Source organism: Cricetulus griseus, chromosome 4, assembly GCF_003668045.3.
Source record: "Cricetulus griseus strain 17A/GY chromosome 4, alternate assembly CriGri-PICRH-1.0, whole genome shotgun sequence".
NCBI lineage: Eukaryota > Metazoa > Chordata > Mammalia > Rodentia > Cricetidae > Cricetulus > Cricetulus griseus.
In genome coordinates this window covers 71,233,262-71,492,038 of record NC_048597.1, presented here as the reverse complement: position 1 = coordinate 71,492,038, position 258,777 = coordinate 71,233,262, and the positions used below count along the sequence as shown (strand labels likewise).

The window sequence follows — 258,777 nt, the reverse complement described above, 5'->3', positions numbered from 1 at the left end:
TACAGGTCTTTCACTTTTTTGGTTATTGTTACTCCAAGGTATTTTATGTTGTTTGTGGTAATTGTAAAGGGTGATGTTTCTCTGATTTCTTTCTCTACCAGTGTGTCATCGGTATATAGTAGAGCTACAGATTTTTTTGAGTTACTCTTGTATCCTGCCACTTTGCTGAAGGTGTTTATCAGCTGTAGGAGTTCCCTGGTAGAGTTTTTGGGGTCACTTATGTAGACTATCATATCATCTGCAACTAGTGAGAGTTTGACTTCTTCCTTTCTGATTTGTGTCCCCTTGATCTCCTTTTGTTGTCTTATTGCTCTAGCTAGAACTTCAAGGACAATATTGAAGAGGTATGGAGAGAGTGGACAGCCTTGTCTTGTCCCTTATTTTAGAGGAATTGCATTGAGTTTCTCTCCATTTAGTTTGATGTTGGCTGTCGGCTTGCTGTATATTGCTTTTGTTATGTTGAGGTATATTCCTGTTATCCCTGATCTCTCCAAGACCTTTATCATGAAGGGGTGTTGGATTTTGTCAAAGGCTTTTTCGGCATCTAGTGAGATGATCATGTGTTTTTTTTCCTCAGTCTGTTTATATGGTGAATTACATTGATGGATTTTCGTATGTTGAACCATCCTTGCATCCCTGGAATGAAGCCTACTTGATCATGGTGGATGATTTCTCTGATGTGTTCTTGGATTTGATTTGCCAGTATTTTATTGAAAATTTTTGCATCAATGTTCATGAGGGATATTGGTCTGTAGTTCTCTTTCTTAGTTGTGTCTTTGTATGGCTTGGGTATCAAGGTTATTGTAGCCTCATAAAAGGAGTTTGGCAATGACCCTTCTGCTTCTATTGTGTGGAATACTTTGAGGAGAATTAGTATTAGCTGTACTTGAATTTCTGGTAGAATTCTGCACTGAAGTCTTCTGGCTCTGGGTTTTTTTTGGTTGGGACCCCGAAGCAGGAATCAACAGGCATCTATGTAAAGTTACAAAGTTACACAAGGTTATACAAAGTTATACAAGGTTACCACAAGATGATAGGTATTGAGCAAAGAAGCTATAACTGTCATTTGTTTTAGGTGGGGGCTGATTAGCATGTCCTGTGGTCTAGGACCAAGGACCTAGGACCAAGAGGCCATCTAGTTCCTAGTTTTTTTAGAGACACTGACTGGGCTAGGGGACGGTGTTTTACATAGTTGGTGATGTGCTGACATTTCCTTTTCTTTTTTTGGAACTGCTGTGGCCTCCTGTCTTGTAGCCTAGGGTCAGAGGGTTTTTTTGTTTTGTTTTGTTTGCTTAGTTAGGGTATTTTTTTAATTTCTTTAGGGTCTTTTTAATTTCTTTATTACAATCTGTTGGTGCCCTGAACATATTAATATCACTCTAAGACGCTAAGTCTTTCAGCTTGTGATCTCTTGCCTCCCTATTACATTAGAGGGCTGAAATTATTGCCTTTGTTTGCTATTATGCCTGGCTCCATGCTTCTAGTTCTTTTAGACATATGGTAATTTTGTACTTAATTTTAGAGAAACTATCAGTGTTCCATAACATTTATAGTACTTTATATTCCTATTAGCAGTGTATAATGATGGAAATTTCTCCACTCCTCCCCAATACATGTTAGTTTTTTTTGCTTGTTTTGAGACAGGATCTCAAACCCAGACTGGCCTCAAACTCCCTACACAGATGAGGATGACCTTGAACTTCAGAACCCCCTGCCTTGACCTCCTAAGTACCAGGCTTACAGCCTTGGGCCAACACACTAGGTTGATGCAGTGTGCTGGAGATTATACCGAGGGCCCACATGGGCTCTACCAACTGACAAAAGTCCCCATCTCTTCTGTATGGCTCATAGGCTAGCCATTTTAGCTAAGGGATGAACTCCATGCTCCTCTGAGCATGTGTGTCTGGCCTGACCCTGGCCCAACTTGTTCTTAAATGGTGGGAATCATTCAAACAGCAAACCCTTTGTAGAATCAGCACCTCCCCTTTTTGTTGGTTTCAAACACAGGGTTTACTGTATCCCAGGCTGGCCTCCAGCTTATTAAGTAGCCAAGGATGACCTTGAACTCCAGACCCTCCTGCCTCCACCTCCCAAGTGCTGAGGTCACAGATGTAACTATTTTCTGTTTTGTACATGAGGCATTTTAATGGACATAAGATGATTCTCACATTGTGTGTGTGTGTGTGTGTGTGTGTGTATGAATGTGTGTGTATGTGGTATGTGTGTCTGTGTGTATGTTAGTTTGTGTGTATGTGTGTATTTACGTGTGAGTGTGTGTGTATGTGTATGTGAGTGTGAATATATGTGTATATGGTGTGTATGTTTGTGAGTGTATGTGAGTGCTAGTGTCTGTATGTGTGTCTCTGTATATGTGTGTATGTGTGTGTGTTAGTGTCTCTCTGTGTGTTTGTATGTATGTATGTGTGTATATATATACACACACACGTATGTGGTGTGTATGTGTGTGAGTGTATGTGAGTGCTAGTATGTGTATGTGTGTCTGTGTGTGTATATGTATGTCTGCTTCTGTATATGTGTGTGTGTGTGTGTGAGAGAGAGTGTGTGAGTGTGTGTGAGTGTGTGTGTGTGTGTGTGTGTGTGTGTGTGTGTGTGTGTGTGTATGTGTGTGTGTGTGTGTGTTTCTGGAACCCAGGCCATTGATAGGCATGCACTTACCATTGATCTAGAGCCCCCTAGAGCCTCACATGATTCTGTGACATATACATACATGATGGCACCAGAATATTACATAGAGTGTTACAAAAAGAATATTCAGCTGCTGGTGGTGGCACACAGCTTTAATCCCAGCACTCAGGAGGCAGAGGCTGGTGGATCTCTGTGAATCTGAGGCCAGCCTATTCTACAGATCAAGTTCCAGAACAGCCAGGGCTACACAGAGAAACCCTGTCTGGGGGTGGTGGTGGGGAGATATTCACAGGATCTCTAGACAGGCCAATAAGGAATTATCACTGGTGTCCACATATATACAAGCTCCAGACCTTTCCAGTTGTAATCCCTCTGTGGGGTTGTTTGAGATTATTGCCCAGGGCGACCTTGAATTTGATCAATATTACAGCCCTGCATTACTAGGATTTTCAGGTGTGAGACTCTATGCCTGGCCTTCCTTGGACTTTTGCAGTACTAATTTATTCTACATGTTTATTAAATTCAAATTTGTAAACAGAAGCTTTTTGTTTTGCTAGTTAGAGTTTTTTCTTTTGTATAAATGGCTCTCTCATTTCTGGATGTTAGCTTTGAATCTTCAGATATATGTATCTCATTTGGAACATCCATAGAATCCAGGAATTTAGTAAGGGGCTATGGTGGTTTGAATAGGTATAGCCCCATAGATTCATGTGTTTGAATGCCTGGCCCATAAGGAGTGGCACTATTGGGAGGTGTGGCCTTGTTGGAGGAAGTGTCTCACTGTGGAGGTGGGCTTGGAGGTCTCACATACTCAAACTATGACCAGTGTGGCATATTCTCCTGATGCTGCCTGTAGACCAAGATGTAGACCTCTCAGCTCCTCCTCCAGCACCGTGTCTGCCTGCATGCCATCATACTTCCCTCTAACTGAGACCGCCGAAAAGCCCAGTTCTGCATTCCTGGTGGTTGTGGTGGCTCCTTTCCTGAAGTTGCCAGTTGCCCAAAACCCCACCTAACATCGTACCATACTTGGGCAAAAAGCCAGCTTGGGCAGGACATGCCATCACCCCAAGTCTAGTGCCCTGCCTTAGATCAGCCATGTGACTTTCTCCTGCTCCTTCCCCCACCCTGATCTGAGGACTGGAGGACTCACCTGGGAGTTGCTTTGCTCAAAATATACTCTGACTTTTACATTTTAATTCGGCTTGATCTGGCTTATTTTGTCAGCAGAGAAACCTATTATTGGGCTACAAAAAACCTATTAAGTGTCTCTTCACAGCAATGAAACCCTAACTAACACAGAAGTTGGTAGCAAGAGTGGGGTATGGCTGTGATAGGCCTAACCATACTTTTGTTTGGAGAAATTTGGACTTTGGGAGTTTGAGTTAGGAAAGCAGTGGAATGTTTTAAGCCTGGTCAAAGTGAGGTTAGTCCTCCAGGTTCCTCCTCTACCAAAAAATGTCTCAGAGCTTCTGGGTCTGGCAACTAAAGTCTGATGCTTCTCTGTGGTAGCAGAAGATTAAATGGTGTCCTCTATGACAGCCAAAGACAGACCACTGCCCCTATCAAGACCATGGACGCATAGGGCACCCATGTAGGTAGTGGGTAAGTCTCTTTTATCTTAATTGAAACAGGCCATTTGGATTATACTCTGTGCTTTAATTTATCCTTCTCATCATGCAGGCCCACCTGGTCCAGCCCTGGAGACTTAGCAGAGTGTGTCACCCCTACGCACATTTCTTGCCAGTCCTCAGGCAGTACTCTGACCTGCTCAGGGTCCTGATAACGTCTTCAGCTTCACTACAGCTATGCCCCTTTTAAAAGGGCAGAACCCTGCCTGCTCTTCTTCCCTTCCATCTCTCTCCCTCTCTCTCTCCCACTTCCCATAAGGCTACTCTGCACCCCCCCCAATAAACTCTTCACATGAGCTCCGTCTGCATGGTTGTCTGTCTCTCACACGTGGTTTGGACCCAACCTGCCAAAATTCCCCTTGCCCAGAATCATAACAAACTGTAGCTTGTTAGTTTAACAGCAGCAAGCATACCAGCTACAGCTGCTTTCTCCCTGTATGCAAAAATCAGGTCTCAGGCCTCCCTTCCTGGAGTTATGAGGTCTCTGCTGAGGAACAGCTAACCTTGCTGCCAGACTCTGAAGGGACGAACTCACAGATGCTTTTAACCCTAAGTCATTTTGGGTCCCCAAGCTTTTACTATTACTCAAAGACATGAGTCTACTGGATTTCTCTACAAAGTGCCTATTTAACATATCAAAGCAGACCTGGCCACCAGGTTCATCCCTCATACCCTGCCCCTTATCCTGAATTCTCCACCCCAGTGGCTGGGCTGCCCTTCCATGTATATCCCAGCCATTTTGGCTACTCCAGTACTTTTTTATCCTTTTTCTCTTTACCCTCCTGGTCTCCTGGCCTTCCTTTCCCTCCCTCTTCACATGGCCCAGCTCAGTCTGGTCATGTCCACTCTGGACTTTCCCAGATGTCCCTGCCTCTGGCTATGCTCTCCCTTTTATCTACAATAAACCTTCTCCACCACACCTAGGAACAGTCATGTCCTCTCTTTTTTTTGTTTGTTTTTTGTTTTTGTTTTTTGGGACAGGGCTTCTCTATGTAGCTTTGTAGACCAGGCTGGCCTTAAACTCAAAGAGATCCACCGTCTCTGCCTCCTAGTGCTGGGATTAAAGGCGTGCGCCACCACTGCCGGGCTATGTAATAAGACTTTCTGCTGAAACTGCCTGAGCCCTGCTGCCACATGGGCGCTTTCTACTAGCCACCCGAGTTCTGCCCACTGCGTTAGGGCCCCAAATAACACATAGAGATTTATATTAGTTTACAATGCTGATGGTTGACTAAGATTTCTTATATGCTAGCTCAGTCTTAATTATCATAAATCTATATATTTTATAAGACTTATCTTATCAAGGATGCTTTCCGCTGGCTGGCGTCCTCTTCCCGGGATCACATGGTGGCTCCCTAGAGATGAGAGCAGGAGGAAAAGGAGGAGCAAGAGGGCGATTTCCTGCTTATATTCTGAGTAGGCCTGCTATATCACTTCCTGACTGGATCACAAGACTTATCTTACTACATTTCCCAGAATCCTCCTTGACTCCTAATCCCACCTAGCTTGCTTCTTCATTGGCCAACAGTACTTTATTTATCAACCAATAAGATAAACATACACAGAAGGACATTTCCCCATCACAGCTATGTCATTTTTTATTTATTTTTGTTATATTCCAAGTGTTCACCCCTGAATCAGATATTTAGGAGTGGTTGTAGAAGAGGGAGTAGAAAGACTGTAAGAGGCAGAGGTGGTGGATAACTCCATGCAAACTGTTTTCCAGACAAACTAGAGCAGATGTGTATATGAACTCATAGCAATTTTGTCAGCATGCACAGGTCTGCACAGGCCCCAGCCACACACCATCCTATCGGAGAGTTGGTTGACAGTGTCTGAGAAGCTACTAGTATCTGACAGCTCTCAGAAGAGGGAGAGCTGGGTTTTTGTCTTCTTGTTGCTTGTAGCCTTGACGGTCCTGGAACTTGCTCTGTAGACCAGGCTATCCTCAAACTCAGAGATCCGGCTGCCTCTGCCTCCCAAGTGCTGGGGTTAAAGAGGTGTGCCACCATCGCCAGGCTCTTGTTTTTAATGATGAGGTAGGTTGGTGCCCCGGTAGAGTGACCACACACCACAGCAGGATCCAAACCCAAGACTAGCTGAACAATACAAACCGGACTTGGTGGGTAAAGAAGAGAAAAGAGTAATTTCAAAGATGGGTGGAAAGTGATGGGAGGTTTGGCAAGGATGGAGCAGGGGTGTGGGGTTTGCTAAAGTACATTCAAAATAAATTGTATGAAATTCTCAATAAAATATTTTTATTAAGTATTAATTAAATGTATATAAATGGAATTATTTTGTATGGACTTTGTAGGCTTCTGGTTTTGCCCAACATGTAGGGAAGCTTCTTCAGGTTTGTGTAGCTCTCGGTGTTGTTTCCTTCCTTCCTTCCTTCCTTCCTTCCTTCCTTCCTTCCTTCCTTCCTTCCTTCCTTCCTTCCTTCCTCTTTTCTTTTTTGTTTTGGTTTTTCGAGACAGGATTTCTCTGTGTCACTCGCTCTGTAGACCAGGCTGGCCTCGAACTCAGAGATCCGCCTGCTTCTGCCTCCTTTAACCCCAGCATTTGGGATTAAAGGTGTGTGCCACAGCCTGGCTTAACAGATTTCACATCAGGATATTTTCCTTCAGGTTTCTGCAAATGGGTATCTACTAGAAGGATGAAACCGCTGCTCCGCTCCGGTTGCTGCGCGCCAGAGGCTCCACCACGCCTCTCGTACCGGGGAGGAGCGGGCAACTCGGCCTTCGCCCCCGCTGCCGTAACTCACCTTAGCCGCCCTGCTCTCCCGGCGCGGGCCATCCGTACCGGAACTGAGGTCGGGTGGGCTCAGTTGCGTTCCACCACATTCACCGGCAGACACTCTCCAAGGAGAACTAACCAGTCGCTCAAATCTCGGACAGACCCACTGCAACTACCACAATCAGCCTGCGGCTGCGCGACCCACTAAAAGCCCACCGCAAACTACACTTCCCAGGAGGCTTTGCACAGGTCAGAAATGGGAATCCGTTTCCCAGGGGCCGGGCCGGGACTTTTCTGGCACAGGCTTCTGGGTAATGTAGTTCTGGGGCCGGCATTGTTAGCGGCCGTTCCCTCTGTGTCCAGGCTCCTGGAAGGAATCTGGCTTTGTGCATTCTCAAGGAAGTAATTGTGGCACAGATATGGAATTGAGAGAGTGGGAGGAGATCTATGTCCAGGAAGGTGGAATGATCTGGCCCGCCATCCGACTGGAGAGGTGACACTGACAATGTCCACTCTCAGGTGTTCTGAAAGAAGGTCTTGATGGCAGCCTAAGCTTGGTCTAGACTCTGATACTCCCACCTTATCCCACTGGATGCAGGGCGTGCTTAGCTTTCATGTCTATGCAGCCAGCGTCAGCACTGTTACCTGGGAGGCTACCAGTGCCCAGACTTCTCCTGCTGTGATGCTAGCCTTCTGTACTCCCCCCCATAATTCCAATGTACTCATTTCACACCCTGATGTAATAATATCTGCCATGATTATGTAGGCCTCTGAAACAAGATATTATGAAAATGTTGTGTGTGGATCATTAAGCTAAGTCATAAAGGCTGCATTTCTTGCCTTGCTCCCTAGGCTCTAGGAGAGCCAACACCATGTCTTAAGGACATTAGATCTCAATGACAAGAAACTGGTCTCTTGCCTACACCCTTCACAGATTTGCTTCTTATAAGTGGAACTGATCTTGGAGGTACATCTCATGAGAGGCCCTGCGTTAGGACACCACAGATAGATACAGTAGAAGATAACTAAAGCCTGTTGTTTTGACCCACTTATTTGAGGAGCGGCAGTCTCTTGTACAACACTATATAACAAAAAAGATAGAATTAATTTAACTAAGTGAAGACAAATTCCAACATTTAGGATAAGGTTGCAGTTTTTTTTTAATCTAAGTTGTTTTATTTACCAATAAAGACTTGAGAGTCAGATATTGGGGTGATTAGAGAACCGAGAAGCAACTAGCTGATGTTCCTTTTTGGCCAGAGACACAGCAAGACAGTGTTTCTCCTACCATCCCAAGCCAAAAAGGACTTGAAAAAGTCCAAGTCTCTCACTGTTCCTTCCTGTGGTGCTCTCATCTGTCTTCTGAGGTCCTCCGCACTGTCTATGGCTAATTCTTGTCAACTAGTGGCTGGCTCCATTCCCTGATCTAAGGTTAATTTTGTTAACACAGTCTTGGAGTTTCACAGTGTGATCAAATATCTCACAACGGGTTACTATGAAAACAAATGCAAAAGAGCTAGACAAAAATCCAGCAATGGGCAGAAGCCAGGAGAAGAGAAGATGGTATTAAAGGAAGTTCAGATGCTGTGAGACCTTTACACCAGGCCTTTCAAGTTCTTTCTGCTTACCTCCCTTTGCACCTGAGTAATAGTTACATGGCCCTGGATTTGAAGATGTGTAGAATAGGTGTGCAAATCAAATATAGTTGATAATAAATCAACGCAACTTTATTTTGGTTGAGAATGATAGCATAAACCTTTACTCCTAGCACTCACAAGGCAGAGAGGCAGGAGGATCTCCATGAATTCAAGACCTATGTAATGAGAACATGTCTCAATTTAAAAACAAAAGTAACTTCATCTTACAACTTCTGGTACACATTCAATTTTACCATTTGTTGCTTTTTGTTTCTTTGTTTTGAGACAGTGTCTATGTATTCCCTGGCTGTCCTGGAATTTATGTAGGCCAGGCTGGCCTTGTATACTGAGATCATACTGCCTCTACTTCCCGAGTGCTGAGATTAAATCTGTGTGCCACCATACCAGAATTTTACCATTTATTAAAAAGAGAAGCAAGTTAAATACTAATGAGATGGATATGCTTGTGTTGGGGAGATGTCTCAGCAAGCAGAGGTGTGTGCAAATCCTGAAGACCTGAATTCAACCTCCAGATCCCACAAGGTGGCAGGAGAGAACCAAATCCTGAAGAGTTGTACTCTGACTCCACAGAGCACACTCCTATGCCCCTACACACACACACACACACACACACACACACCTATACACATACCCCTACACACATTCACACACACACACACACACACACACACACACACACACACACTATACACATACCCCTACACACATTCACACACTCACACACACACACACACACACACACACCTATACACATATCCCTACACACATTCACACACACACACACACACACACACACACACACACACACACCCCTACATGCACACTTGCACATACACCTGCACACATACCTACTCATACACATACATCTATTCACATTCATGCACACTCACAGATACACCTGTACACACACCTACTCTCATGCACACACACACACACACACACACACACACACGTTTATTTACACACCCTACATGCACACTTGCACCTACACCTACACCCATACACACATACACAACTACACACACACTGATATACACTACACACGGAGTAAATAGATAATACATTTTAAATTATTTTTCTTTTATGTACATGAGTCTTTTGCCTGCATGTATGTCTGTGCACCACGAGTGTGCCTAGTGATCAAAAAGGCCAGAAGATGACAATACATCCCCTAGAACTGGAGTTACAAACAGTTGTGAGATGCTGGGACTTGAACTTGGTTCTTCTGGAATAGTAGTCAGGCTTTGAACCACATAGTCACCTCTCCAGCTCCATAAAGCATAATTAAAAAGAATTCTGGCTGGATAGCTGGTTCTCTGTGGAGTGTAGAGCATCTTCAGTAGGTGAGCCATACTTGATCTGTCAGTGGTCAATGTGGAGAACACCCTTGTGCATAACAGTGTACTGCATAGTAGCAGGAGTGTGTTCAGGGTCATGTCAGAAATTGCTGGAAATTCTGTCTAATCCCTAGACAAAATTTATTTAACAGTTTTTTTTAAAGTAAAGTCCAGGCCAACAACTCAAATGTATCTTTAACATTTATCTATTATGTGTGTGAGCATTCGCATGCTCGTGTGTGTGTGTGTGTGTGTGTGTGTGTGTGTGTGTGTGTGTGTGTGTGTGTGTGTACACATGTACTTTGGTTACCATTTATTGCAGTGAGGAGATATCATGACCAAGGCAACTTGAAAAGGCAATTTGAGGGCTCATGTTTCTAGAGAGTAGCAGAGTTGATGAACATTATGGCAGGGATACAAGGCAACAGGCAGGCATGGAGCTTGAGCAGTAGCTGAGAGCATGAAGCGGGGGAGGGGAAACAGTCATATCAGCATTCTGAACAGGATGATCAGAGACAGAAAACTGAAGAGTCAAAAGGTCACGAGGGCTGATTGCTAACCGAAGCTCAGCTCTTCCATACCGCTCAACGGGGAAGCAGAGGACAAGTCAGTAAAGCAGGCAAGACAGCAGAATTGCAGGGAGCTTGGAATATCTCAAGTTCAATCTTAGCAACGTTCGTTCTGGGATGGCAAACAAAGCATTTCACATCTTAGTGTCTGGAACATTTGACCACAAATATATAGAAGAGGGGATCTCAGTTGTGGCTTTATTGCTGTGAATTGTTGTGGGATAATCTTTTTGTACACTGTGAAGATGTGTCTCGGCTAGAGCACCTTCTGCTTGGTTTAATAAAGAGCAGAGTGGCCAATAGCTAGGCAAGAGAGGCTAGGTGGGACTTCTGGGGAGAGAGAGATTGGAACTCCGGGGAAGGAATCAGGCACAGGGATTCACCACTGAGATGCATAGGAAGGTCACACACACACTATGGAGGAGAGGTAATGAGCCACGTGGCAGAATGTAGATTTAAAATTTGTTAATTTAAGTTATAAGAGCTACTTGGGAATGAGCCTAAGCTAAGGCCAAGTTTTCATAATTAATGGGAAATCTCTGGGTCATTATTTGGGAGCTTGAGGCCCAAAGAAATCCCAATTACAGTGAATAGATGCCATGACTATGTCAGCTCTTTTAAAGGGTTTGCTTACAGTTTCAGAGGGTTAGTCCATTATTATCATGGCAGGAAGCATGGTGGTGTCAGGCATACATGGTTTTGGAGAAGGAGCTAAGAGTTCTGCATCTGGATCCACAGGTAGCAGGAAGAGAAAGTGAGCCATTGGCCTGGCTTGAGCTTCTGAAAGTCCACCTCTGGTGACACACTTCCTCCAACAAGGCCATACCTTTCCAACAAAGCCACACCTCCTAACAGTGCCTAATAGTGGCCCTTTGGGGGCTATTTTTGTTCAAACCACCATATTCCATTCCTTGGTCCTCACAATGTGAAACTGTACTTAGTCCAACTTTAAAAGTCCTGACAGTATATAACTGTCTCAAATTCAAAAGTCCTGATAGTATATAACTGTCTCAGATTTGTTTCAAGGTCCAAATTCCTAAGTCTCTTCTGAGACCCGTGCAATCTCTTAACTGTAATCCCCTGAAAATTACAATAAAAAGCAGATCACATACTTCCAACATACAATGGCACAGGATATACATTCACCATTCCAAAATGTAGGGAAGGGAGCACAGTGAGGAAATATGGGGCCAAAGCAAGACCAAACCAGCTGGGCAGACTCCAAACTGCATCTCCATGACTGGTGTCAAAGCGCTCTTCAGATCTCCAACTCCTTTCAGTTCTGTTGACTGAACACACTTCTTTCTCTTGGGCTGGTTCCACGCCCTGTTAGCAACTTTTCCCTGGCAGGTGTCCATGGCTCTAGCATCTCTAACATCTTAGGGTCTTCAAGGCAAATCAAAGCTTCAGCTTCACACAATGGCCTCTCTAGGCGTCCATTCAGGGACCCCCGACACACGCCTGGACTCCAGGGCTTTTCTTAGGTATGGAGGGAAATTCCATAACCCTTTTCTTTTGTCTTTGACTCTAAAGCCAGAAGCATGTAGCTGAAGCTGCCAAGTTCTGCTGCTTGCTGGGCCTGGAACATGTAGGTGGATTTTCTCTGTCTCGGCAGCCTCTCCCAAATAACCACTCAGAGACTTATTATTAATTATAAATGCTTGGCCAATAGCTCAGGCTGGTTACTAGCTAACTCTTACATTTTAAATTAACCTGTATTTCTTATCTACCCTCTGTCATGTGATGGCACTGTCTTTCAACATGGCAAATTCATCTTGTTTCTCATCTGTATCTGCATGTGACTCCTCAGACTCTGCCCTCCTCCTCCTCCTTCTTTCTCTTCCTCCTCCACCCCCTCCTCCTCTTCCTCCTTCTTCCCAGCATTGTCTTAGTTTGGTTCTTCCAGCTAACCTTATCCTGCCTAGCTATAGCCCAGTCAACTTCAATTTTAAACCAATCACAGTAACATATATTTACACAGTGTAAAGGAATATTCCACAGGAACAAGGTTCCCTTGTCCAATTACCTCTTCACTGGTGTTCTGTTTTGATAATTTCCTTCATTGCCAAGCCTGGCTGTTCTGGAATTTGCTCGGTTGACCATCCTGGCTCAAACTGAGAGATTGGCCAGCCTCTACCTTCTGAGTGCTCTGATGAAAGGCATGCACCACCACACACTCTCTAAGCTTTTCTTTAATTCCTTTTCACAAGTTCAAAACTTAGCTGTGTGGGATCTTGCCCTGAAGTCACTACTCTCTTTATTCTATTTCTTAATCTGTTTATTTCCTTGACTTAGTTCCATTCCACTTCCTGGTGTTCCTTTTCTTCTTAAATTTTACATTTTGTAATTTTCAAATGCTCAGCATGCTCCTCTTCATTATAAATCTTTATTAGTTACCACTAATAACCACACAAAAGGGTCTATACTACACTGTTTTGAAATTTCCTCTGCCAATGGAATTTATCCAAAACTCTTACACCTTAGCCTCAGGCAGGCTCTTTGGGCAAGGGCAAAAAGCAGCCATATTCTTCACCAAAATATTACAAGAATGATTTCTGGGCAACATACTAGCATTCTTCTCCTCTGTAATCTCTTGAGCCAGCCCCCCACTCACAGTTCAAATCATTGAACTGTCTCCCATGCCCCTGCTAGAACAACATCCCACTGCTTTCCTAACCCAAAGTGTCAAAATCCAAATTCCTCAAGACAAAAGCATGGTCAGACCTATCACAGCAATACCAAAGTCCCTGGTACCAACTTCTGTCTTGGCTAGGTTTTCTATTGCTGTGAAGAGGCACCATGACCATGGCAACTTGTATAGGAAAAACATGTAATTGGGGTGGCTCATTTACATTTTCAGAGGTTCAGTCCATTGTCATCATGACTGGGAGCATGATAGCATTCAGGCAGACATGGTGCTGGCTACATCTTGATATTCAGGCAACAGGGAGTGGACTGTGATACTGGGAGTAGCTTGAGTATAGGAGATCCCAAAGCCCATGCCCAGAGTGACACACTTCCTCCTACTCCAACAGAGCCACACCTCCTAATAGTGCCACTCCCTTTTGGGGGTCATTTTTTTTTCAAATTGTCCCAATATCAATCCATAATGCTTCAATTTAGCCTTAGGCAGACTTTTCAGACAAGGGCAGAAAGTAGCCAGATTCTTAGCCAAAATATCACAAAAATAGTCTCTAGGCCACCTACTAAAATTCTTTTACTCTGAAACCTCTTGAATCAGTCCCTCACAGTTCCAATCACCCTCAGCACCACTGTCTTCCATGTACCTACTTAGGATGGCCCATTAAGCCCCACTTAAGGAATTCAACTGCTTTTCCAATCCAAAGTCTCCAAAGTTCACATTCCTCTAAACAAAAGCATCCCCTACTCCTGGCACCGATTTTTTGTCTTAGGGTTTTATTGCTGGGAAGAGACACTGTGATCATGGTAACTTGTACAAAGGAAAACATTTAATTTAGGGTGACTTACAGTTCAGAGGTTTAATCCATTATCTGTTGTGGGATATTTGTATGATGTGTGAAGATGTATTGCTGTGATTGGTGTTATAAAAAGCTGAACACGAGGTATAGGTAGGATTTCTGGGGAGAGAAAGGAAGAGGAGGAGGAATCTAGGCTCATGAGAGAGATGCCAGGAGCCATGGGGAGGAAACAGGAGATTCAAGATGGAAGACAGGTAACATCACATGATAGGGGTAGATTTACATAAATGAGTTAATTTAAGTTATAAGAGCTAGATAGAAACAAGCATAAGCTATAGGCCAAGCTTTCATTATTAATAAGAAGTCTCTGTGTCATTATTTGGGAGCTGGCTGGCAGCCCAAAGAAAAGCCCGACTACAATTATCATCATAACAGGAAACATGGTGGTAAGCACAAAGACGTGGTTCCAGAGAGGGAGTTGAGATCTGGATCCACATCTGGATCCACAGGCAGCAGGGAGAGACAGAGAGCCATAAGCCTGGCTTGAGCTTCTGAAACCTCAAAGCCCAACCGCCAGTGACACACTTCCTGTAACAAGAAGGCCACTCTTCCTCATAGTGCCACTCCTTATGGACCTATGGGAGCCATTTTCATTCAAACCACCACAGGGGAAAATGCCACGTGCCAGTTTCCAGATTACACCCCCAAGGTCCTAGTACCAGCCTATAGCCAGCCCTACCTGGCATGATCCTGGCTCTGTAAGAAGCAAATTCGGACATGCCACCATCAGGGACTCCTGGCAGTCTCCAACCTTTCTAGCCTGGACAGAGAGAAAGGGTGGTTTCCTTTATCAGAAAGGAAAAAATTATTAAGCAAACACACAGTGCACTAACCATAAAAGAAACGACTGGTGAAATCACCTAATTTAGGTTTAAAGCTCCTGCTCACAGACAACATCACAAGCCATTTGCTTCGGGAGAAGGGTCTGCACACACATCCAAAGATTGGAGGAGGTGCACTCCCTGTTGGAGGATGCTGACTTGAAGAGCCTCCTAGGCACTACAAATGCTCACAACTTAGTCAAGACATCTGTCTCATAGGTGTGTGTGTGTGTGTGTGTGTGTGTGTGTGTGTGTGTGTACCTGTGTGACATAACATGGGGGTGGAGGTCAGAGGACAGTTTGTTTTCTTCCACCATGTGGATTTTGGGGCTCCAGCTCAGCTGGTCAGGCTTAGCATCAGATATTTTTACCCTTCAAGCCTTTCCCTAGTGTGTAAATGAATCGAACACTATATTTTTATATTTCAATGTATTCCTCTGTGAAATGATTGTATATGGCCCCAAAAGACATGTTTAAATGGTCATATAAATTAGAAATAAACATAAGTCAGAATATTTCAAATGTTCATTCCTAGAAGTATAAATAATTCAGTTGAAATATTATACTGCAGTGAAAAATAAATGGACTAAAGCTGAAAGGACCAGAGGTGGCACAGGACACACCAAGACCAAGTTCTCAGCACAAGGAGATTTATTTGCCCCAGGGGGACAAAGGCAGGGGAGAGGAGACAAGGGAGAGGAGAGAAAATGGGCAAGGGAGAGGGGGAAGGGATATTTACCTCTGAGGGACAAAGGACTGTCTCTGGATAGAGGAGACAGATGAGACACATAGGCAAATTGCGGTTTATAAAGGGGGAGGGAAAACCCGTGTTAGCATGAGGTGATTAATTTTGATTGGGCATGTCAATTAGGTAAGCCAAAGGGGGCTTTTGATTGCTGGACTTTGGTAGTCAGCCTCAGGAGAAGGAAGTGGGTTAGCTTTAGGAACATAATCTGTTTTAGCAAGGAGGAGAAGGGTATAAGGCAAATGTGTCGGTGCCATGTTTGCCATGCTCAAGCCTGCTAGAACCCTTCAAAAGCTACACAAACAAATGCATGAACTTTGTAAGTAAGAACTGAAGTGTATCTCAGCACCAGGGTACTTGCTTGGAGCAAGGAAGACAACACTGCACAAAAACAAAACACAAAAAGGAATGTTGGGCCGGGTGGTGGTGGTGTACGTCTTTAATCCCAGCACTCGGGAGGCAGAGGCAGAGGCAGGTGGATCTCTGTGAGTTTGAGACCAGCCTGGTCTACAAGAGCTAGTTCCAGGACAGACTCCAAAGACACAGAGAAACCCTGTCTCAAAAAACCAAAAAAAAAAAAAAAAAAAAAAAAAAAAAAAGGGATGTTAGGTGTGCACACCAAGTCCCAGAAGACCACATATAGCACAATACCTCTGTAAAACCCAGAGACAGGCAAACCAAGGCACCTGCTACTAAGAGATATATACATAGGTGCCTCTGGGAGATGGAGTAAGAGCTGGGATCATCTGGTCGAATCATTTATGGATGTGCCTTATGTAATGAGTTTGAGCTTAGCAATAGCAGGTAGTGTTTTGTGTGCTATTGCAGTTTACAGTAAACTCAAAATAAAAAAATAATTAACCAACTTCAAGCTTTCTCATTTGGAGACAGAAGCCAGGAAGGGCAGAGGAGTATTGGCTGAAAATGTCCGACAGGAACTGGTTCAGGTCCCAGGAGAAGTCTGTTGGGTGGTGATGTGGTGAGCACTCAGATGATGCCATGCTGCTGAGGTCTCCTTGATGACCCCTTCCTGCTAGAGGACAGCACTAATTGCCCAAGGGCCACACTTTCCCTTGTCCCCTCCCAAGATGTACAGGTGGGCAAACCTCAGCCTTTGCACTGACGACGACAAGAGCACAAGGGCCCTGGGCTCTGGCTGGCCAGGAGACATGAAGATGGAACCAGCACCAGCAGCTGGGCCTTGCTGTGAGCAGAGGCCCAAACATTTACTTAATGCCTACTGAATGCCAAGCCCTAGGCTCGCACTTTATCCATAAAGAACATGAATTTATTGTATGGTCCGGTGTATGTTCATGTGTACATGTCTGTGCGTGTGTATATGTATGTGTTCCTATGTGTGTGCAAGTTCCTGTGTATGAATGTAAACATGCTCCTGTGTGTGAGCGAGCTTGTGTGCATGCTTCTGAGCGTGTGCATATTACTGTCTGAGTATGTGTGTACTCATGTCCCTGTGCTGTGGAATGACCCTTCTGTGCACTGTGTGAATAGATGTTACTATGACTGGTTTAATAAACAAGCTGACTGGCCAGTAGCTGAACAGGATACAGTTAGGCAGGAAAGCCAAACTGAGAATGATGGGGTGAGGAAGGGCAGAGTCTGGAGTCGACAGCCAGACCCAGAGGGAGCAGGAGATGAACGTGCCATGCTAATAAAGATACCACCACATGGCAGAGGATAAATGAGCAATATGGGTTAACTTAAAATATAAGAGCTAGTTAGTAATAAACCTGAGCTATTGGCCAAGCATTTACTATTTTTTTCAAGCATTTACTATTAATATAGTCCTCGGTGTGGTAATTTGGAGGCAGTTCCCAGGATGGGGAAACTTCCACACTCCTATGAGTTTTTGTGTGTGTGTGTGTCCCTCTGTGTGTGTATACATGCTCCTGTATTCGAGTTTGTGTGTGTGTTCCTATGAGTGAATGTATGTGTACATGTTCCTATGTGTGTTTTTGTGTGTGTGCATTCCTGTGTGTGAGTATGTGTTTGGAGTACAATCTAGGAGAAGTTCCTTGCCTCCCACTTTGAGGTTTCATGGATCAGGCTTCCTGGCCTGTGAGTTTCTAGGGATTCTCTCATCTCTGTCCCCAATCTTTGGAGGTCTGAATTGTGCTGAGGTTACAGGTGCATTCTACCATGTCTGGCTTTATGTGGGTTCTGGGGATTTGAACTCATGTCCTCACAGTTATGTAGCAAGTGCTTTAACAAATAAGCTATCTTCCCAGCTGACACCATGGCCCGCGCATACAAAACCATTAATAGGTAATGAGCTCATTAGGGGGTCAGACAAAGTCATTACTAAGTAATGAATTTTCCCCTGCAGAGCCACCTGCCTCAGTACAGTTCCCAGAAAACCTCTGTGTCCAGGACCCAGGGCTGTTCAGGGCAAGCTATGCCCAAGTTCAGCCCTAAGGAAGGAAGCCCTGGACCATGCAGTGATGCTCAGGTGGGACCCCAGCCTCTTCCACTCAGGTTGGAAACTGATTCCCCAAGTCCAGAGATCTCATACCTGGCTTCTGTGTGAGCACAAACATGGTCTCCCCCCTCACCCCTGCGGCCCTCCTCTCTTTCTGGCAGCACAGCCTGAGTGCTTAGGATGTGCCTGCTATACGATGGGTACTTTTCTCGGATCCTGAGTGTGAGGCAGACATCAGTCAAAGGGGAACAAGACTGGAGGGATTACAGAGAAGTGGGTACAGGCAGAAGAAGAGGGACAGTTTGGAGAAGGAAGGACAAGGGGCCGGGAAGGCCACTGTGGCAGTGCCGTGTAAACTGTCCTGAGACTGAGAAGGGGAAACAGTTTATACGACACAATATTCCAGGCACAGACAGGCGCTTGCTGGAAAGTGGGCAGGAGAAGGTGGCCCACTTCCGTGACACAGCCAGGGCCTCGGGCAGGCTAGCCTGGCTTATGGCTTCTCCCTGGATCCCTTCACCAGGAACAATGGGAAAGTCCCACCCATGGTCTGGAAGATGACCATGACAGAGAACTCCACAGCAGGCAGGGGACGGGGAACTTTGAAAGATTTTCAGACAACTGAACACATCGTTCCTAGGTGGCTAGCCACACTGGCTTGCAACAGCAGCCCTATGGGCCGGCCCCCTTTCATATCCATGGTGATAGTAAAAATGGTTCAGCCACACATGATAATTCTGTAGGTCTTTATTGAAGACTGTCTGGGTAGAGTCAGGCTCTATGGTGGTGGTGTATGTTCTGGGATGGGAGGAAGAGATGGCATTCATCTCTGAACACAAATGACAAGTGGGAATTTGTGGTGGAGTCACAGGGAGGGGCCGTGATGAGACATTACAGAGAGGAAACAAGGGGGAGTCTTGTTGAAGATGGGCCAGGCCACAGATCAACTGGTGCATGTGGAGGCTGAGGTGGGGATCTGGCCCTGGGGTAACTGACTCATGAGAATCCCTTTTCTGTTTCAGTTTGCAGACACAGGCTCTTACTCTTACTCTCTAGCCCAGGCTGTCTGAGAACTCACTTTATATCACAGACTGGTCTTGAACCCATAGCAATCCTCCAGCTTTCCAAATGCTTGGATTACAGACATGAGTCACGTCTAGGCTCAGATGCGTCTGGGGAGGCTCAGGAGACAAGTAAAGTTTGGTTGGCAAGGATTGTTCCCACTTGAAGCAGATGGGGCAAAGGCCTTTTCCACCCTGGCTGTTCACTGGGGAGGGGACATCGGTAGGAGATAAGGCTGTTGGGCCACACATGCTGGGGTGGGGGTGGAGATCCATTCCCATTTCTGTCCCAGACAGGTCACAGTGGTTAAGGTCCAAGGCTTAGACTGGTCAGAGCCACCTCGGGCCAGATAGTCCAGTGGCTGAGAGGCTGCTGACGCCATGGCCTGGGCAAACAAAGTCATTAAGAGGTAATGAGCTCATTAGGGGGTCAGACAAAGTCATTACTGAGTAATGAATTCTCCCCTGCAGAGCCACCTGCCTCAGTACAGTTCCCAGAAAACCTCTGTGTCCAGGACCCAGGGCTGTTCAGGGCAAGCTATGCCCAAGTGCAGCCCCATGGAAGGAAGCCCTGGACCATGCAGTGACGCTCAGGCGGGACCCCAGTCTCTTCCACTCAGGTTGGAAACTGATTCCCCAAGTCCAGAGATCTCATACCTGGCTTCTGTGTGAGCACAAACATGCTCTTCCCCTCACTCCTGCAGCATAGGCTTTTCCAGAGCTCTGATGGGTAGGGAAACTAAGGCAAGGCAACAGGGACGATATCTGCCCTGGCAGGAGCACCGACATCCTAAGAGGTGTCTCCGGCAGCCCCTCTTGGCCATCAGACTGTTTGAACAATTAAGCAAGGAATTAGAATTTTTTCAGAAATTTTATGCTGGAGGGAGGGAAAACCTGGTGCTAGAAACAGAAACAGATTTCACAAAGTGCTGACAGCTCATCAGATGGACTTGCAGGACGGAAGAGCAGAACAGCCATGGATCAGTAATGCGTAGGAACACACCAACTAGCACACTAACAAGGATGCCTTAGCTGTATGTACTTCCTGCTCTCCGTTAAACCTAAGCCTACCAGAGATGGCTTGGGTTGGGGTTGGGGGTGGGGCCATTGTTTGTTCCCCTTCTCAATGTCAACACACTTGATATATCTCATTTCTCTGCTTTTCAATATTACTTGACACTTTGTTGAGAACGAGCTAGCTTGTTAGGACTGCCAAGGGCCAGCTTGTACACTAGAAACTCTGGTACCAGGGCCACTGGAGGTGGGTGCATGAGCTTGGGCCCTGGACAGGCTGCACACCTACCAGCTGTGTCCTGATCCTGCTCTCTCCAGCTCCTGCCACTCCCTCTGGTACCCTGCTTCTTTCAGGAGGCAGTGCCAGGGCTCCAGGGCTGCACAGGTAGCTACTTCCAGCCCACTTCCACAAAGCTGGCCAGGCAGCTTCAAGGACTCCATGCTTATAGCTGCTTCACCAAGAACTAAGCTAGCTTGAGCTTGGCCAGACACCCCAAGAAGACAGAGCTCTATGTCACAAGGCCTGGCTTGGGGGTACTTGTGCCCTGACACTCCTCCTGAGGACTGTGGAGCTACCTCCCCATCCTTCAGTAGTCCCCACAACTCCCTTCCCTCCAAAGCAACCAGAGCCCCTACAACATGGCTGAGTGCTCTCCTGGCTCCAAGTGCCCTCTGGCTCTGGGAAATAAATTCTATCTTGGTGACTGCCAGGGTTTAATAGCAACTGAGTGTAACAGCAGCAACAGTGACGACATTTAAGTCACACAAAGAGATTGCCCCCATTTAGATCCCTGCCTGGAGCTCCAGGTGTTCCAACCCCACCCACCTTGTTCAAGAATTAATGAGTACTATGGTCACTGACTGCCCTTCCAGGAGGTCTCACCTGGATGCACAGAGCAGGAGCCAGATGGGGACAATCCTGCAGCCAGGCTCCCCATGTCACAGTGCCTGGCCTAGCCTGGCCTGAGTCAACCCCTCTATGTGGGGAGCTAAGGGCTGACTGGCTCGGAGAAGCCCCAAGAGGGTGACCGGCTAGCCCGTCCTCTTTCCCTGTTATGTGCCCTCCAGTCCTGCCCCTGTTTTCGCCATCTTTTTCTTTTGAAGGGGACACCTCTCTGAGCAACCATGTGGGTCACAGTTGTCTGTTCACCCACCCTAGCTTCTGCCTCCAGATCTCACCATCTGCTGTGGTCCTGCCACCACCCATCACACCTAGGCCAGGTTCCACACAGCCTTCTCCCACCCCCACGTGGTACTGGGGCGAGATCCCAGGACCTTGTCCTTGTGAAACAAGTGCATCAGCCCCCAACCCTCCCACCTCAAACTCTGCTTGAGCTCCGAGGCTCAGGCTCCGGGGCTCAGGCTTGGAGGCTCGCTCGGGGCTATGTGCTCACACTTGCCTTTCAGCTCTTATCGCTGCAACCCCGCTCTGGACTCCACTCTTTGAGGCTCCCTACACACCATGGCTTCTGGATCCTCTGCCACAAGCATCAGACCCCACATCTGCAGTCAACAAGGGACAGCCTGGAACTCTCTGCAGAGGCTCAGTGTGTAGCTCAGCTAATTCATAACATATGAGTCAAATACAGAAACATCAAATTGTCTGCCTCTCTGCAACATTCCCACCAATGGTCTGCAAGCACAGAGCCCCTATCACGCTCTGTCACCCTCCCAGCTGCTAGGCTTCCTGGGTGCAGATTTGGTTCAGAGAGGGTAGAGCCACTCTGGTCACACAGCCAGGAGAGTGGAGACAGGGATTTGGGGCTCTTTAATCAGCAGCATTTTAAATAGGGTGTTGAATAATGAGCTCTAGAATTTATCTGGGCTAAATACAGGGAACTCTAAGGCAAGCACAGGGGAAGTCTAAGAGGCTGAGTGCCCCATTCTCATCTCCTGGCTTTACCTGATGAGCTATAGTGAATGAACAATAGGGGAAACAGGTAGCCCTCTACCTGGCTGCCCATAGACAGTAGACAGCACCCCCAGACCCCCTGCACACATGCACATATGCAGGCCTCTCCGCACCTAGGCATTCGGGGTCCCCCTTCCAGCACTGCTCCATCCATGCAGAACCCTCCCTCCTCACAATTTGCTTGGGAGATCCCAGGGCACAGAGCACCCAGAGTGCTAACAAGGCCCCAAGGGTATGATGAGAATGACAGGTGGGGAGATACTGCCCTCTAGAGGGATATGTTACCCGCTGTGCCACACAGAGGTGGGGATGAACCTGGGCAGTAGTGAGAGGCTCCACAGAAAGCAAAAGGGTAATAAAGACAGTCTGAAGATGACAGGTTAGCAAGGCCAGGGACTTGCCAGGGTAGGTAGGAGGGGTGAGCTGGGCTCCTATGTGCAACCTGGGCTCCTATGTGCAACCCTGAGCATCCACATTTTTATTCTCTCACCAAACATTCAGCATGCTTAGGACCTAGCCCAGTGCCAGACTCAACCCAGAAGAACCAGCTGTGGGCTGACACCTCACTGTGGAGAGAATCACAAAAAAATCACTGTATGCCAGATGCAGTGGTGTGTGCCTACAGTCCCAACTGCTCTGGAGGCTGAGGCAGGAGAGACCTGAGGATAAGAGTTCAAGACCAATCCAGGCAACATAGCAAGTCCTTGTCTAAACAAAAATGGGCTGGAGAGTTGGCTCAGTGGTTAAAGGCACTTGTTGTGAAAGATGGGGTTGGAGTCCCGACTCCCAGCATCCACATGGAGACTCACCACCTCCTCAGGGGCCAAACGTACGGGTGGTACACATATGCACATGCAAAACATCCATATACATGAAATAATAAAATTAGTTTAAAAAAAAAAACTAAACAAACCCCAAATCAGCTGGGGGTATATCTCAGCTGAGTGGCTCCTCAGCAGAAATGAAGTCCTGGGTTTGTCCCTAGCACTGACAGCATAAACTGGGCATAGTGACACACACCTGTAATCCTAGCATTCAAGCAGCATGAGGATCAGGAATCCAAAGTTATTCTTAGCTACATAGGGAATATGAGACCAGCTTTAGCTGCAGGAGAAAAAAGAGAGATGTCCGTTTAAAAAAGAAAATGTCCACCAGGCGGTGATGGTGGAAGCCTTTAATCCCAGCACTTGGGAAGCAGGTGGATCTCTGTGAGTTGGAGACCAGCCTGGTCTACAAAGTCAGTTCCAAGACAGGTAGGGTTACACAGAGAAACCCTGTTTCGGAACCCCTCCCCATATTGTGAAAGTTGCTTGCTTGTGGTGGAGGCTCCTGTTACTAGTTGCAAGAGGGCCCAAGGAAGTGAGATAAGCAGAAACTGTCCGCAGAGGGAAGGGGCAAAGAGTCTACCTGTGGGCTGCCTAGGCTGTTTGCTTAGGTTAAACTGGATATGGGCAGGGCACCGTATGAGATGGGCTCAGACTCAGAAGTCTGAGTCCCCCAGAAGGTTGGGGACAGGAGCAAGAGTTTGGGGTTGGAGGTGCCAGTGACAAGGATGGGGTCTTGTAGCTGAGTGAGGGCTGCGGAGACACAGGAGATAGAGATTAGTTAGAGTGGCTTGGGTAGGGAATGAATCTCAGGGAGTAGTTGGCTAGCTTACAACTCTCTCTCTCTCTCTCTCTCTCTCTCTCTCTCTCTCTCTCACACACACACACACACACACACACACACACACACACAAACACACACCCCACACACTCTGGATCATGAGTTGAATCAGGAGGAGGCCGATTCTTGTCCTTGGCCAGGACAACATGAGAGGATGTGAGTTGGGTTTTGAGTTTGGCCTTAAGGTGTCTTGGGCTTTAGCAGTCTATATGCCATGTGCTATTGCAGTTGCCTAGAGGCCAACCTAAGTCCCATTTGGGGGCCCCAGTCAATAACATGGTCCTTAGGGCCAAGTTTCAAATACCCCTGCCTACTGTCACAGCCCTCCCCCAACTCCGCGGCCTCCCTGGAGCCCCAGCCACTCAGGACCTGGCCCTGCCGGGGTTCCCCCAGGCCTGGTCGTTCCCACAGACGTCCCAGGAGCGCGTTCCCGCGGGTCCAGCGGTCGCTAGGCTGCAGGCTGGGGCCCAAGCCCTCTCGGCCGAGCTGGCAAAGAGTGGTGCAGGTGGCAGCGCATGGCGGCAGAGCCCGGGCGCTCGTGGACTCAGGCGCGCAATGCCTACGGCGCTAGAGAGGCGCTGAGACGAGGCGTGGGCCGCCGGCTGGATCCCGGCTCGCAACCCAATGGGCCGGTCCCCGGAGATGTCCGCGCCCCGGGCCGCCTGGCTCGCCTGCGTGGCCAGCTGCGGGCCGAGGCGGCCGGGCGAGCCGAGGCGCCGCGGCTGCTGCGGATAGTGGAACGCGCGGGAGAGCGAGCCGGGGCGGAGGGGACCAGCGAGAGGAGCGAGGCGCGCAGCGGGGGCTCCGTTTGCTCGGTGTGCGGGGAGCCGCGCGGAGGCGCCACCTACCCCGCGGGCGTCCTGGAGGTGAGCGAGCGGCGGCTGCAGGAGGGGCTGGCGACCGTGCGTGCCGAGATGGGTGCGGGGCTCGAGGCGCTGCGCGCGGAGCTGCGGGCGGAGCTGGACGCCCTGCGCGCCCTGCTTCCGCCGCCGCCGCCGCCGCCGCCACCCGCCCGCCGCGAGCCCCGCGGTCCCGCCCTGCTGCGGGCGCTCGGCACCGTGAATAAGTTGGTTTCGGCCTCGAGGGCCGCGGAGAATGGTCCCGACGCCCCAGCCAACGGCCTGGCGAACCGAGCCACGGCCCGGAAGAACCACAAGAAAACCCCAGTGCCTTCAGCGGCTGCGCAGGGCGGAGGAGATTGAAGGGCTCCGGTGTCCCCAGAAGAGGGCAAGGTGGCTGATGTGCAATCCTGTTAACAGACTCCCCAGATGCCAATGATGCTCCATTATTTAAAGTGTGGGCGGCAGGGGCTGCGTAGATGGCTTTGCGCTATGGGTAATCGCCACCCGGGACTGTGGCTGCCGCTGTAGAGCCCCTTTTGGCTTTGAGGCTGGACCAAATTGCGACTGACTGCCAGGGAGGGGCTGGCCAAACCAAGGGATCTGCAGCCTGGAGGCAAATGGTTGCACTTTCTTTTTCTTTAAAGCCCTAGGGGGTAGGCAGGACCTCCATGCACCAGAATAGTGTCAATTATGTACTGTGTAACAGACTTTAGGGACATAGGTAGCGGAGACAGTGCCCCTTCACTGTAACCTCTACATGGCATGAGCTGAGCATCAGTTTGCTCCACCACCACTCCATTGATAATGGGACCCACCCTCCCGGGGCCCACTTTCCTACCATAGTGTCATGTTGTCAGTATCCCTTGGACTCGGCCTCGAACAGTGAGAAGGACACAGCCCTTCACTTAACCCTCCCAACAGTTGCTCAACACCAGCTTCTCTATAGAAAATATTCCACAGCGTAATGATTCCCTAGAGTGTCACCAGCGCTTGCTGTCTGTCACCAAAACCAGTCAACTCAGTGCCTTCTGCTGGAACCTGCTTTTTCTTAAGGACTGGCTTGGGGTTGCAACCAGGGTCATCATTTTCATGTGGCACGGTAACCCCCTTTGATGCTCACCCAGCTTGTTCTTAAAATAAACTGTAATTTCTGGTATAGGTGGCATTTCTGAGATGTACTGATTTTCAAACCCCTTTCCTTTGACCTGGAGATTCATAACAACATGTTGTTACGGGTGGGTGCTAGAGTTGGGTATCTGAATGGGTCTCGGTTTTGGAAGAAGTTTGTATGATTGAGGTGGGCAAGAGGGCAGTCACTCAGGAGCCTGTTGGTGGTGTGGACAGGAAGGTTGCCGCGAGGTTGGAGCAGAATTCTCTCCCCATCGTCCCCTTGACCACACACCTCTTCCCAGCCACACTAGGCCAAGGTCACTCTGCATCTTTTATTGTGAAAGCAGGAGTCACCCCTGAATCCTAGGGGCCCTGCCAGAGTCTCAGGCCGACTCCCAAGCCCCAAAGAGCCACGTGCAAACAGGGTAGGGTAGAGACTGATGACCGGATGGATGCTCCAGGAGAGGCTGATATCCTGCGCCCTCCAAGAGGTTGCTGGGGACGGAAATTATCTATGATCGGTCTGGGGTGCAAACTCGGTGACCCAGTCTGGGGAATGGTCTGGAACTGGGCTACCTGAGGATGGGCAAAGACAGGTCAAGATGCAACGGGGCAGGTGGAGAAAGCAGGAGTGTCAACTGAGGCTGTGGGAAGGAGCTTGGCATTGGGTAGGGGTAGTAGCTCCCACCTGCGCGCGCCCAATGGGTATGGTGTTTTCAAAGACTGTCCAGAGAACAGCTGGCTCACAGCCCGGTGTGGTCAGAGACCCAGAGTATCGGTAGTATCTCAAGAGCCCCACAGAACTTGGCAGCAGCGAGGCCAGTGGGAAGGTGGACGTCAGGTTCACAGAGACCCCTGGACGGTGGGAGAGAAGCTGGAACTCGACTCCCCTGCTCTTGCTCCTCGCCCACATACCTTCCAGCCCAGACGGGACCCCGCAGATTCTTACCAGGCAAAGTTAAATTTTTTAGGCCAGACACAATGGCAGAGAAATTGGTATTGTCCCTGTCCTCCTCCTGGAGAGAATTCCAGTGAGAGGAGCTTTGAGGTTCTGTGTGCGTGTGTCCAAAAGTGAGACAGGATAGCTGGGACACCAGTGGGAAGGGCCCAGTTGGAGTGTCTGGGAGATCTGGGGATGGAGTGAGGAAGGTCACCTCCCACGATGCCCACTAACACTCCATTCCATTGGCCCCGCCTCCCGAAAACTCCCTAAGCCCCTTGATCTCCACAGACTCCAAACATCTGTTCCCTCCACACAGGCATGGAGCCACACAGCCCCTTCCTCACCACCAACAGCACGGCTAGCACAGCGAAACCATCCGGATGGCTTTGTGCCTCCCTCATGCTCTGGTACTTTGTGTTCACGTGGAGCATGTGCATCTAGGGAATACAGACCATAGGTGGCGTCCCGCTGCCCTCTGCTCCCTATGCCCATCTTCCTTCTGGTCCACCCTGAACCCACCTCCATAGAGCCACGCTTCTCATCCAGGCTGTGCTCTGAGCCTTTGTGCCCTGGGCTGCCCCAGTGGAAATGCAGCTGCAGCAGCCGGTACCCTGGTGATGGCAGCCCAGCCCCTCGGATCACTGGGCAGCTCTGCCGACAGGAATTTACTCGAAGTAGCACTGAAGGTGGGGGAACATATGAGAGTCTACCCCTCCCCAGCAGACCCCCCACTGTGGGAGTCAAACTGGCCCCAGCAGTGTGGTTATGAGGACCTTGATTTCTTTCCAGCATCTTGGAATCTAGGTGTGAGCTGACTGTCCTCTGGCCATGTCTACTTTTATTTATAGGGGAGTTCCTGCCATCTCCCTACAATATGTGTAGGGCCTCCTTTGGATTCCTAAGTGTGTTACATTCTCATAGCTTCTTAGTCCACTTGTGTGTGGGGTGGGGGGTGAGCTCTTTGGAGAAGAGTTCCTTTTCAGCCCCTCTGTGTGTTCTGATTCCTGTGTATGGGGGAAGATTCCTACAAGCCGTGTGGACTTATTGCCTGTATATTGGTCTTGATCTTATGATGCTGACCTGTATGGCCATCATTTTCCAGGGTCCAAGGGTCCAGAGGTGCTGAATCATAGCCTTGAAAGATGAAGGGCTCAAGAGTGTAGTCTCGTTGGACCAATCGAAGGTCAATGTTGACAGGGGACTGGGCTGGGCCCCCACAAGCAGGTGCTAGCTCCTTCCAGTGTGTAGGGCCTGAGGAGACAAGGACTGGAGTCTGCAGCTGAGTCAAGGAGGCTGTCTGAGGGTGGATCCCATGACTCAAGCATTCCCCGCCAAGGACCATCTTTCCCTCCATTTTTAGACCCATCTGACTTAGCTACCAAGTCTGTAAGCAGACTGCCCCATACAGGGTAGATGCATCTAGGACCTGGCTACATACTCATGCTGGGGACCACCCCTGGCCACACCCATAGGCTCACAGGCCCTAACCATGGATTATAACAGATACACATGAGCACAGCATGCCTGCTGCCCAGTCCTTTGGGTCACAGGAGCTGGCAGAGACTAGACAGATCCACATAGCCTGTTACAACTGTCCTCACCGCACGTTGGATCTTGGGAGTCATAGCACCAGGCACCTGCAGACAGGAGGCAGGGATCAAGCTGAGAACTACCACGTGGCCCTTCAAAGTTCCTGGCCTCAGTTCAGGAATGGGGCCAGGCTAGCCAGGAGAGATTGTTCCCCTGTCCATACATCTCCTCCCAAACTTGCCCTACCATTAGAGGATAAATGGTGTTAGGTAGATCTAAGATCACACAGGCAAAGCCTTGCTGCTCACCCTTGGAGTCCACCTTTGCCACAGGTTGCATGGCGAGGAATCGGAGCAGGAAGCCCAGGGCCCACATGATGCAGCTGTGGCTGTGACTCTGGAGAACTGCAGACTGGACAAGGAAAGTGTGACCAGGATACTTGGAGGGCTGATCATTCATTGGCCGGTGAACTAGAGGTGTGGATAAGTATCCTGTGGACACACTGAGGCGGGGCCCTAGAGGGCCAGAGTGGGTGGAGCCCAGATAGGGCCACTAGGAACAGAGGTGGGCTGGAGCTGGTCCAGGGCTGCTGCAGCCAGTGTAATGGTTAGCATTAATTCTTAAGGGTGTCTGATATTATTCTCACAGCTGAGGAAATGGGGGACAGGGACCTGGGTGACATGTCAAAGCCATCACCTAAGAAATCAGTTCAAGGGGTGAGTCACTTTGGAGCCTAGTGCCCAAGACTTAAGAGGCTAGGGATAGGAGGCACTGATGCTTCCTGCCTTGCTACAAACTTGAGATTCCAATCCCTGTCCCAAGTCCAGGTTCACAGCTGCCTTCCTACTGATGCACCTGTCTGAGGATTACCCTACTAAAAGGTGCAGCCCTTCCGTGGTGGAGACATTGCAGTGGCTCAAGCCCCCTTGCCCACATCCCAGGCACTCCGGAGTGAAGGGTCTCTGACTCTCTGGTTTCCCAATGTGTCAAATGATCACTTGACAGTTCTGCATTTGGGCACCATGTGTCTGTGGTGTGAGTAGGTTTGGCCTAACCATGACTACTAGGGAGTAGGCTGGAGGCCTGTCCCTCTGGGTATACCAGTATTCAGCATCTCTTTGCCATAGCCCAAGGGAGCTCAGTGGAGGAGTACTTGCTTAGCATGTGTTCCTGGATTTATCCTCAGCATTGTAGAAACAAATACAACTGCTGGAGGACCAGATTCATCCCTGGAGGAAGGAGGAAAAGGCAGAGTGGATAATGATGCTGACACCCCTGCTTCAGATGTGCTGAGGGACTGAAGCTCCCAATCCCTATCAAGGACTCGGTTGTTCCTTCCTAACCCTGACCTCTTGTCAGCCTTTGCAACAGCCTGTTCTGTCACTGCCCTGTCACTGAGGCCTGCAGGCTCAATCACAGCTGCAGTTCTTGTTCCTGGGCTCTGACCAACGAGGGTTCCTGCATGCATGTGGCACACACACATATATTCAAGCACACACACACACACACACACACACACACACAAACAAAAAACCCAAAACTATAAAAATTGAAATACCATGCCAGGCATGGTGGCCCACACCTTTAATCCCAGCACTCATGAGAGGCAGGAGGATCTCTGTGAGTTTGAGGCCTGCATGATCTAAAACAGTGAGTTCTAAGACAGCCAAGGTTATATAGAGTCTCAAAAAACAAAACAAAACAAAAAAACACAAAAAAACAAAAACAAAATTTTTTAAAGGAAGGTGAGCTTAAGGATTCCTCCTAGAAATTACTACCAAGAACTCTGGTGTAGCCAGGGTTGGTGGCACGTCTTTAATCCCAGCACTTGGGAGGCCAAGGCAGGTGGATCTCTGAGTTCGAGGCCAGCCTGATCTGCAGAGTTCCAGGTCAGCCTCTAAAGCTACCTGGAACTGCCCCCCCCAAAAAAAACAAAAAAAAAAAACAAAAAAACACACATATTAAAAAAAAACAACAAACAAACAAAACAACCCCCCCCCCAAAAAAAACCTCTGGTGTCCCACAGAAACAACAGTAGTGAACACAGCATGTGGAGCCCTTACCCAAGTGCCACTGGGTGGGTGTAGTCCCCTTGCTCCTTTTCAGGAGGGAGCGCAGCCCAAGTCAACAGGTCCCTCTAGTCTTTACCACATTGGGACTTGTGGAAAGACAAAATCACCCAACAACCTTAATAGATGAGAATTTCCCCAGAGGATCCAAGCTTTTCCAGCCTCTGCAGAGAGGCATGGTCCAGCCCAGCCTGGGTGTAGGTAGCCACCCTCTGAGAACCTAGAGCTGCTGTGATGGAAGGGGCAGCTTACTCAACCTGAACAGCTAGGGACTAAGTCCCAGGACCTTCCCTTTTCGGCCTAGCCCATACTAGTTACCAGTAACCAGAGGGTACACCAGTCTGCCTGTGACTCTAGCAACATCTCAGAGAGAGCACAGGGTGGCCCTGTCATGAATCCTGCACAGAGGCTCCAAACCTAGCTGTCTGGTCCTCAACCAAGGGTTGTCAGAAGCCAGCTAGATGCCTGTAAGGGCTGAAACCTTAGAGCTCTGGCTATAGGGCCAGGCTGCAGCAAGGACTGACCATGCCTTTTCTATAACACAAGTTTATTTGGCATTGGATGAAATGGTTCTCACAGCATCTTAAGAAAGGATTAATGCCAACCCGATCAAAAATACACCCAAACTAAAACCTTTAGTGAAAGGAGTATGTAAAAACAGGCATTGAGACAATGAATGTACAGTATCAAATTCCACTTCAAGGCAGGTCAGAGGGCACCCAGCCTCTCAGAAGAGTGGCAAGGCAGTCCTGGGAAAGGGGCCTCCCAGGAGTTTGGCCTGTCCCTTGGGGCCTTGTGGGATGGGCAAGGAGACAAACCTTAGCAAATCCTGGACCTGGAATTATTCACCAGTAAGATCTGGGGAGGGTGGCAGACCCCAGTGCTTGGAACTGCAGTAACAATAGTCTAAACAGCTCAAAACACAGGCCATGTGCACCCTGAATGCTTGCTGGGCAGACCCTGGCAGTCCTGTCAGGCCCACTTCACCTCAGCAGCACCATGGCCCACTTTAGGTCACCCTCTTCACCTCTGCCTCCTAGACTCAAGCCCCAACCCCAACAGTCATTTGGTCCCCAGAGAATTTCAGTCTGTACATATGGCCTTCAGAGGCACTGCTGTGTGGTCCTTATGATTCTTCTGGGTGGCCTGGCACCAAGACAGTTGCCCACTGCTGCTCTGGAGCGTGGCTGCCCAGTGCCCAGCACTCAATACTTGCTGGAAGTATGCTGAACTTCCCGTTCTTCTCAGCCATGGGCGGAGGAGGCAAGAGCTCTTTGGCAGAGGATGTCCGCAGCAGCTAGCCTGTGGGTTCAGCCTTGAGACAGACTATCCAGGGACAAATCTCATACCTCCAGTTAGCCCTGGGGATCCAGTCTGAAGATGCTCCATTATGAGAAGGGGAGACAGGTTTCCAAGCAGTGTAAGAATGTGCCTAGAACTGTGCAGGTCTGATCAAGCACCAAAGAGCTGGAGGGTCTTAAGTCGCTTCTCCCACTCATGTTCTTAGCTGGACAGGAGTCACAGTCCCACTGACCACAGACTAGGAAGCAGCTCAGACCAAGTGGTCTAAGAGCAGCCCAAGGGCAAATGGCTCATGTGGGGCAGTGGGGCCTGTCTTCAACTCCCATGAACCATCATCACCTGCAAACATTTGGCCATGTGAGGAAACACATAGATACAGAAAGATCCAGACATCCAACATAGAAAAGATACAGATGTGCTAAAAATTGCACAGAACTTGCTTAGTCTCCAACCCTTAGAAACACTAAAGGCCTGTGCTGGGAGACAAGACCACCACATGGAGTTAGCAACAGGGGCCTCTTGGCAAAAAGCCCAGGTACCCAGTGCTGTGGAGGGGCTGGGAGGCATGTATGTGGCCAGCAGATGCTGGGCTCCAGCAGTGGTCATGGGGTGAGGTGGACTCAGATAACACAACACAGGATGTCTACTTGAGTCAATTCTCTTCCCAAACAAACAACCCTTTATGGCACAGACAAGGTGGGGGAGGGGGGCTGGCTAAACCCAACGGTCATTCGCCAGCAAGCAGAGCACAGGGATCCAGAGAAAAGCCAGCATGCCCAACCCTGCACAGGGGTCTAGAGTCTACTCCTGGGGAGCCATGCAGAGCTACGCCATGGAGAGTGCTGGCCTCAAAGCAAAGCTAGAAATGGGGTGGCAAGTCAATTTTCTCCCAGGGACTGGCACCTCAATATTTGCATTTGGGCCTCAACAGGATGCCCCCAGAGAGCCAGTGCAGCAGCTGCAAATGTGTCCCCTGGAAGCGGTTCACAGATGCTCTGATGCCCCTAGGGAGTCACTAGTGTTGCACATAGTGGCAGCCCTGCTCTGTCTATATTGGTGCAGCCACTGATTAATGACTGGCTTCTGTGGGTGAGACAGTGCAGTAAGCAAGCCCATCCAAAGATGTTTGGTGTGAGTGCAGCCCACTGTCTCTGTCCTCTTGGAAATGTGTGGTTTGAAAACCCGTGTCATTCTGTCATTTAAAAATGAGACTGACCCAAAGCTTTTCATGTCTGAGAAGCCCTCAGATAAAGATGACACAGGCACTTGTTCCTCTCTTGGGGTGCCTAGCTTCAGTTTCTATGTACACACCCCCTGCTGGTGGGATGTGGCAGTGGAGTAGGTCCAGGCTATGACAGGACCCTTCAAGCCTCCCACTGAGATAGGTGTCTTCTGAACAGGAAGTAGATACTCCAGCCCACTGGGGCCATGAGCTGAGCCACCTAAACCACAGTACTGAGGGAGCTGCAGGGGTGGCGCCCTCCACCTGGTGGTGCCTCTGTAGCTGGGGTATTCCCATTCTGGGCAGGGTCAGGAGGCACCAGCAGGGCACTGCTGCTGTCTGTGGAGTCTTCCAGATCTGCCAAGGAGGTCTCTGCAGGGGGCAATGGATGTTCCAAGTGCCTGGGCAATGCACCCTCCATACCACCATCCCTTGTGGTTGGCAGGCTGGCCTCCTCAGGTTCAAAGGCATCATCATCTGCAGGAGACCAGGGGGATGTCAGAAGCAAGTCTGGTCAGATTGAGGATTCCCTTCCTAATTGCTGAGTGGTAAACAGGACCTATGGGAGCTCCTAGTCTAATGCTCTGGCACACACAAGTTCATCTTGCCACTACTGCTTGCGGTAGGTGAGATGTAGTAACCAACTGCTCAGAACAAAGGGAGACCAGAGGGAAGCCACTCTGACTCCCCAGGGACACACAATAAGGAGCTTCTGGACTGGACACCCTGGGCTACAGCAGAACTATGGCAACTACAGCAAAGGGGTTGGGTAGGAGCAGGCAGCCTGGAGAACCATTGGTGTTAGCACAAAGTCATTCCCTAAATCTACACCCTGCTTAGCACTTTGGGCTGTTTCTGAATGCTGGTGACCACAGGCTTTGGCTATGAGCTGTCTCCATCCCTACTCCCTGCCCTGCAGCCTGGAGGCTGGAGAGTGGAGATCTGCATTTAATGCAGTCTTGGTGGAAAGCTTGTCTAGTCTCAGCCCTTTTGCAGTGCTAAAGAACCAACTAAAGGCCTCTAGCATTCTAGGCAAATGTTCTACCAACTGAGCTATGACCCTAGCTCTCTGACTGCAGCCTCTCTGATAACAGTCTGACAATCGGCTCTGAAGGCAGGAATCCAATTCTCATAGCCCTAGACAGCAGTGTTAAAAGTCCCACTCTGCTGCAGAGTGCAGTCTGATGAGCCAGACATTTTCACACAGGGAACAGGACAGGACTCCTAATGGGTCAGGTAAGGGGCAGGGAGGGAAGCAGCACCCTGGACACTCCTCCTGAGCTATGCAGTCTAGAAGAACTACTCAGGGTCAGGTGGGAAACAAGCAACTTTTCAACACAATACTTGGAACTGTTACAGTAGTATCTTTATGGTTCAGAACAAGCTCCAGAGCTGGGCCAGGACCAGATCTGTTCTCATGATACCCACTGCTCAGCCCCATTGCTTCACAGAGATGGGCTGAGAGGCCGAAGGCTATCCCGCCACTAACAGGTGCTCACAGGAGGAAGAGAAGGATGCTGCCCATGGATCCCCAGAACTCAACACCCTGAAGATGGCCAGGACAAAGTGCCTTCTGCAGGAGCAATCTTGAGAATGGCCCCAAAGTAAAGACTAAGAAGGCGGCCAGAAGGGAAGGAGGGTCCTCAGATCCCAGGAAACCCTATGGTCCTGGTCCTGCATTCCTGATTGCTTGGCAACTCCATATTCCCTCTCCCTAGGGTGGCCAGGCACCTGCAGGGTCGTAGAACATACTGTCCGGGTTGATAGAAGCCTCATAGGGTGGTGGTGGATCATCTGGCTGGTCCATGTCTGGGTACTTGTACGCCGTATAAGGAGGCGGAGGGTCGTGGAAATGGAAAGTCCCACCTTCCCCGTCATCAGAAAGATGTAGTGGGGTGAGGCCTGTGCCAAATCCATCTGGGCCATAGTCAAAACCAGGGATCCTTCGGCCAAGGTTGAAATGGTGCACTGAACCATCGAAACAGAGAAACAGGAGGGAAGCTGTGTGATTTGGAAGCAGGCTGCTGGCTCCTGAGCCTTCTTCCCAAGGCTGACCCTGCCACCCGTGTCACACTCCTGTAGCCATCTACACACTTGCCAACCACATCCAACAAGTCACATGAGACTCTGATTTGGCCAAAACATCCCATCCCTGGATTTCTCCAACTAATCCACCTATATGCAACCTATTCCTACCCTGTCATTTAACAACAGGAGCAAACCCTTGGCATTGCTGTAGCCTCCAGCTCCAATTCTGTTCACCATAGAAACTTATGTGAGCATAAAGACAGATTAGGAGGACACAGCTGCCACCGCTGAAAACTCAGGGTCTTAGTTAGCCAGTTTCAACCCTGCCCTGGGAAACACTGAGGCCCCTTCACAGAACAGGTAAAATCCCCTGTAGCTGTTGGCAATTTGCTCTTAGGCCTCCTGTTGTTAGGGAGATGGGGCACTCTGGCTAAGACATTATCTTAGCTGCCTGCTGTGGCTACAGGGATCTGAGCCTCCCTGGCAGGGGCCCATACTCAAAGCTCACCACAAGAAAGTGCCTGAATGTTTAGAGACGCTGCTCCTGATACAGAGCAGAGAGGGAGCAGGCCTACCTTGAACTTTGGCCCATGAGTTCCTCCTCAGGTGTCCCACATCTCTGGCTCCCTAAGGTGTGTTCACCCCAAGTCAAGCAGGTATGTAGCTGCAGAGGGACACCTTTCTCTCATACCTCACCAGATTCTACCTTGGAGGGATACAACTCAGGACAGGGAAGACTTGGAAGACCTAGGAAGGCTGAGGGTCACTATTGTGGCCCTGGGTGGGCACTCACAGTTTGCTCCAATCAGGGACTCGATGCGCTCCCGGCGCCTCTGGCGCAGCCGGTGGACCATGAAAAGCAGCAGCGAGAGGATGAGGAAGGAGGAGATGCAGCTGACGACCAGGCGCATCCCACTAGCCATGGAGTCAAACAGGCTGCTACCATCTATGAGGAGGGGTGAGGAGGAAGGAAAGCAGCTGCTCTGAGAAAAGGAACTTGCAGGGCTAGGGGTGGGTAGCACAAATGCAGGCATGGCTTAGGCCTTGGGCTGGTTGAGGCTTCTCCCCTCCACCTCAATAGCTGTTGACACCATCCCTGACAAGTTTTTAGAACAGAGGATAAAAGAAAACTGCTCAAAATTGAGAGTATACTGTAACAACACTGAAAAAGCAAGAAAGGGAACACAGCTCAGAAGTTTCCAAAGGCGCTGCACAAGTGAGCACCACCTCTTTGCTCTGGGACACAGTGGCTGCCTGGCCTCACCCTGGTTCTTCCTCAATGGCCACTGTGTGAAATGCTGTTACAACAGCCACTGAGCAAGGGAGCAGAGACTTCCGCTCTAGGACTGGTGGGCACTGGAGAGCTGGGCTGTGATATAATTTAGGGGCCAGGCGCCTTCCCAAGGTTGTGCGTGTCTACAGTGACAGAATGACAATACAATAATACTAAGCCTGAGCTCACTGGAGGACCACATGGAAGAGAAAGCCACTACACTGAACCTTCCAACAACTGTCTGGGCTGAGGTTCACAAAGGAGAACTACTGTGAACACTGTTACTCAAAAATAGTTTTCACTGCAGCTATGAGTCTTCAAGCCACAGCAGAAAAATCAGTCTCACTGTACACCATGCAAAGCAGCCTTCACTGCACGCCTCTGAAGTAGACTTTCTTTAAGAAGCCCCAGCTACCCTGTGCACACTCATGCAGGTGCAGGAGGGGCTAGAGCAGCACCAGCTCCCTTTTTCTGGATAAATTTTGGGAAAAGAGGATGCTAAACTGTCTTCCCACTGCACTGGAGACCAAGAAACCAGATGGCAGGTAAAGGTCCTGGGGGCACACGAGATCCACTCCATGCCAGTACGTGCACTATCAAGTTTAACTCTCCTCAGGTCCATGTGTGTTACTTTCCAATATGACTGATCCTGAACATTTTTTTCTAGGACTTTCACAGTATGGATCTATCTATCTATCTATCTATCTATCTATCTATCTATCTATCTATCTATCTATCTATCTTCTTTGGTGAAGTATAAATGATTTTTATTACAGCTGCGTTTTCTTATTACTGACCTTTTAGGGGGCTTGGTTGTTTTTTTAAAGACAAAATCTCATATATCCCAAACTGGCCTCAAATTTTTTCTGTAGCCAAGGATAGCCCTAACCTTCTGAACTTCCTGCCGACAGGCCTGCACCGTCATTCTCTACTTTGTAGTGCTGGGTGGAGCTCAAACCCAAGGACTCATGCATGCTAGGCAAACACAGTATGAACTGCTATGTTCCCAGCCTCCAGAGTTCTTTACATATTCTGAATATAAGAATTCTGGCCCGGAGTTGGTGGTGCACACCTTTAATCTCAGCACTCGGGAGGCAGAGGCAGGTGGATCTCTGTGAGTTCGAGGCCAGCCTGGTCTACAGAGTGAGTTCCAGGACAACCTCCAAAGCAATACAGAGAGACCCTGCCTTGAAAAACCAAAAAAAAAAAAAACCAAAAAAAAAAAAAAAAAACCCAAAAAACAAACACAACAACAAAAAGGAATTCTGTAAGGCTGGGTGGTGGTAGAGCACGGCTTTAATTCCAGCACTTGGGAGGCAGAGGCAGGAGGATCTCTGTGAGTTTGAGGACAGCCTGGTCTAAAAAGCAAGTTCCAATACAGCTAAGACAGTTACACAGAGAAACCCTGTCTTGGGGAAAAACAAAAAAACACCTCTGCTTAGGATCACAACAGGTGGGTTTCTGATTGGATTTATATACCAGTATCTACAGTTAGTTTGGGAAGAATTAACCTACTAGTGATACCCAGCTTTCACCCTCCCGAGTGCTGGGATCGAAGACATGCCCACCACCACCTGGCTGGTATTTTCCTTTTTATTAAAGTCTTCGATTTTGTTCTTACCTCAGGGTTTTATGCTGGCAGTACATACAGTATGCAGAGTTTACAGTTAGACACTTCCTATTTTGGGGGCCTATTTTAGGTGGTACTTTCTTTACATCTTCAGTATTTAACTGTTACAGACACTATACATAAACACAACGGATGGATATTCTATCTGAAGACCTTGCTAAACACATTAGTAGTTCTAGTAACTTTCCTGCAGATCCTCCAGTATTTTCTTTGTAATTATATCATTTGGGAAAGTGATGTTCTCATGTCTTCATCCTTGCTTCAAATACCTATTTTTCCCTTTCCCTGGCAATGACCCTGGCCTTAAATAAATGCTGAACAAAGAGCAGTCACCTTTATATTGCTTAAGGGAAAACTGAAGGCTGAGACTCTGTTCCTGTTGTCTCTACTTATACAGCAGGATTGGTCCTTGGTGTAAGTGAGTAATCCCTAGCAAAGGCCTCTTTGGGAAAGACAAGGTCTTGTGGGAACAGGCACAACAGAGCAGGTCCCAGTCAAGATGCTCTAGCTGTGAGGAAAGTGGCCTGCAGAAGCTCTGGGCCTGCCTGACAAACTAAGGGTTCTGCTCTACTAGGAAGTCCCCAATGGCAGGGGCAGGCTTGATAGGCTAACTATACCAGAGATGGGCCACCCTCTATAATCTGGTCATTTCTACAGAGCCAGACAGAGTTGCAGGGTAGCACTGGAAGATTCCTAAAAAGTGGAACCACGAACCCCAATGATACAGCTTGTGAAAGTTCCAAGTTTGACTCCTATAAATAACAACTAAGCTTGAAATTACAGCAATGTGGCTAGGGGCACAGGAAACTTTGCAAATAACCAGTTGCTATCTGTATTTTCATGACCCTGGGAGGATGCATTCTATTCTGTGGGAAGGAAGAGGTCCAAGTATCAACCTCCTGATGCCAAGGTCTCTGCATTCTGTTGGGCTTCCCAGAAGCACAGCCTCTGCACTTACTTCAAGTCGACTGCATGTCTGACGGTACATGTGCAGAATGCCTGCTTCTGTCCAGTCTTAGACACAGCCTCGAAAGGGCAGCTCCACTCTCCTACCTGGCAGCCCCTTAGGGAAGGATGATGATGGCACTCTGCTCAGGGGACAGTACTCAACAGTTGTGGCCTCATGCTCCAGCTCTAGCCTCCCTTCCACAGAGCACCTGGAGAATGAGGACACAATCTTCACCCCCAAGCTGCTATTCTGCAGGGCCTACCCATATCACTGTCATACTGTGGCACCCAAGAAAATAAGAAATTCATGCTTTTAATTCATACTCCTCTTGAGGCTGAGATGTCAGTGGCTCTGATGTACAGCAAAGAAAGAGGCCACGCAAGGTGTCTATGGGTGCTAATGTGCCTGAGCAGGACTCAAAACTGCTGAGTTTTCCCACCAGGAGTGCAAAGGACCCCAGGCCTTACACATGATAGATAAGTGCTCTATCACTGAGAATATCTAAGCCCCATGAACATTCTTTTGTTGCAAGTGGAAGGAATACAGTTATCCTGAAACTTAACTACACAATGTGTACCTTAGAGCACCACCTAGGGGTGAAGAGTTTTGTTTCTTTTTGATCTGTCGAGACAGGATTTCACAGTCATGGGGGCTTTTACAGATGCCTAGCGAGCCAAGTCAGCTATGTAAAGTGTGTGTAGCCACCGCTGCTGTGTCATGTACAACAAGCTCTTGCGAGTCCTCATCACTACTTGGCCAAGGGGTGGCTGCCTCACCTGTGTCCAGACACATGAACTTGCAGCATTCCTTAGGGTCCTTGCGGTACTGCTGACATCCCTGGGGCCGCTCACACAGGGCAGCAACACACATCTCAGGCTCTCCTCGATGGCAGGTACAGCTCAAGCATGGGTCATCTCCCTTGGGAGTGAAGTAGAACCCTTCATCCACCACATTGTCTTTAATATCAACACATGTCTGACCTGCAAGGGGCACATATGCACAGATGTATGTGTTACCAGCAGCACTGAGCCTTGGTTCCTCACTGCTACCTGCACCTTTGAAAGACAGGGTCAGATCTTTTCCGCAAGTCCTTCCTTGTACGGCATGCTATGAATCTGAAGCAGTCACCACACTCCATCTAGACAAAGCACAACTGGTTAAAACAAATGAAGCCCACCAACTCAGAACAGGAATGGCAGATCAGGGCAAAGGTGCCTGTAGAAGTATTTGCTTTTAAGGTGCCTACTTCATTTATGAGATTTTCTAAATGCTAAAATGCAGATGTTATGGATATCAACTCTTTGAAAAATGGAATGTGTTTATAATGAGTCTCTAGGTACTGCCTGGCAAGAAGATCCCCTGAAACTGAGACATATGTAGTAAACTGCACAGAAGTGACCTAGGGGACTTGAGCAGGGGAAAGAGCTATAACCAGCCCCTTAAGCTAGTAAGCAGATATGACAGACGCACGGAGAAGGGATGTGTATGAGGTTAGGGAACTGGAAAAGGAAGCTTGTTCCACTTTCCAGATGGCATGGGGGTATCTAGAAAGAAATTCTGGAAAGCTTACAGCTCTCCTCAGTTAGGACTGAGATCACCCACATGGCCACCGTTGTTTAGGGGAAGAAACAGAACATTCTGTGCTACAACAATGAGAAAAGAACAAGGAAAAAAAGAAACAGAACCCTTAGAAAACTACAGGATACCATTAATTATCCCAAAACCGTTAAGCATCAACACAGGCCATTGGCTCGGCCGCCTAAGCAGTAATCTTGTTTGTCAATTTGAATGTATCAACTATTTGAAGCTGGAAGACCCACCCTAAATCTGGCAGCCTGAATAAAAGGACATAGAAGAAAACACTTTGCCTGCTTGTCCTTACTCTCCTTCAGGGTTCCAACACAGTCTGACACCAGGTGTTCTCTAGGAACCCTACAAGACCCCAGTTACAGACTGGGACTGCCTTGTGGACTGAACAACTAGGTGATTCTCGGCCTTCCCAGGGTTAGACAGCCACTGCTGAACTATTTAGACAGTCTCCTTAAGCCAGTTCTAATAAATTCTCTTTCATATATGTGTTAATTCCATGAGTTCTGCTCCCTTACAGAACTCTGGCTAACACAGCTAACTATACTTTCTATCTGTACTCTCAACTCAGGCTCCAAAAAGAAAAAAACAAAACAAAACATAAGGCCAATATGCTCCTCACACAACTAGCCAAGTACTCTGCCCCTTGTCAGGCAATGAATCGTGTTCTCGGAAGCTTCAAGCACCCTAAAGATGCCAGGCTGGAGCCAGCCGTAGGGGAGAATAGCGTTCCGAGGGCTGATGCAGAATCAGAACAGCAGCAGGCCACAAGCTGTCACAGCTGACTATCACTGGGAAGTTCTGTCAGGTGGTCTCTGAGGCAGCTCAAAGGCAGACCAAATATGGAGGATGGAGCAGAAAGAACAGGAAGGCTGTGGTGTGCTAAGTTAGCCTAGTCCCGTCTTCCTGTGGGATGAAGGATCTCCTGTACCACAAACCAAGCTGCAAGCCCCCATGTCTACTGCCGTACACTAAATGAAAAAAATACCAGATATGACACAGATGAAAGAACCACCCCACAGAGACCACAAATGTCAATGGCCCATACAGTAAAGGTTCTAATGGCAAAGGCAGGCCACACGCAAGATCAGATGGTGTCTTACTACTCATAAAAAAAAAAGCACTCAGTGGGGGGTTTGCTTATGGTTTCAGAGGTTTAGTCCATTATCATCATGGCAGAGAGCATGGTGGCAGGCATGGCGCTGGAGCAGTAGCTGAGAGCTACATGAGAGACAGAGAGACAGAGAGAGACAGAGACACAGAGACACAGAGGGTCTGGCTTGGGCTTTTGAAACCTTAAAGTCCACCCCTAGAGAAACGCCTCCTAATTCTTGTAATCCATTTAAGTAGCGCCACTCCCTGGTGACTAAGCATTCAAATATGAGTCTATGGGGGCCATTCTTATTCAAACCGTCACAGATGGAAAGGTTAGTCAAGAAATGGAAAGACCAAGCAGAAATCCTAGAAATGCAAGGCACAGACAAAAGGAGTAAAGAAGCAGCCCCGGAACAGGCTCTTAAGTATGTGTGACATAAGAAGGGTAAGGCTGATTCAGACTCAAGGACAGAAATGAGACCAAGGGACATGGAAGTCAGGTGCAGCGTGTGATTCTGGACTGGATTCCAGACTGGAGAAAAATCAACCTTAAGGCCATCATTGAAACCACTAACAAAACTGCAATAGACTGTTAATGATGGTACGGTATTACTGTCAAATGAAATAATCATGAAGTTGAAAACTGTACTATGTTTATACAAGAGTATGTTCTTAGTAAATACACTGGATTGCTATGAGTCCACAGCATCTCTAATTTTGAACAGATGTTGAATTGGTGAGACAAATACAGGTACGCACCATAAAGGGAACGAGGAAGTACATTACACTGCCCTTGTAATTTTTCCCTAAGTTTGAAATTATATCTAATGCTACCAAAGGTTACTCTTGCTTTCCCCTCAGAGTACAGATGGTCCTTTAAAGTCTTGTCTAGCAAACACTCAAAAACAAGGTTACCTCCAACGCCTACAGATTTAAAGAATGGTATGGGTCTGCTTCCCAATATACTTTATAAAATGAATATAAATGCTGACACAAAGTCGAGCCAGTCTGCTTGCCTGGGCAATGAAGTGGTAGCTGCCGACCCACCCTGCTGCTCTCTTGCTATTATTGCTTTAGCTTCCCAGCTCCCCTACCCAAAGGGTGGCCTCTCTGTAGATGGTCAGAGAGCTCTCAAGTTTTGGCCTCAGCCAGCACAGCAGATGGTGGCAGCAGGCACAGGATATACAACAGTAGGGAAAGCTGGCATCAGCCACAGTTCACTGTCTCTTCTGTGCTGCTGCTGAGGGGGCAGCAAACGTAGGTGATCAAAATTCAAAGGAGGGTAATGAAGCAATTTAAAAACCCACATATGTACTAAAGTGGCCACCCTGTCATGTTACAGCTAAAGACTTCGGTCTGATGGCAAGGGTTATGTGATCCTTAACCACTAGGGGAAGAGCCTGAAGTCTCTTCTGTTTTTGTTAAATCTCCTCTGGCGACTCCAGGGAAAAGTATATACTGTTTCACTAACAACCGAGTCCCTTACTCCAAGCTTATGCAGGATGTTCTCATTTTAGCTACATTCTACAACTCTAGACAAGCAGAATGGGCATTGATGGGAACGGTACTGGAGTGGAGAATGAGCCATCCATATCACTGCAGAGGTGGAAGGTGTGTAACGGGCAGCTGTGCTAAACACATTCCATTCACATGGGAAGATTACATATTTCATTCAACAACTATTGAGAGATGGAGACAAATTCATGCCAACTGCTACGGCAGTCAGAAAGTATTCCAGCTATCACCCAAACCTGGTGAGAGAACTACTGTGATGCAGATTGTTTGGATTGAATTAGACAGTACGATGCAGTCAACCTCATTTAGAAAAAAAAAGAGGGCCAGGCTGTGGTGGCGCACACCTTTAATCCCAGCACTCAGGAGGCAGAGGCAGAGGCAGGCGGATCTCTGTGAATTCGAGGCTGGTCCCAGACAGGCTCCAAAACTACCAAGAAACCCTGTCTCAAACAAACAAACAAACAAACAAACAAAGAGGAAGAGAATCTTGGGAATGGCATCTGTCTTCCAAGCCTGATGATATGTGTTCAATCCCTAGCAGAAGAAGAAAACCAGCTCACTCCTGAGGGTTGTCCTCTGATCTCCACATGTGTGCACAAACATGCATGACACACGGACACGTTTAAAAACCAATAAAAAGAATCTTTCCATTGACACTCATTGAAAGAGATTCTTGGGACCTAAAACTTAAAAAAAAAAAAGTATCTTTAATTATGTGTACGTGTGTGTAGGTATGTTCATGTATGTGTGGGTGCCCATGGAATTCAGAAGAGAGCATTAGGTTCCCTGGAGCTGGAGTTAAATGGCTACTGTGAATTGTACAAGGTTCTTAACCATTGAGCCATGTCTCCAGCCCTGCGAAATCTTTTTTCACTTTGCACAAAGTATCTCGTAAGTCACAGATGAACTGCCCGCTGGGGTCAGATGTCCTCTCTGTGAGAGTATTGCCTTGAGTAATGTTCAGGGACTTTAATGGTACCCAACCAGGCATGTGAATGGAACCAAAGATCCAAGACAGAGGTTGAAGGTCTGAGTAGCAACATCCTGGCTCCCAAATGACTGATGTGCAAGCTGTCACACACAGGTAGCATGTGTAATCTGCTCAGAGGGCTGATGCAGGCTTCCACACTTGGGTTCTACCAATTACGTCACACCATGAAGGGTTTGTAACGAATCTGGACCTACCATGTTTACCACGACCTAGTGTTTGGAGCAATGTTATAAAATTGACTGTATACTTAGGAAGGTTAGGGAATCAGAAGAGAGACAATCTTTCTGATGAGCTGTTATGTCTGGGAAGGTGCTGTTGAGATTTTTATTTTTCCTCTGAGACAGGGTTTCTCTGTGTCTTTGGAGGCTGTCCTTGAACCAGCTCTTGTAGACCAGGCCGATCTCAAACTCACAGAAATCCTCCTGCCTCTGCTGCCTAAGTGCTGGGATTAAAGGTGTGCATGACCACTGTCTGGCTGCTGTTCAGATTTTAAACCCACTGTGAATTAGTAAAAGTAAACATGACCACACAGGAATATTTAGTGAGAAGAGAGACAAAATGGTTATGTATAACTTCAGACTGAACATTTGAATCTTATGTTCATCATGTAAAAAGTGTGTTTCACTGCTTTCTGTGCCTTCATATTTTAGTAGGTTAATGGGATTTATCCTACTAAAGATTTGATGGAATTTATCAATGTGCAGGTAGCCTGATAATGCCTGAGTTGGACACTGCTGAGCAGGCATTTCAGGGCTGGTCTAAACTCCACACTTTTTATCTTTTGATGAAAAAAAAAAAAAAAGCAAAGACAAACTGTAGTAAAGGGATAAAAAATGGCCAAGGAAAAGAACTCAGTAGACATACCTGGCTATCAAGCACTCTCTATTTTAGTTATCTCCAGTGGTGCCCATTCTTCCCCAGCTGCCCATCCCCCTCCCTAGCCCACCAAATGTTTTCTTTGCAAGTGCTTTAGGAGCTAAGAAGCTAGTCTCCTGGATGCCTCTTGATTACTTGCAACGTTTCTTGCTTAAAAAGGAAAAGACTGTTGGTTGGACTAGCACTACAATGCCATTTCTTATTAAAAACAAACAACTTGGCTGCCAAAATCAGTATAATCAAAATCTAACACCTTTCTAATGAGGGCAAAATGCTTATTAATTCATTTATTTGTTTATTTATTTTTGAGGCAGGGTCTTACTATGTAGCCCTGGTTGGCCTAGAATTCAAGAGACCTACCTGCCTCTGCCTTCCCAGTATTGGGATTAATGGCGTGTGCCACCAGGACCAGCAGAATTTGACTTTTTTATAAGCGCTACACAAATTATTGTTAACTTTTAATATGTTGAGTAATTTTCGTTTTGATAACTGGGTCTTTTTTGATTTTTACTTGTATTTGGAAAACCTATAAAATCTCAAATTACATTTATTTACTTGTATGTGTATGAATGTATGTATGTGCGTATGTGTGCCATGGTGCATGTGTGCTCATCAAAAGACAATGTGAGGTAGGTTCTCTCCTCACATCAGCTGGACCCTGGGCATGGAACGAGTGTCAGGCAAGCACCTTCACCTGCTGAGCTGTCTCACAGGCCTTAGGGATATTTCTTAGCATCAACCACTTATATACTGTGGAAAGCTAATTTTCTTTGCATTTTATGATAACTAAATTATGAAGAAATGTTGCAACAATAAACTTAAAACCGAATTACACTTAAAAAACAGAAATATGAGCCAAGGAGAGTACAGAAAAGGAATGTGCCAGGCCAGGCTCACCTCTTAAGAATTAAAAAAAAAAAAAAAAAGTGAGACTAAGTATCAACAAATGAAATTTAACAATGTGAGATACACAAACCCCACAAGGATGGGTAAGCAGCAAATATGACGGTGAGTGCCCAAGGCCCCAGCTACTCAGGAGGCTGAAGACAGTCACTGGAGCCCAAGTGTTCAAGATGAGCATGGGCAACACAGTGAAAACCTGGATCAAAAAAGAAGGTCTAACAAAAAATGAACAAAGTGATACTATTAAAGAAGAAAAACCTACATTAATTTTGAAAACCAGAAAAAAACTCTCTAGTAAAACTCAAAAGGCCAATTGATGTTAAGACAGAAGAAAACAAAATCTAGGACTACTATTGTCTTAACTCTGTTTTCTCTCAAAAATCCTATTCCCTCATACTCATTTTCATCCTTATTGTTACCTTTCCCTGTATGCATACCTATTAAAGCTAAACTTTCTGTGCTGATATTAGCGTTTAAGTCTTCCACAGTGAACAATAAAATTTCCTAACAGCAATCTTTGAACTCTCTGGAAAGATGGGTCCCTACTTCATCGATTCCACTTGATGTCTTTAAACTAGTAAACACCACTCTAAGACTGATTTGGGACTATACTACTCTAGACAACTCCAGACTAGCTAGCAGAAATGGTGTACCTTCTTATTATACCCTGGCCAGAGCTTTAGATAAGAAAATCAGTCAAGCATCTCCCACCACACAGAGACTAGCTACAAATGCTACAGCTAGTCCTCTCAAGACCTTCAGTTGCTTCATTTTTTTTTCCCTACAGGATCCCATGGAGTCATCGTCACCCCATTTCAGCAGGAAGCAATCCTAAGAAAACAATGCACCCTTTCCCTACTGTTGGCATTAAGGGTTTTTTTTTTTTTTTTCTCTCTCGTCACTAAAAAAGGGATAATTGTCACCTGTTTAGGGTTGGTTTTAGTTGTATAGGGTTGGGTATGGAAGGTGATGCTCAGACTCCAGTATCTCTTTTAGATAAGTTTAAGGGTATGGATGGGAAAGTATGGTTAGGATGGGATATAGGTAGATCAACATATCTTCTTGTGAACTAATTTTAACAACTGTTAGCTACAGATAACTTAAATTGGGGCTGGAAAGATGGCTCAGAGGTTAACAGCATTGCCTGCTCTTCCAGAGGTTCTGAGTTCGATTCCCAGCAACCACATGGTGGCTCACAGCCATCTATAAGGAGATCTGGTACACTCTACCTCTAGTCAAGACATTTCAATTCTATCTCTGTTATTGAGAATTTTGTGTGTGTGTGTGTGTGTGTGTATTTACATTTTTGAAGTCATTGTCCTTGCTAAATTATTTTGGGAAGCTTCAGCCATTCAGCAACTATATTTCTGAGAATTACAGGTTATAGTTACCTATGAGGTTAGTCAGACATAGATATTTAATCTTCAAACACTTGAAAGACCTGCAGAATATGGCATTTAAATGTTTTAATATTAGTACTCTGTTGACATGAGACACAATTGCTCCTGACAGCACCGAGCTATTCCCTAAAGTATGTTAGGCACCAATGACACTCCTGGAGTCCTTTCTCTCCTTGGCTACTGGCCTCTTGGGCAAAGAACTGCCCCCACCTCGACCGCTGACTTTGGACATGCTGTCCTACTGTGCTTGCAGGAGACATACTTTGAGACCACTGGACCCTGCCAAGTCAGGGTGAGACAGTCTTTCAAGCTCCCTGCTTCTGTGTCGGTCAGTTACTCTAGATCTTAGCCAAAGCTGTGAGACTCTGGGAGACTGTCCAGGTAGTCTGCTGTTTCTGTCTTCACTGCACCTTTGCAAGTTGCTCACCTGCACTTTCTGCCTACCCTAGCATTGTTATCCTCCTTCTCAGGTCTTTGATGAGGTTGAAGATTAGATGTCACAATTATTGTCCTCTCTTCCTAGACAGAAATATTAGGTACAAGGCTTAAACTTTCCAGTTTTGAACAACTTTGTAGTAATCTCTGTTATGCCTTTACCCTAGGACTGGATATGTAGTTCTTGCCAATTGCTCTTGTTGCTTCACTGGTAGTAGGTCTTAAATTGTGAATGTTTTCACCTTTCTTTCTTTTAGAGTATACTTGATATTTGCTATCTTTGTATATAGTTTTGTATCAAGCCTAAATCTTCTTCTTTATTGCAGTGATATTCATCTCCGCACCTGTAGCACCAATCAAAAGGGCATGGTCACAGTGTGGACGTGACTGGTTAAAAAGGAACAGGATTGGGGCTCGGAAGCCCCTTTGGGTCACAGAGAACATCAAGGTGGCAGGGTCTGCATCCTTGGAGCTGGAGCACCTCGACTGTCACTTGTTTTCTGTGTAAGTTCTTTTTCCTCAAATAAACCCCACTTCACTTATACTGAGTCTAGTGAATCCTGATTTCCATGCCTATAGGCATGAATGAATATTCCTGAAACAGTAGGAACAGAAATGCAATTCCTTTATTCCCAAAGATACATTTTAAAATTCTGTAGAAAGCATTAAGCTTGGTGCTGACACACTAATCAACGCTGTACTGGAGATCTCAGCAAGAAGAGCTCAAGAAATCTGGGTGCACGGTTTCAAAGTTTCAAAGTTGTCTATGAGATATCTAAGAGGATCTCATGGAAATAAAAGAACTAATAAGAGAAACAACAACAACAAAAAAAAAACTCTAAAATTTGTGTAGAAGAGAAAAAGGCCCAAAAGAACAAGTCAGAGAGAGAGAAAAAAACGCATGCCAGATGTTGAGGTCTAGCCTAACCTGTTCCCTAGAAGCATGATGCTGACACAAACTGACAGCAGGGGTCAGAACAGGCCTGGACACCTGTAAGGCTGACACAGCAGGGGAGGAGAGGTGCCAATATATCAGAGCAAAGGAGAAAGGCCTAGTTCACAAGGTCAGAGCTGACCGCACACCTCACTTCAACCATTACTTCAGCGACTGTCAGCAGATCAAGACCAATCTTCCTCCTTACCCCTTCCTAACTTGAGAATGGGATATGGGGTGGGGGTGGGATGCCCCACCTTGGCTTGGTGTGTCTATCCTCGGAGGAATGTAAAATGTGGGTGGATGCATTGGCAGAGGGCTGGGGAGACTCCTGATCCCATACACTAGGGAAGAGAATTCACACAGACCAGACAGAGCCAAGGGGATATCCAACTGCAAGGTTACTAAGGCCCTGGGGGCTACAGAGCTGCTGCAGGATTGGTAAATCCTGAGATCACTGTTCTCTCCCAATCTCTGAGGAACACTGAAGCCAATAAAGCAGAAACTGTGGTCAGGGGTCAAGAACAGCTATGGCTGCCCAGGCCACAGAGCTAGAGCCAGCTGAGTGGAGGCACTTGAGAGCACCACGGGGTCAGAGCGCACTGGAGGGTGACTGCCAGCACTCACTTCTTTTACACAGAAATGAAGACTTCTCAGAGCAGCTCTCGGCATGCCAGCTATGGAGGTCATGGTGCCTTAGCGTAGGAAAGTGGAAACACTGGAGCTGGGCGCAGAACACATTGTCACTCTCAGACATGGCGGAGGCAAAGATGGGATCTGGAGGCAGAAATACTTCTGAGGAGCCTGTGGAGAATAAAGGTAAGGATAGGCATGCCCAACCTTTAGCAGATTGTTACACACAGTCCTCAAGGGGCTGCTGGTGTCAACTGGACAACAACCATAGGGCTGGAGGACTATCAAGAGCTAAAGGCTGCTGCAGCTCCAGAGAAGGTTATAGAAACACACAGGGCCTGACTGGTAGGCAGTATGTTGGCGCAGAGTACCCTCTCTGCAACCCATTTCCATGTGCCTTATCCCCTGTGGCCTTGCAGATCAAGTAACCACTGGGTGGAGGCAGGCAGGCAGGGCGACTCCAGCAATTTCTTGAGTCAGGGTGGTTCCATTTCACACTTAATAAATGAGAATACTTACCTTTGAATGCTACTTCCCAGCGACCTTCTAAGGAATGGTTCCGCCCAGTGATGACATACTGATAACCAACCCACAGCCTGCAGGACAGAGAGAAACCTCAGTAATAGGGCCAAAGAGCCACTGACGACTACCTATGTATATATGGATGTATTTAGTGGAAGTGAGGACATTTATCTATCTTTTTTTTTTTTTGGTCCCAAGAGCAAGGCAAGCACTCCACTCCTGCACCGTTATTTATTTGGGATAGACTTGCCTTGAGCTTTGACCCTACTTGCTCAACCTCCTAGGTAAGTAGCTGGGATTATAGGCATGTGCCACTACACCCAGAGTATCATTCATGTACGCTGGGAAGTCTCTGCCACCGAGTTATACCTTCAGTCCTGTGTATGTATTTACATGGTTATACTGACCTCTAAAAAAGTAAAATTCTAAAATGGATCTGTTGAGGATTATTCCTTTATACTGTGAAGATGTGTCACTGTGATTGGCTTGGTACAAAGCTAAATGGCCAATAGCTAAGCAGGACGTCTAGACAGAGAGAGCTCTGGGAAGCAGAAAGGAAGAGTTGCTAGCAGGATGCAGAGTGAACAGACATGCAAGAGAAGTAAAAGCCTTAGCTCTTAGTTTCAGTTTCAGTCCTAGAGATGCAAGGCCCAGGGAAGAGGAGTTATTTACCTGACACTGCAGCTGCAGACAAGAAACAGCACAGTGTTCTGGTTTGTCATACATGACATAACTGTAGCTTATCTTGAAATGGCCTTCTGGCCACTTGCCTTAGGTCATCATGCTCCCCTGGTAGAATGGAGCTATATCATTGTTAGGAGGCACTAAGTGACTGGCAGTGAACACTGGCCATATTTTGTGCTTCCTTCTAGAGGAGAGGAGACATCTGGCTGCCATTTCCAACTCCCACCCCTACAGCACAGATATTGGGCACATGGTATTGCTTCTAGAGGTGGCATACTGAGAACTTTGACACATTCCTGTCCCTAAACAAAAGCCCCACAAATACCAAGCCTTCAAGTTGGCTGCTATTTTTCTGCTTCCTCTAGATGAGCAGGGCCTGGAGTTCAGGAGGCAGGTTCTAGGCAGACTGCCTGAGATAGGCCTGGAACATGCCCCTGAGCTCATCAACAGTCACATGTACAAGCACTTGGAAGCCCAAAGTGTCTGAGAAAGACTGAGCAGGGCCACAGACAGCAGCCAGCAGGGCTAGTATCAGAAGGCTCATCTATCAGAAGGCACTCCCACCCACCTGTGTACCCTTCTTGTGCCCAGAGCCCTACTGAGCAACCCCTTGGGATTTAGGCTGGCACAACCTGGCCACAGTCACCAAGTGTAGCTGTATCCACAGACAGAAGCAGTGAAAGAGGCTGGTCCATGATCTCACAAAGCAGCAATGGGGCCCTGTACTCCTTGTTCTTTCAGTAGCCCTCCAATTTCATCCTGATGCCAAACTAAGCCCCTGGATCTCTACCTGCTTCTACTGATGGGGACTGCCTTCCCCAACGGGGGGTTGCCAGTGAGTGCTCAGCAGTGAACAGACTCTGAACCCTGGGACTCACTTGCGCTGGTCTTTCCAGCCAAAGCTCCGCTCTGGCTGGTCCCATTCCTGGGCCAGGACGAAGCGCAGCTCCTGGTCAGTGGAGAAAGTAGCTAGTGAGCCGTTCACACGCTGGCAGGTCTGCGCAGCATCCCAGTAGTTCTCTCCATTGAGGTAGACCCGGTAGCAGCTGGCTGTGCCTTCATAGTGGTGCCACCCGGTTGGGCATTTCCCTAGGAAGCATGAAGAACGGAAGGGGAGTTGTCCCCCAAATTAGGATCCTGGCTTCAAAAGTGAAACTACAAGTGCTGCATCAACAGCAGACAGACCTCAGAATCACCTGGGAGACGGAGAGCTTGAGATGATTAACAGGTCCAAAGTAGACTTCCCCAAAATAGCAGTGCTGGGGACAATGTCCTACACAGAAACCTAGAGGGGGATCTCTATCTACCAGGAACCACTCTCAATCCTCCCCCAAAGACCAACTGCCTCTGGCAAGAGCACCTATCCAATCTACACAGCCTGTGTCAGCTCAAGGATCTCCATCCTGACAGTCAGAAAATCTGCTTGTCTTTCCTTCATTTTCTCTCTGCCTCACCCAGAGAGAGAGAGGGACAGAGAGATACAGACAGAGAGAGATACAGACAGAGAGAGAGAGAGAGAGAAGAGAGAGAGAGAGAGAGAGAGAGAGAGAGAGAGAGAGAGAGAGAGAAAGTGAGTACATGCCTTGGCAGGTAGATGCCCAATAAACCTTTCTACCCAGAGTGGTCTAGGTTGGTAGTTCCACCATGGCTTCACTTCTTCACTTACATTGATAAGCTCCCAGCCCCGAGATGGATCACATTGGCCCAAATGATTAGGTTCTTCTAAAAAGCACAATCCTACCTAGGGTACACATGTATTTAGGGCCCTCTAAATTTTACATGCTTCTTCAATCTCCTTAGTAGTCAAAATCAACAACAGCTGCTGAGATAATTTCTCTAAAACAGTTCATTCTCTGCTTATATCTGGTTAACAAAGCAGAAAATTAGTCTCAGCAAAGCCCTAGGAGTAAACAAAACTCCAGGACTGACTGTTTCTGGCCTCTGCTGCCAGCAAGCCCACTGTCTCCTCTTTTCTGTTCACACAGGTATTTTCAGTAAGGGGACAACCAGCATTCCCCTAAAACAGTTCCATAATTTTAATTTCAGAGGGTCCAAACCTGCCTCTCATAGATGAGAAAAGGAGGCACAGCTTTGCCACAGCTAGTGAGGCTGAGGCAGTCAGAGCCCCATCCCCAGGACACCTCCAGCATCTTCTCATTCTCAGATGGTTCGTGCGCCCCTCAGGCACGGAAGTGTAAAGTAAAGGCACTTTATACCTTAGTGATCTGCTCCACAGATCTAGAGCATTCATTCAAATGTTAGCACTGTGATGCTGTTCTTGCTTGTCAACTTGAGGCTGGGTGCACCTGTGAGGGCTTTCTTTCTTAATTAAATCATTTGAGATGGGAAGATCCACCTTTAAGCCACTCTCTGCCTGCCTGTCCTAGCTCTTGTTGACAAGTCCATTCCTTCACTGGCATCACAGCCTACTTCTTCAGGATTTGGGTATATACAGCCGAGACATCCATCCTCACGGACTGAACAACTACTGGATTCTTGGACCTTCCATTGGTAGACAGCCATGCTGGACCACAGCCTGTAAGCCATTCTAATAAACCCTCTTTCTTGTTGGTGGTGGTGGCACACACCTTTAATCCCAGCACTTGGGAGGCAGAGGCATGTGGATCCCTGTGAGTTCGAGGCCAGCCTGGTCTATAGAGCAAGTATCAAGACAGCCTCCAAAGCTACAGGGAAACCATGTTTCAAAAAACCAAACCAAACCAAAAACAAAAATCCTTTCTCTCTCTCTCTCTCTCTCTCTCTCTCTCTCTCTCTCTCTCTCTCTCTCTCTCTCGACTCATTCTATCAGTCTACTCCTATTTGGAGACAGTCTCACTATGTAACACAATCATAATGATTTTTGCAACTTACTACTTCTACTTTTTTTTTGCGGGGTCTTGGGAGTGGGGTGGGGTGGTTCTGAGGCAGGGTTTCTCTGTGGCTTTGGAGGTTGTCCTGGAACTCACTCTGTAGACCAGGCTGGCCTCGAACTCACAGAGATCTGCCTGCCTCTGCCTCCCGAGTGCTGGGATTAAAGGTGTGCGCCACCAGGATAGGCTCCAAAGCTACACAGAGAAACCCTGTCTCAAAAACCCCAAAAAATTAAATAAATAAATAAATAAATAAATAAACAAATAAATAAATGTACCTACATGCCATGAAACTGGTAAAACTTATTAGGTTTATGCTCATGTTTTTATTTTCATCTATGTGTGGGTTGCTTCCTTGTGTCTGTGTACCATGTGCATGCAGTGTACCTTGTACAGGCCAGAAGAGGGCACCAGACCCCCTGGATTGTGAGCCACCCCATGAGTGCTGTTAATTAATAATTAAACCCACGGCCCTGGAATGAGCAGCCAGCGCTCTTAACTGCTGAGCCATCTCACCAGCCCGGCCCTCATGTTTAGATTTAAAGTATGTGTGACTGACTTATAAATGGAGCACATATTGACAAAACTGTGTTCAAGAACAGCAGTATCCGCTCATTGCCCAGGCCTCAGGTAAGCACAGCTGACTGCACAGGGATATGGGGCCTCCTGGAAGACAATATGGCTCAGTATACACAGGACATATACTCCCTGAGGGTAAGAAGACAGCATTTATTTTAAGTTTCTTACACGAATTCAGATGCCTGGTTACACGTTTCCCATCATCACTCAGACCAAGAACTATGACTCCATGCAAGATGGGAATGGAACTGTGAGGCGTGCTGGGAGCCTGGAAAGTCATTGGCTTTCCAGGGTTCCTCACTGCACTGAATGTGTTGGGCTCAGGCAGTCACTGGTGATGTCAGCACAGGCTGCAGGCAGAGGCTGAGTGTGCAAAGTGCCTGAGTCACCTCCCATGTTGAGGCTGTGGGCTAAGAGTTAACACAGAAAACAGACCCCTGTGCCCCTCAGAAGCACATTAACACCAGTCCTTCTGCCCCAAGTCTGGCTGTTCTTATACATAAGAGGGTATCATCAGCATGGCTATGCAGGGTGGGGCATTTTAAACTATGCTTTACTTTTCTTCAGCCTTGTTATGCTCCTTCAGAAGTATTGCCATGGGTTATTCATTGACTAAGCACTAAAAGAGGGAGACTGCTTCCATGTTGTAACTATGCACTCTCACATACAGCCTCATTCACATTCCCTCGACATCTTCCAGGGCTGCTTTAGTAAACCTATCTCCCCAGCAGCAGCCTGGAGAGAGTCAGGGCTAAGTGAGGCCGCAAACTTAAGGTGGGCTGACAAACATGTTAGTGGGCACAGCCTTAGGGCAGGTCTGCAACTTACTGCTGAAGCGGACAGGCTGAGCCATGTTCACTGTGTGGAAGTGTGTGGGGTCACCTCTTCTGGTCCGCCCCTGCCACAGGTCCAAGGTCTCCTTCCCATGGTAAGGATGGGCTTCTCCAGTCACTTCTGAAAGCAGAAGAAGTATGCTGTGAACCCATTAGCAGCAGCCAGGATACAACCTTGCTGTTTGCCAGCACCAAGTCCAATGGCAGCTCAGTGCTGGAAAGGCCTGGTGGGGATGTGGCATCAGGATTTTCTTTGGATATCTAAAAACTTCAATTGTTCACATCAACTAGGACAAGCTATTTCTTGACAAGTATTCCTTTTATTTTATTGCTATTATGAAATAGGGTCTATTTCTTTTGCAAACACTCCTAGTCAGCCATTCCCTGCTTTACAATGGTTGGCAGTGCCAGCTCTATGGGAATGCCTGATGAGGGAGCTTTTCCTAAGGCCTGGGATGCCCTCTAGCCTCAGTCCTGGAAACATTCTATTAGTGTGCAGGAGAAACCTACCATATACAGTCTTCTACCACACTGTCACTGGCCTGTGTCACCTGGCTGTCCACTTACCTGCAGGTCCCCTGCGGCTGTGAAGCTACTAGGCTAGTGGCTCGGGATACAAAACACCCGGTATAGGTCCTGGTGTGCAACAGGTCTCCATGTGTGGATGAGTGTGGATTGGAGGCTGAAGCTAGGAGGCCCATTCTACTTTTATACAGAATGACCTAACAATTTGCAGATCATTCCTCCCACACAGATCTCTGGGAGTCATTCAACCCCATGAGAGACACTTTTCTCCCACCTCACAAAGCAAGAATGGAATAAAAGAAGTGAGGTGAGTGACCCTAGGTCACTGAGCAGGAGACAACCAGAGCCAACATGTCTCCTGGGCCCACTACCTCCTACTCTTCCGCATCGGGACATGGTGAAGCCAGACAGTAGTATACTTGCTATGCATGCCACTTGAAGATGTGACAAGGGATGGCTTCCTACACACTGTTCCTTGACTCCACAGTTAGCCCACTTGACTGAAGTTTCTCTAGATACCCAATTCTATAATACCCTGGGCGTAAGCTTATTTTTACCTAATTCCATTCTCTCCTTTCATTATGAAACAATATTTAATGTGAAATATTTAAAGTGTTCAAACGTATCTATCAACCATTACTACAAGAAGGCTCTCTCTGTAAGTCTTTTGTTTTTCCTACACAAATCCTTAAAAATTTGGAATCAGGTGAAATGTAGCCTTATCCAGTGTGCATGGGACACTGAACTTCTACCTTCACATAGAAGAAAAAGAGGGAACGAGGAGGGAGGAAGATGGAGCCAGCAGAGCAGAGAAAGGGGCAGGGTGTCTAGTTAGTTTTTTATTGGTCTGGTATGTTGTTTTTAACTAAGTCTCTATCATTCTATCTTATCAATAAAGACTTGGGAGCCAGATGTTGGGGTGAAAACCTGCTAGAGGCAGAGAAAGCACCCAGCTGCTTCCTCCTCTATCACTGTCCCAGAAAAAGAACTTTCCTGTTTGGAGGGGTCTCAAATACCGCTCCAACAAGATGTCCCTCCCTTCTACTTCCTGTGCATCTCTCCTAATTTCCTCTTACTCTGTGGTTATTTCCTGTCAACTGATTGCTTGCTCCACCTCTTGACACAGGTGGTTTTATTTAATCCTGTCTACAGTATTCAAGCAGAAAGCTCTTGATTAAAAGGTGTGTTAGGACTGAGCCACACCACAGCTAGAAGCAGGTTTTTCCAGTAAATAATGCAATCCAGGTTCATAGTGGGATCAAATATCCTGCAACAGTGATAAGACACCAAGACAGCTTACAGAATCGTCATAGCGGGGAGCGTGGCAGTAGGCAGGAGCAGTAAGTGAGAGTTCATATTTTGAGGTGCAAACTGGAAACAAAGAGAAAAAGTTAACTGGAAATGGGGTAGCACACCTCCTCCGAGGCCACACCTCCTAATTCTTCACAAATAGTCCCACCAACTGGGGACCAAGTATTCAAATGCCTGAGACTTATGGGGGACATCTCATTCAAACTACAACAGAGGGGAAGATAGAGAGGAGAAGGAAGGAGAGCAGAGGAGGAAAGAGGGAAAGGAGAAAGAGGGGGATCACCCTGTCCTGCCTTTGCTGGCAGTTGAGTCCCAAGTTAACAGACTGACTGTCATAGGACTCTGGTCACTTGAGCACCTGTGTTAACTGCAGCATTTCCTCTGTAGATGTCTCTTTATTGTACAGGTTTTAAGTCATGAACCTAGGAGCAACAGGGAGACAAATTTGAACTTGGACCTTGTAGGAGTGTGTCTGTACAGCCATTCTCCATTGGGCTTTATATTATACATATGAGTACAAACCAGAAAACAAGTTTTGGTTGATGTTTTAAAATGCTGGTAGACCCGAGAGAGATGACAGCCTCTGGTGTGCACTCCAGCAAGTCTCAGAGAGATAGTCTGGGTCTGGCTGGGCCAGAGCAGAATCAATTTAAAGAACTTGGTAGTACCACTTGATAGCAGCAGTACCACTAAGAATTCTTTATGTTCTGGCTTTGGGGCTTTAGTAAGCAATTATTACTTAACTTGCCAATAACTTGTTCTACTACAATTCCAGGTATGTATTCACCTTGGTGTGTTCCATCAGCGTGGACAGCTCGTTTGCACCCTAATGCTCTCCTGCGCATGTTTGTGTAGGAAAGTCAGGGTGATGGCTTTAAGGGGCTCTTTGTATTGACTTGGGCCTTCTCTATTGCTGCTTTTGATACACTTTCTTTGCTCTGTCGAGTTAGTGTTTAACTGGATAGAATGTGGGGAGTTTTGTTCTGATTCTAACCTTTGTACTTGGATGGATTTCACTTTCCCTAGAGTCAGTATTCGGGCATCTGTACTGGCCTGTCCTTGGGGTTCTGACAGGATACACCCTCAGCTGCAGCCACTAAGAGCATCACCTGTGCATTCACTATGTTCCCTTGTAACATAGTGCTCACATCCCATTCTCTCTCTTTCTCTGTTCCACTCTCTCTCCCTCTTTTCCTCCTTCCTCTCTCCTGCTGTTCCTGTCTCCAGAGGCTGGTCTCCCCCTTCCCTTTTCCTAATAAAAAAAAAACCTCTGCTTGAACTCTATCTCACAGCATCTTTTTTGTGTGTGTGCACGCTGTTTTTCTTAAATTACAACACCTAGACTTGGGATAAAAATAATTTCTATGCTTTTGGTATAGCATTCTTTTCCTTCTATGTCTACAATTTGTACACATGGCTTTCTCATGGTATTCCCCGCACATTCTATTTGTATGTGTTTCAGATCTTACTAATATTCTTGAACGATGCACCAATTCTACCTTGTCTATTAGCCTTGGCGTCTGTGGCCCATTCTACCAAGGAGGCTTTACAATGTGCTTGTTATCTGACTTACCAGACTTTTCAGTATTTCAGTTTCTCTCTTTCCTCCCCCCTCTTGTTTTTTTTTTTTTTTTTTAAAGACAGGGTTTCTCTGTGTAGCCCTGGCTGTCCTGGAGCTCACTCTGTAGATCAGGCTGACCTCTATCTCAGGGATTTGTCTGCCTGCCTCTGCCTTCCAAGCACTGCTGCCACCACCAGCAGTTTCTTTTTCAATTTTGTTCTTAATTCTATTTTCATTCTGCATTGACTTCTTTATCTCATTCATCTGTGTTCTCCTTAAAATTTACTTCTCTTTTGTTTCTTTTAATTACTTGCTTGACCCTTCCCCCTCTTTTGTTTCTTGAAAAGTTTTTATCATACTTTTGAATTTTTAGAAATTCATCTAAGTCACCTAAAGACCGTATTCAGGGTTTGTACATTTTAGATTAGACATGTCACGGAAGTCATGTTACTTGTGTTTTTCTTTTAAAGTTGTAGTGTGTGTGTAGGTCAGAGGACAACCTTTAGGATTCAGTTCTTTCCTTTTGCCAGGGACTGAACTCAGGTTGTCAGATTTGTGGCACATACTTTTACTTGCTGAGCCATCTTGTGAGCCTTAATCTTGTGTTTGGGGGTTGGAATCTGTATTGTGAGTTAGATTACTGGACAAATTTTTATTTTATTTTATTTTGGTCACCTTTGTTCAGGAAAGAATAGGTAGTAAGTAGAAGTTGAAACATTTTTGTTAGTCTGGTGTTTGGGGTGTGAGGCTTCACCAGCATTCCTCCCCATTTTAGAATACTATCTGGAACAAGTCAACTATGAAATAGCTACCCCCTGGAAAAAAAAATCCACATACAAAACCCCCAAATCAAACAACAAAAACCAGTCAAACAAATATCAACAAATGATATTTAATAATAAAAAACCCAAAGCAAGAACTCCCTCCCAAATAATTACCCATTAAATGCTAGTCACTTTTGGGACACTGTTATATTGTGTGTAACACTATTTCACTATGGTGATCAGTACTAGAATATAAAAGTAGGAGGGGACAAACAGAAGGGGAAATTATAGGGTAAAAAGGGGACAGGGACGAGGGAATTTCAGCAAAGGGTAGACTCAGATGAGGGAGGTGAAATTACACTCTCAGATGACAGCCCCATCTCAGGAAGCAAAGACACAGAGACACTATAAATCTAGCCAGACTATGTTCTTTCCCGTAAAGGTCAAGAGAAAGGAGAAAGGAGGAAGAGATGGGGGGGGGGGAGAGGGAGAAAGAGCGAGAGCTCTGAGAGAGAATGCTGGACACACCCCTGAGCAGTTCTTGCCAGTGTCCTGTGTGCTGCTTAGAATCTATGTAAGCTTCTATATACTTTGGTTCCCATCAGGTTTTCAGCTGTGTAGATCTGATTTTAAAATTTTCTTCCTCATGGTCTCACAGGATTCTATCTGACAGGTTTTATCCTGTAGTCCATGACACCTAGCTTGTCACAGCACAGCTCTTCTACTCTGCAGGGCAGTATGCAGGATTCTCCAGCTAACCACCTGGGTGTGGCTTTCTCCAGTGTTTGTACAGTGCCTGTCTATGACTCCTCTGGTAGCTGACTTCAGCTTATCCCAGATTATTCCCAAAGATAATAGGACTGTGCCCGAGTATCACCTACTATCATGCTGGAGGGAAAAAGTTTTCACTGTTTTGAGATAGTCTCATTCGGTAATATGTGTGGTCTTGCTCCCTAAACACTGAGATACAGGTGTGAGTGGCTATTCTTCGATTTGTTTGGTTAACTCCCTAGGAGGCAGAAGTCCATGCTAGGAAAGCATGGCCATTAAGCAACAGTCTCAACCCCTCCCTACCTTCTTGTTTGTTTTAAGTCTCTGTCCAAATTTTCCTTTAGTTCCTGTATTTCTTTTACAACGACAAGAAAACAGGAAGGGGACTGCCTGGGAAGAGAGGGCTGAGACAGCTGTGGGTAAGAAGGATGAAACTGCCAAAGAATAAAAAAACATTAAAAAAAAAAAAAAAAAAAAAGGTCTTTGAGCCGGGTGGTGGTGCACCTTTACTCCCAGCACTTGAGAGGCAGAGACAGGTGGGTCTCTATGAGTTTGAGGCCAGTCTGGGCTACAGAGCAGAGAGCAGGTTCCAGGACAGTCTGGGCTGTTACACAGAGAAACCCTGCCTCAGAAAACAAACAAAAAGTCTCTTTTCTACAGGGACAGACCCTTTTTCTGTAAAAGCAGCCCTCTTTCTTAGCTTTTGAAGACCTGCCCTGTGCTGGGGAAGATAACTACTTAGCAGGGCTAATGTGAGATGAAGTTTTTAAGGTCTTCTCAGATTTCTCTGGGCATGCATCTTGCCAGAGCCTATATGTAAGCTTTTCCTGAGTTCCAAATGCACTGCCTTTAAATGTATTCTTCCTTTTCAAAGAGTCTGGAGAACAGTGGTTCTCAACCTTCCCAAAGCGTCGACCCTTTAATACAGTTTCTCATGCTGTGGTGACCCTGAACCGTGAAACTATTTTCATTGCTACTTCCTAACTGTAATTTTGCTACTGAATCTTAATGTAAATATTTATAGAGATAGAGGTTTGTCAAATGGGTCACGACCCACAGTTCAAAACCCTAGTCTTGCTCAGTTTCTTGCACCATATATATCTACAGTCTTTAAGATCACTGCATTCCATTGGTATTCAGGAGGCAGAAACAGGTGAGCTCTGTTAGTTTTGGGCTACTCTGGCCCACACAGCCCATTCCCTGGCTACACAGAGACCTTGTTTCAACACTCTTATACCCACACCCTAGCGCAAAACTTCCTACTTTTTTGAATATAGCTTTTTTATTTTTAGAGATATGTCAGGGTGGTCTGAAATATGTAGCCAAGGCTGGCCTTGAATTTCAATCCTCTTGCTTCTGTCTTCAGAGTGTTGGGACTTCAGGCAAGTACAAACAATCACATCTAGTTCATACAATACTGGGATCAAATAAGGTCTCTACCAACTCAGCTGCACCCCTAGTCCTTTAGCATTTTGTTTTGTTTGTTTGTTTTTGAGACAAGGACTTGCTGTGTAGTCCATGATAGCTTCAAATTGGCAACCCTGCCTCAGCTTTCCAAGAGCTGAGAGTGTGGGCATACACCACCACAGTAGCTGAACATGACTTTTTCTTTATTAGGTGTTTGGTAGTTAGTTATAGACTTGTAAGTCTCTCCCAGAGCTGCTACAGGGTCTCTTTGTCCAGCCTCCAGTTGCTTTGGAATGTTTCTGCGGCAGAGTGAAGACTTGAAATTTCCTAGACTGTCATTTTGTTAAGTCAGAATATATTGTTTAAAGTTCTCTTTTACTCTTGAATTAATAAGACAACAGCAAGTGGTAATCTCCACCGAGGGATGCTGTGTACTGTGGTCCTTTCTAAGTACCTATATATTCATGTATCATGTTATCTAACCTTGCCAACAATCCTAGTAGCAAGCAGTATTTTATTCCCCATTTTACAGATGAATCGTGTCCAAGAGACTAGGGACAGTAAGCAGTGTAGACAAGGTGGTGACCTCAACCCTGAATTTAACTACTGTTTCACACCTGTAGTTAGCTAAGTAATCCCGTTCTGACTCTCTGGCTTAGAAAGCCGTGTCAAGTCTGTGGAACATTCAGAGAGCTGGGAAATACCAACTATTTTTCATGGTTAAGGGGAAGATTGATAAGCCATAAACTGAGAGCATCTGGATGAGAGCTCACTGGGAGCCTTCTCTCATGGCTATTCCTATTCTATTTGTGTGACACACCTGTGTATCCCCAGAAAAGACTTCTAACACAGGGCTGGTGGAAAGCATCCAGACAGTCACCTGAGATAATCTTCTCAATTCTATTTTCAACCTCCCTGACTTCCCTGTGGTGTCCAGTGGCTCCAATGCTAATGCTCTTCAACAAGTAAGCGGAGCAGATGGACCTCGGCATGCAGTCATGTCACAGGAGCAGCCCCAGATGCTCTTCATCCTTGGTCTGCACTGTGGCTGTTACACGGTGCTTGTTTTATACTTCCTTCACATCTTCATTCCAAATAGTTCTTTCAAGTGCCTAAGCCACAAGCACTCACTGCTACCACTGGACAGCACAGGACTAGAAAATAAGCCTATCATCTCTTGGTGGGAGGAGTCAACTGTGCACAGTGGATAAGCAAGTGTGTAGTACTGAGAATCTCAGCAGTCCCATTTTATTTCTCCTGCCAGAACCTGTCAACTCTCAACTTTCAGGCATTTTTACTTACTCTCTTTTCAGCAGAGCCATGCTGCAGCCAGTCTGTTAGGCTAAGTCAGTTCTCACTCTGCTCCTACATGCCTATAGTTCCAGCATGTGGAGCTAAGACAGGAGGATATTGTAAGCTTACGAGTTTGAAACCAGTCTGGGCAACATAACAACAACAAAGGAGATTTTAACCTCCTTATCAAAGTTGATATTCACTCAGACTCTCTTTAATTTTTTTCTTTACCTTAAACCTTCATTTTCTGTGTTTAAGAGTTAAGGATCCAATTTCATTTTCTTCCAACTGTGCCAGCCCTGTGTTATACAATTCTGCCTCTGCCATGTATCATGTATCTTAGATCTGTCTGTGTCCTGTAGATTTTTTCTTGCAGGCCATTTGGTGTCTCCCTAAACCCAACACTGAAGTAAATGTTGCTTCCTGTAGCCACTGTTCTTTATACCTTCTTCAGAGTGATCTAAGAAAAATCTTCCTCACATCTCAGAATTGATGTCACATGCTGACAAAACCTTCTGGAGGAACAGTATTGTTACTTCAGAGAATCAAACTCCCACAGCTATGGAGAGCAGGTGTCAAATAGACTCTTCTACCTTCTGTTTCACCTCTGCAACCAACCCTGACTCCAGCCTGCAGGAGACTAAGGTTAATATTGAAGGTGCTCTGTAGCCCTTTAGACAGCTGGCAGCCATAGCAAAAACTGTGTCCCAGTCAAAGCTGATGTTCTCACATGAGCCAAAGGATACACTGAAGGCTGCTGGCAGGGCATTCCGAGTACTATGGCTCCAGCCTTCCAGCTCCCAAAACACAAGAAAAGCCCATCAAGGACACACTGAACCAAGCATGCCACCTGTTTCTGCTCAAGTTGTGGGAAGTATCTATCCATAACACTAGCACTTGGGAAACAGAATGGACTGGATACAATCTTGAATTCTAGGCCAGCTTGGGCTAGATGGTGAGAATTTGACTCTAACAGATAAAATTGAAAACCCCACCCCCCTGTTACTGAAAGGATATTGTTATTTTGTTTCAGTAACTTTCTATCTTTTTTTAAAATTATATATATATGTGTATATATATATATATATATATATATTATATATTATATACACATATATATATATTGGTTTTTTGAGGCAGGGTTTCTCTGTGGCTTTGGAGGTTGTCCTGGAACTAGCTCTTGTAGATTAGGTTGGTCTGGAACTCCCAGAGATCCGCCTGCCTCTGTCTGCCGAGTGCTGGGATTAGGGGCATGTACCACCACCACCTGGTGTAACTTTCTATCTTTACGCTCTTTTTAGTCATGCTTTGGAGGGTGGGGGCAATGAAACAATCTAGTGTGGACAATTCTAGAAAACCTTAAGTCCACATACACAAGTGGCCTCCAATGTATATAGAGCACATGGATTGCCTAGTTACACTCCCTCCCTGTGGGAGTCCACGGCAGAAACAGGTCAACCTACACACTTACCTGGACAGTCAGCTTCATCACTCTTATCCTCACACGTTGCCCAGCCGTCACACTGCCAGGGGAGGGGTATACACTGGATGGCACCACTGTGACATGCAAACTGCCCAGGGTTGCACCGAAGCTCTGCGGAACAAAAGGACAATAGGTTGTTGAGGAAGTGTCACAGAAGCAGAAACCCAGAAGGACAGATCTCTGTTCACACCATGGTACCCTTGGGAAAAGTCATTCAGAAGCTGAGTGGCTGGCTGCCCATAGCCTGCTTCCTCAGGAAATCTGAACACATGTTCCCAAAGGAGAGGATGGAGAGTGGTTACAATCCTGCATCAGAACACAGCACCCCCTCCCCCCTCCTCCCCCACCCCCCACCAGGAACATTAAATGCTAAGCCAACACAAGGTGAAGGACAGAACCATCTCCAGCCAGGGAACTCTGAAATACTTTTTTAAGACAATGGGGCGTGAGCAGGGTTTCCTAGGAAGATGATGCTTTGGTAAGTTGTGTGACGTAACAACAACTACATTCCAGGAAAATAAGGGCTTACAAGAAGGCATGTCAAGATGACTGTGTGAACAGATGGGAGTCACTCAAGAAACTGGAAACCCAGACTGCAGGGCTAACAGATTTCTGATCTTTACCTGGCATGCTGCAGGCAGCTAGAGGTAAGGTAGTAGTGAGATGATGTGTTTGAATAAGGTAAAGCTGGCAGTGGTTTCTGACAAAATAAAAATGTTAAAACCAATGCAGCAAAACAAGCCACCAACCTGTATCTACAGCCAAGTGCCAAATTCTTTCCTTCTTGTTGATTTTTCCTTTATTTCTGCCCCCTCACCCCCACGTGACCCCCTTTTTTGGGGGGGGCAGTAAAAAGTTTATTTGAATATATTTTTTTAAACAATCGTTTTATTTTACATACCAATCCCAGTTCCCTCCCGTTTCCCCCATCTCACCCCCATCCACTCCACAGAGGGTGAGACCATAAGTCTGTCACATCATATTGAGGCAGTATCAAGGCCCTCTGCGCTGTATCTAGGCTGAGCAAGGTATCCCACAATAGGGAATGGGCTCCAAAATGTCAGTTCATGCACTAGGGATAAATCCTGGCCCCACTGCTAGTGGCCCCAATAAACTGCCCAAGTCACCCACATTAGAGGGCCTAGTACAGTCCTATGCTGGTTCCCCAGCTGTCAGTCCAGAGTCAGTGAGCTCCCACTAGCTTCAGTCAGCTGTTTCTGTGGGTTTCCCCATCATGGTCTTGACCCCTTTGCTTATTATCACTTCTCCCTCTCTGCAACTGGATTTCAGGAGCTTGGCCCGGTGCTTACTGTGGATCTCTGCTTCTGCTTCAATCAGCTACTGGATGAAGGTTCTATGATGACAATTAAGGTAATCAATCTGATTATAGGGGAAGGCTAGTTTAGGCACCCTCTCCACTATTGCTTAAATTCTTAGCTGGGGTCATCCTTGTGGATTCCTGGGAATTTCCCTAGTGCCAGGTTTCTCGATAACCCCATAATGGCTCCCTCTATCAAGATATCTCTTTCCTTGCTCTCCCTCTCTGTCCTTCCTCCAACTCGACCATCCTGTTGCATGTCCTCCTTCCCCTCCCCACATGCTCCCGATGTACTCAGGAGATTTTGTTTATTTCCTCTTCCCCAGAGGGTCCATGTATGTCTCTTGCAGTCTTCCTTGTTACCTAGCTTCTCTGGGGCTGTAGACTGTGGGCTGGTTGTCCTTTGCTTTATGTCTAATATCCACTTATGAGTGAATACATACCATGTTAGTCTTTCTGGGTCTGGGTTACCTCATTCAGGATGTTTTTTCTTTTCTAGTTCCATTTGCCTGCAAATTTCAAGATGCCATTGTTTTTGATCCATAAGTAGTACTGCACTGTGTAAATGTATCACATTTTCTTTACTCATTCTTCAGTTGAGGGGCATCTAGGTTGTTTCCAGGTTCTGGCTGTTACAAATAATGCTGCTATGAACATAATTGAGCAAATGTCCTTGTGGTGTGAATGTGCATCCTTTAGGCATATGCCCAAGAGTAGTGTTGCTGGGTCTCAAGGTAGATTGATTTCCAATTTTCTGAGAAACTGCCACACTGCATACTGATTTCCTTTCTTTAAAAAATTGTATTTTTATAGCCAGGCAGTGGTGGCACACGCCTTTAATCCAGCACTCGGGAGGCAGAGGCAGAGGCAGGCAGATCTCTGTGAGTTTGAGGCCAGCCTGGTCTACAAGAGCTAGTTCCAGGATAGTCTCTAAAGCCACAGAAAAACCCTATCTCAAAACACACACACACACACACACACACACACACACACACACACACACACACACACACACACACACACACACACACACACACACACACACACACACACACACACACACACAAATTTCATGTCCATTAGTGTTTTTGCCTGCACATGTTTCTGTATGAGGGTGTGAGATCCCTTGAAACTGGAGTTACAGACTGTTGTGAGATGTCATGTGGGTGCTGGGGATTGAACCTAGGTTCTCTGGAAGAACAGCCAGTCCTCTTAACTGCTGAACCATCTCCCTGGCCTGACATACTGACTTCCAAAGTGGCTGTACAAGTTTGCACTCCCACCAGCAGTGGGGGAGTGTTCCCCTTGCTCCACATCCTCTCCAGCATAAGCTGTCATCAGTGTTTTTTATTTTAGCCATTCTGACAGGTATAAAATGGTATCTCAGAGTTGCTTTGATTTGCATTTCCCTGATGGCTAAGGATATTGAGCAATTCCTTGAATGTCTTTTGGCCATTTGAGATTCCTCTGTTGATAATTCACTATTTAGATCTGTACCCCATTTTTAAATTGGATTATTTGATCTTTTGATGTCTAGTTTCTTAAGTTCTTTGTATGTTTTGTCAGATGTGGGGTTGGTACAGATCTTTTCCTATTTTGTAGGCTGTTGTTTTGTCTTGTTGACCATGTCCTTTCAGCAACTTCTCAGTTTCAGGAGGTCCCATTTATTAATTGTTGCTCTCAGTGTCTATGCTACTGGTGTTATATTTAGGAAGTGCTTTCTGTGCCCATGCATTCAAGGGTACTTCCCACTTTCTCTTTTATGATGTTCAGTGTGGCTGGATTTGTGTTGAGGTCTTTGATCCATTTAGACTCGAGTTTTGTGCATGGGGACAGATATGGATCTACTTGCATTCTTCTACATGTGGACAACCAGTTATGTCAGCACCATTTGTTGAATATGCTTTCTTTTTTACATTGTAAACTTTTAGCTTGTCAAAATTCAGGTACACACAGGTGTGTGGATTAATATCAGAGTCTTCAATTTGAATCCATTGGTCCACCTGTCTGTTTTTAAGCCAATACCAAGCTGTTTTCAGTATACTACTATAGCTCTATAGTAGAATTTGAAGTCAGGTATGGTGATGCCTCCAAATGTTCCTTTATGGTATAAGGATTGTTTTGGCTATCTTGAGTTTTGTGTTTTTCCATACGAAGTTGAGTTTTGTTCTTTCAAGGTCTGTGAAGAATTGTGCTTGGATTTTTGATGGGTAACGCACTGAATCTGTAGATTGCTTTTGGTTAAGATTGTCATTTTTACTATGTTGATCCTACCTATCCAAGCGTATGGGAGATCTTTCCATTTCCTGCCATCTTCTTCAATTCTTTCTTCAAAGACTTAAAGTTCTTGTCATTCAGGTCTTTCACTTGTTTAACCCCATGATAGTTTATGTTGTTTATGGCTATTGTGAAGGGTGATGTTTCTCTGATTTCTTTCTCAGCCATTTACCATCTGTATATAGAAGGGCTCCTGTTTTTTTTTTTTTTTTTTGGGGGGGTTAATCTTGTATCCTGCTACATTACTGAAGGTGTTTATCAGCTGTAGGAGTTCCCTGATAGAATTTTTGGGGCCACTTATATATACAGCCATATCATCAGCAAATAGCAAAAGTTTAACTTCTTTTCCAATTTATATCTCTTTGATCTCCTTTTGTTCTCTTATCCCTTTAGGTAAGACTTCAAGTACTATATTGAATAGATATGGAGAGAGTGGACAGCCTTGTCTTGTTCCCGATTTCAGGGGGATCATTTTGAGGTTCTCTCCATTTAGATTGATATTGGCTGTTGGTTTGCTGTATATTGCCTTTATTATGTTTAAGAATGTTCCTTATATCCCTGATCACTCCAAGAACTTTATCATGAAGGAATGCTGGATTTTGTCAAAGGCTTTTTCAGCATCTAATGAGATGATCATGTGGGTTCTTTTCTTTCAATTTGTTTATATGGTAGATTACATTAATAGATTTTTATATGTTGAACCATCTCTGCATCTCTGGGATGAAGTCTACTTGATCATGGTGGATGATTTTTCTGATGTGTGCTTGGATTTGGTTTGCCAGTATTTTATTATTTTTGCATCAATGTTCATGAGGGAGACTGGTCTATAATTCTCTTTCTTAGTTGTGTCTTTGTGTGGGTTGGGTATCAGGGTAACAGTAGCCTGGTAAAAAGAGTTGGACAATGTTTCTTTTGTTTCTATTTTGTGGAACAATTTGAGGAGTATTGCCATTAGCTCTTCTTTGAAATTCTGGTAGAATTCTACACTAAAATCATCTGGTCCTGGGCTTTGTTTTAGTTCGAAGACTTTTGTTGACTCTATTTCCTTGGGGGCTATAGTCTATTTAAATTGTTTATCTGGTCTTGATTTAATTTTGGTATGTGATAGTATCCAGGAAATTGTCCATTTCCTTTAAATTTTCCAATTTTGTGGAGTACAGGTTTTTGAAGTTTTTAAACTTTAGAAACAGATTCTCATTCTGTAGCCTGGTCTGGCCTTTGGACTCACACCAGCAAACTGGCATCTGTCTTTGACCTGGGCTCAGAGCTCAGGTCTTGTACAGGGAGGGCAAGCACTCTACTCTTTAAAGACAGCTAGCTAGACCTGGTCCACTGCATAGCTTAAATCCTAGCACTTCGGAGGCAGAAACAGAGGCAGGCGGATATGAGTTCGAGGCCAGCCTGATCTACAGAGTGAGTTCCAGGACAGCTGGGGTTACACAGAGAAATTCTGTGTAAAAACAAAAAAACAAAACAAAACAAAACAAAAAAACAAAGACAGCTAGCTAGAGAGCTAGCTTTATCTCTAGTGTCAGGGACCAAAAATTATTGATTATAAAGTTTCTCAAGGTCCAAACCTCTGCTCCATATTCCAGGAGCCAGAATCTCCATTGTCTTGTAGATGCTGACTAAATTGCCGCTGGATGACTTGGCTTCAGTGGAGAATGTCTCTTAGTTTGCATTACAACAGACCTAGGCCCTGAATGTGCACCTGTGCTGAGGGCTTTGTTTTCGTGCCTAGGGACTGTTTGGGTATGCTGCTAAGGTTAAAAAAATTACTTGATGTCAGCTTTAGAGATGATAGTAAATGCCTTCTATTGTCACCCCTACTGTTGGAAAGCTATTTAGGAGGATGCTAGAATAAATTTCCAGCATGAACTGAGAGCCCTCCTGAAATGACAAGATGCCTGTGTCTGGTCTTTATGGCCATTGGGTAGCTAGGAGTTCCCAGGTCCACGCACCCCCACTCAGGGATGGACCCAAAGCTGTTCAGATGGCTCCCATTACAGCCCCCAAGGACATTAGTCCAGAATAGATAGCCTCTGTATCGTGGGACTGATACAAGCTGGGCTCCAACACTCTAGCACCAAAAAGCACACACAGTACTACTGAACTACAGTGCTCTCTCTTTCCCTCTCCCTGCTCCCCATCCGTGTGTGTGTGTGTGTGTGTGTGTGTGTGTGTGTGTGTGCGAGAGAGAGAGAGAGAGAGAGAGAGAGAGAGAGAGAGACAGAGAGAGAGAGAGAGAGAGAGAGAGACAGAGAGAGAGACAGAGACAGAGAGAATGTGCAAGCACACAAGGCAACCTTGTATGTGTGTTCCTACTTCAGGCACTGTCTGCTTTGTTTTTTGAGACAGGGGTTTCTCATTGGCCTGAGATAACTGATTAGGGCTAGGCTAGCTAGCAGCAAACCCCAGGCTGCCTGTTTCTGCCTCCCCAGCAGTTAAGAACAGTGAGCACTCTTGCAGAGGACCTGGGTTTGACTTCCAACACCCACATAGCACTTAGAATTATCTGTAACCCAGTTACAGCGGATCCAATGCCCTCTTCTGGCCCCCATGGGCACCAGGCACATACAGGCAAAACATTCATATACATAAAATAACAAAAATATTTTTAAAATTCTAAACTATGTACAAATGCTTCCTAGTTTATAATATGTGACTGCTGACAAGGTGGTTCACATTCGGGAGGAATCACAATTGATTTGGAATCTGAGCTGCTCTTCCAGAGGACTTTGGCTTGATACCCAGCAACCACAAGGTGGCTCACAACTGTATGAAACTGTCCAGGGCAATTTTGACACTCTCTACAAGGCCTAACAGGAACTTTTTCTTAAGGAATGAAAAGGCTGGGTTTGGGGATGGGTGCTGGAAAGACCTAAGTGATTAAGATTGCTTGCTGCTCTTACAGAGGACCTGACAGTGGTTTCCAGAACCTACATCAGAGAGTTCACAACTGCCTACAACTTTAACTCCAGGGCCAATGATTCACACCAACACATAAATAATAATTATAAAACTTTTAAAAGCCAGATGAATCTCAATTACACCAAGTGAAAGCAGCCAGTATGTACTCAACAGAGTTCCTGAATTTCTTAAAAATGCACACTCAATCTGTAACAACAGAAAACAGGTCAGAAATGAGAGTGCGATAGGAAAGACTACAAAGAGCACAGAAGAACATTTGTGGTGATAACTGGTGTGCTTGCTATCTTGGCTGTGGCAGTCTCGTAGAAATGGCAAGCTCCAGTTATAGGCTCAGCAAGATATCCTCACCCCAGCTCTGGCCTCCTTCCACATGCACCCATATGGACAAGTGTACCCACACACAATAGACATACCACACACACAAAACGCTTTCTTCCTTTCGCTCTTTCTTTCCTTTTTTTTTCCCCCTGTGGGGCCTCCTAGGCAGTATCCTGTGCCAAGACAAAGCTGAATTATCTCCTTTCCAGTCACTAGCAGTCAGAAACTCACCCAAGTAGACCACGAACTTAAGCACTTTCTGTGAGACTCATGTGGCCACAGAGCATCTGCTGATGCTCGGGTTATATGACTTAGTGATGGATGAACACCTTTCCCATGACCTACAGCAGAGTGCCCTGCTGTTGAGTAAGGAACATTCTTGTTCTAGACCAGGAGACCTAGAGAGAGGAAGCACAAGTCTATTCACAGATGTGCTGTGGATACCAACCTAAGAGTTCTCAACATGGTTAATATTTAGAAAAAGGAGAGGAGATTCCTGGACTGCCACACTACTGTGCCTCAGCGACTGGGGCCCAAGAGCCAGTGGAATCCAAAAGCCCTTTCCACCTCTGTAAAGAACACGGTCTCTTCCAGCACTGTTGGGAAGCCCTTAAGTAAAGCTGGTGAGGAGCCCAAGACCAACAGCACCCAATATTCCACGTGTCCTGCAATACAAATGCAGACATGTTGCTCTGAAGAAACAATGCACTAAGAAAACTGAGGAGGAGGCCGAAGAATATGATAAATTTTTGGCCAAGAAAACGGAGAAAGCCAAAGAGAAACACAGACTGCCAAGAGACAAGCTATCTTCCTTGAGAGCTTCTATTTCTTTTATTGAAGAATTACTTTATTTCTAGTTCTGTGAATGTAAGTTTATCGGTATGTGGGTATGTAAATATGATCTAAATAACCCAGAAGTCCAGAGGCATCAGATCTCCTGGAACTGGCATTATAGGTAATTGCGAAATCCTGATATGGGTACTGGGAATTTAACTCAGGTCCTCTGCAAGAACATATTCCTTAACTCTTGAGTTCTTTCTCCAGCTGGTGAGAATCTACTTCTGAGTCCAGTGAAAGATAAGTCTTGTGGAGTAACAAGTCAGGTGTAATGGAGTATGTCTTTAAATCCCAGCACTTGGGAGGCAGAAGCAAGCAAATTTTCATCAGTTCAGCTTGATCTACATAATGAGTTCCAGTATATCTACAGGTACAGAAAACAATACAAAAAAAAGCAACAAATAAATTATCAGACCCTAGGGGGATGAACAACTTGTCAACTCTTACATTTTAAATATGTGTAGATTATTATTAGGTAACTGTACAATAATATAAGGCTACTCTAAAAACTGCTATGAACTATGGTGATATATTATTTATGATTTAATAAAACCACTGAAGATCAAAATGCAAAGCTAGCCACAGCCAAAGAGCCAGGCAGTGGTGATACACACCTTTAATCCCAGCAGCCATACTAGGTAGCCATAGGATCTCTGTTAGTTCAAGGCCACATGAGCTACAGGAAATTGATCTAGTCTAAAAGAGCAACAGCTCACACAAAGGTGATCTCAGTACTTGTGGTCCCCTGCCTTTAATCTCAGCTCTAAAGAGGCATATAAGATAGGAGTGGAGCATTCAGTATTCAGTTTCAGAGATTTATTCTCTAGCCTCGCTGAGGACAGGGCAGCCCTTTCAGCCTGAGGTAGAGGTAAGAGCTAGTAGCTAGTTGCTTTGCTTTTCTGATCTTCAGCTTGAACCCCATATAAGTCCCTGGGTTTATATTATTCGAGTTACAATAAAACAGATTTCAGTTTACATAATCAGGAAACGTGTTCCAAGGAGAAAGATACTACCCATGAGGCTAAAAGTCCAGCCACTGACCTTGTGAGTGAGGTTAGTCATGATTAATCACTTCCTCTATGACTGCTTCCTCACCTGGACAAGCCAGGCTTGGCTCACAGTTACTGCAGCTCCAGAGGAGGAGTCAGGCTTTAAGTACAGTCCCAGGGCTGACTCACTACCGAGAAGACTTCTTATCTAAAGAGGATCTAACAGTGTGGATGGTCTCTTCCAGCCTGAACTCTGCATCCCTAAGCATTAAGTACTGAGAATACATCATTCTTCCCAAACTATTCTAGGTCTTCCAGTTTGGCTAAAAACTAATTTCTAAACTATAATGAAAAAGAAAGACAACAAACAAACAAAAAACCAAACAAACAAACAAAAAAACTATCAAAGAACATTTTTAACAGTATCCACTCTATAGGAAAAAGCCACAATGCTGTTCAAAGTACACTCATACCTTTTTCTCTTTTTTTTTTTTAAATCACGGTGAGCAAGGTGGTGGTGGCGCATGCCTTTAACTCTAGCACTTGGGAGGCAGAGGCAGGTGGATCTGTGGGTTCCAGGACATCCAAGACTACAGAGAAGCCCTACCTCAAAACAAAACAAGTCACCATGCCTGGAGAAGTTTCAATGTGCTGTCTCAAATTCTGTTGGGAATGGTCATCCAGTGAGGTTTTATTTCCTAACACCCCTATTACCTTCCTTCAAAAGCAAACATTTTGGGGTCAGCATACCTGCTCTGGCAAACAGCCCCTCATTTCCCCACACCCAGCTTTATTCACTGCTCAGTACTTAGCCCTGGGGGGGGGGTTGCTGTAAACATTTATGTGCAAACTCCTTCTAGCAAAGTGTCCTGTAGCAAACAGCCTCTCTAGTTGAGAACTGCCTAAGTAGACTGTTCAAGCCACCTGTCCCAGGATGGGAGACTCAGAGAGTGTAAGACACTGAGAGTTGATGCCGAAGAAAGACCTCTTCACTAAGGAATGGTGCTGCTCAAAGACTCTCCTATGAGATTCAGTGTCAAAAAGGAAGGTGCTTGGTCTTCCTGAACTCCCTGGAGAGCAGGGGTTATGATGGAAGCCCTGAGTGGGCTTCTGAACTCAAAATGCCAGCAGGTGAGTCTGCATCACCAATAGTGTGCTGGATGGTGATTCTGTCGGGCTTAGCTATATGTTAGTGACACATCAACATTTCCTTTCCCTTTTTTTCTGTAGACCCTTTCGGTCTGGTCCTTCCAAGAGGCAACTAGTATGAATTTCTGCCATATAGCAAGTTGCGGAAAGAGCCACCCTGCTTTGCATTTGAGCTTGCCAACACCCTGATGCCCAGGCCTTTTGACCGCCTCCTTGCTGGGCATGAGGCAGCTCAATTCTTTCTAGCCAAGGACAATATCGTCACTCTATTGCTGTCATGACACAAGTGTGTGGCCACAGTATCAAAACAAGAAGTCTCAGTATATCAGCAGTTATTAAACATCATCCTACACCCCCTAACACATTTTAACCCAAGGCTTCTTTATGTGCTAAAATTATTGAGGATTTCGAAAAGTTTTGCACTCTCTGCTTCTTGTGCCCCAAGGTGAATGTCCTTCTTTATATACCTGCAAGATATTTTGCCTTGCCTCTAATCCAAAGTGGCAGAGCCATCAATTCTTCCTGGAGCGAAAACTTGAGCCTTTCCCCTTTCTTTGGTGTGAAAGACACCATGACCAAGGCAATATACAGAAGAAAGCACTCTCAGGGCTTAGAGTTTTAGAAGGCTAGAGTCCTTGACCACCATGCTGGGTAGCATGGCAGGCAGCAGGAAGACAGGTATGGTGCTGGAGCAGCAGCTGAGGGCTTGCATCTGAGAGCTTCCAGCACCATGAAGCAGAGAGAAAGAGAGTTAACTGGGAATGGTGTGAGCTTTTGAAACCTCAAAGGCTACCTCTAGTGACACACCTCCTCCAAGGCCACCTACCCTAATCCTTCCCAAAGAGTTCCATCAACCAGAGTTAGAGACCAAGCATTCAAATATATGAGTTTACTATGAGGATCATTCTCAATCAAACCACCACACCCCCTTCACCTAAAATGAAACATTTCTTCCTTTGATTTCTTGGGTATATTGTCACCATGACACAAAGTTAATTACTATATTAGTCCCTAGGAAATGACAGTCTTTTCAACACTGGTGCTTAAGAATGACTATATAGTCAACTGAAAAGGAAGCCGGCCCTCATTTAATACAAATATAAAAAGACTTCCACTGTAAGAGCTAAATCTGTAGCTCTTAACACCTAAAAAACAGGAGATACTTCCATGTCAGCCTTGGAAGCCATTTCCTGGATGCAAAACCAACAGCAAAATCAGCAAAAGAAAAAACACAATGGTGACTTCATGAAAAAAATGTCTGTGGATCTCAGGATTCTTTCAAAGACTCAAAAAATTATCCACTGAATGGAACAAGATATATTAAATTCAGTATTTGATAAGGTATTAATATTCAGAATATATAAAGAATTTCTACAGCAATGTAAAAATACAACTGCCCAATTCAAAACTAAAAAAAAAAAATTAGATATTTCTCCAAAGAAATATGAATTCTTGCCGGGCATTGGTGGTGCACACCTTTAATTCCAGCACTAGGGAGGCAGAGGCAGGCCGATCTCTGTGAGTTCAAGGCCAGCCTTGTCTCCAGAGCAAGTGCCAAGATAGGCTCCAAAGATGCACAGAGAAACCCTGTCTCGAAAAACAAAAACAAAACAAAACAAAACAATATGAATGATCAATAAACACTTGAAAAAATGCTCAGCCACATTAGTCATCATAGAAGCACAAGTCAAACCATTCGAGATAGCACCTCATATCCATGAGAACAACTATTTCTTAAGGTGAAGACGTTCCTGCCAGGGTGTAGAGAATGGGGCTTTAGAGTACTATTGCAGCAGAATGAGATGACTCAGCAGCACCATGCAAACACAGAATCAGCATATCAACAGCAATTTCACTCACAGACACACACTCAGGAGAACTGAGAGCACAGACTCTAACAGGTGCTGTGCACCAATGTCCACATCAGCACTTATAACAGCTGAAGATAGAAGCAACTCATGTTCATCAATGGAAGGGCGGATAAAAAATGTGGTATATTCATACAGGAGAATATTACCTGGTAATAATAACTTGTATGTGCTAAAATGTGGATGAACCTGAAAATATACTAAGTCAAAGAAACAATCACAAAAGCCCATATAACAACATAATTCTTTTGATATAAAATGTCCAGAATAGAGAAATCCATAGAGACAGAGAGTTGGTTAGTGACTGCTAGGGGCTAAGGGAGAAGTTATTATTTAACTGATAGAGTTTCTATTTGGCATGATAAAAAGTTCCAGGAAGGCACAGTAGTTACAGTTATATAATAATCTGAATGTACTTTATGCCATTAAGTCACATGCTTATAACAGTTAAGAGGCTGGAGAAATAAATGGCTTAGTGTGTAAAGTGCTTGCCCTAAAAGCATGGAGGACCTGAGTTCAAACCCCTAGATTGGAACTAGTATCGTGCGTGCTTCTGTAATCCCAGTGCAGGCCAGCCACCTCATGTGAGCACATACAACAAAGAGACCCTGTCTCACACAGGGTAGAGGGCTAGGACAGATACCTAGGCTCTCCTCTGACCTCCACATGCATGTCCATACTCACACACTGCACACATACACAGACACATGCAAAACAAAACAAAAAATAATTAAGGACTGGGAATGTAGCTCAGAGCAGAATATTTCTCAAAACATACATGGCCCCTGAGTTTAATCCTCAATACACCAAAAGTGAAATGATTTAAATGGTATTTTTCCTCCCAAGACAGGGTTTCTCTGTGGCTTTGGAGGTTGTCCTGGAACTAGCTCTTGTAGAACAGGCTAGTCTCGAACTTATAGGGATCCACCTGCCTCTGCCTCCAGAGTAAAATGGTAAATTTTCTGTGATGCATATCTTACCACATTTTTTTTAACCCTTTGAGAAGATACATCCAGCATCCATCTCATTAATTTCAAGACTAAGGACATCGTATTATATAGGCTTTGGAAACACTAATATGTCAATGTGGTAAGATGAGAGGCAGACAAAACCATGGCAGTATTATGAAGAGTGTAATTTTCCTTATGGATCCTGACAGGGTCCCAGATGCTGTAGTGGCCCCTGGGTATTCAGAGAACTACTTCGAATACTCTGGGCAGTGGATGGGAATTGAGAATCTGTGTCTGTAGGAATTTCTAAGTCTTAACAATTAAGATTCTTTCTCTAGAATCAAATTCTAGGTCAGCAAGCCTCAGCGTCACTTTAAATTATGTAAACTAAGCTGCCTCAAATGACTGGAGGAAATTTAGTATGTTTTCTGAACTGTTTGGAATTTCTCTTCAACATTTGTCCACAAAGGGCAAAAGACAGCACACTAACAGAAGTATGTGTCACACGTCACAAAGGAAATACATTTCCTCAAAGAAACGCTGAGAAGGTCACCTCCTCCCACTGTTCACCTTGGGGTCTCAGACTAGGAGGACATCTGGAGAAGAGGCCATGCACAACTTGCCTGTCACCAGGAAGTCTGAGTGCTCTCAGCAAGGCTGTAATTCCTCCATCACTCTGCTTTAGACAGAGCTAGCAGCTTGTCCTAGCAGACTTTCCAAAGGCTCAATCTGTATCAGAAGCTTCTAGAAAAGAGGTCTTTTTTCAGGACCACACCCCAAACTAGCAGCATAAAGGATCTGAAAGGATGGCTGGCTGGGCTTCTTGCTCACTTGGCCACACTATTCTAGGAGGTAAGCTATGTACATGCGGTTGCACCCAGCACTGTGAAACCTAGGCCAGCAGTTTTTCCTATGGACACTATCAAGAGACACGAACCACTGTCAACAATATAGATAACCAAAACATAAAACAGATCCTATCCTAAGGCAAGAGTGAAGGGCCAGAACAAGGATTCAGACAGGGCCAACACCTGAGGCACCAGACACTGCCTGGGGCAATCCTCAGTCTGCAGTGCAGCCCTGACGAGAACCAATCAGTAGAAAAAGGTACACTGAAGGAGTACTCATACGTGTTCAGTGCAGAGGGACTGAGCCTAAGTGTTTTCATAGGATACGGTCTAGCTTCAAGGACTGCAGCTGACAAGGGGAAATGTATCCGAGTGTTTGCCCAACACATGCAGCAGCCAGGGGAGGCAGAGCTAGGAAGTGAGGTCAACCATGAGCAGACCTTTCTGAGGGTGCACAGGACTCCCACCACCTTCCACGGTGCTATACCATTTGTGCTGCCTTCCCCCAAGAAACCTACCATCTATCTTCTTGGGCCTGGTTTGGCAGTCCTGCAACTCTTTCCCTGTAGCACATAGGTCCTTTCTACTCACTACCATGTGCAGCCTCCTGGGCCCGCCCCTGCAGCTTCCTGGAATGGTGTTATGTGGAGATTAGTACAGAAAAGGGCACCAGAAACCCCTAAGAAGGCCTCTGCTCCAGACTACTGACAATGACCATTACTTGTTAGGTCACATTCCTTCTTCTGAGACACATGGAGGTGACCATTCCTGGCCGTCCTGAGCCCCAAGAAGAACCCACTCAAGCCGTGCTCGTGACTGAAGCTTCACATGTTCTGTTGCTAGGAATGACTCTGAAGAAGCAAATGCTCTGAGAAGGTTCCCTAAGCAAAGGGGAGCTGGAGCCCAGAGTTTTGCAGAGCATGGTGCACTGCTTTGTCTCCACACTAAAGCCCTGTTTAGGGCTGCCAGCACTTAACTCAAGCTGAGTAACTTCAGAGAGCATTTGGTCAGGTGTCTGAGTGACTTGAGTGACTGTTCTATAGCTGTGAAGAAACACCATGACCAAGGCAGCTTACAGCAGAGTACGGGAGACTACAGCCTGAGTTCCTCCTGACCATCAAGGTGTAGAGGGCTGGGCAGGCAGCCATGGTTCTGGAGCAGTAACTGAGAATTGCAGGTTGAGACAACACAGAAGACAGTGGGACAGCATCTGAAACCTCAAAGCCCACTCCCAGGTAAGTGACACACCTTCTTCAACAAGGTCACACCTACTAATCCTTCCCAAACAGTTCTACCAACAGGAAACCAAGCATGAAAATATATGAGCCTATGGAGGCATTCTCATTTAAACTACCACAGCTACACAGTTGAGTTTGAGGCTACATGAGACTATCTCAAGAAAACATAACTTTAGGACTGGCAAAGTGGCTCAGTGGATAAAAGTACTTAGTTCTATCTAAGCTGAGGACCTGAGTTCAATTCCTAAGACCAACCTAATGGGAGATGAGAACTGACTCTCACTCCAAACAGTTGTGAGCATAAGTGAGGGCATGAACATGAAAACCCGAGCGCGCGCGCGCGCGCGCGCGCGCGCACACACACACACACACACACACACACACACACACACACACACACACACGTAAATGTACTAAAAATAAAATGAAAAAGAAAACTAAACTTTGCTGTTATGGAATATTTTGGGTGGAATAGGTATTTGCTGTTGTGGACAAAGATGTGTTACATTTGTTTATGCTGCATTTGTTTAATTATGTAAGGATGTGTTACTTCACCTTGCCCGCCTAAGGCACCTGATTAGTCTAATAAAAAAAAACAAAACTGAACAGCCAATAGCTAGGCAGGAAGGGGATGGGTAGGGCTGTTGGGTAGAGAGAATAAATAGGATAAGCAGTCTAGGCTCAAAAAGAATGAGAGGGAAAAAGGGAAGATGAGAAAGAGGAGAAAAGCCCTGAGGCAAAAGGTAGATAAAAAGAAACAGGTTAAGTTAAAAGAGCTAGGCTGAGCATTCGTAACTAACAATAAGTCTGTAGCATAATTTTGGGAGCTGGTTGGTGACCCAGAAGAAAATGTCTGACACACTTTGCATCCATGTATCTAGTAAACAACCATCTGAAGTACTTCTTAAGTACTATCCCTATTTAGAGAAAAAAAGATGAGGTTTCCATATCCCTCTTCAGGACCAGTTTCCAAATAGAATAGCAGAGAAGTTGCCTGACCCTCAAAAGCACATGCAAACTACAGGAAGATTTCAAAGTCCTGTAAGTAAGTTTCTTTTGAGATGGAGGTCTGGCTTTGTAGCCCAGGCTAACCAACCTCCAACAAAATTCTCCCTCCTCCCCGGTATTAGAGGGTGGAAGTAAGGGTCTTCTTATATATGTTAGACAAGCACGCTACCTACTGCTGAGCTCCACTCCAGCCCTAGCTAAGGGCAATACTAAACAAGGCAATTCCTGAAGCAAAGTACAGTTCTGAGGCATGCAAAAAAGATGATTTAAAGTCAAGAAGCAATAGGCAGCTTTACACACCCCCTCCTCGGTAGATCTGAACACTATCATGCATTGCAATCACCACAGAGCTCTGGTATCTTTGGGGAGGGTTCAAAGGTAACAAAGCCTAAAAGCAGCATTTCATATACTCCTCTGGAATCTTAAATCAAGCACAACAGAAACTCCATCTGAAGAGGCATGTTATCATTTACAGTTATCCAGGCTGTGCACCCCCAGTGCTTATCAGAGTGTGTGATGCTCTGACATGGTGTGGAGGCATAAGAACTATGATAGTCCCTGGAAGACACGTGAAAGCAGCTGCATAGAGGGGCTCAGTGTGAGACTGGAGGCAGATCATACAAGAAACTCTAGAGGACACAAGACCCTCTCTCAAAAACAAGGTAGAAGAGGCACACACCCAGCCCAAGTCCAACTACATAGTGAGTTCCAGGACTCCTAGACTCCATAGTAAGACCCTGTGTCAAAAATAAAATAAGGGAGACGGAGAACTGACTTCCAAAGACTGATCTACACACACGTTTATTTTTTAAAACACCCCCAACATTGTGTGTGTGTGTGCATGTGTGCGTGTGTACACATGGACCCATGCAAAGGTCAGATATCAATGTCGGTGTTTTGCTCAATTATTCTCATCCTTTTTTTTTTCTTTCTCTTTTTTTAATCTTCCTTCTTTCTGACCTGAAGGTCACCAATTCAGCAAGATGAGCTGGAAAGAGAGCTCCAGGGATTCCCGTATCTCTACTTTCACAGGCCCACACTGTTGCTCATGATGCTTTAATGGGGTTGCTAGGGATCAAACTAGTTTGAGGACTTGCTTAGCAAGCATCTTATCAACTTAGCCATCTCCTCAGGCCCTAAAAATACTTTGTTTTCAGAGACACTCTCACTCACTATATAGTCTTGACTGGTCTGGAACTCATGAGCCTGCCTGACTCTTCTGGGTGTTGAATAAAATACCCTTTTCTGACCCTTTTTCCTTTCTCTTCTCTTTTTCTTTTTTGGTTTGTTTGTTTTTCAAGGCAGAGTTTCTCTGTATAGCCTTGGCTGTCTCAGAACTCACTCTGGAGACCAGGCTGACCTGGAACTCACAGAGATACGCCTGCCTCTGCCTTCCAAATATTGAGATTAAAGGTGAGCACCACCACCGCCCAGATGACCCTTTACTTTCATGAAAATGTCTTAAGAGGTAATATAATCACAGGGGCCTCACAAAAGGTGACAGGAAGGTTCAAATTGTAAGTAAGCCTCCCGAGCTTCTAGAAATACACACAATGCATGTGTTCCTCTGATGATAAAGACAATGTGTCGAGATCACAAGCAGAAGCCAATGACTGACCTGAGGGGGCCACCAGGCCAAAAGAGCTGTAATGCATCAGCGCCCACCTTTTGGGAACCATGAGCACTGAACGGTCTCAACCCAACGACAGGCACCTGTTTTTATGCAGGAGGACTTTGCACTTGGTTCCTCAACTACCCAGTACTGTCACCCAATTTTGGAATTGTAAAGCAGAAGGCAAAGCGTGTCACCAACACATTGTTCCTGAATGTCCTGTCTCTGCTTCAGATTAAAATCTAAGTGACACCCTCTTCTAGTCTCCAAGGATACCAGTGTACAGACACACACAAATAAAAGTACATCTTAAAACAACAATAACAACATAGCAATTGAAAAAGAAAGGGTGTGGCGGCTCAATAATCCCAGCACTTGTGAGGTAGGGCAAAAGAATTAGCATGGGTTTGAGGCCTGCCTAAGCTATGCAGTAAATTCTAGGCCTCCCTGGGCTGCAATACTCTGTCTTAAATAAAGCATCCAGTTGGTAGGGTGCTTACCATGCAAGGACTTGAGTTCAAGGTCCAGAAATTACTTTTAAAAACCAGTTGTGAGCCAGTAGTGGTAGTTCCAGCACTGGGGAGGCAGAGGCAGGTGAATCTCTGTGAGTTCAAGGTCAGCCTGGTCTAGAGAACAAGTTCCAGGACAGCCAGGGTTGTTACACAGCGAAACCCTGTCTCAAAAATCAAAAAACAGTTCTGGCAGTGTAAGCTCCCAATCCCACTGCAGGGGAGGCAGAGGTGGATCCCCAGTGATCCTGGCTGGCCTAATGGGTCAACTCCCAGGCCAGTGAAAAAACAAAAAACAAAACAAACAACAAACAAAAAACAGTTTGGGGCTGGGAAAATGGCTCAGCTAAGAAATAGCTTTTGGTGTAAACTTGAAGAACTGAGTTTGGTTCCCACACCTATTTAAAAACTGGTGTGGCAGCATGTCTAATCCTAGCACCAGGGAGGTGAAGACAGGAAGATCGTGGGACTTGCTAGCCAGCCAATCAAGCCAAATCCACGAGCTCCAAATACAGTGAGAGACCTTGCTTCAAAAAGTAAGATGGAGAATGAACTGAGGGCACTCAATGTTGCTCTCTAGTCTTCACACGCACACACATATATACATAGGAACAAGCGCCGCGCACCCCCCCCCCCCACACACACACCTGAGAGAATGATAACCTGTTCACCCCACACACCAAAAAGGATAGCCATGAACTCCTAAAGCAGGTTTTCCGGGTAACAAGAGCAATTAGGAACTGCCTGGGTGTGCTCTCAAGCCAGCTAACTCACCTAGGCCTGTGATCAGCCTTGTCCTGCCCAACAGGAAGCAGCCCTATAGCTGAAGGAGACAGACAACAAGCTGAGTGATGGGATGGCTGAATGTCAGCACACATTAGTCAGCCTATGCAGAGACCAGGCTGAAGGGAGCAAGGGTAGAAGCATGGAAGTAGGAGGACCAGCTCACGGTAACTGGAGCAATGGCTTCACCAGGCAGAAGAGGGGAAGAAAGCTAAGACGGAGCATGCAGTGCAGCGTCTACAACATGAGCTGCCCATGTCTACAGCTGCCAGCTGTCTACAACATGAGGAAAAGCCCATGTAGAGTCAAGTCTGTTCCCAAGTCCAGATGCCAAGCCTAACTCCCTCATGGGGAGACCCCACCTCCACCCTAGGCTGGGGGGCTGGAAAGCTTTAGGAAAGATCCACATTGGCAAGAAGTCCTCACCCCTTGCCTCTCAGCACAGCTAATGCCCAAGGAGCAAGTTCCACCAAATGTGAGGCCCAGCTAACTGGCTGTGTCCCCTCCCTCATTCACCTATAGAATGGCTACAAGGACTTCATCTTCCTTGCCACTCCTGTCAGGGCGGCTATATGGAAAACTGGCTGAAGGTACTCCTGTCCTTTATGTTAAAATATAAATAGTCATTTGTGCATTTGTTCAATAACTAACTGATTACTGATTTCCTTTTTTTTTTAAATAAATAGGCTTCTTTTAAAAAAATAATTTGTTTTTATTTTATGTTCATTGCTGTATTGCCTGCTTGTATGTCTCTGTGAGGGTGTCAGAAGCCCTACAACTGGAGTATATAGATAGGTGTGAGCTGCTATGCGGGTGCTGGAAATTGAATCCAGGTCCTCTGGAAGAGCAACTTAACAGTTGAGTCATTTCTCCAGGTCCTCAAATGATTTCTAAGCATCTATTCTGTGCCTGACTAGGTGCAGGGAACACATGGAATGTGTCAATAAGTAAAACCTGTCATTGTTAACAACCCTAGCCTATGCAAAGTGTAATGGCTCAATGTTTTATCGTATTTACGGATCCTAGCTCTGAATCTTTAGATGTAGGTGTATAACCTGGAGTAACCACAGAAAGAAAAAAAGGACAGGTGGGGAGGTGGCTCTAGGAAGGGGAAAAGTAACACCCAGGTACCATGAAGGTAAAATGGGAGGGGAGGGTGCTTTATCTGGGGAAAGGGGAGGGGGATTAAATAGGGAGGAGGGAATAAAGAACACCAAGGAGGAGCTGGAGAGATGGCTCAGAGGTTAAGAGCACTGCTTGCTCTTCCAAAGGTCCTGAGTTCAATTCCCAGTAACCACATGATGGCTCACAACCATCTATAATGAGATCTGGTGCCCTCTTCTGGCATCTAAGCATACATATAAGCAGAATACTGTGTACATGATAAATAATTTTTAAAAAAACAAACAAAAAACAAAACAAAACAAAACGAAAAAGAACACCAAGGATAAGTGGCAAACTCCTTTAATCCCAGCACTGGGAGGCAAAGGCAAGTGATAGATCTCTGTAAGTTTGAGGCCAGGTTGGTCTACATAGGGAGTCCAGGATAGCCAAGGCTATAGAGAGACCTTGTCTCAAATGTGTGTGTGTGTGTCTGTGTGTGTGTGTGTAGTTTTGTGTTTACTTAAAAATAATGTATGTGGCTGGGTGTTGGTGGCGCATGTCTTTAATCCCAGCACTTGGGAGGCAGAGGCAGGTGGATCTCTGTGAGATCCAGGCCAGCCTGGTCTACACAGCAAGTGCCAGGATAGGCTCCAAAGCTATACAGAGAAACCCTATCTTGAAAAACTAAAAAAAAGTATGTGCGTGTATATTTTATAAACCAAATGAGTTTATACTACTTGGAGTGATCATGCTTCTCCCAAGAGCCATAGACTATCTAACAAAAGCCCTAGTACCAGGCATGGGAAGCCTCCCTTAGAACTGTTGGTCAGGAGAGTTCAAGAGACTCTCAAAACAATGCAGGCTACTGCTGTTGCCTCCCAATTGCTGAAGACTCCATCTATTTTAGACACATGCAGTAGAGAAACTGAGCTAGAACTGACCCAGAAACCTCCTCCCTGAGAACTCTGATTCTATCCAAAGGTGCTATGCACACTGCCAAGGGAGAAAAGCAATCAGCAGTCCTCCCCAACTGTGAAGCTGTGGAACACAGTAGTGGCCAACATGGCAAGATAGTCCCAAGGGTGCAATAGTGGCACTTGTATCTTGGAGGTAACCGAAGGCTGTTTGCTGGACTGGAGGAATTTATGCCTACTTCTATAAACTTAGCTTACTACCCAAGGCTGGCAAGTTTATGAAATAGTTATCAACCTTCCTAATGCAGTTACTCATGTTGTGGTGACCCCAACCATAACATTATTTAGTTGTTCCTTCATAACTGTAATTTTGCTGTTATGAATCATAATGTAAATGTCTGATATGCAGGTCTCTGACGTGACCCTATGGAATTGCAAGCCACAGGTTGAGAACCACTGCTAAGGAAGAACCACCCCACTACTGCCAGTTTCCTAAACCAGTGCAATTCCCAGCAGCATTCTAGGTACCCAAACACGACAGGCAAACAGAGCTTAATGAGAAGTTTTATTAGAAAGGGGACAGGAGGGGGAAGGAGAGGGGAGGGGGACAGAGGAGAAGAGGGAGACAGGAAAAATCCTGTCTGCCCTAAAGGAACCAGGGGAATAGTGGGAAAGAGAGCATAAGTTGGCGGGGAATCTTTCTTTTAAGGGGTCTTTTGCACCTGTGTGCAGACTACATAGTCATGGTACATTCTGAGTACATTCTGCTAGGCAACAGGACCAGCACCCATGAAATCCTAACAATACGGCTGCCCAAACAAGATCTACAGAAAGACAACACCAACTGACATTCAATGTGGATGAGGGAAGTCTCACAAGTCCCCACACCTAGAGGAAGAGCTACAGGCAAATAATGACTGCTTGAGAAAGGAAATCATTCTTCTTTTCTAAGGGATGAACCAACTCCGAAAGGTTATTCAATCCCAAGCAGTCAGCCCTCAACACATACACATATAGAGGAGGCAACAGTAAATGGATATGTGTATATGTAATATATGTAGTAATAATAAAGAAAAGGGGTCATGAATTTGAAGTGGGGACACAGGAGTTGGAGGGGAGAGAGTGGGGTAGAAATGATATATAGTATTCATGCAAGAAATTCTCAAAAGTAGCTAAAATATCCAAATATTCTAGAAAAATAGCTAAAGTAAATGTAAAAACACAGAATACAATTCGAAAACAAAAAGTGTAATAGTTAAAAAAAATCCTGCAGAGGCTGCTGTGTGTGTGGCATGGCCCCTAAAGGGAGGCCCTGCTGACTTGCATGCACATACCTTCAGACCCACAGACTTAAGGGTTCCCTAGACTCATTCAAATCTACCTGTGCATAGTACCTACAGATGGTCCGTATAAAGCATTTGCTTTATATCAGACACTTCTTGGAATATTTCCTTACCCATTTTAATCCTTACATCTCCATGAAGCCATATCACGATATTGATATTCAAAGTGAGGAAGCTGAGGCACAAAATGACAAACGGACACATGGGGGGGGGGGAGAACCTTGACCCCAGGCATGTATATGGCTTTAGGGTACATGGCTTTGAATCACCACAATCACCTGCCATTGACCTGGATGAGAAAAACGCCTATGAATAACTTGTCATAGCTTTGTCAACTTGGCACACTGGGACATTTCCTCCATTAAACTGGCCTGTGAGCATGTCTGTAGAACATTTTATTGATTACTAATTGATGCAAGAAGACTCCACTGTGAGCAGTGCCATCCCTAAGGCAGGTGGGTCTAGGCTATATATGAAAGCTAAGGAAGCAAGTCAATTCCTGCTTCTAGGTTCCTGCCCTGAGCGCCCTTCTTGATGGACTAAAAGGAAGCAAACTCTTTCTTCCCTAAGTTGCTATGGCTGTGGTATTTATCACAGCAACAGAAAGCAACCATAACAACTTCTAACATTCTTCTGACAGACAGCTCACGTAACATAAGTTAGGCCTCATTCTTCTACCGCCAAGTACAAAGACATCTATGTCCATAGCACTACACCATAACCACAGGCCTCCAAGCTATTTACCTCCAGCCTGGGCTTGTCCTACCAAGGCCTGCCATGACAAAATGTGACAAGTTTCCGCAAAACTTTCCAAGATAGTTGATAAATCAAGCCAGAAACAAGACCACAGATGTCACAGAATAACCCCACTTTAAACCTAGGCATCACTCTGCTCTATTGTCTGTGACCCTGAACTAGGCTTTGCAGTTACCAATCTGCTTTGCAGGCTGGGAGGGAACCAAAGGTCATGATGTCCTCAGCACATATAAGCATAGGTGGTGAACAAATGATAGACTGTATACCAAAGAAGACATATGCTTAGCCATGGGCTCTTTACTGGGTCCTAAATATTGTCATTGACATTTCAGAACTAAACACCTACCAAAGGACCAGAGGAGGCAAAAGAACTCTCCAACAGTCAAAGGCTCATCCCACTAGGGAAAAAAATCAACTACTGGGTCACTGTCATCCCTAGGAGGACCTGCCATCACTGCCAAGATGACAGCATGCACAGCTGGATCTACAGCTAAGAGAAAACGCATGCAGACAGAGGACCTGCCATCACTGCTAGGACATTACTTGGTATCCAGACCACCTCTCACCACTAAGAGGGAAGTGTCTATGAACTAGGCCGGAGAAGGCAACGGAAAAGGCAAAGCCTATCTTCAGCATGTTTTTGTGCCTATCCAGAAGCACTAACTGGGATAACAAACAGAGCAGGCACTCACTCACATGCTGAGCTTACTTACCTCCACCATGGCTAAGCTTTCAGCACAGGCTTCCCATACACTGGAGGCCTATGTACTTGGCACAGCACAAGGCAGATACTGGTGAGCAAAGCAGGGTTGGGATAAATGAAAGCCACCTGCTGTTCTCTGAAATGGCCCAAATGATCGGAGTAAAGGGCCATGGCATATGGCTGCAACTTATTTTGAAATGGTTCAGCAGGGAGGTGGGGCACTTACATGTTTCAGTACACACCATATAAAAGGATACACAGGGTATTTGGCTTTTTCATAACTTTTCCATGATTTTGAAATCATTTTTTCTTTCATTCTTTTTTTTCAGGGTCTCATGTAGCCCAGCAGGTTTTGCACTTCTGATCCTCCTGCCTCTATGGCAAGGACTAAGATTACAGGTGTGCATCACCATGCCTAACTCTGAAAGGTTTCTTCTTCAAATGGAGGACAGCTAGTGAAGCTAGAAAGCATGTTTCACTATTCTCCAATCAAGAATGAAATTGTTAACTCAAATGTCAAATAAATGTTCTACTATAAAATGTCATGGGATGGTAGGCTCTAGAGGAAAACACGTGAAACTCAGAGGGGAGGGGGGAAAACACAACACATGGACATTTATCAAGGCCAGAGAGTTCCAACTGTCTAGCCATGTCTAAGCTTCTGTTCCTTCCACTTGTAATGACAATACCACTTATCACTGGCCAGCCCCTGTGCTACTCCCCTTGGAATTCTAGATTCCAGAGGTTAAAGAACCCAGAACTAGGAGCCAGACCACCCAAACTTCCATTCCAGCTGCAAAGCTAGTAGGGTGAGGCAAGCGAATTAAGGTCACTCACAGCTGGAGTAGCACAGCTAGAATACAAGGAAGACAGCTGCCAATCCTACTACATCCCAAGGTGGCCCAGGCCTCTCATAGGGACCTGCAACAGGCAGGAAGGGACTAGGATCCCTGAACTGTGTGGCCCCACTGAGAAGTTTTCTTAATTATAAATGCTGGAATCACACGGGAGAAAGCATGATTTTGTTTCCCACTGAGCACTTCAACAGTGTCAGCGTGAGCAATTAATGTTGCACTCCCTACACAGGTGGGGAAAAAAAGTTAGCAGTGGCTCTCATAGCCCTCCTGCCCCCTGTACCACCTCAGCTTCTTGTCATAACTTCTTCAAAAGTCCAACCCTCTTGCTCCCCAAATTGAGAGGCCTTAATGCATTGGCCAACCACAAAAAAAAAGGGGGGGGGGTATTCAGAGCACAGTGCTAAAATGGCAAGAAGTTTGGTACCATCACTTTAAAGGACTCCTGAGACCCATCAGAAGACAAAGACAGCAGAGGTTTCATACCTGAAGTTAAAAAACGATTTATAAGCCAGGTGTAGTAGCACATGGCTTTAATCCCAGCACTCGGGAGGCAGAGGCAGGCGGATCTCTGAGTCTGAGGCCAGCCTGGTCTACTGAGCCTGGTCCAGGACAGCCAGAGTTACAGAAAGAAACCCTGTCTCGAAAAACCAACCAACCAACTTTATGCCTAACAGGTCTTTCTGAGGCCCAAAGTGGACATAAACAGCCAGGATGAACAAGAATCTAAACAGAGGTACATAATGAACAAAGCAGTCAGGCTCCTAGTATTAAAACCTCACCTGGGTCACTTAGCTTTATAAGGTTCTCTGGTTTAGTTTCTCTGCCTATAAAATTGGGATAGTAACAGTTCCAGAGACCACTAAAGTTAACACAAACATTAATGTTTAAAACAGTATCTGACATGTAACATCTTCAAACAACTAAGATCATTTTAGAAGAAATATGTGTGCTGGCTGGAGGGATAGCTCAGAGTGCTTGCCTAGCATGCACAAAGCTCTGGATTTCATTACCAGCACTATAAAGAAGTTTGGACAAGTCAAGTCCTGCTCCACACACCGCCTCCCCACCTATTTCTGAAAGGCCTAGCCTGCGCCAAAGAAGAAACCCATAATGCCTTGGCTCTTCCTCACAAGTAACACTGGGCAGGAGCAAGAGGAAACCCTCTGCCTCCCTCCTAAGAGAACTACTATCCTCTTCACATTCATATATGGTTCAGACCTAGAACCTTGACAGAAAGCAAACAAATCTAGACCTTCGTCTTGCAAAACCAGCTAGAAAGACACTGCCCAGCACTCCCAGGACAGGCAGGAGGAACTTGTCGAGACACAATAGCAAACAAGAAAAAAAATTGGCCCAGCAATCCCTGGCTTTGCTGCCCATGTCAGGGGGGTACATTAGTAGTGTTATTGTTTTGTTTAAAAAGAAGAAAAGAGAAATATTGAGACAGACATAAGACTATAAGTTTATTATAAGGCGCGGCAGAATGGGTAGACTAAGAAGAGGAACAGGGGTAAATGGCTGACCACCATGGCCAGTCGCCATAGAGAGACAGAGCAGGAAACAGAGAGACGGGAGAGCACACACACACACACACACACACAGAGAGAGAGAGAGAGAGAGAGAGAGAGAGAGAGAGAGAGAGAGAGAGAGAGAGCGCATAAAGGGGCAGGGGCCTATCTTTTAAAGGGGTCCTCTGCACCTGCGTGCAGACTTCTTTCCCATGGAACCTTGGACTGACCAGGGTATTGCCTGAATGGATTCCACCAGGTAACAGGGGCAGGCCAGCATAATGCCTGAACCTTTCAAGTAGTCTTAGGGTTTTACCAGAAAACAACACTGGGGGCTGCAGCCAAATTCTAGCCTAGAAAGCCATAGATTCAAGATCACATTATTCCCTCTACTGGAGCCTCTACTACTAACATGTCCCATTCAGACTGTATGAGGGCTCCCCATGAGACACTCCCTTGCTGCATATGTACAAATGGATGGATGGCCTCTGGGCTCATGCTCAGGGATACTCAACACACAGGAATATGCTGAAGAACTCACACTTGCTCTCTTCTTCAATACTTCTAGAGAGTGGGCTGTGTTCTCTACAGTTCATTATCTCTAGTGACAAGCAGGCAGCAAGAACTCACATATTCTTTCTGAACTGCTCCCAGCTGAAAGGTTATATGAACAGACCATCAGGGGGAAAAAGGTATGGAACACCAATTGCCTCTGTGATCTAGACAGATATTGGTCCTGGGACAGAAGGCAGCAGGCAGGCCAAGCAGGTGTGGCACAATTTCCATACCTAGAGGCCTCATCTGCAAAACTGGGACCCGGGAAACAGAACAGGATTGCAAGTCACTCTATTCAGATGTATACAATTTTACCAAGATTTCAATCACAAGAACCATATCCATCCCAGCACTCTGGAGTCGAGGCAGAGGCAGGAGGATCTCTGTAAGTTCAAGACCAGCCTGTTCTATACACACACACACACACACACACACACACACACACACACACACACACACGAACCATATTCAGCTGCTTTAGTCAGCAGAGAGAGCAGCTGGCTGTCCTGAGTTCCTCTCATAGAGCCCTGGGGAAGCACTTTCTTCAGCTCAGTGTTGGTCTAGGGTCTTGGTCATGGGGGCTCAGGCAGACATTTCCATATGTGACAAAGGTACAAAGCCAAGCACTGCAATATGTTACAGGATGGGAGCTAGGCCAGGATACTGCTGCAGGTGCACCCATCTGCTGTGACACCCAGTCATTTTGTCACTCATAGAAGACTTGCCTAGGGTGTTCCTTCATGGGAACCATCCTTCACTAAAAACATTAAGAACGCTACTTGTCTCTGCACTGGTACAGAGATAAGTCTAAAACACAAAATACATATATTAAAGCATCTCTTTCACCTAAAAGTTCAAAGACACCCCTGCCATTTATAAAACTTTATGGCAGATCCCTAAAGTGACAGTGAGGCTGTACAGGAACTCATGTGCCTGATGGATAAATCAACCCTGCTTTGGAGAGTGGGGAGCAGTTAGGTTTTCTTAACCCAGTTCACGAGTATCAGAAACAGGTAGAAAAAGGGACCTGAGGTTCCCCACCACACACAAAACTCCAAGGGAGTACCTAAAGTATTTAATCACACCACACAAACAAAGCACTAAGTGCCGGGCACCGGTGAGAGGACTCTGTCCCCTGCACACGAGGTTTGGTTTACTCCCAGTACCTCCTTTGAGCCAAGCTAGACTTCTGTGATGCAGCGTTTCATTACGAGGCAATAAGCCACCAGCCATCGCTGTCCAAAGCTGAAACACTGGCACAAAGCCACACTTGAGCGGACAGTTGGGACACCAGGTGCCTCCACAAGCAGCTCCCAGCCCCCTGATTTCCACTCAGCCCAGAAGCAGCTCCTGGCCAGTGGCTCCCAGAGCGCGCGGCGCTGGACGGACGTGGGTCCAAAGGCGACATCCTCGAGGCTCCGAACCCAGGTACACTCCAACTTGTGCCCGAGCAGGGGACGCCCAGAGGCCCGCGGCCAGGCCTCGCTAGTGCCTTGCCGAGGCGCAGGGGCCGCCCTGCTGCCGCGGGTGGAAGGACGCCCCCAGCCCCACCCCGACCGCGCCCCCACCCCCGGCGCCGCGCACCTGGCCGCAGCGGCTCGGTGACAGTGAGAACCAGCAGGAAGAGCAGCAGGAAGGCACCGCTGTCTGCCTTGGGCACCATTTATCCTCCGTTCATCGTCCCCGGGGCAGCTGTGTGACCCCGCGGGGAGGCCGGACCTAGCCCAGATGAGGGCGTGAGGGCCGGACTCGGGCCGGGCAGAGAGGCTGAGGGTGAGGGTTCCAGCTGGGCCGCCGCGACGCTGGGCCGCTGCAAGGGAACGCCGCCGGCTCGCGCGCACTCTAGGCCGCAGAAGCGGGACGGGATTCCGGCTCCCGCAAGATGGCGGCCGTCCTGCTCGGGCCCGCGCGACCCCGCCTCCAGCCCACACTAACCAATGAACGCCGAGCCGGGCGGAGGGGGCGGAGGGAAGCCAGGACGGGCGCGCTCCAAACGCGGGGCGGGGCGTGAACTGGAGGGCTGGAGAGGCCAGGCCGAGGCACGGAGCGGCAGTGGGCGGGCTTATAGGAAATGAAGCATGCCATTGGCTGAGCCGAGAGGCGGGACTCCGGGACTGAGCCCAGGCTGCGAGGTGGCCAAAGGGGTCCCTAGTGCTGGTTGGGGATCACAAGGACCGACAGTGTACGCCCCCTATCTGGAGTGGGAACCTGGGATTAGAGAACTGAGGAGGCAGCGCGGGACCCGAACGATTTTTACTCAGGAGGCCCAGGTCCGTCCCAATGCCTGCCTAACACGTCCTAAAGGTGCCTTCTAAAGGCCGAACCCCTGTGAAGAAAGTGAAGAAATCTAGAGGGCTGGCATGTTCTAAGAATGGAGAAGGCACACAAAATTTCAACAGAGGAGGAAAATGGCCTAAGGAATGTCAGAAACAGAGAAGCCCAGATCCACTGGACCAGATCTCGGGAAGGTCTTATCAGTGAAGGAGAAAAACCCAGGCACTGATGAGGCTACAGTCTGGAAACGAGGCTCCATGTGCCCACCTCACACTTGTCCTCATGAACAGCATGAATGTGTAAGAAGTGACAGCAGATGGAGAAGCTATCTGTTTGGGGGAAGGGCCATATGTACAGGTCCCGCAGTGGATGATCGGGCAAGGAAGTGAGAAAGGGGAAAGCCAGTCACCTCCAGCATACTGGACTCACTTTAGTACACCTCCAACAAGTCCCAGAATTTCAACCTGTTTTACCTGGAGCCATGTGAGTGGCTCCTTATAGGTGGATAAAGTCAAGTTCAAACCCAAGATTAGGACAAATCATCAGATATTCAAACTTCCATATTTCTTGGCCCAGGGCAGATGTTGGACACAGGTATGGTCAAAACTGAGGGGGCCCCTGCCCCTTGCTGGCAGAAGCAAAGATACCTATCCAGCACTGCCCTTGGCATTTGTACAGTCCTGGTGACACATGCCCAGCACTCAGTACAAGATCCAGGCCCAGCCTTCTGCCCCCACACCAACCCCCACACCAAATCTGCCTTGGGAGTCCAGCAAGAGCCATGAGTTGGGCAGGTCCTTAGGGAGGGAATTCACAGCCAAGTGCAGAATTCCTGCCCACTGTCCACCTGCAGCACCGTTAGACCAGGAAAAGTTTGTGAGAAAAGCGAAGGACAAGAGGTGAACAGACCAGCTGAACCCCACAATGAAAGCACACTGGTAACCCCTAAACGTACAAACACTGTGCCAGAGAAGGTAAAGGACCCGAAGAAAATAATCCTTTAAAAGATGAACCCTCAGCTGGGTGTTGGTGGTGCACACCTTTAATCCTGGCACTCAGGAGGCAGAGGCAGGCAGATCTCTAAGTTCGAGGCCAGCCTGATCTACAGAGCTACATAGAGAAACCCTGTCTCGATAAACAAAAACAAAACAAAACAGATGAACCCTCACCCATCTTGGCCCTATTCTATGCCTTTGAGGGCTGCCTATGTGACAGCATTAAGAGCTAAAGGGGTGGTGTGTGTGGGGGGGTTACAAATGGTTTCCTTATCACTGGCCCATGAAGGGGTGGCCTTCTCCATTGCCTTCTCCTACCTTAGGGAACTACATTACCTACAGGATTCCCTACATTTTGCTCCCACCTTTGTTTTTCACCCCTTTATCAAGACTTCTGATTATCCTTAATTGAGTCTACCATCTGTTTCCTGTCGGGACCCTTGACTGATAGAACCACCACCCTGGATCCCCTGGATTGACCTGGTTTGCAATTATGAGCCATGTTTCTATATAGCAGTTTAGTTTTTAGTTTTAGAAATGTGGGCAGACCTTTGGGTCTCAGCCCTCTCTTACCTCAGGTTGGAGCCAAGCATGAAGCCTTTTTGTTCACTTTTAGTTTGCTCCAGTACATGCGCAGACCTTCCAGGTTCTAAGTCCAAGTGGCTCAGGTAATAGCCTCATTTCCCCCAGAGCACTACTCCTTTGTGACTTCACCCACTGAAGTCACCCCCGGAGACAGTGCTGAGTGTTCCATGCTCGAGTCTTGGCCTCTTAGGAGGCAGGGACAGCAGGCCTGGCCAGCTCAGAGGACTCTCTGTCCACAGTGTAAATGAGGACGCTGCTGGCCCATGTCTGGCAGGGATGTAGAGGGCAGCCTCAGAGGCACTGGGCACTCCCGGCACCATGGATGACGCTGCCGTCCTCAAGCGACGAGGCTACATCATGGGGATAAACTTGGGAGAGGGCTCATATGCCAAAGTCAAATCCGCCTACTCTGAGCGCCTAAAGTTCAACGTGGCGGTCAAGATCATCGATCGCAAGAAAGCCCCCACGGACTTCCTGGAGAAATTCCTTCCCCGGGAGATTGAGATCCTGGCCATGCTAAACCACCGCTCTATTGTCAAGACCTATGAGATCTTTGAGACATCAGATGGCAAGGTCTACATTGTCATGGAGCTTGGGGTCCAGGGTGACCTCCTGGAATTCATCAAAACTAGAGGAGCCCTGCAAGAGGATGATGCTCGAAAGAAGTTCCATCAGCTCTCCTCTGCCATCAAGTACTGCCATGATCTGGATGTCGTCCACCGAGACCTCAAGTGCGAGAATCTTCTGCTTGACAAGGACTTCAACATCAAGCTGTCTGACTTCGGCTTCTCCAAGCGCTGCCTGCGGGATGATAGTGGTCGACTGACATTAAGTAAGACCTTCTGTGGGTCAGCGGCTTATGCAGCCCCCGAGGTGCTGCAGGGCATCCCCTACCAGCCCAAGGTGTATGACATCTGGAGCCTGGGTGTGATCCTCTACATCATGGTTTGTGGCTCCATGCCCTATGACGACTCCAACATCAAAAAAATGCTGCGAATCCAGAAGGAGCACCGAGTCAACTTCCCACGCTCTAAACACCTGACTGGTGAGTGCAAGGACCTCATCTACCGCATGTTACAGCCAGATGTCAACCGGCGGCTACACATTGATGAGATCCTCAGCCATTGCTGGGTGCAGCCCAAGGCACGAGGTCTGTCCTCTGGAGCCATCAACAAAGAGGGGGAAAGCTCCCGGGCCACTGAATCCACATGGACCCCTGAATCCACTGGTGCTGATAAGAAGTCTGCCACCAAGGTGGAGCCTAGGGAAGAGGCACGACCTGAGGCCCAACTTGAGACAAAACCTCAGGAAGACACTGTGCAAGTGGCCAGGCAGGCAGAGACCGTAGGCCTCACCAGTGAACTGAACAGGGAGTCAGAGGAAGGGCACCTCCAACAGCCTTCAGAGACACATACCTAGTGAGCCTCTTGCAGCCCAGGGGGCCAGCAGGGAATGAGGCAGAGCTCATGGCTTGAAGCCTGAGCCTAAAAGTCAAGGGACGAGAGAGAGAGAGAGAGAGAGAAGGAAGACAGTCCCGGATGAGCTGCTATTTTCGTCACTTTCTTCTCCCCCCCCCCCTTTGAACTTGGTAACTCACATGGCTAAAGAAGCAATAAATCCCTATATTGGTGCAGATCCTAGTCCTGGGCTCCCCTTGGCTTCCTGTTAGACTGCAAATCCTCATTCATAAGGAAATCCATTCCCACGCCCCCAGCCTGCACTGTATTCTCAGACCATGGTTGAGTTAGCAGTACCAGTCAGAGACAGATTTGGGGGATTAGAAGGGGCAGAGGCCAGGGAAGACAGCTAAGGAAGGAAGACACAATTTTTAGAGGGAAGCCAAGAAGTGCAGGGAAGGGTGGAGAGAAGGCAAGGAGAGGCAGTCCAAGGAGGATGAATACAGCTGCCTGAAAAGGAAGGGCTGGGAGCCAGAACCCTCTCTTGCACTGGAGGGCTTGCACTGTCTGCATCAGGGGCTCAGGGTCTAAGCAGAAGCCCCATTACACTGGGGCTTCTGACTGCACAAACCTGCCTGTGAGGGGCAGGGGGAAGACTACAGAAGGCAGGTTGATCCCCATGGTACCTTTTGGGCTTCCCAGTTTGCTTGGCAGTGGCTTTTACAGCTCTGCCCATCATGGGGCATGTTCCTCTGGGTCCAGCTGGCACCTAGTTCTCAACTGTGCCCTTAGTTGCTCCACATCATCATTTCTCAGCCCAGAAGTAGGGTGCTCCACTAGTTAACCCAAGCATGTCCCTCAGCCCTGTACAGCTTTGACTGCATCCCATTCCCTTCCAATCTCAGTCCGTTCCAGAGGAGATGCCCCCAGCCAGAGGTGCAAGCTGATCTTGACAAAGCAAAATGGCAGCATGAACCCTATGGGCAAGGAAGGCAGCTACTGTATTCCTGTATCTCACACCACTGGCTGCCAGGTGCAGCCTGCCTTGCTTACACCAAGTCCCAAGCAGTCCTCACCTTGCTGTTGTGGCCCCTTTCTCTTCACCTCACTCTGGGCAACCTCATGGAGGTCTAAGGGTTTAATACACAAAAATAAGAACATTTATACTCAACTCAACCCTGCCCCCACCTATGCCGCTACCTTGGGAAAACACCAACACCAATTTACCCCGGAAAATTGGGATCTAGTGAGTTTCTGAATGTTCCTCCTGCATCCCCTGCCCCACATCCAGCCCACCTTCACCTCACTGCTGTTCCACCCATCATCTCTACATCATCCATTCACAGCTATACCTAGGCTATCGCCTACCACCCTCAGAAAGGATTTCAGTGCTAACTTCTGATTTGCCCATCAACACCCCCTCATCCCCACACCCCAAAACATTTGCCATAAGCATACTTGCCAATTCACCTCTGAAGACTGTGCCCATCTCCCTGGGCTCAGCCAAAGGACTTTGTCCTCCTCAAAGCCTTCTGGGACCAAGCAATGCTCTGTAGCCTGCTTCTGTGAATTTTGCCTGTGAGGACCAAGTATCCAGGGTTGAGGCACAATGCTGACCCTGAACAACACTGGAGAGAGTGACATTGAGAAGCCCCATGAAGAAACTTGGATGGGGCAGAAGGCTCTAGGACATAAGGGGCTGGGTGGTGGGGGTGCCCTGAGAGGTATGTAGGCTCCTCCCATCTCATCTCTGTAGTCTTCCCATGGTTTTGGGACAAAGGACACCAACAGGACCTGAGGCTGCTTGAAATTCAAGTGGGAGACAGTTGGGGTAGGAAGAGATGCAAAAGCTCATGCTATGTGCATCACAGGTGTAGAAATACCTCAGAGAAGGTGGGTTTTACCAGAAAGCACAGCACCTAGAGTAGTGTGCACAAGTGACTGAGCCCAGTCCTCCACAATGGTCTTATCCTGCAGAACTATTCATGTGGGCTGCTGAAGCTGACTCAGTCACCTGTAGTGGTGCTCAGGGGCTTTATGACCAGGACTACAAGGTGATGTCTATGGCGTATTCTTGTTCCCCATATCATCTTTTCCCTCTTTGTCTACCTGGTGGCTCATCTGTACCTGGATTAGGTCACTTCCTCTTTGAAGCCTTCTGTCCCACCTCCCCCACCAGAAACAGGCCTTCTTGCTTTCCCTCTGAACACAGCATCCTTGGATCGAGTCTTGGCAGCTCACTGTAAGCATAAGACTTCTGTGAGATGTGAAAATGAACACAGGACTTCTAAAGTAGCCAAGATCATACAGGATGCCACTTTGCAAAACAAACATTCACGCACAAAATACAAGACAGTCCAACATGCAAACAGAGCAATGCCACAGCACTTCATGTGATCCTTGCTCCCTGCTCATAAAACCCCAAGGTGGGAGGATTATGAGCCCCTGCCCCGAAACTTGCTCTTTGTGGACATGTTAAGGGCCATCAATCCCTGGGCCATCCAGCACCAAGCCCAAAACAGTGCCCTCCTCCTGGCTGGCTGTTCCCAACTCCCCACCCTTGACCCGCAGAGGACTGCTCTGGTCCAAGGCCCTGGGCCTTCATCCTTCATATGCATCCCAAAGCCAATGGACTTCTCTAACAAGAATCATCTTAAAAGGGACTTGGTTTGTGTAAGACCTGCCCATCATTTAGAGTCTTCTTTCCAGACTTATACCTTAGCCATTTTCAGCACTTGCTTGCTTGAGTATCTCACCAACTTTTATATCTGGTTGAAACCTGCCCTATCCTCCACACCTGCCCCACCCCACTGAACATGCACCTGCCTACCCTGGACCCTCAGTACATCCCCTAGCAATACCTACCCTCCCACCCGCCCCCCCACACATGTTCACCAGGGCTGTGGCTCATCTGCCCACTCTGCCCATAGACCCTTGTCAACTCCTGACCCCAAACATGGAACTGCTTTCATCCAGCAGACTGGGACCACCACTGGACTGACTGGACTTGGGCAGCTTCCATTGATTCCAGGGGCACAAGCTCACAGGTTTTCTTCAACCCCCCCCCACTAACGGCAGGGAATTGGCTTTAGTGAAATGAGGACAAACACAGGATCAGTTCCCAAGGCCTGATAAGGAAACAGGCCTAGGAATGGACCTGGATCACCTCCCTTTGGGTCTCACAGGTGACTATGAAGCCACAGTAAAAAGAGGGCCAGGGAGGGTTACCACAGGCCTGAATGCCAGCTTCATTCCAGTGGGTAGGGAGGGGGTGCTCCTTCTAAGCCCTCCTGCCTTCCAGGGGCCCCATTCCCCACAGCCTAGTCCCCACTCCCAGCAGCCTGGCTTTATGACTTCATTCGCTGGTCACTTAGTGACAATGCTGAGCGTTCCACTCCTCCAAGTCCAGGCCCAGCCCAACCAGACGCCTCCCCACAGTGGGAATGAGGACAATGCCTGCTGGCCCGTGTGGGGAGGGGATGTAGAGGGCAGCGGCACCAGCCGCTCCTGGCACCATGGACGATGCCGCAGTCCTAAGGAAGAAGGGTTACATCGTAGGAATCAATCTGGGCAAGGGCTCCTATGCAAAAGTCAAATCTGCCTACTCTGAGCGCCTCAAGTTCAATGTGGCGGTCAAGATCATAGACCGCAAGAAAACACCCACTGACTTTGTGGAGAGATTCCTTCCTAGGGAGATGGACATTCTGGCAACCGTCAACCACCGTTCCATCATTAAGACCTACGAGATCTTTGAGACCTCTGATGGACGCATCTACATTGTCATGGAGCTGGGAGTCCAGGGCGATCTCCTCGAGTTCATCAAGTGCCGAGGAGCCCTGCATGAGGACGTGGCACGCAAGATGTTCCGCCAGCTCTCCTCAGCCGTCAAGTACTGCCACGATCTGGATGTCGTCCACCGAGACCTCAAGTGTGAGAACCTTCTGCTTGACAAGGACTTCAACATCAAGCTGTCTGACTTCGGCTTCTCCAAGCGCTGCCTGCGGGACGGGAGCGGACGCATTGTCCTCAGCAAAACCTTCTGTGGGTCAGCGGCTTATGCAGCCCCCGAGGTGCTGCAGGGCATCCCCTACCAGCCCAAGGTGTATGACATCTGGAGCCTGGGTGTGATCCTCTACATCATGGTCTGTGGCTCCATGCCCTATGACGACTCTGACATCAAAAAGATGCTGCGCATCCAGAAAGAGCACCGAGTGGACTTCCCACGCTCCAAGAACCTGACTGGTGAGTGCAAGGACCTCATCTACCGCATCCTACAGCCAGATGTCAACCGGCGGCTACACATTGATGAGATCCTCAGCCACTCATGGCTACAGCCCCCCAAGCCCAAAGCCATGTCTTCTGCCTCCTTCAAGAGGGAAGGGGAAGGCAAGTATCGAGCTGAGTGCAAGTTGGATACTCGAGCAGGCTCAAGACCTGAACACCGGCCTGACCACAAACTGGGGGCCAAACCCCAGCACCGGATGCTGGTATCCCCTGAGAATGAAGACAGGATGGAGGAGAGGCTGGCTGAGACTTCCAGAACTAAAGACCATCACATCTCTGGAGCTGAGGTGGGGAAAGCAAGTACCTCATAGTGGAGCGGGCCCTGGGGGGTCATGGTGTGCAGTTTGCACTCACATAAGTTAAATAGGCAGGTAGGAGCTGAAGAAGGCACACGCGCAAGGAACAAGTAAAATCCGTCAATTAAACCACTATTTTGATTACGTTCTATTAGCTTTCTTCCACTTAGTAGCAAAGACATTAATTACTGACCACCAAATAAACCACAAAGTGTATACAAGCATTGAGAGTGCCCAGTGGGGAGTCTTTTTCTCTAGGACTCATCCAGCGCGGGGATCTGCAGCATAGGGGTCCAGGAACCTGTACGCAGGCCCAGGCAGACTCAGTGAGGCCTGTAGCAGAGGGGACCTCTGTCACAGTTCTCTTGCCAGGCTTACACTTGTCAGCCTCTGGCCTTCTCCCACCCCCAAGACTTCCAGGCCTGGACAGCTGGACAGTTCCCTTTATCTAATGCAATATAAACCACCCTGACCCTGTCTTGTTCTTACTCAGTGGTCAGTATTCATTAACATCAAAGAGGCAAAGTTAGACAGCTTTGCTGCTCAAGCCTCACCCTCACCATTCCCAGGAATGGAGTGGCCCAGTTGACAGCTTGTTGATATTGTCCCCATCCTGTAGACCTGCCATGCACGACCCCTAGCATCTCTCAACCAAAGTGCCTAGATGCCATGTCCTGGTTACCATCCCTCCTAAGGTTCCCTCACACTGGCACAGGCTTGAGTGGGCAGCACCCATCCTCCCCATCTTCCCACTTACTGGGGGAATCCCTTAAAGCTCAACCTTTCCTGAGACAGAAGGGATCTCAGTTCCAGCCCTGGGAGCCCACAGGAACCCACTATGGAGAACTACTGGTTAGCAGAGGCCTGACCTAGTTTGTATCTGATGACATGATAAAAACTTTAACCAAAAATAACTTAGGGGAGGAATTGGTTTATTTCAGTGCACTTCCAGGTCACTGAGGGAAGCTGAGGCAAGAACACAAGTAGGAACTGAAGCAGAGACCATGGCTTCCCGGCTTCCTCTCTATCTCACTCCTAGACTTCCTTACACAACCTAGGTCCATGGCCCAGGGATGCTGCTGCTGGGCCTTGCCCTCCTACATCAAATGCCCCACTGACATGCCCTCAGGCCATTCTGATAAGTGTTAATTCTTCAATTGAAGTTCTTCTTCCCAGGTAACTGGCCGTGTTAAACACTAGCCGTACAAGGCCCAAGGCAGGAGGTGATCTCTAGAGAACACTAGGGCGGAGGCCTGAGAGTACCAATGCCAGCAGACAGGAAAGGTGGCTCTCATGGAATCAAAGTAGGATCTGGGGCTGAGAAGTCAGGAGTGCTTTAGGCCACCTGAATAGCTCAAGCCCTGGGCTGCTCAGAGGCCAAGTCCTATGACACCACCAGTGGTCTCAAGACTGCTGGCTGGGGAATTAGATCAGTCTCTGACTCTGTTAGGCCCAAACAGCAGGGACCATTCACCTCTGTAAGGCATAGGCTCATAGGCTGTTGACCACTAGTCACTTGAGGGCTAGCTACCCTTAGTTCACAGGCAAATGGCTGGCTGCTGGTGCACACAGCATTTACAAGTTTGCAGGGAACCAAACTCTTTTCATAGTATAGTTCAGACTGAGGTAAGGCTGGTGTCTTGGCAGAGCCCAGTAGGAAGTGCCAAGAACACTGAAATAAGCAGAGATTAGGACAGGGAGGCAGCCTAGCCTTACCTGAGCTGGAAGCTAGGTGCTGGGGAGGTAACAGCTGAAGTCACAAAAAAGTGACTTGTCCTACTGTGAGCCTGATAAGCAGGACCTACCTGGGCCTGTTACCAAAAACCTAAATGATCAGGCCAGGCTGGGAGGTTGTAGAGCTGGACCTAGAACCCATGAGCTCAATGGCACAACTTTTAGGGTTTGTGCTACTCTTCAACAGTGGAAGGCTCAAGTGTAAACTCAGCAGAGAAGGCAGCTCTTTGAGCCACACAGTTTTCTCTCCAGAGTCCATTGCTTCTAGCCCTGAGGTCCCAAGATACCCAGGTGGCCCAGGACATGGATCAGCAGCCCGGCCAGAGGGTGCCAGGTGTTCTTTAATGAGGGTTCAGTTGGGAGTTAACTAGAAAGCAGTTTCAGTAGGGCCTTGAGGGACAGCACCAGTGCTATACTCCCAAGGGAGTGGTCAGTGTAATGTGCCAACCTGGCCATGGCACGGCACTATACACTTGTGGTTCCTGGGATAACCAACTGCCCATGGTATGGGTCTCCAAGGCCTGGAGTTGTCTAAAGAGTAGATAGCTGCCCTACTCGTTCCACAAAGTGTCCCACAAAGCATCCACAGGTCCAGCCAGGCCTGGCTCTAAAAGAAGTCTGAAGCTTTGCGCCGGGCAGGGAGCTGCAGCAGATTGTCTGTGATGGAGGCTGGGTCCTGTGTGAGGGGTGTGCGTGTGGCAGACCCAGGGGCTGGTGTGCTTGTGGGGGTCTGTGGCCCACCAGCTGGGGTCTTGAGGTGGGTAGAGCGTGCTGGAGATGGTGTATAGCTGGCCCGCAGGGCTCGATCTGTATACTTGCTGGCTGTCCTGCTTACAAGGCGCTGTAGAGCTGGGGACATTGCTGGACTTAGGCCTTTAGGAGTAAGACTGTAGAGAAGGGACAGAAGAAAGCAACCAAGTTAGGGGCCAAGTGCCGCTTAAGGCAAGGCCTCCCTCAGTTCCTCAGGAGGAGCCCTATCAAGAGACATGGTCACTCTGAGCTGAGGACGACAACACTGGCCACACCTGAGGGAGGCATTGTGGAACTGCTTTGGCTGTGAGGCTGGATGGACCACAGACTTCTGAGAGCTGGAGTGTCCACCTCTCTCCAATGTGAATGACATTGATTCCACAGGACTAACAGGAGCTCACAGTCAGGCAAGGAGCCTAAGGGTACCTCTTAGAGAAGGCCAAGAAGGAGAGATGGAGAGTGCCTCACCACCTGCTCCATATACAGCCACATGCTGGGGCAGAGAAGCAGCCACAGCCCTTATAGAAGAACCCTGTGGATATACCATGGGCCTGTCCTACAAGCCATGTACCACATGGCCTTGGAGGCTGAGAGAGTAGGAGTGAGGCAGGCACAAACTTATCTCTATCCCCACTCTACATAAGGGTCCAGCTGCCTCTCACCTGGCCAAGTTTTCCGTGACTCTCCGCAATGCTTCCTGCTTCTTGGCCCGGTTTTTGGCAGCTGCTTCATTGGCCATCTTCAGACCCAGACGCTCCCTGCGTCCTGGCTCCAAGATCTACAATGTAGCAGGCATGTGGGTGACCTATGCTGGAACTGCTACCTAGCCAGGCAGTCTATTATCCAGAAGGGCAGCTGTGTGGGCACCAACCTCTTCTCTATGGCTGCAACAATCTCAGCAACTCATCTTTCACAATAGCCTGTCAAAAGCCCCCACCTGGCTGGATGTAGTGACACATTCCTACAATCCCAGCAATTGGCAGGAGAGTATAGAATTTGAGGCCACCCTGGGCTACACAGTGAGACACTGTCTTAAAACAAACAAAAGCAAGATGGCTCAGTGGGTGAAGGTGTTTGTTAAAAGCCTGAGGACCTGGTTTGAATACCCTTCTGAGATTCCACAGGGTGGAATGAGAGAACCACTCTAGCAGGTTGTCCTCTGACCTCCACATATGTGATGTGTTACATGCCATGCTCATAAATGCTTATACACACAATCACACAAATGAATAAATGCAAAATAACCCAAAATAAGGGGTTGGAAGCTGGGACTAGTGGTGCATGCCTTCAGTCTCAACACTTGAGGCAGGATCTTTGTTCCAGGCAAATCTGAGTCACATAGTGAAACCCTCTCTCAAAAAACAAAAATAGTCAAAAAATCTAGTCCCAGCACTTCAGATGCTAAAAAGGGTAGAGAGTGTGTACATGAAACAGGTCCTGGGTTAAATCCCCAGCACCTGCCCCCCCCAAAAAAAATCCCAAACAAACACAACAACAAAATAAAAAACGGTTTGAACTATACCATCTAGTTGTTTTTACAATTATTGTTTTATATTTAAGGTTTTCACCGTTCTGGAACTTATTTTGCTGTTGCCAGTAATCAGGACGTAGTTTCAAAGGCCCTGCAATATGAAATACCGCCTTTTCCATAAACCTCCATTCTTCTGTTTGCCCCCAGCTTTCCATCCTGCTTGACACATGGGTAACACAAGGCACAGCAGGCTACGTCTACCCTGTCTCTGGCAGAGCCTGCCCCGGGTTCATTTTGTTTCAGAACTCTTTCTCCTGGAAGAGGCCACTTCAGATCAAGTGGCATTTCCTGTGCAGGCAGAGCCTTGGGCCATGCTTTCATGTTCAATAGCATCGTGTTTATTCCTCTCTTACATTTGTCTTGGTTATCTCACAATCCAGACACAGTCTACAACCAAGACCTCCAAAGTCTCTTTCCATGATTTGTCTAGGTGTGTAGTACATAAACTCTACAAACTGCTCTGGGGAAGGACCCACACAGCACCATGTTGGGGAGGTCCTCCTGGCTTGGGCCAGGAAAGCAGTGTCAGGACTGCAGTCCATGTCTGATATTTGCTTTATAAAAGCTATGCTATTCCTGGTGATTCTGATTCTACTGCTGCACTAACATGATCTCTTTCTACCACATTCCAAATTGATCACAGCCAGTATTTGGAGGGACTGTCTTGAGATGACCTGTGACCCAGCCACCAAAGCACACCTATATATTTACTCAACACTACACCTGATCTTGTTGGGTTTCCAAAGAAGATTCATATTCTTGGCCTAACTCCTCAATACCCCGAGTCAGTAGGCTCAGCACCCTCACAGTGAGCTCGTACATTCTCAAGTATCAGGGGCCTTCCTCCCTCACATTCCAACTACACAGACACAAACTCCCTGAAGCCCAGTACATTATACGCCCTTTCCCCATAGCTCCCAGGGGCATATCTGCCCACCCACCCATCCAATCCAGGGGCCATCTGACTTTTGTATATGCTTTCTGCCCACCTCTAGCTCCCGCTCCACCAGACAGAGGCCACATGATGTACACCAGGCCTCAGTGACTCATCCTTTCTGATCTGTTCTTGGTCCTACCATGCTGGGTTCACACTGTACCATCCTCAGTGTCCTTGACTATGCTATGTAACCAGAGGCCAGCACATAGTCCTCAGGGGACACACACTAAGTTCCATAGTCTTCAGGCCTACAGGGCAGTTGGAGTTTGTCTGACTCTGTGACAGTCTAGCCTCCAGGCCTTCTCTATTGCCTTGGCATGGTCTCCACTCTTCCAAATCCCTTTTTGATAGTCCTACCATAATCCCCTCTTCTACAGAAGCCCTGTGCCCAGTCTTGAGCAGCAGTACTAAGGCATCCACACCAAGTCCCAGCCTGATCCCCTCTTACCACAGCCTACCTTGAAAGTTGGTCCTGGTGTCCTATCCACATAGGGGCTCTCTGACCCTTCGACTCTCAGGGGAGTATTCTCAACTTCTCCCCACGTCATCAGTGGTGACTCATTCATACCTGCAGATGGAGAGCCCACACCTCAAACAGAGGACCTAGTGGGGGTGCTGTCTTTCTCCTAATACATGCATCCCAGATGACATTAAGGCCAACACACACAGGCACACCTATTCACATCACAGGGAAGACCAAACAAGACATGGTGCCCTGGGGCATCTCAAGGCACGTTTGCTGAGTCTAGCCTGTGCACTGCCCTGTCCAGTCTGGACTTATCACCCATTTCTTACCAGGAGCAGGAGAAGGAGTGGCAACAAATCCAAAGCCTCCCACTCGGGGGGACTCCTGAGGAATAAGCTCCTTGCCATCAGGACCAACCTTGCCCTGTTTGTGCTGGAATAGAGAAAGACAGAGAGACAGACCAGTGTTAGGGGTTCTCCACAGCTGACTGATAGCAGGTACAGAGGGACATGTAGGAAACACTTCCCCTTGGAATAGAGCTTGGGCTCTAGGACTGGCAGATCCCTTTGGGAAAGACAGGGAACCCTATCCTCATCTTGCCCCAAAGACTTTGAAGGTTAATAGTAGTAGTCATCAAGCAAGGGGTGCCCCTTTCCTCCACCTAAGGAGGAATCTCTTAGGTTGCAATGCTACGAAGGGCTGGTGCTGTCTTTTTCCCTTGAGGCATCTGAATCTCCCAATCTCTCCTGCCTCTCCTTCCCCAACCCCATGACGACCAGAGCCACTCTCTGAGGGCACTCAGTCATCTTAATCCCAGGCTCCCTCTGGCACTTCCCAGTACACACTGCTCTATTCATCTCTCTGCCTGGTAGATAGGTATGGGTCTGGGTTGGCTTCCAGAAGCTTCTCTTCTCCCAGGCCAACATCATAGCGGCTGGTACAGGAGTGGACCTTTAGGTCATATATCTGGCTCCATTGGAAGGGGCTAAAAAGAGACATGGGTCCTAGCACACAGAGGCTGTGTTAGTTTTGCACTTAAGCTCTATCTAGCCTCAGGACAATCCTAACAAAGGGAACAACCAAGATGGGAGAGGCCACACCTATGCACAGTTAGCCTATCACATTTGTCCAGTTGTCTGGTAGCTCTGCTGACTTACCTGGGCATTCAGGGCAGCTGCCTGCTGAAGCTGGGACCTGCTCAGGGCCTGACTGAAAGGGTCCCGGAGGAAACGTGTATTCTTATGCACTACCTGCCGTGGCTTCTTGAACAACTGCTCTTCATCAGGGACACCTATCAAAGGAAAAGCAAGGTAGCAGCCATCACAGGGGTGGGAAGTTCCATGCCCACCTCAGCCCTGCATCCTCAGCTAAGTCACTCCCAGCCAAAGACCACACCTATAGAATCCAAACACAGAAGTGGGGGAGGCCTCATTGCCCCACAAATGCCACAGGCTCCCCAACCCCGAGATGGACCAGGACTTCTCTTTGGTCCATGCTGCAAGTGAACAACTTTAAAAGTTGGTTAAAAAATAACAAGACAGACCACTGTAGTCCCTGTCTTCCTGTCCTGCCACTCATTTCTATTCACTTACCCTCAGGATAGTACATGAGAGAATTCTTGGCTTTATACTTCCAGGTCTCCACTCCAGCCTGACTGCTCTCAATGGCTTGGTGCTCTGCCGATGGGAGTTCAAGATTATCTTTCTGCCGCTATAGTGACATGGGAGGAAAGTGGGGTCAGGAAGTCACCCAGACCCTGTACCTGTGGCTCTGGGACTTCATCCCCCAAAAAGGTGCCTATATTTTCAAACTGCAGGGTTACCTTCTCAAATTCCTCCTCAGCTTGGTAGAGCCACGCATGGCGGGCATGGCTTTTTTCCTTGGCTACTTCCATGATCTCTTGGAAGGAGGCATTGTCTTCACTTGTGTAGCGGCTCAAGAAGACATCCAGGCTGGGCAGCGGCTCCTTCTCCTCCTCATCTCTAGCCTCTCCTGCTCAGGAGCCACAGGTAGGGAAACACAATACACATATAGCACAATTACCACTGCATTGCCAGTCTTGGGAACCACACCACAAAGAGCTGGAACCCTGGCTCCTGCTAGGTGACACAACAAACCCCAACTGTTCAGGCAGCCCCAGGTGGCATCCACAGCTGACTGGCCAGTTCCACTCATCTGCTGGATGCCAAGAGAAGTCTGTGATCTGGCTGACTGGTGAAGGGGCAGGGACAAACAATGAAGCAAGAGCTCATGATAACTGTTTAGTAGGCTCTTCCTCTGCCCAAACTGTACTAACCCTGTGGTACGGATCTCTGAAGCCCCAAGGGTTCTTCTTTCCTTCCTGGGATTGTCTTACCCTAACTACCTTTTCCTTTCTGACTGATGCTACAGGTAAGTGATGGTCACTAAGCATCAGGGTATGCCAGTTAATCCCAAAGGCAGGGGCCCATATGGCCCAATGCTCCAGGGAAGGCTACAGACTCTGGGCCACAAAAGCCAACCATACCACCTCAATCCCTGCCACCAAAGCAAGTGATATTCCTGTAGAGGTAGCAATGAAAATCTGGGTGGTAGGGGGGATGTGAAGCTGAGGGTTCTCATCTGTTCTACTGACAGTCTTGACCATCTGTGTGCCAGCCAGTACTAACCACAATGGCTACAAGTTTAAGACCTGAGGTTAGAAAGGGGATAGACTTGGGTCCCATTCAACTGTTGACTATTCCTAACACCTACAGAAGTCACAGCCTTTTGAAGCCTGTTTCCTTATCTGTAATTACAAAGATTCCAATGTTTACTGATAAAAATGTGTCTAAAAAGAGCATCTTCAAATTGCTCTGTGACTCTATACTGTATTTCAATTAAGAGACAAGATCCAACAATAACCATTACCATGTTCATGGCAGAAAAAGATGGGCTGTTGAGAAACTAAGCTTGTGTGAGCATGTTGCACATTTGCCCTAGTACAGTGTGCTGTAGACTAGAGCCTGGTAGAGAAACAGCTTGCCCACCTCTAGGAATACATCCTATTACTGAGAAAAAGATCAACTGACCGAGAAAAGTCCCATAAGTATGCAGCACACTCACATATTCAATAGATTTATAAAGTGTGGCTCCTAACTTTAAAACATGCCCCATACTTATGTCTGATGCTCAGGAAACATGAGCACTTTCATCTGTTCTCCATGTCTGTTGATGGTACAGCACACCATGTGCTATTCCAAACGTGGTGCAAACAGATAGAAGCAAAACCAAGACCCGGCTCTCTGAGAGGGCATCAAAATCAGTAATTAGGGTGAGAGGCAATAAGCAGAAATGCTTTCTGAGATGTTACATTCTGCAGTAAAGCACAAAGCTGGCAGTGTGGGAAACAGTGAGACTCTGGTCTCAACAAAACAAATCAGAAAAAACAAAGGCAGTCTGTGAAGCACAGAGCCCCAGGGTGTTCCAACTTTACACAAAAGGTCAGGAAACCTCAACATCCACCAAGTTTATGCCTCTTAGCCCAAACAGGTAACACCTGAATATGGACCTGAAGGAAGAGACACAACAAGCAACTACCTTGGAAGAAAGGAAGAAGGGGCCTGAGGCATCTTCAGGAGTCAGCAATGAAAGAGCTTTCCAGGCCCACAAAGCCTACAAGGCAAAGGCTGGCACACTGAACAGGCTGGTGACAGGAGATGGGCTCTCATTCCAGAGACAGGCCAGAGGCACAGACTACTGCTCTTCCACAACTGGGAGCTAGACAGATCTAGCTTTCCACACCAGTGTCTTTGATCCCAAAAGTTGATATTTAGGTTGGGAGACCCCTCAAGGATGAAATGTGATCCTGAGAAAACTCAATATGACTCCTAAGCACTCTTGACCATGAGACCAAAAGAGTGAGTTCACTCACCATCATCTAGGTCCCGGCCTTGGGGACGGAGCTTGCTGCCCACCACACCAGAGCCTGTGTGTACCTCAGGAGTTTCAAAGGTGGCCGGAGTAACATCTGAGGGAAGCAAATTAGAAATTAGAGGGAGTCTACAGAGACAACAAACTTCCCTTCTCTGCCTTCTAGAACAGCAACCTCTTACAGGGTGGTGGAGGTTCCCGAGAAATCTTGCCCAGAGCAGAGCCAAACTTGATAGCAATCTGGCGCATACGCTCCAAATCTCCATTTTCCTCAGCCTCCAGGTATTCCTTCTGTGCCTGTAGCTTCTCCACATCAGGGAAGAAATCTCTCTGGATGACTGTCTGGAGTCCCTGCCACAAGCAATCAGAACAAAAGGTCAGAGCTGGCATATGGGAGTCATGACACCATTATCCACTTTAGGCCCTAAGGTCCTTTTCACTTCTGCCTATCTGGATGATTGAGATTTTCAAGATAGTTCAGAAGCATTTTCTAGTACTGTTTTTCAAGACAGGGGTTTCTCTGGAATGCTTTGGAGCCTGTCAAGGAACTGGCTCTGTAGGCCAGCTGGCTTCAAACTCACAGAGATCTGCCCGCCACTGCCTCCCGAGGAGTGCTGGGATTAAAGGTGTGTGCCACCAACAACGCCCGGCTCGGAACAACCTCTTGATGCCCATAAATCCTTTCTTGTTCTCCTTTGCTGGTTCCATCTGCAGCAGCAGCCAGACTAATGTAGATGTTGCCTTTCTCATTCTACCTATGTATTTTTATTTCAATCCAAACCTTTCTCTTGAAAGCCAGTCACCACTACTGCCACCACCGGATAAAATTCTCAAGATTTCACCTCCGGCCAGACCTTGCTGTAGAGCTACAAATCTGTATACCTAGCTACGTGGCGATGATACATTCCAGCCTATCCCAGAAGCGTCCTAAATTCAACCGGTCTAAAGCCAGACCTATGTCAGTTTGCCCTCCAGCATACTTTGCAGTGGGACCCCTAACTCGAGGAGCAACCGAGACCCTCACTCAATAATACGGCCAGTACCGAGGTCTATCTCCAGGACCCCCCAGCCTTTACACTTAATGCCGCTGCCTTCCAGAAAGTCCTTTTCTCCATCACCCTAAAAACCTGTCAAAATTCTGCTCATACTTTAATAGGAAACTTTATTTCCTAGGCCCTCGACAGACAACGAGACCGCTCCTCCTTTTCGCTGAAAACTCGACACCCCCTTCCGCACTGTCGTCTTGGCTCTCAAGACTTTCCAATCCCACAGGCGGCTGAGAGTTCCAGTACCAGAAAACATTTAAAGGACCGGAGAGGAACGCGAATCGGGGAAAGGGCCCAGAAGTCGCCAGAGCTCGCACTGAGCTGGTACCTCGATGTACTCTTCTTCATCCAGAACCCGTTGCCTGCTTCTCGCAACCCCGGTTTCCCCAGCCGCACGCTTCCTCGGAGGGACAGACGCCGAGGGCGGAAACAGAGGACCCACAGAGGCCCCGGGCGTCCCCATCGCTATCCCAGAACCGCTCAGGCGCCGTTGGCGTCACACCAACAGCCAGCCAATGGAGAAGCAGTATTTTTGTAACAAAGCCGGCGCTCCCAAATGATGTCACCCGGAGCGCCGGATCTTAAGGGAGTTGTAGTCTTAGATACCCATCCGCGTTGCTCGTGCCTGTCTAGACTATGGTCACTAGGAGGCGCTGTGGGATGCCTACTTGACGCCACATTTCCTCTATTAGAAGTTCCAATTTTTCCTCAACAAAAACCAAAGTCGTTTTTAAATAGTTAAAAAAAAAAACAACTTGGTTATATATGAAGTCAAAACTCAGAAAAAGAAACACTAAGACAAGTCTTCCCAGAGAGTTGTCTAACAAAAGGTAAATGAAAAGAAGGAACAAGAGGGCGCTTAAAGCTCTGGTTAGATTTATTAGTTCCCTGCCTGCCAGGGTGGGCTTCCCAAAAGAGGCCTGTACTCACTGAAAGTATTCATGGTACTTCCATTCTAAGGGAGATCGTGAATTATGCCAAACCAGTTCTAGCCCAGAATGACTTGCCACAATTTTGCTTTTCCAATGATCTCTTCCTTCATTGGAAGTCAACTGGGGGCATTATGGCTATGTTCCTGCCCCAATGGAGTTGACCATAATAAACACACACACACACACACACACACACACACACACACACACACACAGAGTCATCCTGCATGTGTGTGAAATCATGCCTGTGACTTGCAAGAAGTCTGTACTCAAGAGAATCTTGATTTCTACATAGCACATGTCATGTTGTGTTTTCCCAGGCAGAAGGTGATTGTAGATCCAAAACATGAACGGATAGGCATCAGCCAAGTGGAACTGGAAAGGCACGTGCAAAAGCCCAAGAGTGGCATGGAGCAAGGCAAATTCCCAAGCAGACCTTTGCTCACACCATTCAGTGAAGAAGGACATGATGGCAGAGGGGCAGAGCCAGTCTACCAGTGTCATTGGGGTCCTGGCAAGAAATACCATTTTTATTTTGAATTAAAGGGAAGCCAGAGCGGGTTCAGGTGAACATAACTAGAGAAAGCTGCAATGGTCTTGGTGCAAGGTGATGGCAGTTTTCCCCAGGTTAGTGTAGCTGAAGCTGCAGAGAAGCTGCTTTCTGGGGTTTATTGATATATTTAGAGGTGAAATTGGATGAACTTGGTGTGACAGAGGGCAATTGGTGATCAAGAACTGTGATTCATGTCCTTAAACAAGGCCAATGAACGGAGGACTGGCTCACCAAATACAAAGCGAATGTGAGGAGGCGGTGGCTTTCCAAGTGTTGCCTGACAACCCCTGGGGACAGACTGACAGGGTATGGACATACTTAGCTCAGGGGAGAGGCCTGAACTGGAGATGGAAATATATGTGACATAGAGATGGGAATTACAATCTAAGGGTGGAAAAGATACATCAAGAAGAGAACCGAAGGTGGTGGAGAGATAGCTCATTCTTTAAAAGCACTCTTGCTCTTCCACAGGATCTGGGTTCAGTTCTCAGTACCTACATGATGGCACACAGTTCTAGTTCCAGGGGTTCCAATACCTTCTTCTGATTTCCACCAGCACCAGGCAAACATGTGGTACACATACATGCATGCAGGCAACACACACACACACACACACACACACACACACACACACACACACACCATGCACACAAAGACACACTCACACATTCACACACTCACAAACACACTCAAACACATGCAAGCACACACACAAATAAACACACGCACGATGTTTTTAAAGAAGAGAATGAAGATGGGAGAGGCCTTGAGATGGAACTTCTGGACACTTGTCAATGTCAGGTGTCAGGTGAGGAGTGTGAGGAGCCTCTGCAGGGCACGGTGACGATGAGAGGAGGGCAGAAGCTCAGCCAAGCTCAGATTCTGGAGAACCAAGGAGGACAGGGTCCCCAGTCTGCAGGTGAGCTGACCTGGACAGCTGTGTCTGAAACTAGACAGTGAAATCTTCTAAGGCAAGGCCAAAATTCAGGAGGAACAGTCTGGTGGCAGCCGTAAGTATGCATCCCAGGGACTGGGAGGAAAGTCCCTATCCTGGAGGTCTCCAGCAGTGTTAGGACAGCTCTGGCTGGGGATATATGCCTGTTTGGTGTTCTCTAAATTAGCCATCTTTATATAGTACCAAGACCTCCTGCCATTGGCTCTATAGTTTAGCTTTTGTGAATGGACCAAGTCTCTCGCAGACACCACAGCAAGCTTCAAGACCTGTGAGGGGACAGAGCAAGGAGATCAGGCAGGTGTAGGGGGTGTTAGCTGCCTCCAGCCCACTGCACAAGTCAGCAGGGAATGGAAGCCATCTTTCATGCTTAGTATACCCCACACACTTCTGTGGGGCCTGGATTACAGAGGGGAAGACAGACATTTCCTAACATAGTGGGGATGGATGTTCCCTGAATTTAATCTCTTCACCACCCTATTGGCAGATACTACTGTATGAAAACCTCCAGGGAAAAAAAAAGCCAAACATCTCCCATTTGTGAAGCAGGTTGGTAGTACCTGGAGGCCATAGCAAATCCCAGGAGGCCTGCCACCATCTTCTGGCTTTAATTCTGATGGGGAAACACGGTACTGGGACTGAGGACTTGTTGAGCTGTGTTCTCTAAGACATGTTGATCCCCAGTTCCCTGGGAATGGGGAAGGGAGACAGCTCCTAAATAGCTGTGGAAATGGAGCCTGAGACATGGCACTTTTGATTCTGGACTGTTTATGGTATTTGTAGATCTCGTTTATTTCTTGGTATTGGCACAAGGCTGAGATGAAGGAGCAGGTGCAGGGACCTGGAAAATACCAACTATAGCCTTCTTATTCTACTGCTCCTGATACCATGGTCCAGTACAGAACCTTTGAGGACAGAGTAATCCCAGGACTGTGCAGATACCACTGCCCTGCTTAGAAGGTGGAAGAATACATAAGGGGCCAGTCTTGGAGGCAGGCATGAGGTGGCGAGGTAGCCTCCACTATAAAAGACTTTGGGTCCTGGATGGAGTTAGGAGGTCTCTCTAGGTGGTAATGGTGCTTGAGGAAGTTGCTCTATGCCTGCCCTTTACCTGCAGAGGTCCTGCCCCATGTGTCTCCCTTCATAGGGGAGGAGGTCTTGGATCCCGTCTGTCCCAACACCTGGCAGCTGAACACTGCAAGAGAGTGATGGAAGGGGCTTCTGTCCTCTAAGTTTCTGTCCAAGTAGGTCTGCCCCTTCCTACTTTGCTGGGCTCCACGTCACTGCCGAAGTCAGGAGAACTCTGGACACCATCAACAGCTCTCCTTGGGAGGTTTCTTGGTTCCAGGCAGGAGCCTCAACGATGAAGCACGCTTTTGATGTCGCCACTTGGCCCGGCGATTCTTGAACCAGACCTGAGGAGGAGGGGGACCAGGAAGGCTCAGGCTCCACAGACCCACACCCAAAGAATTTCAAAAGGGCTGATAGGCGGGCCAGGTGGTAGACTTCACCACAGAAATGTACGCGAATGGACCTTCGTCACCTCCTCCTATCCACACACAGAAAAGGATCAAAGAGTCCCCACATGGAGATTTCCTAGTCTCCCCAGTAGCAATCAGGATATCTCTCCTTGTCTCCAGTCTCTCTTTAAGTCACACATAATCTAGGCAGGCTTCTAACTCGCTATGTGTCAAGGATGACTTCAATGAACTCATGGTTCTGTCTCCACCTCCCCGAGTGAGGACTACAGACGTGTGCCACCATGCCTGGCTAGTTTTGCCCATCTCTTAACTTTCCCACATCTGGAGCACGAATGAACCTATCTTTCATCGTCAGGGGAAACGGGGAAGACAGACAAAGTCGGAGAAAACTACTCTTAACCCCTTCTAGTTCCAGTAACACCCAAAAGACCTCCTGGGGGAACTGGTCTTGCGCCCTATCCACTGATCCTGGGAGTTTCCCTTCAGCGTGGAGGGCTATGAGGAGAGGCACGGCCTGGAAGGTCGGTCTTTGAAAGAGAAGATTGACACCAGAGTTGGCCTCCAGGCTGCGGGACGGGACGGACACCCACCTCCACGCGCTCCTCCCGCAGGCGGATGCGGACCGCCAAGCGCTCGCGCGTGCCCACGTCGGGATACTGGTTCTGTACGAAGAGCGCCTCGAGCGCCTGCAGCTGCTCCTCGCTGAAGATGGTACGGTGGCGCCGCGTGCGCCGCTGCGGACCCGGGCCGCTCGCGCCGGTCAGCGCGGGCGAGCCTGCGCTCGGAGCCTCCAGGGGCGAGGGCGCCGCCGGTGCCAGCCTCAGCGGCCACGCTAGCCGCACGCCTGCGGGGCGGTACGAGGGCGCTGTCAGGTATAGGGTTAGGGTTAGTGTGGGAGCCGAGCTCGCCCTGCAGGTCGCCCTGCGAGGTCCCAGGGCCCGTCTCACCGCACTCACCGGGTCCCGCCGCCGCCGCCGCCGGGGCTCCGCGGGGTGCTGCTCGCGGGCTGCAGCAGCAGCAGCAGGTGCAGGGCGCCGCGGCCGCAGACGCCTCGGGCTCGTCGGGCTCAGCGGGGTTCTGGCCACCGACCTGCTGCGGTGGTCGCGCCGCGGGCCTGCGTTCAGGCAGGCTGGAGAGGATGTGCTCGATGGAGAAAGGGCAGGGTCGTCCAGGGTCCCTGCGGCTCGCCGCACTGCCTGCAGTCGCCATGCTCGCGGGCCGCCGGCGAGAGCAGCCGAAATAAATACGTCGGGGGTGGGGGGTGGGGTGGGAGGTGCGGTAATCCCTGGGCCGGGCGCCGCTTTCGCGCGTGCTAATCCCGTCGCCAGTCCTCAGAGAGCTAATCCCTGGCTGCAGAGGAGGGAGTGCCACTCTGTCTGGGTGCAGGGAGCCACGCTGCCAGGAGGGAGCCTTGTGCTCTGCCTCGTCCAAAGCTGAAGGGAAAGGAAGTAGTCAGGAGCCCACACTGTCCCCAATGGTGCAGTCGCCTGCTGGGAGGGATGCAAGGGCCCTGGAGACCTCTGAGCGCACAGGGACCCCGCCACCCCTCTGCTCCTGGCTTTCCTCATGAGAGTGGAGCCGATTCCTGGAATCCAAATTTCTTCCTCCCCAACTTCGAGTCAGCCCAGTACCGTTGGCAGTCAGGTGATCCCACTTCACAGATCTTGCTCTCTTTGGAGCCCAGGCCTGACTCTCCAGTAGCAAAATACCATCTCCAGGGTGGGAGGTTGAGGCTGGCCTCCAACTCACAGAGATTCATCTGTTGCTTGTCTCAGAACGCCGGGAGGGCAATCAATTCTATGAGTTCTTTCTAGGGTCGAGAAGGTTTTTCTAATCCTGTCTAATGGCGGTCCTCTTGTTAGCCCCTGTCTCAGAAGACCCCTGATACCCTTGTCCCGACTCCCTCAGACATCAATATTCCCCTCACACCACACTGCCTCAGAGCTGTTTCACATGCTCCTCCCCTACTCTTCACCCAGGTCAGTTCTGCTCTGCCTGCAATATAACCTCTGTCCGCTATTCTTCCCACCAGTGACCAGTATTTGTTTCAACTTAATGTCATTCTCAATTACGAAGCTTTGGACCTGCGGCCCTTTGCTTAAGACACTTTGCTTTTGAACTTTGAAAATCAGTTGTGTGTCTCACCGGACAGAGCAATAGACTGCCTCAGCTTTACTAAGCTCTCCCTGGCTGTGTGATATTCCAAAGGCTCCTTCCCTTGGGCTGTCCAATGTCATAACAACTACCAAGAGCCGTTCTTAAGGGGAGAAATGTTGAGAATGGGGAGGAAGGTCTGTAATCGCAGGGCTCCAGGGGCTGAGACAAGAGGAATGGCATGAGGGGAAGGCCAGTCTGGTGAGAGCTGTCTAAAAACAAAAACAACATAAAGGCCTGGTGGGGTGGTACCTTTAATTCCAGCATTTAAGAGGCAAAGGCAGGTCAATCTTTGAGCTACATAGTGAGACACAGTCTCAAAAAAAAAAAAATGCAGTATGGTGGTTTCTTAGAAAATTGGGAATTGATCTACCTCAAGACCCAGCACTGCCACTCTTGGGCATATACCCAAGGACATCTGTTCAACTATGTTCATAGCAGCATTATTTGTAATAGTCAGAACCTGGAAACAACATAGATGACTTTTTTTTTTTTTTTTTTGGTTTTTCGAGACAGGGTTTCTCTGTGTAGTTTTGGAGCCTATCCTGGCACTCGCTCTGGAGACCAGGCTGGGCTCAAACTCATAAAGACCCACCTGCCTCTGCCTCCTGAGTGCTGGGATTAAAGGCGTGAGCCACCAACGCCCGGCTCATAGATGCCTCTTAACCAAAGAATGAATAAAGAAAATATGGTATGGTGCACATTGGTGGCACATGCCTTTAATCCCAGGGCACTCAAGAGGCAGAGGCAAGTGGATCTCTATGAGTTCAAGGCCAGCCTGGTCTCCAGATCGAGTTCCAGGACAGGCTCCAAAGCAATACAGAGAAATCCTGTCTTGAAAAAAAAAAGGTACATTTACACAATGGAGCACTACTCAACGGATAAAAACAATGGTATCTTGAAATTTGCAGGCAAATGAATGGAACTAGAAGAAACCATCCTGAGTGAGGTAACCCAGACATGGAAAGACAAACATGGTATGTACTCACTCATAAGTGGATATTAGACATAGAGCAAAGGACTACCAGCCTACAGTCTACAAACCCAAAGAAGCTAGGAAACAAGGAGGAACCTAAGAGAAACATACATGGAACCCCCCCCCCCCAGAGGAAGGGACAAGATCTCCTAAGTAAATTGGGAGTGTAGGCGGAGGGGAGAGGGAGGTAAGAGAGAGAGGAGCAGAGAAGGGGAGCAGGAGAGGAACATGGGGGATCAGGAAGGTCGAGTTGGGGAAAGGACATAGAGGGAGAGCAAGGAAAGAGATACCTTGATAGAGGGAGCCATTATAGGCTTATGGAGAAACCTGGCACTTGGGAAATTCCCAGGAATCCACAAGGATGACTCCAACTAAGAATCTAAGTAATAGTGGAGAGACTACCTTAAATGCCCTTCCCCTATAGTGAGATTGATGACTACCTTAAATGCCATCATAGAGCCTTCATCCAGTAGCTGATGGAAACAAAAGCAGAGATCCACAACTAAGCACTGGGCTAAACTCCTGGAGTCCATTTGTAGAGAGGGAGGAGTGATAAGCAAAGGGGTCAAGACCATGTTGGGGAAACCCACAGACACAGCTGACTTGAGCAACTGGGAGCTCACGGACTCCAGAATTACATGAGACCCAACTAGGCCCCCTGAACATGGGTGTCAGCTGGGGGGGGGGGCTTGGACAGTCTATGGGGCTGCTCAAACCTGTATTTATCCCTAGTGCATGAACTGGTTTTTGGAGCCTATTCCCTATGCAGGGATGTTCTCTCAGCCCAGATACAAGCAGGGAGGGTCTCAATCCTGCCCCAAATGATGTGAAAGACTTTGATGTTCCCCCATGGGCGGTCTCACCCTTTCTGAGGACAGGATGGGGAGATGGGAGGACAGGAGGAAGAGAGAACTGGGATTGGTATGCAAAATAAGATTGTTTAAAAATAAAAAAATTAAAGATTTGTTCTTAGGCTTTAAGCAAATTACTATGTGTGAGGTGTCCAGAACTGTTGTGGAATATTATTTTAAGGTGTGTTACATTTGTTTATGCTTTGGAACATTTGTTTAATGATGTAAAGATGTGTTACTTTTGTTTATGTTGCATTTAACTCTATGAAGCTGCGATTCTTTACCTGTCTAGAACACCTGATGGTCTAATAAAGAGCTGAACAGCCAATAGTGAGGCAGGAGGAAGGCTAGGTGGGGCTGGCAGACAGAGAGTATAAATAGGAGAAATCTGGGAAGAAGGAGTAGCAAGATAGGAGGAGAGGAGTATGTCAGGGGCCAGCCAGCCAGGGAGTAAGAGTGAAGCTAAGAGATACAGAAGTAACAAAAGGAAAAAGCCAGAGGTAAAAGGTAGGTGGGATAATTTAAGAAAAGCTGGCAAGAAACAAGTCAAGCTATGGCCAGGCATTCATGAGTAAGAATAAGCCTCTGAGTGTGTATTTATTTGGGAGCTGGGTGGCAGGCCCCCCAAAGAGTAAAAGAGCCAAAAAAAAAAAAAACCCAACAACATTTTGTCATTCCAACATGGAGCTAGAGAAAAAGAAAATCCAACAACACAGAACTGCTCTGGACACGGGTGAGGGCCCAGGAAGCGGCAGCTTACCCACTCACCCTTCTTCCACCTTACCAAGCCCTCTCTTAGGCTCCTCTGCTGACTGCTCCAGTACCAGTGAGGATGCTATCTACGCACTTGAAGTGATGGACCTTCCTGGCTCATCTCTTTCACAAGGGTCTCAGAGTGAGCGTATCTGAGAGGCTTGGGGATAGCCTTACTAACTCTGTGTGTGTGACCTTTCAGCCTGCCTGTTGGTGCAGAATGACTGCCACAGCCCCAAACCCCCATGTGTTCCTTTGGATGTAGAAACCTTGTCTGGCAGATCTTCATGCAGAACCATATAGAACAACTGTACCTAAATCCGCTGCAATGCCCAGGGGCATGATGCGGCCAACTACTCCCACTCAAACTGGAGTTCTGCTCAGAACAGGACAGCAAGGCCAGGGGTAGGAAGGCCTCTGTGATGTCTGATGTATCTTCCTCCTTCACTGCCCAGGACCTTGCCTCCTTTCTCTTGTATTTCTCTTCATGTAGGATGGTGACATGGTGTTCTGCAGGAGCTGTGTCCTTGGGACTCCCTCAATGCTGCCATTCAGGACCACCTTGAGGTGTCAGTGAGCCAGGCCTTGTGCAGGTAGCAGTCACTCAGGTATATGGCTCATTTGTGTCTTCTTGAACTTGCCTGGCAATGATTGGGGCAGGGCCACTTGCATCACATTATAGTGTCATGTGCCATTCCTGAGAATAAAGCGAACAAATGTCTACTCACCCCAAGCAGAGAACCAATGACAGCCAAAGTAAGAATCCTGCTGAAGTCTAACTTGGTGAAGTAACTTACAGGAACAGAAATGACTCAAAGACAGCTGCTTCACTGTGGTGGTTTGAATGAGAATGGCCCCAGAGGCTCAGATGTTTTGATATTTGATCCCCAGTTAGTGGTGCTGTTTGAGTAGGTTTAGAAGGTAAGGCCTGCTGGAGGAAGTATGACTGGGGTTGCGCTTAGAATTTAAAAGCCATGCTGTAGAGCTGGCTCAGTGGTTGAGAGCACTGGTTGCTCTTCCAGAAGACCTGGATTTGGTTCCATCACCCACATGACAGCTTGCAACTGTCTATATATAACTCAATTCCCCTGGCATCTAACATCTTCATGCCAATGGACATAAAATAAAGTTAAATGAATTGTCAAAAAATGCCATGCTGTTCTCTGTTCACTCTTTCTGCTTGTGGTTTGAAATGTGAGCTCTCAGCTTGCTGCTTCAGCCATGATTCCTGCCCTCTACCAAGCTTCTCCACTGTAATGGGAATGATCTCTTATCCCTCTAGCACTATAAGCACACAAAACCCTTCTGTAGTTGATTTGGTCATGATGTTTTATCATAGTAATGGACAAGTGATTAATTCAGAGACCAAAAGTCCCCTCCTGCATAGATGATAGCTCTTCAAAGCTGCAGGCAGCTGATCTTGTCTGTCTTCTCAACAGCTCTTACTTCTATTGCCATGGGTAAGGAGAGGCCTTGTGCATCTGGTTAGTTTCATGGACTTCCTGAAACTCTTGAGTTGTTTCCTTCCTGAGTCTTAACAAGCTTCTCTTTAGAATTTCCTCCTTTAGAACTTCCTGGGTCCCAACAAGACTTTGGAGAAAACTTCCATACTACAAGAAAAGAAAAAAAATACTTTTTTTCTCTTTTGTTTTTGGTTTATTGAGACAGGGTTTCTCGGCGTAACAGCCTTGGGTGTCCTAGAACTTGAGTTGTAGATCAGGCTGGCCTGAAACTCACAGAGATTCGTCTGCCTCTGCCTCCTAAATTCTGGGATTAAAGGAGTGTGCCACCACCACTCAGCTACAAAGCTATATTAAAATTTGAATAAACTCAATTTATTTTGTCTTTGATAGCTTTTGCCGCTGGTGCCACATCTAAGAAGCCATTGTCAAATCCAAGACTTACTACTAGGAGCTGGGGATGCAGTTCAGATAGGAGAGTGCTTGTTTAGCATTCACAAAGCCCTAGGATCTGTCCACAACACTGGAGATGGGGGCTAATATAGCTTATAGTTTTATAAGCTTTATGTGTTTTAACTCTTACATTAATCCATTTAAGTTAAATTTTGCATATGATATAAGATAGGATTCAATACCACCTCCATCTCTGGGTGTGGGTGCTTCAGATAGAACCCATACCCTTGACCTGTTTGTTAGGTAAGTGCTTAACCACTGAGCCATATACCCCCCCAGTCCCCAATCCAGGACTCAACTTTTTTTTTTTTTTTTTTACTGTATGGGCACCTGATTTGTGTTTCGAGCCTTTTTCTGTTATTTTGAGGCCAGGGACTCATGTATCCCAGTCTGGCCCCAAGCTCACTATGTATCTGAGGATGGTCTTGAACTCTTAACCTTCCTCCCTCCATCTCTGGAGTACTAGGATTACATATGTGTGCTCCATATCTCACCCAGTACCATATGTTGACAAGATTTATTCTTTCTCTATTAAGTTTTGTATTTCTGTAAAAAATCAATCTAACACAAATGTGAAGACTTGTTTATTTATTAGACATACAGGGTATTGAACCTAAGACCTCACACATGCTAGGCAAGCATCTACCCTAGAACTACAGCCCTAGTCCATGAAGATTTTTCTCTGAATTCTACTCTATCGATCTGTTGGTTTAATTTTTAAAGCAAAGGTTTTGTTGTTTATTTTTATTTTATGTGAGTGGGTGTTTGCCTGTATCTATGCCCACATAGCACATGTGTGTAGTGCTTGAAGGAGTTAGAGAGAGAGCAATGGACCTCCTGAAACTGGACAGACAGACACCTGCATCCTTTAAAAGAGCAGTAGGTACTCTTAACTGCTGATGCATCTCTCCAGCCCAGATGTTTATTCTCATGTTAATATTCTGCCGTCTATTTTTTCAGTACTGAAGGGTAAGCCTATCATCTTAAGTATGCTAGGCAGGTACTCCATCGATGAAATGTATCCCCATTCCTTTTGTTGTTGTTGTTGTTATTTGTGGTTGATGTCTGGACTGGGCATTTCCAGGTTCTGGGCATCTAATTCAAATAACTGAAATAAAGGTACACACAGATTGCAAAAGTAAGGGCATTTTATGGAACAGCAAAGCAGTAGTGCAGATCAGATGTTCTGTAAACAGCAGCAGGACTCACGAGTGAGATTATGCTCAGGGCACAGGGACTCTTTGAAGCGTCCTTTTATGCCCCACAGAAGCATAGGCTGCTGTAGAGACATAGTAAAGGTGGTGGGTTTCTGCTTGGATTGAAGGCTTTGGGTTACATAATCTTCTCTATTGCTAAAAATAAGTCTGCATGTGACCCAGCTATACCACTTCTTGATGTATGCCCAAAGGACATAACATCCTGCTTCAGAGATACTTGCTCAGCTATGTTCATTGCTGCTCTATTTACAATAGCTAGGAAATGAAAACAATCTAAACATCTTTCAGTGGACAAATGGATAATGAAAACATGATATATATATATATATATATATATATATATATATATATATATATGTCATGGAATTACCACTCATCTATAAAGAAAACTGAAATTATGAAATTTGCAGGCTGGAACTAGAAAAATAAAACTGTATTGAGTGAGGTAACCCATATCGAGAAAGACAAATATTGTGTCTGAAGTTCCTAGCTCCATATCTTCAGATGTGAGTATATAACCTGGGGTAACTGCAGAAGCCAGGAAACTCAAAAGAGACCATGGTGGCGGTGCAGTAGAGAGGGGAATAGCAGGGTAAAAGTAATCTGAAGTGAGGAGTGGGAAAGCAGCAGGGGTGCTTTAGTTAGGAGGGAGAGAGAGATTAACACAGGAAAGGGAGGGAGGAGGGTAGAATAATAGTAAGAATGTTTGGAAAAGTGATAAGGAGACACGTTACCTATCTACCTAAGAGTACATTTAAAACATGTAAGTTTGTGTCTACACATATAGTTTAAATGAAAAATTTCCCATCTGGACTGGCAAAGCTCCCTCCCCACAGAGCCACAGACAATTTAATAAAACTCCAATAACGAGCATAAGAAATCTCTTTTGGACTGGGCGGTGGTGGCACACGCCTTTAATCCCAGCACTCGGGAGGCAGAGGCGGGCGGATCTCTGTGAGTTTGAGACCAACCTGGTCTACAAGAGCTAGTTCCAGGACAGCCTCCAAAGCCACAGAGAAACCCTGTCTCAAACTGCCCCCCAAAAGAAATTTCTTTTGAGGTGTTGGTCAATGTTGTTCAAGGAGGTTGTTCCAGAAGTTAAAGGTGAGTCCCTATTGCTGAAAGCACCATATACTTTGGACATAGAATCCAGAGGATCTGAGCTGGTACTGATCTGAAAACCTCCTTCCTGAGACTAGCTTTCATGACACCAGAAAGTGCCTTGCAGGCTTCCAGGGGCGAACAGTAACCAATAGTGGTATGATGTCCAATATCCCTAAGGGTGCAATAGTGGTACACACACCTTGGTAGTAACCAATAGCTCTCTAATTGGACTTAAGGCCACTCAAAAGGAGGAAAAACATGCCTGGTAGATACTGGAGACAACCAACTACAAGGGCTAGTGAAGTCATGAGTCTTGGAGGAGAGCCTGCAACTACCATTTACTAAATCAACACAGCCCCTACCCATGTTCTAAATATTTATCCTTACACTCACATATAAGTAGAGGCCTTGCCACGCTCCCCCATCGAAGAAACTTTTTCTTGAAAAATACAGAAACATTACATAAAACCACATCCAATCAAAAATGCGAAGAATAAGTAATTCTTCTATAATACAACTCTCAAAGCTAAGGCTTAGAGGATCATAGCAGAAGAGGGGGTGGAAAGATTGCAAGAGCCAAGGGAACAGGAAGTTTGTTGTGAGATTTTTGTCTCTTAAAAATGTCTGAGAAGATATATCCATGAAATCTTATCAGCATGGCTGCCTAAACAAGACCTGAACAAGGATGATACCAATAGATAGGCATGATAATATGCAAGGGGGAAGTGTCATGGGGCCTCAAGCCCAGTTAAAAAACAAAACACAAAACCCACTACAGGTAATGAAAAAATGCTGAGAATGGGAAAAATTGTTGTGGAATCTTAATGGGCAAAGGTGTGTTGCATTTGTTTATGCTGCATTTGTATAATGATGTAAGGATGTGTTTTTGTTATGTAAAGACGCATTGCATTTGTTTCACCTTGCCTACCTAAGGTACCTGATTAGTCTAATAAAGAGCCGAATGGCCAGTAGCTAGGCAGAGAAAGGATAGGTGAGGTTGGCAGGCAGAGAGAATAAATAGGAGGAGAAATCTAGGTTCAGGGGAAGAACAAAAGAGGAAGGAGAGCAGAAGGAGGGGGAGAGAATGAGGGACAGGCTCAGGGCAGAAGCCAGGTAGCCACTAGCCAGTCAGACATGAGAAGCAGTGAAAGTAAGATACACGGAAGGAAAGAAAAGTGAAAAACCCTGAGGCAAAAGGTAGATGAAGAGAAACAGGTTAATTTAAGTCAAAAGAGCTAGCCAGAAATGAGCCTAATCTAGGCCAAGTATTCATAACTAATAAGAAGTCTCAATGTCATGATTTGAGAATTGGTTAGCGGCCCAAAAGAAAAGGCCTGGTACAAAAATAGTCTTCCTCAGGGAAGATGCTCCAAACTGGTTCTTGAAGTCATACACATACAAGTAATGCTATACATACTTATCAGGTTGTATTTATATATTTAGGTGTGTGTGTGTGTGTGTGTGTGTGTGTGTGTGTAAAACAATAGAACCACAAATTTGAGAGAGGGTAAGGGAGTGCATGGGAAGGGTTGGAGGGAAAGAAAGGAAAGGAAAAATGATGTAATTTAAATCCCAAAAAGAACAGAGGAAGTACTGTGACAGATGTCACTTCCCATGACTGTTGTATCAAATCATCATAGATGGGCAGCTATGATATTTCAGGTCTCTTTGATTGGAATCAAGGTGTCCACTAGCTGTATTTTGTTCTGAAGTTTCTTTAAAACATCATCCTTTGCTCTTTTATTTATTTTCTGTTGTTGACCCTTGCTATGTAGCCCTAAGTTGGCCTCAAACTCAAAACAGTCCTCCTGCCTCAGTCCAAGAGCTGGGATTACAGATGTGTGTCATCATGCCTAGCTTTCTTGGACTCTTCAAGCTTCTAGAAATCACCCACGGCCTATGGCTTGTGTCCTCTTCCCATCGTCAGCAAATCCCACAATACCGGAATGGATGGGTCTTTCTCACAGGTACCTCATTTTGACTTTTCACTGCTCTTTTTGTTAGAGTCATTGTGACTATGGTGGAGCCGGTGGAATACCTCAGGGACAGCCCCTGTCTCCAAGTCCTCAGTTTAATCCCATTTGCTGAGTAAGGCAACATATTCACACGTTCTGGCTATTTGGATAGAGACATCCGTGAGGGGATATTAGTTAGCCCACTACAGGGTAGAAATAATATTTTAGAAATAATGGTCTAAACTGTTTCACATTTGCTATGTCTCCAATAGGACTATTTGCTAAGATCATCATACCTCAATCAAGGTAAAAACAAAACAAGACAAAAACACCCCAGCAAGTAAAAGGAATCCAAAGGAAAATGGATTGCTGCATACTGCAAAAAGATAAAGATATCAGCTAACTTTTTTCATCAAAGATGATGGAGGGCAGGCATGCTGGTACAAGCTTGTGACCCCAGCACATGGGAGATGTGGGGTGGGGTGGGCCCGGGGTCAAGATCATCCTACTACATCATCTCTTTGAGGTCAGTTTGGGAGACATGAGATTCTGTCTCAAAACAAACAAAAAATAGGAATGGTGGTGCCCATCCCCAGTGGAATACCATCTTTAATGTGCTTGGGTTGGGGAAACTACACATACCCAGAAGTCCATTAACAGCAAAAGAGATCCTTTCTGATTAGGTATGGAACAAAGGCTCTTTAGATGAACAAAACAAAAATGACCTGCTGTTTTCAGCCCTGAGCTTCAAGAAAAACCAAAAGGAGGTCTTTGTGCTGAAAATAAATGACATTGATTGAACTTAGTTCTTTCCAGGCAAAAGAAATGCTAAACAGATAGGTAAACATGAAAAGCAATGTAAAGGAAGAGTTGTAATATCTTATTTCATGGGTATCCTGGCATAAAAGGCGTCTTGCAAGCTGGGCAGGCTGGGAATTGTGGTGCACCTCAACATACTCAGGAGGTGGACACAGGGGGATCAGAAATTCAAGGCCAGTGTCAGCTAAATGAGAACATACCTCAAAAAAGGAAAGAAAAAACTAAACACACACACACACACACACACACACACACACACACACACACACACACACACCAATCAGTTGTGTATTTAAAGCTAGATATGGTGGCAAACATCTGCACTCTCAGAATATGGGAAATAGAGGCTGGAAGGATCAGGCGTTCAAGGTCATTCTTGTTACAAATCCAGTTTGAGGTTAGCCTGGACTGCATGAGACTGTCTCAAAAACATACAAATAAGCAAACATGCCTAAGAAAGCTGCTAGGTGCCTAGCATGGTGCCTCAAACTGGCAATTCCAGGATTGAGGAAGTTGAGGCAGGCCAGCCTGATTATAGAAGGCTGCTCTGTTTCAAAGAAGCAAGCAAAAAAGGTAAAGGGGCACACACACACACACACACACACACACACACAGAGAGAGAGAGAGAGAGAGAGAGAGAGAGAGAGAGAGAGAGAGAGAGAGAGAGAGAGACGGGGAGGGGGAGGAATAGAAAAAGGAACACCAATGGGGTACAGCTCACTGGTAGAGTACTTGGGATGTCCAGCAGGACTTCATCCTAATTAATCTTAATTAATTGCAATATCACAAGTCTTGGGTTAGGACTTTGATATGCCTCTTTGAGGGACATGTGGACACAAGAGCACTAGCGCCCTCAGTTGGCCCAGATTCTGCCACTTTTAGTGTTCTGTGTCCTGTTCTCTCAGGAAGTTTCCTTGATCTAAGAACACTGACTGGATTGGTTGTTTACCCTGGAGGCAGAGTAGGGCTAGCTGATAGGACAGAGGAGGAAGAAAACTAAGCAGAAGGCAGGCCCAGGACCCGTTTCCAGATAGAGGTTCTGGGACTTCACCTTTGGCCCACCTTGAAGTCAGGACCAGCCTTTGGAGGTCTAAAGAGTCATAGCAGACCTCTGTTCAGGGTTTGGGTGGCTCTGTTATCCAGAATGACCAAGGTAAGCAGTCACCTTCAGCAACTAGAGGACAGACAAGGCCGCTCTGGACAGAGCCATAGTACACATCTAGTACTTGCTCCTTGCCATGACCTGCTTTTTCTTTTACACACTTCAGTAAGCTAACACGCCAACTCATGCTCACCTTGGGAAGTACACACTTGTCTACCCAGGTGAAGAGCCCTCCAACCCACCTGTATGTCTTGGAAAACTTTGCCTATTTCTGGAGCTACGGAAGCCTCAACCCTGCGACCACGCTCAGCACTCCTCCCTGCCCATCTCCCATCTTGCCTCTCAGTGCTGTTTGAGGAGTCTATGCCGTCTACCCTGTGCTTTGATGAATGACTTTTTTCTTTCTTTGCTTAGCTTAGCTTTGTTTTTGAGATGGGGTCTTATATAGCCCAAGTTGGTCTTGAACTCACTATGTAGCTTGATGGCCTTCTGGATTCTCCTGCTTGCACCTCTCAAGTACTGGAATAGAGGCATGAGCCAAAATGCCAGCCCAGGCATAGCTTCCCAACTCACTTCCAGCCACTCTCCTCTCCTAACCCTACTCTTCAAGATAGGCTCCATGATTCTATCCACACAAATCCTATCCTGAGGCTCCCTTGCTTTGAACCCCCAACATGAGTGGTCCAGCACCCTACACTTCTCTATCAATGGCTTATTCTCCACTCTCAGCTGCCCAAGCCATGGGCAGTGCCTCCAGCATGCTGACCTCATGACTAGCCTGGCTCTGTGAAGCCCAGTCTTGGTGACCTTTACAAAGACTCCTTCCTGGAACTTTATGGCTTGCCACCCCTCTTCTCAGAAGGGCAATTCTAAGAGCTCCTGTCCGTCACTTTCCTTTTCCCAGTCTGAAAACAGCATACTGTTTCCAGCAGTGTCCCTGACCAAAGAGAAGGGCAGATGAGAGGATCCAAGCACCGAAAGACTCCTAGTTCTCGACATTGAGGTTGAGAGAGGTTGAGCAGGCAGGGCAGATATAGCCAAAGCCGAAGGTTCTGAAAGTGCGATGGTGAGGCTGGAGGTGGAGTGGACCCTCTTGCAGCCCAAGTGTTTAGAGCCGGGGAGGATGGATTGCAGATGTCAGAAGAAGCTGGGACCCAGGATGCCCTCTGCCGGGCCGCCCCTCCCCTGTTCTGTAGGACAGAGGCGTCCCCCTCTCCTTGCTGTCCTCACTCGCTAGCAGACTTGGGCCAGGCCATCAGGATTCCCCTGATTGCATTCTTTCATGCCAGTGCCTTTTCTACAGCAAACGCCTGCTAATGCCTCCTTTATCACGGAATTAGGGGATTTGGGGCCGATTGCACAAAGGGTCCTCGATAGCGCGGTAATCAAACGCCAATCGGCCCCATCTCAGGCAGGCAGGGGAAGAAAGCAAGCACCGGGGATTAGCGCGGGTTCGCTGCCAGGCGGGGCCGAGATAGCATCGGCGCGGCTGCAGGCGAAGCTTCAGGAAGGGCTTCAGCAGGCCTCGGAGAAAGGCAGGCTTAGTGCCTCGCACCGAGGATTCTGAAACCATTAGAGGGGATTAACACCCAGGTTAATCTGCTTTGGCCGCTCAATTGTCACAAGCAGGGAACATTCCTGATTTGGAGAGACCTGGGTCTCAGTTTCCCCAGCAGTCCCGTGTTCAGAGGTAGAGGTAGAGAGAAGCCATTGGAAGATCCCAAAGTGCCAGATGAGTGGATTTGGGCAGCAGCCGAGCATGAAGCCTAGCTGGTCTTTGGTTCACTGCTACCCTTCTTTGTGGACCCCTAGGGAATACAACATACATACAGCCTGTGTCCTTTCTGTCCCAGGCAAAAGGAAGGAATTCCTTGCCCCTTTATGGACCCACACCATGGTGAGATGCCAGTCTTCCTAGTTGGGGTTCCTCAGGAAGGTGCACATACTTCCCATTGCTCAGGGTCAGGTACAGGCTGCAATCTGGAAAGATGCTGAGACAAGGAGAAACCATCGATTGCAGCCCCCCCCCCCCAATTTTCCCCTTGTGATTACTTTCCAAGGAAGAAATGAAACACATTTGCTGACTGACTCTGACAAGACTGCCTCACCCCTTTATCTTCAGTCCCTTCTCTTTAGGTGGAGTAGGGTGAGGCTTTGCTGGCTACCGATTCCTGATCTCAGGTCCTTGGTGGTGTTCTCATCTGATCAATGAGACTGGCCCATAGGAGGCAGGGCCAGGCCAGGATAAGCATGTAGCAGGTCCAGCAGTGCAGCCTGTATGCATTGATGCAGCTCCCTCCTGCGGCTACTGACAGGGCCCAGAGCAGAGCACTCAGAGATATGTTTGCACCCGGTCTCCTCCATGGAAATACATCGTGCCTTTGATAAACCCACAGTTGCAACAAGTGGCTGGACTGGGGCTAGCTAGGTATGGAGGATGTGGAGGCCCCCACAAGAAATTAGTGGAGCCTCTTTGTACCTAACCTATGCCCCAACCGGAACTGCACCACTAAGATCCAGGGGGAAGGCAACGATATGGTGTCTTTCCTTCCTTCATTTGGTAAGGACCAATGATTTCCCATCCTAGTCTTTGTAGAGTGACATAGGGGAAGAGCAACGTTGTTATCTGTGTTCGGATATGAGTTGAGGGGAAGACAAACAGGTGAGAGGGTATTTCTGGAAAGAGGATTAGGCCCCTGACCTATACACATAGGTTACACAGGATCTCAAGGGCAGTTAGAATCACCGGGCAAAGATGGAGAGCCAGGAAGCTTGGTTCAGAAGAAAGGAATCATAGGGGATGGAATCCTGGGACTTGCGGTGGAGAGTCCCTTCAAACTGAGGGGTTAGGAGTTGTCAGGGGGCGACAACACACTCCGCAGAGTGAACTGTGGCGGCTGAGCTGGCGAGCGTACGGGGCCGTGCAAGCGAGCGCGGGAAAGTCCAAGGACCAGGAGTACCCACTGGGTTAGACGGGCAGCCCATGCCCACACCGAAGCAGCAGGATACTAGAGTCAGATCAACGGGTGCAATTCCTGCGGCCGCCGGCAGAGTGCATGCACGGCTCCCGGCTACGGGTGCGGCCTCGTGATGTCATCAGCAAGCGCCGCGTGGCATAGCGCTGGCTTGCCGCGGCTCTGGATAAAGGGTGTCTGTTTTACTCCCTTGTTCCCGAGGCCTTGGAGAGCTAACTATTCCTCCAGAAGTGAACTCTGGGAAGCCTCGCTCGTGCACAGGCTTGTCTGTGCCCTCTATGGCCGCATGTCGAGGCTGGCACAACACCTCTCTTGTATTCTGTTCTGTCCGTCCTGGTCAGCTTTTAGGTCATGGTCGCAGGAGTTGTATATTTTTCCTATTGGAGTCCCGGGGGAGCCGGTGACTTGAGGCGCTGCCGTGGTGGAGAGGACCTGGCGCGCAGCCAGCCTGTGTAGGTGTGTGCGGGCCTTTGCGCAGGCTGGCCAGAGAGTCTGGGCTACTCCTTTCTAGTCAGTGTCTGAAAACCGCCAGGGAGCGCTGGGAGGCTGCGCTGCTCTGGTATTGAGGCTAATGAGGTAGGCATTTCAGCAGACCTGGGGACCAAAGGAGTGAGGTGGCTTGTCCCCTGGGGTCACTAAGGCAATGTCTTTGAAATATAGGTTGTTTAGGTAGGAACTTCCAGATTAAGCGTCGCTAGTGGAGAACAAAGTGTGGGTGGATAGAAGTGACTGGTCGCAACTGAGAGGACAAATATGATGAGCGTGTTAAAGGCCATACTGGGGACTCAGGGCTTGCCATACCAGAAGGGGAATGCTCTTAGGTATTTGCCAGGAGAGAGGGTGAGGAGGGAAGTTTTTCAGGGCCACACTCTTCAATGCTTTCTCCATTTCCTTTTAGGCTAACCTTCCTCTGTGTACACATCTCCATCCCAAGTCTTAGGTGTATCCAGGACCTGGTGGTCCCAGATCTTGAGGAAGCTGAGAGTTCCTCAGACTCCTTTTAATTCTGTGCCTTGTACCTATGAATTTATAAGTCCAGGAGTCCGTGAAACAGGAAATTAAAAGTCAGCAAGTAAAAATATTGAAAACTTAAGACTGTTTTCTGAGTGCTGGGAGGGATACAACATGAAAGTAGAATTCTTTTATTTGCTTAAAACGAGACAGTCCCTGGCTGGGGGCATGGCTCAGGTAGATTGTATGCAGGCTTAACCTTTTTGGGTCTTTGGGTTCCATCCTTACTTTTAAAAAAGCAGCAGGACCCCCCTCCCCATGTGGCTTTTTGTTGCTATTTGTCACCTGCACAGGCACATGGAAAATCCCTGGGGGTACCTACACAGCTGTAAGAGAAGCCTCACAGAGTTCAGAGTGGGGTAGAGGACATCTGCTCCGGGTTCTCTGTCCATCTGTGGGGTTGGCTAAGACCTGTCCTCACTCTGCAGCAATTGTTCCTCCTGGCACAATTCTGAGGATTGTGTGCCTCTGCTGTACAAATTTCATCACCTCCTGGGAGTCTTTCCAACATAGGCTATGCTGGGTTTTTTTTTTTTTTTTTTTTTCTTCGATGGGGTTTCTCTCTGTAGCTTTGTAGACCAGGCTGGCCTTGAACTCAGAAATCTGCCTGCCTCTGCCAGGATCAACGGCTTGCACCACCACTGCCTGCCTGTGGGGTTTTAAGAAGAGGTAGAGCCCCAGTCTGGACGCTGGGTTTGTTCTGCATACCATCTTGACCAAAGACCTACAGATCTCTCTGCTTCTGCTGCTACCTGGATAGGTAGTTCCAGCCTAGAGGCCTGATCTGTGATTGGTCTCTGCAGCCTTCCTGGTTGGATGCACTTGGATCGTAGACCCCTACCTTCCTCTTCCAAATGGTTAACTTCCCAACTTCTCAGAGGTTTTGAATAGGTTCCTACAGACACCCCTTCCTCCTCTCCACTCAACCACTTCTATAAGACTTCCCATATGATGGAGCCTATAGTGTGGGTCCACCAGAGCAGCTGTATTTAACCCTTGGAGAAATTAGACCCAGTCTGCTCACCATTTCTGACTGGGTTGAGACAGTCAAGGGCCATCATGTATCCTGCTTGAAGCCCAGTGTAGCCAGGGGCCCTTCCTATGAAGGGCACGGGCCTCTAGTAAGTACAGTGAGTGGTGACATCACTGTGACAGTAAGTGGGCAAAGGTACTCCTCTTGGGCAGCAGCTGGGCTTTTCCTGTCTTAGGGGCATCAAGGACCTGGGGGAGACTGTAAGCTACTTCCTACAACCCTTGTGAGATCGCCAGCTGCCAAGTTCCCTCCCTACAGGTATACTCATTTCTCAGACTAGGGACATGAGGTTGGATGACTTGCCCAAGGTTATGCAGAAAGTGGGGGAGACCCCAAGGAAGCCAGTACCACTTTACTACCACAGCCAAGGTGGAGTTGAAAATGAATGGCCTGGGTCTCAGGGACAGGAAGCCTGTGTGTGGGGTCCTAGTTGTGGTGGTAGAGGAAGCAGGGGCAGCCCCTGGTGGAGGCAGAGGGAGAAGGCTGTTGCTGTGGTGGGGGCTTTCTCTGTTGAGGACCGGGATATCTGTGAGCACTGAGATAACAGTCTGCCCAAGCCTTCCACTACCACATGCTCCGCCTAGCTTCCATAGAATCTGCCAGTGTCCCCCAAATGCCCAGGCCTACAGGGAAGCTCCTTGTCAAAAGTGTTTGTCCAGGGATGGAGAAGGTTTGTAACCACCATCTCCCACCTCCAGCTTTCAGGCAGGCAGAAGTTGCCTCTGTCCCGAATAGCTGGGAGTACCTGTTGGCCATGTCCTGCCCATTGAGTTCCTCCTCTTGATCCAGGGCCACAGTGACCTCAGGCTCAGCTAGTCTCCAGTCTTGAACTGGTTTTCATCTGCCTGGGCTGTGAGGCGCCTCCAGCCAGGGAACACCCCAATTGATGTTAGGGGCAGGGATTGAGGCACCAAGATATTCCCTCTTCCACTGGGATAAGCCCTCCCTATCACTTCTGCTGCTTGTAATCTTAAGGGACACAGGGTCAGCATTTCCATGACTCAGCCCCAAGCACTTCCTAGTTTCCTCTCCCTGCAAAATAAGTTCAGATTAAAAAAACAATGGGTTGGCCATGCCACAGGTTAACAGACAAGGAAGTCCTATAAACCTGGGAGCATTACCTCGTGGCAGCCCTCTATCCTGCCCACTTCTGCCTGCCAGTCCACGGAGGACCTTGTGGACACACCCTTCAGTGGACAGCAGGACAGTCACTTGCCCTATAAGGAAAGCAGTAGCACAAATCCCTTTTGGTTCCAAGATGAGCCTCATAAAGGTGCTATCACTAGGGGTTGCTGGGCTTTCCTATCACTCTGTCTACTGCAGTGTCTTCAAGTGGAGGGTAGACTGGCCCCTGAGAAGGCTGTCACCAATGCCCCCAGCTACAAAGGGATGGACAGGAGAGTGCGACAGGATCCGGTTTATTCTCCTTGGCAGGGTGGTCCTGAGAGTGGCAGGTGCCACCCTGTCCCGGGCAGAGGGAGGGCCCGAGGGCCATTTAAGGCCAATGGCGGGAGAAGCAGGGGGGCATATAGCCCCTGGAATGCGGTGAAGCCAGGCCGAGGCCCGGAGGCAGCTGTGGTAGGCCAGGGGAGGGCGCCCCTGCCATCGGGGGTGGAAGGCACCGGACTGTGACCTGACCATGGCTCCAAGGCCATGGACCAGGGCACACAGGCACCCCAGGAAGTGGGGCACAGGGTCACATGACACAGAACATGAAACAAGCACATGGCTCACAAGCAAGCAATGGAGAAGTGAGCACATATTCACAAGCCATAGAGACACCCAGCCAGGGCCAGGCTGGACACAGACACAATAGTAGTGTCACATACAGACCACATGACAGACACAGAACTATGGAACACATGGTAGTCACCAAGAACAGACCAGGCCACAGAACTTGAGGGACAAGGGGAAGGGCCTTTTGGCACTACTGCACTGGAATCATAAGAGAAGATGGCGGGGGTCTGGTCTGGAGGAGCTGGGACACCCCGCCGCACCCTCTAGGGTTAGTCTGTCTTCCAAACTTTATTGAGCAGCTTCACCACTTCATCGTAGATGATGAACACGATGGCCACATCCAGGCAGACTCGGCCCAGTCGGGGAATAGTGCCCTTGTAGAATCTGGGTAGAGCAGAGGGTCTGAGGTAAGCAAGTGAAGGAGGAAAAGCAGGCAAATAGCACCCTGAAAGGGCATTCTCCAGACACTGGGAGGAAGGAAGAATGATAGCCTAGGGCATGAGAGAAGGCCAGACAGGGCCTGGAATGGGGACAAGAACACTGCTCTATCCTACTCACGCCTTGGGTCCCTCATTCTTCAGGATCTTCAAGCCACAGTCCAGTGTGTTCTTGTATTTGTGTGCTTCCAGGCCCTGCGGGACACCAGAGTGCTTAGCTGCTATCCTATCTGGGGTTCTTGTCCCCACCTTTTCAGCCCCCCATTCCTACCTGCATCCTGGTCTTGATCACATCCAGAGGTGTGTTCCCAAAGACACTAGCTGCACCGGCAATGGCTCCAAAGACTCCAGTGACCAATGGGTTCATGGGCTTGTTGGGGTTCTCGCCTAGATGTGAGTACAGTTGCAGTCAGAATACTGGGCTAAGTCAGAGGGGAGCTTTGAAGGCTAGGAAGAACCTGGGGCAGGGCCCACAAAAACGTCCCTCCCTGTCCAGTCCAAAGGAACAAGTTAGCCTTCAGGGTTTGAAATGGGTCTCTGGACCACAGGTGTACCTCGGTACCAGTTGCGTAGTGAGGTCATAACGAAGAATCGGATGGCTTGGTTTGAGCCCTGCTTCAGTACAGTAGCTGTGAGGCCTTGGTATGTCCCCTTTAGCCCTGGGGGCAGACAGATACGAGTCAAGCTGGGGCCTTCTAGGTCCCACCTGTGGGCAATGGGGGGGCCCACTAAAGTAAGTTTCGATTCTCCAGGGCTTACCTTGTTCCCTAACAATCTCCCTAACCCCGTGGAAAAATCCTCGGTACTTGGGATTGGGGGAAGTTTGGTCATGGATGAACTTCACCTGAAAAGAAGGAAGCAAAGTTGCTGACTCCTGGCCACATCTGAACTTTAACTAGCAGACCCAGGGTACACCAAGGTCAGGCCAAGGCTGGGGACCCCTAGCTCTTCTGCATGAAATGCTTCCCTAGGCTGTTCTGGAGTCACTACACACAAACCCCAAGACCTCAGAAGATTCCTCAGGTTGAAGGGCCACCAGCATTGTTTGCTATTTTCTACACAGTGAGTTATGTTAGGTTTTCTATCTATAAAAGTAGCTTTAAAGACTGCTCAGCTGGGCCTGGTGGTGCTCACCTTCAATCCCAGCACTCAGGAGTCAGAGGCAGGTGGATCTCTGTGTTCAAGGCCAGCCTGATCTACAAAGTGAGTTGCAGGACAGCCAGGGCAGTTACACAGAGAAGCCCTGTCTCGAAAAACTAACAAAACAAGACTTTGCCTGTGTTTTTGTTATGAGTGGGCAGCCTCCACAGGAACTCCATCTCTGCCACTCCTCCTAAGATGCTCACCATGAAACTGGTGTGTATGTATGGGACCCTTCCCACCCTGACAGTTTCCCTAGGGTCCTTAAAGCCTGGGATGCCCCATGAGCCTCACAGACACCCTGGGTACCCCCCCCCCCCAATTCCTCACCTTGATAGTCTCCATGGGGCACACGACCACCACTGCTTCCGCCACGCCGGCGCCCAGACCACACAACAGCCCTCTCGTGCTGTCGAGCCGACCCTGGGCATCCCGCATGTGGTTGCTGAGGAACTCAAACATCCCGAACCTAAAGAAGGTGGCATGTGAGAGGGCCGCTGAGGCCACTCCCTCGGGGGTCGCTCGGGCAGAGCGGAGACTCACCTGACAGCCGCCTTGGGGATGGAGCCATAGAGCAGGGAGCTGAGGCCGCGGTACAGGCCCAGGACGCCATGGCTGCGGACAGTTTGCCTCACGCAGTCCCCTACGAGAGGCGCGGTCAGGACCTTGGCTCCTCCGCCCGCGGTGCCCCCCACGCCGCCCCGCGGCCGCCCCTCCTCACCAATGCCCCGGTACCGCGGTGGGTGCGAGCGTTCATCTAGCTGCAACTGCGTCTTCACGTACTCGGTAGGGAAGGTGATGCAGATTTCTATGCCTCCCGCCAGGCCTCCTGCAGGGGACCGAACGCCCGGGGCTAGGGACACCCTAGCCCGGTGGACCCAGCCGCCGCCACCGCCGCGCGGCCCCTCCCCCGCCTGGACTTTACCCGCGTCGCGGCTCGCCGCGGGACAGCGCCCACGCCCCCACCCGGGGGTCTCCACCTGAAAAGCCCGAGAGACTCCCGGGGAGAGCCGGCGCGTGGGCTAGGGACCCCGGTCGCGCCCCCGACACCTCCGCCCCTCCGGAAGTTGGGCGGGGCCTGGGCGTCCCCGGCCCACCCGGAAGCGCGGTCGGACAGGCGGCTCCGAGTTGGGGTTCGGAGTGGCCCACCTGCCAGGATTGCCTTCCCGGGGTGCGTCAGCGTGGCCTTCCCGGACCCGGGCGCGGCGGCCGTGAGAACGCGGGGCTCGCGGGGCGCAGCCATGGCGGGCAGGAGGAGGGGCGCCCGGCGTCCACCTCGGGTCCGAGCCTCCGCTGCGGGCCACTCGGGAGGCGGCGGGGCCGGAGGCTGCAGAGACGGCGACCCGTTCTGGTTCTGGAGGCGGGGCGGTCACGTCAGCTCCCGGGCTCCGCCCCGCGTGGCCTGAGCTGAGCCCCGCCCACGTCCCGCCCCGTGCCGGCCGGGAAACTGAGGCTGGGGCGGGGTGCGCCGAGGCACGCGTCGGGGCGGAGAGCGAAGAGCAGCCAATGGCCGCTGCCGGGTCCCGGGGAAACGGAGAACCCGGGGCCGGGGGCGTGGTCTCCGTGCAACGGTGCTGCGCCCAGGCGGGTAGCAGTGGGTCAAGGTGCAGTTTCTGTAACTCCTGGAGTGGAGGGATACACGTGCGCCTGGAGTGCGCCGTGGGGTTAAGGTGAACCCCGAGTGACAGGATTCCCCGAGTTCTCGGAGGCGGTAGGGACACATCCTCCCCTGTCGCGTGAGGCCAGCCTTCTGGACACATTGCAGTCACAGAGCTTGGCCTTGGTGCTCCTTACGGGGCAGGGCGATGATCACTCCCCCGCTCCCGGATCGGTTCAGAAACAGAATTCTCCTAGGCAGGTTCCCTGGACGAATGCAGATTCCCGTTTCTCTCAGGTTCTAGCAGATCTTTAATGGCCGAAGGGCCTATTAAGTTGGCCTTTGTCCCTCCTTTCCACACAGTCACCAGGCAGAGCTGCTTTGCTCTGATAAACATGTTTTAGTATTCATGGTCGGCAGGAGGCTCAAAGTCTTGTGAGGTCTTTGTTGCCGTACATATCCTCAAAGCTGCCTGGAGGGGGCAGCCCTAGACAGCTTGGGGTGAAACTCCCAGAAATCTTTGCAGACCAGAAGCTTCGCATGCCAAGGCCTATAGGTCGACTTCCCTACTGTCTCATGGCAGCAATCCCTTTGAGTAGCCGGTGTCGTCCCCGCCCCCAGGCTCTAGATCGGCTCAGAAGCTATTGCTGGGCTTCAGCAACTAACTGCCCAGCTATTGTACCTCCCATTTGGGGTCCTTTGTGGTTCTGGAGTGCCATGTTTCCCGAAGGTGGGGTGTGGACACAGTACACGTGCAACCCACTCAGAGAAGTCTCCTCCATGCAGGCAGAATCCAATAGGGCTGGCGGGCAGCAGAGCAGAGCCCACTGCCAGCCTGGCTTCTGGCCTCTAAAGGGAGGAGCTCATAGCCAGCCCAGATCCTGCTGCCTATTTTTTGGAAAAGAGTTTTGCCCTGGGTGCCCTTGAGTAGTCAATGGACTGAAGAAACGGGATCAATTCCACTCACCAGAGCCTAAGGCAGATGGAGGCAAAGAGTACTAGGATTGCTGTTGGGAGGCAGTAGAAGCTGGCTAGGCTAGAGGTTAAGCTGGACCTCAGACTGGACACTTAGCTCAGGTGGACAATAGCTGGTGAAGGCCAGTATGCCACCAGTGTGAGCTCTACAGTGTAGTCCTCCCCACCCGTGTCAGCTCTACAGTGCAGTCCTCCCCACCCGTGTGAGCTCTACAGTGTAGTCCTCCCCACCCGTGTGAGCTCTACAGTGTAGTCCTCCCCACCTGTGTTAGCTCTACAGTGTATGCTTCCCTACCTGTTAGCTCTACATTAGAGTACTCAGGATCCAACAGCCTTGTAGTCTACTCCACGCAATCCCAGATGGGTTATCAGTGCAAAGCCTTTCCTAGCACACATCAGAAAGAGCTCTCCCAGAGCCTGGTGGGTCATAGCAGTAGTCTACACCTGGGAACAGAAGTAAAGAGAATGCTGGCTGTGTCAGTGTTTCTGAACACACTGAGTGGCAAGCCTGGTCACCACTGGATCCTTCTCACCTCCACCCACCCATTTGAAACCTGGCCAGGGCAGGGCAGCATGAGTTACCTTTGTCCCTCTCTAATCTAGGGTGCCACCTGCCAAACACTAGCATGCATAAGAGCAAGAATGCAGCTCTCATGTGCTCTCCACATGGTCCTCTTGCTTTCTTGGTCTCTTGTAGGCACTGAGTGTGTCTGTCTGCAAGAGATGAGAGCACATGGTCTGGAGCTCTAGGTAACCATGGAGGAAGGAAGGGGCTTGAAGACCAGAACCTCCAGGAGAATTAAAACTGAAGACATGCTTTATTTGCATCTCTGAGGTCTGGGTGGGCCCTGAGTTCTCTCACTGCCAAGAGAGATTCAGACCACACTTGTCCTTCATTAAATTGGCCTCTGTATATGGTCACCCATAGGTTGACACTTAAGGGAAAAAGAGAAGCTGATCTCCAATGGAGGGCTGCTCCTACAGGGAGCAGCTTGCTGTCCTGAGATTGTGGGTAATTAAGGACTCATGTAAACTTACCCAGTCTGTGTCTCCTGGCAGCCCACGCCGAGTGGCCAGGGCATGCTGTATGGAGGGGACACTTTGCAGTAACAGGGCGATGGCCCTTCATTGGCTTCTGTGGGGGCCCTTGCTAAGGGCATTGGCTTCTAGAGGTGCTGTAGGCAGCCGCCAGCCATGATGGCCTTTGCAGGCTGAGACTGGCAGCACTAGTCCCATAGATCTGTTTATTTTGTAGTCCACACCAGCTAGGACAGCTTCCCTGCTTTGAAATCACAGTACAAAGCCCCAGGGTGCGACCTTGCAGCACATGTACCTTGAAGTAGTTTTGGTGCTCAGCAATGGGTTAGAAAGTGCTCCTGAGATGGATTTTCCGTAGCATTACAAACAACACGTTGAGTCAGGTGACACAGGAGTAGGACTCTGATACTCAGGAAGAGTTTTTAAATCATATACTGTCGTCCTGTCACTTCATCGAGGTAAGTAAAATCATCCCCTCTAAACTGCTGAGAGGAGTCCTTCATTCATTTGCGTGCTGACAGTCCTGCCAAGTGCTTGGCAGGGGGCATCACTCCAATGGGGTCACTAACCCATGCATGTCAGGCTCTACTGGCTGTTTCGCAGGAATACAGCCTGGCTGCACAGAGCTCAGCGGGCTCTGCTGAAGGTTTCACTGGATAGCTGTATGCCAGCTGGCACCCACTGCCACTGATAAAACCCAGGGCTGTCAGCCAGCCTGATTGTCTCACACCTGTACGGGTTAGTGCAGTTCCTAAGGTGTCTCAGCAAATTGATGCAAGTGGTGTATGCCCAAGCCTACCCAGCCTCTAGTGATACAGAGCAAGGCATACAACTGGGCAGAAAGCTTGAGCCTGAAGGGAAGAGGTCACTCCCAAAGGCAAGCCAGGGCTGGAGGGCAAGCAAGCCTGGTCTTAAAGTGGCCCACTACTAGGAACAGACCCAGGCTAGAGTCACCATCAGGGATTGACTGTGTCAACTGAGACCAAGGCTAGTAATTACTTTCCTCCGTCATTGTCTCATTTAGTAGAGGTAGAATACAACTAACTCCACAGAATTATGTCTTCAGGCCAGTTGTGCACGAGGCAAGCAGATCATGGCATATAAAAGTCCCGAGGCACTCTGCTCTCTTCCCTTCAAGAGCCATGACAGCAACTCCTTGGCCAGTTTGGGACTGTATGACTGCAGCATTCTGCACGGATTGTGTCCCACAGTAAAGGCAACACTATTTGAAACCTGCAAGCCATTCTGCAGCAGAGCTGCACTGGCTCCACCCAGGCCTCCACTTACTACAAACAGTGTGTATACATGACCAAGCTGTTCCTAAAAAGGGGCTCTGCAAGGGGCCAAATGTGGTCTTTTATGAACCTGCTGTATCACACAAAGGCAGCATACATAGGTGGGGCACTCAAAAGACAGTGGCTCCAACTTAAGGCTAGACACATATAATATCCAAGGAGGGTGCAAGGTTTCTGTGGGCATCCTGCAAACAGAGGTACTGGTCCAGGTCCTAACCCAGCATGCAGCAGCCATCAGTGTGGCTGGTGCTCAAGAAACAGAGAGCTGCTTTTTCTCCTCTTCCCTCAAAACCTTCCAGCTGAGAGCCAGACGTGGTGGTGCAGGAGCCTCGTAAGTTTGAGGTAACATAGTAAGACACTGTCTGAAAAAAAAAAGCTCTATTGGAAATGTGGTGTGTGTGTGTGTGTGTGAGTGTGTGTGTGAGAGAGAGGGGGGAGAGGGAGAAAGAGAGAGGGAGATGGAGACAGACAGACACACACACACACACACACACACAGAGAGAGAGAGAGAGAGAGAGAGAGAGAGGGAGGGAGGGAGGAGGAGAGAGGGAGGAGGGAGATGGAGACAGAGACACACACACATACACACAGAAAGAGAGAGAGAGAGGGAGGGAGGGAGGGAGGGAGAGAGAGAGAGATTGAGAGAGAGAGAGAGAGAGAGAGAGAGAGATTAAGCATGGTACCCAGAGCCCTGTGCATGCCAGGTATCACTCTACCATTGTCTCCACTCCCCTCACAACAACCTCATTTACAAGCTCCCACCAGGAGAAAAGCATGCCCCTGTGGCTACTGTTTCAAGATGCTATGCTGCTTTGCCTCACTGTTGGTGCTTCCTTTGGGACAGATGTTAACTGCAGCCCCTTTTGGAGAAATGGAGACCAAGAAGTCACTTGGTGCTGGTCACACAACCCAGTCTGTTTACCCACCACTGTGACCTGTTTTATCTAGGAACAACTTGAGGCTAAGTAAGTCCAATCTTACTGGCAACCACAGAGTTCTGGTGCATATGCTCATTGTGGGCTGTAACGTAAACCCTGAGTTGCTCATGGCTGAAGGCAGCATCTGCTGCCTTCCTCCTAAACCAGCGGTTCTCAACCTTCCTAATGCTGCCGCCTTTTAATATAGCTCTTCATGTTGTGGTGACTCACAGCCAAACAATTATTTCATTGTTATTTCATAACTAATTTTGCAACTGTTATGAATCATAGAGTAAATATCTGATATACTACCTCAAAAGGGTCACAGCCCACAGGTTAAGAACTGTTGTAAATGGATCCTTTCCTACCTGGTTGTGCCTAGCTCAGAGTCCTGTCTTGCTTCTGAAGTGAAAGCTCCAAGTTACTGTCATGTGGCATCTCTGAGGACCTCTGATGCCAACAGGGTCACAGTTTCAATTTCCCTGAATGGCCCTACTTAACTGGGCCATCCTCAGCTGGCTTGTTTTAAAATCGAATCTACTATGGGCTCCTCTGTCCTTTCCCCCATGGGCTCTGATCTAACATGGACATCTCCTGGGGATGAAGCCATAGAGCAGTGGGTCTCCATCTTCCTGATGCTGTGACCCTTTAATTCAGTTCCTCATGCTGTGATGACTCCATAAAATTATTTTCATTGCTGGTTACAGTTATGAATCATAATGTAAATATCCTTGTTTTTTGAGGGTCTTAGGTGACCCCTATGAAAGGGTTGGTCAACCCCCAAAGGGGTTGTGACCTACAGTTTCAGAACCACTGCTGTAGAGCAAAGGGCTCTGAACATTTTCCAGTCCTCCAGTGCTCCAGACCAAGTGTAGCCATCCAAAGTGGCTCCTTAGAGGACCCAGGGTGCAAGGGACCTGACAATGCTTTTAGCGAGTATTTAGTCCTGTTGCTGGGACCTGGCTCTGGTCTGAGAGTCCTACACTTTCCCTGTCGCATCACCCCCTGGGCTGTGTCCTCTCAAGGCATCTCTACATGGCTGGCCTTCAGTCCTGCCTCCTCTCAGACCACTGCTGGGGCCTGATGGTCCATACTGACTTTACTGCCTGGCTGCAGTTCTTAACTGGCGGGTGTGGAGGGGCCCACCCTTCACTGGCCTTTTGTTTAGACTATCCTTCACACTGCAGTCGTCACAGCAGCCAGGCTGACTGCACCCTGGGCCTCAAAGCTGCCCCTATGTGCTGTCTTTCATCTCACTACTGCCACCTGGAAAAACTTTTCACTGTGGTCCCCTGATGCATTGGGCATTGTAACATGGTCACCTTCTTCCAGTACTCTAAGGCAAGCTCTTATAACAGATGTGGGCAACACTCCTGGCTGGCCTCCATCTCCCACACACAGCGACACACCCCAAGTTGTGACAGAAGGTCCAAAAATACTCTTTTAGGTTAAACATGCCACTTCCTGCTGGTGGCTTTGTCTTGGCTCTGGCTGGAGGAGGCTGGTCCCCAGCTGCACTTCTGCCATTGCTCATTTGTCATTACTTTGGTGGCGGATGTCACAGGGTAAGACTGAGTGACTGTGACATGCTAGCTGGTCATCTGAGCATCTTCATGCCCCCTTCCCCCAGCAGACAGCACTGAGCCACCTCTAGCTCTAGCCCTCAGGAAGGACCATGTACTTGGTCACTATGTGCCGGATGAGATGGAATTACCCAAAACGACTGGTTTGAAGTGTGATAGGATCCTGACGTTGAAAACTGTGGGGTTTTTTGTTTGTTTGTTTGTTTGTTTGTTTGTTTGTTTTTTGAGTCGAAGCTGCAGCCCACGCACTCTGAGAGTAAGGCATCCATGCTGCATGCAAGGTAGTCATTGCCTGTGTGCCCTGGGGATGATACCTAGAAATGCCCAAGGACAATAATGAGGAGTTAGATTCTTGGCCAGGTTTCCCAGCTGCTGTGGCTACTTAAGTGTTGACACGTGGAGCTCTTGAGAGTGAGCAGGCAAGATACCACAATAGCTGGTTTATGAAACTTCACTTTGCCCCACTGGGGACAGGCTTAGGCTGGACAGAGCTAGCAATGCCTTCAGAGTCTTGGCAGTCCCTCCAGGCTGCCCAACCGGATTAGCAGACTCTTGGATTCAGGGCTGGGCCACCGCTCGTGGGCAGAAACGTGTTTTAAGCTCGATGTTAGCTTAGGTTTTTAATTTCTCTCAAAAGGAGGTGAAATAGGTGACAGAAAGTGAATTCTGCCACACTGGTTAGATTGAGTTATAGCCACCTACACCCTGGAGAAGATGCCTTCAGAATCTACCCTTTGTGGGGGCTGGAGAGATGCCTTGGTGGGTAAGAGCACGTGCTCTTGCAGAGGACCTAGATTCAGTTCCCAGCACCCACATAGCTCACGGCCATCTGTAACACCAATTCCAGGGAATCCAGCTCCCTGTTCTGACTTCCCAGGGCACCAGGAAGTCATGTGGCACACAGACATACATGTAAGCAAAACACTCATACATAGAAAATAGATCTTTTTAAAATGGGAATTGCCTTTTGTTCTATTTTCTCTACCCCCTTCCTTTGTTTTGTTCTACTGGGCATTGAACCTCAGGTCTCATGCATGATAACCGAGTGCTCCACCACTGAGCTGCAGTCACAGCCTTCTCCTTTTGTTTGCTTGGGCTATGTAGCTCAAGCTGGCCTCAAACTTCATATGGATCCTTGAACTCCTGCTCCTCCTGTCTCTACCTCTCAAGTGTCGGGATTGTAGGTGTACCAAACAGGCTCATACTTTTTAAACATTGAGACAAAGTTTCATGAAATTGTCCAGGCTGGTGTTGAACTTACTATATGGCTAAAGCTGGTCTTGAATTTTCTATGCTTCTGTCTTAGCCTTTAGAGTATCAAGGATTACAGGCCTATGCCACTAGATGTGGCATAAGAGCCCTTCAATCTGAATAAATTTAATGGGGCTGCATATCCCTCCCAGTTTTCATTCTGTGTTCTAGAAGTGGCTACTCCATTAATGCCAGTACCCCCATCACCTCCATTCCTGGCAAGGAGCTCCTGGTGAAGCTCAGAGCCAGGTCAGACAATATCTGTCTCTCTCTCCACAGTGCTAGGATTATATGCATGTGGTACTATGCCCAGTACCAAACCCAGGACTTCATGTCTGTGAGGCCAGTACTGTACTCAATGTCATCCTTATCAACAACAGTCACCACACTTGCCACTCACCCAGCCTGTTTGTTTTGAGCCGTGGGTTAGAGCCACAATGTATGGACCACTTATCCAGGGAGTGGTGTGATGATATGTTATTTATGATTTATTAAAGCTTGCCTGAGGGTACAGAAAGCAAAGCTAGCCACAAGCCATAGAGCCAGGCAGTGGTGGCACACACCTTTAATCCCAGGACTCCGGAGACAAAGGCAGATGGATTTCTCTGAGTTCAAGGCCACAATGAGCCACATGAAATTGATCCAGTCTAAAAGAGAAACAGCTCACACAAAGGCGATCTCAGCACTTGGGATCACATGGCCTTAATCCCAGGATCTGAGAGGTCTAAAAGGAAGAACCAAAGGGTCTCTTGAGGCAATTAGTCTCGAGCCACGCTGAAGAGAGGCAGCAGTCTGAGGCTTGGTGAGAGCTCATGAAGACCGGATCACCCTTTTAGTCTGAGGTAGAGTAAGAGCTAGTGGCTGACTGCTTTGTTTCTCTGATCTTCAGCTTGAAGCTTGAACTCTGGGTCTTTTATTTTTGGTGTTATAGAGTGGGGGCATGGTGCTGGCTGATTTGAATCTTCCTGCAAGCAATCTTTTGCGATGCATTAAAGTAGGCCAGCTACTCTCCTGTACATCTCTTTATGTATAAAGTTGTGTCCACTTACTAATGACTGACATTATCAGGGACCTGCATGACAACCTGCTGTGCTGACTTGCCATAACAGGCCAATAATGTCATTTTCTACTAGTTACACCACAGACACAGCCACTTGACTTTAGGAAGGTGTGGGATAACACAGTGCTGTGGAGGCCATACTCTTGGAGCTGACTGGTCTGACACAGAGGCCTCCAGGGCCTGTGTTACCATGAGACTCTGCCCTGTCCTGGAAGACTGGGATTCTTGTCTGGACAAGGCTGTGGCACTCCTTGTACAATTAGGTGCTGTTGGTGTCAATATGGAACACAGAGGAGGCCAGAAAGGCAAAGCCAGAAATACAGTTATATAGCTGGGTGGTGACCTCATATGCCCCTCTTTCTGCAGCCAACTGGGAGCTCTGCTGAGGTGCTGTGACATGGGACACTCTCCTGAGCTGCTTCTCCATGTGTTTCCTCTAGAGGCAAGTGCATTCCTGATCACTCAGAACGCCTAGAAGGCAAGGCACGCCCCCCTCTCCAGGGTGCCTCTGTCTGAGTGCTCCTGTGTGACCCTGGCTGTCACCTTCCACACCTGTGTCACCCTGGTGGGGCCCTAGGGTTATAAGTTCCTTGTTGCCTCCAGGCTGTGACTGAAGCTGGTGTCAGACTTATCCAGTAGCCCTGACTTCTGCTGCCATTTGCAGACCATCCTTTTTCCCAGATGAGATCTCTGGCTGTACTCTGAGAAATTTGACTTCCTTACCACAGAAGCCACTTGTCACTAAGCCTAAATGCTGCTATACAGGAACTCCCCTCAGGCACCCACACCACCAACATTTGCCCCTGCACAGCTTACTGTCCCAGTGCCTCCGCTCTGGCTCTGTTTGGCACCTACTCTCTGCTAACTGCCTGTGCTGATTTCCAGAAGCTTAACTCATACTGCCTGGCCCTTGACCCTCTTAGGTGTCCTCAGTCCTGTGCAGGGCCTCTTATGTGCCTGACCTACTCTGGGGACTGGAGAGAGAGACAGGGACAGCCTTGGTCCTGAGAACCATGAGCACAAACCTCTGTGATCCCAGTCCTCCTTTCCGTCTCCTCAGTGATTATCAGTCATCCCTCTCTGGTACAATGGATCACTAGTTTCTGGTCTTGCTCTATACCGGGCTCCCAACAAGTCCATATCAAGCCAGTCCTGTAGGCTTAAAGAAATGCTCTTCTTTTCCCAGAAGCAAACAAAACACAATGAATCTTATTTTCTGTAGTCTCATCTTACCCAGAGGCTGCCACTGCTCCACCACTCTTTCCAGGACACCTATTCACGACAGTTATCCATGTATCCACTCCAATCAAACATCACTTCCAGATAATAATACAGTACTCAGGACAGTACAGTCTGCAACCTTCTCTGGCCACTTTCCAATCCTACTTCTCCCTGCTCCTGGACACAGAGGTGCCAGGCCTATTCAATCCTCATTCCTTCCTTGAGCAATGGTTGTGAGCACTGGTCTCAGAAGCCAGATTGTCCCAGCCTTCCGTGTAGAGCTATGTGGCAGCCAGCAGAGGGCAGACTTGTGCAACAGCTGGGCCTCCCCCAGGCTGTGTTCAAGCTGTTCCCACATGACACCAAGGGGTGCATGTTGGCTTCCTTCACACTCCAAAAGAGCCAGCAAACCCTGATAGCTTCCACCAGGGTGCATCCTGAGGTGGGCTGCCCATTGCCACTCTCCTCAGCCATATTCTAGGAGCTGTGCTTGTGTTCACGCTGGCTTGTGTTCCTGCCCCAGCTGCATGTGGCCCTCATCTGGAGCCCAGTAGGGGACTCTTCTGCTGGAAACTCCACCCCACTGCAGAAGAAAGCTGTTCCCAATGAGGGGCCCAAGCCCTGGATGTCAGTAACTGCCTCACACATCCCCTCTTCCCATTCCTCCTTCCCCAACCAGCAGGCAGGTTTTTGTTCCAGCCACCAAAGAGTTCGTGAAATCTACTAGGGACACCAGAGATGTCGAGGACACAGAGAATAATCAGTGACCTTGTAATAGACACACAGTGATCCTGGTGTTAAACCACCATATCTGTCCCTGAAGACCCGTGCCAGCCCCAGGCTCCCTGTGACATCTGCATGCACTGATGTCCCTGGGACACTCAATAGAAGAAACACAAGGGGAGACAGACATCTGAGTCTCATTGCTGCTGGCACCCCTTCTACTAATAGCATGCCAGGTCCCCAATGGACTTTATGGTTTCTGCAGTTAGGTCTGGTTACACTGTGTGTGGCAGCCAACTCATTGTGGCTGCCTCACTGTGATCGCTGTAAAGTCACACGTCCACTCTAGGTTTCCACTGTGTCCCACCAGGACCAAAGGCAGTTACTGGCCACCTTCTAGGAGTAGACATTCTTGTCTGGTTATCTATTCTGCCTGAAGTCACCTGACTGTTTCAAATCATTGCAAAGCAGTTGGATACCAAGTGTTTCTTGAATGAGACAGTTTCAGATTCTCAGTCTGAAAGTTCTTGATCCATCTGGGTTATTTTTACTAAGGGCAAGAAATAAACTAGATTCATTCTTCAACATGTAAATATTCAGTTTTCTTGGCACCATTGTTAAAGAAGATGGCTTGTAACAGGAATAATAAAACTCAGTGAAAGATATCTAGGTTCAAGCTGATGGTCAGATAAGCAAAGCAGTCAAGCCAGTAGTTCTTACATCTACCTAGGCTGAAACAGTCCTGCCCTCAACATGGCTAAAGATTAATTGCCCGAATGTGGCTGGAGACCAAAAATGCCCCAGACTGAATATCTGCTCTTATTTTATATACATCAAGTGCTAAGATTAGAGGCATATGATCCCTAGTGCTGAGATCATCTTTGTGCGAGCTATTTCACTTTTAGATTGGGTCAGTTTCATGTAGCTTAGTGTGGCCTTGAACTCAGAGAGATCCATCTGCTTTTGTCTTCCGAGTCCTGGGATTAAAGGTGCCACCACTGCCTGGCTCTATGGCTTGTGGCTAGCTTTGCATTCTGAACCCTCTGGCAAGCTTTAATAAATCATAAATAATATAACACCACACTGGCTTTCCTCCACTGTCTACTTTTGGAATTTTTTTCAAACATCAGGTAACAGTAGCTGCGTGGGGTTTATGTCTAGATCTTCTATTCAGTTTCACTGATCAACATGCATGTTTTGTAAGACAAACATGCTCTCATCCAGCAGCTGGTGGAAGTAGAAGCAGACACCCACAACTAACTAATCACTGAACTGAACTGGAATCCAGATGCAGAGAAGGACGAATGAAGAGCAAAGGGCTCCAGACAAGGCTGGTGAAACCCACAGAAACAGCTGACCTGAACATCAGGGAGTTCTTGCTCCCCAGACTGATAGCTGGGATACCAGCATGGGACTAATCCAGACCCCAGGAACATGGATTCCATTGAGGAAACTTCAGAAATCTACAGGACCTTCTGTAGTAGTTCAGTTCTTATCCCTAGCATAGGTGTGGACTTTGGGAGCCCATTTCACATAGAGGAATACTCCCTGAGCCAAGACACACAGGGGGTGGGCCCAGGCCCTATCCCAAAGGATACGATAGACTCTGATGACAGCCTATGGAAGGTCTCACCATCCAGGGGGAGCAGAAAGGATATGTGATAGGTAGAGTTTTAGCTGTGGGGGGGGGTGGCAGAGGAGGACGGGAGGGAAAAGGGAACTGGGATTATCATGTAAAACAATCCTGTTTCTAATTCAAATAAAAAACCTGCAAAAAAACCTTATCCACTTTAAAAAATAATTAAAAATGAATGTTTTGTGTCACTACCATTGCTGATTTTGTTGTTATATCTTTCTAATATAACTTGAAATCAGTGTGCTTATATCTCCAGACTTATATTTCCCCTCATGATTGGCTATCCAAGGTCTTTTAAGCTTCCCCTAGATATTCAGACATTTCTTGTATTTCACTGTGTGTGGTGCACACCTTTATTGCCAGCACTCAGGAAGCAGAGACCAGTGGATCTCTGTGAGTTTGAGTCTAGCTTGGTCTACATAGCAAATTCCAGGCCAGCCAGGGCTCCATTAGGACTGTGTCAGAAACAAACAAAAATAACTAAGAGTTTTTTTCTATTTCTGTGAAGAATGCACTGGGATTGTGGTGGTGATTTATTTAATCCATAGGTTGCTTTTGGTAAGGAAGTCCTTTTTCACACTGTTGATTCTCCTGATCAATAAGCATGGGAAACGTTTCCATCTTTCAGTGCCTTCTTCCGTTTCTCTATTGAGTGTTTTAAAGTTTTCACTGTAGAGATCTTTGACTTTTCCCATTGGGTTTCTGGTAAGATTTTTGCATGTATGCATGCTCGTGTGTGCTTGTGTGTGCACGAGTGTGTGCGTGTGCACGGGCCTGTATGTGATGAGTAGGATCTAGTTTCTCCCTCACCATGCTTGCTACTGTACTTGTATATAGGGAGGCTGCAGATGTGCATATGTTAATTTAAACCCTGCCACTTTGTTGAAAGTGTTCAGCAGTTGTAAGAGTACCCTAGTGGAAACTTCACTAGATTATCTGCAAATCAGGACACTTGTGACTCCCCCATTCACATTCCTTTTATTTGATTCTCTTGTTATTTTCTTTTGTGAGGACCTCCAGCACTATACTGAATGAGAATGGAGAAAGAGGACCCCTGTCTTGTTGTTGATTTTAGTGTGACTACTTTGATTATTTTCCACTCGGTATAATGTTGGCTCTAAGCTTGTTGTGTTTTGCCTTCATTATGTTTCCTCAGGATTTTTGTCAAGAAGAGATGTTACATATTCTCAAAACCTTTTTCTAAATCTATCGTGATGGTCATGTGGTTTCTGTTTTTGAATCCATTGATGTGATGCATTACAGTTATTTATTTTTATGTTTGTTTATTAATTAGAAATAACTGCATCCAGGGCTGGAGAGATGGCTCAGCTGTTAAGAGCACTGGGCTGCTCTTTACAGGACTTGGGTTGGGTTCCCAGCACCCACATGGTGGCTCACAACTGTCTGTAACTTTAATTCCAAAGGGATCTGATGCTGCCTTCTGATTGTGTACATCCAGTTAGAGTGTTGCACTTGCATTCAGGCAAATCACTAATACACATAATGTAAAAATAAATTAAAAAATCGAATTAGCATGCACAGTATTGGGTTCCAGTGTGGTATTTTCAAGCAAAATTAGTTTTTGTTAATTGTCTTCCTCTCTTGTGTTCCTCACCCCCTTGCTCCCCCTGTGTCCTCTCTCTCCCTCCTCCTCCCCCTCATGGCTTCCTTTCACTTTCACGGCATACGTGTCCTAGTGCCCTACCTCTTCCTCAACTGTCATTACAGTCTCATGGTCTTCTTTCTAGTCCCATAGTCTGTACCCACATTCATCCACTTACGTGACTCTATATAGACATAGTACAGTAGGCTCTAAATATGATGGAGAACGCAGGAGTCAATCTGCAGTACTTCCTTCAAACAGACTCTCTCTTGTGCTCTGTGCTCCTGAGTGACTGGATTAGGTTTCTCTGCAGCTTCTCCTTCCTGACCACTTGCATGTTTTCTTGGTTATGTTCTTGCAATTCCTTCAAGTCTGTTTTCCACTGCCTTTGATCTGTAATATATGTGGCAATTACATATCACATAATCTACCATGCGGACGTTCTAAGTTTAAATGTGAAATGAAAGTCCACAGGCCTCTTCTTACATTTTCAAAGCCGTTAAGAGCCTTTCTAGCTTCAACAATTAATCTCACAATTAAATCTTCCCAGCAGGGCTTATGATGTGAACTCATTACAGACCAACGCAGACTCATTGTGGCTGATTTTGAAGTGGTAACATAGGAAGGAACCCTATGGTGAAGATGCTTTTTGGCCTCCCAGGGTCTGATTCAGCCACTTCAGTCCAGTGTTCCTCTCCCTCCCTCTCATCTGGCTTCTATTTTTTATTTTTTATTTTTTTTTTTGAGACAGGGTTTCTCTGTGTAATAGCGCTGGCTGTCCTGGATCTAGCTTTGTAGACCTGGTTACGTGCCAGTTGCACCTCTGTCACTCTGAGTGCCCTATCCACCATCACTTTGCTTTTCACATGTCCTTAGGTTGCAGAGTGCCTCGTCAGGCCTGGGCTCTGCACGGAGCACTGTGCACGGAGCATTGTGCACCGAGCACTGTGCTTTCAGAGAAGTGTGAACAATGGCAGTAAGAGCAGCAATTGGTGATGGTCGGTGAGACAGGCAGGTGTAAGAAAGAGGGGCAGTGGTGGCCTGAAGGCCAGGAGGAAGTGATGGGACTGAGGGACAGCTGGTGGTGAGGTCTGGCAAGGCTATGCTTCTGGGTGACTGCTGAGCAGGTGTTTCTTGACCCACTGTTACAAAGGCTGTGACAGAGACCAAAGCATCTTCAAATCCCTTGTCTCCAACAGTGCTATTTGTCCCATATGAGTTGGGAAAGCAGATGAATGCACTTGATGTTTTAAGTTGATTCAGTACTTCACTTTCAAACATACAGAGTTTTAAATTTTGCCTTCTTGTTATGTAGCCCAGGCCAGCCTGGAACTCTTGATCCCCCTGCCTTAGCCTTCTGTGTGGTGGGATAAAGGACTGTATCTTTCAAGTAAAAAAGAAGGAGTGAGCTGGAGAGGCATCTCAGCAGTAAAGGGCACTTGTTTCTCTTGCAAAGGACTTGGGTTCCCAGCATCCACATGGTGGCTCATAACTGCCTTTAACTTCAGTCTCAGAGGATCTGATACCCTCTTGGGCCTCTAGTGTATGCACAGACATACATGTAAGCAAAACACATGCACACATAGAAATAAATCAAAAGGAGGAGGAGGTGGTGGGAGGGCTCCTCAAAGGTGGTTTTGGGCAAGCATAGAAAATGGGACCCTCTTAGTGTGGGAGGGAGCACACCCAGATAGCCTCAACACTGAGGAAGGATGCTTGCTCACACTCTCACAATGGAAGAGATGCAGCTAGTCCCTGCTTTGGTGATCTGTGTCCACCTGTATTCCAAATGGCATTGCAGCACCCTAAACAAGTACTTGTTTCTTTTTGTTGTTGTTGTTTTTTTTTTTGTTGTTGGGTTTTTTTTTGTTTTGTTTTGTTTTGTTTTTGAGACGGGGCTTCTCTGTGTAGCCCTGATTGTCCTGGAACTCACTATGTGGACCAGGCCTTGAACTTACAAGATTCAACTGTCTCTGCCTCCCAAGTGATGAGATTAAAGGCAGCTCTAAATGGGTACTTGAAATAACAAATAAGTTGTTATATTTGCTCTGCTAAGCCATTGTTCATGGCAAATACATTCCACATATCTCTAATGATGACACTGCAGGGGCATTCTGAAGCCTTGTGCTAGCAGAGGGTGCTGTCACTGCCAAACAGTCACTGAGGCTGTATTATGTGGAATCAGAGCCTTAGGTTAGGAGCTGAGAACCACACTCTGCAGTGAGCAACCAGTCCCCAATTACAATGCCCTCATCCAATTACAATGACTCACCTGTTGACACCCACCAATCACAGTGACTCACCTACCAGAACTCATCAGTCACAGCAGTTAATTAACACACAGAGAGTAGATGTCCCCATAACAGCGGGCAATATGACCGGTGCTGCTCTCTTTGCACTTGGTACCAGGGGTAGTGACTTTGGGAACCTATAATTTTTGTCAAGTATTCCTCAACAGTGTGTTGACAGAAAAAAGCTCTGAGGACTCTCACAGATGATGTGTTATTTTAGCCATAAATTTTCACCTTCAAATCTTGAGGGTGTCTGGAATCCAAGGAAGCCCAACCCCCTTTTAGATGACCTGTGTGCTCAGTGACAGCATGAGATGCAGAAGTGCCACCCTCAGGACAAGTGTGCCTTGGGGCAGACAGACAGCTATCACAGCAGGTGAGTTGTCAGAAAGGCTAAGCTTGAGGGACAGGCATGAAGTAGCATAGCTCACATGGGGGCAGACATACTGTCTGGCATCACACAGCTCTTGAAATGCACAGAGCCCTTACACATATACATGTATCTAGGTGGCTTTAAGGACAGAAATAGATTTCTACCTGCTGTCTGAGTCAGTCGAGTGCCCAAGCTAAGATTACCTCCGGGAGCACTTCTCTCAGAAGTCTTTGTGTAATGAGGCTCTACTCTAGACCTGAAAGCAGCATGTCCCTGCCAGCACACTTTCAATAGAAGTGTGCCCACCGGGAGGTGGCTACAGACAATCAGAGAAAATACAGTGATTAGGTCAGCAGTAGCAAAGAAACCAGGAGACAAGGATCTCACTGACTGCAGCTTGTGCTCTCTCTCTCTCTCTCTCTCTCTCTCTCTCTCTCTGTGTGTGTGTGTGTGTGTGTGTGACAGAGAGAGTGTGTCTGTGTGTATGTGTGTGTATCTGTCTGTCTGTCTGTCTCCTATGGCTGGGCTCTGCCTAGAGAGTTGTCTGATGTCCATAAACTTGGATATAGATCCCATTAGAACCTAACAGACCCTTTCTTTCTGGTCCCCATGGAATTCAGTCTTTTTTGGAGATGTAGACAAATCCAATGGTCAAGTCTGAAGATGATAATGATAAAAATTGAACAGGCTGGGCTTTCAGCTAATGGTGTTTCCTAAAGGTTACCAAAGTGTAATGGCAAAAACAGACAGAAGAAAATCAGGTGGGCCTTGGGACAGATAAAGGGCAGTTGGAGCCTGAAACACCTGGGGTCTAAAGCACCAGGCTGGCAAGGGACAGGGCCACATAAGGGACCGCATGTCAGGGCCGAAGCCACTTTCTGTCCCTAAGCAGTGCCTAGCAGTCTTGGAGAGAGCCGAGGACAATAGAGACACTGTCTGATGAGGTCTCAAGGCTGTGATGGGGGCAGGCTTCCCCCAGAAATGTGGGAAGTGTCACAGGGCATGGGACACAAAGTCTCCTGTATGCTGATAAAGGAGTTTAGAAACAGTCACGGAAGGGAACTGGAGGACAGTTTGTTGGCATCAGAGGGAGAGAGTGTGCACTTAATGACAGTGCAGACAAGCTTTTGCTCCTGGAAAATGTTAGAACAGGGTTCTCAACCTGTGGGTTGAAACCCCTGGGGGGTTTGAATGACCTTTTCACTGGGGTAGCTAAGACCATCGGAAAAACACAGATATATACATTTCGAGTCATAACAGCAGTGAAATTACAGTTATGAAGTAGCAATGAAAATAATTTCATGTTTGGGGTCACTACAACATGAGCAATGGTACTAAAGGGTCTAAGCCTTAGGAAGGCTGGGGCAGGGGTTAGCAAAGATGTCTGAACACAACTGCACTATGTTGGGGAAATGCTTTGGGGTGCATATCTCATTAGGGGGATAGCGATTCTGCCCATTGCACTGTTTTATCTTCAAGTGTTTCTATTTACCTTTGGCACAGGCTGGACTTGTTTAGGTCATACAATACGATTTCCCTTTTGAATGTAGGAAGACTCTTGCCTTAGAGGAGGCCAACTTCCCTAGTCATGCCGACTTCCCAGTCATGCCACTCTTGTTTCTGGTATGCTGGAAACAGTGAGCCCAAGGCCTGGTGGTAAACATATTTACAAGACTGGAATTGATTTTTAAAATTAATGGAATGTGTGTTTGACACTTTCATACACATACATGGTGTGATCTGACTATCTCCACCCTCTACCTTCTCCCTTGTCCACACCCCTTTCTACAAGTCCCTTTCATGTGTTTTCATTTTGTTTGGTGATCTGAGTTTAGCCAGGGTCATCTGTGTGACCATCGGTCGGTAACTAGCAAATGGGTCCTGATGGTCACCATCAGGTATACAATTATATATAAAAGTTTTAATAAAGAATATATGCTGTGGAGCTGGGCATGGAAGCACTCGCCTTTAATCCCAGCACTTGGGAGGCAGAGGCAGCCTGTGAGTTCAAGGTCAGCCTGGTCTACAGAATGAATTCCTGGACAGCCAGGGCTACACAAAGAAAACTTGTCTTAAACAAACAAACAAATAAAGAATATATGCTGTGGAACAGACAGGAACACAGTGGAAAAATTTAGAGAGAGAGAGGGAGGAGAGAGAGGAAGAAAGAGAATGAGAATATGAGTGAGGACTGCCCCCCCTGGGAGATAATGGAGTCCTTTTATAATAATTAAGAGAAGTTACTTGGTTGTGCATCTTGGGTCATTTGAGGTGAGGCGCCGGGGTTAGTGGGAGTAATTATTTATGTATTCCATTAAATCACCAGGTCTGGTTCAGACAGCAAGGATCTGATTGTTAGGCAGTGGGAGAATTTTGGTTTTTAGTATTTCATTTTACGTGTCTGAGTGTTTTGTCAGCATGCATTTATGAGCACTATGTGTGTGCCTGGTGCCTGCAGAGGTCAAAAGAGGGCATCAGATTCCCTGTACTGGAGTTGCCAGTATTGAGCCACCCCATGGGTGCTTGGAATTGAACCTGGGTCCTCTGTAAGAGCCATGGGATGTCCCTGAAGAAATGTGGGTACATGGCGGTAAGCCAGACCAAAAGGGATGACATTTGGGCCACAGGCAGCAGAGCTGGGTGTGTAGGACCACCTCAGTCCCTTGGAATTGAGATGATTTGTTCTGAATTCCAGATGCAGGCACCAGATGCCAGACATGACATTGCAAGATTCAGGGTGGAAACCCCTTGGTTCTGGTCTTCCTTGGTTCGGTCTTTTCTTACTATGTTCTCATTCTTCTTCCCGTCTGAAGTGAAAATGCATATTCTATGTCATATGTTGGAAGTATGTAGTAAAAAAAAGGTTTTACAGGGGTCACAGTTTGAGACCTTGGACTTTTGTTAAAGAACATGGGGACTTCTGAAGTTGGACATTTTATGTCAAGAGATTGAAGCCTATTCCAGGAGCAGAATGCTGTTTGAATGACAAATGTCTCCCACAGGCTCATGTGTTTGAACTCCCTTTTCTTTTTAAAGATGGGGGTCTTGCTATGTTACCCAGGCTGGAGTGCAGTGCTCCTCACAGGCATGGTCCTCCTACTGATCAGCATGGAAGTTTCTGATCTGGGCTGGTTCACCATCCTGCTCCCAGGAGGTCACCATATTGATGCTGAACTTAATGAGGGCAATCCATTGGCATAGTGCCCTGTAGCTCAGAACTCCTGGACTCAAGTAAATCGTCCTGCCTCAGCCTCCCCAGTACCTGGGACTAGAGGCGTGTACTGTGTCTGGCATGTGTTTGAACTTTTAGTCCCTAACTGATAGCACTGTTTGAGAAGGGTGTGGAACTTTTAGAGGGAGGTGTGGAAGTACACTGGGGGCAGGCCTTATAGGCTAGCTTCATATGTTCTCTGCTTCTTGACTGCAGTAGATATACCAGCCAGCCTTTTGCTTCTGTAATTGTGGCTTCCCTGCTTGTTGTCAAGCGTTCCTCTCCATGATGGACTCTGTCCCCTTAGAACTATGAGCCAAAATAAGTCCTTTCTTCCTTAAGCTTCTTTCCCCAGGGTATTTCATCACAGCAGCAGAAAGTAAAACCAAGATGGAAAGTAACACTTAAACATGGTTGACGAGAGTGGACATTTGTATAGCTGTGATGGAACACAGCTTGAATATTTCTAGCAAGGCTGAAATAGAATGACCACATGAACCAGCCATTCTGCTTAGGAATTGTTCTCTCGGCTTGATGGGGTTTAGAATCAGCAACAACCTTAGAGCATGTCTGTGAGGGAGTTTACTCCACAGGCTGATGTGAAGGAAAAAGAGTAGAGCCCCAGCATTCATCTCTCTGCTTCCTGAGTGAAGAGACAATGAACCTGGCTGTTTCACACTCCTCCATGACGTCCCTGCCATGACAGACTGTATTCTCCAATGGTGGGTCAAAACAAACCCTTCCTTTTTCAAGTTGTTTTATAGCAATGAGACAAGTAACCAAGACACCACTCCTGGCACATACCCAAAGGACTGTGAATCCTTACCACAGACACATTTGCACATGCATGTTCATTTATTCTCTGTTTACAATAGCAAGAGAGTGGAAACAGCCAGATGCCCACCAGCAGATGACCAGGTAATATTTAATATATATATCCTGGGAATAAGCATTCCTTTTGGGGGAGGCAGGTCTTATTACCATTGATAAAAGCATTTAAACACATACTCAGTAGGAAGCTTAAGGATAATTTTGTTCGAATTTGAGAGAGAAACAAATGGGCAGATAAGTTATGGAACTTACCAATTTCTGGGAGGAGGGAGATGGAGGGGAGACTAGGTGTCAGCAAGCACCTTCTTGGGAAGCTTGAGAGCACGAGAGTTCAGGGCAAGCATGTTAGCGTGTTGGCTGGTATCCAAAGACTAGATAGAAACAGGGAAAGAGAAGTTGCATTTCTGAGTTACAACTCCTGAAACCAGGCAGGCTTATCAGTGAATATCTGCAAGCAATTGCCATGAGGGAAGAGCACCTGAGCTGTGGAAGTACATTATTCCATTAAGTGGATAATTAGTCATCCCATTCTCCCCCCCACCCCACCCTCCCCCCCACTTTTTTTTTCTTTTTGGTTTTTGAGACAGGGTTTCTCTGTGGCTTTGAAGGCTGTCCTGGAACTAACTCTTGTAGACCAGGCTGGTCTCGAACTCATCGAGACCCGCCTGCCTCTGCCTCCCGAGTGCTGGGATTAAACATGTGCACCACCAACGCCCTCCTCCCATCCTTTTAACTTGTCTTCAGGTACACTGGCCAGTCTCCTCCCTTAAAAGTTAATCTAAATGGGTCTGTATTTCGCTGGGTGTTGGTGGTGCACGCCTTTAATCCCAACACTCGGGAGGCAGAGGCAGGAGGATCTCTGTGAGTTCCAGGCCATCCTGGTCTCCAGAGCGAGTGCCAGGATAGGCTCCAAAGCTACACAGAGAAACCCTGTCTCGGAAAACCAAAAAAATAAAAAATAAAAAAGGAAAGTAGTATTTCTATCCACAGTCAGATATAAAATTCACGCACTGTTCTTTTGCCTAGGAGAAGGTAGCTTTCCTTCAATAGCCCTCCACAAACCTTGCTATTCCCCCTCCTCCTGTTTATATGGTATTTTAAGTGCTTTTTATTTAAACATGTATGCATTTATATGTGTGTTTTGCTTGCATTTATGAGCACTATGTACAGACCTGGTGCCTTTGGAGGCCTGAAGAGTGCATTGGGTCTCCTGGACTGGAGGCCATTGTGAATCACCATGTGGGTAGGGGGGAAACAAACCTTGGTCCTCTGCAAGAGCAGTGAGTGCTCTTAACCACTGAGCCAGCTCTCCAGTCCTGAGATTTCAAATTTTAAGGAGGGGCAAACAGGACTCCTCTTTTCCTCAGAACTGGTGGGGTCACACAATGGACGCACAAAGTGAAAGCAGGTGGTGGGTGACTACATCTCGTCTCACCCAGCTTCAGAATCTGACACAGCAGGCCAATCAGCAGAGAGAGGAGGCTCAGGAATGAGTCCGTGCTGGGTTTAGCTCCTCACGGCCTTTCTGTTGTACAAGAAGGCAGCAGGCCTCTTGTTCACTATGCCCGTGGCACTGAGTGGCCTGTTTGTTACTGCAGCTGCATCAAGCAGAGCCTGACTGTCAGGCACAGCTGGGATGCTGCCCACATACAGCTCAGCCGTGAAGCAAACCCATCACTCACTGCCAGCTAGTCTCCTGTTCTTAGGTGGCCAGTGGGTTCCTTTAAGGACTTTAGACTACAAGGTGGAGACCTGCCACTGGGAACTGAGGGAACACAGGTGAGAAAACACCAGCTTTGAGCCACAGAGAGTAACAGACCAGTCAGGATCTTCAGTGCTTGCCACCCTCTGGGTGCTGACCCCTCCAGCCTGCAATGGCCTTTCACCTTGCCACCTTCTTGACCTTCGCCATCTTTCAGGAGGCTGAAGGAAGAGACTGTCCCACGTCTGCCCTCCTAACAGCCTTTCTCCCCGAATGCCCAGACCAAGGCTCCATTTTCCAATCTCTTGGCCACTCGGGTTTCTTTACCAGTTTGACCAGCACACAAGACATATCCTTCCTTCCTTCATTCTTTCCTTCCTTCCCTCCCTCTCCCCTTCCTTCCTTCCTCTCCATTTCTCTTCTTTTTCCCATCCTTCCTTTTTCTTTTAAAATCAGGTCTCATACCTCATAGGCTGGCCTTGTAGTCCTGATATTTCTGTCTCCTCCACCATTATTTTCCTTTTATTTTTTGTTAGTACAGTCTGCCTAGTTAGTGTGAATTGATATCTCATTGTGGCTTTTTTAAAGTGAAATTATTTTTTTAAAAAAGATTTATTTTATTTTAAATTGTTTATGTGTGTGCGTGTGTTTGTTGGGAGTCTCTCTCTCTCTCTCTCTCTCTTCTCTCTCTCTCTCTCTCTCTCTCTCTCTGTGTGTGTGTGTGTGTGTGTGTGTGTGCGTGTGTTTGTTGGGAAGTCTCTCTCTCTCTCTCTCCTGTGTGTGTTGTGTGTGTGTGTGTGTGTGTGTCTGTAGGTGTGTGTTTCTCTGTGTGTGTGTGTGTGTGTGTAGGTGTGTGTTTCTGTGTGTGTGTGTGCCTGTGGGTATGTGCATAGGCAATCTGGTGCCCACAGAGGCCAGAGGTGTCAGATCCGCTGGAGCTGGAGTTATAAGTGATTGTGAGCCATATGACATGGGTGTTGGGAATCAAACTCGGTCTTCTGCAAGAGCAGCAAGTACTCTTTTTGGGGGGGGCTTTTATTTATTTGTTGTTTTTGCACCCTGGTGGCACTTTCCCCTCCCTCCCTCCTCTCCTTCCTGTCCCTCCTCCCTCCTCCCCCCACATCCACTCTCCCTCCTCCTCTTTCTCTTCAGAAAAGGGCAGGCCTCCCATGGGTATCAGCCAGCTATGGTATATTACGTTGCAGTGAGACTAGGCACCTCCTCCCCTATTAAGACTGGATGAGGCAACAAAGGGTCCCAAAAGCAGGGAACAGAGTTAGAGATAGGCCCTGGTCCCACTGTTAGGAGTTCCACAGGAAGACCAAGCTATACAACTGTCACATAGAGCCTAGATCAGTCTCATGCAGGCTCCCTGTCTGTCAGTTCAGACTCTGTGAGCTCCTAGGAACCCAGATTAGTTGATTGTGTGGGCTTACTTGTGGTATCCTGACCCTTCTGTCTCCTACAGTGCTTCCTTCCTTTCCTCAACAGGAATTCCCAAACTTGGCCTAATGTTTGGCTGTGGGTTTCTGCATCTGTTTCCATCAGTTGCTGGATGAAGCCTCTCTAATGACAATTGGACTAGGCACCAATCTATGGATATAGAAAAATGTTGTTAGGAATCGTTTCATTGACTTTTTTTTTTTTTTTTCTCATTGTGTTTGGTTCTATCCTAGGTCTCTAGGCTATCCAGACTCTGGGTCCTGGCCCTCTAGGTATTGTCAGGGATGAACTCCCTCTCATGGTCTGGGTCTCAAGCTGGACCATTCATTGGTTGGTCACTCCTATAATTTCTGTGTCACCTTTAGCCCAGCACATCTTGTAGGCAGGGCAAATTGTAGATTCAAGGGTTTTCGGCAGGGTTGGGGTCCCAGGCCCTCCACTGGTTACAGGAGAGGGCTGGTTCAGGCTCCATGCTTCTCCTTTCTCCCACTCCCAGGGTCTGTGTCACTGACGCAGAACCTTCTCACCCCCTCTCCCGAGGAAGCCATTGGGACCCAACAACATCTAGCTGTTAGGACCCAGCAGCAGATGGAACTAGAAAAAAAAAATCATCCCGTGTGAGGTAACCCAGGCCCAGAAAGACAAGGATGGCATGTACTCACTTGTAAGTGGATATCATCTGTAAAATAAAGGGACAACCGCGCTACAATCTATAGATCTACAGAAGCTAATTATCAAGGAGGTGGGGTCGGAATACATTAATCTCACTGTGAAGGGGAAATAGAATAGACACTGCTGGTGGATAGCGGGAGAGGTATGGATGGGGAGAACCTCACATACCCTCCCGCACTCAGGCATTCTGGTCCGTTGACATTGTGTGGTTGCCCCTCATTGGCTGGGCTTGATCAGGACCTCTGACAGTGCCGGACAGACTCCAGGTTGGCTCATCTCTCAGCCTGGTGGGCCTTAACTTCCTACGTATCCACTCTTGTTTACTTATTATATGATGCTCAGCGGGAGCCATTAACACCAGAAGAGTTGCCTCAGTTGCTGCCTGCTGCTGTCTAATATGCTGCAGGAGACATTTAAAGAGAATAAGGATTAACAATACCACCCCACCAGTTAATGCATATGTGAGCATCCAGGAGGGGTCACATAGCTCTTTTATATTATGCCAAACTTTTTTTAAGACATGAGGAGTCAAAGGCCATAACCTCTGCCCTTAATAAATTGATTTGTTTGGGCGGGGGAGGGGAGACAGTGAGAGAAAGAAAGGGGAGTACATACACTGCCCATCCTGGGTTATTCTCTCCTTAGCGGAAGCAGGCTGATCCATGGCCATGAGACCCATATTGGAGTTGTGGAAGTCTGAGGAAAAACACAAGCATACCCTCACCCACGGGTTAGCGGGGTGGGGTGGGGGGCTGGTGGCTGCCATTGGAGGGAGACAGTATCTCTCCATCTCCAAGGGGTATGTTCCCTGGCAGAGATGCTCAGTGCTTGTAGACCAGGCTGAGCCCTTTGTCATAAAAAATGAGAACATTCATATGGAAAAGGATCTCTGTTAAGGCCAGATGAGGATCACTCCTAGCCTCTGGAGAGAGTCCTATCCTTAAAAGCTCTTTGGATCTTCTACACAATGGCTTGTCCCTGTGAATTGTGGAGAATGCCAGTGGTATGGGGAATCTTCCAGGACCTCAGAAAGTCTTTGAATTGTTGAGAGGCATAGGCAAGGCCATTGTCAGTCTTATGTGCTCAAGGTACCCCCATAACTACCATGGCTGACTCAAGGGCCTTGATAGTGTTGACAGCTTTCTCCCCAGAAAGGGTGAGAGTATAAACAAAGGAAGAACAGGTATCTATTATCACATGAACTTATTTAAGATTGCCAAAGGAGGAATGGTGTGTAACATCCATTTGCCAGATGGCATTAGGCAACAAGCCCCAGTTTTAACCCCTGCACAAGAGGGCAAGGAGGCAAGAGGGGTACAAGTGGCACATGCCCGGGACAAATGTTTACATTTGGAAGAAGTCTGTGCAAATTCTGTAGAGATAGATGGAACTGGTGGTGAAAAGTCCTGGCTTGCTCTAGGAGAGCCAAACTGGCTGTTAATATGATGGTGTCTGTGATCTCATTTCTCTTGGCCTGGTAGGTCTTAACTTCCAACATCCATCCATTTGCCTTCATATTTATGATATCATAGTTTTTAACAGCTGAGTAATATTTCATTGTGTTAATGTACTATTTATCCATTCCTTGATGTAGGGATGTTTAGGTTGTTTCCAGGTTCTGGGTCTGACAAATAAAGCTGCTGTGAACATAGTTGAGCAAGTGTTCTTGTGGTGTGAGTGTGTATCCTTTGGGTATCTGCCCAAGAGTGATATTCCTGGACCTGGAGGTAGATTGACTCCCGGTTTTCTAAGAAACCAGCATACTGATTTTCAAAGTGGCTGTACAAGATTGCACTCCCACCAGCAGAAGAGGAGTGTTCTTGCTCCACATCCTCTCCAGCAGGCCCTGTCATGTGTTTGTTATATTAGCCATTCTGATGGGCATAATGTGGAATCTCAGAGTTGTTTTGATTTGTATTTCCCTGATGGCTAAGGATGCTAAAAGCATGTTAAAAAGAGTTCCTTGGCCATTTGAGATTCCCCTGTTGAGAATTCTTTGTTTAGATCTTTATCCCATTTTTGATTGGATTATTTGGTTTGTTGATGCTTAGTTTCTTGAGTTCTTTATATTTTGGATATCAACCCTCTGTCAGTTGGTGAAGATCTTTTCCCATTCTGTAGGCTGCCGTTTTGTCTTGTTGACCGTGTCCTTTGCCTTACAGAAGCTTTTCAGTTTCATGAGGTCCCATTTATTAATAATCAATCTTAATGCCTTTGAGATTGATGTTCTGTCCAGGAAGTTGTGTCCTTTGCCAGTGTGTTCAAAGCTATTCCCCATTTTCTTTTCTATCAGTTTCAGTATATCTGGTTTTATGTTGAGGTCTTTGATCCACTTGGATTTGCATTTTGTGCAGGGTGATAAATATTGATCTGTTTACATTCTTCTACATGCAGACATCCAGATAGATGAGCACCATTTGTTAAAGATGCTTTGTTTTTCCATTGTATAATTTTGGCTTTTTTTTGTTATCAAAAATCAAGTCTGCATAGGAGTGTGGATTTACTTCTAAGTCTTCAATTTGATTCCATTGATCCATGTGTCTGTTTTTATGCCAATACCATTCTGGGTTTTGTTTGTTTGTTTTGTTGTTGTTTTTGAGACAGGGTTTCTCTGTATAGCTTTGGAGCCTATCCTGGCACTCACTCTGTAGACCAGGCTGGTCTAGAACTCACAGAGATCTACCTGTCTCTGCTTCCCGAGTGCTGGGACTAAAGGCAGGTGCCATCAACGTCCGGCTCACCATGCTATTTTTATTAGTATAGCTCTGTAGTAGAGGTTGAAATCCGGGATGGTGATACCTTTGGAACTGTACAGAACTGTTTTAGCTATCCTCATTTTTTCCTCCATATGCAGCTGAGTATGGTTCTTTCAAGATCTGTAAAGAATTGTGTTAGAATTTTGATGGGAATTGCGTTGGATCTGTAGGTTGCTTTCCATAAGGTAGCCATTTTCACTGTGTTAATCCTACAGACCCATGAGAATGGGAGATCTTCTGATATCCAATTTCTTTCTTCAAACATTTGAAGTTCTTGTCATACAGGTCTTTCACTTGTTTGGTTAGAGTTACTCCAAGGTATTTTATATTATTTTTGGCTGTTGTGAAAGGTATTGATTCCCTGATTTCTTTCTCATCTTATTTATCATTTGTATATAGGAGATACACTGATTTTTTTAGTTAATTTTGTATCCAGCCACTTCGCTGAAAGTCTTTATCCTCTGTAAGAGTTTCATGGTAAACTTTTTGGAGTCTCTTATGTATGCTATCATATCACCTAGGAATAATGATACTTTGACTTCTTCCTTTCCAATCTATATACCCTTGATTTCCTTTTGTTGTCTTACTGCTCTAGCTAGAACTTCAAGTACTATATTGAATAGGTACAGAGAGAGTGGACAGCCTTGTCTTGTTCCTGATTTTAGTAGAGTTGCTTTCAGTTTCTCTCCATTTAATTTGATATTGGCTATTGGCTTGCTATCTATTGCTTTTATTATGTTTAGATATGTCCCTTGTATCCCTGATCTCTCCAAGATTTTTACCATGAAGCAGTGTTGGATTTTACTGAAGGATTTTTCAGCATGCAATGAATTAATCATGTGGTTTTGTCTTTCTTTCAGTTTGTTTATATGGTTGGTTACATTGACAGATTTCAATGTTGAACCATTCCTGCATCTCTGGGATGAAGCCCACTTGATCATGGTGAATGGTCTTTTTGGTGTGTTCTTGGTTTTGGTTTGTGAGTATTTTATTATTTTTGCATCAATGTTCATGAGGGAAATTGTTTTATAATTCTCTTCCTTTGTTGAGTCTTTATGTGGTTTCAGTATCAGGGTGACTGTAGCCTCATAAAAAGAATTTGGCAAAGTTCCTTCTGTTTCTATTTTGTGAAATAGTTTGAGGAGTATTGGTATTAGCTCATCTTTGAAAGTCTGGTAGAATTCTGCACTAAAACCATCCGACTCTGTTTTCTTTTTTCCCCCTTGGGAGACTTTTAATGACTGCTTCTATTTCCTTGGGGTTATAGGCTTATATAATTGTTATTTTATCTTGCCCTAACTTTGGCAAGTGGTATCTATCAAGAAAACTATTCATTTCTTTTGGACTTTCCAATTTTGTGGAGTACATATTTTTGAAGTATGACCTAATGACTCTTTGGATTTCCTTGGTGTCTATTGTTATGTCCCCCTTTTTGTTTCTGATTTTGTTAATTTGGATATTCTCTCTGCCTTTTGTTTACTTTGGTTAAGGGTTTGTCTATCTTGTTGATTTTCTCAAAGAACCAACTCTTTGTTTCATTGATTCTTTATATCTTTGTTCTCTTTGTTACTATTTTATTGATTTCAGCCCTCAGTTTGATTATTTCCTCTTAGATGTATTTGGTTCTTTTTGTTCTAGAGCTTTCAGGTGTGTTCTTAAGTCACTAGTCTTTATGAAGACATTTAGTGCTATGAACTGTCCTCTTAACACCACTTTAATTGTGTCCCATAAGTTGGGGTATGTTGTGCATTCATTTTCGTTGAATCCTAGGAAGTCTTTAGTGTCTTTACTTCTTCTTCGACTAAGTGGTAATTCAGTAGAGAGATGTTCAGTTTCCATGAGTTTGTAGGCTTTCTGTTGTTGTCGTCAAAATCCAGCTTTAATCCATGGTTGTTTGATTAGGTACAGGGGGTACCTATTTCACTTTTTTTGTATCTGTTGAGACTTGTTTTGTAACCTAGTATATGGTCAGTTTTGGAGAAGGTTCATTGAGGTGCTGAGAAGGTATACTATTTTGGGTGAAATGTTCTGTAGATATCTGTTAGGTCTATTTGAGTCATAACGCCTGTTAGTTCCCTTATTTCTCTGTTAAGTTTCTGTCAATTGGTGAGAGTGGTGAGCATTGAAGTCTCCCATTACTAATGTGTGGTGTTTGATTGTGATTTAAGCTTTAGTTTTGTTTCTTTTACAAATGTGGTTCCCTTGTATTTGTGTCATAGGTGTTCAGAATTGAGATGTCATCCTGGTGGATTTTTCCTATAATGAGTATGAAATGTCCTTCTCCATCTCTTTTGATTGATTTAGGTTCAAAGTCTATTTTATTATATATTAGCGTAGTTGTACTAGCATGATTCTTTGGTTTATTTGATTGTAAACTCTTTTTCCAACCCTTTACTCTGAGGTAATGTCTATCTTTGATGTTGAGGTGTGTTTCTTGTAGGCAGCAGAAAGATGGATCCTGTTTTCATATCCATTTTGTTAGCCTGTGTATTTTTATTGGCAAATTGAGTCCATTGATATTAAGAGATATTCCTGTTATTTTGTTGTTGTTGTTGTTGTGGTGGTGGTGGTGGTAGTGGTGTTGGTGTGTGTGTGTGTGTGTGTGTGTGTGTGTGTGTGTGTGTGTTTGGGTTTTGCTGTTGTGAGATTATCTATTGCCTGTGTTTTTGTGGATATAGCTTATCTCCTTGGGTTTGAGTTTTCCTTCTTGTTCTTTCTGTAGGGCTGGATTTGTGGCTAGATGTTTAAATTTAACTTTGTCTTAAAATATCTTGTTTTCTCCATGTATGGTGATTGAAAGTTTTGTTGAGTATGGTAGTCTCGGCTGGCATCCTTGGTCATTCTGCAAGACATCTGTCCAGGCCCTTCTGGCTTTTAGAGTCTCCCTTAAGAAGACAGGTGTAAGTTTAATAGGTCTGCCTTTATATGATACTTGGTCTTTTTCTCTCAGCAAATCCCCTTAACTGATGAGCCATTTCTCCAGTTTTCATCATCTCTAGATTAAAACCATCACTGAGGTTTTGATTTACATTTTCTAATGACTGATGAAGTTGTGCTTATTAGCTCTTATGTATTTTCTTTGAAAAATTGTCTCTTCTGCTTGCACATATCCTATCACTAATTTATTCATTCAATATGTTTTGATAGACACAAGGTTTTTTTTAGTTACTTATTTTATTTCATGTGTATGAGTGTTTGTTTGCATGTATGTACATTACCACATGTGTACTGGTGCCTGCCAAGGTCAGAAAAGGGCACGGAAGCTTTTGGAACTGGAGTTATAGATGATCGTGAGCTGTCATGTGAGTGCTCTGGGTCCTCTGGGTCCTCTGCAAGAGCAACAAGTGCTCTTAAGCACTGAGCTATCGTTCCAACAGAAGTTTAAAATTTTGATTAAATTGATTAAACAATTTACTTATTTGTTTTTGTTGTTCACCACCTTGGTTTTGCTTTTAAAAGTCCATTGCCCATTCTATAAAGTCACAAGAACTCCCCTTGTGTTTCTAGTTTTAGCTCCTATCCAGGCCAGTGAAGGATTCTGAGGTGATTCCTGTGTGCGGTGTGCATGTGTTGGTTCAGCAGGAGTGTCCACCATCCCAGATTTGATGGGGGGGGGTTTCCTATAATCACACCATTTTTCACGGGTGTGCCCAGCTTCTTGGGTTTTAATTGAGTAAAGATACAGTCAGGTTGACAAGCAAGGTTATCTATCACTTGAGGTCAGAAGACCCATCCTAAATCTAAATCTTGGCCATACCTTTTGGTGGCAGCCCACATAAAAGGACTTAGAAGAAGGAAGCATTTGCTTTTTCTCTGCTTGCCTTCACTCTAATTGGCAAGTTCATCTATCCTGATGCATTCATCAGCACTTCTTTGCTGGCATTAGAACCATTTCTCCAATTTATAACAGAAGCACTATTTTAAATTCTAGACCAATGTTGTCAAATAAAATTTGTTTATGATGATGGAAGTATTATCATGTTCAATGAATGATGTTTCAAGAGGAGCACAGATCAAGGCAGTTCATGATCACAAAACCAACACCCCAGAACATACTTGAAGGATGCTACATATAGAGGAGGAGAGGTATAGTCACAAGCACACAGGGCAGATGCATTCCATGGGAGGAATAGCAGAACAAAGAAGAGAGGAAGCAATCCTTCATACCCAACACAGTAAACCAGCAAACTCCACACTAACAGGGGATAAAGAACAAAGAAGACAATCAGAACAACTGCCAACAAAACTACAGGAGTTAGTAAACATCTCTCAAGAATAACTTTAAAAGTGAATAAATTCAACACACCAAAAGAGACAGAGACTGGTTGGCTTTAAAATTGTATCTAGCCATCTGTTGTCACTAAGAGACACATCTTAATGGTAAAAATACCTATAGATGGAGAGACAACAAAAAGATGGAAAAGAATCTAGTAAATAAATGGAAACTGAAAACAAGATGATATAGCTATTCTGAATATGATAAATAAGACTTCAAGTCAAAATTAATCAGAAAAGTCAAAGACCACTATATATTAATAGAGAGAATGATTTATCAAAAAGATGCACAGGGGCTGGAGAAATGATTCAGTGGTTAACATCATTGGCTGCTCTTGCAGGGGATCTGGGTTCAGTTCCCAGCACCCACTCAACATGGTGGTTGAGAACTGTCTGTAACTCCAGTTCCAGGGGATCCAATGCCTTCTGAATTATGCAAGCACCAGGCACATTGTGGTGCACAGACACACATGTAGACAAAATACCCATACACCCACAATAAAATAATGATAGTAATAGAAAAAAGACATAACATATAAATGTATTTACATCAAATGTTTGGTTACAAAACAAACAATAATGGGACAAAAGGTCAGATAGGTCTTGATATTGTAATAGTGGGTAATATCAATAACCCACTTTCATCTATCTAAAAAAGCAACAAAGAAACCTGAGTTAAACTACACCATATATCAAATGGACTTAATAGATATGTACAGAATATTCCATTCAATGGAAACAGAATACAAGCCCTTCTCAGAAGCCCACTGGAAGCTTCTCTAAGATAAACCACATCCTAAGCCACAAATCAATCTTACTCAGCGCCAGGAGCTGAAGTAATCTCTTTTATCACCATGTCTGCACACATTAAACCATTCAGGGTGGAACATAGATTTTAAGAGCTGAAACTTTGAAACTGCTGTAGGAAAACAGATCCAATACTTCAAGGCACAGCCATGGTGAGGATTTTCTGAAAGGGCCTTCAAAAGTGCAGGAAATGAGATGATATTAAAATGTAAAAGTTTTGTGCACCAGACTACAATCTCCAGAGCGTGAAGAGACATCCTTCAATAGGGCTTTTAATCTAGGATATATAAAGGGATAAAAAGTTAATCAACAAAACCCCAAACTACCCAGTCAATAAATTGACTGAGTAATTAAATAGACAGTTCTCAAAAGAAGAAATACAAATGACCAATAAATGCTTGAAATAGTGTTCAACATACTTAGCCATCAATGGAATACAAATTGCAGCCACTTTGGGATTCCATCTTAAACCAACCAGAATGGCTATCATCAAGAAAAGAAATGATCCTGTGAGTATAGCAGAATATCATTAGGAATCATTTTATTGACTTTTTTTGTCAACGGTGTTTGTTTATACCCCAGGTCCCTGAACCATCCAGCTTCCAGATCCTGGCAATCCTGGCAGTGTCATGCATGGGTTCTGTAGTAGTTTGAATGTAATTGGTTGCCACAAGCACATAGGGAGTGGTACTATTAGGAGGTGTGGCTAATTTGTTGGAGTAGCTATGGCCTTGTTGGAGGAAGTGTGTCACTCTGGGTGTGGGCTTTGAGGTCTCATATATGCTCAAATCATGCCCAGTGTTTTAGACCCTTTCTGGTTGCCTGCGGGATCAAGATGTAGCTCTTTGTCTATTCTTAGCTCCTTCTCCAGCACCATATCTGCCTGCATGCCCCTATGACCCACCATAATGATAATGAACTAAACCTGTGAGGCTGTAAGCCACCCAACTAAATGTTTTCCTTTATAACATTTCCTATGTTACTTGCTGTGGTGATGGTGTCTCTTCACAGCAATAGAAACCCTAACTAGGACAAGCATGAACCTCATGTTAGATCAGTCATTGGTTGCCAGTACCTGTAGGGCACATGAGCCAGTCAAAGATGGAGCTGAGGGGACATCAGATGGGTGAATCCTGAGTTGTTTACAAGAAAGATGATTGGTTGCCTAGATTGAACCAGATGAGGTCACTGCATGAACAGCTCATGTTCACTAGGCCTGGGGCACCTAGGCTGACCTTTAAAACCATTGGCTGGCTGTTTTCCTGCTCTGCGTTTATTTTTTTCCTTTAAAAGATTCTTGCTGTGTGGTAATAAATGAGTTCTTGCTTGACTAGACTCCCTGCTGTATCTGTCTCTGGGATTCTGCAAGGCTGGGAAACCAGCAAGCAGTGCACTTACTCTTCCTCGGACACAGCTCAACCTTCCGTGTTTGGGCTAAGACCCTGCAAGTACCCACGGGCTCTGAGCCACCACTGATCACCCCAGCATATTTTGCAGGTGGGATAGATTGTAGCCTGTAGGTTTTGTACCTGGGTTGGTCTCCCAGTCCCACCACTAGGAGCCTAGCCTGGTTACAGAAGATGGCCAGTTCAGGCTCCATATCCTCCATAGGCATCCTCAATAGGGTCACCCTCAGAGGTTCCATGGCACTAGGTCTCCACATCGCCTTGAATGCCCATCTATTCTAGTCATCTGTTAGATGGGTCTGTCTGCCCTACCTAATCCCTCCTGTTCCCATACCCCACCCCCAGTCCACCCACCAGAGAGGCTTCCTCCAGCAGCTGATGGGAACAGATGCAGAGATCCACAGCCAATCATTAGGTGGGGCTTGGGGGAACCCTTTCAGAAGATGGGGACGAAGGATTATAGGAGCCAGAGGGGTCAAGGACACCATGAGAACACGGCCACAGAATCGATTAAGCAGGGCTCATAAGGACTCACAGAGACTGAAGTGGCAACCACGAAGCCTGCAGGGGTTGGTGCTAGGCCCTTGATATGTACTATGATTGTTTAGCTTGTGTTTTTTTGTTGGACTCCTAACAGTCGGAGTGGGGGTCTCTGACTCTTTTTGCTGCTTGTGGGACCCTCTTCCTCCTCCTGGGCTGCCTCATCCAGCCTTGATATGAGGGTTTATGCCTAGTCTTATTGGTTCTTGTTATGCTATGTTCAATTGATATCACTGGGAGGCCTGGTCCTTTCTGAAGGGAAACAGAGGAGCAGTGGATCTGGGGGAGAGGGGAGGTGGTTGGGACTGGGAGTACGAGAGGGAAGGGAGGTTGCAGTCATTGTATGAGAGAAGAGTAAATTTAAAAATAAAATAAATAAGAAGACAAATGATAACAAATGCTGGCGAGTGAAGAGGACTCTATATTCACTGGCTTCCACACTGATGTGCATTACTAAATATGAAATAGAGCACGATAAAAAAAAAAGATCAACTATCAGGTACTGACTTATTGATTTGTTTAGTGATTTACTTAGAGCATTGCTTGTTCGGCTTACTGTCAAACTTAACTTCATGACCTGGAACAGAATGACTTGGATAGGGGCCAATAGTGTTGGAAATTACCAATACGGAGTTAGGTAAAAATACAAGAGAATTTAATAGGGAAAAGCCTTACTTTCAGAGCGACCTAGCTAGCCGGAGGGCAGCAGTCTGTACAGCAAGATGAAGATGAAAGCTAAAGCAGAGCGTCCCTCGCTTTTCCTACGTCATCCTGACCAGCCCCTAAGCAGGCATGGCTACAGCATCCCCTACAGGCCAAGACAATTGAAAAGTCCCAGCCCAAGATTGTCATTGCCCTTAGCCACCTGACCACAAAGCTTACATCTGTCAACTACAACATCCGCCTTTGCAAAGCAAAATGCCAGCTGCCATGTATGCTTCTGGAAAATGTCTTGCTTGCTTGCTTGCTCGTCCCACCTTGTGGTTTAAAGTCTAAAATGACAATGCTGACTGGACTTGGGACTGAAGCCTTTCAGGGGTGGTAGTTTGAAAGAAAATGTCCCCGAAGGGAATGGCACTACTAGGAGGTGTGGCCTTGTTGGAGGGAGTGTGTCACTGTGGGGGTGGGCTTTGGGGTCTTCCATGCTCAAGCTACTCCCAGTGTGGTACACAGCCTCCTTCTGCTGCCTGCAGATCAAGATGTAACACTCTCAGATGCTTCTCCAGCACCATGTCTGTCTGTACATCACCATCATGTTAGTGGACTAAACCTCTCCAACTGTAAGCTAGCCTCCATTAAATGTTTCCTATCAACCAAGCATCTAAATACACGAGTCTATGGGGCCATATCTATTCAAACCAACTCACCAAGTTATTTTTTTTTAATCAGACATTCATTGGAGAGTGGGAGTGTAACTTGCCTAATATGTGAAGGCCCTGGGTTCAAACCCCAGCGCAACAATAAAATAAAATCCAGCAGGGATGCACAGTTTTTTTTCAATAAACAAAGACTACAGAAGAAAATACAAAGTTTCTCATGACCTTGGGTACACTAAGTGTTCTTGGAGGATTCCAAACACACCTAAGAAAATGTTCTGGTTTGTTTTTTGTCCCTGTGATGAACGCCATAGCTGAAGCAACTGAGGAGGAAAGGGCTTGCTTCAGCCTACGGCTTACATTCCATCGTGAAGGGGAGTCAGGCAGGGACCTGGAGGCAGGGACTGAAGCAGAGGCCATGGAGGAACACTGCCTATCGCTTACTTTCCATGGCTCACTCAGCTTCCCTTTTTATATAACCCAGGCCCACTGGCCCAGAGCTGGCACCCCTCTCAGGAAGCTGGGCCCTCCCATATCAAGCATTAATCAAGAAGATGCCCCACAACAAATCCACGGGCCAATTTGATGGAGGCAATCCCTCAATTAAGATTCCCTCTTCCCAGGCAACTATAGTTTGTGTCAAGTTGACAAAAACTACCCAGCACAGGGAATAAACAGGTAAGCTGAGCTTTGCCAAACAAAAATTTGCCTTCTGTATGTACCCTGTTGGGTGCAATCAGAATTTTTTTGTCTCCTTTAAAACTCATGTGGAAACATAATCCTCAGTACAACAGTGTTGGAGTTGAGGTATTTTGGAGGAGCTGTTTGGGTCACGAAGACACCTTCCCTATAGACAGACTAAACATTATAAAAAGGCTTGAGCAGGTTGGGGTTTTTATGCCCGTCTATGTAAGAACACAACATTCGTCCACTAAAGAGAAACAGAAGCAGGGACAGCATACTGGAGACTGGGCCTGACAGGGCACAAGCATGCTGGCATCAGGAACTTGCATTTCACAGATTCCAGAACTGTGAAAAATACATTCCTAGGCTCACCTAGGCACGGGTCCTGTCTGAGACAGCAGACTAAGATAGGCTATCATTAGAAACATGAAGAGCAAACTACAAACCGAGAGGAAACACGTTAATCACATAGCTGGTTAGTGATGTATTCAGAATATAGAAAGAACTTACATTGCAATAAATTTCCCAGACATAATATTTTTATTAATTATTTGGGAATTCCATACAATGCACCTTGATTACACTCAATTCCGATTCCCCCCAGGTCCACCTTCGAACCCTTGGACCACCCCTCCCAAAGCCCCACCAAGTTCACAAGTCCAATTTGTGTTGCTCATATACTCACCCAAGCATGGTCAAACTCCCAGTGATCAGCCCCTTAAAGATGACAGAGTCCTTCCCCGCCTCTGCCCCCGCCCCCGCCCCCGCCTCGCCAGAGACCATCAATTGTGAAGGATTACATTTTGCCATCTTTATCATTGCTTTAAAGGACTCTATTAGCTTCCTGTCTGGACCATTTCCTCCCCCCCCCACGCCCCACGCCCTGATGTTGGGGGAGAGGTTGTCACAGAACCCTTTAAATGTCTCTCGTTCTCAGTTATGAGTTTTCTGTCGTTGATAGCGCTGCACAAGAAGCTTTCTTGCCCATGGCAGCCGGAGGCAGCGCAGACATCAGCATGGTCTCTAGTGGCAACACGGACCACGGACATCAACATGGTCTCCTGCAGCAGCCCAGACCAAGGACGTCAGCATGGCTTCCAGCAGCAGCACGCATCATAGACATCAACATGGCCTCTGGCCGCAACATGGACCACCAAAGTCCCTTGAGGAGACTCAGTCCAGAAAACGAACCAGTCTTCACCTCAGATATCCTGCTGCTGCTCAGTCAGGGTGATCGTGCGGCTCTGCAGCATGTCAGGGCCAGGACCCTCGAGAGCTCTAGGCTGCTGTATACCACCCTGCCCTTGGCACTGGCCACCCTGGTGGTACTCCGGGCACAACCATCATGTTTGCAGCCCCCAGGCTGGCTGCACCATAGCCCTGTACTCTCCTCGCCCCCAGCAGGGTGAGCAGTACAAGCAGTAGCAGCAGAGGCCGTGGGCCAAGCCTGGGGTTGGAACAGGTTAAGGTGGGTATGGTGGCGGCTAGAGCAACAACAAACACCCTCCTTCGTCTTCTGCAGCCAAGCTCCCACGCTTGTCACAGCCACTGTGTGCGGCTCCATTCTGCCACACACCCCCCAATTCCATGAAAACACTCTTTAAAAGCCTCTTCTCATAAGACCTGCTGTTTTTTTTTCTTTTTTTTTTCTTTTTTTAATTTGAAGATACTGCGTGCTCTGCAGGCTCATCCTTCACATCTCAAGTCCCCACGAAGCCCCTTGGGGCTCTCAGGTGCCTCTGCCTCCTCAAATCTCTCATATTTTAATAATTTAACAAACAACACAATTAAGAAATGGTCTAGTGCTGGGTGTGGGGCACCCCCTTTCAAATTGTTGATCATGGTATCTTGGAGCTCCTCCAAACAGCATGGGCTATTACCATTGCTCTTAGCCTTCCACTAAAATTTGATGGTAAGACCCTAAGAAATATGAACGTGAGTTTAAGGAGCAGGCCACTAAGCGGCATCCCTCTATGGTCTCTCCTCCAGTTCCTGCCTCCAGGTTCTTTTGAGTTCCTGCCCTGACTTCTCTAGATGACCTGTAATGTGAAAACATAAGCCAAATAAACTCTTTCCTACCCAAGTTAGTTTGGGCCAGCATTTTATCACAGTGACAAAAAACAAACTAGCAAATTAAGTTAGCTAGGTTTTATATTACTGGAAGGTGCTATGCAGGTTGCTAGGGGATTAAAGTCACCATCAATCACATTCAGCCTTGAACCTTGCAAGCTACAGTAACAACCAACATGGGAAGATAATGCACATTCGTACAATGGTGGTACAAGTGATACGGGTGTTACCAACTACTTTCTGATCAGATTTAAGAAGGAAATGCATGCTTGATGCTGTAAATCTGGCCAAGAACTCATGGGTGGATAGCTCATAGGTTCCAAGGATGAACCTATTGCCATTACTTAGCTAAGTGGGCAGAATACCAAGCTGTACACTAAATTCTTACCTCCATATCCATTTCAGGCCTCATTAGAGAAGTTTATTGTGCAGTGGATAGTAATGCAGAAATTCACAGATGGCCAATGACTGTCATAAATGGGGTATCTATACCACATCTCTTTCCCCACAGGCTCAGGTACTATTGTAGGAAGGGGGGTCAGAAGATTATAGGACCAGAAATCAGGAGAGCCAGGGGGAAACAGAGTCACTGGATATGATAGAAACTCTACTGTGGTTGCCTGCACAGTATCAAGCCAGTCAACAGTCCAGGATAGAGTGGGGAGGGGGCACATAAGCCCCTGCCTCTGGCTGAGGAGCTATTGCCAGCTGACGGATGCTGGGAGAGGGAGAATCAGTTTTCTTTAAGGATGTGGCTCTTGGTAGGTTGACCCTGCTTTAGTGAATAGCCCCATATCTATGCGTATATGGACAGCACAAACTGGGGGAGCGGGCATGAATATGATGAAAATACATTGTATACATGTATGAAATTCTCAATAAATATATGAAATAACATTTTTAAATATAAAAAATTCAAAAAGAAAAATAGGCTAATTGGGTAAAAATGCTTGCCACTCAATATGAAGACCTGAATTCAAATTTGCATGTAAAATACTGGACATGTCTTTAAGTGTCTGTAACCCCAGAGCAGGGCTGTGGAGATACAAGGATACCCACAGGTCATTGGCAAAACATTCTAGCAGAAACCATGAGTTCCAGGTTCAGTGAGAGGCCCAGTTTCAGAAAATAAGGTATGGAGTATTTATGTGCACACATGTGCTCATGAACTTGCACAGACATGTCCACAAAGGAACACACTGAGCACATGTACACACACTCACATTAACACACACAAACAGTAAGGTTTTTTTTTGTTTTTTTTTTTGTTTTGTTTTGTTTTTTGTTTTGGCTTTGGAGGCTGTCTTGGAACTAGCTCTTGTAGACCAGGCTGATCTACACCACCACCGCCGCCCGGCTGTAAACAATAAGTCTTAAAAAATGAATCCAAGGGTCAGGCGATGGTGGCACATGCCTTAAACCCCAGCCTGGTCTACAAAGTAACACTGATAAACCCTCTTTCTTTCTTTCTTTCTTTCTTTTTTTCCCCTGTGTAGCTTTGGAGCCTATCCTGGCACTTGCTCTGGAGACCAGGCTGGGCTCGAACTCACAGAGATCCGCCTGCCTCTGCCTCCTGAGTGCTGGGATTAAAGGCATGTGCCACCAACACCCGGTTGAGAAACCCTGTTTCTAAAGAAAAAAGGATTCCAAAACTTGTTTTCAGGGGAAAAGTAGGTAAGTACGTGGCAGAAATAAATGGAAAAATACAACCAATCAAAGCTAGAGGTGGTGATGGCAGCAGGGACCAAGGGCTGTGTTGCTCTGAACGGGACTCACACACTGGCGGAGGAGCACAGCTAGGGGTGTTTTTAACGGTGTTGAAATCGGGAACAACCATTCTTTTTTATTTCTTGAGACAGGGTTTTTCTGTGTAGCTTTGTCGACCAGGCTGGCCTCGAACTCACAGAGATCCTCCTGCCTCTGCCTCTGGAGTGCTGGGATTAAAGGTGTGTGCCACCACCGCCTGACACTTGGATTCGTTTTTTTAAGACAATAAGTCTTAAAGACAATAAGACTTAATGTCTTAAAAAAAACGGGCCGCAGTGGTGGTGCACACCTTTAGTCCCAGCACCAGTTTAGGAACAACCATTCTTGCCATTAGTATTGTTGGGGGAACTTTAGCCAGTGCAATGGACATATGGCAGTCAGGTCTCCATGGCAACAGAAGGAGGCAACATGGTGTACGGGGAAGTGTGCTTACGTGGTACTGGGGCTTAGAATGTGACTCTCAAAATTAGCATCCTGGATGTCACTCTCTTTGTCTCACCTTTCTGTGTGGGCTGGCTTTTGGAGAATTCTCAAAGCTACTTCTGAAAGAGATCATTATTAACCTGGTAGGCATCTGCCTTCTATCCAGGGAGACCCAGAGGCCAAGAAGAACCTGAATCAACAGGTAGTGTCAGGTTTTCCTAGTATATTACCATTAGAGCAGGAGACATCCTTGAATGAAGCTGCTCCACACAACAGCTGCCTCTGTGTGGCAACAAGGCAGCTGCTTAATAGGAAGTGCAGCTTCTGCCCTGGCACACCTGGACTGGACTCAGGAAGTCCAGGAGCACCTTGCAAGGGGAACAGCACAAAGATGGGACCCGGCTGCGGAAGAAAGACCAATGTTTCAAGACAGAATGAGCATGCAGTCCAGAGTTGCATATGCATGAAGAAATAAATAAAAGAGGTCTATCTGGTGACAGCTTAGTGTTGGGAAGGTTTTTATTTCCTGCTTGCTTTAAATCCAATTGCATGCAGTGTTGGGGATGCTGTTGTTTTGTTTTGCCTCCTTGTAAGACCTCAGTATTTTTAGGTCTCAGTGTATAAGGGATTTGTCTTTTTATCATTTACTCTTAAAAAAAGTCTTGCCTCAATATTACTATGTTTCTGTTCCTTTACTTATGTATGTATATGGTGTGTGTGTGTGTGTGTGTGTGTGTGTGTGTGTGTGTGTGTGTGTGTTAAGGCATGTGTGTGTTATAGCCCCACCAGGCAGTCAGGATGGGGCATCTGAAGGTATTTTGATTCCTAGAAAAACCACAGAAGCAGGCAGCCGACAGTGAGCTTCATAGCCTTCCCATGCAGGCCCAAACTCTTTGCAAAGTCCCCTTTCAACCCCCAAACAAAAATCCAGAGAATGTCCCCCACTTTTGAGAGCCCTTCTGGTGGGCAGCCCCAATGACTGCTGTCAGGACTTGGTGGTGCCTTTGCCCTGCTCCCGTGTGCTCTCACTCCCTCCTCTGCTGGCCAATAAATGGTCTTTGCTTTTGCAATCACCAGCTGTGTCCAGGTTGCTTTCCTCACTCACACTCATGGGGCACAGACCCATTGTTGGCCTCTGGTGTGGGAAGCTGTGGTAGTCCCGCACCTCTGCCCAGGTATCAAGTCCTCCTGTGTCTGTTACCAGACTCCCTCTCACTCAAGGAGATCCACCGTCGTCTCAGTTAGTTGCTGTGTGTGTCAAGTTAGCAGGCCAGAGTTTCCAGTGCTCTTCTCTCTCTGCCTCCCATGTCACCACAGAAGCACTGGGGTTACACTAGGGTCACACTGGGGTCACACTGTTGTCACACTGGGGTCATGCTGGGGTTATGCCAGGGTCATGCTGGGGCCACACTGGGGTCATGCTGGGGTTATGCCAGGGTCATGCTGGGGCCACACTGGGGTCATGCTGGGGTTATGCTAGGGTTACACTGGGGTCACACTGAAGTTACAGTTCACTACTATGCCTGTGTTTACATGGGTTCTGGGTCTTCATGGTTGCACAGCTCGTGCTTTGCCCACTGACTGATTTCCCCCGGCCATCTTTATTCACAATACACAACTAATTGTGTTTTTCTTAAAAATTTATTTCTACTCATTATAAGATAGATAGATAGATAGATAGATAGATAGATAGATAGAGAGTCACAGAGAGAGGGTAGATGCTAGGACCTAACTCTAAACATTGTGTATTCTAAGACACACTGTACCACTGAGCTACATCCCCCCAAAATCATAAGCAACGTGTATTGTACCCATATTTTAAAAGCAAAACATAGATCCCTGTAACTGAGGAGAGGAACATATCAGCCCAGATGTTATTATCTGCAGTGGGGATCTGAGTAACAGGTTTTTGGAATTAGATCACTTTGGCCCTGGAACTTTGGCTTTCTCATTGCTAGATTTTTTTCTTATCATTAGAAATAAGGATTTTAAAGATATTAACCTGTGGCACGAATTCTAATTGGTCTTAATTTTTAAAAAAAGCCTTGAGTAAGATATAGGGGTTAATATTGAAAGATCAGAGAAGCAGAGTAGCTAGCCACTAGTCCTTACCTCTACTGAATTCCCAGACCATAGGGGCAATCCTGTCCATACTGAATGCTGTCCCTACAATCCTCAGACTGGATGCACTGAACTCCTGTCTCCTCCCACCTCATATTCCTTTCTCGGCCCAGTCATATCCCTTCCTGTCTCCACCTCCCTAGTGCTGGGATTAAAGGCATATGACTCCCAAAGGTGTGAGCCGCCACCACCACCTGGCTTTTTCTCTTTTAGACTGGATCAATCTCAGGTAGCCCAGGATGGCCTTGAACTCACAGAGATCTGCCTGTCTCTGCCTTCTGAGAACTGGGACCTGAGTGTGCCACCACTGCCTGGCCTCCGTGGCTACTCAGTGGCTAGCTCTGCACTCTGATCCTCAGGCAAGCTTTATTTGTTAAACCACAAAGTATCAGTTTGTGAACTCTTAGGATACTCAGCAGTTAAGCATTTGAGGACAAGCCACCAGTCTGTCTTGCCTCAGAGACTTCCTATTAAACATCCAGTGCATTAACCCATCTGGGAGGCTCACCCCTACTGTGTCTACCTGTAACCCCAGTGCTTCTATGGTGAGATGGGAGGCAGAGACAAAAGCCCCCTCAGAAGCTCTCTGGCCAGCTAGCTACACGTGCAGCCCCTAACTGAGAATATAGCATACCCTTGCGTGAGGGGGAGCCTGGTAAACCTCTAGGGTGATGGTTCTCAGCCTTCCTAATGCTGCGATCCTTTAACACAGTCCTCATGTTATGGTGACTGTGGGGTCAGAGGAAACGCTGAAGGAGACCCCAGACTCAAGTAGTATGTAAAAGCGAAGAGCGTTTATTAATATTCCAGCATGTGCAGGGTCATTCACTGTGCAAAATAGCAGCGACCCCAAGAGGAGCGTGCAGGCTCCTTTTAAGCACAGCTAAGGGGAGCTTCAGGGACAGTTAAGTCATTTCATCCGTGATTGGGTGAGCAGGCAGCAGTTACACTGGTATACTTTTAATTGGCTGAGGTTTAGTCTTAGCATTTTGGGACGTCCTCGCACAAGCCAGGCCAAGTCCTGACGTGACTCAGAAGAGGCTGCTGAGTTTGTCCCTGAGACACTGTGAGTCTGACATGACTCAGGCCTCATCCCTGAATGTAAGGGTATTGTGGGTAAATGGCCCCCTTGTGGGAGAAGCACTTGTTTTTCCCTTCTCAGAGAACTGAAACCTAAACTTAGTTGTGAGAGTGGGAGAGTTTAACCCCTTCAGTGACCCCAACCATAGGATTCTTTTTGTTGCTACTTCATAACTGTAACTTTGCTACTGGTATTAAACATAATGCAAGTATCTGCTGTGAAGGATGTCTGATATGCTATTCCTGTGAAAGGGCCGTTCAACCCTCCCAAAAGGAGTTTGCAGCCCACAGGTTGATAACCATTGCCCTTGGATGTTGCAAGAACATCGAGTCTCATGCTGAGGATATCTGAGGCGGCTGCCAACCAGCTGGCAGGAGCTGGTTAGAGGCAGCTTGGAGGAAGGGGCCAGATCCCAAGGCCAGATTCTCCTTTAGGCAGGCTAGCACACCACAGACATGCACAGTACAGCTCAGTCAGAGCTATGGACTTGATGCCATGGTGCTCCCAGTGGCTGCCAAAGGAGAGCAGGTCCGATAAAGCAGCATGGGTTCCACCTGCAGTCTACGGTGAGTCATGGCCTCAGATGGTGGCAGTAAGAAAAGACAGGACACGGAACTGTGATGAGCAAATGCCCGGGAAGTCCTTCATCCCTGACTCAGTGAGGATGAGGCAATGCCCTGCACTGCCTGAAGCGGGGAGGACCCAGCAAGCCATGGGTGTGAGGTGACACTCATCTGTGGAGTTCAGGCATCCCTGAGGCCTGTCGTGGCTCTAATTCTCAGCTTACAGATGGAAACCTGGGGCAGCAACAAAGCCCCTTGATGAAGAAGGAGGGAGTGAGACATGGCCCTAAACAAGAAACCCAAATGGGTGGCTCAGGGACTGGACCCAAGCCCAATGTCCTCAAAATAAGCCATGGCTTTTTTTATTTGCATTTTTTATTTTAATTAGAAAGAAAATTTTACATGTCAATCCCAGGTCCCTCTCCCTCACCTCCTCCCCTGCCCTCCCCAACTAACAACCTACCTATCCCATACCCTTTCTGCTCCCCAGGGAGGGTGAGCCTTCCATGGAGGGGTCTTAAAACTCTGTCATATTCTTTGGGATAGGGCCTTGGCCAACCCCCTGTGTCTAGGCTCAGGGAGTATCCCTCCATGTGTGATGGGCTCCCAAAGTCCATTCCTATGCTAGGGATAAGTACTGATCCACTACAAGGGACCCCATAGATTTCTGAGGTCTCCTCACTGACACCCACATTCAGGGGGTCTGGATCAGTCCCATGCTGGTTTCCCAGCTATCAGTCTGGGGACCAAGAGCTCTCCCTTGTTCAGGTCAGCTGTTTCTGTGGGTTTCACCAGCCTGGTATGGACCCCTGTGCTCATCAGTCCTTCTCTGCAACTGGATTCCAGTTCAGTTCAGTGATTAGTTGTGGGTGTCTGCTTCTACTTCCACCAGCTATCAGGTGGCATATAAGTCAGTCCTCAATCTCATTATCAGGAGAGGGCATTTAAGGTAGCCTCTCCTCTGTTGCTTAGATTGTTAGTTGGTGTCATCTTTGTAGCTCTCCAGAAATTTCCCATTGCCTGATTTCTCTTTAAACCTATAATGTCTCCCTCTATTATATTATCTCTTATCTTGCTCTCTTCTGTTCTTCCCCCAACTCACCCTCCCTGCCCCATCATGTCCTTACTCTTCTCCCCTTCTCATTCTCCTAGTTCCCTCCCCCCATGCTCCCAATTTGCTCAGGAGATCTTGTCCCTTTCCCCTTCTCCAGGGGACCATGTATGTGTCTCTTAGGGTCCTCCTTGTTTACTAGCTTCTCTGAGCCATGGCTTTTTGAGTCATCTCAGTGGAACGTCTGCCTTTGCACTGGGTCTGGTGGGAGGTAGGTAGTTCACTGGATCACTTAAGCAACAACAAGACTAGGGATTGAAAGGATGGCTGAGCAGTTAGAAGCACTTCTTGTTCTTGCAGAGAAAAACCCACATGGTAGTTTACAACCATCCATAACTCCAGTTCCAGTGGATCTGAAGTCCTCTTCTGACCTCCATAGAAACCAGACTTGCACAGGGTATACACACACATAAAATAAATAAATCTAAAAAAAAAAAAAAACCTGTAAGTTAGGAGTGAAAAATGCAAGTCACTCAACAGGTTGTTTCAACTAGAATAAAGTGACAATGTTTTAGTCACACTGGCTGAGGAGAGTATCATCTCTAAGAAAATGCAGGTTTCTAGAAAAGACGTGAATTGCCCTTCAAAAGAGTTTCGCTTATTTATTTCGAGACAGGGTCTGTCTATGTAGCCCTGCTATCCTGGAACTCACTATATAGACCAGCCTGGCCTCAAACTCAGACACCTACTTGCCTCTGCCTCCCAGTTCTTGGACTAAAGGTGTGTACACCCTGCAGAACTTTATAGGAAAATTATAGACTCATGGCCATAGAAAGCCATGATAAGACTCTAAGGGGGGTATTCAGAGAGCTAGCCACCATGTATAGCATGAAGAAGGTTCTGAAGAGGCCCTGGTGTGGGTGGGGCAGAAGTGAGGCAGGGACTCTTTTAGGGTTGCTCTGCCCTGGGTCTTGTGGGATGAAGAGGAATGGCTACCATCACACAAAAGTCTTTCTCCACTTGCTGGTCAGTGGCTAGCTGCTCAGAGGTATTCCAGTGGTTGGGGCTGCCCTGTGCACCTTCAAAGGGGACTAGGTGTGGAGCCACCCCTTCACACTCTGAGGGTCTGCCCCCTATCTCAGAAACACTAGGCAGACTCCGAGGTCCCTGGAGCAGCTGAGTGCTGCTTCTACCAATCCTTCAAGGACAGGGCTGGCACAGAGGACCCGGTGTGCGGGATAGTTTTATGTCAGCTTGACACAAGCTAAAGTCATCTAAGAGGAGGAAGCCTCAGCTGAGAAAAATGCCTCGACAAGATGGGGCTTTAGGCAAGCCTGTGGGACATTTTCTTAGTGACTGATGGGGGAGGGCCGATAGACCACAGTGTAACACGAAAAAAACAAAAACACAGAGTCAGATATTGGGGTTCAAGCTGATGGTCAGAGAAGCAAAGCATCCGGCCACTAGCTTTTACCTTTACCTCAGTGAAAAGGCTGCCCTGTCCTTAGTATGGCTGGAGACTAATTCCCACATGAGACCCTTTGCTTTTTCCTTTTAGACCTCTCAAACCCCGGGATTAAAGGCACGTGATCCCAAGTGCTGAGGTCACCTTTGTGTGAACTGTTGCTCTTTTAGACTGGATCAATTTTGTGTAGCTCAGTGTGGCCTTAAACAGAGATCTGTCTGTCTCTGGCTCCTGAGTCCTGGAATTAAAGGTGCATGGCACCACTGCCTGGCTCTGTGGCTTGTAGCTAGCTTTGCTTTCTGTACCCCTCAGGCAAGCTTTAATAAATCATAAATAATATATCACCACAACTGAGAGTGGTGCCATCCCTGGGCTGGTTGTAGCCCTGGGTTCTATAAGAGAGCAGGCTGAGCAAGCATGCTGAGCAAGCCAGCAAGCAGCACTCCTCCTGGCCTCTACTTCAGCTCCTGCCTCCATGTTACAGGCTTGAGTTCCCTTCATGATGACCTGTAAGCTGTAAGCAGAAACAAACCCTTTGATGCCCAAGTTTGCTTTTGGTCAGGGTGTTTATTATATCACAGCAACAGAAAGTAAAACAGGATATCAGGTGACCCCCAACAGAGAGGGACTGTGGGGGCATCATGTCCAGGCTTGCTCTAAGTCAGAGTCATCTGGGCTCTTCAGCTTTACTAATCTTTCTTCTGGCTACAGGAACAGTTTGCCTTATTAGATCTGGGCTGAGACCTGGACATTCAGGTAGTTCTTATGTATCACCAAATTTGGGAGCCATGCCAGTGGGTGGTAGACAGGTACAGCACACACTTGATGTAAATCCACAGCAATGGCCTACATTTACACCCAGCTAAAAGATCTCCACATGTGCTGTGTGTGTGTGTGTGTGTGTGTGTGTGTGTGTAAAAACAGACTGGCACTGCAGGACAGTGAGGTATGTGCATATTCTTATCATTTTTCTTCAGGAATGTATTCGGGAGAAGCTGAGAGACTCCCAGCTGCTATGGGATCTGGCTTGGACCTCTTAGCTCCTGTGAGTACAAACAGCTTCATAAGACCAGTCACTTAGCATAACGAATTGAGAAAATTGTTTTATTTGCTCATGATGTCTATGAACAGATAAAAACAAGAGTATTGTTCTAGCTACAAACAACTGAGCACCCCACACCTGCGGTAGCTCATTGGAGTTACTGCTGCTTCTCAAATGCCAAGTTTTTTCTTTCTTTCTTTCCTTTCTTTTTCTTTAAAAGGTACTGGGAATTGAACCTAGGGCCTTATACATGCTGAGCGACAATGTAATAAAACATGTATGGCGGGTGTATCCACCCGAGGCAGTCAGGGAAGACTGCTGTTATGATTTGGAGTTTAAATGTCCCCCAGCTGCCAGGTGTTGAAGGCTGGCTTACCAGCCGCCTGTGACATTACTGGGAAATGGCGGACTGGACCTTACGATGTGGGGCTTAAGAGAAGCGAGTTCGGCCTTTGGTGAAATGCCCTGGAAGTGGGTGCTGGGATCCAGGTCCTTCTATTTCCCAGCTGTCATGCAGTGGCCTGCTGGTTCTTCCAGCACCTACTTCTGCTATGATGTGCTACCCCACCATGGCAGGAGCAGGCAGCCATGGACTGTAGTTTGTCACGGAGCAGAACGCTAACCACTGAGTGGGCGACAATGGGAAGAAGAGGCCTTGTTCTGGGAGCATCATGAGCATAGGTATTGGGGTCACAGCAACGATCCAATGGTAGCAGATGTGGCTTAGCGCCACGTGAGAAGGAGCGAAAAGGGAAGGAACACGAGGCAAAGCCCTCAGAGGATGCGGCGCCGTAGGGATCCTCCATGAAGAGGAAAGGGAAAAGAAAAGTGTAAGGAGAGCTGGGGTCAGAGGGACCCCTGGAGGGATGGGCGCCCATTTTCGACCTTGCGGTACTTGTTGCAGCCACCACTGACGGCTTACATGATCACAGTTGGAACCAGAAGCCGCTCTACCGCCCCCAGAGTTGGTGGCTCATGTCTGAAACTGCAGTGTTTTTTTGGGTGGCCATGCATCAGTGGGTAATTGCATGACACTGTTTCTGGGAAGACATGAACAAATGCTTACTCGTCCCAGACAGAGGGCCACAACAGCCCAAAGCAAGGTAAACCAGCCAGCTTTATTATGTACAGGAACAGAAATGACTCACAAAGACAGTTTCTTCACCAAAGCCCACTTCAGCATGCGGGATAGCTCTGTTATGGGTCTGAGGTTGCTCAGAAATTCACCTTGGCCATGACCTAAAAGACATCTAAATCCCTGCAAAACTGAGTCCAGTAACCAGCGGGAGGGACCAGAGCGAGCTGAGAACAACGAAGGTTTAGAGACAGAAAATTCTGAGCCCTAGCTATCAAAGCAGTTGTGTTAAGGGGGGGGGGGCGGCAATGGCCATTGTGGCAGCTCCCCGCTCTCTTTTACTATTTTCTGAGAGCACCTAGCAGAATTGGTGCAGCCCAAAGGAACCTGTTTAAAACAAATCATCCTGAATGCTGCCAGCAAGGCCATGGCCAACCTTGTATTCGGGGATGAGTGAGGCAGGAGTCAGGAGTTATAGTATCTATGGGGGTAGCGATTGGGGCAGGGTGTGGGGGCAGTATTGCCAGCTGGGTGGGTGGTGCGGGGGGGGGGGGCGCTCTGGACCTTGCGTGGGTACTATCCCTTTAATAAACTACTTGCAGTCAATCTAGTTCTGACTCCATTGCTTTCGGTATTAGCTGGTGTCAGGAGTTTTGAATCTGAACCCACTGTGGGTCATGACCTTTGGCGAGATTTATTCACCTGATGCATCTGCACCAGGGTAACCTTTCACCTTTCCCTCCCAACCCCCTTGCTGAGAAATGCCCTTGAGCACTAATCACCGTAGAGTTTTTCCAGCACTATCTACTTGCACTGAAAGGAAGCTGCCTGGGAGTTTCATTCCTCCCAGGTCAGTCTCCCAGCTCAAGTGCCGGTGCCTTCCGCAGGTTTCTCTGTCTGAGGCTCCTCCCCTTCGGTTTTAGTCATTGCGGCCACCATCAGTATGGGGTATGGCCCAGCACGCCGGTACCATTCGGTACCGGGAACCTGTACTGCTGGGTGCCACGACTGGCTATGGCCCTGCAGGTTTTCCAAAGCCTTTTCTTCTAGCAACAGCCCATCCCTTCCGTCCGTTCTAACTCAGTCCAGAAAGCATTCGGATATTTTTCATATAGTCTTGAGATGGACTTCACCTCTGCAGCTGAACACTGTGCCATCACAACCGGCCACCTGCGCCACCTGCTAGTCAAACACAGTTACTGCATCTGGACAGGAACTGGTACAGGTAAACTTGCAGAATGGCAGAATATCTGACCATGCAGACGACTGGGAATATTCTTGCTACCTATGTGAATTCAATGTTGGAGGAGGCTTATGACTTGCCAGTGATGCACCTATATACTATGTTAGCAGTCAGTCTTATAGTTCATGTGATAGCTCTAACCAGAGGATTGAGACACGGAAAAGGACAGTTTAGAAATTGGATGCATGGTATAAAAACCAGCCAGAAAAAATTGATTCCTAAAATGGAAGACATGCAATGCTTACCTAAAGAAGTTGAGACTACTAAGTCTGGCCATACTACATTACTAACACAGGTAGAAAAAAACTCATGGCCAAATAGAACCCAAAATTTGTTGCATGTTTGATACTTTGAATGCAAAAATAGCTAAGAACCAAGACAGGATTGGAGACCTAGAACAGGTGGTTCACTCCATGTCTGAGGAATCTACTGCCTCAGGCCAAAAGCTAGAGTCTAGGATTGGATATTTAGAAGGCAATTTACATGCCATTCAGATACTATCTAAGGATGAGAATATTAAAGGTTTAGAAGCATATGTACATGAAGAAATAAGGAAACTTACTGAGTCTACGAAATTCTTAGAATCTCACATGACTCATGAGATTCAATCTCTACATGAAACTATAGTTGTCAGACTACAACCTTTGGATGACACAGAATCCGATTCCTCCCAATCCAATGCACCTATTCCAATCAAACATCAGGAAAACTTTCCTAAGGTTATTATTGCGTACACCACTGGTGTTCCCAGCAACTATGACAGAAAAACCACCATCCAAAAAGTATCTACATGGTCAGATGGCATATCAATGGGAAGTCATACAATTAAAAGATCTTAAAGGGATCAAAGAGTCTGTTGTCTCATATGGTCTCCATAGCCCTTATGTCAAAGAATTATTAAATTCATGGGCAACCTTTAACAGGATAACATCATCCAGGTTGTACATAAACAAAGTAAAAATGATAACCCTTCAGAGGAACAAAAGGCTCTACCCTTAAAGTGACTTACAGATGACCCTGTCTGGGTAGGACAATGGCCTATATGACCTCTGAGAAGCTAGAGGCTTTAGAAAGGCTAGTGCAGGAACAGCAAGAGGCTGGGCATACCAGCCCTTGGAATTCTCCTGTATTTGTTATCAAAAAGAAGTCAGGTAAGTGGAGAATGCTGACAGTCCTGAGAGCCATCAATAAAGTAATTCAGCCTATGGCCTCTCTGCATCCTGGAATGCCTTTGCCTTCCTTGATACCTAAGGGATGGCCGATCATACTCATTGATCTGAAAGATTGTCTTTTCACTATACTGTTACAAGAAAATGATAGGGAAAAATTTGCATTTACCTTACCAACACAGCCAGTTAAGAGATTTCAGTGAAAGGTTTTGCCACAAGGAATGCTAAATAGTCCTATCTTGTGCCAGCACTTTGTACAAAAACATTTGGAGATAATTCATAAGAAATTTCCACAATTCATTCTTTATCATTATATGGATGACATTTTATTATCAGATTCTAATAAACATTAGAACGAATGTTTGAAACAGTGAAGGAAGTTCTACCTCTTTGGGGATTACAGATTGCCCCAGAAAAGATACAAAGAGAAGATTCTATTTTTATTTAGGTTACAAGATAGACTTACAAAAAATCAGGCCGCAAAAAGTACAAATTAGAAGAAATCATTATCAAACTCTTAATAGTCTGCAGAAATTGCTAGGGGAAATTTCTCAACTACAGACAATAATTGGAGTGGAAGGACATGACTTACAGTATTCAAAAATGGCCCTTAATGGGGACAAGGACACAATCCAGGAATATTATCCGATGAAGCGGAAAAAGAATTACAATGGGTGGAAAGCAGAATATTGGATGCACATTTAGGCCCTGTGGACCCTAATTTAGACTGTATTCTGGTTATCTTACCATCCAGAGAAAACCCTTCCGTGATTATGATGCAGAGGGAAGATATTACATTGGAATGGAATGCCACATAAACAGAATAAAAAGCAAAAGACATACATAGAAAAGATTTCTGCTTTGATTCTAAAGGGCAAATTAAAACTTCGTCAACTGGGTAGAAAAGATCCAGCAGAAATTATAGTACCTTTAACTAATGAGGAAATTTCCTCTTTATGGAAGGACAATGAATACTGGCAGATAGCTCTGACTTTTTGGGAACAATTAGCAACAATTATCCCAAAACTGACAGAATTAAATTAATAAAAAAGACAATCTGGATCCTTCCACATATTGTAGGAAAAACTCCTATTTCTGGAGTCCTTACCTTCTACACTGATGTGAGCAAATCAGGTAAGACAGGTTATAAATCAGGAGGGGTAAGTAAAGTAATTCAAAGTCCATATACCTCTGCACAGAAAGCAGAATTATATGCAATTCTTATGGTACTTGTGAATTTTACAGAGACTCTTAAAGAAGAGAAGGTAACTGTCCAAATAGAGCCATCAAACAAAAGGAATGTGCCATATGGTAAACTCAAAGATGTACTGACCTCTATATGGAAACCAGGATATGTGTTATGTTGGGGAAGGAGTTTTGCCTTTGTTTCCATAGGAGAAAAAAAACTTTGGATACCATAAAAGTTGATCAAGATTCGAGTCGAAAAAGAAAAACCTCTCAATGAGGAGAAATGACAGATCATCCACCAAGGTGTATCTCATATAGAAACCTCACAAAGGAAAGGGAAGTGTTTTGTTTTTATTTTCACAGGAAACTCATCTCCAGAAAGCAAGAGACATACATGGGTGAATACTTAAAGAAGAGAAGGCAACTATCCAAAAAGAACCATTGAACAAAAGGAATGTGCCATATGGTAAACTCTATAGCTATCCACCGGAGAAATCTATTTCTCTTTATTTCCTAGTCCCTATTCAACTAAACCAATGCTGACTTTTAGAGTTGGATTTGGCTTCCCTCCTCTAAATCCAAGCATTTTGTTAAAATGAAATTCAGAATTTCTGTATTATATCAAGAAGCCAATTGACGTAATACAGAATAAGAGAAAAATTGAGGACCGTCATTTGTCTTTTCTTGGCTCTTTCTCTCAAATTATACATTCTCTCATCATTGTTATTTTCCCATTGTTGCCTTTCCAAGTATGCATACATATACAAGTTCTCTGCTAACATTTATGTTTGAGTTCCACACAGCCAATGAAGAACTGCCTAACAGCAATCCCTGGACCCTCAGGAAAGAAAATGGGCCACACCCCATCGAGTCCACTGGATCCAACTTAATTCGTTTTAACTGACACTCCAGGCAGAATTTCGGATACTGACTTCAATCAACACAAGAACTTCAATCAAGATAAGGACTTCAACCTAGACCTTCAATCAAGCATCTCCCACCAAACATGGACTGGATATAATCCACTTAAGACCGTCGCTACTCTAACATTTTCTTCCTACAGGACCCCACTAGGCTATTATCATCCCATTTCAGCAGGAAGTAACTTGAAGAATACTACACCCCCTTTCCCCACTGTTGTCACTACAGATAATGTACACCTAGTTAGGGCTAGTTTCCTGTTGTCTAGGGTTGGGATTGGAAGGAGGTGTTCAGGCTTGGACATCTCTTTCAGATGGCTTTAAGGTTTGGTTGGAATAGACATAATTAAGTGTAGGGAGACACCGTAACCACACCTCCTATGGAGAAGAAAATCTTTGGATACCATCAAAATTGATCAAGATTCAAATTGAAAAAGACAACCCTCTCAACAAGGATGAATGACAGGTATTTACTGAGGTATATCTCATGAACCAAATGAAAACCTCCCAAAGGAATGGGAAGTGCTTCGTTTTTATCTTCACAGGAAAACCCACTTCCAGAAGTCAAAGGACACTACATGGGTAGATACTTAAAGGAAAGAAGGTATCTATAGCCATCAAACAAAAGAAACGTGCCATACAGTAAACTTTACAGCTGTCTCTCAAATAATTCCATTTCTCTTCATTTCCTAGTTCCTATTCAATTAAATCAATACTGGATTTAGAGTTGGATTTGGCTTTCCTCCCCTAAAATCCAAGCATGTTATTTTACTAAATTTTAAAGTTTCTGTGTTATATCAAGAAGCCAGTTGATGTAATACAGAATAAATAAAGAATTTGAGGAAGGGCTTTTGTCTTTTTTTTTTTTTTTTGGCTCTTTCTTTCAAGGCCTACACCCTCTCATAATTGTCATTTTTCAATGGTTGCCTTTCCCAGTTCACATACATGTGCAAGCAAACATTTCTGTGCTCACACTTATGTTTGTGTCCATACAGCCAATGAAGACCCGTCTGACCACAATCCCTAGATGCTCCGGAAAAGGAATTGGGCCATATCTCTTCGACTGCACTGGATTCAACTTACTCTGTTTCAACTGACACTCTGACCAGAACCTCGAGTACTGACTTCAATCAAGTTGAGGATTTCAACCTAGATCTTCAATCAAGCAAATCCCATCTAACATGGACTTGAGATAACCCATTAGAGACGTTCCCTGTACTAACATTTTTCCCCCCACAGGACCCCACGAGGCTGCCATTGTCCCATTTCAGCAGGAAGTAACTTAGGAGAAGCTATGCCCTTGCTCCCCACTATTGTTTATTAGGGTAGTGTAAGCCTAGTTAGGAATAACTTTCTTATTGTTTAGAGTTGGGATTGGAAGAAGGTGTTCAAGTTAGACAACCTTTCCACATGACTTTAGGGCTTAGCTGGAATAGACATAGTTAAGATGTACAATAGCAGATTATTGTATCTTCTTGTATTTCACCTTTATGATTGTTAATTTTGGATATTTTATACTATTAGGTTTTAATCCTCTTTTAGACTAAAAGGGGAATTGTAGGGAGACACCGTATCCACGCCTCCTAAGGGCTGGTTACAGGTATACTTAACCATGCCTGTCAGGGCGTGGTCAAGGGGTGTGCAGGATGACTTGTGGAGGGTTCTTAAGGGACCGAGCACATGTAAATAGTCTCTCTCTCTGGCCTGGCTGCCTTGCTGCCCCTGGCACGCTCTGGCTTGCGTTTGGGCTGGTGTTTATCTGAATAAAGAAATCTTAGCCTTACGGACTACTTACGGATCATCTTTGAGCACACGCAGCACGCAATAATCTATAGTTAAGATGTGATATTATTGGATTATTATAACTCTTGTAATTCAACTTTATGATTGTTAATTATAGATAACTTGCACTGTTAAGTTTAAATCCTCTTTAGACTAAAAGGGGAATTGTAGGGAGTAATCCTGTTTAGAGGTACTGTTAAATTTTTGTTTAAATTAGATATAAAGAAAAAGAGGAGGAGTGCAAGGTGAGAAATATTAACCAGTTTATTATAAGCCCAGCAGAGTAGGGAGACTAAAGGAGAAGAGAAATAGGGTAAATGGCTGACCGCCATGGCCGGTCACCATAGAAAGAGAGTGAGCCAGCACATAGGTGGGAGAAGAGAAGAGCAGAGCAGAGCAGAGAGAAGAGTAGAGAGAGAGTTAAGAGAGAAATGTAGAGAGAGCAGAGAGAGCATAAATGGGCAGGGTCTGTCTTTTAAAGGGGTCCTCTGCACCTGTATGCAGACTTAGTTCCCATGGAACCCTGGACTGAACCCTGCCTGCTCCACCAGGTAACAGGGGCAGGCCAGCATAATGCCTGAACATTTCAATCCCACCTTTACTTATTATTTAAAAAAGGTGGGGTGTTGCACATGGCAGAATAAGGAATAAGGGTGTCGAATTCTCAAGACTGCTTCCTGCTGATGTGAGGGGTGTTGACCATCTTTGGGGGACCTAAGAAGGTTGGGGTGCTGCCATGTCCTGGGGGAGCTGGTTGTTTCATCGCAGTCCAGGCTGTGTGGAACTCCCTGGTGCCTTTTAGACCTGGCAAGATTTGTTGTCAGAGCAGAGGACAAGGTAAGTTTAGAAAAAAAATTTTTTTCTTAGGTCCTGTCACTTGAGGGGAAGATTGTAAGATGAGGGAGGGGTTCCCGAGGAGTCCCAACATGAGGGAAGGGAGTCCTGGGACCAGGGAAAGATTGAATAATATTTATTTTGAGTGAATCTGACCTGTTTGTTTGGATCCAATTCAGCTCCCTGGAACTTACAAGAATCCTTAGAGTTTGTGGAAACATAAGTATTAGACACATTAGCAGCATATTCATGTTAGAAGCAACTTGGCTAAAGCATTAACATTTTAAAATTGACATATAGTTTTAGGACAATGAAAAGCATCTTAATCTTGATCTTGTAGTTATGATCATATAGTGGTATTGTAGAACTTTACTGACTATGAACAGTAGCATGAGAAAGAGAAATCGGAACATATTTGTTCTTTTTAATGTCTCAACTCACTTTATCATCACTTAAGCCTTTTTATCCTCAGATCTTCATAACTTTAATTCATACATCTTTTTTATTTTATTTTATTTTTTTCTTTTTGGTTTTTTGAGACAGGGTTTCTCTGTGGTTTTGGAGCCTGTCCTGGAACTAGCTCTTGTAGACCAGGCTGGTCTCAAATTCACAGAGATCTGCCTGCCTCTGCCTCCCAAGTGCTGGGATTAAAGGCGTGCGCCACCAATGCCCGGCTAAGTCATACATCTTACATTACCTTCTTAGACCTTCTATTTTCAGACCTTTATACCTTCCATTCTCAGACCTTCATAACTTGCATTTATCCGCCATGTTAGACCTTTCCATCCTCAGACCTCCATAACTATGTAACTGGGTACATTCCCAGACCTTCATATGCCTTACACTTTCCTATCTTCACATAGATAAACCCTAAAATACCTGTTCCTGAAATCTGTTTTGCTTTAAGCTGGCAAGATTACCAGTTGTCAAAAGCATCAGAGTTCTTGAGAAGGATAAGATTTTACCTGAATTAATGATTAAAGAATAACAGAGACTTGGCAGAAGGCTGTGCTGCATGGACAGCTACCCCCAAGGTCCTCCATCCATAGTAGGGGGCTGCAGGACACCTGCCTTCTTGCTGATAGCATGTGACCTGTGGATTACAGACTACAGGAAGGCTCCCTACCGTTGGCCCAAGCAACGAGGGGAAAGTCGATTCCACTGTCCTCTTGTCCATGATCTGGAGTACTTTGTAGCAGTCGAGGTGAAGGGCAGGGTTGCTCAGTGACTAGTGTTGTCACTGACTTGAGATGAAGTTTCTTCAGTGCCCATCAGTCTTCTTGGAGGAAATGGGGTGGAGCCAGCAGCTGGCCTATCTCTCTGTTATAAAAAGCTTTTTAACAAAACATTTTAAATGCCATATTCTCTAGATCTCTGAGCATTTGAGGGCTGTCTGTCTGTTTAGTATCTCAGCAGTCAAAAATCTGCCTTTAGTTAGAGAAAAATCCCTTTTTGTAATAAAAAAGCTGTACCTTTGTAAACAGCTTACAGGATGGACTGAGTGGTAAAAATATTTTGTTAACTTGAAATAGACCTCTATGATTTTAAACTTTTATCATCATTTAAAGATACATGAGTTAAATTTAAGTTGCATAGACTTAGCTTATATTCTAAATATAAAGTTAAATTAGACCTTTATGACTTTAAATGTTTATCCTCATTTAAAGATACATAGCAATTTAGAAATATGAGACTTAGCACAGTTTAAGTTGCATATAGAGTTAGCTAAGTATAAAGTTAAATTTAAATTACATGTACAGAGACAAGCAGGACTGGATAACAGTAAAAGGAGGAACCAGAATGCAATCTCTGATCCATATAAAGTAGCAAACAGACAGGAGATTTAAAGGGACAGAGTAGACTTAAACAGAGGGCCCTGGAAAGACACAGTATTCTGTAACAAGCCATGAGCAACAGAGGCAGTGAAAGAAGAAATCACAGACAAAAATAAAAAATAAAAAACAAAAAAGAATCTGACAGAAAGCAAAAGTCCGGCGGCCAGGTTTGCTGGCACAGGCCCCTAGAGTGGGCGTACCTACAGGTAGGTCACATGGCCAAGATGGCAGCCCTCAGGTCAGACCATATGGCCAAGATGGCGGCGACCATAAGCCACTTTCTTGTCTGTTTACCCGCCTGTTGGCTGCAACCAGAAAGGTTTCCTTATGCATTTCCCATGGGTGAGGCAAGTGGAAAAACCAGCAAAAGCTCCTCTCTGGATGCCCGTTGGCCTGTGGAAGTTGCCAGGGGCCTGGCCCCAAAGCTGTCCTGAAACTGATAAGGATCCAGGGTCTGAACTGAAAAAGCAAAAAAGCACCAATCCTGGAGCAGGATCTCAAGCTTGACCCATGAGAAATTCAAGGGATATCTTACCGGATTGTAGCTAACAGGCAGATGAGTGGGTTCCAAAGATGCTTAGTTGGAAAAGCAGCCAGTTGAAGTATACAGAGTCTTGGCATCTCAGGCCGCTGCAGGCAGGAGGAAGTTCCAGGAAAAGCCGAGATGTTAAGTGGGTTATGAGTTCAGATTTTAGGATCCCCGAAATTTCCCGTGCTCCTGGGAGGAGAGGTTACAGAGAAAGCCTATCCCGCCAGTAAGCTGCAAGAGAGCTTACAGAGAGAGCCTAAACCAAGTTGGGTGCCAAATGTTAAATTTTTTGTTTAAATTAGATATAAAGAAAAAGAGGAGGAGTGCAAGATGAGACATATTAACCAGTTTATTATAAGCCCAGCAGAGTAGGGAGACTAAAGGAGAAGAGAAACGGGGTAAATGGCTGACCACCATGGCCAGTCACGAGAGAGAGAGAAAGAGAGAGAGAGAGAGAGAGAGGGTGAGAGAAGAGAAGAGCAACAGAGCAGAGAAAAGAGGAGAGAGAGAGTAAAGAGAGAGAAGTGTAGAGAGAGCAGAGAGAGCGTAAATGGGCAGAGTCTGTCTTTTAAAGGGTCCTCTGTGAAAGGTTCAGGCATTATGCTGGCCTGCCCCTGTTACCTGGTGGAACAGACAGTACCCGGGTCAGCCCAGGGCTCCATGGGAACTAAGTCTGCACGCAGGTGCAGAGGATCCCTTTCAAAGAAGGATCCCTGCCCATTTACATTCTCTCTATACTTCTCTCTCTTTACTGTCTCTCTACTCTTCTCTTTGCTCTGCTCTTCTCTTCTCTCACCTATGCGTGTTTTCTCTCTCTATGGCAACCGGCCATGGAGGTCAGCCATTACCCCTGTTCCTCTTCTCTCTTAGTCTCTTTACTCTGTCAGGCTTATAATAAACTAGTTTACTTGTCTAATATGTCTCCTAATATGTGTCATCCTGTGCCTTCCTCCTCTTCTTCTTTATTTCTAATTTAAGCAAAAATTTAACACTCTGCACCTGCGTGCAGACTTAGTTCCCATCGAACCCTGAACTGACCAGGGTACTGACTGTTCCACTGTAACAGGGCCAGGCCAGCAATAATGCCTGAACCTTTCAGGTACCACTGGCCATGGCTGCTAGGGCGTGGTCAGAGTGACCATGGCAAGGGTTTTAAGTATCAGAGAGGCATGCATGTGGCTCTTTTTCACTCTCCCACCTTGCCGAGCGGACATCTGCAGGTCACTCCGGCTCCAGTGTCAACCTGGTTTCAGGCCCTTGCATGAGTACTATCCCTTTAATAAACTACCTGCAGTCAACCCAGTTCTGACTCCATTGCGTTGGGCATTATATATGTCTTGCGGCTGTCATCTTTTTTGGGCAGAGTAAGCAAGCTTTATTACAAAAGCAGAAACTGTGGCTAATCTTATGACCTATTTATCTTGCAAGAACAGCAATTTTTCAAGATCAGTCAATTCTGAGAATAGTCTTCAATGTCTTGGAAAAAAAAGGGAAGTGGGCTGACAGGGTATAGAGCGTGTGTGTGTGTGTGTGTGTGTGTGTGTGTGTGTGTGTGTGTGTGTGTGTGCTCGCGCGCACGCGCGCACACACACACACACACACACACACACACACACACATCTTAAGCATTAAACTTTAAATGTAATGTTAACCATCACAACTCATGAAAGCTGAAAACCTGGAGCTCATTGTACAACTTATAGGCAGCTCAATAGATTGGAGTGTGTCCTTTCTACTGAATTGGGCCCCTAACAGGCAGCTCTGTGTGTTTCTCAGCAGTCCTTACTGCTTATACAAGATTGGGGATGGAGGTGCCTAGTGAATCTGGCTAGTTTCAGGGACTTCCTGAAGCTTCTGAGTTGTTTCCTGAAATTTGTGAAAGACCAGTTCCACAATTTTTGAGTCAAATTTGAAGCAAGCATTAGAGACTGGCCAGGATAATGGACTCTGGCCAGGTCCATACCGGGGTTCCCAGGAATGGCAATGAGTCACATTTTGCTGTCTTATAAAGGCACAACTACAATGCCACCATATTTCCAATCAGGTCCAATCAGGGGCAAGCATATATTCTGATGTATTTCCTGCATGCATACCTCCCACTAACATCCATCCAATCAAGGCCAAGAACACATTCTAACATACTTCCTGCCCACATACCTGCTGCCCACCTGTGATTAAGCACATCTGGTGCAGATAGGTCAAACAAACATAGGACAAACAGGAACTTATTCTTTTTTTTTTAACCTTTTTTTTAAAAAACTCAAATTAGAAACAATCTTGTTTTATATATCAATCCCAGTTCCCTCTCCCTCCCATTCTCCCATGCCCCCCACTGACTCCCATCCCATCCCTTTTCTGCTCCATAGAAAGGGACTTACATGTGAAACAAGCTTGTTCCCTAACTTGAATTAATAATAATAATAAGGAGGCCTTCTATGAGGGACCATCAAAATATCTGTCACATCATTTGGGGCAGGGCCTAGGCCGTCCCCTATGTGTCTAGGCTGAGAGAGAGTATCCCTTTATGGGGACTGGGCTCCTAATGTCCATTCGTACACTCGGTATACATGCTGAGGAACTTATTCTTAACTTTCTTACCTGAAAACAGAACCTTTAACCCGCAAGGTCTATTTTTCCTGTTTTGATCTCCTATTAACTTTCAAGGTGCATTGTTCTTGTTCCTATTTTGGAACATTTACTCCTATTCACATTTACTTCTGGAGTCTTAAGGAGCCTCCCTTTAAAACCTCCTGTGACTTAAGGAGTTTCCCTGAATCCAGGATGTAATGCATCAATCCACAGGTATTGTTATACAACAATTACAAAACCATCTACACAGTATCTAAAAACTAGACCCCAGAGTTGAACAGGCTCCTGGTAGCCTAGAGGTTCTGTAGACCTTGAAGTCTGTCACTGTATCAATAACAGTGTTTTGGTCTGAAGAAAGGTTGCCTATAGCCTTGGAGAAGGATAGACTATATCAACTCCATCAAGTTGTCATACCTGACTGTCAATAAGTCTAGTTGCTGGATGAGGGCATGTCTGAGGGGACAGAAGTGGAGGTAAGGCTGTAGGGCCAAGAGAATGCATCAGTCAATGTTATGTGACCTCTTTCCAAATCCAAATGTTCCAGGGGCTAGAGCCATCTCCTGTATGTCCTAGGAGGCTCCTGGCATTTCCTGTCACATGTGGTGTCCACCCATGGCAGGTGGGTGAAAGACCCGAACTAACATGGGGTTAGCTTGTTAAACAACAACAAAGCCTCATGCAGTTTGCATCAAGCTTTCAAATCTGATTGGGGTGACTGCGGTCCTGGGCTGAGACCCTGGAGGCCTGAGTTTTCCGGGGGTCTAACATTTGGGGGCTCGTCCGGGATTTGCGCAAACCCCTCACCTGAGTGGATTTGATCTTGGAGGTAAGACCAATTGAGCTCGCAACTTATATGTTCAATGTTATGTATGTCTCTTGCTGTTTTGTTGGTTTGGTGCCATGACTTGAATTTGATCTGTGCCTGCGCAGGACTTGTATTTGGTAATTTGGACCTCAGGGGGAGACAGACGTGTTCCGAGACCCTGAGTTCTCCCCCGGACGAAAGTCTGAGGGTCATTTGATTTGGCCCATAGGGAAAGCAGACGTGCCCCAGAACCAGACGTGTTCTGGGAACCCTTGGTTCCGCCCTGGACGAAAGTCCAAGGGTTGTTTGTAATTTTGGTTTGGTGCCATGTCTGTGTCTATAATTTGGTCTGGTGCACAGTTTGTCCTGTCCATTGTGTCTGTCCTTCTGTTTTTTGCTGTTTGTGTCTATCTCCGTACTAACCACCCCCATCCCCGGATTCCACCTCAACTGTGATTGGCAGATGTGCCCAGAGGATCACAGACTGCTGCTCTGAGGACACCCAGGAGGCGCGAATGGAGGCCAAGAACACTTGGACCCTCCTCAGTTAGCAGTGATTGTAACTGCCTGGTTCTGCTGCCCGTCTTCCCGGCGCCATTGCCTTATAAGCAGCGTGGACAGATTGGGTTGGCGTCTATTCTTTTCTGTCTATTCTGTCTCTGTGTTTTCATCGTTGGTTTTCAATTAAGGATCCACCACGATACCCCTTTTCCTTGAGTCATGTGGCACCACACTAGGTAACTTTTTTTTCCAGTCTTTGTTTCTGTACGGTTTCTATAATGCCTAGAGGGTTGGAACGGGCTGGGTGACTGAGCAAGTTTGTTAACTGTGTTATCTGGTGTGTTGCAGTCCACACCCTCACCGCCTCCTTTTCGGTGGTGTGTCAGTTTTCTGTTTTCAGGTCTACTATTTCTGTTAATTTTGTAAATGTAAAGGTCCTATATTAGGGTTTCTAGTGACATCTATAAGTAGGCTTACAAGAATTGTTTAGGGCGGGGGTTCGGGCGGCAGCCTCCCGAAATCTGTAGGGGAGACTTGGTTTCAGACCAAGTTGATCTCCATGGGGCTAGCCATCTGAAATTCTGAATAGGACCCTAGTCTGTGTTAAACATCTCTTTCTGTCCCTACTGCCCACACAATGCCATGCATGGGTCAGGGGTCTTTTCTTGCTGCCCTGAGCACGCGGTGCGGGACAGGACTTTCTCTGCCATGCGCCATGAGTTAGGGTTGGAATGTGCTACGGCGGAGTCCCCTGAGGCTGCTACTCTGAACTCCAACTATTGTTGCGGCACTCACAGCTGAGCCTGACCGATGTAGGTGAGTCTTTTTCTATCCCTACCTGCCGGTCTGTGAGGCATGCGGAGTGGGGCTGTCTCTGCCCCAACTGCCATCCTGCCATGGGTCCTGGCTTGCAGCGGGAATTTCCCTGCTCTGAGCACATGGCTGCAAGGCCACCATCTGCCTGGTTGCCCGGCCTTCTCTGTGCTTCACATACGTCGTATGCAGGGGGATCGTGGGGGTCTTTTCTCCACCCCTGCATTGGCCAAGGGTCTGGGATTACCAGCAGCACACCCCCCCAGGTCTCTGCCCTCAGCACATGGAGCTCGGGTGGGTGAACTATCTGGCCTGATTCGGACGTTCTAAAAAAAAAAAAAAAAGGCCTTAAAGTTATTAAAAGCTATAAAAAGGACTTTGATAAAAATTTTTATGTTGACTGAGAAATGAGAGAGAATGTAGGAGACTAAAATAATAAAGAGAGAAAAGGAAAGAGAAATTTGTCTAAGAATGTCTAAGAAAATCAGAGGAATAAACCAAAGGTATATAGAAAGTTATAGAGGGTTAAAGCAAGTCATAGAAGATCAGAGAAAAGGTTGTTAAAAGAGAAAAATGTAAACTGTTTACTGTTTGTTATGGTTTCTCATGTCTACAAATAGGAAATTTTAAAAATTGGTAATATAAGTTAAAATTTTAGCCATATTAAGTTAATTCTGTTTAAAAAGTCCTGTTTATATGGTGCCTTACAACCATCCGTTATGAGATCTGGTGCCCTCTTCTGGTGTGCAGATATACATGGAAGCAGAATGTTGTATACATAATAAATAAAATCTTTAAAAAAAAAAGTCCTGTTTATTTCTCAAGTAAATTATGTATACTTGTTTTAAAATGTTCTGTTTCCTGGCATAACCTAAGTTCTGTTACAAGCATATAGCTAAAACAAATGGTGCAGGTCACCGCCATTTTGTAGCCAGCCACATGGCACAAAATGACTGGTAGCCATTTTGTTGAAGTTGAAAAAAGATACTTAAACCACCATCTTGACTAAAGATGACCTCATGGAAATTAGAGGGACCATCTTAGAAACAAGTTTTTCAGTTAAGATTTAAATTGTTAATGCTTCTATATATTACAGAAAGACATTAAGGGAATTTAAATTTCTTTTTAAAACCAGTTTTTTAAAAATGTTTATGTTTTTAAAATATTTTTATTAATGTTTGTACTTAAAGAGCTTCAATTTAGAATCATTTTTAAGCAAAGCATGACAATGTAAAGTTCTTGTTTTATAAAAGCTGCTAATCTATTATAAGATGTTACAGTTTATGTTTTCAGAAGTTAAGTTTAGGGTGTTGGTGGCACACGCCTTTAATCCCAGCACTCGGGAGGCAGAGGCGGGTGGATATTTGTGAGTTCAAGGCCAGCCTGGTTGTCAGAACAAATTTCAGGACAGGCTCCAAAGCCACAGAAAAAACCCTGTCTCAGAAAGAAATTAAATTTAAGCAAGCAGCTAAAATGTGTACATGTAGCTACTGTTTAAGGACATAAGGTAGCTCTGTGCAGTTTTAAATTCAGCTGTGCTAAGTTTCAAATATTTTACTAAGTTAAAACCAGTTACAGTCAGGCTGAAAACTGATTACAGAAATAAGACCTTACCTAGCCACCTGTGTGCTTAAGGCAAGTAACTAAAACAGACAGACCTCTAATGCTTCAGAGACCTGCAGAATATGGCATTTAAATTGTTATCTTTAAAGTTTATAATATCAGACAGACTGCCAGATCCTGACAGTGACCCAAAGTCTCCAAAGAAGATTATGAGGCACCCCAGTTCCCGCACCTGGACCAGTGAGCTTTTTTGAGATGCTCAGATATGATACCTGCCGCCTGCCAGGACCTGGCCGAGACTGTGGACAGAGCTGCTGGACACTGGAAAATTGAGTGCACCCTCTTTGCCTAGACAAAGCAAGGTCAATCTTTTCCATGTCCCTCTTCCACAGAGAGAGAAAAAAACCTCTCACCTTATAGGCCTGGCGAAGATTGCTGTTCTTTGAGACATCTGCCTCCAGCGGTAATGGAGAAACTTGGGTATGGCTAACTGTATATGGACTGGCTTCTGTCACTTTTTAGTAGATTCAGATAAAATATACCCTTCTCAGATCTCTGAAATATTAATGTTTGTCAGCTTGACAGCTTCAGACAGTCAGATCCACAAGACTATAGTCAGCATGTTAGCTGATAAAGTAAATGACTACTGTTCAGGCACAAGCGCAAGGTTTTTAGGTTTATTTTGATTGTCATCTAGGTATAAACTTAAAGGGCTTTTCATCAGGCCAAAGGCACCTCTGTCCAATCCATTCCTGGCTCTCTGGACAGAAGAAAAATGTACATGCTTCTAGCCCAAATCTGTAGTAATTGCTAGCACCCAAAGTTATAAATATGTTTCTGCTGTTTGAACAGATATCCAGATATCTGCTTTTTATGCACTGTGGGCTTCAGTAAATAAGTTTTAACTTCTGTTCCTAGTTTAAACGTGTCTTAAACAGGTTTCTGCTTCTGGCAGACATCTGAGTATCAGTTGCTGACTACAGGCTGCTCTAAGTAGACTTCAAGCCCTGGACTTGCTGTGGATGTGAACCTGTCCAGCTGATATGGACACCCCCTGTCTCTGCAACAGAGTCTGCCAACAGGCCCTGATGGATTCCCCATTGCCTAAATTCCTTTTTTGCTTTTGACTAGCATTTCAACCTTCTGGGGTCCCTAACTTCGTCCCAAAGTCAGCAGGAAGTAGCATGGGAAAGAATACGCTGCCCATTTCTCCTGGTTAAAATGCTAAGTCAGAAGGAACTCCCTTGCATGGGGATGTCAATATCTCTCACTCCCTAATGGGGGAGCTAGAGAGACAGCAATTCCATGATTGGAATTTCCAAAAAAAAAAAAGGGGGGGGGGAATGAAGGGACAAGCTCCCCATTTCAACAGCCATGACAGTAACATGTGCTTGCCATGACCTTGTCCTAGTCACTAAATAGTCAGATGCCTGCCTCGTGGCAAGGAACCAATCAGAAGTTATCTGGTAGCACTATGCTTTACAGCTCTGGATGTGCTTTACAGACAAGTGCACAGCAATGACGCGCAGAGCATAGCAACCACCCTGGGAGGGCCTATGGGCCATAATAACCAGTTGGCCAATCAACACAGGGCAAGCCCTCCAAGCCTGGAGGCACACCAATCCTGAGCCTGTGCGTACCCCTAGACACTCCCCTTATGCTGCCCTACAAGATCTCTGTGCAGCCGGTTGGAACTGTCTTTTCTAGCCATCTGCCATGGTGGGTGGGTGAAAGACCCGAGCTAACATGGGGTTAGCTTGTTAAACAACAATAAAGCCTCGTGCAGTTTGCAGCAAGCTTTCGAATCTACCTGGTGATTGGGGTGACCTCGGTCCTGGGCTGAGACCCTAGAGGCCTGAGTTTTCCGGGGGTCTAACACAGTGACACCCTTCCTTAAGCAAGACCACACCTCCTAATAGTGCCATTCTTTTGGGAGAGGGCATTTTCTTTCAAACCACTACATTCTACACCCTGGTCCCAAAGGCTTGTAGCCATATCATAATGCAAAAATGCATTTAGTCCAACTTCAAAAGTCCCCATAGTCTATCACAGTCTCAAATTTATTTAAAAGTCTAAAGTTCAACATCTTTTCTGAGATTTATGAATTCTCCTTAACTGCAATCCCCTATAAAAATCAAAATAAACAGATTACATACTTCCAACTTACAATGACACAGGATGTATATCCATTGCAAAACAAAGGGAAGGGAGCACAGTAAGGAAATACTGAACCAAAGCAAGACCAAAAATCAGCTGGGAAACCTCTAAACTCTGCATCTCCATGTCTGAGGTCAAAATGCTCTTCGTATCTCCAACTCCTTTCAGCTTTGTTTACTACAACACACTTCTTTCTCTTGGGCTGGTTCCACTCCCCATTAGCAGTTCTCCTTGGGGTCTCCAGGGCAATCCAGACTTCAACTTACAGCCTCATGCAATATCCTCTCTACTAGGCCTCCATGCAGGGACACCCCTGACACCCCTCAGAAGCTTTCCTTAGTCTCAGGAGAAAATTCCATAGCCTCTTTCTTCTATCCTTAACTCCAGAACCACATGGCTGAAGCTGCCTAATTCTGCTGCTCACTGGGGCTGGAACATGGCCTCTTCCTTCAATTACATCTTCACCAGCTTTCTGTCCTTCCCTGCCTAGGCTTGGTTGTCCTGAAACTGGATCTGTAGACCAGGCCGGGCTCAAACTCAGAGATCCGCCAGCCTCTGCCTTCCAAGTGCTGGAATCAAAGATGTACAACACCACACCCCACTTTAAACTTTTCTTTAGTTCCTTTTCAGAAGTTGGAAACCACTCCCACTATTCCATTTCTTGTGTGATATTTTGTTTGTGTTCTGACAAATAAACTTGCCTGGAAGATCAAAGACCCTGGAGCAGCCACCAGTTGCTTCTTGTCTGTCTCCTTCTGTACAAAGGAGCCGAGATCCTGTCTCCACCCTACCTTATCACTTCCTGTCTCCACATCCCAAGTGCTGGATTAAAGGCATGAGCCACCACCATCTGACCTCTATGGTTAACTAGTGGCTAGCTCCACTCTCTGATCTCCAGGCAAGATTTATTTTTCAGAACATAAACAAAATATCACACATTTCCCCCCCTTTTTTTGTCTAAATAAAAAACAAAGGTTTTAACTAACATAGAAAAACTATATATGGTTAGTATAATAGCTATATACCATTATATACAGGCAATAATTACACTAACAATGTCTAGTCCGTTAACATTTGAAAAATTCAGAAGGCAAGCTTTGTCAAAACTCAAACAATGCATCACACAACCATTTCTTAATCCATTTACCTCCCTGAATACAGGATTTAGTTCTATTCCACTTCCCGGTGCCCCTTTTCCCAATTTGTACATTCTGTATTTTTATTTGCTCTGCTTGTTCCTTTTCCTTATAAATCTTCATCAAAGTTGAACACTCATAACCACATGGCAGAGCCTATACGAGGCTGTTTTGAGGTTTCTTCTACTAACATAATTAATCCAAAACTCTTCACTTTAGCCTCAGGCAGACTTTTCAGACAAGGGCAAGAAGCAGCTACATTCTTCACCAAAACATCACGAGAATGATCTCTAGACCACATGTTAATATTATTCTCCTCTGAAACCACTTGATCCACACCTCACAGTTCATCAAATCACACTCAGCACCACTGTCTCCCATGATCCTGCTAGTGTGGCCCATTAGGCAGTACTTAAAGTGTTCAACTGCTTTTCTAATCCACAGTCCCAAGGTCCATATTCCTTCAAACAAAAGCATGGCTAGGCCTATCACAGCCGTACCCCAGTCCCTGGTACCAACTTGAGTCTTGCTTAGGGTTTCTATTGCTGTGAAGAGACACCCTGACCACAGCAACTCTTATAAAGGAAAACATGTAATTGGGGTGGATCACTTACAGTTTCAGAGGTCCAGTCTGTTATCATCATGATGAGACATAGTGGCGTGCAGGCAGACATGGTGTTAGAGAAGTAGCTGAGAGTCCTACATCTTGCAAGCGACAGGAAGTGGTCTGTCTTACTGGGAGTGGCTTGAACATATATGAGACTCAATGCCTCCACAGTGACACACTTCCTCAAATAAGACCATACCTCTTGATAGTACTGCCATTCTCTTTGGGAGCCATTTTCTTCCAAACCACCACAGAGAGCCCTGGAAGAATAAGATTAAGTCTGCAAAAAACAAAGGTGGGACCAGGGCATCTCTGTGGCTGAATGTGATTCCATTGTTCAAGGACAGGGACAACCACATTTCCTCTCTGAGAACCATCGGGGATCAGAAAGTTCCAATTTTGTCATTGGTGAGAGGGGCCACAGGACTGGTTGCAGTGTTGTTGTTCACAGGTGGCACCGTGTGAACAACTCTGATTCTTAAGACCGAGGCTCTTTGTGGGAGCCGGGCAATAACAGTACCTTTCACAAATACAAGCCACACACGTGGATGGGTGCAGGAATGGATGAGGAGTGATGAGTGGACCAAGTTTCCCTCTCATTCTGGGACCTGCCTCTCAGCAACAGCAACAGGTCATAGGCATGGCTACAACCATGACTGGACAAGGTGTTCAAAGTGCCCTGTGTCCACAGAGCCTGCCCCACCCTCCTTTGGCAGAGGATGGTGTTGGTCAGTGAGGTAGCAGGAAGAACAGGCTCCAGCCTCAGCCCGGCTAATTAGAATGTATAAAGTCTCCACATCAGGGAGAGAAGGGACATGGTCTTATTTAAGATATGGGTGTCCACCATCATATGTCACTTGCAGACAAGGTGACTGGCTCGGTGCTACCCAGTGCATGGGATTTAAGGGGCAGGAAACTCCAGCTTTTTGTAGGAGAATGAGAGTGTGGGAGGGGCTCTTGGACCACTGTGGAGTCCCTTGTGGCTATGACTTGAAAATGTGTGTCACCTAACATTCCACAGACTGAGATACTGACCCGAAAGGTGATGGTGGGGAGGTGGGGCCTTTGGGAAATATAAGGTCTTTATGAGAGGGCTCCAGAGAGCTCAGTTTCCCTTTTGCCATGTGAGGTCAGAGGGAAAAGGCCCCCTCTGTGAATCAGAAAACACGCCTTTAGCAGGCAGAATTGGCTGGAGCTCAGAACTCAGACTTTGCAGCTTTGGGATGCGTAAAATGTGAATTTCTGTTGTTTTTAGACACTCGGTGGTGGGATGGTATCTTGGTACTGTAGCCCACACAGAGTGTGATGCTTCAGTGTTCATTTCCTAATTGAACTGATTTTTCTCCTGACTCTAAGGCTGGAAGTCCAAAGGCAGGTTGTCAGCATCCTTAGATCCTTAGAATCGGAGGGAGGATCTGACAAGATGTCTTGGCACAGAGACGGAGGCCTTCTCTTGACGTCCCTCATTGACAGTATCCGTTCAATTTTTCCATTTTCATAAAGACGCCAATTTACTGGCTCAGGGCCCATCCCAGGTCTCCTTTAAGCTTAAGTGCCTCCTAATAGCTCCTATCTGGACATATAGGCCCAGAGGAGAACTTGGCTTCAGTATATGAATGAGGTGAAGTTTAGTCTGTGGCAGGCATATGTGTAGTGAGTGGAGGGGGTGGGGGGGGCGGGGGGGGGGGGGCAGGAAGAAACGTCCCTGCCATCTTTTCTTTTTAAAGTCACTTTGTTCCAGCATGCAAAGACCCAGGTTGAAGGCTCTTTGGAACTTAGAAGGGGTCAGGGCACCCCACTCCTGAGGCCCCCCAGTTTCCTCCTGTGTGAAGAGATGCTTTTACTGCCCTGAGGATGCATCCTCTCAGTCCCAGTTCACCGGGCATTTAAACGTGAACAAGAAATTTGTTGCCGCCGGGCTCAGCTTCTCAGCAGAGAGTTGAGGTCACTCCCCCTCAGGGATATGAGCCCACCAGCCAGCTCCTGGGTTCTGGTCCATGAGTTTCTAGCAGGTGCTTCCTCCTTGTACGCTTCCATGGACAAAGACAGAGCCACAAAGGCTGCCATCAGACCATTCTGGTAACTGATGCTTGGGAATCCAGAAGGTCTGGGAGGGTGGTAAACGGGAACCAGGGGTGCGATGGCCCTCTTCTCAAAGCAGGGAGGAGAGTGTTTCCCAGCTGGCAAGGGCCCCAGGAGCAGTGGCTGCAGCAGGTCACAAGCCATGGCCTAGACTTCTGTCCTGCTCATGCTGCTGGCCCACCTCACAGGTAAGGGAACTCTTGGGGCCCAGAGCCTCCTTCCCCCTCCTCTTGCCTTGCTCTGCTCTGGTGATGGGCGTGCTTCTGTCTTCCCAGGTTGTGGCCCCCAGCCCACGCTGCATCAGCCACCATCTGCGTCTTCCTCTCTTGGAACCACCATCCGCCTCTCCTGCGCCCTGAGCAGCAACCATAACATCAACATTTACAGCGTTTACTGGTACCAGCAGAGGCCAGGCCACCCTCCCAGGTTCCTGCTGAGATATTTCTCACACTCAGACAAGCACCAGGGCCCCAACATACCCCCTCACTTCTCCAGATCCAAAGACGTGGCCCAGAACCTGGGGTATCTGAGCATCTCTGAACTGCAGCCAGAGGACTAGGCTGTGTATTTCTGCACCATGGAGCTCCGGAGCCAGGAAAAAGAGAACTGGATGGAGAGGAAGAGAGAAGGAGAAAAATAGTTTACAGATTTGGGATCCCAAGCTCTGGAGACATTCAGACCCTGAACTGAAGGGCAGTTTGCTTTGTTCGGCTACGCTGGCACAGGGAGGAGGGGTATAGCACTGGGGCTTCGCAGAGCCAAGATGGAGCCATTCAGCTTTTCCTTGTCTTGAAGTGTTGCCGTGAGCCCCACAGGAGGCTGGATTATAGAATTAAAGCTGTTTTTCTGGGTTTGGCTTGGCTGGTTTGTGAGCTCAGAACTAATGTAAGAACCGGCTAGTCTCCAGAACCCGACTAGACAGTCTCAGCCTGGCCAGGTATCAAGAACAGCATACTCATTATGATCACAGGGCAAATGGATAACAGAAACATCTTGGGTGGGGAGGAGAGACCTCCTTGCCAGGGACAAGATTTTCTATTGTCACCTTCACAGTCATAGAGTAAAGAAGCTTAGGAAACACCGTCATGTCCCTCACTTTGAGAGTGAGCAGGTACTAAGTGACAGATTCAGAACAGGTTCCCCTCCTTGGTACTAGTGATGTTTTGGTATGGGTTTGCTTTGTCATGGGGCTGCCTGTGTGTTGTGGGTATTGAACAGCTTCTCTGGCCTCTGCCAGATGCAGTACATAGCACACGACCCCCACTGTAAGAGGATCCAGATAGATCCAGATAACGGCAAAGGTCCCTGGAGTGAGAGATGCATCTACCTTCTATGCAGGCCAGTGATAGGCTAGCAAGCATTTTCTCAAGGTCCAGATTGTTATCAGCCTTGTCGTTGTGGCCCATACTGACTGTTGAAACACCCAGTTCTGTCTTTGGAGCAAAGTGGCAGCCACAGGCAAAGAGTCAATGACCAGTGTGGCTGCCAGCAAGGCTAACTTAAAGGAATGCCCTGGGCTGGGCAGGATGTGGCCCTCACCACAAATGACCGACCTTGCTCTGGGGAAATGGCACAACTCCTGCCTGGGTTTCAAAAATCCTGCTTGGGGTGCCATCAGGGGCCTTCTCAGCTTTTCCTGACTGGTGGCCTTGGGTTCTGAGTCATGGCCTGTGGAGAGACCTTGAAATATGAACTGCATGGTCACTGAGGCCACACTAGGCTTGTTGGCTGCAGGTGGATGGAAGAATTCACAGAGTCTGGGCTGCAGCTCAGGGCCTGAAACTCCAGGGAGGTGGTCCAGAGTGTGCCCTAAGAGTGAGAGTCTGTGTGTGAGGCGTCTGTACCATATGGACAGACCGTATGGATCAAGACGATTCCTGATGTCACATGGAACCAGGCTGGGGGGTGGTTCTAAGGACAGTGACCTATGCACACACCTTCCAAATTCAACAGGAAACAGAACCAAATGAATTGGACATGTTGCCAGTGACTCAAACAGGTACCGTCTGGGAGGTACCAGATGAGTGATGTTCTTTGTGGCTTCAGACCTGATTGAGAACACCTATTTACCACTGCTAAATGATCTCAAGGGCCCCCCTGTGAGAGGTAGATATATGTCAGTGTCATTCTTGCCTCTTGTGGCCTATGACTCTGATCTGTGTAATAGTGGTCTCAGCTTATATCATGTTCTGGCATCCTCTGGTGTCCATGTCCTCAGGTCACCAAGTTCTTTGCATTTGGCCTTCACCCATGAAAGGATCCTGGGAGCATGATTTTCAAGGACAGTTAGTGGTCTTTTGCTCTTACATGCCCCCCTTCTGCTCTTGTCTTTCACCATCTGAGGTTCCATGTTGTAACAAGGAATCCAGGAAACAGCAGAGACATGCCCTCCTCCACCATCTTGACCTGCCTGAAACCCAATGTTTTCTTTACATGGAAAGGGAAACAAAATATCGTGGGGTGTGTGTGTGTGTGTGCCCACATGCTATGGCACACTGTGGAGGTCAGAGGGCAACTTGAGGGAGTCATTTCTGTCTTTCTATCATGTGTGTGCCTGAGAGATCAGACTCAGGTCCTAAGACTTGGCAGCAAACACCATTACTCACTGAGCTGAGAGCGGTCTTGACTGCCTAACACTGACTGACTTATATGAAAAGCTTGACTTCGGCTTGTCGTCATGGGTGTGGCCTGCTCTTCCTGTGTGTGTCATGTCAGTTCTTTCCTTTCATCCGAGTTGTTTCTCACCCAGCCACCATTGGGCTTCCAGATCTCACTCTGCTGTAGCCTCCACTTTCCCTCTACCCTTACTGTCCCTTCTTCCAGATTTGCCTTCACTGCCTCTGACGGTTTCCTGTATGCTAAGGCATGGGGGCAAGGCACATCCCTAGTCCCCGGCTTTCTCGTGGCTACATTCAAACAAAGTGGCTGTGCATGCTGGCATGAATCTGTGGTCCCCACTACTTGGTAGCTTGCGGCAGAAGATTGCTTGAGTTTTTAGCCTAGGGGTTTTTAGCCTGGGAAACAAAGTGAGACTTCCCATCTCTAAAAATAGTTTTTAAAAAATAATAAAAAAGTAACAAGAAATAGGTGAAATGATTTCTAAGATATATTTTAGTTAATACAATATACCTCCAATATAATCATTTAATGAGCAACCAGTATAACAGGCACGTATGAGCATTATTTTTTTCCATGGTACTCCATCTTTGAAATCCAATGTGTATTTTACACTTGTGGTTTATCTCAGCTCACACCCACAACAGCTGCATATGGTGTATGAAAAGAGCACACACAGATTGAAGGACAGAGTTTGGATCCCTCATCATCCAGCCTTTGGAGCCTGGTCAGATCCTGTGCTGAAAGTCCCGTGTCTTTTCCCTTCCACCTGCACCGTCCATTTCTGCCACTGATCACGTGCCTGGTTCGCTTGGTCGCCTCCAAACCTTCACTCAAGCTGTTTACCCTGGGAGGATTTCCTGTTCCTGGACTGTGTCTGCGCTGATGCAAGGCTCCACAGCAATCTCACCTCCCCCCTCTTTGGGCTACCATTTCCTGGTCGCTCTGCAGTTGCTACCTCCCTCCAGTGGGCAGACACCCTGTTTTCCTAATCACAGTTAGCACCTGCCTCACAGCTCTGGTTTTATTTAGCAAGACTCTCACACTAGCCTGCCAATTCCCAGCTGGCTGGAACTCTATGTGTGAGATAAACACTCTAGGTGATAAGACAGGGGGTGAGTGATGAACGTGTGAGCCAGTGAATTCTTGGCCACTCTCATTAGGATCTCACTGGGACCCCACAGTGGCTGTGGTCACTGTGATTCTCTGAGACTGGGGAGAAGCAGCCCAGATTCACAGTTATGTTTGTGACTGGCCACACTCCCTCACTGTCTCTCTGTTGTTGTTTCCCTCTGTGACATCACCATCCTCTGAGGACTGAGTACTGAACCAAGAGGACCTGGGAAAGGAAAGGTTGAAGGAGGCAAACGCACAGCAGGAATGTGGGGACCTTCTGAGCCTGGGACAGAGAGCTAGCAGAGAGGGCGGGGGTCCCCGAGTGTCAGGACCCACTACCGAGTTCTCTGCAAAGACAGGGATCAAGACGATTCCTGATGTCACATGGAACCAGGCTGGGGGGAGGGGGGTTCTAAGGACAGTGACCTATGCACACACCTTCCAAATTCAACAGGAAACAGAACCAAATGAATTGGACATGTTGCCAGTGACTCAAACATTCTGTCTTGAGAAAGAACCCAAGACCCTGGATCTTTCTAAGGAGCTGGGGGGGGGAGGGGAGGGGTCTTACAAGGTTGCACTTAAAATGAAAAGGGTCCAAAATGCCAGTGCAGTCATGGCCTGGGTTGGTAGAGTGAGCTAGGAGAGGGGCCTATGTGGAGGGAGATCTGGAATCAGCATATGGGACAATAGGACACAGGGCTTCCATCCTCTGATGCATCTTTGTGATGGATGTGCACGGTCCGGCCCATTTGTTCATTTTGCAGTATAGTGTGGTGATACATTATTTGTGATCTATTAAAGATTGCCTGAAGATTCGGAAAGCAAAGTCAGTCTCAAGCTATAGAGATCAGACAGTGGTGGTAAACACCTTTAATCCCAGGACTCAGGATTGAGAGTTATATGAATCTCTGTGAGCCCAAGACCACTCAGATCTACACAAGATTGACCCAGTCCTAAAGAGAAACAGCTCACACACAAAAAAATGATCTCAGCAACCGGATTCACACACCTTTAATCCCAGCATTAGGGTGGTGTTTAAAACAGGAGAATTGGCATTCATTCTCCAGCCACATTGAGGATAGAAAGACATTGAAGTCTCAGCATCCTCCAGCCACGCTGAGGAGACACAGCAGTGTGAGGATTGCCTTTCAGTCTGAGGTAGAGTGAGAGCTAGTGCTGGCTGCTTTGCTTCTATGATCCTCAGCTTGAAGCTTGAACCTCTGAGTCTTTTATTCTTTGTGTTACAGTATGGAAAGGGAATATTTTCATTTTAGCATTCTCCTTTCATTTGTTACCAAAAAAGTTATAAGGAACCTCCCAGGGCTGGGAAGATAGCTCCCTGGCTAAAGCACTTCTTATACAAGTTCGAGGAGCTGAGTTTGAACCCCCAGAACCCATGTAAAATCTGAGTGCAGCAGCTTGCATCTGTAACCCCAGTGCTCTATGGGAGTTGGGAGGTCCAGACAGGAGAACCTTTAGAAGGCTAGCCTGGCATCTGAAGCAGCAAGAAAGAGATGAACCAGTGTCTGAGGTTGACCTCTGACCTCCACATGCATGCAGTGGCACACACACCCACACTTACACACACACAAGAGGGCTTGTGAATACACACATAGATGCACACACACAATATATACATGAACCAAAAAGTAGAAAAAAAGAATCTCCTCCATATTGAGAGCATGCTGCAACCTCAGCTCTCAGGAGGATGAGGCAGGAATCCAAAGCCAAACTGGGCTACATAGTGTGAGACTCTACCGCAAAGAAAACACCCCAAACCTGTACAAGACAGCAAACTCTCCTCCTCACCAATAACTGAGCCCCTTGGAGGGATTATTTGAATAGTAGAGGCAGAATAGGCATTGGACTCTTCCTGTTCATTCATCAACCATCGCTATGAAGAGCAGTGGGTATATAAACTGAGGACATGGCTGCCCAGAGGATGGTGAAGGGAGGGTTTTCACTGCAGATTCGAGGGAGAGTACATCCAGCAGCATCTGGAAGAGCCCAGAGCAGGGGGAAAGTAAGTAGATTGAGAATGGCCTGCAAACTGGACCCGGCCACGGCAGGAGAGAAAGAGAGCAAGGGCAAAGGGAGACCAAGAGTGAGGAGCAAGAGAGGAAGACGAAAGAGAGGGCATGGCAGAAATAACTGGGTTATAAGGGAATGAGAAGCTGGGGGAGGGAATCTGTGGCACGGAGACCCCAAAACCCTGAAAACCTGCCTGTCTTTCCGAAGGGTCAGTAAGGAAGCTGCTGTCTGAATATCAGGAGCAAACACGACTATGTCTCTCTCATTTTCTTTATTTGCAGTTACCTGAGAGTTCAATAGATACAGAACTTCAGAACAGCAGGGAGGCCTAATATACACACTGAGAGGAACCTGGAAGAAAGACCATTGACAGGTGCCTTTGTCTTGGTTACTATCGCTGTGATGAAACACCACGACCAAAAGCAAATTGGGGAGGGAAGGGTTTATTAGGCTTACACTTCTATATCTTTCTGCTGCATTCAAGAAACACACCTCAACTACAGAGATAGACATTACCTCAGAGTAAAGGGTTGGGGAAAGATTTTCCAATCAAATGAACCTAAGAAAAAGCTGTTGTAGCTATCCTAATATCTAACAAAACAAACTTCAAACTAAAATTAGTCAAAAGAGATGAAGAAGGTCATTTCATATTCATCACTGGAAAAATCCATCAAGATGAAGTCTCAACTCTGAATAGCCATGCCCCAAATACAAGGGCACTCTCATTTGTAAAAGAAACATCACTAAAGCATAAATCACACATCAAGCCCCACACACTAATAGTGGGAGACTTCAAAACCTCACTCTCACCACTGAACAGGTCTTCCAGACAGAAACTTAGCAGAGAAATAAAGGAACTAAAAGATGTAATGACTCAAATGGGCCTAACAGACATATAGACCATTCTACACAAACACAAAAGAATATACTTTCTTCTCAGCACCCCAGGGAATCTTCTCTAAAATCTATCACATACTCAATAACAAAACAAACCTCAACAGATAAAAAAAAAAAAAAGATTGAAATAATCCCCTGTATTTTACCAGATCACCATGGCTTAAAGTTAGAATTCAACAACAATACTAATTTCAGAAAGCCCATAAACTCATGGAAATTGAACAATGCATCAAAGGAGAAATAAAGAAATTTAAAACTTCCTAGAATTCAATGAAAATTACAGCACAACATACCCAAACTTATGGGACACACTGAAAGCAGTGGTAAGAGGAGAGTTCATAGCACTAAATGCCTACAAAAAGGAGCTAGAGAAATCCCACATTATCATATTAACAGAACAATAGAAAATTCTAGAACAAAAAGAAGCAAACCCATCCAGGAGGAGTAGTGAAGATCTTTTCCCATTCTGTAGGCTGCCATTGTCTTGTTGACCATGTCCTTTGCTTTACAGAAGCTTTTCAGTTTCAGGAGGTCCCATTTATTCATGGTTGCTCTCAGTGTCTGTGCTACTGGTGTTATGTTTAGGAAGTGGTCTCCTGTGCCAAAGAGTGGGTGCTGGGAGGGGCACCAATGTTATTATACTGCAGGAGAGGGACCTTGGTGGGTTGGGTCCAAGCAGCCCCATGGCAGGTGAGAGACAGACACAGCATGCAGACAGTGCTCACATGGAGCGTTTTTATTGGGGGGTGCCAGTGAAGGGGAGAGCAGAGCAGCCTTGTGGGGAAACAGAGAGAGGGGGGTACACAGAGAGGCAGAGAGCTAGAGAGAGAGGTGGGAGAGAAGAAGAGAGATAGAAGGCAGGGTTCCATCTTTTAAAGGGTGTGAAGCTGTGGCAATGCAGCTGAAGATGTTGTCAGGACCCTGAGCAGGTCAGGGTACTGTCTGAGGACTGGCAAGCATATGTGACACACTCAGCCAGGTCTCCAAGGGATGGGCCAGGTGGGCCTGAATGCTAACACTGAACCTGAACTGTACCTCTTTCTCCCCAGGGTGTCATGCACACTAGGCCAGCCCTCAACACTGAACTGCATGCCACTAGGGTTTCACAGAGCAAGCCCTCACCGTTGATATGAACCTCTTCAGTCCTTAAGTATTCTTTTGGAACATGCTTTCTATAGAAATGCACTATATTTTAGCAAAGTTTAATTATACTTTGGGGTATTTTTTCCATAAAAGAAAGAGTTCTATGTTTAAATATGTCACTATGTACCCTAGAAACTTCACTTGAGATGCAATTATCCTAGAAGTCTTGAGTCCTTAGGTTACAGCTTTCCAGAGGTTCTAGAGGAAACCCTGTGTGCTGGATAGTTATATGCCAACTTGACACGAGCTAAAGTTATCTGAGAGGAGTAGACAGAAATGATCAAATTGAGGGCTGAAATCAATAAAACAGAAACAAAGGAAACAATACAAAAAATTAATGGTTCTTTGAGAAAATCAACAAGATAGACAAACCTTTATTCAAACTACCTAAAAGACAGAGAATATTCAAATTTACAAAATCAGAAATGAAAAGGGAGTCATAACAACAGACACTGAGGAAATCCAGAGAATCATTGGATCATACTTCAAAAACCTGTACTCCACAAAACTGGAAAATTTAAAGGAAATGACATTTTTTTCTTGATAAATATCACATACCAAAATTAAATCAAGACCAGATAATCAAATTAAATAGACTTATAACCCCCTATGAAAATAGAAACAGTCATCAAAAAGCCCAGGGCCAGATGGTTTCAGTGCAGTGCAAAATTAAATCAAGACCAGATAATCAAATTAAATAGACTTATAACCCCTATGAAAATAGAAATAGTCATAAAAAGCCCAGGGCCAGATGGTTTCAGTGCAGAATTCTACCAAAATTTCAAAGAAGCGCTAATGCCAATACTCTTCAAATTGTTCCACACAAAAGAATCAGGAGGGATCTTGCCAATCTCCTTTTACCAGGCCACAGCAGTATGGGGGTGGGGCGCTGATCCCCTGCCTAAGTAGTCCTCTCACTGCTCCTTCCTGCGGCTGGAGAGATCAGTGAGCAGCCTCTCTGACACACCTGAGGACCATCAGTACCAAGTGCTGTCTGTGTTTTCTTGGCAAGTTATGCCATGGCTGTGTCCTCCTCCTTCAGTCTCCTCACTCTGGAATCCACTCAGTACTTAGCAGCCTGTCTTGGGACCCATGAGTGGTGATGGGAGCTCGGCCTGGTCTGCAATCTTGCTCAAATATATAAAGGTTTTCATAGTAACCTCTCCAGCCATTGGCCCCCACACGACAGATAGAGGCTGCTCAGGCTCTGATCCATGGTGGAGTCATAAATGTGGACCCCTGAAGACAGTGCTGTGGGTCCCACCTTCCACTCTTGCTGCTGTGACTGTGGCTAGACTCCGTTACTGAAGCCAGAGGGCAGAGCTAGCCCCTAGCTAACCATAGAGGTTTTGGAGGACTGTGGACAGAGGAGACAGGAAGTAATAAGGCGGGGGTGGAAAGATCTTGACCCTTTTGGATGGAGGTAGGAAGCAACTGGGGGTTGCTCCCTGTTCTCTGATCTCTCAGGTTCTTACCTCTAATATTTGACTCCTGGTTTTATTGATAAAGATTAATTAAATTAATGCTCCACCTGGCATCCAACTTGGGGCATGAGCTCATCAGAAAGCCACTTGCTTTGTAGCGGCTCTATCCCTCTGGAGCTGCACATGGGAGCTGCCATCTGCCAGAGTTACTGTGCAGAAGGCTGCCTTTTCCTTTTCTTCCCTAAGACCCTCAGTGAGTCTGGGATTCTCCTGTTGCATTCTCTCAACAGCCATCTCCACAAGCCCTAAACTCCTCAGGCACCTGAGCTCCAAACGCCACCGGAGTTAGCCCCTCACTACCAGCCAGCTCTATCTTCAGGTGGCTCTGTGCTTTTGCTTCCCACCCATCACATGGGCTGCTTTCACACACTCCCCCATGTCCACTTTCAGATGGCTGGCTAGTTGGTTCCTTTTCCCTACATACTACAGGCACACCTTACAATTCTCCAGGGCAAACAGTTATAGAGAAATTTAATCAGACTTTAAAATATATGCTAGAAGGAATAATAAAGACTCCTAGAGATAGGTTACACAGTGCTTAACCTTACATTTTCTAAATACTAGTGAGAAAGGAATGACAACTGTGGAGAGACATTGGGCAATAGAAAAACTACTGCATTAAATCATCCTTTAAAGATGTATTGACCTCAGAATGAAAACCAGGATATGTGTTCTGTTGGGGAAGAGGTTTTACTTTTGTTTGCACAGGAGAAGAAAAGCTATGGATACCATCAAACTTGATAAAGATTTGATTTGAACAAGAGAGATCTCTTAATTAGAAGAGGTGACAGTTCATCAAGCAGCATGACCATCCAATCCAAACTAATTTATAAGACTAACAAATGTTTTTCATTTGATCAGATATAAATTACCAAAGGGGAAACTCCCCAAAGTTAGGGTTGGACAGGGTTTTGTTTTTGTCTTTCAGAGGAGAATGAAGTCATCCTGCCAAGTAATCTGAAGACCACTGGACAAATGAGACATCTGAAGAAAAGGGACGAATCATCCAGAGAAAAGTGTCCCGAGAAAAAGAGTAAATTGATCTATTGGTATATCATCTATTTCATAAATATTCCCAAATGTTTGTTTCTGCTGTTCTCTACAGCCATATAATGCAAATGGTCTTTTTGTAGTCTCAGGTCAATTAAAAATTAAAGCTGGCTTTGGAGTTGGAATATGGGTCTCTCCTTCTCTAAACCCAAACATGCTTTTTAAAAGGAAAATCCAAAATATCTGTCTCATGTCAGAAGAACCGCCTGATAAGAGACAGAAGAAAAATTAAAATTAAGGGACTATTCTATTGCCATTAATATCATAATCCTTTGGTTTTATTTTTGACTCTTTAAAACGTTAATTGTACAGGATTGTTTTGGCTATCCTGGGTTTTTGTTTTTCCATATGAAGTTGAGAATTGTTCTTTCAAAGTCTGTGAAGAATTGTGCTGGGATTTTGATGGGGAGTGGCATTGAATCTGTACATTGCTTTAGGTAAGATTGCCATTTTTACTGTGTTGATCCTGCCTATCAAGAGCATGGGAGATTTTTCCATTTTCTGTTATCTTCTTTAATTTCTTCCTTTAAAGACTTAAAGTTCTTGTCATACAGATCTTTCACTTGTTTGGTTAGTTACCCCAAGGTATTTTATGTTGTTTGTGGCTATTATGAAGGGTGATGTTTCTCTGATTTCTTTCTCTGTCCCATTTATCATCTATATACAGGAGGGCTACTTTTTTGTTGTTGTTGTTAATCTTGTATCCTGCCACTTTACTGAAAGTGTTCACTTTACTATAGGAGTTCCCTGGTAGAATTTTTGGGATCACTTATATAAACTATCATATTATCTGCAAATAGTGAAAGTTTTACTTCTTCTTTTCCAATTTGTATTCCCTTGATCTCCTTTTGTTGTCTTATTGCTCTAGCTACAACTTCAAGTACTATATTGAATAGATATGGAGAGAGTGGACAGCCTTGTCTCATTCCTGATTTTAGAGGAATTGAGTTTCTCTCCATTTAGTTTGGTGTTGGCTGTTGGATTGCTATATATTGCCTTTATTATGTTTAGGTGTGTTCCTTTTATCCCTATCTCCTGAGTAAATTGGGAGCATAGAGGGAGTGAGGTAAAAGAGAGAGAAGGGGAGGGGGAAAGGGATCAGGAAGGTCGAGTTTGGGGAAGGACAGAGAGGGAGAGCAAGGAAAGAGACACTTAAATAGAGGGAGCCATTATGGGGTTATGGAGAAACCTGGCCCTAGTGAAATTCCCAGGAATCCACAAGGATGACCCCAACTAAGAATCTAAGCAATAGTGGAGAGGCTACCTTAAATGCACTTCCCCTATAATGATATTGGTGACTACCTTAAATGCCATCCTAGAGCCTTCATCTGGTAGCTAATGGAAGCAGAAGCAGAGATTCACAGTTAAGCACTGAGCTGAACTCCTGGAGTCCAGTTGTAGCGAGGGAGGAGTGATGACCAAAGGGGTCAAGATCATGTTGGGGAAGCCCACAGACACAGCTGACCTGAGCCAAGTGGGAGCTCACAGACTCCAGACTGACAGCTGGGGAACCTGCATAAGACTGAACTAGACCCCCTGAACGTGGGTGTCAGTTGGGGGGCTTGGGCAGTCTTCAGGGCCTCTGGCAGTGGAACCAGTATTTATCCCTAGTGCATGAACTGGCTTTTTGGAGCCCATTCCCTATCGAGGGATACCTTGCTCTGCCTAGATACAGGCCGGGAGGGCCTCAGTCCTGCCACAAATGATGTGACAGGCTTTGATGATTCCCCCATGGGAGGCCTCACCTTCTCTGAGGAGTGGATGGGGGTGGGATGGGGGAAGTGGGAAGACAAGAAGGAGAGGGAACTGGGATTTGTATGTAAAATAAGATGGTATTTTATTTAAATTAAAACTTAATAAAATTAAAATATTGGAAAGATTTTTCCAATTTTCCTTTATGTCATTATGTTAATGGCCATAATTCTAGAAAAAGGCTTCATTTAGTTTCTTATATATGATTTCAGCCTTGAGTCTCTGTCAGGTAACTAGGAATTAAGTTTTTGTACTCTAGATGTACATAACAAATTATGAGCCTTTAACATCTTTTAGATCTGCTGCATATGACGTTCTGCAGTGAACCAAGACCATGCCTAACAGCAACCTTTGAAGTCTCCAAAAGGAGGATGGAGCCCCACAATGGCAATTCCACTGGGACTATGGTAAAGCCACTAAGCTGACAAACACCACCCAAAGATCAGCTTTGGACTACAGACTGCTCAGGACAATTTCAAGGTGGCTAGTTGAGATGGTCCAGCCTCACAGACTACTCCAGCCAGGACTTGAGACAAGCACTTCCCTATTGTGTTACAATAGGCAATCTGGAGTCCGTAAGGTCAAGCTATCTTTATTGAGATAAATGCCAGCCAAACACAAGCCAGAGCGCGCCCAGGGCAGCCGAGCAGCCAGGCCAGGGAGAAGGGGCTCCCATGTGCTCTGCAGCCCCTTAAGAGCCCCTGCCGTGTCATCCTGACCTCACCTTGACCACACTTTAACAGGCGTGGTCAGGCACACCTGTAGCCAGCCTCTAACAGGCCTGGCTTACTGTCCCCTACAATTCCCCTTTTAGTCTAAAAGAGGATTAAAACTTAACAGTGTAAATTATCCAAAATTAACAATCATAAAGGTGAAATACAAGCAATCTGCTATTGCACATCCTAACCATGTCTATTTCAGCAAAACCCTAAAGTCATCTGAAAGAGGTGTCCAAACCTGAACACCTCCTTCCAATCCCAACCCTAAACAATAGGAAAGTTATTCCTAACTAGGCTTTCACTACCTAATAGACAACGGGGGACGGGTCAAAGCAAAGCAGAGACCTTGAAATGCAGTGGTATCCTAGGTCCTTGTGTCACTCGGCTTCTGGGCTATGCTCAGCAGGCTCATAAGGAGCCTCCGGAAGCCGGAATGGGCCGTGGATTTCAGGGTGCCACTTATTGCATGACAATAGACGATCCGGAGTCCTTAAGGTCAAGATATCTTTATTGAGATAAATACCAGCCAAAGGCAAGCCAGAGTATGCCCAGGGCATCCAAGCAGTAAGGCCAGGGAGAAGGGGCTTCCCATGTGCTCTGCAGCCCCTGAAGAGCCCATGCCGTGTCATCCTGACCTCACATTGGTCAAGGCATGGTCAGGCACACCTGTAGCCAGCCTCTAACAGGCGTGGCTTACTGTCCCCTATACCTCCCCATTGCAGAGCCTTGACAACAAATGAAACAGCTAGCTCTTCCAGGACTTGACAATAATCCCAATTTTTTAGGGTTCCCTAAAGTTTCTGTGACCCCCCCCAGAGAATAGGAAATAATTTTAAGAACATGATGCCCACATTCCCAACAGGTGGGGTGGGCAGTTTTTGATCATTCAGTGGGTTATAGATATTTGTCATTGTTTAGGTGTTTAGCTGTTATTGGTAATGATAAGGAAAAAAAGCTGAACAAAGGAGATTAGATCTTGTTCTGAAAAGAAAAGGGAGATATAGAAATAGGATAAAAGGGTAGATTATTGAATCTACTTTTAAACCAAAAAAGTAACTACTATTCTTAAATATTTTTACATTTGTATGGATTTTATATAGTGATACAAATTTTAGGTTGTTTTTGTTATATTGGATATATGTTTCTACTCATTTAAAATATTTTTGTATATTGATACAAAATTAAGGTTAGTTTTGTTAGAACCTGCTGTACCTATATATCTACTCTTGCTTCAGGTATTGCACCTATACAGCTTACTTAACAATGTAATATAAATTTCTAGTCCTTGAAAGTTATTATCACAAACTATTTAGGATATTAAAGAAATTCAGGTTAGTAGTTAGTCACCTATTACAATCAAACTTGCAGTCATGTTAGGTATGTTTTCGAGGTCAAATAGAGATGTATTTTAGATAGGCAGGTGGTATTCAAACACTTCAGAAACCTACAGAATATGGCATTTAAGATGTTTTAATAGCATAAATTTCAGCCAGGCATTGGTGGTGCATGCCTTTAATCCCAGCACTCAGGAGGCAGGCAGATCTCTGTGAGTTCGAGGCTAGCCTGGTGTACAGAGTGAGTTCCAGGATAGGCTCCAAAGCAATACAGAGAAACCCTGTCTTGAAAAAAAAAAAAAAAAAAAAAACAAATCCATAAGTTTCTTTTTTATGACGAGACGTGACGTGTCTGCCCCTGACAGCACCAATCTACTTCAGAGAAAATGATGGGCATCGAAGAAACTCCATATGGAATTTACTTTCTTTGTAGCAAAAACTAGCCACTGGGCAAGAAACTTCCCTTGCCTCAACAGCTGACAGTATGCTTTCCAAACTGGAAAAGTAGGACACAAAAGAAAATAACTTCCAAACTTTTCAAGATAAGGCAGGACAGTCTTTCAAAAGTCCTGCTTCACAGAAATGTCTGTCGGATATTCTAGGCCTATAAACTGAAGATGGATGCCCCAACATTACAGGGGAACCTTGGGTGACTGTCCAGGCAGCCAGCTGTTTCTGTCATTTCTTAGTTTTGGAAGTTGCTTGCTCTGTACTTCCTGTTTACTCAGGTAATATTATTTCCTTCTCAGGTCTCTGATGGAGTTGAAGAGTCGATAGTTATAGTTTTTCTTGTTACCAAATTCAGAAAAGAAACTCACAAAAAGAGGTGTAAAATGTGTAACACTGAGAGACATAAAAAGATAGTTTTGGGTTAGTAATACAAGTTAGGATAGAAGATGAATTAGGTACAACACTTTGAACTCACCAACATAGGATAGATAATGGAGTATTTTCTCTGAATTTGTCAAATGCAAATGGAATAGACATTGTTAATGTAATTCTTGCCTATATATATATATATATATATATATATATATATATGTAGTTATTTTACTTATTGTATATATTTTTACTATGTTAGTTAAAACCTTCTATTTTTATTTAGACAAAAGGAGGAAATGTATAATATCTTGATTGTGTTGTGACAAATAAAGCTTGTTTGGAATCAGAGGGCAGAGCTAGCCCCTAACCATAGAGGTTTTGGAGGACTGTAGACAGAGGAGACAGGAAGTAGTAAGGCAGGGTGGAGAGATCCTGGCCCTTTTGGATGGAGGTAGAAAGCAACTGGAGGCTGCTCCCTGTTCTCTGATCTCTCAGGTTCTTACCCCAATATTTGACTCCCAAGTTTTTATTGATAAAGATTAATGAGATTAATTCTCTACACCTGTTCCTACACTTTACTGTCCACTCCTGGCTTTGAGGGCCCTTTCAGATGGGTGAGCTAAAGGATATTCCTCTGATCTTCCTGAGCGTGGTCCTTCTGGAGAAAATAGTTGGCAAACACTCCCAACGCCCCCTACACACACACACACACACACGCACACGCACACGCACATGCACACACACACACACACACTTCACCCAATCCTCAGATCATGGAACTGGGAGTAAAGGCCCATCTTCTTGTGCAGCCTGTGTCCCATTTCCTAAAGGACACACAGTGTGGGAAGCGGTCACACAGTGGCCCTTGGAGTCCCGCTGGCTATATCTGTAGACGCCTGGACTCAACAGTGGAGCTTCTGGGAAACATGGATTGTGGCTTTTTGTCACAGTGGTCCAGCCAGACCCTGGGCTGGCCCAAATCCTCACCCTGACCTTCCATGTGCCTTTCTGCCTGTTCAGTGCAAACCTTGGTAGGTTCTGGTGATTTTTACATGGTCATAAATCCATCCCGTGTTGGCTTCGCATGCATACTAGGGAGCTTCACAGCTGATGGGCTTTCGTCTCTGGGTAGCTGTGCAGAAGACCCAGTGTTTCCCGATTCCCCGGTGTTTTCACATGAAAACTATGATAGTGGAGGCTGACAAGGAGAAAGGGCATGGCCAGGAAGAAAGACCGAGGAGGTATGGCAGGTCAGTATAATACGGAGGGTCCATGAAGACCGAGGCTGTCTCTCAGAAGAATGAGAAGAACTGGGGCTTCTTCGGCCTAGCAAAGGGATCTGGGTTGCAAAGAGCCCAGAGACCCCACACACTTTCTCTGTAGAGGTGAGCGACAAGGCCCTGAAACAGGGGTGTGGAGATGAGCAGGAGTTGAGTTCTGAGGGCAGGACACCCCAGCACCAGCACCAGCAGGACCCAAGCTCCCCACTGACCTTTTAACTCCGGCCCTTTCCCAGGCCATGCTGTCAATTCCACCTCCCTTGTACATGTAGAAACCTATATCACAAGTTCCAAGGACTAGGACATGGGGACCAGAAAAGAATTCTCTGTCTCTTTTAGTCAATTTCTTGCTGATAAACCACCTGTGGTTCTTCTCCATTCCCTCTTTCTTGCATAAATGAATTTTGTACAGTATATTGTGTCTCCCCAGTAGCCCTGTTCCTGGGCGAGAGCTTCACATTCCTGCACTGCTCTCTGTGGGGACAGTGGCCTGTGATTCTGGGGCTCAAAGGAATTGCAGCAAGCTGCCTTACACACCAGGTCAAATGTCAGCAGTCACCCTTGGGCTTTTCTTTGCACACCTCAGTACTGTGTAACGGGGCCGATTGCATAGAGGCAGGTTCCGTTCTGTGAATGCATTTGTTCTGTGTTCAGTGTTGGATGTTTTTATTCTGAAGAAGTCACTTGCTACTTTAAACTTTGGTCTGCAAAATAAAAGACATCAGGGGTGAGTAGCCTAAGTGCAGCCTAGAAAGTTACAAAGCAGCCACTCCCCTGCTCTTCTTGTCCTCACTTTGGGCCGAGTTAACACATACTGTCATACCATCTGTCTTAGCTTGTGTCAGTGTTGCCTTAGAACTTCCCCAGAAGGCACCACAGGGACATTGCTACCAGAGGTCTTCTGTGGAAGCACAGGTATCGGGGGTCTTTAATAACTAACAGACAGCTGGGTTAATGTAAAACCCATGGGCTTCAAACAAGAACCTGCAGGCTCCTGTCCCCACTCCCAACAAAACACAACCAGAGAAGACTCAGCCCACCCAAGGTTTCCTATTGCTACAGATGAGGTATACCTCATCCCTGACTGTGACAACCTCAGGTCCCCCCCAAGTGAGTGAGGCTGGGGTCTCCTCGAAGCAGTGGGTCATCACCCTGACCTGATCTTGATTCCCAGAACCATAAAACCCAATAATAACAATAAACAAAGGAAGAAAGAGTGTTTCAGTGGTCTCAATGTCCTTTTCATCTTCTGCCAATTCTCAGAGGAAAGTCCAGGGAAGCCGGCAGATGCCATAGTAGGACAGATGGAGGGAATGGACAAACACCATTGTTTTAGGCAGCAAATGTACAGATTCCTCTGCTGCCAAATTGGCAAGGGACCCTGAAATGCTGCCTTCACCCCATCCAGCCCAGCACCAAGACAGGGAAAGATAGCTGGCATTTTGGAGCATCAAGAATGCATTTGGAGTGTGTCTAAGGCCAAAAGTGCTGCAGTGACTCCCCGAGCCCTTCTGCTCTATCCAAGGGTGTCCCCTCCACCTGACGCCTCCAATGCCCAGCATGAAGTGCAGGAGAGGTACAGGAGAAAGCAGGGCTCCTGGAATCCACTGAAGTGGCTGCCTCTGGGTGTTCCATGTCTGAGACGAAGTATGGCTCTCCTGCCCATCCTTCCCTCTCCGAGCTACATCTCTCCTAGCCCTTGGACCCATCACCTCACTACATTTATCAAGAGAGAGAGGTGGCTTGCACCCCTTCACTAGGATAGCATCACAGGGCCAACTCTGTCCTTGCCTGTTGCTTATCCCTTCCTGTCAAAGCCCATCTTGGGACCTTATAATGAGGAAGGAGGAGGAATCAGGCTCTGCATCCCAGAGCCTTGGCTGCAGCAGCCCTACCAGATTTGCCTCCCACACTGCCCAAAGCCTTCAAAACAGAGCCTTCCGTTCCTGAATGAACTTTTCTGCTTTTTCCTCTCAGAGAACTCCTTTCTCTTGGAGTATTAGTGTCCCTCTCCCCTCTTGCGAATCACTGCCTCTGCCCTGAGTTCCAGCCTATTGATGTCTGTAGGCTTGGCTTACTCCCCAGACAGCATGAGAAGTTAGGATCTCCTAGTGGACCTTAGGCTGCCTTCCCAGTCTCTCCTCCTGGGGTTTCCTGCAGACTCAAGCTCCTTTGGCCCTGTTCAGGTCCCTCTCATACACACACACTGCGGCAGCCCCACTTCAGGCATGACTGTCTTCCCACTGCCTACAGGGAGCGTATGCCACTTCATAACAACTGTGAAGTTTCTCCTTAGCCTTGGAGACACAGCCTCACCCACAAGTGAGGTCCTAACAGAAAGCTGCATGGAGCTCTACCTCCAACTGCCTCTTCAGTTTTGGGTCTGGCAGCTCTCACTCCAGCTCTGGCCCTATCTCTATCCCAGGCAGCACAACCCAAGTATGACTTGAGTTTGTTACTCATACATGCCACCTCAGTTACCCATGGCAGCACCTAGCTACCCTTTGCTATCTCCCCTCCAGTAACCTCACACCCGTTGCTTCTGTCTCTACAGCTGCCAACTGAATGCTCAGTGTGTGGCCCAGCCATGGTCAGTGTAGCTGAACACTGACCTCTGCAGGCCTGAGCTGCCAACCGCATGCTCAGTGTGTGGCCCAGCAATGACCTGTGTGGCTGAATACTGCCCTAGGCATGCCTGGCTGCCTTGAGGTTGGCAGTTTTAGGAGTACCAGTGGGCTTGGATGGAGAGGGATGGCCCCATGGTCTGAGCTCAATGTTTGGATCACCAAGTATCACAACAGAATTGACAATGACAATTGAGCACCATGCACGCTGCTGGAGGAAAGTTGACGTTATAATACCTGAGTCATGATCAGGGGATCCTTCCTACACTAAAACTAGGCCCATGTTTGGAGCCAATGTTGCCCTGTCTTTTAGTTCCCAACCCCTCCCTCACAGAAACCCCTACTTTCTATTCCAGGGCCCAGATTATAGCGCGTAAAGCTGCTTCCAGGCACAAGTCTATGTAAAACCTTAAACCCTAACCACTGTTTCCTGGGTGAGGATAGACAGGAGAGCCCTAGCCTCAAAGACCCTTGTCTAGAACACTGCCGTCCACAGAGACCATCTTCTTCTGTGTCAGGGCCTACTCCTGCAGAGGACATGAAGAGAGTGCCTGTCTAAGAAAAAAGCAACCTGGGGGAAGCAGCTACCGAGCACTTCCTCTCTGCCTTGTGTCTCATTTTGATGCGGACACAAGTACTGCCCTGAGCTCTGCCACCCTGGCACAGAAAAAAGACTTGAGTCCAAAATCAGCACAATGGGCCCCAAGGCTGCTGCCCTGACCCCACCCGGCCACAACAGCAGTGGGAACACATGGTGGGAGACGTGGAGAGTCAACGCTCTTAGCCATTTGTGCTGCTCCTGTGTGCCCAGCACTGAGCAAGGCCCTAGGAGTGAGGCACGGGGGCGGGGGGGGGGCGGGGAGACACGACACCTCCCTGCACTGGAGCAGCCCATTGAGAGTCACAGCCCGCATGCATGGAGAACGTAATCATACCTGGGACCACCCTTAATTCCCACCACAACCCAGTGCTCCATGCTCTTACTACCACAAGCCCACTCTAGGCCCATTGAGGGGAAGTCACACAGCTGGTCATTGTCAGGGCTGAGAATCATGGCATTTTTCTTTGAAATTTACCATTAGGGACCGACTTTCTGAGGACAAAATGGCGTGTTTCGTCTGCAAGCATGTTCGGCCTGCTAATTAGATGTGAGCTACATGGTCACTCTTTTTCACTGCTCTGACTCTATTGCCAGCATTTCCTGAGACATCTGTATATACCAGTGTACAGGTGTGTCTTCTAGCCAATCTTCAGTTTTTGACTCATGTTGAGTGCATTGAAATGTTGTTCAAGCACCGTTCTGTCTGCAGTTGTTGAAGCTCCAGCTTTCACTTTGTCCTGATGGTTGCATGCTCCCCTCCTCCGTCCCCTTGTGGACTGGCTCTCCATGGTCATCTTTTGTATAATGTGTAACACTGGGGTAGCATAGAGCTTACACACTCTACCATTTTTCTTACTCTTAACTTGCAACTTAACAACCTTGCTCTTGCCTTGCTGCAGAGTGAGGACATGGCCCAGCCAGCCCTGTTCTCTCTCACTCAAGCACTGCTGCCTCTATCTGCTTCCAACACCTCCTGTTTAGAGACAGTGTGGTCTTATTCGGCAACTATTTCTCTAGTGTCTCCCTCTTCACTGGTGTCTATTGGACCTTCTGAAGTGCCAAATTTTCATCCTTAAGCCATCCTCCTTCCTTCCCCTGAGTCGCCTAGTTTCTTCTGACATCATCTTTGTTTTCATCTTTGTTTTCACTGTTTGCTGTCATTCAAATCTGAGGTGTCTACCAAAGACCCCTGTGTTGAAGGCTTGGTCCCCAGAGTGTTGCCATTGTTGGGGAGTGTAGGGAGGGACCAGAAAGGGGTGGGCCTTCCTTCTGCTTTCTGCTGCCCAGCTGCCCTAAGTGAGCAGCTCTGATCTGATGCTCTCTGATGTCATGTGCTGCTTTGTCACAGTCATGAGCCAGTCTGCCACTGACCAGACTGTAAGCCAAAATAGACCTCTCCTTCTGAGGTCACTGTCTCAGGAACTTGGTCGTTGTGATAGAAACCTAACACTTTTGTTTTGAATAAAAGCGGGTCTGTTATCCTACACATACTATCTTGGGCATGAAGGGTGTTGTCCCAGTTTCTTTGGTTCAAGACTAATATATAATTTTCCACTTGGCTTTTCTTGAGGTATGCCTTCATGTATCTGCAACCACATTTTTTATGTTTATAATCTGTGGCTTTTATCTTGTCTCTTAAAGCTGAGGGATCTCTTCTCTTACCTAAGAAATGCTCAGGTTTTTGTAGGTTTTTTGTTTGTTTGTTTGTTTGGTTTGGTTTTTGGTTTTTGAAGACAGACTTTCTCTGTGTAGCTCTGACTGTCCTGGAACTTGCTCTGTAGACCAGGCTGGCCTTGAACTCATAGATCCTCCCACCTCTATAGCCCAAGTGTTGGGATTAAAAAGTGTGTGCCACCACCACTGGCCCCTGATCATGTTTTTAGCAGGATCTCTGGTATTATTGAAACACTTTGAGTAATAGGACAGTTATATTACCCAAAACCCTTTGGGGACTACTTTGAAGCATGAACATACAAGAGTTTCTGAGGATCTTATCCCTAAGGTGTGTAAGAATTCACAGAAATCAAACGCAGTGCAGGTGATGAGGTCGGTGCCAGAGCATGGTTGTCTGTTTTGTTCTTTTAAGAGTTTCTCTCTCTCTCTCTCTCTCTCTCTCTCTCTCTCTCTCTCTCTCTCTGTGTGTGTGTGTGTGTGTGTGTGTGTGTGTGTGTGTGTGTGTTTTCTGAGGTAGGAGAAAATCTCAATGTTGTTTTGATTTGCTGGTGAGATTGACCATTTTTTTCATATATTTGTTGGCCATGTGTATTTCTTTGTTTGCAAATTTTGTTCATTTCATTAACCAAGTTACTGATTAGGTTGACTTCATTGCTTAGCTTTTTGTTTTGTTTTGTTTTGTTTTTTTTATTTTATGTATATGACTGTGGTTGTTCTTTGCTGCAGCTTCAGGCGATGAAACAAGATCCACCAAACTCAACAAACCCACATGGAGTTTATTGGGAAAGGGGTGAAGGGAGGGGTAGGTGTTAACCACTAGGGAGCAGAAATGGAAAGAGAGAGAGAGAGAACAGGCAGAGGCACTTGCTTATAAAGGGAGAGGGAGTGGTTTAGAACGAGGCTCAGCAGTTGGGGCTGTGGAAACTGGAGTGAGTCTTGGAGCTGCTGCTGGCCCAACTCCGCACTGCCCCAGTTCCACCTGGTTTCTGCTTGCAGAGTGCTAATGCATGAAATATGCAGCCACGCAACCTTTGGCAGCCTTTGAGCTGTCAGCGAGGAGTGATCACCTACCTGTCAAAGATGGATCCAGGGCAAGGGAAGGTAGCAGGGAGAGAGCCAGAGGATTAGAGAGGCCAGGAAAGGTTCCCTAGGGAGAAGGCACAGGCTCAGGAGAGGACTGGGGAGGAATGACAGGCGGCTGCTGAGGAGAAACCACTGGGGCGGGAGAAGGCGAGGAGGAGTCAGGAGCAGGAACAGGGCCAGGTCGCCCAGGACCCGGGGAGAGGGAGAAGCCAGGGTATCAACAACTGTTTTGCCAGAATGTTATGTATGTGCATCACATGACTACCTGGTGGCCACAGGAGGGTGTCAGAGCCCAAAGTGGGTGTTAGATTTTTCTGGAACTGAATTATAGATGATTGTAAACACCAAGTAAGTCTAGGAACCTAACCTAGGTCCTCTGCAAGAGCAACAAATACTGTTTAACCATTTCTCCAGGCTTGGTTGTTCATTGTTTTGAGTTCTTTGATATCTATGTTTTCCAGCTAGTAATCCTCTGTCAGAGGTTCAGCTTGCAAAATGTTTCTCCCATTCTATGGACTGCCTCTTCATTCCATGGCTTCATTTGCTGAACTGACACCTTTGAATTTCGTAAGATACCATTTGTCAGCTGTTGGCCTTGTTTCTGAGTAGCTGAAGTCCTGTTGAAAAGTCCTTTTCTTCACATCTGGAAATACCTTCCCTACTTTTTTCTGTATCCTTTACAGGGCGTCAAAATTTACATTAAGGTCTTTGTTCCATCTGGAGTTGATTTTGTATAGGGTGAGAAGTGTGTGGTGATGGTGGTGGTGGTGGTGGTGGTGGTGGTGTTTTGAAACAGGGTTTCTTTATGTAGCCCTAGTTAGCCTGGAATGCACAGAGACCTCACTGCCTATGTCTCCCAAGTGCTAGAATTAAAGGCATGCACTACTATGCCTGGCTTCTATTTTTCCCTACTTAAATTATGAACAATGGAAGTTTGACCCACATTGTTCCAGAGAATTCCCCAGCCTGACATCAAGCGGTCCATTTCCCACTAGTAGGGGTAACTGCAGTAAAACTGTGGCACCAGCCACTGGCCTGAGATTCAGTTCTACAAGCTGAAGGTAAAGTCCTTTGCAAGACCAACTTCATGTCAGTCAGCTGCTCAGTTCATGACTCTCTGACCCACCCAAGCTTTCAGACAGGCTGTGTATTTCAATGCCCCTAAAAGGATCAATACAAGTGGCTCCTAAATCAAAGTGACTTCTAAATCTAGGTGATTCTCTTGCTCTGTTTTCTAAACAAATCTTAATTAGATGGAAAGTACCATGACTGCTCAGTGAGTTTTCTGGACAAACTATTTGCAAAGGACAAACACGGAACCCAGCAACCACATCACAGAATAAAATAGACCTCATGTTTTTCACATCTCTGTGAACATTGACCAACTTGAAAAGCCATATCTGCAACCATCATGTAATTTCCCACCCAAGCGGCCACATTTGCACAAACCCCCAGCCCCCACCCCCTTTCCCTGGACTCCCACCCTTAAAGAGCAGGGCTAGCACTTCATCTGGTACCTCAGTCTTCTTGTACCTGTTATGAGTAAATATGTCCTATTTCCATGCTACACTGGTGCACATCTTTGCCTCTCACAACTCTAGCCTAGGTTTGCACCTAACAGCTCCCCCATCTCCTCAGGTTTAACAATTTGTTAGAACCCCGGAAAACTCAGGTGTCCGGGGTCCCAGGCCACGACCACGGTCACCCCAATCACCAGGCAGATTCAAGAGCTTGCTGCAAACTGCATGAGGCTTTATTGTTTTTTAACGAGCTAACCCCATGTTAGCTCGGGTCTTTCACCCAACCCTCCATGGCAGATGGCTCGCAAAAGACAGCTCGAACTGGCTGCAGAGAGAGATCTTGTAGGGCAGCATAAGGGGAGTGTCTTGGGGTACGCAGAGGATTGGAGGGCTTGCCCTGTGTTGATTGGCCAACTGGTCGTTATGGCCCATAGGCCCTCCCAGGGTGGTTGCTATGCTCTGTACGTCATTGCTGTGCGCTTGTCCGTAAAGTACACCCAGGGTTGTAAAGCATAGCGCCACCAGCTAACTTCTGATTGGTTCCTTGTCACGAGGCAGGCACCTAACCTCTAGTGACTAAGACAAGGTCATAGCGAGCACGTGTTACTGTCATGGCTGCCGAAATGGGGGGCCGGTCCCTTCAAATTCACCAGAAATGACTGCACGTTAAGGAAAGCACTCTATCTGCAATGACAAAGGTCATGTGTGGGCAACATCCAGCTGTCACAACTTGCAGCTTTCCACCCTTTCCGAAAGTTTCTTAGGATCCTAGCTTATTAGTCATTACCACTGAATGAAAATAAGAAAAACAAAATTAAGTCTGTGATGGCTCCCAGGTATAGAGGAGGAGGTTGGTTTATTGTAGATAAAAGGGGAGCACAGCAGAGGCATCTGGAAGGATCCAGGCAAAACATGGCCTGCAGACTGAACCAGGCCTAAAGAGGCCAGAGGGTATGTGTATATGGGGGAGAGGAGGGCGAGAGAAAAGGGAGGGACACAAGAACCAAAAGACATCCAGGAGAGCAGCTAGCCGTTAGTCAAGAGCCCAAGAGACCATGTGTCCAAAATGGCTGGGTTATATAGGGGTGAGCAGCTGGGGAAGGGCAGTGAGTGAAGCTCAGGGACTGTAGGTTGAAGGTAGGGGGTGGGGCATGCCAGCCAAGAGGACTAATTACTGGGGACTGAGGGGGGCAGGGGCCAGAGTTTGCTTTGATATGTTAAATAGGCATTTCCTGTAGCTGTTGAGACCTAGCAGCTGCCTAGAATGTTTCAGGGAGGCTGACCTTCACTGGTGTTTCATCACATAGGTGTCGTCCATGGGTAGTACAGTTCTGGCCACATGACCGAACCCAGTCCCTGCCTCTGTTCATCAAGTAATGGGGCAAGGCTGGCCTTGATTGATCACGTCCGGTCCCAACAATGGCACAGATATGGTGGACAGTTCACAGATGGAAGCAAGCCGGACTCCCAGGCTTGTTGAAGGTAAGAAATGTTCCCACATACATAATCACCAAAGGGAATGGTAAGTTACAGATACACCATTAGCATGAGATAAAACAAGTGAGGGTGGAGAAGTCCAGGTCAGAATATTGTGTCAAGAATTTACAGAAACGTGGGATTTATGTACCTTTGGCCAAGTACTAGGCTTGACAGGGCTATCGCAGATTGAGCAATTTCCAAGATTATCAGCCATTGTGCTAGGGGTGTCATTCATGTCTCAGAGCACACTGGCAAGTGTCAATCCAGATGTTTCTTAATCAGTCTCTCAAAATCCGAACACATCAGGCCTAACTGGAACTACAGGATTCCAATATAGGCAGGAAATTCACAGCAGCAGCCATGGCCCAGCCAAAGAAAGACAAATATAGCTTAAGTTGTCTGTGACTATCGAGAACATCAACCAGGAACAATGACAAGAAGATAGGAAAGAGGGCCAGGTCTACTAGTCGAGCAGCAGTCAATACAAGGGACTCGCCCTGACACAACTCCTATTGGCAGTAGCAGTAGTGGTCCCAGTGGTCCTGGTGGCACAGAGCCATCATGTAAGCACAGAGCTTACCTTGTTTACCCTTTGTGCTGGTTTTTCTTGCTTGTCAACTTTTCCATGTCTGGAATGAGCTACAACCCAGAAATGGAGGGCACGCCTGTGATCTAGATTTTGAGGAAGGAAGACAGCACGCCTTTAATCCAGATCTTGAGGTGGGAAGGCACACTTTTAATCTGGGCCACACCTTCTGTGGGAGCCTCTCTATAAGGAAAATGGAAGAAGGAAGGTTCTTCACCTGTATGTCCTTGCCTTTCCATCACACCCATTCCTTCACTGGCATTGAGCCTACTTCTTCAGGATTCTTGCATATACAGAAGACCAGCCGAGACACCCAGCCTCGTCGTAAGACTGAGCAGCTACTAGATTCTTGAACTTTCCATTCACAGCTAGCCATTGTTGGACTGCAGCCTGTAAGTTAATCCAACAAATATATATATATATGGTACTATTAGGAGGTGTACCCTCATTGGAGGAAGACGTCACTATGGAGGTGGGCTTCTTATATACTCAAGTTTATGTCCAGTATGATTCACAGATGCTTCTGCTGCCTGTGGATCAAGATGTAGAACTCTCAGCCTCTCAGCTCCTTCTCCAGCGCCATGTCTGCCTGCACACTGACATAATGGCAATGGACTAAACCTCTGAAACTGTAAGCCAACCCCAATTTAATGTTTTCCTTTATAAGAGTTGCCGTGGTCATGGTGTCTCTTCACAGCAATAGAAACGCTAAGACCCCCCCCCCCTTCCCAAAAGCAGAAGGCCAGAGCAACTTGATGACAAAAGAGATACTGGAGTAGACAGTAAACTGCATTCTATTAAAGATCCTTGGATAAATATTGACAGCTTTTGTCTAGTGACATGAGTAGCCTCGCAAGATCTTGTGTATCTACGGTGAGAGGTGGAGAGAACCAGACACTCTATCTCAGAGGCCATTGATGCAGCATAAAGCAAGCCATTGCCCATAATTCTCTAAATGGAAGCCAAGGGACAGGATGTAATAGGAAGCCCATGCCTTCTTATCACGGACACAGAAGACTTACACACTGGTGGGAGAACTCCTGCTTGGTGACAAATGCCCACTTGCTTTATGAAACTGGGGAAATTTAGAAAAGCACCAACATCGATACCAAAGATTGGCAACTTGGAAATGCACCAAATTTTCTTGAATGGGATAGTCACAGATAAAATGTCTTTGCCCTTGTTCGAGACACTGTGTGCTTAGCATTTGTGAGCTTGGGTAGTCAATACTCAAGGAGAACAAACTACTGAAGACTTGATTTTCAAGATGAACAGAGTGATGCCCTGATAATCATCAATTCAGTGGTTCTCTTTTTATTCATTTCTATAAGTTTCATACAATTGTATGTAAATTCAATTAGAACAGATGAAGAGCTTAACAGATGAGAGAAATCTGTTGAAAAATATGAAAGTATTGCGAAGAGGGTTAAAAAAAAAGAATAGTTTAGATTAAGATGGATGGTGTAAAGCCAAGTCAAAAAAAAAGTCTTAATAAGTTAGACAAGGTTTGTAGAGGACGGGCCTTAAGGATGACACATGTTGGAAGATGAAAGGTTTTGAAATCCGTGAGGTTATGCTGATCTATTCTCGGTAACATTTGTAAGAATCAGATCAAAAGAACGGGGGTGAATATCTAATCAAGGTATAGTTTGCTAATTTTGTTAGGCCTTAACCATTAGGGAAACTGAGTCCTAATAAAACCAATATATATTTTAAACAATTTTGAGTTGTTTTATCTAAAAGTTACACAGAAGTCAACATTATATGACTGGGTATTCAGCATCAAAGCCTGGAAGCCTATGCCAATGAGAATAGGACAGTTGAAAGAGAATAGCCAATATTTTGGCCTCTGCCCTCCAAGGCCAGCAGGGACCCCCCCCCCAGAACAGCGGACGTCTCTGATAAGTCATCTGTCCTCTTGCCCAGAGAAGCCACACCATCTCCAGAGATTTGCCTCTAACCACTTGTGGCATGAATGAGAAATGCCCCATAGCCTCAGGCATTTGAATACTTGGTCCCTAGTTGGTGACATCATTTGGGGTGGTGTTGCTTTGCTGGAGAAAGTATGCCACTGAGGGCTTTAAGTAAGAAGCCTTGCCTGCTTGTAGCTCCACTCGCTCTGCTTCATGCTAATGGTAAATGATGAGAGCTTTCAGCTTCCTGCTGTGGCCACTACTGCGTCCTACCTGCCACCATGCTGTCCCCACCATCATGGACTCCAGCCCTCTGGAACTGTAAGCCAAATAAACTCTTACTTCTGTGATTTGTCCTGGCCATGATGTTTTATGACAGCAACAGAAAAGTAGCTAATTGCACTCATACACACCTTGTGAGAAGGTCACGGGGACCTCAGGCTATGTGTGTTGTGCACAAAAGTTTTCATTGTGTGTGGATTTACACCATTGCTGAAAAGGTGGCTATGTAGGACGGTCAATAAGAAAACAGACCTCAGGTGAGAGGCCTCCTGACCCGATGGTGGGATAATCCCACCTGTGGTGGGATAATCTTTTTGTACACTGCAATATGTCTTTGCCAAGACACCTTCTGATTGGTTTAATAAAGAGCTGAATAGTCAATAGCTAGGCAGGATTTCCAGGGGTAGAGAGGAAGAGGAGGAGAGGCTCGGATTTCACCAGCAGACTCGGAGCAAGGCAGACTTGCCATATGAGAGGTGACCGAGCCACATGGGAGAATGTAGATTAAAAATATGGGGTAAGTAAGTTATAAGAGCTAGTTGTAAGCAAGCCTAAGCTAAAGTCCAACTTTCATATTAAAGTCTCTGTGTCATTTTGGGGGAGCTGGCAGTCCCACAAAAGAAAGTCCAACTACATTTAAGAAAGTTTGTAAAGTAGGAACCTTGCAAAGCATCCAGGTAGACTTGACAAAAAATACCTTAGGTAGAAAATGTACACTATTTACCGATGATAGTGAACCACCTCCTTGGGTGGAGACAGGCCGCCCCTTCCAGATGTTGCTGTCGGTAATGCAACTGTGGTTATCTTAGAACCAGTTGTGCTATGGTTGGCTTAATAGAAAAAGGAAATGGGGCCCACTTCATCTCCCATTGTACTCCTTGGGCACCCTCCCTCCTCAGGCAAAGCCAAAAGGAAGCAGCAGACCCTTAGACACTACACTGCCTTGGATCAGATATTTGCCTTTAACACAGCTTAGAACCCACACTGTCCCCCAAGAAGACACAGGGCTGTTCCCCTATGAAATGCTGTATGTATTGTCATGCCTGAAAAGGGCCATTGACCTTCCTGTTGGTGCTGGTTTCAATAAGAATGGCTCATATATTTGAATGCAGGGAGTGGAACTCTTTCAAAGGTTTGGAAGGATTAGGTGACCTTGTTGGAGGAAGTGTGTCACTGGGGGTGAGGGTGGGGCTTTGAGGTTTCAAAAGCCTATGCCAGGTCCAGTCTCTCTCTCTTTCCCTCCTGTTGTAGGATACCATGAGAAAGATACCATGCAACAGAGCTTTGGTGGAGGGGTTTTTATGAGGGGAAAGTGAATGGAAAAAGAGGGGAGGGAAGAGCAGAAACTGGCCTCTGGGGCAGGAGCAGCAGAAGAGAAGAGGCATGGAGAGAGAGAGAAGGGGGGGAGACAGAGAGACAGTCGGAGAAGCAGAGAGAGTGGGAGGAAGAAAGAGAGGAGGGAAGGGCTCTCATAAAAAGGGAACATAGTGAGCCGGGTGGTGGTGGCGCTCGCCTTTAATCCCAGCACCCGGGAGGCAGAGGCAGGCGGATCTCTGTGAGTTCGAGGCCAGCCTGGTCTCCAGATCGAGCGCCAGGATAGGCTACAAAGCTACACAGAGAAACCCTGTCTCGAAAAACCAAAAAAAAAAAAAAAAAAAAAAAAGGAACACAGTGAAATGTGCACAGGAGGTGCTCTTAGTGGCTAAAGCGGAGGGCGTATCCTGTCACAACCCCAAGGGCTGGCTAGTACAGATGCCTGAATACTAACACCTCTCTCTCACCGCTCCCCCTTCCATTACCCATCCTTCACCCTCCCCTCCCCTTTCCTCACCATCTTCCCCCTCCTCCCCTCTCTGTCAGCTTACTGGATCAGGGTGTAGCTCTTAGCTACTTCCCGGGTACCACGCCTGCCTACCACCATGGTCTCTGGCATGAGAATAATAGACTAAGCCTCTGAAACTGTAAGCCAGCCCAAAACTTTCTTTTATAAAAGTTGTCTTGGTCATGGTGTCCCTTCACAGCAGCAGAACAGTGACTAAGACACCATCACTGGCCTGGTGGTGGTGGTGGTGGCGGTGGCGGTGGTGGCGCACGCCCTTAATCCCAGCACTCGAGAGGCAGAGGCAGGTGGATCTATTGAGTTCAAGGCCAGCCTGGTCTACAGAGTCAGTGCCAGGATAGGCTCCAAAGCTACACAGAGAAACTCTGTCTGCGGAGAAGGGGGGAGGGGAAGGACGCCATCTATGAAATGCTGTATTGATTGCCATGCCTGGAAAGGGTCACCAACCTTCCCATCATGGGAACTAATGATCAGTTATATGTAGTCTCCTATCCTCTCCCTTTCTTTTGGGTTGCAAGCCTTCTCCCCCACACCCCACACTCCAATTGCCAGCCCATTCTTTCCAGCCCAGGGACCAAATGTTAGTAAAAAGCTAGAAGGAGACCTAATTGGAATGTACCAGGGAGGGGCTGTAAATCAGCAAAACCAAGGTTCAGACAGCTGCAAGAGTTTAGATGCATTACACACACATGTGCCCCCACACACACACACACAAGATGCTGACAATAAGACTCGGAGAAAATAGGCAATATTACATCAAGGAGACACTTTGAAATTAGGATTTAAAAATAACTGCTTTAATCTATTTGTTAGGGGAAATTTTATTGATTGCGTTACTTTAAAAAAAAAAAAAGGAAAAAAACCCTCCACTCTAACTAAATCTGAAACATATTTAATCTCATCCTGTAAACATTTTAAAAACCAGAGGTTCCTAGATGTGACAAAGCCGAACCAAGGCCAAGGCCAACCTCAGCTGTCTCATTGAAAAAGGGAGCTTCTGATTCCAGGGGAGTCATGTGACTTTGTTTATCCAGATTACGTCAGAGAGCTGAGTGGAGGTCCTGGTGAGTTTAAAGCTAAGACCCAAACAGCAGCAGAATTTAATTAGTAGTCTACCATAACTGAAAATGTAGAGCCCAACCAACGAAGAACTGTGAATTACATTAGAAACACGATAGCAGATCAGTGGATGCCTCCAGTCGGATGGTATGATGGTTTGATTGGGAATGGCCCCCATATGCTCATATTTGAATGCTTGGTCTCCAGTTGGGAACTGTTTGGGAAGGATGGTCTTGTTGAGGAGGTGTGTCAGAGGGGTGGGCTCTGAGGTTTCAAAAGACTCCGGTCATTCCCAGTGTGTGTCTCTCTGCCCGGTGGTTTTGGATGAAGATGTGGGCTCTCAGCTGTTCCTTTGTTCCTCCATGGACTCTAACCCTCTGAAACTGTAAGCCAATTAAATGCCTTCTTTCATAAATTGCCTTTGCCATGTGTGTTATCACAGCAAGAGAGAAGTAACTAAGACAAATAGCATGGGAAACAGACTAACTCTACATGCGATGCTAGCAGACAAGGAGCCTGCGTGGTGAGAGGCAGTCAGTGTTGTGCTTCCATTCTCTGGAACGGCTCCTCATCAGGGCACCATTTGGAGGGCTCTTCAGGAACTGTTTTATGCCATGAGCTATCTGAAAATACAGGTATGAGTGGCCCTTTTTCTAATCTTAAGGAATGATGGTTCAAAAAATAGAAAGTGGCCTTGACTTCCCTTGTTGTGGAACTAGGAGTCGTGGCTACAGCAGAATATTGTGCAATCCCATACGTACAATAATTAGTCCAACAACTATTTAAGTGGCAATTAACTAGCACAATTCCTACATCTTATCATATATGTTCCATACTTCAAACAGAAAAGTTAGACAATGTTAATTGAATTTAAAGAATGAAAATATACTGTAAAAAGGGGAAATTATGGGAATATAAACAAAATGTATTGCCTTTTCTATCAGAGGCTTAAGAGTCTTAAATTTCATTTTTTAAGAAATTGGTTTTACAAACACCATATGTAAAAATCCCTTCCTCAGTACTTTTCTAGGAACAAAATACTCTGCTTATAGTTAAACAGTCACGTAAGCGTGTGGCGCCAAGCCCTGAGCACTCAGAATGAGGCACGGGGCCGAAAGAATAATGTTTGCCTGCTTGATTTGACACGGCTACATATCCTTCAGCAGAAAACGTTTCTCTTGAAATACTTGGATTGTGTGGTGGCTTTCTTGAGACCCCAGGTCCATTTCTAATACTCTACTTCCTGGGAGAGATTCTGCATCAGGCGTTGAGTTACCCTCTGGGATGAGCTACTCGCAGGCCAGAGTCTGAAGGTGCGCATGCGCCTTGCTTCCTCCACTATTTTAATCATCTCGAAGGATTGTCTCTTCACTGGTGCTCCATAGCTGGCCTTGTCTGCATTCCCAATGCCTTTCCATGACCAGAAGAAGCCTCATCACTAATCCTTAGCCTACTTTTAGGGCAAGGCGTAAGAGGCAGGCCTTCCTCCAGTGGCTGTGAGCCCCAGGTGCTGCCACCTGCCACATCTAGGAGACAACTCCGGTCACAGCAATTTCATTCCAACTCTCTCCATGGAAAGTCGTCTGTCATTCTGTTCCCTTCAGATACCGTTCCTAGATGAGGCTCCCGTCTCCTTCACAGCTGTCACTGTTTTCGTGCCCTGCACAACATACACTTGTATGGAATGAAATGATCTAGGAGAAAAGTAGGCTGTACTGCAAGACAGGCAGGCAGAAGGAAACTCAGCTGTGGGAGAGGAGAGTAGCCACTCGCAGCACTGCCAGTCAGAACTCCTACAAATACATTCTAGGTTTGTAGGAGGATATGCTGGCCACGCCCACTTGAGGGCTGGCCCAGGTGAAGCTGTCCACGCCCATTTGGGGGCTGGAACAAGTGATGCTAACCACACACACTTGGGCGTGGTCAGAGTGACATAGCACGACCTTAAATATGAGGGTCGCAGGCATTCAGCTCTCTCTGTTCCCTCACAAGACTGACTCTGTCGCTTGAGTACTTTCCTAATAAACATCTTCTCATTAAACTAAAAAAAAAAAAATCTAATAGAACACTAAAAGAAATGCTCCATAAACAGATTGGGGGAACAACCTCCCCCCAAACATAGGTTACGTAATGCGTTATCAACACTAAACTTTCTTAATGCTAATGAGAAAAGACAAACAGCTGCAGAAAGACACTGGACTACAGAAAAAACTGCAAAACTGAACCAGCTGGTATACTTCAAAGATGTACTGATCTCTGTATGGAAACCAGGACATGTGTTACATTGGGGAAGGGGTTTCGCCTTTGTTTCCACAGAAGAAAAACTTTGGATACCATCAAAGTTAATCAAGATTCGAGTCGAAAAAGAAAAACCTCTCAATGAGGAGAAATGAGGAGAAATCTACCAAGGTATATCTCATCAACTGTATAGAATCCTCCCAAAGGAAAGGGAATTGTTTTGTTTTTATCTTCACAGGAAAACTCGTCTTCAGAAGTCAAAGGACACTGCATGGGTAGATACTTAAAGAAGAGGAGGTAGCTATAACATCAAACAAAACTCAAAAAATAAATCTACATTTATTTCTCTTTACTTCCTAGTCCCCATTCAATTAAACTAATGCTGGCTAAATTTAGAGTTGGATTTGGCTTTCCTCCTCTAAATCCAAGCATGTTGTTAAAATGAAATTCAGAGTTTCTGTATATATCAAGAAGCCAATTGACATAATACAGAATAAGAGAAAAATTGGGGACTGTCATTTGTCTTTTCTTGGCTCTTTCTCTCAAATTATACATTCTCTCATCATTGTTATTTTCCCATTGTTGCTTTTCCCGGTATGCATACATATACAAGCAAACATTTCTCTGCTAACATTTATGTTTGAGTCCCACACAGCCAATGAAGGCCCGCCTGACAGCAATCCCTGGACCCTCAGAAAAGAAAATAGGCCACACCTCCTCGAGTATACCGGATCCAACTTGCTTCATTTCATCTGACACTCTGGCCAGAACTTTGGGCACTGACTTCAATCAACACAAGAACTTCAATCAAAATAAGGACTTCAACCTGGACCTTCAGTCAAGCATCTCCCACCAGACACAGACTGGATTTAACCCATTTAGGACATTCACTACACTAACATTTTTTCCCACAGGAACCCATGAGGCCATCGTCGTCCCAATTCAGCAGGGAGTAGCATGGAGAATACTATGCCCACTTTCCCCACTGTTGACACCTATTTAGGGCTAGTTTCCTATTGTTTAAGATTGGGTTTGGAAGGAGGTGTTCAAGCTTGGACATCTCTTTCAGATAATTTTAAGGTTTAGTTGGAAGAGTTATAGTTAAGATGTGGCATTAGTAGACTATTATAACTTCTTATAATTCACCCTTATGATTGTTAATGATAATTTACACTGTTAAGTTTTAATCCTCTTTTAGACTACAAGGGGAATTGTGGAGGAAATGCTGGCCACACCCACTTGGGGACTGACACAAGTGATGCTGACCACACACACTTGGGCGTGGTCAGAGTGACATAGCAAGACCTTAAATATGAAGGTCACATGCATGCATCTCTCTCTGTTCCCTCACCCGCCTGGTTGTACAAGACTGACTCTGTCGCTTGAGTACTTTCCTAATAAACATCTGCTCATCAAACTAGCTCTGACTCCATTGCCATCCACATTAATTGCTTTTCACTTTATAGGTTGCTTTGGAGGGTCCTCCTAAGAATGCATGTCAAGATGTTTATGGAAATGCAAATATAAAATGAAGCAAGTGCTGGTCTGAGGGTCTCTTAGATGGTGGAGAAGCAAGTGCTGGTCTGAGGGTCTCTCAGATGGTGAAGAAAGTTGTGCCCTAATGGAATTGGATTGCTTTGTTGGTACCAATATTTTCCCACCACAAGAACAAAAGGAATCTAGGCAAGATAGAAAGAGAAAATCATGGGGACACAGGACAGAGAGAGACCCTCGCTGTGGAGTCTGGTTGAAGCTCCTCTTCAGGTGAGAAGTAGGAATCCCAGCACAAATAACATTTGCTGTGTAGGCTCCCAACAAGAATTCACATCCCTTTCGTACATAGGTGCTTTATGTTAAAGTAACAACTATGGGCTCAAGAACTTGAGAAGGGCCTCTCTTCTTCCCAGACATTTACTGAGACTCTCAGACTGCTACTTTAGTTTAGAGTGAAAATAACCAGCTGGGCATTGGTGGTCCACACCTTCAATCCCAGCACCCGGGAGGCAGAGGCAGGCAGATCTCTGTGAGTTCAAGGCCAGCCTGGTCTCCAGAGCGAGTGCCAGGATAGGCTCCAAAGCCGCACAGAGAAACCCTGTCTCAAAAAACAAAACAAAAAAAAAAAAAAAAAAAAGAAAAGAAAGAAAGAAAAGAATGAAAATAACCTGCTTCCTGCATCCCTGTGGTCTAGACTTTAACATTATCAACTGTAATCCTGTCAGGGATCCTCAGGAACCACCCTGGACTCCCATTTAAATCCTTAGCCACCCTTTGATGACAACTTCAAACCCCACCAAAGTCCTCCATACAGCTATTGCAAGACGACAACATGGATTCGAATCCCAGATGCCCACACCTGTGCTCTTAGATGTGTCTCAGGGACCATCATCCTTTTCTCTTAGCCCTCAGTCTTTATTAAGCCTGGGCTCTACTTCATAATGGCTAGTCCTGATATTCCTTTCTGAATCAAAGCCACAGGCTCGTTTAGCTTGAGCCAAGGCCCCCAAAGATTAGGGGACCTCCTTATCTGTTGTCAGTGGCACAGCGGGGCTGTGCCTTTTCCTGTGTCCCCCATAGTGCTGACAGGGCTGCTTGACTGAATGACATGCTGTTCCCAATCATGTTTTTTACTGTCAACTTGCCCTGAGCCCCACTTTCTGTAATTTTCCCCAGTGCTTGAAGGATCTGATTTAACTAAATGCCTAAAATGACAGCTACAAAACTGAGGGCCCTGGGAAGGCAGAGGCAGCTGGACAGTGTATTTTGGAAGGAAGGCAAGCTTGGGGCTGAGACTGGACCTAAGGAGGAGAGACATGTAAAGCGTGGAAGTTATGTAACAGCCAGGTGGGTGGAGATCACCACCTGAGTCTAGCCATGGCCATTTTATCTCTGCAGCCCTTCCGCATGGTAATGAGCAGGACACAGGGGCCATGGCTGAAATCTCTGCACAGTGTGAGCATCTTCTGAGGTGGCCATGAAGATGTGGTTACTCTCCTGTCCCATTTCTTCTTCAGCTACTATGGTGTGTCAGGCAATCTCCTCTGTGGAATCTGCTGGGGGGGCAGGATAGGAGTCAGGTTTATATTCCTCAGACCTAGGCTACAAAAACAGATACTGAAGGACAGGACAGTGTCAGACCAGACAGAGATGCTCCAAGGCCTGCTTTTCCTGAAGCCACAACATGGTCCAGCCACTATTTCTCTCCTGCTCTTAGAAGCTGCCTGTAAGCAGCCTTTGTGCTGAAACTGCTAACCAACCAATGGTTGTCCTGCCCAGGGCCACAGTTGCAGAGCATGCTGGTTGCAGGGAAGGTAGGTGCCGCGGGGCCCGGTGCAGGACACATCATACAGTGATGGCTCTGGCTTCCCAGTAGTCCTTGATGTTCCCTGTGTGGCCCTGAGGATGCCATCTTGACAGCATCTCTCTATGAAGTATGTTAAGATTGTCAGTCCCAAACTCTATGTTCTGTTCACTGATAGAGGGATCTTGGTCCTAGTTGTTACTGTAGTGCAGGCTCTGTGCCCTCCTCGGTGTGTTCAGCCCTGCACAGCTTGCTCCCATGAGTGTCTGATGAATATTCTCCTTGGCTGGGCTGCCCCTCAGGTATGGGAAAGTTCACTCCTCACTCTGTCCAGGGTGCTGGGTCACACCTGTGCATATGCCTGCCCAGGCTCTACAGGTGGGATCCCACTCACTGCCTTCCATTTCCCACTACTCTGGCATGTTGATGGTTCTCCCATCCCCTGTACATTCCCTGCTGGGCTTCCTCTGGGCCTAGATGTGGCCTTCATTCCGTCCACACCCCAGGGCCTCCACAGACTGCACATACCCAGAGAACACTCATAGATGAGTGACCCCACCCAGGAGCCACCTCTCACAAGGGAAGCCCCAGGACAGAAAGTCCTGCCCTCCTCATCCTTGGACTCCAGAGGCCATTGCATGAATGTGCTTTAATGAGTAATGTGTTTCTTTAAGCATTAAATGGAATCTAATCCTTTAGCCACACTTGTCCCATCTCAAATGTCCCATGGAGCTGCATGCCACTAATGATCCAGAAAGCCTGCTCTGCTTGGGGCACCTGCTGGCGTCTCTTGACTCAACTTCTGCCACAGCATGCTTTCCAAGCTCAGCTAATGTGAAGCATGCCTGTCACAGTGGAACATCGGGGTGCTGTGACTGGAGTCGGAGCTATAAATGACCCAGTGGTGATGAGGGAGTGAGGTTTGCACGGGCTTGCTTTGGCTCCCCCTCATCTTAAAGTCTGTGGCTGTTCACAGTATCTTGTTAAAGACCTCTGACTGGACAGACTCAAGAGAGTGTGAACCAAAGAGTCCTCAGGAAGGAGCCAGGGTGCTGTGAGAGCCTAACCAGTACAGGCGGGGGAGCACCAGTCGCTACTAACTTTAGCGCTTCTGTGTGTGAGTCTAACAATGAGCTTCATGGAGCCCTGCAACTCCAGGATGATAAAGGAGGCTCTCTCTCGGCAGGGAAACTCAAGCTACACCCAGGGGAAGACAGTGTCAGCTCTACCCACTGCCTCCAAGACTGAGCATGTTGGGAAGATACAGGGAATGAAGGAGTTTGCTTGTCATCTGCATATTCTAATGGCCTCTGGCATGGAGTGTGCTGGCACTGGCTGTGCAGTCATCTTTCCTTGCTCTGGTTTTTAAAGGTGGTATTCCTGTGAGGCCATTATCTTTCCTCCCTTTGCCTTGAGCTGTGCTGGTAGATCCCCCTGGGAACTCTGCACAAGATACCCACAACTGGGTTTGGGGTATTGACCCATGAGAGGAGTCTGCTGGGACAGGATTTGCTCACAGGCACAAACTTGGAGCTGCTGAAAACATGTGCCAAGTGGAGACGGGAAGCTGACCCCCCTCTCTTTCCATTTTCAGCGCCTCTCGGTGCCAGAGCATGTCAGGCCTGGGTGCTGTACTGTACTGGATATTGCTGAATTGTATGTGTTGCTTAAACTCACTGAAAAGCTGACTTTGAAAGTCAAAATGGCCCCCTCATTTCAGACCTAAGCATGTTTGCCTCAAATTCTCATCCAGAGTCCTTCATCTGGGGATGTACTGGCCTCCCTGAGTCTGTGACAGGTAGCAGAGAATAGCAGAACAACCCCAAAAGAAACACACTTGTCCTTGAAAATAGCTACAAGGTAAACCATTTCCAACATAAACTACTATAGTTTATCTCATGATATAAAAATGCCTGCAGTGGGAAGCCAGGAGGTGGTGGCACACACCTTTTATCCCAGTACTCGGGAGGCAGAGGCAGGTAGATCTCTGAGCTCAGGGCCAGCTTGATCTACAGAGTGAGTTCCAGGACAGCTAGGGCTACACAGAGAAACCCTGTCTCGATAAAACAAAACAAACAAAAAAATGCCTGCAGTGGGAAAGAGAGGTGGAAAGTTGGAAGTTCAGCCATGGAGAGAAGGCTCACCCAGGAATTCCAGCTGACTGCCTCAACTTCACACATTGATTTCCTTGGGTTTTTTCCCCCTATTTTTATCACCCATCTGCCTAGCCATTCCTGGCATGTATCTTTTCCTTTGCTTCCTATATGATTAGTCCTCCTTCTCTGGATCATATAGAACCGACAAGGACAAGAAGGTCTGCCTTGAGATCTCTGTGTGTGCCCCAGAATCCTTGGGTAATGACAGAGATGCATAGGTGAGCTCATGTTGGCCTCCGCCACTCTCCCAACCTTATCTCAACTTGCTGGCTTATGTGAGGCCTGTGTCCATCCTGCCCAGAATCCCTCTGTGGCGAGGCAGGATCCCAGAGAAGACGTGGGAAGGGCAGCCACTGGCCTCTGGGGAGCAGGGGCAGAGGTTTCCTATCCTCTGGGACTCACTGCCAAGCACAGTGCTACCAAGCTCCCTAGTTCCAAGACGACCCCCCCCCCATGCTATCAGATATACCCCACTTCCAGTCCATCAACTCAAACTCCAGCATCAACTGTCATGGCACCTCTAATCTTGGGTTCGTTATCTCTAATGCCTCCAAATGCACAGAGTTGGTATGAGGATTATCACCACAACTTAAACACTCATCTCCCATGGCTACCCCATTGGTGTCACTGCTCTGCACCACTCAAAAGGTGACTTGTGAACAGTGAGGAAAGAGCAACAACCCGGATGTAATGGCTTCCACTTTGGCCCCCTTCCCGCTCGGCCTCCCGTTTCAGCACCTCCCCATCCCCTTTGCACTTTCATGAGTATCCTCCTAAAGCTCCCAGTCTCATCTACACAGCTGAGGTCCACTGGACCTCCAGAACCTCTTCCTAGGCTTTCATATCATTGAACAACGGTGCTGAGCAATCCGGAGGAACTAGGCTGTCTGTGAGTTTCAACTGTTGGGCTCTGCCCTGCTGGTCCATGCACACCCAGCCCCACCCTACTTCTCCTGTACTGGGACTCTGGGCACTCATCAAAAAAAGAGAGCAGTGAGGACGTCAATGGACATGAATAGAAGGAAGAAGGATGTAAGACGAGGCGATGGTACAGCCAGCAAGAACACTCCTTGCCATTGTGCTGAGCAGTGCTGAGACAACCTCCTCTCAGGCTACTTGGGGAAATCAGAGTGGAGAGAGGCACCAAGGTTCCTCTCATGCGGGAAGGACAGCCCACTTGTTCCAACATGGCAATCCCCGTGGGTGCTGAGCGGATTCAGTGACCCAGCAAGGGCCACTACAGTACCCCAGACAGCTGGGACGAGTGTAAGCTCTGGGTCCTCAGCCTCAATGGGGCCTATATGGCCCTGGGGAGACCTCGTGGCACTGAAGGAACTGGGCTTCTACAGACTTTTCATATGTGTGTAATAAACAAAGCACACATAAGAGATCAAAGTAAAACCCTGGCAGCTTCAGATCCATGTGGAGGGCAGGTCTATGAATTACATCTGTTCCTTTCATTTTTTGTGCTGATATAAGTGTACTTAGATTTATTCTACTTTAAACGACATTTTTTTGCATTATACTAAGATACTTGAAGATATGTATACATATATATTTTTAAACTATCACAGAATAATTTTTTCTGTTGAAAGGCACAGATATGGTTTGGTGGCAATAGAGAAAGTAATTATTTTCAGGAAAAGGAAAGAACTCCTGGAAGCGGTCCATGTTCACAGTGCAGGGCATGGCTCCACCATGGTCAGCAGAGCCCCTGCTTCTCAGAGTGTGATGGAGCCAAGCGCTTTCCATCCCAAGGCTGTAAAACCCTCGTCCAGCTCTGGCAGGTTCTCTGTCATTGGAGGGACCCACACAGATGGAGGCTTGGGAGGTGCATTCCTGAGAGGCTGGTTATCATGTCACCTGAGGGGGGCACTTTCCCTCCTGAAAACAGGCCATCCAGGTGGCAAAGCCCTAAACAGAGATGGTTGCTGGCAGGGAAGAAAACTTCCATTAATTAGGCCCACTGTTTTGTGGAATTTCCCACATACTTATCCAGACATGGCCTAAGAACTTACTAAACAACTGGCCCAACCCAAGTCACAAAATTAGTGAGGTCAACCTAGTCAGATGATGTCAGAAGACCTTGGGCCTCCTTCCTCCAGGCATAAAACACTCCACTTGGGCACCATCCCCAAGACTAAAAGGATGCACTGTGTTCCCTACATGGCTGAAGCTTTTAGCCTCTGCCGTGCTGTCAGCTCTCATGAACCTTTTGCCTGAAACAGGCCTTTCCCTGAACCTAACAGTTGGTAGTCACTGTCCTTATTGGAAAAAAGAAGTCTGGCCTCGGCGTGCAAGGTCACCTCCCAGGCCTGAGGAGGCCTGGAGTCCCACACAGCTTCCCCACAAGGTGCCCCTGCTCCTTTTTCTCTGTCCTCCAGTGACCAGATCCTGTGTCTGTGTTAAAGGAGCTCAGGGCACCACATGGAAGGGCAGTGACATTCACATCAAGCCTGAGGTCAGAGGACAGGGGCCATGATCATTTACTTTGTGACTGTATAGATTTAGAACTAGTTTCAGAAACTGCATCAAGTTGAGGTTTTAATCTTAAACCAGATGTATCTACTGTTGTTGAAAATAAATAAACAAATAAATAAATAAAAGTACAAGCAGCCCTCACAAGGTAGACCTTAGTGAATCTTGTAAGCACCGTTGCAAAACTTTGGCATCTCAGTTCCACAGCAGAAATCCCTGGGAAACATCAAACTCAGCCTCTTGTCCCAAGCAAACTCCCACACCCATTCTTGTTCAGAATGTGCATGTCCTAACTCACTCCATTCTTGTAGCCTTTCAAGTCAAACACTATGAGACTGCCATCATACATTGAGCGAGATCACTATGCTGCCCAGAGTGTTGGCACCAGGAATGAAAGCTTATAGGGACCGATATTCCATATGTAGACATACTGTGGAATAATAAGTATCAATTAAAACAACTGAAAGGTGCACGTTTCAATAAGCATGCCTCGTGCCAGAGAGCTACATCTGAATTCTACCCAATATTTCAGGCAGAAATGATGTATAGATCTGGGGGGAAGAAACATTGCTACACTGGTGAATTACAGACCAAATGTGCCTGACCACATCTGCCAAACCTGATGCCAACCATTGACAATCTGAGATGTTCAGAAAGGGAAGATACTTAGGATTCCATGATAGGGTACTCATGGAGCTGATAAGAACATGTTCCCTCTATTGGGCACTGCTGGGAGTGAGGAAGAGGAGGAACCAAAGTGGTCCTTTGGTTGTCGCAGGGCCTAGATAGACTGCAAGGAGGGCTTTCTGGTGCAGTGGCTATCAAGGGCTCTCAAGAGGAGTGAAGTCTTCAGCCCTGGACCACAGCGTCTGGGCTGGTTGACAGACTGTAGAGAGGGAGGAGGTTGGGAAGGAGCACACGTAGTGGGTACAGATGCTGTCAGTTCTCAGCCAGGTCTTCCTCCACCGGCTGTCAGACCAGCAGTGATCACGTGTGGGTACGTTCCAGCTTCCTCTATTGGCCTCCGTGGCATGGGGCAATTGGGCCTCTTTGTCCCTAATAATTAGCAGTAACAGTTCATCCAGGCCTGGCCAGTTAAAGCCAAGCTTTTTCACTGCAATAGCACTCTGAGCCACTTTGGAGTCAGAGGACTCCTGCTAGTTCCTCAGGTAGTCATCTGACCTCCAGGAGGAAGCTGATAGGTAAAGATGCTGGGGAAGAGAGACCCGGGTGGGCTGCCCTGCTCTCGGCAAAGGAGAAACGGCATAGCTTGTGTGGTCAGGATTGACCCAGATTGGGCCAGCTATTGCCCTTCTCTTGGCTTAGGCCTCATACAGGACATCTATCTCCTATAGGACAGCTGACCAAGGAGGCCCTTGCCTCATCAGAGGACTCAGGTGAACTGGTACTTCACTTCTTGGGCCTATCACCCCCTGTCCAGCTGTGACAGTGGGCACAACCACTGCTCAACTCACACCTCTTCCCAGGGGTCCCCATGTGGTAATAACAGGTCCTCTGCATAGCTACAATGTACAAGACCCATGGGAACCCTGGATGGTGACATATCTTCCATGTGACAGCTTCTTCCCACCTCACACATCTGGCACAGATGCAGCAGTCATTCTTCCTCAGGCTTTGTCTGCGGTTTATACCACACCTCACAACATAGCACCAGGAAGCAGGCCCTAAGAACATTCCAGTATCACAGAGCAGGAACTGAAGACAGAAGGTGAAGTGTGTTCCCTGTGTCACGTAGCTCATGTGGGACCTGAGTACAGGCTAGCCAGCAATCATGCCCAGGCTTTGGTCACTGTATTGCCTCCTCTCAGTTAGGAGTCATGCTCTCCCGTCAGCCCTACATGCATCATTAAGTTCACAGCACACTGAGAGAACCTTCTTCCTAAGTCCTGCACTGATTCATCTGCCTGCCTGAGGTCACGAAGAGAATCAGGAACCTGGAAAAGATACTTCCCTATGGCTTTCTGCCACCAGTGTGTCAACAGTCACCCACTTTGAATCTGTCTTCTAAAACTGTGGATTAAGAAGCAAAGACACTAGAATATTCAAACATGAGACACACCAGAAACTGTGTCCCCAGTCTAGGAAAGCTACCATCTGTGGGGCGGGGCCTGTAGACTCCTAAGGGCATCTGGAAAATACCACAGAGATTGGATACTGCCCCTCCACTCTCTGGAAGTCTTACAAATGCTGTGACAACAGCTGATATTTGCATATCAATACTGAGACTGAGCAGGAGAAAGCAAGGAGTGGGTGTGTTGCTGGCAGCTCTAAACCTGGCCAGACTTTAATCAACAAAGACCCTGGGAGCCCAAAGACATTCCCTGAGACATCTGAAGTCAAGCAGCCACCTTCCTGCTTCTTAGAGCTTAAGTGCTTGTCTCCAGATAAGGTCAGTTAGGGAGAGGCTAATTATCTATGCAACTGCCGTGTAGGCGGTTGGTTTGGAATGCCCTGAGTTCTGAGCCAGTTGGCCATCTAGCAGACCACTGGCCCTCAGGGCAGTGGACTCTGGGTCCCCTGGGTGTTCAGTAAGGCTTCATCCAGAGGAAAGGCATTGTCTGTCAGTTCAGCGGGTGAAATAGCCACAGTCGACTCAGGATTCAGGCCAGGTCCCTTCTCCAGAAAACCAATCATTTCCCTGTCACCATCTTGAAGTGGGAGGATTTGGGAAGATGATAAGGCCTAGGTTTGCTACCCTGGGCATGACCCAGGGATTTCAGAGGGTCAGGAGTCTCTGCCTTTATGGAACTAACAGGTTTCTGTGCCCCCGCCCCACAGACATTACTGCCCTGTGTCGTGCTCTGGGGAAATCCACTCAGTCTAGTTGCAGGGTGCTCAGTCATAAGGTAGCAGCCATCACAGTCCCTCATTGCCACACCCTGCATCACATGGCACATATGGCTTTTCCAGGAGACCTCTGCAGGCTTCCAGTAAGGCTCTACCCTCCCTGGAGCTGGGACAGAGTGCCCTCTTGGGAAGTAACCACCATGACACCAGGTCCTGTTCATTCTTCCAGACACATAACTGAAGATTTTTAGGTAATGCCTATGAAATACCAGACACTTTAACTCAGTTTTTTTTTTTCCTGTTTGTCTTCAAAATAATGAAATACTAATAAGCAGGTCCTATTAACATTTCTAGATTGAACAACAAGGAATTAAGCCTGGCAGTGGTAGTGCACGCCCTGTTTGTTTGTTTGTTTGTTTGTTTGTTTGTTTGTTTGTTTTTCGAGACAGGGTTTCTCTGTGAAGCTTTGGAGCCTATCCTGGCACTTGCTCTGGAGACCAGGCTGGCCTTGAACTCACAGAGATCTGCCTGCCTCTGCCTCCCAAGTGCTGGGATTAAAGGTGTGCGCCACCAACGCCGGCAGTGCACGCCTTTAATCTCAGAACTCAGTCGGATTTCTGTGAGTTTGAGACCAGCCTGGTCTACAGAGCCAGTTCCAGGACAGGCTCCAAAGCTACAGAGAGACACTATCTCAGAAAACAGAGAATTGAGATGCCAAGGGACAGAGCACTGTCCCCACCTCTGACTGAAGGCCATAAGGGAAAGGCAGCCACTTGCTAGGGTTTCAGTTTTGTGCCTCATCTCAATGGAGTGTATTTTGTTGTGTCTCTAGATAAAGCTCTCATCCCTCATCAAATAAGTTTCTTTCTACATCTGATGGAGGCCATTGGTCAAGAAAGTAAGCAGTGATAAAGAGCCTAGCCTCAAATGGGCCATGGGTAACACACCTACACTCAAAGCTCAGGGAATTAAGCCTGGCAATTCCTGAAAGAGGAAGAAGACTGACTGTAAGAGCTGCTTTGAGAAGGTGTCTTCCGGACATAACAGGGAAGCTAAACCCACGAGCCCCCAACACACCAGTCACACACCAACACAGGTTGGGGAAAAGGTCACAAAGCACACCCCTAGATGAAGAGCTACAGGTAGCCAATGGCTGCTGGGGAGGAAGAAAGATCCCGTTAGGTTACCCGAGCCTAAGTACCTATGGACAACACTAATTGGGCTCAGTAGATGTGTGTGTGTGTGTGTGTGTGTGTATGTGTGAGTGCGTGTGATGAATTTATGCTAGGGAGTTCTGGGGGGCACACAGAGTTGGGTGGACAGAGGGAGGGTTAGAAATCAGGTAAATGTATTCATGTATGAACATCTCAAAAATTAAAATGAAAAAATAAAGATATATATATATATTCAATATATATATTGAATATATATATATATATATATATATATATATATTCAATCTTTGTGAGTATTTTAAATGCACACACTGTGGTGATTTGAATGTGACTGGCTCCCATGGGTTCATAAATCGAATGTTAGTCCCTAGTTGGTGGAACTGTTTGGGGAAGGATTAAGAGGTGTGGCCTTGTTGGAGTTGTTGTGTCACTGGGAGTGGGCTCTGAGGATTCAAAAGTCTCTGCCAGGCTCAGTCTCTCTGTCCCTGCCTCCTGCTTGTGGATCAGATGGATGTAAGCTTTCAGCCACTGATCCAGCACTATGTCTATGTGTCTGTTGCCATTTTTCCTACCGTGCTGATCGTGGACTCACCCTCTGAAACTGTGAGCAAACCCCCAACTAAATGCTTTCTTCTATAAGTTGCGTTGGTCCTGGCATCTCTTCACAGCAATAGAACATGATGTAAGCCATACCAAAATGCAAGTTCTGCGATCCTAGGCTCTGCTGTGACCTAGTGGCTCCCCTGCAGCTAGAGACAGAGATCCTAATATACCACTTATACCAGGAAGATGAGCTTCCATCTCCACGAAGGCGTTCCCTGGCACCTTGCTGCAGAACATGGGAGAAATAACAGATTCAAAGTTTGCATGAGAGGATGACCCCTGACAAAGAAAATAAGCTGTCTTTACACTCGGAAGCAACAAAATGAGCAACTGCCGTAGGGTTGAGTCTCAAATATCACCTTACCAGCTCACTGAAGTCTCTGGGAACTCAATTGCTGACTCATAACTAGTTGGCTGATGCATTGGGAAGACAAATCACAAAAATGTTACACCAAACTCACATAAAACCCATATTGGAAAATGGTTTTAGACCAGAAGTGGGCATCAGATCTCTTGGAACAGAAGAGATGGTTGTGAGCAGCATGGGAGTCCTGGTAATAAAACCCCTGTTGAAAGGTTCAGGCTTTGATGCTGATCAGCTCTACCTCCTTAAGAGACAGACCCCGCCCCCTGACAACAGTCGGGGCACAGAACAGGAAATGGTGCTATGTCATCACATCACCCGCCATACATTATTATGTCCTGCTGAGGACTTTGGGCATGCGTGAAATCTCAGTGCTCATGTGCAGTCTTCCCTTTAAAAGCTCCAACTTCTCTCTCTGCTTCCTCTCTACTTTCTCTGTTTCTTCTTGACTCTCTCTCACCTATGCACTCTCTCTGCCTCTATGGTGACCAGCCATGGCCGTCAGCCATTACCCCTGTTCCTCTTCTCTCTTAGTCTCCCTACTCTGCCGGGCCCATATAATAAACTAGTCAACATGTCTCATCTTAAAGCTTTCTCTTTTCCTTTTTTAAAATAAAAACATAACACCTGTCCTTTGAAGTATAGCCAGTGCATTTAACAGCTGAGCCGTCATCTCTCCAGTCCCAGGATGTACGTAAGGTTTACACGCTCAGCATTGCCCAGGAAGGAAACTCTATACCTGGTACCAGCCCAACTTTCTTCACACCCACCTGACAGTCACAGCAATGCCTTCATTTTATAGGAAGGCTGCCTTTTGTGTCTGGCTCACATCAATAAGCAAATGTTTTTGAGGTTCATCCTTGTTGAGAATGTGCTCCAACAAACCTTTCTGCAGCAGTGAATGCGTTATGCAGAGCTGGTGTTTTCCACCTAGCCCTCCATTTAGGTCTCTGCTAAACCAGCCCCTTTGTGTTATTTTTATTATTGTTTGCATTCCTTATAGTTTAAGATATTGGCTACCACTTCTATTTTTTAAAAAAGTTCTTGACACACAAACAGTTTCAGTGCTATCAGATTGGCATGATAGACTGTATGCCCTCTGCAAGCCAAAGGAAACTCTCCCTCTCTTAACTGTGTGTGCGCATGCATGTGTGTGTGTATGTATGAGTGTCATCTAGACAATGTTGAAAAGCTATCCTTTTCCCATCAAGTGGCTTTGTCACCCACAACAAAAATCAACTGACTGCCAGTGTGAGGGTTTCCCAACCCCCTGCTCCATGCTGTTCCCCTGAGCATCATGTCTTGACAGTGAATTCTGTTTGCTTTGTTTCTGCTTGGTGTTTGGAACCCGAGAAACTGCTCTTTCCCAGCCTTTCCATTGGACAGTGTAAGTCTGTCACCCTTGTCATTCTTCAAGAAGTTCTTTATATTTAGTCCTATGAATTTCCATCTGAAATTTCAATCAACATTTCAGTATTTGCAATTAGGCACCTCAAATTTTTATATGAATTTGTTCAAACTATAAATAGGACATCATAGTATCTTTACTATCAAATTTATTATATGGCTTTCCTTTTGTGTGTGAGTTAAACCTTACTGAGGCATGACTGATATACAAAAAGTATTTAATGCATGCATACTGGTGATTTTCTGCATAAAGTCTAGTCCTGGAACCCCAAACCACCTCCATCAACATCCAGAATTTCCTTATGTTTTGGTTTTGTTGTTTTCAATAACAACCCATCACCTGAAACCATTAGTTGTTTTCAATAACAACCCATCACCTGAAACCTATGGTATCTTTGCTGTCAGTTAAAGGCAGGGTGTTATGGCAACTGATGTGCAGAACTGTTCATGGTACCGGCTAGAGAAATGGCTCAGAGGATAAGAGCACTGCCTTCTCTTCCAGAGGTCCTAAGTACAATTCCCAGCAACCACATGGTGGCTCACAACCATCTATAATGAGATCTGGTGCTCTCTCTGGCCTTCAAGAGGTATACATGTAGGCAGAACACTATATGCATAATAAATAAATCTTTAAAAAAACAAACTGTTTGAGGTACTTAACTGAAACTTTGTTTCCACTGAAGAAAGGCTCTGCAGATTCTCTGCCAGGAAACTTTGTTTCCACTGAAGAACCACTCTACAGTTTCTGTGCCAGGCTCGGTGATTACTCAGGGATTCTAAGCAATTTGACTACTAGATAATTTTTATTATTAGAATCCTGCCATTTGTCCACGTGGACAGGCTTAATTGACTCAGCATAATGTATTCTAGGTTCTTCCTTCCTGTCATGAATAGTTGGATTTCCTTCTTTACTAAGGCTGAATACTACTATTCCATGGTACATATGCACCACATTTGCTTGACAGACACTTCAGCTGCTTCTGGCTGAGGCCTGGTGCAAGCTAGTCAAATGTAATGCCTTGAAGCTGTGTCCTCAGCCCAGCATTCACATTTAGAAAAGCATTTTATTGAATCTGTAAATCTCCAAGAAGTCTTCCCTTTTAGATTATACCTCCAGCCAGGTGTTGGTGGTGCACGCCTTTAATCCCAGCACTCCAGAGGCAGAGGCAGGTGGATCTCTGTGAGTTTAAGACCAGCCTGGTCTACAAGAGTGAGTGCCAGTCCCTGTCTCAAAAAAAACAACAAAAAAGTATACCTCCAGGAACATAAATGCACTTGCTCGCTTACCTGTTAATGGTTTGAGCCTCTTTTACTGGCACCAAAGTGAGAGTAAAGGCCAACTTTAGGGCCATTGCAAACCCACACTACAGCATGGCCTCAGTTTGCCCGGTAATCACAGTGATAGTCAACTGCTGGCCGGAACCATATGGTAGGCTGGGGGGGCCTAGCTAGGCACCTCCCTTTCGGAATGACTTCTCAGACAGCTGCTCTCTGGGTGCTTCCAGCCAGCTGAATTCCTAGTATTGCAGATGACACCTTTAAGGGGTGAATTTCCAGGAGCTTGACCAGTGCAATGGTTAGGAATGTCCAGGCTGGGTGGTGAGGATGTGCCATCAGCTCACTTAGCAGTCACTCATTCTTGAACACATCTGCTAGGGCATTTCCAATGTGCCAGGCCCTGGAGATGCAGATATCTGGCCCTTGGGGGATCATTAATCTTCCTTGTGTCTCTGGTATCTCTTGTTAGTTTCCAACACTATGACATGAAAGTTTAGCTTGTTAAATATGAATAGCCTGTTTAGTCAGGCATTATGGCACACACCTTTAATCCCAACAGAGGCAGGAGGCAGGAGGCAGGAGGCAGATGGCAAGAGTCAGGAGGCAGAGGCAGGCAGTTGGGGCTACATAGTGAGAATCTGTCTCAAAAAAAAAAGTCTCTCTATATATACTCAGTGGATATTATTTTTTTTCAGCTCTTTGTTAGACCCCCGGAAAACTCAGGCCTCCGGGGTCTCAGCCCAGGACCGTGGTCACACCAATCACCAGGCAGATTTGAAAGCTTGCTGCAAACTGCATGAGGCTTTATTGTTGTTTAACAAGCTAACCCCATATTAGCTCAGGTCTTTCAACCACCCGCCATGGTGGATGGCTAGCAAAGACAGCTCGAAGGGGCTGCACAGAGATCTTGTAGGGCAGCGTAAGGGGAGTGTCTAGGGGTACGCACAGGCTCACGATTGGTGTGCCTCCAGGCTTGGAGGGCTTGCCCTGTGTTGATTGGTCAACTGGTTGTTATGGCCCATAGGCCCTCCCAGGGTGGTTGCTATGCTCTACGTCATTGCTGTGCACTTGTCCGTAAAGCACACCCAGAGCCATAAAGCATAGAGCCACCAGCTAACTTCTGATTGGTTCCTTGCCATGAGGCAGGCACCTAACCTCTAGTGACCAAGGCAAGGTCAGAAAAGCATGTGTTACTGTCATGGCTGCCAAAAGGGGCAGGCATCTGACCTTAGTGACTAAGACAAGGTCAGACAAATACGTGTTTGGCTGTTATGGCTGCCGAAATGGGGAGCTGGTCCCTTCACTCTTGACTCGGAATTATCAGGGCTCTTGTCCTTCATTTCCTAGAGAGAGAGAATGTTTTTACTTTGAATAGTTGGTCTAGTGGATTTCTGTTTTAGTTTGCTATTCTGTTGGTGTGATAAACACCATGACACAGGGGGGCCTGGGCCTTCTATCAAGTAGCAATTAAATGACTCACAGGTATGGTCATGGGCCAACCTGATCAACGTAGTTAGTTCTTCTGGTGACATTTCCTCTTTCCACGTGACTGACTGGACTACACTGGCCACTTAATGCCTGTAAGTGGAAGCCATCTTGCTTGAGAGGGTCCTGTAAAAAAGGGTGCTTTGTCTTGCTGGTAACAGCCGCCTCCAGGCAAAGACTGGGTGTGCTCTGGTGCCACCCACTGGCCTTTCTTAGATTGCAGGATCTTTCAATCCTGGCCATGCACTTATATCCGAAAGTGATTAAATTATCTGTTATTACTGGGTGTTGGTGGTGCACGCCTTTAATCCCAGCACTCGGGAGTCAGAGTGTTAGACCCCCAGAAAACTCAGGTATCCGAGGTCCCAGGCCATGACTGTGGTCACCCCAATCACCAAGTGGATTCGAGAGCTTGCTGCAAACTGCATGAGGCTTTATTGTAATTTAACGAGCTAACCCCATGTTAGCTCGGGTCTCTCACCCACCTGCCATGGCGGATGGCTCGCAAAAGACAGCTCCTAGGGCCTCCCGAGAGATCTTATAGGACAGCATAAGGGGTACCTAGGGGTACGCACAGGCTCACGATTGGTGTGCCTCCAGGCTTGGAGGGCTTGCCCTGTGTTGATTGGCCAACTGGTTGTTATGGCGCATAGGCCCTCCCAGGGTGGTTGCTACGCTTTGTGCGTCATTGCTGTGCACTTGTCCGTAAAGCACACGCAGGGTCGTAAAGCATAGCGCCACCAGCTAACTTCTGATTGGTTCCTTGTCATGAGGTAGGCATCTGACTTTCTAGTGTCTAGGACAAGGTCAAAGAAGCACGTGTTTGGCCACTATGGCTGCCAAAAGGGGAGCTAGTCCCTTCATTCCCCCAGTTTTTTTTTTTTTGGAAATTCCAATCATAGAATTGCTGTCTCTCTAGCGTCCCCATCGGGGATCGAGAGATATTGGCATCCCCATGCAAAGGAGTCCCTCCTGACTTAGCATTTTAACCAGGGAAAATGGGCGGTGAATTCTTTCCCAAACTACTTCCTGCTGACTTTGGGGCGAAGTTAGGGACCCCAGAAGGTTGAAATGCTAGTCAAAAGCAAAAAAGAAATTTAGGCAATGGGGAATCCATCAGGAGCTTCTGGTTAGCAAATTCTGTTGCAGAGACAGGGGGTGTCCATATCAGCTGGACTGGTTTACATCCACAGCAAGTCCAGGGCTCACAGTCTACTTAGAACAGCCTGTAGTCAGCAACTGATACTCAGATGTCTTCCAGAAGCAGAAACCTGTTTAAGACATATTTAAACTAGGAACAGAGGTTAAAACTTATTTACTGAAGCCCACAGTGCAGAAAAAGCAGATATCTGGATATCTGTTCAAACAGCAGAAACATATTTATAACTTTGAGTCCTAGCAAAAACTACAGATTTGGGCTAGAAGCATGTACATTTTTCTTCTGTCCAGAGAGCCAGGAATGGATTGGACAGAGGTGCCTTTGGCCTGATGAAAAGCCCTTTAAGTTTTTACTTAGATGACAACCAAAATAAACCTAAAAACTTTGAGCTTGTGCCTGAACAGTAGATAGTCACTATTTTATCAGCTAACATGCTGACTAGATTCTATAGTGGATCTGACTGTCTAATGCTGCCAAGTTGACAACCATTAATATTTCAGAGATCTGAGAAGGGTATATTTTATCTGAATCTACTAAAAAGTGAC

At 46.7% G+C, this 258,777-nt stretch overlaps 7 protein-coding genes, 1 long non-coding RNA gene and 1 pseudogene across 10 annotated transcripts; 3 read left to right on the top strand and 6 right to left on the bottom strand.

Annotated features, from left to right (window-relative positions):
* Positions 1–5,857: 5,857 nt before the first annotated feature.
* On the bottom strand, positions 5,858–7,240 carry LOC118238807. The gene is made up of 2 exons (XR_004769992.1): positions 7,042–7,240; positions 5,858–6,395 (listed from the first exon to the last, which is right to left on the bottom strand). It is a non-coding gene; the product is annotated as an uncharacterized LOC118238807 (long non-coding RNA).
* A 17,926-nt stretch (positions 7,241–25,166) lies between these two features.
* LOC100752607 (carbonic anhydrase 15) lies at positions 25,167–29,650 on the bottom strand. Its single transcript, XM_027413158.2, has 8 exons — positions 28,466–29,650; positions 28,229–28,264; positions 27,708–27,878; positions 27,147–27,307; positions 26,972–27,064; positions 26,634–26,700; positions 26,373–26,539; positions 25,167–26,260 (listed from the first exon to the last, which is right to left on the bottom strand). The coding sequence occupies exons 1-8, from the start codon at positions 28,614–28,616 to the stop codon at positions 26,048–26,050; spliced, it is 1,059 nt and encodes a 352-aa protein (XP_027268959.1). The 5' UTR covers positions 28,617–29,650; the 3' UTR covers positions 25,167–26,047.
* Positions 29,651–30,756: 1,106 nt separating this feature from the next.
* On the bottom strand, positions 30,757–91,855 carry Dgcr2 (DiGeorge syndrome critical region gene 2). Of its 3 annotated transcripts, none has more exons than XM_027413152.1 (10): positions 91,562–91,640; positions 63,591–63,713; positions 54,483–54,608; positions 51,084–51,303; positions 49,519–49,595; positions 48,994–49,170; positions 39,407–39,610; positions 35,572–35,724; positions 34,482–34,718; positions 30,757–33,227 (listed from the first exon to the last, which is right to left on the bottom strand). In XM_027413152.1, the coding sequence occupies exons 1-10, from the start codon at positions 91,638–91,640 to the stop codon at positions 32,971–32,973; spliced, it is 1,653 nt and encodes a 550-aa protein (XP_027268953.1). In that variant the 3' UTR covers positions 30,757–32,970. The 3 variants fall into 3 exon arrangements, with proteins under 3 accessions (XP_027268953.1, XP_027268955.1, XP_027268954.1); XM_027413153.1 differs by having other exon boundaries at positions 32,971–33,227; positions 51,084–51,294; XM_027413154.2 differs by lacking the exon at positions 54,483–54,608 and having other exon boundaries at positions 51,084–51,294; positions 91,562–91,855.
* Positions 91,856–91,947: 92 nt separating this feature from the next.
* Positions 91,948–96,875, top strand: Tssk1b (testis specific serine kinase 1B). Its single transcript, XM_027413156.2, has one exon. The coding sequence runs from the start codon at positions 94,150–94,152 to the stop codon at positions 95,248–95,250; it is 1,101 nt and encodes a 366-aa protein (XP_027268957.1). The 5' UTR covers positions 91,948–94,149; the 3' UTR covers positions 95,251–96,875.
* A 1,267-nt stretch (positions 96,876–98,142) lies between these two features.
* Positions 98,143–99,855, top strand: Tssk2 (testis specific serine kinase 2). The gene has a single exon (XM_027413157.2). The coding sequence runs from the start codon at positions 98,744–98,746 to the stop codon at positions 99,821–99,823; it is 1,080 nt and encodes a 359-aa protein (XP_027268958.1). The 5' UTR covers positions 98,143–98,743; the 3' UTR covers positions 99,824–99,855.
* An 868-nt stretch (positions 99,856–100,723) lies between these two features.
* On the bottom strand, positions 100,724–110,658 carry Ess2 (ess-2 splicing factor homolog). The gene is made up of 10 exons (XM_027413155.2): positions 110,492–110,658; positions 109,300–109,468; positions 109,119–109,214; positions 107,049–107,218; positions 106,819–106,936; positions 106,384–106,517; positions 105,556–105,658; positions 105,219–105,328; positions 102,955–103,070; positions 100,724–102,429 (listed from the first exon to the last, which is right to left on the bottom strand). Exons 1-10 carry the CDS (start codon positions 110,624–110,626, stop codon positions 102,150–102,152), a joined length of 1,431 nt encoding a protein of 476 aa, XP_027268956.1. The 5' UTR covers positions 110,627–110,658; the 3' UTR covers positions 100,724–102,149.
* Positions 110,659–113,913: 3,255 nt separating this feature from the next.
* Gsc2 (goosecoid homeobox 2) lies at positions 113,914–115,302 on the bottom strand. Its single transcript, XM_027413382.2, has 3 exons — positions 115,038–115,302; positions 114,672–114,925; positions 113,914–114,015 (listed from the first exon to the last, which is right to left on the bottom strand). The coding sequence occupies exons 1-3, from the start codon at positions 115,288–115,290 to the stop codon at positions 113,914–113,916; spliced, it is 609 nt and encodes a 202-aa protein (XP_027269183.1). The 5' UTR covers positions 115,291–115,302.
* An 18,044-nt stretch (positions 115,303–133,346) lies between these two features.
* Slc25a1 (solute carrier family 25 member 1) lies at positions 133,347–136,622 on the bottom strand. Its single transcript, XM_027413151.2, has 9 exons — positions 136,408–136,622; positions 135,980–136,087; positions 135,802–135,901; positions 135,589–135,727; positions 134,878–134,962; positions 134,673–134,777; positions 134,390–134,505; positions 134,240–134,313; positions 133,347–134,065 (listed from the first exon to the last, which is right to left on the bottom strand). Exons 1-9 carry the CDS (start codon positions 136,499–136,501, stop codon positions 133,951–133,953), a joined length of 936 nt encoding a protein of 311 aa, XP_027268952.1. The 5' UTR covers positions 136,502–136,622; the 3' UTR covers positions 133,347–133,950.
* Positions 136,623–207,017: 70,395 nt separating this feature from the next.
* LOC100751150 lies at positions 207,018–207,515 on the top strand (annotated as a pseudogene).
* Positions 207,516–258,777: the final 51,262 nt, after the last annotated feature.

What these genes read in the sequence shown, in the direction of transcription:
- Tssk1b (XM_027413156.2), top strand. Translation starts at nt 94,150, where the DNA reads ATGGATGACGCTGCCGTCCTCAAGCGACGAGGCTACATCATGGGGATA.
- Tssk2 (XM_027413157.2), top strand. Translation starts at nt 98,744, where the DNA reads ATGGACGATGCCGCAGTCCTAAGGAAGAAGGGTTACATCGTAGGAATC.
- Gsc2 (XM_027413382.2), bottom strand. Translation starts at nt 115,290, where the DNA reads ATGGCGACTGCAGGCAGTGCGGCGAGCCGCAGGGACCCTGGACGACCC. An exon ending in GGCGGCGGCGGCGGGACCCG is followed by an intron (nt 114,926 to 115,037) that starts GTGAGTGCGGTG and finishes ACCGCCCCGCAG; the next exon opens with GCGTGCGGCTAGCGTGGCCG. An exon ending in TGCGGGAGGAGCGCGTGGAG is followed by an intron (nt 114,016 to 114,671) that starts GTGGGTGTCCGT and finishes CCTCCTCCTCAG; the next exon opens with GTCTGGTTCAAGAATCGCCG.
- Ess2 (XM_027413155.2), bottom strand. Translation starts at nt 110,626, where the DNA reads ATGGGGACGCCCGGGGCCTCTGTGGGTCCTCTGTTTCCGCCCTCGGCG. An exon ending in ATGAAGAAGAGTACATCGAG is followed by an intron (nt 109,469 to 110,491) that starts GTACCAGCTCAG and finishes TGCTTGTGGCAG; the next exon opens with GGACTCCAGACAGTCATCCA. An exon ending in TCGGGAACCTCCACCACCCT is followed by an intron (nt 109,215 to 109,299) that starts GTAAGAGGTTGC and finishes TGCTTCCCTCAG; the next exon opens with ATGTTACTCCGGCCACCTTT.
- Dgcr2 (XM_027413152.1), bottom strand. Translation starts at nt 91,640, where the DNA reads ATGGTGCCCAAGGCAGACAGCGGTGCCTTCCTGCTGCTCTTCCTGCTG. An exon ending in GGCTGGAAAGACCAGCGCAA is followed by an intron (nt 49,596 to 51,083) that starts GTGAGTCCCAGG and finishes TCTGTCCTGCAG; the next exon opens with GCTGTGGGTTGGTTATCAGT. An exon ending in GTCCCTGATTGGAGCAAACT is followed by an intron (nt 34,719 to 35,571) that starts GTGAGTGCCCAC and finishes TCGATGGTTCAG; the next exon opens with TGCACCATTTCAACCTTGGC.
- Slc25a1 (XM_027413151.2), bottom strand. Translation starts at nt 136,501, where the DNA reads ATGGCTGCGCCCCGCGAGCCCCGCGTTCTCACGGCCGCCGCGCCCGGG. An exon ending in GGAGATTGTTAGGGAACAAG is followed by an intron (nt 134,778 to 134,877) that starts GTAAGCCCTGGA and finishes GTCTGCCCCCAG; the next exon opens with GGCTAAAGGGGACATACCAA. An exon ending in AAGAATGAGGGACCCAAGGC is followed by an intron (nt 134,066 to 134,239) that starts GTGAGTAGGATA and finishes TGCTCTACCCAG; the next exon opens with ATTCTACAAGGGCACTATTC.
- LOC100752607 (XM_027413158.2), bottom strand. Translation starts at nt 28,616, where the DNA reads ATGAATGATCAGCCCTCCAAGTATCCTGGTCACACTTTCCTTGTCCAG. An exon ending in CTCCCAAGATCCAACGTGCG is followed by an intron (nt 27,879 to 28,228) that starts GTGAGGACAGTT and finishes TTGTCTCCTCAG; the next exon opens with GCCCTACACACTGGAAGGAG. An exon ending in AGAAGCGTGGCTCTATGGAG is followed by an intron (nt 27,065 to 27,146) that starts GTGGGTTCAGGG and finishes TGTATTCCCTAG; the next exon opens with ATGCACATGCTCCACGTGAA.